The 243,793-nt window shown below is 40.3% G+C and overlaps 5 protein-coding genes and 1 non-coding gene across 12 annotated transcripts; 1 reads left to right on the plus strand and 5 right to left on the minus strand.

Annotated features, from left to right (window-relative positions):
• Positions 1–46,366: 46,366 nt before the first annotated feature.
• Positions 46,367–61,557, minus strand: CHAMP1 (chromosome alignment maintaining phosphoprotein 1). 2 transcript variants are annotated; one of them, XM_058278330.2, is made up of 4 exons: positions 61,344–61,545; positions 58,471–58,521; positions 57,573–57,695; positions 46,367–49,984 (listed from the first exon to the last, which is right to left on the minus strand). In XM_058278330.2, the coding sequence occupies exon 4, from the start codon at positions 49,927–49,929 to the stop codon at positions 47,449–47,451; it is 2,481 nt and encodes an 826-aa protein (XP_058134313.1). In that variant the 5' UTR covers positions 49,930–49,984; positions 57,573–57,695; positions 58,471–58,521; positions 61,344–61,545; the 3' UTR covers positions 46,367–47,448. The 2 variants fall into 2 exon arrangements, with proteins under 2 accessions (XP_058134313.1, XP_058134315.1); XM_058278332.1 differs by lacking the exon at positions 58,471–58,521 and having other exon boundaries at positions 61,344–61,557.
• A 5,809-nt stretch (positions 61,558–67,366) lies between these two features.
• Positions 67,367–67,469, minus strand: LOC111766914 (small nucleolar RNA U13). The gene has a single exon (XR_002798837.1). It is a non-coding gene; the product is annotated as a small nucleolar RNA U13 (small nucleolar RNA).
• Positions 67,470–71,134: 3,665 nt separating this feature from the next.
• Positions 71,135–97,510, plus strand: LOC101427915 (uncharacterized). The gene is made up of 4 exons (XM_023592092.2): positions 71,135–71,527; positions 78,913–79,021; positions 91,837–92,009; positions 97,302–97,510. Exons 1-4 carry the CDS (start codon positions 71,135–71,137, stop codon positions 97,464–97,466), a joined length of 840 nt encoding a protein of 279 aa, XP_023447860.2. The 3' UTR covers positions 97,467–97,510.
• Positions 97,511–99,772: 2,262 nt separating this feature from the next.
• Positions 99,773–120,958, minus strand: UPF3A (UPF3A regulator of nonsense mediated mRNA decay). Of its 3 annotated transcripts, XM_058278333.2 has the most exons (10): positions 120,655–120,958; positions 119,649–119,755; positions 117,793–117,899; positions 115,891–115,989; positions 115,651–115,761; positions 114,612–114,667; positions 114,363–114,521; positions 106,232–106,392; positions 104,147–104,385; positions 103,211–103,368 (listed from the first exon to the last, which is right to left on the minus strand). In XM_058278333.2, exons 1-10 carry the CDS (start codon positions 120,895–120,897, stop codon positions 103,271–103,273), a joined length of 1,380 nt encoding a protein of 459 aa, XP_058134316.1. In that variant the 5' UTR covers positions 120,898–120,958; the 3' UTR covers positions 103,211–103,270. The 3 variants fall into 3 exon arrangements, with proteins under 3 accessions (XP_058134317.1, XP_012384964.1, XP_058134316.1); XM_058278334.2 differs by lacking the exons at positions 103,211–103,368; positions 104,147–104,385 and adding an exon at positions 99,773–100,852; XM_012529510.3 differs by lacking the exons at positions 103,211–103,368; positions 104,147–104,385; positions 106,232–106,392 and adding an exon at positions 99,773–100,852.
• A 16,320-nt stretch (positions 120,959–137,278) lies between these two features.
• Positions 137,279–178,694, minus strand: CDC16 (cell division cycle 16). 3 transcript variants are annotated; one of them, XR_009181104.2, is made up of 20 exons: positions 178,486–178,645; positions 176,792–176,846; positions 176,607–176,704; positions 175,125–175,163; positions 174,649–174,789; positions 170,353–170,512; positions 169,265–169,356; positions 168,564–168,697; positions 166,500–166,579; positions 165,221–165,270; positions 164,257–164,330; positions 162,111–162,236; positions 151,634–151,786; positions 150,947–151,010; positions 148,340–148,401; positions 147,274–147,409; positions 145,617–145,707; positions 142,361–142,660; positions 140,542–142,277; positions 137,279–140,304 (listed from the first exon to the last, which is right to left on the minus strand). XR_009181104.2 is itself a non-coding variant. In XM_071208754.1 (19 exons), exons 1-18 carry the CDS (start codon positions 178,531–178,533, stop codon positions 142,401–142,403), a joined length of 1,863 nt encoding a protein of 620 aa, XP_071064855.1. In that variant the 5' UTR covers positions 178,534–178,645; the 3' UTR covers positions 137,279–142,277; positions 142,361–142,400. The 3 variants fall into 3 exon arrangements, 2 of the variants coding, with proteins under 2 accessions (XP_071064855.1, XP_058134318.1); XM_071208754.1 differs by having other exon boundaries at positions 137,279–142,277; XM_058278335.1 differs by having other exon boundaries at positions 137,279–142,660; positions 178,486–178,694.
• Positions 178,695–203,353: 24,659 nt separating this feature from the next.
• On the minus strand, positions 203,354–239,488 carry CFAP97D2 (CFAP97 domain containing 2). Of its 2 annotated transcripts, none has more exons than XM_023592108.3 (5): positions 239,337–239,488; positions 227,602–227,682; positions 220,560–220,678; positions 208,360–208,552; positions 203,354–203,585 (listed from the first exon to the last, which is right to left on the minus strand). In XM_023592108.3, exons 1-5 carry the CDS (start codon positions 239,424–239,426, stop codon positions 203,448–203,450), a joined length of 621 nt encoding a protein of 206 aa, XP_023447876.1. In that variant the 5' UTR covers positions 239,427–239,488; the 3' UTR covers positions 203,354–203,447. The 2 variants fall into 2 exon arrangements, with proteins under 2 accessions (XP_023447876.1, XP_058134320.1); XM_058278337.2 differs by lacking the exon at positions 203,354–203,585 and adding an exon at positions 205,226–207,345.
• Positions 239,489–243,793: the final 4,305 nt, after the last annotated feature.

Genomic DNA, 243,793 nt, shown 5'->3' on the forward strand with positions numbered 1-243,793 from the left:
TACAGCCAAAGCCAGCCGGCTGCTCTTATGAAGAGTTTGCTTTTTTTTTTTTTATTTAAAGATTTATTTCTTTATTTATTCCCCCCCTTCCCCTCCTCCCACCCTGCTGTTTTGCTGTCTGTGTTGTCTTCTCATTTTTTCTCCTCTAGGATTCACTGGGATTCGATCCTGGAGACCTCTGATGGGGAGAGAGGTTCCCTGTGAATTGCACCACCTCAGTTCCTGGTCTCTGCTGTGCTTCACCTTGACTCTCCCCTTGTCTCTCTTTTGATGCATCATCATCTTGCTGCATAGTCAGTTACTGGCTCACCACGCAGGCACTCACGCAGGCACTCGAATGGGCACTGGCTCACCATGTGGGCACTGGCTTGCCACGTGGGCGCACTTTCTCTTCTTCATTTTCACCAGGAGGCCCCAGGGATTGAACTCAGGTCCTCCCCTATGGTAGGCAGAAGCTCTATCACTTGAGCCATACCCGCTTCCTGAAGAGTTTGCTTTTAATGAAAGCTCATGTAGAGATTGCAAAACTCTGATTGTCCTTTCTTAATACCTCCCCCAGGAGGCAGCGCCATGGAACACAGGTAGGGGCCACCCCTGAGGGTCTTAGGAAGTGGGCTGCTGAGTAGGAGGTACTCTTCCAGCCACCCCAAGCTCCTGTGGGTTCACACAGCCTCAGCAGCACAGGGGAGAAGACAGAGCAGGAAGAAATTTAGGGGACAGAAGCCTGGCCCCTGGGAAAATCCCCCAAATCTGAGTTTACCACCCCTACCCTGAAGGATGTCACAAAATTCTTAACATAAAACAGATTGTACCTCCCGCACTTTAGTTAGCAGGAGGGGAGGCAGAAGATAAGGAAGGAAGTAATTAAAGAGGAAAAAGATGGACTGTGATACTTAAGAAGCGACTTAGATGCTTTCAAAGGAGCTGTCCTAATATTTGCAAACAGCTCTATCAGAGGATGAGAATCTGCATTATTTGCAGTCCTCTTTTTTCTAAATACTGCGATTTATACACATTCAAACTATACACAGCACTCATAGGCAAACATACTGGGCAGAGTGAGGCTCTTGCTTGCTTCTTCCCTGGCTTTTGGAGAGCTCGGGTGAGAGAGGGGGAGGACGCAGGGTCTGGGGCAGCACCGTGGGGAGGCAGAGCCCCAAGCGGGAAGGGGCTGCCCCTGCCGGGCCTGGAGCTGTCAGGCAGGGAATCTGGGGTGGGCAGTCCTAACCACAGGAACTCCCTTCTCATCAGGGAGGTAGTCCTGGCTGCTCCAGCAGACAAATAAAGGAAAATTCAGTCCCCCGAGCTCTGGAGGCACTTACTCTAGAATCACTCCTACTAATGATCTCTTGACATTCCAAGTGGGGTGCTGCTGATGGGAATGCAAATGCATTCCTGAACACACTATGGATTCCCTGGTATTGAAGGGTATCCTGAACCTTCTGAGGTTTTGAGGGTGATGAGAATGGAGACTCACAGGCCTCCTCTTAATCCTGGCCTGGCTTCTGGAGGCAGGAGCCCAGAAAGGATTGATCTGACCCAGTATGCCAAGTCAATGATATTCTAACTCTCAAGGATTTTTTTTAAAAACACCTTTTTTACAGGTGACACTACATTTTGCAATTTTTTACTTGGTTTTGCCTAGAAGAAAGACAACCATCCATAACATTTTTTAATAGACTATTTTTAGAACAATTTTAGATTTACTGAAAAATTGAGAAGACAATACAGAAGGTTCCCATGTATCCAGTTTCCCCTATTAGGAACAGCTTACATTAATATGGTCCGTTTGTTACAACTAGGGATACATTATTATTAATGAAAGTCGATACTTTGTCCAGATTTCCTTGGTTTTGATCCAGTGGCCTTTTTTCGTTCCAGGATCCCCTTCAGATACTAAGTTGCATTCAGTCGTCAAGCCTCCCAAGAGGTTCCTCTTGGCTGTGACCGTTTCTTAGATTTTCCCTGTTTTTGATGGCTTCAAGCATTGTGAGGAGGACTGGCCAGGTATTCTGTAGGATGCCTCTCCTTTGAGATCTGTCTGATATTTTTTCTCACGATCAGACTGGGACCAGGGGTTTGGGGGTAAAGTGCGATTTTCACCACATCTTATCAAGGATGCTCACTATCAACATGATCATCACTGTTGGCGTTGACCTTGTTGACCTCACTAGGCACTGTTGGTCAGGTTTCTCCTGTCCAATTACTCTTTTCCCCCTTTTCCACACTGTACTTTTTAGAAGGAAGTCAGTATATGCAGCCCCCACCCAAGGTGGGGAGTTATGGTCTCCCTCCTTGCAGATGGAGTATCTGCATAAATTATTTAGAATTCTCTGCATGGCAGTTTAGCCTCTTTATCTACATTTATTTATTCTTTCACTCACTTATTTTAAAAAGTATGGACTCGGATATTTATTTTATACTTTGTGTTATAATCCAATACTATTTTATTTATTTTGTTGTTCAAATTATTCCAACTTTGGCCTTTGAGAGCTCTTTCACTTAGCTACCTTGTGCCATCAATGCGGGCATCTATAATATGCTTATCCTTTAAATTACTAGGCAATAAAGCGAAGGCCCACCAGATGGTTCTCAATGTAGGCAAACTCAGAGAAGAAAACAGTGGCAAAGCAGGCTTCTAGTTTCCCTTTAAGAGAGGGCAGTAATTAGGCCCGCTTGCTTGCTTGCATTTTGAGTATTGGCCTGTCATTTCACAACTGAATGTACAAAATTGTAAAAGCAACTAATCAGCCCCTTTAATTTGTCTCCACAGTGTTGGACAGGTAAAGAGAAAGGGGTAAATATTTTGAAATGCATATAAGAAAACATATAAAGTTTCTTCAGAAAAAACTCTTACAACCTAAGAACTAAACAAGCTAAAGGACATGAACAGAGAAGTCCAGAAAAAGAACAAATTGGCTTTCTAAACATATGTCATGAGCACGACTTCACTTGTAGTAAAAATGAAAATACTATTTTTCACTTATCAAATTAACAAAGATCAATCAAATTGGTATATAGGATGTTAATAAGAGTGGGTGAAGAAGGCTTTCTCAAATGTTGTGAGAATGTAAATTGGTATATAACTCTTTGGAGGGCAATTCAACTTTGTATAGCAAAATTTAACTGTAAATACCCTTTATCCAGTAATTCTACTTCTAATCATTTACCCTACCTGGATTTTTTTATATGTGAGCAAAGAAATATACAAAAGACAACTCATGACCACATTGTAGCCAGAAAATATGGAAAAAAAAATACTTGAATATCCATCAATAGGATCTGGTTAAGTCAGTTATGGTCTGTTCAGGCAAACACCATGAAATGGATCATGTTTAAACAATGGGAATTTAATTGTTCACATTTTGAGGCTGGGAAAAAGTCCAAATGAAGGGCATCATCAAGGCAATGCCTACTTCCCAAAGACTGGTGTTCTGGGAGCTGGCTGTTGTGCAATCCTTGGTCCTTGGCTCCTCTGTCACATGGCAAGGCACATGGTGCCTCTCTTGGCCTCTCCATTCTCTTCTGGGATCAACTGAACTTCAGCTTCTTGCTTCCCATGACTTTCTCCTCCCTCTGTCTAGAATTTCCATTCCCCACATAAAGGATAGGATTAAGACCTATCCTGATTGAGCTGAGCCACAGATTAATTGAAGTAACCTCATCAAAATGTCCTTTTTTTTTGATGGATGCTCATATCCATGAGAATGGATTAGATTTAAAAACATGTTTTTCTGGGGTATGTCCAGCTTCAAATCACTACATGGTCCATCCTCACAGTTGAATATAGAATATAACAGAGCTGTGAAAAAGAAGGAACACGTGAAAAATACATGTTGATAAGGAATCAAAGATATGAGGTTAACTGGGGAAAACAAAAACAAAAACAAGATGCTGAGCAGTGTATAAAGTATGCTATCTACCATTTTGTTTAAGAAAAATTAGGGATGAGGTATACACATATACTTGTGTACATATAGAATACATGTGGAGGTATCTTCAAGAACATGATAAAAGCGCTTGCTTTTGAGGGAGAATTGGGGGACTGGAGAGTTAGCAGTAGAAAGAAACTTACTTTTAAGTATACTTCTTTTGGAGGTAGGGCAAGATGGTGTCTGAGTGAGTGCGCCTTATAGTCTCTTCTGCAAAGAAGCGGCTGGGCAGCGTTGGAAATTCTTCAGGACCAGTCTGTTTCAGGGTTTTGCAGGGCAGGAGGTGTCTGGACATCGATTTGGTGGGACGGTGACAGAGAAGATTCATGTAAAAGGAAGAATTGAGGCTCTCTTTCACGGAAATAGGGACTGCACGCAGGACGCTCCCCCTGGGGCGGGTGGCACAGCAGTGGCGATTCCTGGAGGCTCTTGCTGTGCTGGGGAATTCATAAGCCTTGAGCAGGTTATTCAGGGGCTTGCAGGGCAGGAGGTGTCTGGAAACCAATTTGGTGAGACATAGGCGGAGATTTTTGCAAGACGTGGAATTTTGGGTTTCTGACACAGAGATCAGTGCTTCCGGCTAGAGCCCCACCCCCTAGGGCTGGCTGCCGATCTGTGGCATCCTTAAATTGGTTGCAATATAGAGGCGCCCCCAGCAGGTTGTTTCGGGGGCTTGTAGGGCAGGAGGTGTCCTGAAGTCAACTTGGTGAGACAGCAACAGAAGAGACTCTTGTGAGAGGGGGAATTTTGGCTTTCAGACACAGAGGTCAGAATTTGCAGATGTGACACCCCCCCCCCATAGGGCTGGCATCCAACTGCGGGGATCCCTGAAGGCTGTGTTGCACTGCGGTGCTCCCAAGCTCCCTGTTAACTGGATTTGAGGTTGCCAGGTCATGTCCCCTAAACCCTGGTGGCCCACACCCCAGAGACTCACACCTCTTGAGTCTGCAATATCACAGACTTCCCATCCCTGAATCCACCACGCCCTGAGGTCCATCTGAGGTCCTTGATTGTCCTAGCCCTCAGCGTTTGCATTTTTTTTTTCTTTTTTCTTTTTGCTGTCTTTTTTCTCTTTTTTCTTTTTCTTTTTTATTGTCTTGGTTGCTAATATTGCATTATCTCCTGGTCTTTTCTCCCATTGTATCCCCCAAGGTCTTTTTTCATTTATTTAGGGGTTGTTGTTTTTTTCTCTCTCTCTTTTTTCTTTTCTTTTTCTTTCTTGTTTCCCTCCCTTTTCTTTGCCCACCCCCTCCCCTTTTTTCCTTCTCTTTTTTTTCTTTTCCCTCTTTTTCTTCTTATTTTATTTTATCTTAATTATACAATAGGTGCTGCAGGGAACACCTCACATTTGCTGGGTTTCCTCATCCTTCATTTCCTCATTTCTGTGTGAATTGATTTTGGCCACCTACATTATCCCCTTTCCCCCACATCTTGATATCCTCCATCATCTACTGTCTCTCCTATATTCCACCTCCCTTTCTTCGGTCCCCAAATTGTCTAACTTTTAATTTCTAATACCTTTGTTTTGTTTTCTGTCTTTTATCCACTCTTGATACTATTATCTTTCTTTTCTCTTTCCCTCTCTCATGAAAACACTGGCTTTTTAATTCATACTATATTCCTCCCATATTCAGCTGACTACCTCATTATAGGTACTCTACTTACTGCTATAACTCTACACACAACTTACATGAATCTAATATCCATCCTCCCAGATCTCATATTGTTGCTCTGTTAACATTTATTACCAATACTACTTTACACATTTAGCTTTTTTACACAATTGCCTTTCCCTGGCTCTAATATTTTCCTTCAAAGTGAACTCAGCCAGCAACAAGAAATTAGAATAAGAAGAACAAAGTGACAAAGAGAAGATATAACACTTACACAAGAACAACAGCTAATTAATCCCCAAGACTAGACAAAGAAGCTAAGGAACTAATTAAACCCATCAAGATAAAATGATGACCAGACAGCAACAAAAAACTACAAACCAAACCAGTAATCAGAAAAACATGGCTGAATCCAATGAACGAACTAAAAACCAGGAAAGAGAGCAGAACTTCAGACAAGTAATTAAAGATCTCAGAACATATATCAGAGACAAACTTAATGACGTAAAGGAAGAGTTTAACAATATGAAGAAAACACTTGGAGAGGAAATTGCAGACATACACAAAAAGATAACAGATATTACTCAAATGTGGCCAGTCTCGAAACCAAACTCAGCATGTAAATGCACTGCCTTCCCCCCAGTGTGAGACATGACACCCAGGGATGAGCCTCCCTGGCGCCGAGGGATCACTATCAAGTACCAGCTGATGATGTAACTAGAAAATGACCTTGAATAAAAGGTTCAACTCGGACCAGCAGAATATCTCTGTCTACATATAATAACAGGAGTTAAAACTGCTTTTTGACCTAAATTAAGGAGGAAATGGAAAAGACAAATGAGTTTATATGGCTATGAGTCTCTAAAAAAGAGTCTGGAGGTTGTCAGAAGGATTGCCCTTATGCACACCTGAGCAGAGTCTCAGAGACAGATAAAGTCGATACAACCCCAGGTATTGGTTCTTCTGAGGGCTACAGAGACCCACAGGTTTTATGGTCATGGCAGATGGAGTTCACTGCCATGTCAGTTGGCCCTTCTTTGTAGTTGGTGTTTCTGCGTGGAGCTGGACTCAGATGGGATCTCTTTTCACAAGCCTTTCCTGTTACTTTACTGGAATTGTAGTTGGTGCAGGGGTTTAAGATGTATCTAGGGGATCTGAATCTCTGGACTGACAATATGATAGCCAGGCCCAGAGCCTCAACAGACTTCAGCTCCTACACTCTGGTTTATTGGACTTACCCCACTTAGCTAACATGGAGTTGAAGAAGGTCAATCACCACACCATGGAGCCAAGAGTGCCTACAACTGAAAGCAGGAGGATTGTATCCAGTATCCATGTGGAATCTAAGCCCCCTCTTCACATAGATGTGGAATGGACACAACCAATCCAAGGTCCACAGGATGGAGGAATACAGTAAGGATTAGAGTGGACTTACTGATATTCTATTCAGGAACTATTGTGGTTAGTAATCGAGAAAATGTAGCATTGGTGTGGAAAAAGTGGCTATGGTGGCTGCTGGGTGTGGGGAATGGGAGGAAGAGATGAGATGTGGAGGCATTTTCGGGACTTGGAGTTGTCCTGGGTGGTGCTGCAGGGACAATTACCGGACATTGTAGATCCTCCCATGGCCCACTGGATGGAACGTGGGAGAGTATGGGCTATGATGTGGACCATTGACCATGAGGCACAGCGATGCCCAGAGATGTACTCACCAAATGCAATGGATGTGTCATGATGATGGGGGAAAGTGGTGGGGTGGGGGCGGTGGGGGTGAATGGGGGCCTCATATTTTTTTAATATAATATTTTTTAAATGAATTTAAAAAAATAAAATTAAAATGTTATCCAAAAATAAATAAATAAATAAATAAATTCTTTTAGCAATGCAAAAAAACGTATACTTTTTATGTATGCATTACCTTAAGGAAAAAAACATGAATAGAAGATAAATCAGTATTATGGTCACTGTGGAAAGAAGTCTCTTGAAATGTTGAATAGGAAAGCATTTGAAAGTCATAAAGAGGGTCAATGACCTTGTACCTGCAAAAACAGACTCTAATTAAGGTCCAGGGTTTTGGCAACAAATAAAAATGTTGTTTAAAGAATTAACTCATGTTGTACCTGAAAAAGAGGTGTACTTAACAAAGACAGCATTTCCCAAAGTAGAGATGTTGAAAATGTTGGCCATGGGATCCAAGGAATGGTTTGGAAGTCAAATGTCCAGGAAATTCAGCACAAGCTGGGCCCCTCCTGGAGATTTTGCCCCACACTGGCCTATTGAAAGTCTGAAAAAGTGGTGGACTTGGCCCAGTGGTTAGGGCGTCCGTCTACCACATGGGAGATCCGTGGTTCAAACCCCGGGCCTCCTTGACCTGTGTGCAACTGGCCCACGCGCAGTGCTGATGCGTGCAAGGAGTGCCCTGCCAAACAGGGGTGTCCCCACGTAGGGGGACCCCAAGTGCAAGGAGTGCACCCCATAAGGAGAGCCACCCAGCGTGAAAGGAAGTGCAGCTTGCCCAGGAATGGTGCTGCACACACGGAGAGCTGACACAGCAAGATGACGCAACAAAAAGAAACACAGATTCTCATGCCACTGACAACAACAGAAGTGGACAAAGAAGACACAGCAAATAGACACAGAGAACAGACAAACAGGGGAAGGGGGGAGGAGAGAAATAAATAAATAAATCTTAAAAAAAAAATCTAAACACTTTAATTAAAAAAAAAAAAAAAAAAAGTCTGAAAGCCCTGCATGGAAAAATTTTATCTCTGGATATCCTGATGCTGTTCACATTTATTTAGCCACAAAATCCACCCCTCCCCCCCCCCCTTTTTTTTTTGGTGAATCATCTATAATATCTCCAAAAATATCATCTGGAAAACCCTGCATTGAGAACTTATTTTCCAATTTGATAACTCGTTTTCCTTTTCCATTTAAAGCACTAAACAGATAGATGGTTAGGTAAACCAGAGACTATCCAGACTCCTTCCCTCATATAAATGAGTGTTCATTCTTGGTCATTATAACCTCACCCTAAATGAGAAGGGTTGTTCTTAGTCATGACAAAGGACAAGAAGTCAGATAACCTGAAAACATACCCATGTTGGAAATGAGCTCCAAAGGGATATTAAATTTTGTGCAGCACACAATGGATGCATTTAAATAAAAACAGCAGGTCTTCTGGTAAAAACAGGTAAGTGTAACAATCTCTTGAAAAATCTTTTCACTTTAGTTAATAGTAGCCTCTGTTCTTCAGTATACTATAGAAACTGATAACTGATGGAGGAAGTAAAGCACATACACACACACACAAGAAAAACAAAAAATGAGGAAACAAAGTGTACCCACACCCACATTTTCCAAATTTAACAAGAGGTAACTTTTTATCTGCTTTAGTTTTCTGGCTGCCGAAGTAAATACCGTGCAATGGTTTGGTTTAAACAATGGGAATTGATGGGCTCACAGTTTTGAAGCTAGGAGAAGTCCAAAATTAAGGCGTCATCAAGGCAATGCTTTCTCCCAGAAGACCATGGTATTCTAGGGCTGGCTGCCAGCAAGCCTTGGTCCTTGACTACTCTGTCACGTATCAATGCACATGGCAGCCTCTCCTGGCTTCTCCTTTCTCTTTGAGGTTTCACTGACATTCAGCTTCTCGATGCTCCCTCTGGCCTTCCCTTACTCTGTGCCCTTCCCTTAGAAGACATTGAATAGTTGGATTAAGCCCCATCCTGACTCACCTGGGCCACCCCTTAACTGGAGTAACTTCAACGTAAAGTTCCATTTGCAAAAGTTCACAGCACAGGAATGGGCCAAGTCTAAGAGCATATTTTGGGGATATATAGCTCCAAACCACCACATTATCAATGCAGGTTTTGGAGTTGGAAAGACCTAAGCTGTGGAATCTTGAACAAGTTAACTAACCACTTTGACCTTTAGTATTATCGTCAGTAAAATCAGCAATAATAAAAGTACTGAAGTTAAAAGGTTGTTGTGAGAAGATCAAATGAGAACATTCTTGAAAAGAACTTCATCCAATACCTAGCCCATAGGAAATATTAAATAAATGTTAGCTAATAATATTATTGCTGATTAAAATGAAAAGTAACATGCATGTTACCTGGCTTTCATTTTTCTAGATGTCTTCATTAATGGCAAACCTCAATAAGGAACACAAAGAAAAGCTCGAGTGAATTCAAAATTGTTTGAGAATCAAAATTGTTTGAGCCAGATTTTAAATAGCCCTCATTCGGGAAACGGATTTGGCCCAGTGGTTAGGGCGTCCGTCTACCACATGGGAGGTCCGCGGTTCAAACCCCAGGCCTCCTTGACCCGTGTGCAGCTGGCCCATGCGCAGTGCAGATGCACGCAAGGAGTGCCCTGCCACGCAGGGGTGTCCCCACGTAGGGGAGCCCCACGCGCAAGGAGTGCACCCATAAGGAGAGCCGCCCAGTACGAAAGAAAGTGCAGCCTGCCCAGGAATGGCGCCGCCCACACTCCCCGTGCCGATGAGGACAACAGAAACGGACAAAGAAACAAGACGCAGCAAATAGACAGAGAGAACAGACAACCAGGGGAGGGGGGGAATTAAATAAATAAATAAATCTTTAAAAAAGAAAAATAGTCCTCATTCAACTTTTTTTGTTTTCTAGTTCAGTCATGAAACAAAAGAAGGCCATGGTCCCCATTTTGAAAAAGCAAACCTAGGAAGGTAATTTGGGTGGGAAGCAGATAAAAAAATAGCTACCATTTATTGAATGGTTATTATATAGCAGCTAATCTAATCCCTATAACACCCAGCAATTAGAGGTACGTATTCCTACATTATTAGAGGAGAAACCAGAAGATGAAAAGTGTTAAGAAATACATTCAATATCAAAAGTAGTAAGTGGCAGAGCCAGGCTTCAAATGAGGTTAATTTGACTGTAAATTCCCATGCTCTTTTCACCCTATTGATAGTTGTTCTCTACAAATATAAATGTATTTGATTGTTTGGACAGGCACACATGCACACTTGTTGATTCTCATTTGCTTGTCAAAGTGATATGGACACTGTCACCCCACAGGTAGTCAGTACTGATTTGAGGGATTTGGTTTATTCAACAGATATTTCCCTCTTTCCTAACTTCCCAGTTCTATTCACAAACTTTTATTGAGTACCTGGAATATGCCAGGCATAGCACTAGGCTCCCCAGGGCTTACTTTGGAAAAGCTTCCAGAGGGAAGATCACTCTTTAATGAACTTATTTGGAAAAGAGAAAAACTGGGGAGCCTGATTCTAGAGAAGTGTTAAAGTAGCAGGTGGTAGAGAGGGTATGAAGGAGAAATAACAGCTCTTAAGGAAGATGAGGGTATTTCTCATTATTGCTAGTATTCTTCTTAAGAGTGTCTTTGGCTCTTCTAGGTCCCTTGCATTTCCATATAAATTTTAGAATTGGCTTATCAATTCCTATAAAAATGTCTGATGGAATTTTGATGGGATGCATTAAATTAATAGATCAATTTTGGGAGAATGGGCAGCTTAAAAATTTTGAGTCTTCAACCCATGAACATTGTATAGATTCCCACATACTTGGGTCTCCTTTAATTTCTCTCAGTAATATTTTATTTATATCCTGGATGTCATTTGTTAGCTTTATTCCTAAGTCTTGTTTGGTGCTACTGTGCATGGGATTTCCTTTTAATTTCTCCTTCCAGTTTGCTGCTAATGTGCAAGAATACAATTGTTGTTTGTATATTAACCTGTACCTGTGACCTTACTAAATCATTTATTTGTTCTGGTAGTTGTTTTATGTATTCCCTAGTATTTTCTGCATAAAGAATCAAATAATCTGCAAACAGGGACAGTTTTATTTCTTTATTTTTCAGTCTTTATGCCTTTTACTGATTTTTCTTGCCTTGATGCAATGGCTAGGACCTCTAGTACAGTGTTTGAATGGAAGTGGTAAAAAATGGACATCCTTGCCCTGTTTCTAATGTCACAGGGAAACTATTCAGTCTTTCACCACGATGTATGATATTAGCAAAAGGGTTTGTAAATGCCCTTTATCACTTTGAGGAAAGTAATTACTTCCTAGTTTACTGGGAGATTTTATCATACATGAGTATTTGATTTTTGTCAATTTCTTTCTCTAGACCTATTAAAATGATCATTTTGCTTATCTATATGTTCTGTTAATATTGTGAATTATATTGATTGAATTCCAAATGTTCAACCAGTCCTGCATTCCTGGGAGAAACCTTACTTCATCATGTTGTATATTCCATTTTTATGTTTTTGGATTTGATTTTCAATATTTTGTCAAGGATGTTGTGTCTATATTCATGAGGGATATTGGTCTTTAATTTTCTTTTTTTGTAACATTTTTGTCAGATTTTAATATTGGAGTTATGCTGGCCTCATTATATGGGAAATACTGATTAGAGAGAATATCCTTATTTGTAAGAAATACACCCTAGAGAATTCAGGAATGATTATGTGTCATTTTCAGGCACTTTCAGGTGTTTAAGTGGGTCACATTATTTATTCTATACTTGCAATGTTTTAGCTAGTTTGAGATTGTTTCAACGTAAAAAACAACAACAACAACAAAACATGTAGCCTGCTGTCTTAATCTCCTGGTGCTGCTGTAACAAAGTGCCACACCTAGATGGCTTAAAACAACAGAAGTTTGTTGTCTCACAGTTCTGGAAGCCAGAAGTGCTAAATTAAGGTGTTGGCAGGGTCCTGCTCCCTCAGAAGCCCTTAGGTGAAAATCCTTCCCCTGCCTCTTCCCAGCTTCTGGTGGTCTGCCAACAGTCCTTGGTGTTCACTGGCTTGTGGGTCGCAGTACTTCAATCTCTGCCTCATCATCACATGGCATTCTCCTCTGTGTCTGTGTGTCACTGTGTCCAAAATTCCTCTTCTTATAAGGATACCAACTGTTTCAGTTTCTTGGCTGTTAAACAAATCACATTTAATGGGTTAGCTTAACGACAAGAATTTATTGGCTCATGGTTTCAGAGCCTAGAAGACTTGCTTTCTTCTGACTAGCTGATATCTTCTGACTAGCTGGAAATAAGGGGGGGGGGGGGGTTCTTGGCTTTTACATCACATGGCAATGCACATGGGGGGTGACATCTTCTCCTTTCCCTTCCAAGTTCTACTGACTTCCAGCTTCTGGATGTTCCCCATGGCTTCTCTCTCTGTGGTCTTCTTTAAAAGGCCTCCAATATTAGCATTAATCCATTCTTGGGAAGCAGATGTGGCTCAAGTGATTGGGCTTCTGCCTACCATATGGGAGGACCCACGTTCAATCCCTGGGGCCTCCTGATAAAAACCATGCCCATGCAGCAAGCTAGAGCCTGTGCAGCGAGCTGAGTGACCCTGCAGTGAGCCAGTGCCCACGCAAGTGAGACATGTAGGAATATGATGATGCAACATCATTAGGGCATATAGGGTTGAGTCCCCACCCCCTTGGTGGGGATAAAACAGACCCTCACACGGAAGAAAATACATGAAGAAGAAGAACACAGAAAGTTTAGTTTTTTGATGCTGGAGCCCCAGGGAGAGAGCTAGACCATTCACCCAATAGTTTACAGCTGATCTTCTGGAGAGAGCAGAGCAGCTGAATGTGGAAAGAGATGATGCCTGGGAAGAGAGACAAGCCTTATGCTAGCCTACAGCTGAGATCAGAAGAAGCTGAGCCCATGGAGTCTGAAGAGGAAAGAGGAAGGCTGAAACTTTGCAAACATCACCCACCACCTTGAATCAACACGTGGTGTAGCAGTTTGATATTGTTTATGAATTCCCAAAAATAGATACTGGATTATGTTTGTAAACTGGTTTGTTCCTCTAGGCATATTAGATTATATTGGATTCAGACATTTCCCTTTTACTTGATTAAATAATGATTAAGACTTTGATTGGGCCACATCAGTAGGACGTTGAGTCCCTGCCCCCTAGGTGGCAATGGACTCATGGAGAAACACACTGCAGAGAAGGGAGGTTAGAGTTTTTGAGCTGGAACCCAGGAAGTAAACACATGGGAGAGAGCAGAGCAGCTGATCCCATAGAGAAATGAGCCCCAGGAAGACAGGAACCTAGGAAACCTGAACTCCTGCAGACATTAGCAGCCATTTTACTCCAATATGTGGCAACAGACTTTGGTGAGAGAAGTAACTTATGCTTCATGGCCTGGTAACTGTAAGCTTCTACCCCAAATAAATATCCTTTATAAAAGCCAACAGATTTCAGGTATTTTGGCATCTATACTCCTTTGGCTGACTAATACATGTGGCAACAGACTTGGGTGGGAAAGAAACTCTCATGGTACCTTGAATTGGACTCTTTAGGACCTTGCGACTGTAAGCTTCTACCCCAAGTAAAGACCTTTTATAAAAGCCTACATATTTCTGATATTTTACATCAGCACCCCTTTGGCTAATACAGAATTCTGTACCAGGAGTGGGGTTGTGCTTTTGCAATGACCAAAATGCTGGAACAGTTTTATAAATGGGTAAGGGGTATTTTTTGGAGGAATTGTGAGATGCTTGATGGAAATGGCCTAGATTTCTTTTATTTTTTTTTTTTAAGATTTTTTTATTTATTTCTCTCCCCTTTCCCACCTCCCCCAGGTTATCTGTTCTCTGTGTCCATTCGCTGTGTGTTCTTCTGTGTCCTGCTTGCATTTTTTGTCAGTGGCACTGGGAATCTGTGTCTCTTTTTGTTGCATCATCTTGCTGCGTCAGCTGTCCATGGGTGCAGCGCCACTCTTGGGCAGGCTGTGCTTTTTTTGCATGGGGTGGCTCTCCTTACAGAACATACTCCTTGCGCATGGGCTCCCCTACAGGGGGAACACCCCTGCATGTCACAGCATTCTTTGCACACATCAGCACTGAGTGTGGGCCAGCTCACCACATGGGTCAGGAGGCCCTGGGCTTGAACCCTGGATCTCTCATGTGGTAGGCAGATGCTCTATCAGTTGAGCCAAATCCACTTCCAGGCCCAGATTTCTTTGAAGAGACTGGGACACTAAAAGGACTTTTTATGAAGGCTTAGAAGTAAATGATGAAACCATTATTGGAAACTGGAGGAAAGGCAATATGTGTTTTAAAGTTGGAGAGAACTTAGCAAGATTAATGTTTTATTGAAGACAGAAATTGAAAATGGTGAGCCTGGGCACTTAGCTGAGGAAATTTCCAAAGTAAACTCAAAGAATGTGGCTTCACTTTCCTTGCACCTTATAGTAAGATGTTAGATGAGAGAGATAAGCTAAGAACTGAATTGTCAGGCATAACGGAACCAGAAACTGATTATGGAAATTCCAATCCTCTGGAAATCAAGCCCCCAGATGACAGTGCCCTATTTGAGGACTTAAACTAAACTTGGAACTTGTAAATCAGGATTGAAAATGCAGTTCTCTAGGAAAGACTTATGGAGTCTTACTGTCTGATGGCTTGAATGCCTGCTTCTTGCATGCTAAGCCAACAAGCTTTTTGAGAGTGCTATATGAATAAAATCACTGTCAGCTTGGACTAAAAGGGACATGTAGGGGAGAGATGGAAGGGGAAGTGGCTTTAAGAGGAAAACCACAGAAGCTGAGATCTGGAATTAAGACATCTCATTGGGCCAAGAGAGGAATCCCACCCATCTGTACAGAGAGGGTGAGTTTGCCCTGGCAGTTGAAGAGGATAGATATTCCCACTGTTCAGGGAGAGTTTTGCCACCCTAGGGTACAGAGAAGGTAGAGCACATTCCCCAAAGGTTAAGGAGAGTAAGGTTGACATCCCATAGGTCTGAGAGAGGTGGGCTTCTCCCCCATGGATTAGGGAAGTCCAGGTTGCCAACTCGATGCTCTGAGAAGGTTGGGTCAGTATGCCAAAGATTAGGGGGGATGTTGCCTTCACCTCACTATACTGGGGGGAAATAGTTAAGACTCAGCCCCAGAGATCAGGGAAAGTGTAGCCATCACCCCAATGTTCTTGGTGAGTGAGGTCTGGAGCTCAGTCACCACCCAGATGCGAGGGTGGAACCAAGAAAATGGCCATTGAGAAAGCCTGTGGAAAGGGTGGGCCCCCATGAGGCCCCAGGGAGAAGAAACCATCATCTTGAGAATGACTCTCAGTCTTTGAAGTTTAATGAAATATACCCTGCCTGTTTATAGAACTCTAGGGGGGACCATGACTCATGTTTCCCTCCCAATTTCTCTTTATGGTAATTCAAATGTTTATTCTTTGTCTGTCCCTTTGTATATTGGAAGCAAATAAATTGTTTCTTAAGTTTCAGAGGTCTACAGCCAGACTGGACTTTGCCCCAAGACAAACGGTTATTTCTTTAAAATGATTATGATATGATTTTGTACTTAGCATTGTTACTGATTCAAGGTGTTTTGTTGTTTTTTTTAAATATTGTAATGTCTTTTTGGAATTCAGAGAGTGGAGTGTGGCAATTTGGTATTATGAATTCCAAAAATAGATATTAGATTTTGTTTGTAAGCTGGTCTGTTCCTCTGGGCTTATTAGATTGTATTAGATTCAGAGGTTTCACTTTTACTTTATTAAATCAAGATTAGGGAAGTGGACTTGGCCCAGTGGATAGGGCGTCCATCTACCACATGGGAGGTCCATGGTTCAAACCCCCGGCCTCCTTGACCCGTGTGGAGCTGACCCATACGCAGTGCTGAAGCACACAAGGAGTGCCGTGCCACGCAGGGGTGTCCCCCCATGCACAAGGAATGCGCCCCATAAGGAGAGCCGCCCAGCGCAAAAGAAAGTGCGGCATGCCCAGGAATGGTGCCACACACATGGAGAGCTGCTGCAGCAAGATGACGCAACAAAAAGAAACACAGATTCCCGTGCCACTGACAACAACAGAAGTGGACAAAAAGAACACACAGCAAATGGACCCAGAGAACAGACAACTGGGGCAGGGTGGGAAGGGGAGAGAAATAAATAAAAAGAAATCTTAAAAAAAAAAAGTTAAACATACAGTTAACATATGACCCAGCAATTATAATCCTAGATATGTACCCCCCCAAAAAATGAAAACATGTCCATACAAATACTCGTAAAAAATAAATAAATAAATAAAGATTAGTGAAAATAAAAAAATATATATATCTAAAAAAAAGCAGATTAGGGCTTTTATTTCACCACTTCATTAGGGCATGCAAGGTTGAGTCCCCGTCCCCTTGGTAGGGATAAAACAGACTCACACAGAAGAAAATACATGGAGAAGGAGAACACAGAGAGTTTATTTATTTTTTGACACTGGAGCCCCAGGGAGAGAGCCAAGCAGTTCACCTACTAGTTTGCAGCTGGCCTTGTGGAGCGAGCAGAGTAGCTGAGCCCAGAAAGAGATGAGTCCTGGGAAGAGAGACAAGCCTTATGCCACCCTATAGCTGAGATCAAAAGAAGCTGGGAGAAGTGGACATGGCTCAACTGATAGAGTGTCCATGTACTATATTGGAGGTCCAGGGTTCAAGCCCAGAGCCTCCTGGCCTGTGTGGTGAGTTGGCCCATGCACCACACACAAAGTGTGCCGTGCCTTTGTAGGGGAGCCCCACACTCAAGGAGTGCACCCCACATTGAGCCACCCCACATGAAAAAAAGCACAGCCCACTCAGGAGTGGTGCCGCACACACAGAGAGCTGATGCAGCAAAATGATGCAACAAAAAAGAGACACAGATTCCCAGTGCCGCCAAGAATGCAAGAGGACACAGAAGAACATGCAAGGAATGGACAGAGAGAGCAGACAACGGGGGGGGAGGGGGCTGGGGGGGAGGGAAGAAGGGAGAAACAAATAATAAAATAAATCAAAAAAAAAAAAAAAAAAAGAAGCTGGGATCACTGAGCCTTAAGAAGAAAGAAAAAGGCCCTGACAAACATCACCCATGATCTTGCATCAACATATAGTGCAGCAATTTTGTATTATTTATGAATTCCAAAAATAGTTACTGGATCATGTTTGTAAACTGGTCTGTCAGAGGTATCACTTTTAATTGATTAAATTATGAGTAGGGCTTTAATTGGGCCACGTCAGTAGGGCATTGAGTCCCTGCCCCTTGATAAGCAGGGACTCACAGAGAAAAGACACGGCAAAGGACAGAGTTGGGAGTTTTAATGCTTGGAACCCCAGAAGTAAGCAAACAGAAGAGCAGAGAGAAGTCTAGATTAGACACGACCAAGGCCCCAGGAAGAGAGACAGAGCTATTCACCTGAAAGTCTGTAGCTGGCCTTGTGGAGAGAACACAACAGCTGAGCCTGGAAAGAAATGAGCCCTAGGAAGAGAGGAACCCAGGAAACCTGAACTCTTGGAAGATGTTGGCAGCCATCTGGCTCCAACACCTGGCAACAGACTTTGATGAGGGAAATAACTCATGCTTAATGGCCAAGTAACTGTAAACTTCTACCCCAAATAAATGCCCTTTATAAAAACCAACAGATTCCTAGTATTTTGTGTCAGTACCCCTTTGGCTGACTAATACACTTGTATTTATTTAATTATTTAATCACATAGCTCTAAAAGGAAAGTACTAATTATTTTCATTTAACAGATGATGAACCTGAGGCACAAAGAGGTTAAATAATTTGCCCAAGATTACTCAGCTAGTATGTGGCAAAGCCAGGATTCAAACCCCAAAGCTTGTGGTTTATAATCACTGATGGGAATTGAATCATGTTCTCCACAAAAGATATGTTCAAGCCCTAATTCCTAGTCCTGTAGGTGTGAAACCATCTGTAAATAGTGTCTTTGAATATGTCAAGGTGGGTGAGGATATGGCTATAAACTCATTTGTGAGTAGTCTCTTGAGAGATCCTATTTAAATAAGGCCAAATTGAATCAGGGTGGCCTTTAATCTGCATGGCTGGAGTCCTTATAAAGAAAGGAAATCTAGACACAGACAACTGAGCAGGAGAATTAGAAGCCAGAAGGAAAAGTCATGTGATAAGGCAGAGATACAAACCAAGGAACCCCAAGGATTGGGGCAAGTCAACACCAGAACACTACAAACTCCAGGAGAAAGCATGGCCTTCGATAGACCTTGATTTTGGACTTCAAGTCTCCAAAACTATTAGACAATAAATTCCTGTCATTTGAGCCAACCATTGTATGGTATTTATTATAGCAGCTCTGGCAAACTAAAACAAATGCTACCCTGTATCATTTCTCCCCTACAATGCAGTTGTAATATATAACCATGTAGGGTGACACAAAATACAAATGCAATAAAACAAGTGTGCCTGTTTAGAAAGGCATTAGCATAACTCAGCAGGCAGCTTTCATTTTGCTATTCTCAAAGAGTTCTTCTCCTACACCACTACTAGCACAGAAAACACCACTTTGTACGACAGTTGGTAACACATTATTTGTTATCATCACCTCTGCTGATTGCCAAAGACAAAATAAACCCACTCAAGTTCTCAAGTTGTTTCAAGAAAAGGGGAGTTTACTATAAAGATAAGCACAGCCCAGAACTAGAGCTGGAAATCTGCCTAGAACCGGCACACACTAGGGACCTGTTACACTCAAGCTTTCCTGCTTCTCTCTTTACACCTTCTCCATCTGCCTCTCTCTACTGACCAGTTTCCAGTTTCTTCACTCTCTTGAGTAGGTACATAGCCCCTTATGGCCTCTGCGGCCACTACTTTTTAGCTTCTGGTTCCCACTTTCCTAGGAACAGACAGGGGAACCTTGCTGATCTCTTGGCTCATTATTTTCCACTCAACTTCCTGAAAGAAGGAATCTGATTGGCTGTTCATCTGTATGGACCAGACCACAACCTAAGTCACTGGACAGTCTAAGTACTGGCTGCTTTCATGTGCCAATTGCTCCGGTCCATCCAGTTGTGGGCAAGCAGGGTCAAAACACAGCCACCTAACCTGCCTCTCCTACTTGGCAAGGAGGTGGAGCAGTTTTCTCCAGAGGGGAAATGAAAGAAAATTACAGACCCACACACCCTCAACCAGCACAGAGCCACAGACACGGATGGAGATCTACTGTAGAAGCCCTCTTCCCCATGGCTACCCCCACCAGGTGTGCCAGCCACACTTTATTCAATTAACAAATATTTATTAAGCATCTAGTACATGTCAGGTACTGAGGATAAAGCAGAACACAAAACCGACCAAAATCCTTGGAGCTTCCATTCTAGTGAGGGTAGAGAGATAATATCATAATAAATTCAAAAGATAGTATTTTAGAAGGTGTGCTAGGAGGAAGGTGAAGGTATTGGGTGGTCGAGAGGGAAGGCCTCAAGGAGAAGGTGACATGTAAACAGAGACCTGAGATGGGAGCAATGGGGAGAAGGAGAGAGACAAAGTTAGAGAGAGAATGGGAGGGAGCCAGTTCTCGCTGACTTGCCAGGTGATTGACTTTGCCTTTGGTGAGTCACTGTAAGGTTTTGACCTCCTCTAACAGGATTACTCTGGCTCCTGTATTGAGAATAGAATATAGTGGGAACAAGTGCAACAGCAAGATAAAAATGAAGACAGCCACGAGAGGGACTTTTTAGAGGCAGCTTCTCTCTCAACCCCAACTGGAACACTGAGACTGGTGAGTTCCTTTCTACTCCCCCACTTGCCTCCCTCAATCCCATTTTCCACAAGGGAGAAACCCTTTGGGCAGCCAGGCTCTACTTCCCTCCCAGGTGGCCCCTTCCCTAATCCAGCCTCCTTATGCTTATCACCCTTCTTACCCTGCCAAGAACAGCCGGAACACCTACCCCCGCCCCTTTTAGCAAAATGCACACTCCTTCTCCTTGCCTTAACTGGAATTCGGCTTTCCTTTGAAGAGAGTCTGTCCCTCACAATCTGACGTCGAGTCTGCTCACAGTTCTACATCATCCTTAAAGTTCAAGTCTCTAGGGTCCATCCTTGAATTGCTTTTTTCTTGCTGTTTTATCTCAGCTGTTATCTGTCTGCTGATCACTCTCAAATGTATCCTGACTATCCCATCCTCTTTCCTTTACTATCATATACTAAGTACCTTTCCTATTTTCTTCAACCATCCCAGTTGAAAGTTTCTCATATATGTACACAAAGTTTGCTCATGGACTTAATGTATTTTGGAAAATCTTGGTTAATAATTATTGACACTAATCTATTTTTTCCTGTAGTTCGAAAATTAGCCGTAAGTATAAGACATTAGGGTAAATTTGGACTGACCCTACTCATTATAGGACATGGATTTGTGAGTTTTTGTGTCCGTTTTTGTTTACTTATAAATGACGTCTTTCTCTGAAAGCACAAAAAAAGAGTGGCATGACAGTTCTAAGGAAAATTTGGTTATGTATGTCTGAGTCAATATTTTAACTGCACTAAAGCAGCTCAAAACTGATTCGTTGATTTTTATAGCCATTTGGCCACTAGCAGTTTTAGTTCAAAACATTTATTGGAAAGAATTTGCAACAAAATGAATAAATGCTTTAGGAAATTATTTTCAAACTGAGGTCTGCTACCAAGAGGTTATCTAACATAGTGATTTTAATTGATAGCTGATTTAAAGATCTTGTTGAACGCTTATTTTTCCAAAGAAACAAGAAGAAGCCTGTTTGATGTCCATTTCATTAAATTTCCCTACTGTATTCTCCAGTTGGAGCTCATTTTTATAGTAGAGAGTGAAGAAGCAAGTTAACTCCAATGCCCATTTTGGACTTGAAGGAGCACAATGGAGGTATTCACAGGAAATTAGTTGGAGGATGGAAAAAATGAATGGGTCCAGTCTGAGTCTAGTTTAGGAAGGGCCTCAATCCAGAGGAAAAAAAGCGAAGAGGAAAATTCAAGAGCAATGCTGGCCAGTCATCCAACAGTTAAGGAGAGCAGCACTAGAGCAAATCTGAACTACTAATTGGAATATTTGCATGTAAAAGGCATTCTGGGCAACTGTTTACATCCCACATTCCACAGGGAGGAAAAATAACAAAGAGTAGTGGGAGCCAGTGTGTTTTGTGACTCCACTTCCCAGAGAAGTTGATCAGCAGGTTATTTTTGGCATTTAAAAAATACACTTTTTTCAATTAAGTGTTCCTATGTCAGCTTCTTTAAAGGAGCAAGAGGTGCAATTTTCTAAGCACACAGGAATCCCAGGAAACACTATACTTTGAAAACAAATTTTGACCAAAGCTAGGTCTGATTTGGATTACTGAGGAAGGCCCCAGGGGAGAGATGTGTCCTTCCACTTACTCAAAGCTTCTATTCAGTGTCTCCCCATCACCTGGAGAATAAAGTGCAAACTCCTTTTCATGGCCTCGGGGCTCTTCCCCGGCCACTCTGGTCACTTAGTCCAAAACCTTATCCCCTCTCCAATCTCTGTCCCTTGTTTACTGAACAACTCATGATCATCTTCCTTCTTTTATTTCTCAATCTCCTTGGTCCAGGCTCAGTTCAAACACCAGGTCTAACCCCACTCACCCCTCCTTCCTACCGCTGAGCAGCGGCTGCCTGAAGCTCTGCACGGATGAGCAGTTCCTCTACTAGATTCTGAGTTCCTAAAACTCAAGAGACCAGATCCAGGAAGCCATCTAAAAAGAACACTCTGTCTGAATTCTTTGTTCACGGACGTTAAAGTGAGGTTTCTAATGGATCCAATCGGTTCCTGACAGTGTAGACAAGGCAAAAGATGTTCTGAGGGTCTTGAGAAACATTAACTTCCCACCCAAGACTGGCTGCATATGACTTGCCTCCATTAGAGAATTGAGGTATGAAATCTTTGGAGGCTTCTTAAACTTTCATATATGATTTATAGAATACATATATTAGATAGAACTAGTGCATTTGAAAAAAAAATTATTGGGTTGAGGAGATCTTTCAAGTCAAATAATGAGACCCAGAAGCTATACAGGGGACTCTGATTTTGACTGCATAAAATTTAGAAATGCCTAAACAGCAAAGAAGATCCTAAACAACATAACAGAGTAAAAAGAAATTAGAAAACAAAAAAACAAATGGTTACAAAATAGCAACTCCCTTCAAAAAATCTGCGAATTTAGGACTATGACGAATTTGATGAAGTTTAGCTGGGGGTGTTGTTGTTTTAGGCATTTTTTTTTTGTTTACTTGCTTATTTGCTCTTATTTCTGCATTTTGTTTGTTTGTTTTAAGATTTATTTTATTTATTTCTCTCCCCTTCCCCACCACCCCCAACCCCAATTGTCTGTTCTCTGTGTCTATTTGCTGCGTGTTCTTTTTTGTCCGCTTCTGTTGTTGTCAGCGGCACTGGAATCTGTGTTTCTTTTTGTGGCGTTATCTTGTTGTGTCAGCTCTCCATGTGTGCGGCACCATAACTGAGCAGGCTGCACTTTCTTTTGCGCTGGGTGGCTCTCCTTACAGGGCGCACTCCTTGTGCGTGGGGCTCCCCTATGCAGGGGACACCCCTGCGTGGCATAGCATTCCTTGCGTGCATCAGCACTGCGCATGGGCCAGCTCCACACGGGTCAAGAAGGCCCAGGGTTTGAACCGTGGACCTCCCATGTGGTAGACAGACACCCTAAGCACTGGGCCAAGTCTGCTTCCCCTGCATTGTTTTTATTTTTTATTTTTTTAAAAGATTTATTTTTATTTATTTCTATCCCCTTCCCCCCGCTGTCTGCTCTCTGTGTCCATTCACTGTGTGTTCTGTTTTCACTTGCATCCTTGATGGCACTGGGAAATTGCATGTCTTTTTTGTTGCACCATCTTGCTGCATCAGCTCTGTGTGTGTGCCGTGCCACTCCTGGGTGGGCTGCACTGTTTTTGAGTGGGGCGGCTCTCTTACAGGGCACAATCCTTGCACATAGGGCACCCCCTCCTGCGCAGCAGCTCTGCGCGTGGACCAGCTCACCACACAGGTCAGGAGGTCCTGGGTCTGGAACCCTGGACACTCCCATATGGTAGGCGGACGCTCTACCACTTGAGCCACATCTGCTTCGCCCTGCATTGTTTTTAAACCAATCAAAACTTATTGAGGTAAATATTAAGTTAGTTTTACATATTTCTAATAACTGCTCATAACACATAGCAAAGGTCTTTATTTTCCAAATGAGTCTTCCAGGTCATGTCAAACTTCAGTGATGGCTGTGGATCTTTTATATCTATCTATCTATCTATCTATCTCTCTATCTATCTATCTATCTATCTATCTAGATATATATAATTTTTTTGCATTTTCTATCATTTATATATATATTTTTTAAATATTTTTTTATTAGAGAGGTTGTGAACTTACAAAACAGTCATACACATGTATGGAATTCCCACACAACACCCCTTACCAACACACTACATTACTGTGGAATATTTGTTACAGATTATGAGATAATATCATCAGACTATTACCACTAACTATGGTCTGTAGTGTGCATTTGGTATAATTTTTCCATACCCCCCTACTATTATCACAGTATATCCTTGGCATTGATGCAAGAATATTAAATTATTGCTGTTAAGTATAGTCCATTAATTGGGTTTTTTTCCCCATTCTTCTCCACATTCTTACCACCTTGTAATAGTGATGTATATTTGTTTTAGTTCAGAGAAGGAAATTCCTGTATTTGTACTATTAACCACAATTTGCACCCACCTCTGGGTTGACCATGTTTTTCAGTCCCTAGATGATTCTCTATCTTTCTTTCAATTGACATTTACATCCCTAGGCTACCCTTTCAGTCACAATCCCATTTATAAACCAACTTCATTAGTTTGACTTACTGTAATGTGCTACCATCAACTCTATCCATTCCGACACTTTTACAGTCAGGTTAATTAAAACTTCTTCATACATTAAGCATCAGTACCCCTTCTCAGCCCTCCTCTTATATCTTAATAACCCATACTCTAGGTTTTAACTCAATGTGTTTATTCTTCATATTTAGTTCATATTAGTGAGACCATGCAAAATTTGTCCTTTTGTGTCTGGCTTATTTCACTTAATATAATGTCTTCAAGGCTCATCCATGTTTCATATGAGTTCCAATTCCATTTCTTCTTACAGAAGCATAGTATTCTGTTGTATATATAAATATACCACGTTTTCTTTACCCATTCATTGGTTGATGGACACTCGGGTTGTTTCCATCTTTTGGCAATTGTGAATAACAACTCTATGAACATTGGTGTGCAAATGTCTGTTTGCATCACAGTTTTCAGTTCTTCTGGATATATTCCTAATAGAGAAATTGCTGGATCATATGGCAGATCTGTATTTAGCTTCCTGAGGAACCGCCAAACTGTCTCCCACAGAGGCTGCACCATTTTACAATCCCACAGTGAAGGAGTGTTCCTATTTCTCCACATCCTCTCCAGTACTTACTGTTTTTATTTTTTAATAATGACCATTCTCTGTGGTGTAAGATGATATCTCATTATCATTTTGATTTGCATTTCCCTAATAGCTAGTGATATTGAACGTGTTTTCATGTGCCCTTTGGCCATTTATTTCCTCTTTGGAGAAATGTCTATTTAAGTCTTTTGCCCATTTTTAAATTGGATTGCTTGCTCTTTTATTGTTGAATTGTATGATCTCTTTATATAGAATGGAGATCAAACCTTTATCAGATATGTGGTTTCCAAATATTTTCTCCCATTGAGTGAGCTTCCTTTTCACCTTGACGAAGTCCTTTGAATCAAAACACTGTTTAAGTTTGAGGAGGTCCCATTTATCCATGTTTTTTTTCCATTGCTCACGCTTTCAGTATAAGGTTTAAGAATCCACCACCTACTACCAGGTCTTGAAGATGTTTCCCTACATTGTCTTCTAGGAGCTTTATGATTGTGGATTTTACATTTAGGTCCTTGATCCATTTTGAGTAAATTTTTATATAACGGGTAAGACAGGAGTCCTCTTTCTTTCTTTTGGCTATGGATATCTAGTTCTTCCAGCACCATTTGTTGAATGACTGTTCTACCCCTGGACTTTATATTTCAATCAAAACACACTCTTTATATGATCTAATTCTAGAAGGTCTAATGGAGTGGAAAAATGTATTCATAAGTATTATACTAAAACTTATATTTGAAAAACACTATCTTAGGAGTTATGGTTTCATCAAATTTCAATAAGAGTAAATATAACATCAATTAAATGACTACAGTTAAACCAAAAAGTGATAAATTAAGATTACTTTTAAAGAGTGAAAATGTAGGCAAGTAACTTGCTGTGGTTGTAAATGTTGAGGGGTTGGCTGCCATGAAAACTGAATCAAATCCTCATGTGGTCCTGGATCCCTGAGCCTTCACACTTAGCCCTCCTCCTTCTCTGGGACTGGATGATCCAGGGGATGTTCAGATTCTCCCCAGCTTCTGCACAGGCCTGCATGTGGAATAGCAGGTACAAAGGGGCCATGTGCAATTTAAACATGACGTCAGACAGTTTTTGCCTGCTGTGACCATTTCTTTTTCTTAGCTTATTGAGCTTTATCATAGTCAACAGAGACTTCAACCAACTCTCTTGAGCCTTTCTCTCATGGGAGAAAATCTGTCTTTGATAGGAGGAAGTGGTTCTTACCAGGTTTTTCTTTTCTTCAGCCCATCATCCCCGTAGGAGTTGCACATCTGATATGTATGGTAGATTTTTTTCCTACACTTTGGGAAGTTTCTTCTCTATTTCTAAGCAGTAAATTCTCTCTTTGAATGATTTCCTGAAATGTTGCATTACATTGTCTTGATGTAGTTCAGGAAGTAGTTGAAGTTTCAGAGGAAGCTTTTGAATCTCATCTTCATACTGTTAATTTTCAGACAGCAAAGCTGCTTGTTCTGCTTGGAGACTTTTTTTTGGCCTGTGGCTCTTCATTTATTTGATTTTATTCACCCAATTTAAAAAATAGGGAAACGGACTTTGGCCCAGTGGTTAGGGCGTCCGTCTACCATATGGGAGGTCCGCGGTTCAAACCCCAGGCCTCCTTGACCCGTGTGGAGCTGGCCCACGCGCAGCGCTGATGCGCGCAAGGAGTGCCATGCCACGCAAGGGTGTCCCCCGCGTGGGGGAGCCCCACGCGCAAGGAGTGCGCCCGTGAGGAAAGCCGCCCAGCGCGAAAAGAAAGAGCAGCCTGCCCAGGAATGGCGCCGCCCACACTTCCAGTGCCAGAAACAACAGAAGCGGACAAAGAAACAAGACGCAGAAGCGGACAAAGAAACAAGATGCAGCAAATAGACACCAAGAACAGACAACCAGGGGAGGGGGGGAAATTAAATAAATAAATAAATCTTTAAAAATAAAAAAAATTTAAAAAATTAAAAAATAAAAAATAATCCTCATTTTCCTTCTTCAAGTCTTTTTTATAAGGAAACATTTAAGTTAACAGCCGTGAGTTTCTTCAAATGGACTTCTGTTGGATAGCCTAGGTGGTCTCCATCTTCTGATTTACTGTTTTTATCTAATTCCAAGTTGCCATCATCCACTTATTCTTCTCTAGAGAGAGCAGGAAAATGTACCATCTTCACCATGGTTTCCATCAGAGATTTTTTTATCCGGCTCTCTCTATGATTTACAACCTTTTAAATTCATGTGTCCAAGTTTTCAAACATTTTTTTCCTGTTCTGTCTGTTCCCACATGCTTTCCTTCAAGTGCACAACCTCTTGGGAAAGCAGTTTTGGCTTTCCTGAAGTTGAGTGTTTTCACATAAATTATCTATTTTTTCCCTCTGAAGTTAGTCTGTATTCTTATGACATGCTTTTAAGATGTTTTTGGTATCAGCCACTTGTGTTTGCAGGGATTTTGATGCATCCTTAAGTGACCATGTCTGTCCTTGAAGGTGAGCCATTAGCCCTCCATGAAATGAAAGTTAGGGGGCTCACTATGCTGTTCTTTGTTGAGAGGTTCTATTGTAGCCTCAAGAGAAGAGATGGATCTGTTTAGATTTTTATTATGTGCTGCCAAACACACTAGGGCTCTCTAATTTTGTTCTGCTTACTGAACAAACAGAAAGTGATACTATGTGTACAGTACTTCTAGGGGAGTGAAGAAGGGAAGGAGCCCCACCACTTTGGTCCCACCTGGCCTTACAGCAAACCTAGGTGGGGTCAAAGCAGCCCTTAGGGCCTAACAGTGGGACCCACTGACTCTACTGTGCCTAAGTCCCTGGGTGCTGCTTAGTCTTCTGATTTAAGTTTCCTTCTGCAGCCTGAAGCTTGATCCTACAAAGCCTACAGAGGTCATGGGAATCTCTTTCCCCAAAGGTTCCCTCTCTCCTTTGTGTCTGGTCAGTGCAGACAGGCGCCAGAGGACTGCAGGGCCTCACCAAAGCTATTGCCTAAGAGACCTGCACTCCAATCGTGGGAAATCAAGAGAAATCAATCAGATGTGCATTGGTCTAAAAATTTCAGCAATTTTCTCTGGAACAAGTATGTACCAGTTCAAGCATTCCTGGATGGGGGGAGCTCTCCTGGAGGAGGAAGGGTGCCCCTACCATGCAGGCTCTTTCAATCACATGGGCCAACCATCTTCAGCTGGGTTGCCCAAGGATGCCCTGGGACTAGCTCCAATCCAATGAGCCATCTTCAGAAGGGGCACTCTGCAGAGGGAGTGGGCTCTTCTTCCAGCTGATTTGTCACCTTCTTTAAACATCATTTCACTCTCCTAATCTCTCTGGCAGTCTCAGGTGCACAGTCTCTGCATCCATTATCTGGGATTCCGCCTCATGCAACTGTTCCCACTACCTTTATCTGCAAGAGACATGCAAGAACCATCTGCAGAAGCCAGTCGAGGGGTCCTGGAAGGTACCAGGGTTGGGGCTGCAGTTCCCAGATGGATGTGGAGAACAGAGGCTCTGACAGGGCTTAGTAGTAAGGGAGGAAGTGGCCAAAAGACTGATGAAGTGATTATTGTTACTATGTTTATAATTCGTTTACTTATTCTAAAAGGAAATTAACATTTAAAAGTTTATAACCTATTTCTGGAAGCAAAAATTCAGCCATCTTGCAAGGGAGAAAAAAATAGAACCTGAATATTTTAGGCAGGCCTCTTTAAATTGCATGGAACAAAAAATAAATAAATTTTAAAAATGAAATAAAATAAATTGCATGGGATACACACTTGGAAGTAGCTTCAGGGAAGCGGACCTGGCCCAGTGGATGGGGTGTCCGTCTACCACATGGGAGGTCCGCGGTTCTAACCCGGGGCCTCCTTGACCCATGTGGAGCTGGCCCATGCACAGTGCTGATGCGCGCAAGAGGTGCCGTGCCACGCTGGGGTGTCCCCCATGTAGGGGAGCCCCACGCGCAAGGAGTGCGCCCTGTAAGGAGAGCGCCCCGTAAGGAGAGCCACCCAGTGCAAAAGAAAGTGCAGCCTGCCCAGGAATGGCGCCACACACACAGAGAGCTGACACAACAAGATGATGCAACAAAGAGAAACACAGATTCCAGTGCTACTGACAACAACAGAAGCGGACAAAGAAGAAGATGCAGCAAATGGACACAGAGAACAGCCAACTGGGGCGAGGGGTGGGGGGGGGGGAGGAAGAGGAGAGAAACAAATAAATCTTAAAAAAAAAAAAAAAAGGAAGTAGCTTAAGCCAAAAAGGGAGTTATGGTAGAGATACTGAGGCAGCTCACAGAATGGAAAAACTGCAGGAGCCAAGGCAGCCCCAGGAAGCTCCAGGCAGAATTAGGGGCTTGCTGCTCTCAGGGGTCCTTCTGACTGTGCCTCATTTCTGAGCAGAAACGGGCTTGGGATGTCTAAGGGAGGCCCTGCTGTCCCTGGTTTCTCAAGGGGCCATGACTGCAGGTCTTCCCTTCGCCACCAGCTCGGGCAGGACTTTGGTTGGCCCCACGAGGTTCACATGCCCACCCTGGAGCAATCACCATGTGGGTGCGAGTGCTCTGATGGTCAGGCTGGGTCGTGTGTCCGTCCTTGCTGCTTGGGGGCAGAGCCTGGGACTGGCGGCCTCTCTGGAAAAACTTGACCCTAGAGGGCGAGGAGGGCTGGCTAAAGGAGGGGGTGCTGTTACCAGCAAATAAGGCAGGAAAGAGCACTGGGCAGACACAAACAAAAGGGGAGCAGAGAGCAGAGGGGAAATTTATTCCTTTTTTATCACTCTGGCAGTATTAATCAAAAGACAGCCCAGGAAAGTTTCCAAAAACAAAGCTTCCCAGACATATCCACGGGGACAACAGTGACTTTCTACTGCCACCTCCTGGGTGACCAGCGCTGCTCACCCAAAGGCTGCCTCCAGAATCTGAGCGCCTCCCTCTCTGCTCTGCTCCTGCAGGGCACCTTCCTGGCCTGTCCTCTCCTGCTCCCCCTTCTCTGCTGATTACTCAAAGAGCCCCAGCTCTGTCACAATGGAAGGGAACCCAGAGGCACATGCTATACAGACAAGGAGCCCCGTGGCATTTGAGTCCCTTGCGTTTCACTTGGCTTCAAGCATTTCTCAGGCTCCCTCCACACTCAGGTGAGGCACCTGCCCCTGGTGGCAAACACTGCCCTTCCAGCTCAGTATTACCCTTATTTCTGTGCTTTAGTCCATGCTCAGGGCTACTCTTTCCATCTCCTTGGTTCCTAAAGGATGAAGGTTACTCCTGGGTCTGCCCTAGTGGGTCCTGTTTCAGGTGGGCTTTGTAAGCCCCAAACTGGAGGTGTCCTGGCTCCTGAACACAGAATTCCTTGAGTGGTCTTTCCTCTTTCCTGGACAGTTTGGCTGCATCCTTTATGGTCCCCCAGTCTAGAATACCCTCCTCTCCTTCCTTTATCACTTTTTAAAATTATTTTTGCTTCCATTTCTTCTTTGAGCCTTTTCACAACTCTGCTTTCCCAACAAACCAACTCAAGTCTCTAACTCCCTGCTTTGGGGAAGCACCAAAGGAGGCACTGACTGCCCAGCTTTTGCCACACTTCAAACTCGCCACACCTCAGCAGATCTTTGCATAAGCTATTCGCCTGTAGCCCTTTCATTTCTCCAGCTTCAACCAAAACAATACATTTTTCAAATTGAAAATTGCTTTTTATTATAAAAGCTACACATGTTTATAAAGGGGAAATGTACTTAGCATCACTCTTAATATCTTGGTATATAATCCATCAAAGTTTATGGGCTCACGTTACCTGAAAAATTCTGTACTCTGCACTTTCAATTGACAATATATCAAGAACATCTTTTCATGTCAATAAATATTTATCTACAATATTATTTTTAACAGCTGAATGGTATTCGATTGTATGGCTATACTACAACATTTTAAATCCTTGAATGTGTGAGGTTTCATCAAAATTGCCATTGTTACAAACATTCATATACAGACATTTTTGCACTTCTTTTGGATTGTTTCTTTGGCTTGTCTCCCATAAGCAGAAATGCTGAATTAAAGACTGCATGTTTTTAAGGCTTTTGATGAATATTACCAAAAGGCTTTCCAAAAACTTTGTCAACTTATGTTTTCACTGCCAATGAGTTAAAAGCTTTCTTCTTCTATACCTTTACCAATAATGGGTATTTAGGTTGATGTTTTAATCTATATACACTTGTACTATATCACACCAAGCAATTCATCATATTTCACCAGAGAAGGAATAAGATTTTATAGAACAACAACAAAAATACCTTGTGAGGAATTTGTTATTGTTAAGGTTACCTTGCTAATTGATTTAAACTTTTGTTCTATCTTCATCCTCCTGTATTCATTTTCATAAAGTATATTTATGAAAGGGGAATTTTGATCTTTCGATTATACCTACTGTGTCAGTCCATGTCCCTTTGAGAAGTGAACAAGAAGACAGGGTGGGTAATGCAAGAGCTTCGCGGGGGACACACTGGTAAGGGAAAATGAGGAGGAGCCAGAGGGGATGGGAAAGCTGTCAGACCACAGTGCTGATGTTCCCCTTGTGAGTGAAAGAAGGAAGGAAGAAAGAAAAGAGGGAGAGGGACGGGAGGAGAGATGAGAGAGAGAGAGAGGGCAGGAGGGAGGGAGGGAGAGAGGGAGGCAGGCAGACAGACTAACTTGTTTCATATTGAAGTGCAGGGCTAGGAAATTTTGGCAAGACCAATGGTAATTTCTCAAATCTAAGTCACCCCCACAGAGATCCCTTGTCTCAAAGGCATGGGCCTGCCTTAGCATCCCTGTCACACTGAGCCGCTGGCTAGGAGCAGCCCAGGAGAGCACAGAAGGTATGGCTTTGGCACAGACCCAGTGACGCAATAGCTGGGGCCATCAATCAATTTTGCAAGAGATCCAAGAGGCACATTTCCATGGTCACCATAGTCATGTATACATAATAAAGTTCTGAAACATGACTGTCACCTAGGCCATGTTTTCTGAAGATTGAAAGGATGGTATGAAACACTATCAACTCATGAAAAGGAGAGCTTAAGCGTTCATATTTAAGAATAAGATGAATATTTTCTCTCCCACTCCTTTGTTGACATTCTTTAATGTCATTTATGTAACAACCATGTTGATTTAGTATTATGTCTGTTCCACTCTAACTATATCCTGCAGTTCATCAAGATTGGAAAGCTAAGGCTTGAAATTCTGCTTCTAGAAAAGGTCTTTTGAATTAAAACACTTACATAGCTCCTCCCAGATCTGGGAAATCTGGTTCCATATTTTGATTAAGTATGGAAAACAGGCAGATCAACTCCCCGATAAAACTTTTTTCCAGTCATATTGAGCAAAATTATGAGCAGGCAAAATTTGTAGTCAACACTAACAGCACCCCCTTTCTAGGGCTGCCCACTTCTGCCACTTCTGTTCAGAAAAAGGCTCTGATAGCTTCCAACTTCTATAATTGGGGCATCAAAGATTTGGCATCTGTAAAGGAATTTTAAGCAGAAGCTGGCAAAAGGGGAAGACTCACTTTAGTCACACGGAAAGAAGCTCTATCATGGGAAAAGGAGGGCAATAAAAGAAGACCAGATTTGGAGTCAGTAAAACCAAGTGTGAATCTGGGTTTTGAACTTACCACCTGCATGAGTCTGGGCATGTCATACCAAACCCTGAATCTCTTTCTTCATGTTCAAAGTGGGTATAAGCCCAGTAGATCTCTGCCAAAGCTCCTCAGAGATAAATAAGAGCATGGACATGAAAACGCTGTATAATGCTAGTTGTCCCTCAATTCCACTTTTAGAGCAGCATAACCATTTAAGTTTTTACTGGTTCCTGAAATATAAAGGCATTTCTATAGAAAATTATCCCCAATATTTATGCCTCAGTCATTATCAAAGACAACTGACCATTAACTTTACTTATGTAGAAGTTACTAATCGTTTTAATACTTCTGCTCTGGAACTTTCACATCTCACCTTAGCGAAATGTCTTTTCTAATACAGTTATGCCAATAGATAATTGTTTTTAAAGACTGGTGTTTTCATGGCTTGTTATACAAAGAACTTGTTGAAGAAAATGAAAGTAGAACATAGTTTGCCATTTTTGTGCTGATGTCTGACCTAATCCTTTTTTTCATTGTATTGTGAACAGAATCAGAAATGAAGGCATTCTGATTAGATAGCACATAAAAATTCATTATTATCCCAAATCAATCTTTGCATCAATTTAAATGCTAGTTGAAGTCCAAACAAGAATAATTTAGGATTTAATAAGACCTTTGGATTACCAAATTTAGAAAAGAAAAAAAAAGAGACCATTTGTGAAACTCTTTCTCACTTCTATCTTTTTTTAATATCATATGCCTCCAGCGTTGTCATAGGCAGAGAAAAGCTTCATGATTATAAAGCTGCTGGGCTGTCTGTTTGACTGACAGTTTGGAAAATTAATTCTAACTCTAGGGCAATGTGGAATTTAAAAGATATGAGAAATCTGTCATGAAGCATTCTTTTAAAGGGAAGTATCAGATTTAATTTTAAATTTGCAGATGAAGTTATTTTTGTCATTTTCCATCTCCCTCCTAACCCAGATTTTTACTCTTGCCAGGAATAAATCAATTATATTAAATGAATCTGAAAAACATTAACGGATTCTTGAGGTACCAATGAATTTGGGGGAGGTTGGAAAAAAGGAAGGGAAACTCGGAGGATGCCAATTTCTAATTCCTGGCACTAAATTTGCAAAGGAGTAGGAGGTAGCTATCGTCTTTAATTAACTGTGGGAAGAATATGAGCTGGGAGACGGCTAAAGGAAGGAAATAACTCAAGACAGCTCCACGGAAGGGTTGTGCTGGTGAAATGGAGATAGATCTCTTGTATCACAGTTTCTTGAAATGCTTGGTTTCTTTTCTAAGGCTTTGAAGTGTGCATTCTACGGTGATGCTGGGGTAGTACTGATTATGGGGTACTCAGCACAAAGAATAAAGCAAGAAGGAGAAAGGAAAATCAGGTGATGACTCGGGCTGTCCTTAGCACCAGGTGAATGAGAGCTGTATTCATTTTTCCATATTTTGCTGAAGGTGGGAATAAGTCACTTAGAAGGTATCACCTACCAGTTTCTGTCAGAAAACCAAGGAAGAGGGGAAGCGGACTTGGCCCAATGGTTAGGGCATCCGCCTACCACATGAGAGGCCTGTGGTGCAAACCTCGGGCCTCCTTGACCTGTGTAGAGCTGGCTGATGCATGCAAGGAGTGCCCTGCCACACAGGGGTGTCTCCTGCGTAGGGGAGCCCCACCCACAAGGAGTGTGCCCCATAAGAAGAGCCGCCCAGTGCGAAAGAAAGTGCAGCCTGCCCAGGAATGGTGCCGCACACACAGAGAGCTGACACAGCAAGATGACGCAGCAAAAAGAAACACAGATTCCCGGTGCCGCTGATAAGGATAGAAGTGGTCACAGAAGAACACACAGCGAATGGACACAGAGCAGACAACTGGAGGGGGTGGGGAGGGGAGGGAGAGAAATAAATAAAAATAAAAATTAAAAAATGCAAATCTGGGGGGAGAGGGGGAACAAACAAACAAGGAAGACTTGACCCAAAAAGTTGCTGATTCTTAATAGTCAATTTTGTATCCACTGGGCTACTAAAAAGTGTAGGCTTCCCTCCAGCCATAACTGCTTGTGAATGGAGAGCACAAGAAGCACTTCCAGCTCTAGGTGTTCTAATCCATGGAGCAGCCCTGTGCAACCAACAGGAAAAGTCCTAATGCCTTCCTCACAGCAGAGAATCAGTGAGGGTGAAGAGCTTGCCCAGGGTCACCCAGCCAGTAAGGGGTGGAGGCAACTAGCACCCACTCTTCCTGCTGGCCGTTTGATTACCATCACAAAACATCATCTCTCCTACATCAACCAAACTGCTTTTTCCAAAGATCAGTTTTCTTTGTTTTGCTTGTGAGGTGCTATCTCTATTTGTTCCACCACAAAACCAAAGTTCAGATTTTTAAAATTCTACCTGGTAAAAGAGAAATCCCACATTTTGCTCTATATGTGTTTTCATTATTTGGATTTTTACACTGAAAGTGGATTAATGTATTATTGGAGTACTTTTAAAAAGACAACAAAAATAAGTGAGGCAAGGAGATGGAGTCAGGGTGGCCCGCCCCTGAGGGCTGAGTTGACAGATGAGCCGTCCGACCCTGGCTGCTGCGGCTTAGCCCTGGATTCCCGTCACTCTTTGCTGCTTTCATAGGTTGGCTTCAGACCTTGATATTTCTGAGCTTTTTCAAAAGAAATTATCTCTAACTTGGAGGTTGTGGTGGTTTGGAGCTCCATATTCCAGAAAACAACATGTTCTTAAACTGAGTCCATTCCTGTGGGTGTGACCCTTTAATGAGGTTACCTGATTTAAGATGTGGCTCCCCTCAGGCAGGAGGGATCTTAATTCTATTCCTGGAGTCCTTCATAAACAGAATGAAATTCAGACAGAGAGAGAGAAAGCCACAAAGGAAGCAGCCAGAACTGGAAGTCAACGGGACCCAGAAGAGGAAGGAGAGGCCAGGAGAGGCCAGGAGAGGCTGCTATGTGCATTGACATGTGGCAGAGGAGCCCAGGACCAAGGACCGCCAGCAGCAACTCCAGAACACCAGTCTTTGGGAATAAAGCATTCCATTGTTTAAGCCAACCCCTTGCAAGGTATTTGTATTAGCAACAAGGAAACTAAAACAGAGGTGAAGTAGTATATTTCAGGAATGTCTGGGATATATTAACATCAGAATATCCCATCTGGAATCAGGACCAGATTTTAAGTTGTCTTGCCAGTACTATATAAACAACAACAACAAAAACCCTCAGTTTTGTTTAGAGCAGCAAGGTTTATTTCACATTAGAACCTTTGGTCTAGATAAGTTCTGGGAGTTCCCATACAGGGTTTGTCTGACCATTCATAAATTCCTAGTTGGAAAACATACATTTTATAGTCTTAACTTTAATTTGAATCAGGAGCTAGAATATTTGACCTTAAAATATTACATTGCCCTTTTGAAAAGTTGATTATTATAAAATTTAATAAATTGCATTTTTTTACCTGGGGCCATAAAAAGAATATTAGTATAAGACTGCCTTCTGTGAGTTAAACTTCAACATCACAATGATTTAGAGTAGGGCACTGAAAAGAAAGTCTCCCAGGCTGACAAGATGACTTCAGTCTAAGTGAATATATTGGCTTAGCTAAGATCTGCTTCCAGTCGATGGCAAACAGGGAAGGAAGAGTAGGGCACGAATCTCCATGGTTCCCATTCAGACAGAGATGAGGGGAGATGGTGGCACCCTGCCTGAGCCCAGATATGGGGGCTAGTCTAACGTTCTTTTTGAGGCTCAGAGCCTGTCCACTCCTGGTGCAGTCATATCCCTGTTGTTAGACTCCCATTCAAATCACATAACTACCTCTCTTTGGGTAGTTGGAGCTATTCTGATCCAATGTTCCCCAAACAACCTGCTGATTTCAATTTGGCTTTCCATGTGATACGTATACAAAAAGAAAATGCACTTACCAGGGAATTCAAAGATCTGACCCCATTGATAATTGTGATTCTAATTGTAAGATTATAAATTGATTTTATACATCTGAATTGTGCATTTGATTAATATGAGACTGCACAAGAGGTTAATCCAGTGTTAGGTTGTTATCAGACAAGGTTTCTGAACTTACAGGGGTGTGGGGGATGCTATGAAACTCTGCTCACATTCTCCATCAGTAATAAGGACTATTCCCCAGCTGCTGAAGACAGCTCTCAGCTATCAGCCCTCTTAGTGGGGGACTGCTTCAGCTGAAGCAAATTGCTCACCTAAGTTCTCACTTCCTTCCAGAGGCAGCCCCAATCTAGTGATTTACCAATGCCCGGGTGTAAAATATCACCTGAAAAGTGAGGGGTTGTTGATTAAGAGGCCTCTCACTCAGGATCAGCAAACTAGATCCTGTTTTTGTAAACAATGTTTTATTGGAAAATAGCTGCAGCCATTCGTTTACATATTGTCTGTGCAGTAGTGGAGTAGACAGAAGTTAGAATAGTTTAGACCCACATGGTCTAAAATATTTACTACCTGGTTCTTTACAGAAGAATTTTGCCGACTGCTGCCCTAGAGAATTAACCACAGTGAAACCAGCCCTTGGCCCTTGTCACAGGTTGTCACAGGTTGAGTTCCTGACGAAGCTCAGAGAAGATTAGCATGTAGACTATTTACTGGGGAGAGGCTTGGATCAACATCTGGGGAAGGGGAAAGGGAAAGGGAAGGGAAGGGGAAGGGGAAGGGGATGGGAAAGGGGAAGGAAGCAGTCCTGGGCAGAGGTGGTGCTTCAGCAGTAACGCAGTCCCAGTAAAGGACTCAGCTGACCCTACAGGAAGCCCTGAAGCTGGGATGGCCCTTCAGAGATGCCTAAGTTAGGCAAGGGGACTGGGCTTTTATACCTGGTGACATTCCCCTGCATTCCTGTTGCTAAAAAGAGAGAAATGTTCTTTCTTTCATGGACTATACTGTACATGGTAACTTTTACTTGGCCCCAGTATTTCAAGTAAGGTCTGTTTATGAAATTTTATTTTTATCATGAGAAAGATGAAAATGTTTCATCAGAATTTCTCAAAGTAACAGTTAACGTAATATTTGTGATTTGCTTAATTTTAAATCTTATTTGATAGTATTAAAAAAATTGTCTTACTGATGTTAAAACCTGAAAAAAAGGGAAAGGGCGTTGGTACTGTCTGAGCCACATCTGCTGGAGCAATGCGGATGGAGGAATAGCTTAAGTATTAAAAATAAGGTTACCTGAGAGGAGGGAGGACTCAAGGAGGGACACAAGCCTTGCTCAGCATTGAAGGTCACACATTTAAAATCAAGAATGTGGGCAACTTTATAGGAAAATAGGAATGTATGAAATTCTACCATTTTGGTGGTTAGTCATTCTAAAAAACATTTATTCTAAGTAATAAAGGAATACAATACCATGCTGTGTGTATAGATTTGACCCCTTTTTAAAGCATTTATTCTTGCTGCAACAGAGTGGAATAAGAAGTATGATTCCCATTTTAAGATGCTGAACCTCAGTCAGCAAGTACCACTTGACTGGTTCTAACAGTTACTAGTTACCTGCTGTTGGAACAAGTCATTTAATTTTTCTGAGCTTCAATCTCCTCATCTGGATAATTAGATTTTTGCTACCTATGTTGAAGAGTTGATGGGATGATGAAATGATGTCATGATAAAATGTCAGTTTGTTCAATGAATGAAAGTCATGAGGCTTTTGAACAGCACAGCTTGGTCAATCCAGCATTATTTCACTCCCCTGCAGATTGGCATGCAGACATCCTTAATGTGACCATTTCCCTTCTTTTTTTTAAAAAGCATCTATCACTCCAACCTACAAAACACATTTCCAAAACCAGTTCAGTTAAGTGAAGGTGACCTTAAAACATCTTTTAGATCTCTAAGATGCTACCTATTCCTTCATCAAACACTTGGAACAGATTCAAATTCATCCATTTTTTTTTAATAGTCCACTCTATATAGGTTCATCAACTCTGAAAAATACGTTAGGTTCCAGGATGATAACTGGGGCCGATATATTCAATTATGAAGAAGTTTTCCCTGAGAAACTGGCATTTTAACATTTAAGCTAAGTCCCAAGGATGAAAAGAAGTAAATCAAGTGAATGGTGGAGTGTTGGGAGTAAGAGAATAAAAAGAATTCCAGGCAGAGGAAAGAGCGTGTGCAAAAGCTGTGATATACAAAGAGCAAGGCATAGGGAGTGATGGTGAGAATGGTACAAAACAAGGCTGGAGGAGGAAGCAGGAACCCCATCATGTAGGGTCTTGTGGGCCAGGTTAATGATTTTTTATTTTAGCCTAAGTAGAGCATGAAATGACTGAACAGTTTTAAATAGTCAATTTACAGACTAAGACATACGTTTTCAAAAAATCACTTTTTATTCTAGTGTGGAAAATGAGTTGGAGGGAGACAAAAATGGCAGTAGGAAGATTAGGAGATTTGACATACATTGGTGGCAATGGAAATGGAGGGAAGTAGATGGGTGCAAGACAAACTGGATGAATTCAAGACAAACAACATGGCTCTCTGTGGCAATGGCCTGGGGTCCTCACATCTGTAACCTAAACAGGAAGGTTTAGCCCCAGCATCTCGTTTGTCCTAATTCTTCCCAGAGGCCCCAGACTGCTACTTCCCTGAGATGGGGAGTTACCAGATTTACAGATGAAAAGAAGATGGACATGCTGCAGACACTAGATCTAGAAAGAGGATCCCTAAGTCTTAGAAGAAATTAAAAGTAAATGGTGGCTATCTATGTAATTTATAGGCTGGTGGGGAATGATGAAAATCTCTACAAAGCAGAAAAACTGTAACTTCCCTTTGGGGGAGGGGGTGCAAAAGTAAATGGTATAGATGAAAGGGATGTTGATGTTCCTAGGCGCAGGGGCTTTTATTGCTACCCACCCCTCATAAGTCACTCTCACCCACTCCAGTAACTCAATTAGCTACTGCGTAGCATAGTATATTCTACATTCTCAAAACCACACACATATATTTTGAAGAAAATTGGATTTATTTTTAACTTTTCCAAAACGTTTCATAATTAAGAGCTCAAACTATATAAAGGAGCGTATTTTTAACTGTCTGAATAATCTATAAAGTACCCAAATACAATCTTGTACTTTATTTCATGAATTAAACTCTCAGGGGCACAAAGGTTTTATCGAAGTTGAAAAATGTTCTCATTGATTCTCAGAGCAATCTTAAGATCAGTAAGTATCAGATAAGAGGAATGCTCCCTCAAACAAGACAAGTTTGTGTAAAGAAACTTTCAAGAGGAAAATTTATTCTGCTCTATATAGTGCTGTCCAAAATGACAGAATGTGAACCTGTTAGTTTACTTTGTCTAGTAGTTACATTAAACAGTTTAAAAAAAAGTGTCAAATTAAAGAAATCCAATATGTCTTTTGTACTTATAGCACACCTCAGTTCAGACCAGCCACACTTCAAATGTTCAGTGGTCATGTGTGGCAAATGGCTATTGTACTGGACAGAATATCTTCAGAATTAGATGAAATCTGTGCATTCAATTACATTAAAAATGTTTTCTTGAATGTAAATGAAAAAAATAATCCATTCCTATCAAGACATGAGTTGCACTGCTTTTCCAAGAATGGAGGATTTGCTTTAATCTACTTCCCATTTTCATCTAATTCCCCTGGTAGTCCATGGCAAGCATTTGCAAGAGATTGGCTGGTATTAGAAGCAAAAAAGCTAATAATTGACCCATGCTCAAACTAAGCTACTAATTGATCAGAATGAAAGAAGTTGAAATGTCAGATTATATTTCTACAGTATAAACAATTTTAAGAATGAGGTAGAATTTAGGGGATTTTAATGAAAAAAAAAGTCGTGCACCAACACTCAATTACTATTAAGAAGTCCAATCCAGGAGCAGGTGTAGCTCAGTGGTTGAGTGGTTGAACATGTGCTTCACATGTACAAGGTTCTGGATTCAATCCTTGGTACCTCCTTAAAAAGAGAGAGAGAGAGATTCAATCCAATAGGATTGCATTTTCCAATTCAGAAAATAAAAAGCAGTATGGCAAAAGTAGCCTTGGAAGGTGGAGAGAATATAACTGTACTAGTGTTAGAAAGTAAAGAGAAGTAACTGTGCTAGGGTTAGAGAGACTGCAGTAGAAAAAGAGATGAGCATTATAGATTGGGAAAAAAACTATGAGCATAGTATTTGAGATACAGAGCTAGGGTGGGAAAGTTGCTTGAGTAAGGAATGGTTTACAAATGGAAAGCTTTAAGTAATTGATCTTGGTAGATACTACATAAGGGGTTATTTTGTATTAAGAATGCAATATAAATGTTATAGAGTCTACTAGTTTTTGTGTGTAAAGGATGGGTTGGACATTATATATCCTGCCATAACCCACTGAATGTACTGGGGGAGAGTGTAAACTACACTGTAAACTATAATTCATGTGGTGCAGCAGTGCTCCAAAATGTATTCACCAAATGCAATGAATGTGCCACGATGATGAAATAGGTTGTTGACGTGGGAGGAGTCGGGGGGGAGAGGGTGGGGGGTATGTGGGAAGCTCTTATATTTTTTAATGTAACATTTTTTGTGATCTGTGTGTCTTAAAAAAAAAAAAGAAAAAAGGATGGGTTAGAATTGACATTGGAGGTCATAAGACCACTGAGCGGTCTACTGCACTAATCCATGCACATAGTGATGAAGGCCTAGACCAGTAAAGCAGTGGCAACAGATTACTGTCAAAGAAAACTAAGTGACCTAAGAGGCCAGAGGAATCAAAACTCCAGTTTTCAAGTCCATGTGTGACAGGCAGAGTGGACTTCCCAAGATATCCAAATTCTAATCTCTAAAACCTGCAAACAAATTAGGCTACATGGTGAAGGGAATTAAAGTTGCTAATCAGCTGCCCTTAAAATAGGCAGATTCCCCTGAATTATGTGGGTGGAACCAATCCAATCATAAGGGTTGTTAAAAGCAGAAGAGGCAGGCAGGAGAGTTAGAAAAAGTGATGTAATAACAGAAGCAGGGTCAGAGAGATACTATATAGCTGCTGACTTTGAAGAGGAAAGGGAACCATGAGCCAAGGAAAGTGATGATCTTTAGAAACTGGGAAAGACAAGGAAACATTTTCCTCCCAGAGCCTCTGGAAAGGAAGGAATCCCTGCCAACACCTTAATTTTAGTCCAGAGAACTACAGTATTGCAAAAACGGTAAATTTTTGCTGTTTTAAGGTACTACATTTGTAGTGATTTGTTACAGCAGTTATAGGAAACTAATGCAACATGTGGTCAGAATTACACATGAACAGAAATGGCTAAATTGAGAAAAAAGGATAATTTAAAGTTTTTTACATCTGGTAGTATAATTCAACCTAAAAAGGCATCCCTCGCAATTTTACAATGCTTATAGATTTGATAAGTATCTTCCATGTCTTCATCCAAGATGAAGGTATGGAATCCACACCAATATTAAAAATCAAAGCAGTATCTGCTATAGGAATATTACAATTCATGAATTTATAGTAAAAATAATGAAAATTAATTTGGTCACCCAAAAATAATAGCATCTAGTAATGTGGAGGGTGAAGACACAATAATTGATTCCATTTCATATTATATAAAATCATTGGGAGAAGCGGACTTGGCCCAATGGATAGGGCCTCCGCCTACCACATGGGAGGTCGGCGGTTCAGACCCCGGGCCTCCTTGACCTGTGTGGAGCTGGCCCATGTACGGTGCTAATGCACACAAGGAGTGCTGTGCCATGGGTGTGCCCCATGGAGAAGGGCTGCCCAGTGCGAGGGAGAGTGCAGCCTGCCCAGGAATGGCACCGCACACACGGAGACCTGACACAGCCAGATGACCCAGCAAAAGGAAACACAGAATTCCGGTTCAGCTGATAAAGATAGAAGCAGTCACAAAAGAACACACAGCAAATGGAAGCAGGCAACGGGGACAGAGATTTCATTAATAAGTAATAGTCTTAATTACAGAGGAAAAATAGAAAGAAAGTATAATGAGGTTGTATTGATTAAAGAAGGATGCTATTGCACAGGAGGGGAAGTTTATCAGGGCCAAATTAAAATAAGTTTTAAAGAAATGGTATAGCTCACTCTCTCTCACCTTATAGAGACAAATGGAGAAAAAAGTGAGAACCCACAAAAGTAGGTAAAGCCAAGAGCAGTAGTCTAAGCCTTAAGATAGGACAAAACTACATACACATGCGCCACCACTACTTACCTGGCAAAGGATTCCCCACCTTATGGCAATATCACAACAAAACCCACGTGTAACAGAAATTAGATGGCAAGACATGATCTAGTCAGTCCACCTTGAGCAGAAGTCTAGGAAGGATTCTTGCACCAAAAAGGGTGACATCACAAGAAAAACTATCTTCATTATGTATGAAGGGTGATTTGAGGTTACAGGCTTCAAGGTTTCTGGGTGCAGCAAGCCCTGCTTCATCACTTTTAATCAGTCCGTGTAGATGAAAAAACAAGACAATTGTGTACCCAAATTATTTTTGTTAGCATCACTGTCTAGAAGGAAACTCCATAACTGGAAGCTCATTCTCAAGGTGCCCAGTGTAAACCGGCAAGATTAAAGTAGCGGGTTAATCATAGTATTTTTCCTGCCCTGACTGCACTCATCAAATGACTGACCTTACCCAGTATTACCTAAATATTCAATCTTCCCAACTAGCATATTAATAGAGATGCCACGAAAAAAAGTATTCTTTGTTCAAAAGGTCTGGGAATAGCTAATTAAACCCAGTCTCAATCCTGGCTGTACATCAGAATCTCTCATGGCAATCACTAAGTGCCTCCCTCATATTCTTCAAACAATGCAGCCAGGGTTGAGAACCACTGGGATTAAACAAGCTAAACTTCTCAGAACCTTTAGTATGCTAATATGCATTAGTGAGATTTTCCACAAGAGGGTGCCTAATATACAGTGTTTCCCTAACTTACTTGACCAAAGAATTCTTTTTCCCCTCAGAGAAAACAGTTTAGAAAATGCTGTTATGAAAACTAGTATGTTAAAAATAAGTGGAGGGAAGTGGACTTGGCCCAGGGGATAGGGCATCCGCCTACCACATGGGAGGTCCGCGGTTCCAACCCCAGGCCTCCATGACCCGTGTGGAGCTGGCCCACGCGCAGCGCTGATGCGCGCAAGGAGTGCCCTGCCACGCAGGGGTGTCCCTGCGTAGGGGAGTCCCATGCGCAAGGAGTGCACCCCGTAAGGAGAGCCGCCCAGTGCAAAAAAAAGTGCAGCCTGCCCAAGAATGGCACCACACATGCAGAGAGCTGACCAAGATGACGCAACAAGAGCCACTAATCCCCATGCCACTGACAACAGAAGCAGACAAAAGGACACTCAGAAAAATGGACAGAGAGCAGACAACTGGGGTGGGGGGTGGAAGGGAAGAGAAACAAAAAAATGAATCTTTGAAAAATAAAAAAATAAAAATAAAAAAGGAAGCTAAATATAGAGCTGTCATAAGATACAATCCTGTTACTAGGAATATATCCAGAACTGAAAGAAGAGACACAAAAAGAAATTTGCACACTAATGTTCATAGTGGCATTATTCACAATGGCCAAAAGATGGAAACAACCTGAGAGTCCATTAACTGATGAATGGATGAAGAAAACGTAGTATATACATACAATGGAATACTCTCTGCTGTAAGAAATGAAATTGGGACACTGATAACATGGACGAGCCTTTAGGACATTATGTTCAATGAAATAACGCAGACACAAAAGGACAAATATTGGTCTAATATGAACTAAATACAAAGATTAAACACATTAAGTTAAAGCCTATAGGTTACTAAGAGATAGTATGAGGGCTGTGAAGTGGAACTAATGCTTTATGTATATGGGCTTAATTACTACCTTGACTGTAAAAGTGGAAATGGATAGAGTTGATGGTAACAGTTTAGTGTAACTAACACAGATGGTTTATAAATAGGATTGTGGCTGAAAGGGGTAGTCTAGGGATGTAAATGTCAATTGAGAGAAAGCTAGAGAATAATCTAGGGATTAATGTAGCAAACCTGGAAATGGATGATTAATAGTACAAACACAATAATGTTTTTCTATGAACTAGAACAAATATACATCACTATTACAAAGTGGGAAGCCTATAGTGATGTATTAGAAAATACAATTAATGTAACTTATGGGACTATAGCTAAGAGCGATATTGTAATATTCTTGCATCAATGTCAAAGAAGGTACTGTATCAATGCTGTCAATAAGAGGGTGTGCGGGGATGAGCCTCCCTGGCAACGAGGGACCACTATCAACTACCAACTGATGATGCAACTGGAAAATGACCTTATACGGAAGGTTCAATGCGGATCAGCAGAATATCCATGTCTACATAAAATACCATGACTTTAAAATGCTGTTTGACCTAAAGTAAGGGGGAAATGGAAAGGAGAAATGAGTTTATATGGCTACGAGTTTCTAAAAAAGAGTCTGGAGGCTGGCAGAAGGTTTGCCCTCATGCACAACTGAGCAGAGTCAGAGAGACAGATAAAGCAGATACAACCCCCAGATATTGGTTCCTTTGAGGGCTAAAGAGACCCATGGGAGTTATGGTCATGGCCGATGGGGTTAACTACCAGGGCAGATGGCCCCTCTTTGGAAATGGTGTTTATGTGTGATGAATCTGGACTCAGATGGGATCTCCCTTCATAAGACTTTCATGCTAATGTGCTGGAGGTGCAGTTAATGTTGGGGTTTAAGATATATTTAGGGGATTTGAATCTCTGGACTGACAATGTGATAGCCAGATCCTGAGCCTCAACAGACTCCAGCACCTACAATCTGATTTATTGGACTTACCACACTCAGCTAAGATGGAGTTGAAGAAGGACAACCACCACACCATGGAGCCTAGAGTGATTACAACTGAAAATGGGAGGATTGCATCCAGCATCCAGGTGGAATCTGACCCTCCTCTTGACATAGAGGTGCAATGGACACAACCAATCCAATGTCCACATAGAAGAGGTGGCATTGGATTGGGAAAAGTGGACATAATGGACAAAGGGTGTGGGGAAAGGCAGGAAGAGATGAGAGGTGGAGGCGTCTTCGGGACGTGGAGCTGCCCTGGATGGTGCTTCAGAGGTAATCACCGGACGTTGTAAATCCTCACAGGGCCCACTTGATGGAATAGAGGAGAGTATGGGCCATGATGTGAACCAATGTATATGAGGTGCAGAGGTGCCCAGAGATGTACTTACCGAGTCCAGTGGATGTGTCATGATGATGGGAACGAGTGTTGTTGGGGGGGGGGGAGAGGGGGGGTGGGGGGGTGGGGTTGAATGTGACCTCACATATATATTTTTAATGTAATATTATTACAAAGTCAATAAAAAATAAAAAAATTAAAAAAAAAATAAGAGGGTGTGTGGGCTTTCCTTTGGACTAAGGAAAACATTAAATTTACTGAGGTAAGGACTGCACAACTGTGATGAAAGTGAGAGCCACCAAGTCTACATTTTTGATAGACTGTACAAGACACGGGACTAAGTAACAATGAACCACGTGGTGGAAAACTGACTGGTTAACACTACAAATGAGTGTTTTCTCATTATCTCTACCAAATGTACAATACTAATACACGGTACCAATAAAGGGTGTATAGAAAAAATACACCAAATGTAAACTATGAACTAAAGTTAGTGGTAATAGTCTGTTGATGTTCTTTCATGTTTCAGAATGTTCCACAACAAAGTAAGGTTCTGCACATTACGCATGATGGTTTTGTAAGTTCAAAATTTCTCTAATCAAAATATATATATTTTGCAGAGTGGGTATAGCTCAGGGATTGAGTGCCTGATTTGCATGTATGAGGTCCTGGGTTCAGTCCCCAGTACCTCTGAGGGAAAAATAAACAAGGGGAAAAAAAGGAAAAAAAAAAAAATATATATATATATAAAACATGGAAATAGGAAATAATGGAATTTAACTATTGCAGGATGGAAGCTACTTAAAAGAAAACAAACAGAAGAGGGTGGACACGAAAGCCTTTGTTTTTAATTTGGTTCATATACATTTGACAAAATATTTTAGAATAAAATAATTCATGAACAGGTACAAGGTATTTACAGCAACAGAACTGTGAAAAACATAAAAGTGATATATTTCTCAAACAAATCGCTATTTATACAATCTTCTACTCTGAATCTGGAAGACTTTCAGTTCCTACTCATTCCCCTGGTCTTAAGCCCAGCAAGGCCCAGGAGTAGGAGGATACACAAGCTCTAGCACATTTGGCAATTAAGAATCATCTCTTGGTGTGAGCTGCCAGGGCAGTAAAGGGTCAGATCTTGGGATAGGACACAAAATGGAAGACTCCAACGGAAAATCTACTCTACAGCTAAAGACAAAAAAGACTTGACATCATACTAACTTTTCTCCTAGTTTCTCTTATTTTTCTAAGTCCTGCTCCCCAAAGAAGATGACTACAAACAATTTTAAAAATTTATTCAAATTTCCCCCTTCTAGTAGAAAGTTAACAACCCTGAGACTCCAATTTTCTATGACATAAAAGCTAATGAACATCTAGAAACTGTCCAAGATTAATAAATAAACTAATTTTACATGATCAAAATGGAAACTTCAAAATAAATTTTAGGATCTGAAAATACATTTTTAAGAATAGGGAAAAAATTTTCTTTCAAATTAAGTTTTCATTCCTAATTCCTAAACAAAACTAATAATTTCTATTCTCTGAAATTAGTTTCACAAAATGATAAAACTTCAAAGATGTTTTAAATTGAGTACAAGGTGCTCTTGATTGCTAGTCAAATGGAATGTCTACCCCATCTCATAATTATTCAAATACACCTGAAGAAATAAATCTTATCCATCCAGAATATACAGTATGAATTTAATTTACAAGATAACCACATAGAGACCATTAAAAAAAATAACCAAATGCTTATTCTCTATAACACTACTGAGACAATTAAACATGTTACAACCATACACATCAACACCTACTATCCAACTAGGCTAATTCACGGCTATACTTTCAAAGGATGGTTCTAACAAACTGTGTATAGCATATATATACACACATTATGTTTAAAAATTAAATTTGCTGCTCCTCCAGTGGTGGTTCAACAGCTTCCATTAGCTTTTTATTTGCCTCTTCATTATGCCGGCTTTGACAATGAGTTAAATGTTTCTTAAAGCCTCTTGGGAAATTTGATTCAAAATTACAACGTGGACATTTAAGTAAACTTTGCCCATGGGCTGCAACATGATTTTTAAGAAGAGTTTCCAAAAGAAAAGCTTTTCCACAAATTGTGCATTTGTAAGGGCTATGAACATTATGCTTATTAACCAAATGATGCAAAACAGCACCTTTTTTCATAGCACGGCAACAACAAATTTTGCAATAATACTTTCCTTTTCCACGCTTCATATATTTTGCTATCTCCTCTTCAGAGATAAAAGCCTCTTTTTCTTCAGTAAATTGTAGTACATTTTTGGAGTGTTCTGGACTAGTCATGTCCATTTTGTTCTCTTTACTAAAATCAATCGATTCCACATCAACTTGCTCTTGATCACTGCTCGATTCTTGGCCCTTAGTATCTACTGCATCCAAATCTGTTTTTATATACTCATTACTACTAAGCTCAGCATCTGAATTCTCCTGGTTGTCTTTCTTGAGCTTCTTCGAGCAAGCATATAAAGTGTCTTCTAAGAGTCTCTTGGGTGTAGCTAGAAGTTCCTCCTGAACCAAACCGTCACACTTCTGATCATCAACAGCATCTATCTGCAGTTCATCACCAAGCTCAACTACTTTCTGAGATTCTGAGAATATAGTAGATTTAGGAAGTTCAGGGAAAAAGGGATGCTTCCTGGGTTCTGGAAAAAGACTACGTTTTCGTGCTTCTGGAGAAGCAGGAGGGGCTGTTTTGGTGGACTCAGGAATAAGAGGTTTTCTGGGCTCAGTATCTATAGAGAGGACAGGTTTCCAGATATCTGAGGCTGCTTTAGGGGATTCAGATGGTGCAGAAGGACCTGGTTTCCGTGTCTCAGGGAAGACAGAAGGTTTCTGAGGTTCAATAAAAAAGGTTGACTTCCAGAGCTCAGGAGAACCACCACGGGAACTTTTCTGGGGCTCAGGAAAATCAGTTGATGCAGGAGAAGTTTTTCGTTGATCAGGAGAAAGCTTCCAAAGCTCTGGTGACCCTGAGGGTTTTCTGAGCTCTGGAGATCCTGCTGGACTACGGATCTCTGGGGAGAGTGGTGGGCCTGGTTTGCGAAGCTCAGGAGATAAGGGAGGTCCTGCCTTACGGAGCTCAGGAGACACTGGGGGAACTGCCTTCCAGTGTTCAGGTGACATGGTGGGAGTTGTTTTTCGTAGTTCTGGTGGCCCGGACTTCCATGATTCAGGAGATGTGGGGGGAGATTTCCAGGAACCAGGTGAAACTGAAGACTTCCAGGACGTAGGGGATGCAGATGGAGCTGGTTTCCAAGGTCCAGGTGATATAGAAGGAATTGGTTTCCAAGGTCCAGGAGACACAGATGGAGCAGGTTTAGCTGGCTTCCAAGGTCCTGATGATGCCGAAGGACTGGTTTTCCAAGGCTTAGGGGACCCGGGTGGCCCTGGTTTCCAAGAACCTGGAGACACAGCTGGGGCTGGTCTCCTAGGCTCTGGAGAGACAGCAGGAAATGGCTTCCAAGGTTCAGGAGACACAGATGGGGATGGCTTCTGGGGCTCAGGGGAGACAGTCTGGGCTGGTTTCCGAGATTCTGGAGATGCAGTTAGGGATGGCCCCCAAGGTTCAGGGGAAGCAGCTAGAACTGGTGACTCTGGAGATGAGGATAATGGTGGCCTCAATGTTTCTGAGAAATGAGAGTGTTTCTGGAGCTTGGGATTATTAAGAGTAGTCTTTACTGGCTCAGGAGATATAGGGACAAGTTTCTGGGGTTCTGGAGAAGGAATGGGGACAGGTTTCTGAGATTCAGAAACAACAGGGACTGATTTGGGAAGTTCAGGAGAAGAAACAGGGGCAGGTTTTAGAGGCTCAGGAGAACAACTAAGAGAAGGTGTCAATGGTTCAGGAGAAACGACAGGGCCAGATTTCTCAAGTTCCAGGGGCGCAAGAGTAGGAGGTTTTGGTGATTCTGGAGATGTAACTGGGCCAAGTTTCTGAGTTTCTATGGAAAGCAGAGGTGCAGGTTTCAGAAGTTCCGCTGAGTTACAGGGCATTTTCTGGTGTTCAGGAAGAGGAGGGCTTTTCACAGGATCTGTTTCTTTGTTTAAATGACTTTTTGGCTTATCATTCCATTTTTCTGGGGATCCGTGTTTGGATGTGATGTGATAGTAAACATTGGAGTACATCTTGCTGGTGAAAAAACATTTATGGCAGTGAAATAGCTTTGCACTTTTCTGGTAAAATATCATTTTACCTAATCCACCAGCATCCATTTCATCACAAAATTCTGGATGGATGGTACCCATATGGATTTGTACATTTTCATAATCTGTGCCTCTAAAACTGCAGTGGTCACACTCCAAACGTGCTGATGGCTTCCGGAGTTCCTGGAACACTTCCATTTTTCTTTCTGTTACAACACACACGATTATATTCTTTAAAAATTTTTCAATGTTGCTGCAATAAAGTAGAAATAAATTATTTTCATGGAACATGAATTTGAATAAAATGCTGTCCTAGTCCTTCCTATTAACTGTATAATTTTAAGACCAGAATGGCATCTCCATTTATTAGATAATACAGATAATGAATCTTCATAACAGGGGTTCTTAACCTTTTTTGTTCCACAGACCCCTTACTAAGTCCTCACTATATGATGCATTATTTAATAAATATATCACACCTACCCAAACAGTGCCCAGAATAATGTTTCCTTGAATTTCAATTCAAGCTCACGGACCCATTGTTAAGAACTCCTGCCCTATAAGGATTTTAGAGATGACAAAGGAGAAACAAAACTTTTAACTGAGTCCCAGGCACTCTGCTGGGAGTTTTACATACATCATTGCATTTAATTCTAACACTATATTATATTTTCATTTATTATTGAAGAAACGGAGGTTCGCAAAAGGTAAGTGACTTACCTGAAGTTAAAGGACTCTAAGAAAATGTGGCATTGGTGTGGGAAGGATGGCCATGGTGGCTGCTGGGTACGGGGAATGGGAGGAAGAGATGAGATGGGGAGGCTTTTTCGGGACTTGGAGTTGTCCTGGGTGGTGCTTCACGGACAACTATGGGACATTGTGGATCCCCCCAGGGCCCACTGGATGGAACGTGGGAGAGTGTGGGCTATGATGTGGACCACTGACTATGGGGTGCAGCGATGCCCAGAGATGTGCTTGCCAGGTGCAGTGGATGTGTCATGATGATGGGGGAGAGTGTTGCTGTAGGGAGAGTGGGGGGTGGGGGCGGTGGGGTTGAATGGGACTTCATGTTTTTTGAACGTGATATTTTTAAAAAAATTAATTCAAAAAAAAAAAAAAAAAAAAGACTCTTAAGTGATGGAGCTGAGGCTCATACCTGAGCCTGGCTCCAGAATTATCTACCACTTTACTTGGACTCTCAAAAACTTCAATCCAACTGTCAGCACACAAAGCTTAGTAAATACCGAAAATTAAATGTAGGTTATTTAAGGCCTTGCAATAGAGTAGTATGTCTTACATTTGAAACCTTTTCATAGGAAATGGACTTGGCCCAGTGGATAGGGTGTCCGTCTACCACACGGGAGGTCCGCAGTTCAAACCCTGGGCCTCCTTGACCCGTGTGGAGCTGGCCCACGTGCAGTGCTGATGCACGCAAAGAGTGCCCTGACATGCAGATGCAGGGTGTCCCCGTGTAGGGGAGCCCCACGCGCAAGGAGTGCACCCCGTAAGGAGAGCCGCCCAGCGTGAAAGAAAGTGCAGCCTGCCCAGGAATGGCGCCACACACACGGAGAGCTGACACACAAGGTGATGCAAAATAAAAAGAAACACAGATTCCCGTGCCGTGACAACAGAAGCGGGCAAAGAACACACAGTAAATGGACACAGAGAGCAGACAATGGGGGGTTTTGGGGGGGGGAGGGTGGGAGGGAGAGAAATAAATAAAAAATAAATCTTTAAAAAAAAACCTTTTCAGAAAAGTTATAAACAAAAGCTAATTATGAAAGGATTGCTTTTTTTTTTTTAACCTATTGCTAGCTTGATCTAATGTCAACATATCTGGTAATGTTTTATCCATCTTAATATAAAATATTTTAGTTATTTATTTAATAAATGATTTTATGTTGTGTTATTCTAGGCACCTAGGTTTCAGCAGGGTCTTGCAATATGAAGCTTACATTAGTTGAGAGAGAGTGTGGAAAGTAATGTGAAACCTGTCAGGAAGATCTCTCTGAGGTGATATTTGAGCAGGTTATCTTCAAGGAGTGAAGGAGCATGCCAAGCCAAGGGTAATTCAGTTGGAAGACACAGCAATATAAACACCCCAAGGGAGGAACTTATTTGACAAAAAACATGACTTTTTAAAATTTTAAAGTCAGGAAGCTCATGGATAAAAACAAACTCATTCACACAGTACCAAGATACTCGTACAGTATTACTCCCCAGAGAGTCATTGTATCACTGGCTACATAGTGGGCTATCCATTATGGCTCAGATGCATCACTTCAGAAATTTCCCAGACTACAAATCTACACACATTTTAAGCGAAGGGCATATTAAATTTTCTGCAACTTGACTTCAGTTACAAACTTATCTAGGACATTTTTATGCATAGTAAGCACGGAATTTTTTTGTATACATATTTGAATGAAAAGGAAAAATTTCTAGAAGTGGGAATTTGATACAAAGCTTATGTACCTTTAAAACTGATACAGGGAAGCAGACTTGGCCCAGTGGTTAGGGCGTCCGTCTACCACATGGGAGGTCTGCGGTTCAAACCCCGGGCCTCCTTGACCCGTGCAGAGCTGGCCCATGAGCAGTGCTGATACATGCAAGGAGTGCCGTGATGCATTAGGGGAGCCCCACACGCAAGGAGTGCACCCCGTAAGGAGAGCCGCCCAGTGCGAAAGAAAGTGCAGCCTGCACAGGAATGGTGCCGCACACACGAAGAGCTGATACAACAAGATGACGCAACAAAAAGAAACAGATTCCTGTGCCGCTGACAACAACAGAAGCGGACAAAGAAGAACACACAGCAAATAGACACAGAGAACAGACAACTGGGGCGGCAGGGGGAGAGGGGAGAGAAATAAATAAAATAAATCTTTAAAAAAAAACAAAAAACAAAAAATGGATACACTGGGAAGCGGATGTGGCTCAACAGAATGTCCACCTACCAAACAGGAGGTCCAAGAGTTCAATACCCAGGCCCTCCTGGCTCGTGTGGTGAACTGGCCCACATGCAGTGCTGCTGTGTGCAAGGAGAGCCAGCCCACACAGGGATGTCCCCGTGTAAGGGTGCCCCCTGTGCAAGGAGAGGCCACTGCGCAAGGAGAGCCGTCCTGCATGAAATCACAGCCCACCAAGGAGTGGTGCCGTACACATGGAAAGCTGATGCAGCAAGATGACACAACAAAAAGAGACACAGATCTCCAGTGCCGCCTGATGAGAATACAAGCAGACACAGAAGAACACACAGCAAATGGAAAGAGAGAGCAGGCAACGGGGAGGAAGGGGGGAATAAATAAATAAATCTTAAAAACATATATATACATTTTACCAAACTTTAAAAACCTAGAATATTAATACCAATCAACAGTGTATATATGAGGAACATTCGCCCACTCCCTCATCAACACTGAATACTATTAAAGTTCTTTTTTTTTTTTAAAGGCTCTATTTTATTTCTCCCCCCTCCTTGTTTGCTCTCTGTGTCTGTTGGTCATCTTTTTTTTTAGGAGCCACCAAGAACTGAAGCCAGGACCTCCCATGTGGGAGGGAGGTGCCCAATCACTTGAGCCATCTCTACTTCCTCCTTGTTGGGTCTCTCGTTGTGTTTTTCCTTATTGCGCCTCCTTGTTGTGTCAGCTCACCACACCAGCCCGTCATGTCAGCTCGCTGCCTTGTTCCTCTTCTTTAGGAGGCACCAAGAACCAAACCTGGAACTGCCCATGTGGTAGGTGGATGCCCAACTGCCTGAGCCACATCCGCTTCCCACTATTAAACTTCTTAATACTTGCTGCTTGTTAGGTGAAAACTGGATTCTCACTATTGTTTTCATTTGCTTGAAGGAATAAGACTGAACATTTTTTCTTCTTTTTCTATGAAGTACAGATTTTCTTTGTCCATTTTTTTATTAAAGAAATCAGCCCTTTTATTGAAAGTATTTTTCTAGTTTGTTATGTCTCTTTTAACATTATGATTTTTTAACCACAGTTGGTTCACACAAATATTAAAAACTTATGTTTTTGGGTTTTAAATTATGCTTAAAACCTTCCTACTCCAATACTGTTTTTTTTAATCACTTAGTATTTTTCCCTATGATTCTGATTTTATCATTTTTTTATATCTATCTGGTATAAAGAATGAGGCAATAGGGATCTTGCTTATTTTTTCACCCCAAATAGCTACTTCAGTTGTCTCAACAACACTGATATAATGCAATTGTTTTTTCACTGATCTTAATGTTCTATTTAGCAATTAATAACTTTCATGTTATAATTCTATTGTGGTCTCTGTTCTACTGATCTATTTCTCTTCTAGTTCCATCTAGTAGACCTCTCTTCAGTACAGTATCCAAGAACTGCTAAAAGAGATTCTGAAACAAATGTATGCAGTGAATTTCATTCATCAAATGGATTTAAAACATCTTTCCTCATTAAATCATGTTCCATTATTTACCAAAAGTACCAACCACTACTGAGAGCATCTTAGTGCTTTGTACTAAAAAAATGACAGTAAAAATGGACTTTTTCCATTTTACTGTTCTTCAAAGAATATTACAGATTAGTAACACGTATAACCACAGGATCTTCCTTTATTAATTTTTAAAATAATTTTTAAATATTAGTAACATATGTCTGATTTTGACAAATTTTGTATTTAAAGATATTACTGACAATACTGTTTTCTATCACCTGTATCAGTGGTGGTATATTGCTCACATCTTTCTTTTGGTCTAAAGTTCGAAAGGTGATAGTTGAAAAAAAAACAAATAAATGTTTTTCTTCAGAACTGGTTCTGCCTGAATAACCCTGCAATTGTACTGTCTTTTAGAAAATTGTTTTGTTGTTCTCTATAATTTGAGGGAGAGGAGGGGAGACTACAACAAAAGGAAAATTTCTGAAAAGAATCTTTTAACTTACAAACATACTGGAGAAAATATGTAGAAATAATGGGTTAACCATTCACCTTAGCATCCAATATTCAACAAAACTAGACTTTAGAGGAAAATGGAAGATGTGCTTCAATAACCCCATGTGGCTCTAAGTAGCAATAATAAACAGCTAAGCGGTGATCATATTAAAGAGGCACTGTACAGCATAGACATTAAGAGTTCAGGTTTGTTGGGTTTGAGTTCTGGTTCTACTACTTACTACATGGCTTTCATTAAAGCACTATCTATCTGTGCTTTAGTGTCCTTATTTATAAAATAGATAATAAAAAGTACTTATATTGCAGATAGATATTTTGTTATGTGTTTAAAACAATATCAGATACATTTTAAGCATTTAACATTAGTTATTATTCTATTAGAAACAACAAGGTAGACTCTAAAAAATATACTCCTTCAGCTTCTAGTAATTAAATAGTCCCAAACCACCTTGGTAAAGTTATGGCTGACCAACACGTTTGATACTCTACAGTGGCTCATCCAAAAAAGATATTCACTTATCTAAATCCTATCTGTGACCAGCAGGGATATTATTTTCATGATTTAAGTTTCTTAAGATTAGTTAAGTCAACTGTTAAGAGCCAAATGTTAGTTAAGCCAACTAAAGATAGTATAGGAAAATTTACTATCTTCTCAGGAATTTAGTATATAGCATAGAGAAAGTATTTTTGATGTCTGTAGCAGTTTGATATGGTTATGAATTCCAAAAAGAGATATTGGATTATGTTTGTAATCGGATCTACACCTGGTCCTGATTATGATTAGGGCTTTAATTGGGCCATGTAATTAGGGCATTGAGTCCTCACCCCTTGGTGGGTGGGGACTCACAGACAAAAGGCATGGCAAAGGACAAAGTTGAGGGTTCTTAATGTTGGAGTTTTGGTGTTGGAGTTGTATGCTGAAGTCTTAAGCTGGAGCCCCTGGGAAAGAGACAGAGACGATCACATGATAGTCTATAGCTGACCCTGTGGAGAGAAGCAAAGCCTAGAGGGCCTCATAGTCTACAGCTGTCCTTGTGGAGAAAACAGGAGCTGAACCCAGAGGAACCCAGGAAGCCTGAACCCTCACAGACATCAGCAGCCATCTTGCTCCAAACAGACTTTGGTAAGGGAAGTAACTTATGCTTTATGGTCTGTCATCTGTAACCTCCTACCCCAAATAAAACCCTTTATAAAAACCAACCAATTTCTGGTATTTTGCATCAGACCCCTTTGGCTGACTAATACAATGTCTCATTTCCATGCAGGGCTTACCTAGCTGCATTTCCCCCGACCCCGCCCTACCCCCCTTTGCAGAATGTCTAGTCCAATAAACAAAATGATTTTGTTCTTTTTCCTTTACCCTTATTTGGTAACTTTTATTAATACTAACTCATAAAGTATAGGTCACCAAAAAAGCCAATAAGTGTATAAAGCACAGGTTGGATTAAACCTATCATTCTATTTCCATAGAAATGGCTAAGCACACTGTTCTGTAGTCAATAAGAGTTAAAAAAATATATATTTCCAGTAAACTTATCAAAGGAAAAAAGACAATAAAACAAAACCACATCTCTGGGAAGCAGATTTGGCTCAACAGATAAGAGCGTCCGCCTACCACATGGAAGGTCCAGGGTTCAAACCCAGGGCCTCCTGACCTGTTGGTGAGCGGGTCCACGCACAGCGCTGATGCGTGCAAGGAGTGCCATGCCACACAGGGGTGTCCCCTGCATAGGGGAGCCCCACGAGCAAGGAGTACGCCCCATAAGGAGAGCCGCCCAGCGCAAAAGAAGCGCAGCCTGCCCAGGGGTGGCACCACACACATGGAGAGCTGGCATAGCAAGATGATGCAACAAAAAGAGACACAGATTCCGGGTGGCACTGACAAGAATACAAGTGGACACAGAAGAACACACAGCAAATGGACACAGAGAGCAGACAACTGGGGTGGGGGTGGGGAAGGGGAGAGAAATAAATAAAAACAAACAAATCTTAAAAAAAAACACACCCACATCTCAATAAACATACATCTTTAACACAGTAGTACGAGAGAGTACCAATCTCCTCTTTAGGCCCACCTCTCTTTCCCGACTGCTATTCAACTCCTGTGGTCCCTATCTGTACTTTAACCAGTTTTTTTATCTTTATTTCTACTTTTCATTAACTGTATGTCTCCCTTTCTTGCCTCTGGAAATTTTAGATCAACAATACATTTTACAGCTGTATACAACATGGCCTAATTCCTGCCTCTTCTGTCTCTAACAGCCTTGCCATCTCAATGTCCTTGGCTGGATCCAATGCACTTGTCCTTAATTACTGCCTATTCCTTTCCTGCCTGTCAAATCTGTGCATTCACCAACTCTTGCACCCTTTATCTGAGGGACTTAGTAAGTACATCATTTATTCTTATTCTCTTTCTTCTTTAGTAAAGCACAATGGCTTCCAAGACTTCTATACCATTCCCCATCTCTCCCAACTGCCCTCTTTTCTCTTCCTACAACCAGTTCTTCTGGCCATTCTCAAAGTTTCTACTATCTGTGCCTGCCTGCCTACTACTAAGCCTCAGTACAAGACACTAATAACCTCTTGCTTAAAAAAATACATTAAAAATAATGCTACATAATTCACTTCTCCATCCCCAAAATCTATCATAGTTATGTGTATCTAGTACACATTCAACATTACCTGTATATGGATGTGTATGCTTTCATAGTTTTCCCTCTAAAGAACTCCAACTCCTTTTCAAAGAATTTATCATAAAATATTTTCCTAAGCATTAAAAATGAGATATTAAAAGCAAACAAAAATTAAATGCAAAGTAATGATGGTGGAACATCACTTTATAAACCCAATACAAGTCTCTTACAGTGGAGAAAAACAAAGACAAATATATTATTCCCCAGTAGACTTACCAGCTATCTCACTAGAAGGCTTAAAAATGGTCTTCAAAGGACAGGCAACCTACATGGTTTTTTGACTAAACTACAGAAAACAGTCTGTAGTACATTAAGAAGGACAAAGGTGAGACGTTGAACCTGAGAAAAATAAAGAAACGGTAACCAAAATTACAACTCTGCAATAATTTTTATCCTCTATAGTAAAATTCTGCTTATTTCTCTCACCACCCTCCCGCCCCTCCAACAGTGAGAGCAATACAACTAAATAAGGCTGGACACCAAATTTAACTAACAAAACCAAAGACCACAGGGTTTTATGGAAAATGCCAATAGATTTCATCCATGACACCATCCTAACTTCCCCTTAATAATCTACTATGGATTCAAAACCCATGTATACCAAACCCTTCTCAAACCCACCCATTTAACTTCAGTTTATGTAGCCTCAGGGGATACTGACCCATATTTTTACTTCTCTGACAAGCCCTTATAAGACTTTATAGCCATGTCTACAGTCTATACAAAGAACTGATGTTCTGTCAATTATCAACAGTACACAGCAGGGTAGCAAATTAACAGGCAGTGGAGGAAGGGACAATCCAACACTACTGACAGGACCGAAGGGCAAAAAAGGAAGAGGACTCAGAGAAAGACAGAATGGTAGTCTTTGAAACCTAGGAAGTGTAGATGGATGTATTTTGTAGCCTCTTCTCTTATAGTATGAATTTCAAAGAGAAAGCATAACGGTCTGCATCAGTTTGTTGACTTGCACAGAATGGGGCAAACTGGCCCTGAACACAATGGGCAAAACTAGCTAGATAATAGCTTACAACGTGCTTCTGATGAACTCTAATACATTCATCTATCCCTTCCTCTCTTCTCTAAACCTTGCCACTGCTGTAATTCTGCTTACCGATCCTCCAGCCTCTTGTCGTCACTTCCTTCCAATCCTTTTATCGCGCTGCTACCAAAATCAACACAAAAATCTAATGTCACTTGCCGGCTCACAATTTCTGAAAGGCTCTCTGACAGTCTACAGCAGATAACTTAAACAGAGCATATGAAGCTCTTCATAATTTGAATTCTGCCTTACTATCCAGTCTTTAGCCTTGCATCTTCCTTACTGGACTATATTCTCAAAGTACTGACCACCTTGTAATTCCCTGACTGTTCAAGCTTCAGGACCTTTGCATAAGCTGTTTCCTCTCTTTTATATTCTCCATCCTGTCACTCAGCCGTCAGGCAAATTCCTATGCATACTTCATGCAGGACTTAAGTATTCCTTACTCCCTCCCCATCTTCCCTAGACCACCCTTCTGTACTCATACCTCTATTACTGCAATTACCTATGGCATTCACTATAACCTGACTCAGCACCAGGTGTTGGGCTTTTAAGAGGGCAGGGACAATCTATTTAATCAGTTTTGACAATCTATTTAATCAGTTTTGTAGTCCTTGCACACGTTCCCAGCACACAGAAAGTGCTCAAAAAACACCTGTTCAATCTATAACATTCTCTCATGAAAACTGAGGACCTGATTATTAATTCACAGAATCTTAAAACTGAAGAGAATTGAGCTACCTTCTAGTAAAGATTTTAAGGCAAGAGAAGATCTTAAGGATCATTTACTTTAGGACATTTTTTTTTCTTCCCCACCCCCTCCCCACTGATTTCCCTGTGCCCATTCGCTGTGTGATCTTCTGTACCCATTTCTTCGTCTTCTCTTCTTGTCTTTCTCCTCTAGGGTTCACTGGGATTCAATGCTGGAGACCTCTAAAGTGGAAAGAGGTTCCCTATTAATTGCACCACCCCAGTTACTGGTCTCTGCTGTGCTTCACCTTGACTCTTCCCTGTCTCTTTTTGTTGCATCATCTTGCTGCGTGACTCACTTGCACAGGCACTGGCTCACCACGCAGGCACTCATATCACCACATGGGCACTCACGCGAGCACTCTGCTCACCGTGTGGGCACTTGGCTCGCCACGCAGGCACTTGGCTCTCCATGCAGGCACTCATGCAGGCACTTGGCTCGCCATGAAGGCATGCTTTCTCTTCTTCTTTTTCACCAGAAGGCCCCAGGGATTGAACCTAGGTTCTCCCATACAGTAGGTAGAGGCCTTATCACTTGAGCTTCACATCTGCTTCCCAAGGATCATTTACTTTAAAACTTCACTTTTATGGTGAAGGAAATACAAGCCTAGATTTTAAATATCTAGCCCAAGGCTGGGCAAATAATCACTGGTGTAAGGCTAGCTAACTATCCAGGTTCTTTCTAGTAAATCATGACCAAGCTAACACAGTGGAATTCAATAATATCTTGAAAAGCCAGTAGTACAATGGCCGAAACCAACAAGATAAAATTTATCAAGCATTCAGACTCCAAATAGCAATTGCAAAGTTACAATAGACTATATAAAGAACCGTATCCCACATTTTGCATTGGGAAAATATCCTAGTAAATCACTATCTCCAGCTTTGGGCAGGAAGGACACTTTAAGAGGGTCTCTAATAAATAATGGAACACGAAATAGGGAGCCTCTACTAATAAGATGGTAGACAGTCTTAAAAACATGTCATCTGTGAGAACTAGATATTTAACTTCAAAAGGGTAAACATTACAGGCAATATCTAAGATGTCCTAGAAGGAACAAGTGGAAGCCAGAAGTTAAACAGCTTTCTGCTCAACAGAAAAAGTTTTACCAACTCCACCATCACGGACTAGAAGTTGCCTTGCCATGTAGGAGCAACCCAAAATTGGAAGCCAATGATCAATGTAAGACAGGAAAGATCCTCAGAGGACCTGTGTTCAACCTCTTCATTTTACAGTGGAGAAAACTGATGCTGAGAGAGAAGTGAATTGTCACAGATATCACAATTAGGATAGAGGAAGCAACAGAAGACCCTGATTTACTGACTCGATTTTCTACGGTAACACACTATGCTGTCTTCGCAACAGTAACTTAGATATTGCAGAAGTCAGTCCAGACTCCACTTTCAAGGCCTAGGCCAGACATCTGAGGTTCCCTCCAGTTTTGATTCTGGCAGTAGTCTTTCCAAATTTCAGAGCTCTTAACAGTGGACAGTAACTATGAAATTAACTCTGTAATTGTCTAGACTTTTAAAAGAGTTTCATCCTACTTTTCTCCTGTACAGACCCATCATCTTGTCTCTAAAAAACGTAATTTCCAATACTGGTGCTTTGCCATCCTATCTTAAAGTATTCTTCAATGCAGTTCTATGTTTCCCATTCAAATTCTTCCTTTGTCTTTACCGTATTTAAAACTAACTGGGTTCTATTTGTCTCTACAACACTAACATTTTTCTTCACTCCTAGTTGGTTTTTAAGCTGTAGTAACAAAAGAAGCCGAGGCAGACTGGAGGCAGAGAAAATTTTATCTATAACTGAAATTCAAAGACCAGTTCCCTCCACGTCTTGGCTGCCCACCCGCAGAAACGCCAGCTCCGACTAAAGAGGTGCCTGTCCTCCCGCACAAAAGCGCATTCCCGACCCAGCCGCTCCGCTTCTCCCAGGAGGGGCCTTCCCCGCGGGGGTCTCCGGGAGTGGGGAGGTGTCGGCGCGCGCGGGCCCCACGGGCGACAGGCCCCCGCGTCGCCACTACAGGCTCTTTCCGGAGGAAAAGTCCGCAGCCTCGCCGGGAGACCCCAGCGCCGCGTCAGCGTGGGCGGCCGGGTCGCCCACCGCGTCCCACCGCAGCCGGATGGAGTCCCCGCCCCCACCGCCGCCCCTCCCCCGCCTCCTCAGCCGCCCAGCTCCGGCTTCTCACCGGTCGGGCCCGCGAGCGGCGTCCAGGTGGGACTAAAGGAGGGAAGGAGGAATGGGCCGCGGGGCGGGTCGGATTCCCGAGGCCCGGGGGCTCGCGGCGGCCCGCTAGCTCCGTTGGGCCCCGACTGCCCGCGTCTGCTTTGCCGAATGGCGACTCGAGACGCAGGGAGTCGAACTCCGGGCGCGCGAGCGTGCGCGCGGCCGCGGGAGGGAGCGGGGCGGGGACTGAGCGGCCAGCGAGGAAGCGAGTTTACCGCCGCGCGGGCCCGTCGGCGTGGGCCAATCAGCTCGCGGATCGCGTGGCGCCGCTCTGCCGAGGAGAGCCGGCGTGTGGCGCGGCAGCGGCCCCGCGACCGGAAGTGTCTCGCGCGCCCGCGAGCCCCGCCCCCTGCCCGCGCGCTGGACGCCGAGCTCCGGGAGGGATCCGTGTACCCGCGCAGGGGAGGCGGGGTCGGGCCCTGCTGAGGGCCCCGGTCTCTAGCCGCGGGCTCGTGGGCGCCATTCGTCCTCCAGGCCTCTCGCCGAGTTTTGGGCGGCCAGAGCCAGCCTGGGGGCCGCCGCTGACCGCCTCCCGGGCCGCGGCCGCGGGTTCTTCCTTTCTTTGTTTTGTTTCTGGCCTTGGTTTGGTCTTGTAACATTAATAGGCCGGCTTGGGCCCTAAAGTACCTTGGCAGTGAGGTACTACTGTTGACAGGAAACTCCCGTATTTCACATTCTTTGTGCCTCTCAGTACTCGGGTGGATCCTGTCACGCAAAGAACAAAAACAAAAATCCTTACCTCAGCGTTCCCGCCCTGTCTAAGCCAAGTTTACCTTTGAATAAACAAGCACTCAATCTTTGTGTCGGTAGCTCCAGCCAAATTTAGGCTCATGGGTTTAATGTCGGAAACAATTCTAATTTCGAATATTCAAACCTTAACGGGGGATGTATTTTAGGAAATTTCGTGCACTTTGAGTTTGCAGCAAGAGTGATTCGTTCTTTGATTTGATTTCATAGCTGTAAAGATCACAGACTTCTCACATCAGTAACGGTTTTAAAACTCGCTCCTTTTGTCCACCTGCTCTCAGGAGACATTACCCAGATAAAGGGCGTCTGCCTGGGCGCGGGGAGCACGCTCGGTCCCCTACGTTCTCAGCTCTGGGCGGCCGTGTCGCTGGTTTCGCATCATCTCTGCCTAGTGTTTCATTGCCTGGCTTAGTATAGGTAGCTACTTAAACATTTATTGAATGGACAAATAAATGAATACCATTCATCTTTACCTACTTAAACCCTTTCCTACAAGGCTCACCCTCCTTAATGAATTCTCTTCTCATAACATATCAAAAAGCACTTTCCTAAGAAAGAAGAGGTTGAACATCCCATTAGCAAAGGACTCAACAGAAGAAAAGTAAATGTCAGGTGAGTGAAAAAATCTTCAACCTTGCTAATAAAAATGCAAATTTTAAAGAGTACTTGTAAACTGTTGGATGTAAAAATGAGATTACTTTTCTCTGAACATCAAGGTGTTATTTTTAAGGTAAGAACTGCGATTCCAACCTTTAATATGAAATTTTGTTGCAAGATTCAGTATGGGCGAATATGGAGTGCTGCTTAAGACTATTAAGAAAGTCTTGTAATAGTTTTATCATGGGTATTCCTGCTATATCAGTATTATCTAAATTACTTGCAGCTCTTTATTATTATGTGTTTTGTTGTTTTTGTTTTTTTGGTAATATTATTCTTAAGGCCACATCCTAGAAGGCAGTTTCATTTGTCACTGCCATCACACAGTTGAAGAACTGGTCAGAGCCCAGAGACTGGTAGCAAGATACTGTTATTACTTACTCAGCTGGTGAAGAGGAGATGTTTCTAAGGTAGTTTTCCAGTGACATATCAGTTTGTCCCCTTGGTGTTCTGTGCTTTGTTACCGGCAGAAGGCAGTCCTCTCAGGACTAGAGGTGGATGTGGAATGTGTGGCTGCGCCAAGAGCTGACTTCTTTAACAGGACAGGCAGCACCTTTCTGGGCGCCGCGGAGTGCTGGGTTTCTTGTCTTCAAGAAGCCTTTTTCAGGTCTTTTAACCTTCTGCTATGAATTCCACTTTTAGAAACAAGGTTCATTAAGGCTGGAGGCCCTAATTTGAACAGAGCTGTTTTACTTGGTTTCTTCCTTAAGTGTTAGAATGAGTCGATTATCCCAAAGGCCTCTTCCGACTAGACTGTGAACAAACCTCTAGCACACAGCAACTCTTGGATACCAAAATCTGAATACTGGTGGGGCAATAACTCTGGGTCTTTTTTATTGATGTTTCCTCTGTAAATTAAACAGAAGCAACAACAAAATAACAAAACACTGAAACACTCTGCCATTATTTTGAGTTGAAGTTATATAAACAAAGTATTGTAGTAAAAAATATGTAAATAATTCAAGATGAATAATGCAAATAAACTCCCAATTAGTGAAATCTGTCTTGTAGTAACCTCTCAGATTATTACCCTGAACTTGAAAGTAACCAAAGAAAGCAAAAAGAACTCTCCCAAAGCCCTGTACTAAATTGAGAACCTTATAGACTTTTTTTAAAAAGATTTATTTTTATTTATTTCTGTCCCCTTCCCCCCCCAATTGTCTGCTCTCTGAGTCCATTTGCTGTGTGTTCTTCTGTGTCCACTTGTATTCTTGTCAGCGGCACCTGGAATCTGTGTCTCTTTTTGTTGCTTCATCTTGTTGCATCATCTTGTTGCATCAGCTCTCCACGTGTGCAGCCCCACTTTTGTTGCATGGGTTGGCTCTCCTTAACAGGACTCACTCCTTGTGCATGGGGGCTCCCCTATGCGGGGGACACCCCTGCATGGCCCGGCACTCCTTGCATGCATCAGCACTGCACATGGGCCAGCTCGTCACATGGGTCAGGAGGCCCTGGGTTTGAACCCTGGACCTCCCATGTGGTAGGCGGACACTCTATCAGTTGAGCCAAGTCTGCTTCCCTTATAGACTTTCAAACAAAGTTTTAGTTAAGACTTTTATCTAACATATAATTAACAGCCTCGTTGGGTGTTTTCTCACTCTACACTAGATTCCGAGGACCAAGCTTGAAGCAAGGAATGGGTGGAGTCAGGCGAACTAAATTGTAGCAAGTGACAACCTGACAACTTTTTTTTTATTCCCCACTCCCCCCTTGCAGCTTGCTTGCTGTCTGCTCTCTGTGTCCATTCACTGTGTGTTCTTCTGTGTGTCTGTTATTTATTTTTATTTATTCCCCCCCGCCCCTGAGGCTTGCTTGTTGTCTGTTCTCTGTGTCCATTCACTGCACTCTCTTCTATGTTTTTACTTGTCTCCCTTTTTTGTTGCATCACCTTGCTGAGTCGGCTCCCTGCTGTGCTTGCAGGCCAGGCAGCACTCCACGGTGCTTGCAGGCTGGCGGCTCTCCGCAGCATACAGGTGAGCCTGCCTTCACAAGGAGGCCCCGGTACATGAACTCAGGGCCTCCCTTATGGTAGACAGGAGCCCAACTGATTGAGCCACGGCTGCTTCCCAACCTGACAGCTTTTTGAGAGGTGGAACCCAAAATACAAAAACTGAAATCGAATTATGCTTTGCCACAAGTCAAAGAATAACAATGCTGTGCCACTGCAAATACTCAAAACCTACATAGAATCAAATTGGATAACCCAGTTCACATTGTCAGATCAGCCAAAATAAAAATTACTTTCTGTCAGAAAAAGTCTTACTTAATTTTTCAATTCAAATTAGTGCATTAATATAAATTTCAAGGAATATCATAAAAATAATGGAGAATAAATTAAGGAATACTTCCTGTAAGATAAATAAGAAAAGCAGTCAAAATTACAACAGATCTAAGGTAACTTAGCTATTTTATAAGTAAAAAAACAAGATAAATTACTCTGCTACTTCTCTCTACTGAATTTATAATAATGCAAAATACCATGTTAAAGAAATACCATATAACTAAAATGATGTTAGCTAATAAATAAGGAGTATGGCAAAATTGTGTTCCTTTCATGTGTATGTGTGTATTGAGCTATGGCGCTGGGCTTTGAGGAATGGTAAAGAATAATTTCAAATTAAAATCATGATTCATACAAATATAAAGTGAACATATATCAAACATTTATTTAATTCATCAAGAGGAGGGAATCAAGAGGAGGATAAAGCTAGTTCAAAGAGAATTCATAGGACTGGGTCCACACAGTCACTAGATGAAGGAATGCTAGAATCAGATTGCCACCTTAGATGCAAAAGTAGTTAATGTTCTACAGGCAATTAAACTTCAACCTTTGGGGTAATTTTTCTATCAGAAAGAAAGCACTTGCACTTCTTTTGGACAAAACTCTACAAGTTATCTGTAACTTTACAGTATGTGGGTCCTAAACAGTAAGAAATAATAAGCCAAACACTCAATAATACTTAGGTGATCCTGTCAACATGACATAGAAAAGCCATGCAATCATTTTTGGCTGTATTCCCAACTTTTGAACATTTTTGCTTAACAGGATTAACTAAATAAGAATCAAGTATAAAAATGAGAACTCCATTAATATTTTTGCATGATTATCAAGTTTTTTCTAATATAAGTGTTGGGAATAAAGGTGTATTATTCTAAAAAAACAAAGTTTTTCCTTTAACTAACCATGCCTGTGTCCTTGGAATGTTTCACATGTTCTGGCTCACAGGTTTGAAGATGGCTGGTTTACAACATACAAAGTGCTATTAATGTTATTCATTAAAATAACCCTCTGAGATATTATCCCAAGTTGAAGATGAGAAAACATGTCCAAGTCCAGACAAGTACTAAATGCCAGAGTTAGGAGAACCCACCTGTGTTTGGTTCCCAAGTTCTCTATCAATTCCACCTGCTAACTCCTACCTAAGAATTAGATGAACTCTGGAGTCCCTTTGGATCTCAATGTAGTTATTTAACTGCTTTTATTAGAAATGTAAAACAAAATCTGATTCGTATCCTCCAAATTTGTTTTGAGGACAAAGGAGTTATCTCTAGCCTATTGATCATTTTTCATGGAGAAAGCCCATTTATAAGGGAAATGTAGATCATTTATTGATATGCTGTTTTTTTGTTTTGTCTTTCATTTTAGAAATTTTGTTGAAGTATATCATTCATATACGAATATACATAAACAATAAATGCATAGTAAAAGTTGCGACCTTACAAAACAAACATACACATCATCATACAGGGCTCCCATACATCACCCTATCACCAATACCTGACAGTGTTGTGAAACATTTGTTATAAACCATGAAAGAGCATAGTCAAATTATTACTATGGTAGCAGTTTGATATTGCTTATGAATTCCAAACACAGCTATTGCATTATGTTGGTGAAGTGGTCTGTCCCTCTGGGCATATTAGATTATATTGTATTCAGAGGTTTCACTTTTACTTGATTAAATTTTGATTAAGTCTTTTACTGGACCATGTCAGTAGGACGTTGAGTTCCCGCCCCTTTGGTGGGCAGGCTCTCACAGAGAAAACCACAGGGAAGAGCAGAGGTTGTAGTTTTGGTCCTGGAGCCCGGGAAGTAAACACATAGAGAAGTAGATGGGTGTGGAAGGAGAAAAGGCTCAATTAGACACAGCAGAGGCCCCAGGAAGAGAGATGAGCCATTTGCCTGATAGTCTACAGCTGGCCTTATGGAGAGAGCAGCACAACTGAGCCTGGAGAGACACAGCGCTGGGAAAAGAGGAACCCAGGAAGCCTGAGCCCTTGCAGATTTCAGCAGCCATCTTGTTCCAACATGTGGCAAAAGACTTTGGTTAGGGAAGTAACTTATGCTTTATGGCCTGGTAACTGTAAACTTCTATCCCAAAAAAATACCCTTTATAAAAACCAACAGATTTCTCGTATTTTGCATCAGCACCCCTTTGGCTGACTAATACAATTACTAACTATAGCTGATATCTTATATTTGGTATATTTTTCCCCAACTCACCTGATTATTAACACTCTGTATTAGTATTAAATATTTGACATAGTTCATGAGAGAAAGTTCTCATATTCTGTTGTTTTTTTTAGATTTATTTTTTTAATTTACATAACAAGGTTGAAGGGAAGCACACTTCACACAAACACGTGAACACCCATTCATCATGCTTATGAACCAAGAAAGGATCTCATAGTCTATTAACCACAGTCCATCTTCCACCATAGATACATTCTGTTATACAGACCTATGCCTTGTGCAGTCCATTCAAAGTGTACACTCAGTGACTCTCTTTTTCATCAGTTGTGCAGTCAATTTTAGAACGTCTTCAATACTCCAAAAGGAAAAATCCCATACCCCATCATACCCACTATAGTTTTCCCTTAGAAATGATAGATCTTCTTTGCCATTGCTGCAAAAATATTACATTATAACTGTTAACTTTCATCCAGAAGTTATATTAGTTATTTTCTCATGTATCACCATATTCTTTTTTTTGCAAGGGATTTTTTAAAATAAAATTTTATTCAAGTATGTCATTCATACATGAACATACATAAACAATAAGTGTATAGTAAAAATTGTGAACTTACAAAACAAACATGCATATCATCATACAGGGCTTTCATACATCATTCCACCAACACCTTGCATTGTTGTCACAAACATTTGTTACAAACTATGAATGAGCATTGTCAAACTATTACCACTAACTATAGCCCATAATTTTTATTTTGTGTATTTTCCCCCAATCCACCCAATTATTAACCCTGTATTAGTATTATACATTATACTTTATGAGAGAACATTCTCAAATTTGTCCTGTTAACCACTGTCCATCTTGTATCACTGGATTCCCTGTGTAATATAGCTCCATGTTTTGTATAGTCCTTTGAAAGTATATACTCAGTGGCTCATTTTCATCAGAGAGTTGTGCTGTCATCACCTCAGTCAATTTTAGAACGTTTCCATTATTCCAAATGTAAAACTCCCTTACTTCTCTATACCTCCCATGTTGTCTCTTAGAATTGATATCTTCTTTGCCATTGCTGCAAAATTACAATATTACTGTTAACTCTGTCCATAAGTTACATTAGTTGTAATTTTCCCATGTTTCACCATATTCTTAACACTTTGTAAAAGAACATTCTTATATTTATACTATTAACCACAATCTTCATCTACCACTGAAATCACTATGTTATACAAACCCTAGATCAAGGGTTCTTAACAAGGAGACTGTGAGCTTAAATTGAAATTCAGAAAAACATTATTCTTATGGGGACATGTTGGTGCAGGCGTGATATATTTATTAAATAATCGAGAGTATAGTGTGGACTTAATAAGGGGTCCGTGGTTTTCACCCGACTGGCAAAGGGGTCCATAGAACAAAAAAGGTTAAGAACCCCTGCCCTAGATTATTCTCTAGTTTCCTTTCAATTGACACTTATATCCACAGACTACCCCTTTCAGCCAAAATCTCATTTATAAATCTGCGGTGTTAGCTATAGCTATAGTCAGTATAATGTGTGCATCAACTCAATTCATTTCATTCATTTTTACAATAAAACTTATTAAAAATTCTATATACGTTGAGCATCAGCTTTCATTCTCAACCCTCATTCTAATTCCTAGTAACCTATGCTCTAGAGTTTACCTCCATGAATTTACTCAACATATTCAGTTCATATTCGTGAGACCATACAGTATTTGTCCCTTTGTACCTGGCTTATTTCACTCGTTATAATATCCTTAGGTTCATCCATGTTGTCCTATGCATCCCAATTTCATTTCTTCTTATAGCTGAATAGTATTCCATTGTGTGCATATACCACATTTGGTTTAGCCACTTATCAGCTGATGGGTACTTGGGCTGGTTCCATATTTTAGCAATTGTGAATAATGCCGCTATGAACACAGGTGTACAAATGTCAGTTCATGTCCTTGCTTTCCGTTTTTCTGAATATATTTCTAGTAATAGGATTGCTGGATCATATGGCATTTCGATATTTAGCTTCCTGAGATACTGCCAAATTTTCCAACAAGGCTGCACCATACTACATTCCCACCAACATTGAAGGAGTGTTCATATTTCTCCACATCCTCTCCAGCACTTGAAGTTTTTCATTTGTTTGTTTTTGTTTGTTGTTGTTTTGGCCATTCTATAAGGTGAAATGTTATCTTGTAGTTTTGGTCTGCATTTCTCTATTAGCTAGGGATGTTGAGCATTTTTTCGTATGCTTTTTGGCCATTTGTATTTCCTCTTTGGAGAAATGTCTATTCAAGTCTTTTGCTCATTTATTGTGTTGCTTGTCTTTTTATTCTTGAGTTGTATGATCTTTTTTTTTTTTAAAGATTTATTTATTTGTTTAATTCCCCCCTCCCCCAGTTGTCTGTTCTCTGTGTCTTTTTGCTGCGTCTTGTTTCTTTGTCCGCTTCTGTTGTCTTCAGTGGCACGGGAAGTGTGGGCGGCGCCATTCCTGGGCAGGCTGCACTTTCTTTCGCGCTGGGCGGCTCTCCCCATGGGCGCACTCCTTGCGCTTGGGGCTCCCCTACACGGGGGACACCCCTGTGTGGCAGGGCACTCCTTGTGCGCATCAGCACTGCGCATGGGCCAGCTCCATACGGGTCAAGGAGGCCCGGCGCTTGAACCGCGGACCTCCCATGTGGTAGACGGACGCCCTAACCACTGGGCCAAGTCCGCTTCCCTGTATGATCTCTTTATATAATATGGATATCAATCTCTTGTAAGATATATGGTTTCCAAATATTTTCTCCCATTGAGGGGGTTGCCTTTTTACTTTCTTGACAAAGTCTTTTGAAGAACAAAAGTGCTTAATTTTGAGGAGGCCCCATTTATCTATTTTTTTCTTTCATTGTTTGTGCTGTGGGCATAAGGTTTAAGAAACTATCGCCTACCACCAGATCTTAAAGATGTTTCCCTAAATTTTCTTCTAGAAGTTTTATGGTTGTAGCTTTTAGGTTTAGGTCCTTGATCCATTTTGAGTTAATTTTTGTATAAGGTGGAGAAAGGGGTCCTCTTTCTTTCTTTTGGATATGGATATCCAGTTCTCCCAGCACCATCTGTTGAATAGACTCTTCTGGCCCAGGTGGGTGAGTGATATGCTAACATTAATTGCTTGATGGATGCCACCTGGAACCCCTGAAGTCATTACCCAAATATGAGTAAGATTGTCCTTGGAAGGGTAGGACCCCAGGGACTGAAAATAAGAGGGAAGACAGCAAGAGGTTGCCAGGGCCAATGTAAGGAAATCAATCTGTCCCTGTAGGACTTTGCCCCAAAGAGGTGGCCAGGTCTGAATCACCCTGTTTAGGGTGAGCTGACCATCTTGAGTTTAGTCCAAGCCAATTGTAATCTCCATGACTGGAAGGTCAGGACCTGGTGTTGAGGTGGTCAGGATGCCAACATCTGCCATTTGGGGTATGTCAGTAGGGGCCAGTGATACTGAAGTAGGACTCTAGGCTACACGCAGGAAATAAGTGGGTCATTGAGAGGTTCCAGAGGGGCCCTATCTCAGCATGAAAGACCTGGATGGCAAGTCATGATCTGAGGACCAATCATGTGCTGGTGCCCCTTTATTGAAGAGAGGAGAGGGTGTCCAAGCCCACCAGGAGCTCTACTTAGGTTACTAGACTGATCCCAAAGTCTAGTAGCCTTTGCTGGTGGGAGCGGGCTCTTTCTCTTTTGCCAGGCAGAGCTGCCTGTGATGACTGATGATCCATGGTTCTGCACAGCTGACCGGGCCCTCACAGGATCTCCTGACTCCCCAAGTTCCTAGTGCCTGGCACACTGGAGACACTCAATAAGTATTCGTTGAATAGATGCATGATACATGTGGATGAAAGCACTGTCAGGAACCCTGACCTGGGCCTGGCCTGCTGGGGCAGTTGAGTTCCTTTATGCATTGCCAATTTATCATGACAGTGCAAAACCAAGCCTCTTTGCAAACAATCCTGTTCAACTTCTGTGGAAGGAGGGGCACAGGGCACTTTTCTTCAAGCAGGCTTCCCCAGGAGCTAAGGTTACCAGTAAAAGCGCCAGAGTGTTGAGCATAGAAACCATTCCAGAGAAGCAACCTGACCTGGCCCTGGCTGCTGTTTGTGATCTTGGAACTGCAGAGGGAAACCCCATGACTTCTCTCCTGCCCAATGTCCTGTATGAGATCTGTAGCCAGGCTCCTTCCCCGAGCAAGGACTTCTACCACCTGGCCATCACCAAAACTGAGGTAAGCACTGGCAAAGGGAAGGACCTGATTTCTTGGATGTTACAGCTTTAATTCTTGAAAATCAAATGCTTCCTCACATACTGTTAATAACATAGTGGTTAAGGGCTTTGGTTGTGAAGTCAGGCAAATCTATGGCTGAATCCTGCCTCCACCACTTACCAGGTGTGTGTGAATGCGAACTTGGGCAAGCTAATGCTTCATTTGCAAAATGGGGTAGAATTGTGGTAATGGATGTTTTAGTTTCCCAGATGCTAAATAAATACTGTACAATGGGTTGACTTAAACAGCAGGGATTTATTGGCTTCTGGTTTTGAGGCTAGGAGAAGTGCAAAATTGAGGCATCAGCCAGGCAGTGTTTTCTCCTAGGAGACTGGTGTTCTGGAGCTGGCACAATTCATCTCTAGTCTCAGAACAAACTCCTTAGAAAGCAGTTTAGTGACCAACTGGTTCCTGTAGGGTGCCCATGGGAAAGCCCCCTCTCCACCCCGCCGAGCAGTCTTTCCACCATCTTGGTCATGTCCTAGTTCAGCATGTCCTCTTCTTAATCCACCTCTGGGTAGAGGAGGCCTCAGTGGGGTCAGGGCTTCTGGACTTGTGAGCAATACAGCAACTTCTCTAAATGATCCTGTTGAGGCTAATTTGAGTTGGAGTATGTGTGAAATGATCACAGGATTGCTCACGGTGGCTTACTTGGGACTCTGGGGAATCTCTACTGCCTGTGTTTCATTTAAGGAGCTTCCAATCCTTTGTGAAGCAGACTGTGTTCCTTTGTTTGAAGAGAAGTACAAAGATGTGAGCTGGCATGCCCAGAGCCCTTGGCAGAACCCAGGAAGATCATAGCTTCCACTCTTCCTGTTCAGCCTTCTGGAGCTTAGAATAGAGTGATATTTACTGTAGACAGTATTGCTTTAAGGCAAGCAAACAGTATTGTGAAAAGACTCATCTATCGAAATGATAAATTAGAAATTTCTGATTTTTAAGTAGTTACATTTGTCCATAATAGTCTTTTAAACAGTAGGTTGATGGTGGGATGATATTTAAAGGTAGAAGGAGAAATAAAGGGCAGAAAGAACTAGTGATTTTGAGCAACAAAACCTGTCTCTGTCACTTTCAGGTCTAATGATCTTCAGCACTAAATGACCTGCCTGTAACACACCTACTTCCTCACCTCTACATGGGAGATAATAATACCTACTTGGGTGATAGGATTAAAATGAGAATCCAATAAGAATAAAAGACTTGGGAGACATAGGGAAACAGTTAAGGGTATGGACTTGCGAGCTATAATACCAGAAAGCTAAAATCATGACTCAAACCCAAATATAGAATGAATGTGTGTTAAAGCTTAATCATCTCATTTATGAGAGAATGCATTAATGAATTGGTTCAAAGGAAAACTTGAGAAACAGAGGTTTATATAGTTAGTCAGTAGAGGCATGCTGAAATAAGTTTGTTAACTTAGAGAAAACTGGTTAATATCCTCCAGGGCAATGAAACTGTAAACGTTGGGGTTATCTTTTCTACCAAACAAAAATCACTTGGTTCTCTACTGAACAAAAATCTCTAATTTAACTTGTTAACTTCAGTGAGTTGAGGCCCTACCAATAGAAAATAGTAAGTTAAAAAATAAAAACAAAATGACTCAAATAATTAAATAATCCTGGGTAGAACTACTAACTTCAGTATGCTACCGAAAGGCCCTTTGGCCAATCTTTTTTAAAAAATTTTTTGTTTATTATTTTTCATTATCCTATCAGTTCAAGTTTTTATTTCCTGCCTCTGATAGACCTGGAGTATACCAAACCTTTTGGGTACATGAAGGCTTTGTTAGGGGCATGCATGCTTAGGTTTGATTAAAGACTAGAGGGCTTTAAAATAATCCTGAGCTTTTCTGGGGACTATTTACTAAAATCAATCTGCTTGAACTGACTTGCAAGCCCACACAGTTTCTCCATACCCTCCTCTCCTTTACAATAGTTATTGTTTCTCATTGTGATGAATTGCCCCACATGTAAAAACCCATTGGACCCCAAACAAAGGGACAATTAAAATGATTTGTTTGGGAAAATCATCAATTAAAGATTAATCAAAGTTCCTTGAACCTGGCCAAAGTTTATCTTCCTGTCTTAAATATATTTCTGTAAGACTGGAGTGTAGCCTCAGATATTTGTTTTCCATTGCTGCTAACGGCCTGTCTAATGGTCTATCACCTGATTTTCCATTGCTACTGTAACAAATCACCACTGACATAGTGACTTAAACAACACTCCCACAGGTCAGAAGCCTGCCCTGGGGCCCACGGACTAAAATCAAAGAGCTGGCAGGGGTGCAGTCCCTGCAGGAGGCTCTAGAGCAGGGGTTCTTAACCTTTTTTGTTCCACAGACCCCTTTGCCAGTCAGGTAAAAACCACAGACCCCTTACTAAGTCCACACTATACTATGTACTGTTTAATAAATATATCACACCTGCACCAACATGTCCCCACAAGAATAATGTTTTTTTGAATTTCAGTTCAAGCTCACGGACCTCTTGTTAAGAACCCTTGCTCTAGAGGAAAACCCATTTCCTTGCCTTTTCCAGCTTTGAGAGAAGCATTCTGTGCTTTGTAGTCCCTGCCTCCATCTTCAGAGCTAACCTCTCACTCTCCAACTGGAGGTGGGAAAGGTTCTCTCTTTTTAAGAGTCACGTGATTAGATTGGGCTCACCTGGAAAATCCAGAAATCATCTCATTTCCATGCCCTTAACTTTAGTCATGTCTGCAAAGTCTCTTTTGCCCTGTAAGTTTATGTTAGAGGCTTGCAATAATTAACAAGCTGTAGCTCAGTTTCCCCTGATATACACTGGGAAAATGACAAAGCCCCTCCTACATGCTGAGGCACGGCACTTCCCCGCAGGTTAAACAAAGAAACCACTTAGAGACAGGAATAAAGGAAACTGGAAACCTTCCCTACCTGCATATCAGAGGGAGATAAAATCCACATAGATCAAAGAAACATCTCCTGTAGCTTTCCAAGAAACCGGAACTCCCTAACTCACTGTCTTCTAGTCACTATCAGGGAAAATTTTCACTCCTAGGGCTCCCTATGGGCCCCTGCACCTCACTCGGACCCTCAACCCCCTCCCACCAACTGTCATTTCCTCATTTAGGAAAGTTCTTTATAAATTCAAATCCTGCCTTTCCAGGAGTGGGCTCAAGTCTCTCTTCAGACCCCCACCATGCTGGTGGGGGGGGGGGCTGAAGTCTGTTCTTCAGACCCCCTCCGTTGGGAGAGCTTCTCAATAAATTCTTTCTTTGTCTATAGTCATATCAGTCTCTGAGTCCCAGTAAGTGCTGTATTTTTCTCCAACAGGTAACATATTCAGAGAGTCCAGGGACTAGGGTGCGGGTGGCTTTGGAGCATCAGTCCGCCTCTCACACAGGGGATGTTGCCTGTGTTGGGATATTCTGAATTCAGATCTGTCAGAGTCTGGTGATGGTGTCTTTGCCTCTTCATTCGTCACTGTTAAGGGGTGCACAGTCCTTGAGGGACAGCCTTGTAGGAAGAAAGCAAAACAGTTTCAAATGTTGAAAATCTCTTACAGCATATCGAACAATAGGAAAAAAAATTCAGCATTTGTCAATTCTTGTCCTTAGACTGTATCATTAGCTGAACAACAAAACACCACAAACAGCTGAAGTAAAGCAAGTGAAAGATGGTGATTGTTTAAAATGTAGCTGGCAGTGCAATACTATGAGTGTAATTAATACTACTGAATTGTAGATTTGAAAATGGTTAAAATGGGAAATTTTTATTTGTTATAGATGTTGCTACAATAAACTGTTTAAAAAAAGGTAGCTGGAAATTATCTAGGACTACTTCCAAAATTATTTTCTATAAAACATATGGGTAAACATTTTATGTGATTTCCTGATAAGGTGTGCAGTAATCAAGATAGTTAAACCCTATTTTTATCAAATCATATCAGCCAAATTTGCCAATTACAGTCATTCTTCATCCAATTAAATATTTTTATTATTTCTACCTACCAGTTATTAAAAACTAAAATGCTAGTTGCCACAGATTATCTTTCAGCAGTATGTATTTTCTTTTTCTTATTAAATAGATAGGAAATGTTTTCCAAGCTATAAAATAAAATTAACAGATTTATTTGTTTTAAAATAAATGAATCGGGAAGCGGACTTGGCCCAGTGGTTAGGGCATCCATCTACCACATGGGAGGTTGGCAGTTCAAACCCCAGGCCTCCTTGACCCGTGTGGAGCTGGCCCATGCACAGTGCTGATGCGCGCAAGGAGTGCCGTGCCACGCAGGGGTGTCCCCGCGTAGGGGAGCCCCACGTACAAGGAGTTCGCCCCATAAGGAGAGCCGCCCAGCGCGACAGATAGTGCAGCCTGCCCAGGAATGGCACCGCACACACGGAGAGCTGAGGCAACAAGATGATGCAACAAAAAAAACCACAGATTCCCATGCTGCTGACAACAACAGAAGTGGACAAAGAAGACGCAGCAAATAGACACAAAGAACAGAGAACCTGGGGGGAGGCGGGTTGGGGGAAGGGGAGAGAAATAAAGAAATAAATAAATCTTAAAAAAAAAAAAATCATATTTAATTATTTCCCAAAGCCCGATGTTAGAGTTTGACATACTCAGGCAAACATATTTACTGAAGAACTATAACCCCATCATACTTCATTAATAACTCATAAGTTTAGCAACATATTATATTGCATTACTTTAAGCAGTGAGAAACAGACTATTACCTTTATGTAATTTTAATCTTAGCTTTACTGCTTTTTGTAATCTCTTACAAGATATATTCCAATTTGTTTTTTTATAACTAAATCCTCATTTTGGGACATAAATTTCCCATTTATTTGAATTGAAAACAGTTATGCTTTTCTGAGAAAATAAGCCTGATTTGGATGTTGGTTTGATAACAAGGACTAATTAGCAATGGTTACATGGTAACTAATTTCCATAAATTGGAAGAATTCAATTTACAATTCAAGATTTTGGCAAAATATATAGAGAGCATGTGGTAAGATAAAAACATTCTATAAAAATATATAACTGGCTAGGATAAAAGTTAGCAGTAAGAAAAAAAAGTTATCAGTAAGATAATAATGACTCCCCAAACCTGTTTATTAAGGTATACTTTACATAGAGTAGAATTCACCCAATTTAGGGTACAGTTTTGTGATTTTTGACAAATACACTCGGTCACGTAACCTCCAGGATGTAAATTAGTTGACTCCCCCACCCCCAAAGTTTCCCTGTTTCCCTTTGTAGTTAAACTCTCCCCTGACCCCAGTCCTCTGACAACTGATCTGGTTATTGTGCCTATAGTTTTGCTTTACAAGTATGTGATATTTGTAAAATTTTGGAAATGAGTAGAGTTGATAGTAACATATTATAGCAAGTATAACCAACACTGCTGATTTATAAATGTGATTGTGGCTGAAAGGGTAGTCTGTGGGCATAAATTTCAACTGAAAGGAAGTATGAAATATCAAGTGTAAGATAGGGGCTATAGTTAGTAGTAACAGTTTAACGATGCTCTTTCATAGTTGTTAACAAAAGTTTCACAACAATGCAAGGCGTTGGTGGTGGAGTGATGTATGGGAGTCCTGTGTGATGTTATGTACGTTTGTTTTATAAGTTCACAACTTTTACTGCACACTTATTATTTATGTATGTTCATGTATGAATGACATACTTCAATAATTTTTTTTAATAAAAAAAATTTAACTGGCAAGGATGTACTGAAATTACTGCTTTGATTTTTTCCCCAAGCCTTTTTCGTGTATGTCAGATTAAATTGTTTACTTTCAAAAGTGGAAGGGTAAGCGGTATAAGTTATTTGTTAAGTTTTGGGAAAGTCTTTTATTCTAATTCCTGGAAATTGAGAGAGTGAATAACTCTAGTAATTGCACAACAAATCCCTTTAAAAGTCAGGTGGTTACCAATTTTTTGCTTTCAATAAAATTGAAAGAATAATCAGGTGATAGACCATTTGAAGAAATATTCGATTATAGATAACTGTGCATTTTGGCATATAACTTGAAAGAAATTTTAAAAATTAAATTGTATTACTCCAATAAAACTCCTTTGGTTCCTCTCACTTGCTTATGTGAGCAAGGTTTGTCAGCAATGATGGCAATAAAAATAAAAAATGGGAATAGAATTAGTTGTCTTATTAATAAAAAATATTCATCCGATTCATCCATCAAAACAGGAACCAGGTGGGAAAAACATCACACCTGATTATCTGAGATGAATGTTTTTAACATTTTATTATTGGAAATTTGAAACATCCACAAAAATAGAGAGAGCAGTATAATGGACACCCAGATACCCTTGCCAGCTTCAACAGTCACCACCATCCTGCTGTTTTCAGTTCAGGGAGAGGTACTTTTTTTTTTTTTTTTCTTAAGGAGAGGTACTTTTAGCCATTTTACTTTTTATGTTTAGTGTCAGCAAAGTTAATATTTTCTTTGATCAATTATATACTTATTTAATAATGCTTTTAAAACTTAGAACATTATGAAGGGAAATTTAAAGAGTTTAATTTATATGCATATTTTCACTGCAGGGAATTATAATAAAAACTTTTTATGTAGGGGGAATAAATTTGAAATATGAGAGTTCTTGTAGAAGATACAGAAGCAAAAAGTTTTGAGGACCACTTGTTAATGAAACAACAGTTGACTAAGAATAAAACTTGATCAGTTTGAAAGTTGGACAAGTCTTCCCCAATTCTTCAGCCACTTTTTATGCTTTTCTGATGCATGCAAACTCTAAACATTATCAGCCTGTCCTTTGGAGACTGGAGAAGGTGAAAAAGCCAGACGTATCTTACCTAAAAATCACTTGCATAGTTCATAAATGTCCCAATTCAGATGTTCTGGCACAGGTTCAGGAAGTTTTATTTACAGGTAGCTGCCCCAGAGATTCTAATGCAGATGATTGATCCACCTTGGACAAATCCCTCCCAAGCTGGAGTTGGACAGGGTCCTGCACTGGCTAGCATAAGTGGCCTCTCTTTGAACCATGTGACATCGATACTCACGGACTGTCCAAAGGAGTTGTCTTTATTTAGTGTTGATATTTTGTCCACCATGGACTTTTTTGCATTAGTTTGCATTTTAGAAAATATTGCATTAAAATATTATTTGCCTTGATTACTAAATTTGAGGGGGGGCACTTTCTTAATTTTGCTTTCTAGGGGAGTATATCACTTATGCCTCATTCACCTTACCCTTGTCCTGCCCTGTTTCCAAGTCATTGCTAAAGTCTTATTTTCAAAGCTCTTTATCTCTGTCCTCCTTTATGTGCAACTTGGTTGACATTTATACCAGATTGTGTTTGTTTGCTTCTTTGGGCAGGTTATCTGGAAGTCATGGATGATTTCTCTTCGCCTAGAACAAGAAACAGCCCTCCCAAGAGAAGTGAGGAGATCTCATGCAGATTTTCTGCTGAACAAGCAACAACAGAGCAAGTATTGGCTCAGCAAACAGAGAGGGACCGGTCGGTGGGGTTGTGGGGCATGGCTTCAGGTACCCTCTGGGACCCTGCTGCAGATGCTCACCCAGGAGGCTCCTTCCTCCCTCTGTCCCTCGTCCTAGAGGCCTGGGTAGGAGAGGTGAGGGAGCCCAAGGACAGCACTCGCTTTGCTTAGGCTCCTATAACCTGCCTGCTGTTTGCAGCAGCTGAAATACTGGAAATCCTCAGGCTTCATGCTGGTGTGTCTCCGTTGTCTGGTGGCTGCCATGGGTTCTTCCCCAGCTCCCCAGAGGGCTTAAGCTGGAGGATCATTTTCTCGTGACCACATGGTCAGCTTCTCTCTTGTTCTATCCAGGGAATGTCACAATGAGTAGAAATAATGATGGATGCATGGGTTTATCCACCCAGTAGACATTAATTAAGTGCCTACTATGTGTCAGGAATAGCTTAGGCCCTGGGATACAACAATAAATGTTGCAGCCTGCTTCTGTGGTACTGAAAGACTGAGGAGAGGGATAATAAAATAATCATCTGCCTCCTGCTCCTTCCTCCCTCCTTCCCTCCCCCCCACTCCTGCCAGTCACCTTCTGGGTGGGTTTGTTTGTTTGTTTACCAGGAGGCAATGCTTACCCTGATGCTTACCCTCTCATAGTATGATATTTTCACAGTTTGCTGGCAGAAGCAAAAAGGTTTTGGGAGGAAGAGACAAAAAGTAGTTTCCACCACCTGCCCACCTCCTTTTTCTTGCTAACACCGCCTCCTCCTCAGACTTAGGAAGACTCCATACATTTGGGTTGTAGCAAGATCTTTTCTTATCCTTTCTTTTTTTTTTTTTTAATACCTAGAAAAATAAAATAATCAGTGCTATGGGGGAGCTAGCACACAAAAGGGCTCTGCCAGCAGGTAGGGGAAGTGATTGTGGCTCAACTGATAGAGCGTCTGCCTACCATATGGAGGGTCCAGGGTTCAATACCCAGGGCTTCCTGGCCCGTGTGGTGAGCTGGCCCACATGCAGTGCTACCGCATGGAAGGAGTGCCATGCCACACAGGGGTGTCCCTGCATAGAGGTGCCCCACTCACAAGGAGTGCGTCCTGCAAGTAGAGCCATCCTGTGCAACAAAAAAAAAAAGTAGCAAACCCAGGAGTGGCACCACACACACGGAGAGCTGACGCAACAAGATGACACAACAACAACATAAGCAACAGTTTCCCAGTGCCACATGACAAGAATGCAAGCAGACACAGAAGAACACACAGCGAACAGATACAGAGACAGGGTGGGGGGGAAAGGGAGAGAAATAAATCTCAAAAAAAAGAGAGAATGACCACAAGGTCATGTCAGGACAGGGGAGACTGTGGTCAGAGCAGCACTTCTGGGATTTTGTTCAAGTGCGCAGTCTGAGGCAGGAGGTCTGTGATGAGCCCAAGTTTCTGCATTTCTAGCAAGTTCCCAACTGACGTTAATCCTGCTGCTTCAGACCACACTGTGAGGGTCCAGGAGCTGGGGCAGGAGGCCAGGGAAACCCAGGGCGAGCAGTAGCTGCAGGCTTGACTGGGACAGTAGGAAAGGAAGGTGGGAAGAGGTGGACCTTGAAAGAAGGCAGCACCCACGGGTTCTGCATCTCAATGGACAGATAATTCGCCCTGTGGCTCCCAAACATGAAATAATATATTGTCAACAGTATGTCAGACACCTGAGATTACACTAATGCTGCTGTATATCAAGTTTTGAGAAAAACAACTCAATTTAAATGGGGTCCTGCAACAAAAAGCCTTGAAAGCAGTCCTGTAGCAGTGAGTCAGTTTCCCCAGATCCTGGAGATTAAGGTACCTATAACCAACATCCCCACAGAATTGGAGCCTTTGGCAGTGTGAGATTTTGTCAATATTTCCTGGCCTCCGGGGTTTTGAAATCAAGAACTCTCTTTATACTGCCAAGTGATCCACAACTGTTAAAGAGCAATTGTCTGGCTGTTCTTGGAGACAGATGAGGTTACTGAAGGTGTTTAACAGCTGTCAACACTCCCCACCCCCAGCCCTGGCAGGGGTCAGCAGGTGGGCACAGAGAGGATCTGGCAGGGACAAGGAGAACTTGAGGGGTTAAGCACTCTCCTTGGCGACTGCTCTGACATGTGAACTGATCGACAGCTTGGGTTTTTCCTGGAAAGCAGAGTCTGAGACAAGGACCTGCATGCAGATGGTTTATTTTTAGTAACCCCAGAAAATAGGCATGGGACAGTCGGGAGAGTAAGTTAGGGAAGAAAGGAAGGACAATGAAGGGTGCTTCTGAGTTAGTCATCACGAGGGACCACTAGTCATCACTGGGGACAAATATGCCTCCACCCTGCCAGGACCTCTGGAGACGCTGAACAGGAGCAGCTCAGGGCCACCTCCTGGAGACATGAAGGACAGAGGAAGGTTTCTCTATCACTTTCTCCCATCACTTCAGTCAAGGGGTTGACTGATGGGATGTTAAGCTCTGCACTCTTGCACATTCAGGCTCCCCAGACTATTTTTTTAAAATATGTTTTTACTATCAATCACAGATTTATATGAAATTTTTTTTTACCAAGATTAGGTATACTTGGAATATGATTTAGTAAGTCAAATTTGGTTGGCTTAAAGTCATAAATACCAGCAAAACTAAATATAGCTACATGATGAAAATTCCGAAATCTGTGAGTGGTCTTAAAATAGTGCTCATAGGTTACATTATCTAAGTATTTGGCATGAATCTACAATGTCTTAAAGTTCGGTAGAAATGGTATTGAAAAACAGGAACATTTATAATTTAAATATAACAGTAGTTGCATTTATTATTTTGCAGATATTATGCAGACATTCAAATAACAATGGTTACTTTTTCCAGCATATCACATTATGTACATTCATATTACAGGTGTTATCTTTGAAATTCTGTATATTGGCCCTGTGTAATCCTGCAGCAAATTCCTCTACTGCAGAAGACCATGGTCTAGAAAATATGTTTTATTTAATTAGCAGACACCACTTTATTTTCTAGATGGCAAGCATATTTTAAATATGTATTATTAAACATATTTCTTATTTTCCTCTTACTATATCATTTGATATTTTCATTAAAAATTTTGCTTGATGTCTTTATATCTGTTATGAATTTATTTTTAGTAAAATCATTCCCCCAAACTAAAACATTTATTTTCATATCTTATTCCTGACACTCAGAGTTTTGGCTCGTCCATAAACTACTGAATATCTCAATGAAAATTGTGGAGGGTGGTATACTGTCATTTTTTTATATGTCTCTAAGTCTTTGAGAATTTTGCACTGAAAGAAAACACATTAAATATCATATATTAGTGATGACCCAAACTCAGATAACCATCATCTTTTATTCTATATCCTATAACTCTATTTAGTGCATAGCAGGCATTCAGTAAACATTGATTGATTAAAGGAAATCTCCTATTTCTAATCACCCATAGATGTTATATAAGCTTACTCTTCTCTAACAGATCTATTACTAATACCAGTTGCCATTCCAGGAGATGAAGTGACTATGATTTTCTTTTCTTCGTGGAATCCATAGGAAGCTAAAATATGACTTTCTTACACACAAAAATTGATTATCTATCTAGTAGATTGTATTTGCTTTTGGACTAACATGAAATCGATGGTACCATGTATTAAACACTAATAAATATATGCAAGTTTTAATTCTACTTGTTGTACACGCAAATTCTCTTTTAATCCTCACATCAACCCCACGAGAGAGATGTTATCATTCTCTCTCTCCTTAATAAAAAAAATTATTAGAAAGGTGTACTGCCATCACCACGATGTCCAAATATTTACAATAAACCTGAATAGAAATCTGTACACATTAACTATCAACTCTTATTTTCTACCCCCAATCTATCCCTTTGATAACCTAAATTCTAGATTCTAACTCTATGAATTTGCTTATTATAACTACTTCACATCAGTGTTTTTTGTGTGTCTGGCTTATTTCACTCAGCATAATGTCCTCAAGGTTCATCCTTGTTGTTGCATGCATCAGGACTTCACTCCTTTTTACGGCTGAATAATATTCCATTGTATGCATATACCACCATTTGGTTATCCATTCATAGGTTGATGGGCACTTGGGTTGCTTCCATCATTTTTCAATTATGAATAAAGCTGCTATGAACATCATGTAGAAATCAAATATCTGAGTTCCTGCTTTCAATTTTTCTGGGTGTATACCTAGTAAGGGGATGGCTGTATCATATGGTAATTCTATACTTAGCTTCCTGAGGAACTGGCAAACTGTCTTCCACAGCACCATTTTACATTCCCACCAGTAATGAATGAGTGTTCCTATATCTCAAAATCTTTTCCAACACATGCATTTTTTAAATAGTAGCCTATCTAGTGAATATGAAATGATATCTCATTGTGATTTTGATGTGCATTTCCCTAATACTAGTGATGTTGAGCATCTTTTCATGTGCTTTTTAGTCATTTGTATATCCTTTCTGGAGATATGTCTATTCAAGTCTTTTGCCCATCCTTTAATTGGGTTGTCTTTTTATTGTTGAATTATAGGGTTTCTTTATTCTGGATATTAAGCCCTTATTGGGTATGTGGTTTTCAAATATTTTCTCCCATTGAGTAGGTTGTCCTTTCATTTTTTTGTGAGAAAATCCTTTGATGCACAGAAGTATAATTTGGAGGAGGTCTCATTTTTCTATTTTTTCTTTCATTTCTTGAGCTTTGTGTGTAAACTCTAAGAAACCATTACCTAACACAAGATCCTGAAGATGCTTCCCTACATTTTTTTCTAGGAGTTTTATAGTCCTGTTTCTTCTTCTTTTTTTTTTTAAAGATTTATTTATTTTATTTATTTCTCTCCCCTTCCCCCCTCCCACCCCAGTTGTCTGTTCTCTGTGTTTATTTCCTGCATGTTCTTTGTCTACTTCTGTTGTTGTCAGCAGCATGGGAATCTGTGTTTCTTTCTGTTGTGTCATCTTGTTTTGTCAGCTCTCCGCGTGTGCGGTGCTATTCCTGGGCAGGCTGCACTTTCTTTTGCACTGGGCGGCTCTCCTTACGGGGCTCACTCCTTGCGCGTGGGGTTCCCTTACACGGGGGACACCCCTGTATGGCATGGCACTCCTTGCGAGCATCAGCACTGCGCATGGGCCAGCTCCACACGGGTCAAGGAGGCCCGGGGTTTGAACTGCGGACCTCCCATGTGGTAGACGGACACCCTAACTACTGGACCAAGTCCGTGTCCCAGTCCTGGTTCTTATATTTAGGTCTTTAATCAATTTTGAGTTAATTTTTGTATGTGGTATAAGATAGGGGTCCTTTTTCATTCTTTTGCATATGGATATCCAGTTCTCCCAGCACTATTTGTTGGAGAGGCTATTCTTTCCCAATTGAGCAGACTTGGCTGCCTTGTCAAAAATTATTTGCCTTTTGATGTGGGGGTCTAATTATGAACTCTATTTCCTCTGGTCCTTGTGCCAGTACCATGCTGTTTTGACCACTATAGCTTTGTAACAAGCTTTAAAGTCACGTAGTATGAGCCATTCAACTTCGTTCTTTTTCAAGATGTTTTTAGCTATTCAGGATTCCTTACCCTGCCAAATAAATTTGATGATTGATTTTTTTTCCATTCCTGCAAAGTAAGCTATTAGAATTTTGATTGGGATTGTATTGAATATGTAAATCCTTCTGGATAGAATTGATACCTTAATTATATTTAGTCTTCCAATCAATGAACACAGAATATCCTTCTATTTATTTAGGTCTTCTTTTGATTTATTTTAGCAATGTTTAGTAGCTTTCTGTATATAACTCCTTTACATTCTTGCTTAAATTCATTCCTAGATACTTGATTCTTTTAGTTGCTATTGTAAATGGAATTTTTTCTTGATTTCCTCCTCACATTGCTCATTGCCAGCATAGAGAAACACTACTGATAATTGTGTGTTCATCATGTAGCCCACCACTTTTTGAATTCATTTATTAGTTTTAGTGTTTTTTTCAGGACTCTAGTAGATTAGTTCTAGTAAATTTTTTCAGAACTTCCTGTATGTGACATCATATCATCTGCCAATAGTGAAAGTTTAACTTCTTCCTTTCTAATGTGGATGCTTTTCTTTTTCTTGCCTCACTGCTCTGGCTAAAACTTCTGGTACAATATCAAATAATAGTGGTGACAGTGGATACCCTTGTTTTGTTCCAGATCTTAGAAGGAAAGCATTCAATCTTTCACCATTGAATATGATGTTAAATGTGGGTTTTTCATATATGCCTGTTGTCATGTTGAGAAAGGTTCCTTCTATTCCTATTTTCTAAGTGTTTTTATCAAGAAAGGGTGCTGGATTTTGTCAGATGCCTTTTCTGCATCCATCAAGATGATCTTGTGGCCAGGGAATACTTTTAGCCTGGAATCATTTTCATTCCCTTTAAGTGTCCCCAACTTAATGTGGAATTGATGGTTTATCACAATCATGTGGTGGGCCCAAGAATTAGTTTCCCAATTCCAGCACTGACTTTGGCATTTGGTCCAAGGAAATCCCTTATTTGTATTTTCTTACTGCTAAACTTTATGAATGTAGCCCCCTTTTTTTTTTTTTTTTTAATATTCCTTAGTTCCTTTTAACCCAGGACTGCATTTAAAGGCATATTTATTGTAATTTATCTTGGATCCAGGTATATTGTAGTGGGAGAATCCTTCCAAGTAGTTAGTCTGCTGTCCTGCCAGATGTCAACTTCAGATCTGTGCCTCCCTATTTATTCTTTAATATACTTAGGTTGGCTTTTGCTCTTATCATTCTACTGGAATTATCCTTACAAACATCTTTCCATAGCAGTTACACTATTTTACACTCCCACCAATAATGCATGTTTCCAATTTCTCTGCATACTCTCCAATACTTATGTTCTGATTATTGATAATAGCCATCCTAGTGGCTATGAAGTAGTTTCTTATCGTGTGTATGTTTTTAAGGTTTATTTTTTATTTATTTCTCCTCCCTCCCCCTCTCCTCCCCCCCACTGTTGTCTGTTCTCTGTGTCCATTCGCTGTATGTTCTGTGTCCGCCTGCATTCTTGTCAGTGGCACCAGGAATCTGTGTCTCTTTGTTGCATCATCTTGCTGTGTCAGCTCTCTGTGCGTGTGGCGCCACTCCTGGGCAGGCTGCACTTCTTTCGCACAGGGCGGCTCCCCTTGTGGGGCACACTCCTTGCACATAGGGTTCCCCTATGTGGGGGACACCCCTCCAGGCATGGCACATCAGCACTGTGCATGGGACAGCTCACCACATGGGTCAGGAGGCTCTGGGTTTGAACTGTAGACTTCCCATGTGGTAGGCAGATGCTCTATCAGTTGAGCCAAATCCACTTCCCTCTTATTATGGTTTTAATTTGCATTTCCTTAGTGGCTAATGATGTTGAACATCGTTTCATAGGCTTATTGGCTATTTGTATTCTTCCCCATTGAGTGGACTTGTCACCCTTGTCAAAAGTCAACTGGGGGACGTGGATGTGACTCAAGTGATAGGGCCTCCACCTACCATATGGGAAGAAGAGAAAGTGTGCCTGTGCAGTGAACCAGTGCCTGTGTGGCGAGCTGTTGCCTGCATGAGGAGCCAAGTGCCTGCTCAAGTGAGAGCTGAGTGCCCGCATGGTGAGCTGAGTGCCCATGCCAATGCCAGTGTGTAGAGCCAGTACCTGTGCGGTGAGCCAGTGCCTGCGTGGCAAGCCAGCGCCTGTGTAGCAAGCCGAGTGCCTGTGCAGTGAGCCAGTGCCCACATGAGTGCCTGTGTGGAGAACTGAGTGCCCACGCAGCAAGCCGAGTGCCCACACAGTGAGCCAGTGCCTGCTCAAGTGAGTCACAGAGCAAGATGATGATGCAGCAAAAGAGAGATGAAGGGGAGAGTCAAGGTGAAGTGCACAGAGACCAGGTACTGAGGTGGCACAATTGACAGGGGAACCTCTCTCCACATCAGAGGTCTCCAGGCTCGAATTCCAGTGAAACCTAGAGGAGAAAGATGAGAAGAGAAGACAATAAAGAGAGAGATAGATACAGAAGATCACACAGCAAATGGACACAGACAGTAAAAAACAAAAACAAAAAACACAGCAGGGAGGAGGAGGGGAGGGGAGGGGGAAAATCAACTGACCATAGAGTCCTGAATTCGCAGTTCTTTTCCATTTGTCTATCCATGTACTGTGACTATTTGAATTTGGTGTGTCCCAAAAAGGAAAGGTTATGTTTTTGAACTAATCCATTCCTGTGGGTATGAGACTCTTTTGATTGGCCTATGTCAGTGAGGCATGACTCAGCTTGAGGCTCCCCCTCTTACTAGAGCTGATATAAACAGTGACACAGAGAAAGACCACACACAAAGGAAAAGGGATTTACCATATTATATCCAGTCTGCTGTGGGAGAGAGAAAACTGCAGGGAAACAGAAGCCCTGAGAGGCTCAAGGAGCTGGGGCCCAGGCATAGATGAGCCGTATGCCTGATAACTCACAACTAAACTTGGGAAGGAAGCAGAGCAGCCAAGACTGACAGAGAGGGAAAGAGACAAGCCTTATGCCTGGCTGCCCACAGCTGAGCTCTGGAAGATAGTAGATTCTGGAGGGGAAGGCAGAGATTTGCAGTGGTCTTTGCCACATGGCAGAATGCTAGGATCAACAGTAGCTGACTTTGGTGACAAAGTATTTCTGATTGTTCCTTGTTTTGGACATTTCATGGCCTTGGATCTGTAAGCTTTTACCCTAAATAAAATCCCCATTATAAAAGCCATCTCATTTCTGATACTTTGCATTGGCAGCCCTTTGGCAAACTAAAACACATACCCTTATGTCAGTACCACATTGTTTTCATAACTGTATCTTTGATATACGTTTTGAAATTGGGGAGTATGAGTCTTTGAACTTTGTTCTTTTTCAAGATTGTTTTGGTTATTTGGGGTCCTTTGCCATTCCATGTGAATTTGATGATTGGCTTTTCCATTTTTGCAAAAAAAAATCACTGGAATTTTGATAGGGATTGTGTTGAAATTGTGAATTGCTTTGGGTAGTAATATATTACCAATATAAAGTCCATGAATCCATGAATACAAAATGTCTTTTCATTTATTTAGGTTTCTTTAATTAATTTCAGCAATGGTTTATAGTTTTTAGTGTACAAGTCTTTTATTTATTTATTTATTTATTTATTTATTTATTTATTTATTTATTTCCCTCCCCTTGCCCCCCACCCCAGTTGTCTGTTCTCTGTGTCTATTTGCTGTGTCGTCTTCTTTGTCCGCTTCTGTTGTTGTCAACGGCACAGGAATCTGTGTTTCTTTTTGTTGCGTCATCTTGTTGTGTCAGCTGTCCGTGTGTGCGGCACCATTCCTGGGCAGGCTGCACTTTGTTTCATGCTGGGCGGCTCTCCTTACGGGGCATACTCCTTGCGCGTGGGGCTCCCCTACGTGGGGACACCCCTGCGTGGCAGGGCACTCCTTGCGCGCATCAGCACTGCGCATGGGCCAGCTCCACACGGGTCAAGGAGACCCAGGGTTTGAACCTTGGACCTCCCATGTGGTAGACGGATGCCCTAACCACTGGGCCAAGTCTGCTTCCCTGTACAAGTCTTTTGTATCCTTGGCTAAATGTATTCCTAAATGTTTTATTCTTTTAGATGCTTTTGTAAATGGAATTGTTTTCTTTATTTGCTTTTTGGAGTTTTCATTGCAAGTTTACAGAAAGACTACTGATTTGGGGGTTTTTACCTTGTACCCCACCACTCTGCTGAATTTGTTTATTAGCTCTAGAAGCTTTCTTGTAGATTTTTTGAGATTTTTTTCTATATCATATTACCTGTGAATAGGAATATTTTTAGTTCTTTGTATCTAATTTGGGTATCTTTTATTACTTTTTTCTTGCCTAATTGCTCTGACTAGAATTTTCAGTATAATATGGAATAGTAGTAATGAAAGCAGGTATCCTTGCCTTGTTCCAGATCTTAAGGGGAAAGCATTTAGTGTTTCACTGTTTTGAGTATATTCTCAGATATTTAGTTCAACACACTGAATCCAGAGTTTTTGTTAATTGCATCCATATCCAGAAACTCAACACAATATACTGTAATTTAGTTTAATTCATACCATCAGAATCCCTTCTACATTTAATCCCCTAATTTTTGCTGATGTTAATTTGTAAAATACTTCTCTTTTTTTTTTGGTGTTAAAGATTATTCCTCCCAGCTTTGACTTTATCATTGTCATTGGTGCTCTGTGGTCTGATAAGATCTATCTCTACTTCAGGTCTGGAAACAATGTTGTGGTGGGAGGTACACAAGAAAACTGGCCTCCTTTGGGGAGGGAATGGCAAAAGAGGAGAGGTTGCTTTGGTGGGTAAAGAAGGATCAGTTGTGAGTTTGGTGTACTCTAAGTCTTATGAAGTCTCTTAAATATCTTCATCCTGATTCATACAGTCTTATTCTTTCCAAAAAACGCCCCCACATCACATCTCTTCCTTCTACTCCCTATCCCCAGCATCCAGAATGGCCACTTCCTCCACACCAACGCCACATTTTCTTCGATTACTAATCACAATAGTTCGTGAATAGAATATCAGTAAGTCCACTCTATTCCTCCATCCTGTGGACCTTAGAATGGTTGTGTCCACGTAATTATTTCCTCAGATTTTTCAAGTTACTTTTACCTCTAGCTCTATTCCTATTACTATTTTTACTTTGGAGTTAATGGATTTAAGTTACAGAAACCAATCCTAGCTGACTTAATCAGTAAAGGAAAATTATTGGAAGGGCATCAAGCAGCTCAAAGAATCAACAGAAGGCTGGAGAATGATGCTCAGAACAAACTAAGGGAGCAGGAAGGTGCAGGAAGTGCAGGAAGGGTGCAGGAAGCACACACTGTAGCACCGTGGGTGTCACTATTATCACCACTGTTGGACACCACTTCACCACTACTGGATGCTACTATCAAGATCCTGGAAATTGCTGCTTGGAATGAATCCTAAAATTCGCACATCACATCTGCATCACTCACTCAAGATTCAAAGTCATGCGGGGACCTTCTGGTTGAGCTTTGGTCACATGTTGCCTGGGAGCTGGAGGATCCAATACTCTTCATCTTCTATGTGGGGATTTAAAAAAAGCATGGGGATTCCTCCCAAATAGATAAGTGTACTTGGGGAGAAAGCAATCAATAAAATTTTTTAAAGTTCTTATTTCCTCTTCATATATTTATTTTAGCTCTTACTCCTGAGAATTATAACTTTTCATTCACTTACATACATTTCCCTGCTAAACAGAGAGCTTGTCATCAGTAAAGTCTTATGCTTTGAATCTCAGCATGTAGTGTTAGCATGTAGTACAAGAGATAGACATTGTAAGTGTAGTTGGGTTGAATGATGAATAAGACATATGCCCCGTTAGGGGTTTCACTTTCCTTTATGTGAAAGGAAGAATGTGAGCTCTATGGTGGCAGGGAATTGGTCTGTTTTGCTCACTACTATATACTCAGTGCCTAGAAAGTACCTGTCACATAGAGGCATTCCATGAAAATTTGTTGAATGAATGAATATAAAATAACAATAACCATCTCTTCAAAGAGCAATTTGTCAGGCAAAGTGTAAAGAACTTCATAAATATGAGATGCTGCTATTTCATTTAAGCAATCTAGGATTTCTTTTTTTTTTTTTTTTAGATTTATTTATTTCTCTCCCCTCCCCCCCCCACCCCGGTTGTCTGTTCTCTGTGTCTGTTTACTGCGTCGTCTTCTTTGTCTGCTTCTGTTGTCGTCAGCTGCATGGGAATCTGTGTTTCCTTTTGCTGCGTCATCTTGTTGTGTCAGCTCTCCGTGTGGGCGGCACCATTCCTGGGCAGGCTGCTCTTTCTTTCGCGCTGGGCAGCTCTCCTTATGGGGCGCATTCCTTGCGCGTGGGGCTCCCCTACGCAGGACACCCCTGCGTGGCAGGGCACTCCTTGCGCGCATCAGCACTGCGCATGGGCCAGCTCCACACGGGTCAAGGAGGCCTGGGGTTTGAACCGCAGACCTCCCATGTGGTAGATGGACACCCTAACCACTGGGCCAAGTCCGCCGCCCTAGGATTTCTTTTTTTTTTTTAAAGATTTATTTATTTATTTAAATCCCCCCCCTCCCCCGGTTGTCTGTTCTCTGTGTCTATTTGCTGCGTCTTGTTTCTTTGTCCGCTTCTTTTGTCGTTAGCGGCACGGGAAGTGTGGGCGGCGCCATTCCTGGGCAGGCTGCACTTTCTTTCGCGCTAGGCGGCTCTCCTTACAGGGCGCATTCCTTGCACGTGGGGCTCCCCTACGCGGGGGACACCCCTGCGTCGCAGGGCACTCCTTGCGCGCATCAGCACTGCGCACGGGCCAGCTCCACACGGGTCAAGGAGGCCTGGGGTTTGAACCGCAGACCTCCCATGTGGTAGACGGACGCCCTAACCACTGGGCCAAGTCCGTTTCCCTAGGATTTCTTAATGATCATTCTTTTCAGTGGAACTATCACTTTATTTTAAAAAGGCACAGGGTATATGTGCCTTTAAAATCAATTATAGGGAAGCAGGTGTAGCTCATTGGTTGAGTGCCTGCTTCCCATGTGTGAAGTCCCAGGTTCAATCCCTCGTACCTCCTAAAAAATAAAAAATAAAAATACATACATTTATGTAATTGAAGTATCTTTTAAAAAATTTAAAAAGTGGAAAAAAAAATACATATATACTTTTTGAGGGTGGGTGGGGAGGAGTTTGCAAGTCTTGACCCAGTCTCTCTAATTCTCTCTCTGATATTTAGGACAAATGCAGAAAGTGTTTGGGAAAGAAGTGCTGGATTATTCTTTGAATCTGTGTCGTGGAAAATTCGATTTGTTAGTTCGCATGCCTGATAACATAATCATACAGATCTTCTCTTTTCTGGATTTGGATGATATTGGGCAACTGTCAAAAACTTGTAAAAAATTCCAAAAGGTAAGGCCTTAAAATATTTTTTTGCTGATTAATTACAACACAGAATTTCAAAGGGAACAAGAATGATTTATAAATTAATTTAGAAAATGAACTTCATATAATGATGCATACTGGATTTGGGCAATTAAAAAAAAGTATATCTATGATCTAAGGAACTGGTTAATTTACCTCTCAAGGGGGAATAGTAGTACCAGTAGAGAAAATGATACAATTGGTTTTTTTCAAACTTAAGAGTGAAAAAATAAAAACGATCATTTGTAAAATAAGCTCAGTGGGGGTCATAGGCAAAGATATAACAAGAGCAAATCACATATGCTACCTTTCAAGGTAAAATGGATGTCTAAAAAATGTCAAATATTAAAGCAAAAGCTAAAAATCATACTAATATAATTTCCACTCTTACTTGAACTTAAGCAAATTCCAATAAAAGAAAAGAAACTGTTGAGGAATTCCTGCATGCAGGTCTTCTCTAGTGCCCTTCAATGAAAATCTTGGCAGACTAACAAAGATCCCTGTGGAAAGAATGAAATTTTCAAATTCATCAGTTTAGATATATTATTTCAGGTATTTGTACATTTTTGGTAATACCTGAATTTTGAATCTGCTTGGAAAGAGAATAATGTTCATCTATTTTTTTGTACTTAATCATTGTTTCAAATTAGAAAGAAACCCCAGAACAGCAAATAACTAAAAATCACTGAAATCCTACCTTCCTTCAATTGCTATTATATTTTGGTATATTTACAGCTAACACTTTCCCTAAAAACTTGTGTAGTTTTAAAGATATTTTACTATGAGGTTTGTGAGGCTTCAGAACCAAAATAAAGAAAGAACACTAGACAACAGATTGAAGCCGTATGAAAAAATAAAGATATTTTATAAAATCATTATTTTATAATGACATGGATAAATGTAAAATACCAGTACTACTGTAGTTTTGGTTTGTAACTCCACTTTTTATTTCCTACAGGATCTAAAATACAAATGCATAAAAAGTAATGAGAAATTAGTGGTTTTTGACTCATAATGTATAAATATGTAATTTGTGAACATAAAGTTGGGGGGATGGGAAAATATAGGAACATATTTTTTGCAAGTTAAATTGGTCTGAAGCCAAATTAGATTATTACAGATCATTATAAATTTAGGATGCTGAGCATAATGGGTTTGGGTTTCTGTTTGGGGTGATGGGAACATTCTAGTAATGGATGGTGGTGAGGGAAGTGCAACATTGGGATGTGATCAATCCCACTGAATGGTATGTTTGGGAGTAGTTAAGATGGGAAAGTTTATGTTGTATATATGTTTCAACAATTTTTAAAAAGAGAGCACGTCAAGAGATAATGACAGTTAAATGCAGTGGTCTTAGACTAGATCTAATAATGGAGAGAAAAGGCTCAAAAGGGCATTCATTATTGGGACATATGAAGAAATGGAATATAGACTGTAAGCTTTATATCAATGTTAAATTTCTTGAACTTGATAAGTGTAGCTAAGGTGGTTACATAAGTGAATATCCTTGTTCTTAGGAAATGTACATGCAAGTATTATGTGTTCAAGGAGTATGATGTACACAACCTACTCTCAAATACTTAGAAAACAGATAGATGATAGATAGATAGATAGATAGATAGATGATAGAATAATATGGCAAATGTGAAGTTTATTATTATGGGGTTTGTATTATTTTAACAATTGTTCTAGGTTTGAAATTATTTCAAAATAAAAAGCTTAAGAAAGCAAAAAAAAAAAAAAAAAGGAAGTAAGTCCACAAAATAAAAAGTTCCACTTAGTCAGAAATTCTAGTCATAAAACTATGTTACTGGGAAGCAGATGTAGCTCAAGCAATTGGCCTTCTGTCTACCATATGGGAGGACCCAGGTTTGACCCCCAGGGCCTCCTGGTAAAGGCATGACTGTAGCAAGCCAGGCCTGCAGGGTGAGCCAGGCCGGTGTGGCGAGCAACACAGTAAGATGATGCAACAAGAAAGAGAGGCAGGGGAGAGTCAAGGTGAGACGCAATAGAACCCAGGAACTGAGGTGGAGCAAGTGATAGGGAACCTCTCTCCCACATCGGAGTTTCCTGGGATCGATCCCAGTGAAGCCTAGAGGAGAAAACAAGAAGGGAAGACAAAAAGAAACAGGCACAGAAGATCACACAGCGAATGGACACAGACAGCAAAAACAGCAGGGTGGGGGAGAGGGCGAGAAAAAAAAGTGAGTTAAAAAAAAACCAAACTGGGAAACGGACTTTGGCCCAGTGGTTAGGGCGTCCGTCTACCACATGGGAGGTCCGCGGTTCAAACCCCGGGCCTCCTGGACCCGTGTGGAGCTGGCCATGCGCAGCGCTGATGCGCGCAAGGAGTGCCGCACCACGCAAGGGTGTCCCCCGCGTGGGGGAGCCCCACGCGCAAGGAGTGCGCCCGTGAGGAAAGCCGCCCAGCGTGAAAGAAAGAGCAGCCTGCCCAGGAATGGCGCCGCCCACACTTCCCGGGCCGCTGACGACAACAGAAGCGGACAAAGAAACAAGACGCAGCAAACAGACACCAAGAACAGACAACCAGGGGAGGGGGGGAAATTAAATAAAAATAAAATAAATCTTTAAAAAAAAAAAAAAAAAAAACCAAACTATGTTATTTGTAAAGTACATACTGGCTTAAAGAAAAATTTTCTTAAAGCACCAGTAAGTTGCCGTGGTAAAGTATTGTCTCTCTTTTTTCATTTGTGCATTCATTCAGCATATTCATTGAGTTCCACTATGTACCAGTCTCTCTGCAACTTAGTTCCAGCCTTCAGGGCTTTGTTATCTAGTGGGCAGGCTAGATAGATAAACCTAAGGTCCCACAAAAAATATCCAGGAAAGCTGTTATGGGAGAGTTCGTGATTTAAACTGGGGAACAAAGGAAGGCCTCTTTGAGGAAATGGCATGTAAACCCATTAGGTTTTAGCCAGGTAAAGACTGGTGGTCTCTGCAGAGGCATACCCTGTGTTTGTTCTGAGGTGGAAAGAGAAGGGAACTTCCCTGGATCTGAATGGCTGGTGTGGCCAGGGAACAGATTGAGGGCGACAGACAGTGAGATGAGGCAGGAGACTCAGGTAGTGTCAGGTCGCTTGGGTTTTTAGACTTTGAATTTTTACCTAAGTGCAATAGAAACATTGGAACAATGCCTCTGTCCTATGGAAAATGATTGGAAAGGGCAGGACTGGATGCAGCAAAAGAGTAATAGGTGATTCCAGCAGTCCAGGAGAGCAGTGGTGGAGATCGTGGAAGTGTTTGTGTTCATCTGGGACATAAGCATCTGAAAAAAATGGATATACTATTTTCTAAGATGAGGAAGACAGACAGAGATTTTCTGTAGGGGAGAGGTAGCTAGTGGTAGCATGGAATGGATCAAGGATTCTGAATTGGACATGTCAACTTTAGATGCCTGAGAGATACCAGGTAATGGTGGATGAGTACACAGGTGAATATTTAGATCCAGAAGTCAAAAGATAAATCGGCTCTATGAACATACTTTGGGAGGTGTTGGGAGGGATAGGTATTTAAAGCCATGAGAATGTATAAAATCACCTAGGGAGGGAACGTAGAGTGAGATTCAGGAATTTCTATGTTATATGGTTTTGCCAACATCAAGGGGAGAGAGAGGTAAGATGTGTTGGATGCTACTGAGACGTCATATAGGAAGAAATGGTCACTGATATGAAGAAAGGGCAGTTTCAGTGGATGGGTGTGTAGGGTTGAGTTGGTGGAGGAGTGAATGGAGGAGGCAAGTGAGCAGAGGGAGTGCAAAAAATACTTTTATGAAGCATGGCTGAGAAGTAGAGAGAAGGGGCAATAAGTAGAGGGATACGTGGGGTTAAGGATGTTTTAAAATACAAGTTAAAAAATATTTTTTTAAAAAGTAAAAACTACTCCACCAACTCATCTCTATAGTGTAAGCTGTTAATAATTGGTGCATATCCAGATATTTTCTATGCATATGTAAATAACCTATATATGTCCAAACACTTTTTAAAGCATATGTTTAAATCATATTTTATACTTTTAACTTTAAAATATATTGTGGACATTTCAATCTTATTATTCCATATTATGGAACTATAACTTAACTATTCCCCACTGATAAACAGATTGTTTCCATTTTTCCTCTATTATAAGCATGGTTGTAATGAAGTCCAATGTACTTTTTAAAATTATTATTATTTTTAATCCCTTCCCCTTGCAGCTTATTTTTACTTACTGTCTGCTCTGTGTCCATCCGCTGTGCATTCTTCTGTGTCTGTATTTATTTTATCCTCCCCACCTTGCTGCTTTTTTGCTATCTGCTCTCTGTGTCCATTTGTTGCACGCTCTTCTGCATTTTTGGGTTTTTTTTGCTTGTTTCCCTTTGTGTTGCGTCACCTTGCTCAATCAGCTCTCTCTGGCACTTGTGGGCTGGCAGCACTCCGTGGCGCTTGTGCGGGCCTGTGGCTCTCCACACTGTGTGGGCGAGCCTGCCTTCATAAGGAGGCCCTGGGACGCAAACCCAGGGCCTCCCATATGGCAGACAGGAGCCCAATTGATTGAGCCACAGCCGCTTCCCCCAATGTACTTATTTTTATGTATTTGTGCAAGTCTATCTATAGGATGTATTATTAGAAGTTCAAATGCTGTGTTTAAAGATATTCCCATTTTATGTTTTGATAGATATGTCAATTTTGCCTGAGAGTTTTTCTTTATAACATAGGAGCTACCAAATCATGTTTGAATGATGAGAGAAATGATCTAATGGAGAGAAGGGGGAAGATCTAGGATAGAGGAGTAATTGCTGCAGGTTTCTGCCTGCCAACATTACGTTCTTTCTTAACATTTTACTCACTCTTAGTCTTCAGATTTTCTGGGAGAGGCCTGACTTCAAATATGCTCTATTATAGTTTCTATATTCCCTTAACCAGAAGTGCTAGCAGTTTGGTGTCCAAACAGCATCTCCTACATTCCAGAGTAGCACAAGAATCTCTGTCAAATCAATTGCTCCATTTTGTGGTTCAGCCAAGTCTGATCATAGTTGTTATGTAGGAAAGGACTGCTTCATGAAATACATAACAGGGAATATTCTCTGTAGACCTACTGCTATCAACATGGCACTTTAACTTTTCTACCATGATAGCAATTTAAAATTATTCCACTAAAAATGTTATCATTAAAAATACCATTCCTTCTATAGTGTAGACTGCTGGTATTGAAACTGACCAAGATATCTTTGATTTATCCCTTTGTGATACAAGATTACTTATGCACTTATTTTTCTTTTAGATGTGCAGCAGTGAAGAATTCTGGGAGAAATTTAGAACATTACAAGATAAACATGCTTTTGATGCAAAGAAAATAGGGATAACAATTTACAAGAAGCTGTTGAATTTCCACCAAAATGCAGCCCATCAGAAGCCCACACAGAGAAGACAGACTGCATTTTTCTAAACTTAATTGGAGCAAAAAAATAAGAAATAAAAATATAAATTGAATTTTCATATAACAGTTATTACCATTAGATCTTGTCTATATCTGAGAGAGGGTTGAAACGATTATCTGGTGGGTTTAAGAAGGCTATTTTGTGTTTTTTAAAAAGAACCTACTTGACTCTGGAACATTGTTCATAAAATAAACTTTCTTCCCTTTTTATTTTTTTTGCTATTAATTGGCTATTAACACATACCAAAAAGATCAAATATCTACTTAATTCTCCATTTTAATCTCTGATTTTGAAGACTTTGCCTTAATTTTAAAGATAAGAATAGAAGGCTATATCCTAAAGAATGAGATAAATGCCATCTTTCTTTTTCTTTCCTTTTTTTTTTTTTTAAACCAGAGTTAAGATAGAACACCAAAGTGATAGATATGAAATTAAAAATTCCTTTCTTACAGGATGACAGAAGAAATTAAATCTACGTCTTGGGTCCCCTAGATGAACACAATTAATTCACTTCAGAAGGAATGTGCTTACTAAATAGTGAGCTACTGGAAGGCAACAACTTGTACTTTCACCTTAGTTGGTGGTAACTAGAGGGATGAGTAGAGAATGGCCATATGTGCTCCATTCTGTAGGGAAAACAATCCTTCCCCAGATGTTGGGTATGTCCTTGTTGCTATAAAGAATAAATAAAAATTTTTATTTAATTTAATAATATTTATTAAATAAATATGTATTTAATAAATAATATTTATTTATAATAAAGCATTTATCAAGCATTTGCTAAAAGATGGAACCTATTTTCCCATGAGTTACTTCATCTTGCACAAATGTTTGTCTGCTATGAAATACATGAAATGGGAGAAGACTGCTCAATAAGTATTAAGCAAGAGAAAACTTGTTTCTAAATATTTTTCAAAGTGCCTATTTCATGTCAGATTTGAAAAATTACTGCAGTCACTTGTTTATCATTTACTAGCGAGGCTCTGAGCAACTTCTCTCCCTTGCTATACTCATATTTAGAATATAATTATTAAAACTACAAAGTAGTTTAATAAAATCAAAGACTGGAATCCAAAAATGAGAATAGACAACATCAGCGAAAAGTTTTGTAAAAGAATAACCAAAAATCTAAAAAAGTGAGGTCAACACCCAAACAACCTCTTGGTCACACTAACAACTTTAGTCCAGTCTCAAAGGAAGTAAAATTAATTCTTTCCTTAACATTTTATTATTTTTTTTACCATTTCTTAGATATATGATAAACTCAAGCGTTTTTATAATTAGTAATAAAAACTTTGCAAGCTTTTGAACTTATCAGCCACAGGTTGCTAGACATCTCTAAACCTCAGTTTCCACATTTATAAAAAAGAGATAATGTGTGTGCTGTCCAGTTTTAAAAGTGAGTAAGGCTTCATTGAGTTAATAGCTAGAATATAGAGAATATAACATGGTTAGAAAATGGAAAGCCGAGGTTTAATCTGTGCAAAATTGGTAAAAAGTTGTTTAGAAACCTTTGGAGATAAATAGAAATGGTGAAAGCACATCAAAGGATTTGTAATTATTAGTGCTAACATATGGATATGACAGTGATTTGGTTTTTGTTGTCTGAGGATCCTTTTTTTCCAATATTTCTTTTTTGTCTTTATTTTTAATGTTTCATTCAAAAAATGAGGTCCCCATATACCCCCCACCCCCCTCACCCCACTCCTCCCATAACAACAACCTCCTCCATCATCATGGGACATTCATTGTACTTGGTGAATACATCCCTGAGCACTGCTGCACTACATGGTCAATGGTCCACATCATAGCCCACACTCTCCCCCAGTCCACCCAGTGGACCATGGGGGGGGACACAATGTCCAGTAACTGTCCCTGCAGTACCTCCCAGGACAACTCCAAGTCCTGAAAATGCCCCCACATCACATCTCTTCTTCCTACTTCCTACCCTCAGCAGCTACTGTGGCCACTTTCATCTGAGGATCCTTTGATAGCCAAGTTGGCCTAGCTGGTCGCATGGATATCACTCAATCCACAGCAAGACCTTCCCTCTCCCTTCTTCAAATTCTTGGTGCTCAGAAGCCAAGAGCATAGCTATGCCGCTTCTCTGGCACAGACCAAAAGTCATAAATTGTTTTTAAAGATAAAAGGACTAATTCTTAGGTTTTTAATAAATACAAACACTTGATTATTAATGAATAACATGGAATAGATATAATCAACAAAATACTCAGAGAAGTAAAACCACTTTTTAAAAAGCAATATTTGAGTATATAAAATTTAATATAAGGAAAGTACATAACTGGACCCAAAATCCATAGCAACAAATTTTATTTAATAAAAGATTCAAAGCACAGTGCCAAAAATGCAGTAACATTAAGAAAATTTCTCTAAAAGGAGAAACACTATAGAATGCATAGTTTCAGGCATATACATTAAGTTATTTAAAAAGAAAACTGTCTCAGACTGCAAAAAGACTCTGGTGCCATACATAGGTTATCCCTATCTCAAAATGATGACATTTATACCTTATACCACAATAAGTACACCAATCAAAAGACTCTGAAACTGCTTGTCATAAAGTCAGGGGCCACACTGTTAAAATGGCAATAATTTAAAGCTGTTGGACTTTATATAATGTTAGGGTTCCTATGATAAGGACTATTCTAAAATATAAAAAAAACTTGGGAAGTGCTTTTAACAGAAGGTGCAGAAGTGGCTGAATAACAAAAGTTATAATGAAAGGAGAATTGCTCACTTCCCCGACTACGGCTCATAGAAAACTAACGAAAAGCACAATGAGACTCAGATTCCTACACATCACATGCTTTCAAATGTGTAGACAGAGTGCAAGTTATTCCTACCAACATACTTAAAGTGCTTCAGAATTTACACTGATACAGGACTTTCTTCCCTGTTTTGGTCATAATTTCCTACTTTCCAAGGAAAATAATATCCTCTGTTTGGCTAAAAGAGAAATATCTAGTTTATACTAGAAATGGGAAACTTTACAAAAATTCTGCTAAATTAAAAAAAAAGGTTACTTCTCTCTTAAGAGTGATCTCTTGATGCTTATAGGCAACCCCTTTATATTTCCAGTTTCCTTGTAAGTGGTGAATTTACCAGAATTTACCTGACATTTCAGGAATGCCCTTTCTTACTTCGAAAAACTGAATGAGAAGTTCACACGTGTCACCAACTTGGCTTGCACAGGGGTTTACTCTGCCTCTTCACTCTTCTCAGAACCTGCGCCAGGTGAATTTTCTGTCTCAGGCTTCCTCCCATCGCCATTCTCCTCTGCCGGTTTTCCACCACACTCACAGATTTGGCTTATAGAACCCACACGGGCTCGGATGCGAGCTCCGGGCTGGTATAACTGCATGGCTGGCCGATCCTGAAGAGAAAGGCAGGGTTGTTTTTCCAAGGAAAACAATCAGGAGAGATCGAATTGTGGGTTTGATGTCACAATACTTTACAGTTCTAGGACCTGATGATACAAACTGTCTAATGAAGATCAGTCGTACAGCTAAATTCAGCTCATTTCACAGCACAATCTCAAAAACCAAGGTTTCTGAGGCCAAAAAAAAAAACCATGAAAAGGAGGGCAGTGAATATTTAAAATAACTTGAAAAAAATAAAAATTTGGTATCTGGGAAAACGTTACTGCTTATACCAAGAATACACTGGAAATGGTACAATCATGGCACCCAATGACTAGGGAGAATTTTCCCTCCCACTTTGGGAGATTAAAACTCAAATTCTCAAGCATATTCCAGTCCTTCGAGCTCTACCACACAAGGTGAACATGAAGTCTGACACAAAATTGGACACAGAGCAAGAAGGCTTTTTAGCTCTATAAACAAGAACAGTTGTTAACCTTAGCAATAAACAATTTCCACATGGATTATTCCTGTCAACCATGGAACACTTTGTAACTATGAACTGTTTCCTTTGTAGAAAATATGAACCCATCATCTTATTAAATTCTCAGAGGCAGAGAAATAAAAATGTTGACTGGATAAAGTACAGTGAAATGCAATTGCTTCACGGCAGGAAGACAGTGACTGTCAGGGAAGCACAGAATAATTCTGAAGATTTGGACTAATAATAATAAGAATTTTCTCTCTTGGAGAAGCCAGTCAGCCGTATTGCAGATACTAGTATTGAAGGAGACAGGTGAGGGAGGAAGACACATTTCTCTGCACTCAAGCATTGGTTCCATGGAAGCTTAGAGCCCAACTAGGAAGCTTCCTGCCTAAATGTACATTTCTTTCCCTGTCCGGTGTAGGCATTAAGGTGGTAGCTGCATCCTCTGGATGAACACCTTTCATGGCCCAAACGTGGGCTGCAAGGACCTGTGTACAGAGGTGGGCATGTTCTACCTGTTGTCTTTCTTTGGGATTCACCCCAGGTGACCTTTATCTACTTCTGTACTTGGTGTGTGTGTTTGTGTGTGTGTGTTTGTGTGTGAGTGTTTTGGCCCCAGCGGGTCACCATGTATGACTAGGAATGCTTTTGTTTGGGGTGGGAGTGCAGGAAAGCAGGAGTTTTAACCTAATTTTCTTCTTCTTACATCTGAGCCCAGCCAATGAGAAGTCTGGGGAAGAGCCCAGCAGGTCCTTAAGGTATCTGGATCCCTCTGTAAAGCAGAGATACAGATTTCACATGTTGCAAAAAGGACTTTCAAACAGGTGTTCTTTTGCCAGAGGCTAAAGTGCACAGTTCTACTTTTCACTTGGGTAACGTGATTACAAATGAAGCACAAAATCCAATTCTAAAAGTCACTATGACCTATCTCACACTTACTATTCAGACCTCATAAGAAAAGAGCTCTTACATACAAAGCACTCTCATTAACACTGCACGTTACTCAAGACTCAAGTTCACTGAGAAGAGAAGCACTTGGGGTTCCCACACTTAAAGTTGTGCAAAACAACTACTTATACTAAAATGGCAGTGAAAAACAAGGCTTCATATGAACTAACTCCCCACCAAAAAGACACATGGCTGTACTTCATGTACCTGAGTTTAAGGTAACTACAGAAATCTCTGGATTAATATAGATGTGATTATTCAAGGATGAAGACAAGATGGCTCTTCTCTGGATTTCAGCCTTGCCTTTACTGAAGCATTGAAAAAACCAACATCATTGGTGCATGCAACAACTTTGGTGGATCTCAAGAGAATTAGGCTGAGTGAGAAAAGCCAATCTCAAAAAAGGTCACATTCTGTATGATTCTATTATACAACATTCTTGAAATGACACAAGTATAGAGATGGAGAACAGATTCATAGTTGCCAAGGGTAAGGGGGTGGGGAAAGGAGGCACAGGGTTGAGAATTGGACCCACAGTTCCCTCAGCTCTACAAAGTGGATGACAGGTACCTTTCCCACAAGGCCTGGCTGATGTGTGGGACAGGTGACGCACCTGGTGGAGTACTTGGTCCTAGAAAGGGAGATAAGTGGAAACTGATTTGCTAACTTAAATACCACTTATACAGTTTCTCTGGGAAAATGTCATCTGAATAAAAAATAAGTTCAAATTTCTGAAAGAAAAGCTATTTGTTGGTTGGGAATGGCTAACATTTTATATTAGTTATTTTACTTCTCTGAAGTGAGGGCAATACATGAAGGGGAACATATGGAGATCAGAAAAAAGGAGAACTTATGATTGAAGAGACCTGTTTGGGTCTTGTCACAGCATATTTTTCAGCCAGTAAAAAAATACTTCTATAAATCCTAGTTGTAAAAGAGATCTGTAATATTGGTTTTGACTTTAGGAATTTTGAAGCCATTCTATTACCTAATCAGTTCAATTCTTTTGGGATTGATTATCTGATTTGAGTATATTCTGTATCCCTTTTTTTGTTGTTGTTGTTCTCCTTCCTTTCCTTCTAGGTCCTATGTCTCCTAGAAAAGTAAATAAAAAGAGATAAAACTCAACCTAATTATTTTGCTATAGTGCTCAGGGGAGGTCCTCCAGCATACTCCAGTCTACTAGAGAATGGAGGAAATTCACTGGGAAGTAGATAGCCCAACCATGTGTTCCTCACTGTCTGTGAAGATACAACTGATGGATGTTTCTAAGCCATTTGATCACTCATTAATAATCAGAATGTTGTTAATGACGTATTAGAAAGACCCATGGAAATGTCATTAATATTTCCTTACTGTCTCAAGGATAAACTTGCCTTTTATTTATTCTCAAGATTACTATAATCTTGCCTTTATTTATTCTCAAGCAAATGGCCTAATGGGCTAGTTTTACACTAAATGATCTTTTTTTTCCTGGTGAAAAATAATTTTGATTCTCTGAGAAAAGATGACAGCTGGTTTCATTTTAGGATTTGACTTTCAGGGCTTGGTGTCCACTAAGTGAACAAAAAGAACTGCTCAAGTAAATACTGACCCCCTCAAACATTATGCTCCTTACAATAATGCTCTAATTAAGAGTCAGAACCTCATGCGGTCAGAGTAGGTTATCCTATACCTCAACATGCCTATACAGATTTTTCTTTCTTGGTTTAATGAAAGAATCACTGTTTTGGAAAGAGCCATTGCAAGGCTGCAGAAGTATAATTTATACTTTTAGTACAGATTAATGAATGAAAGATTATCCTGAATGAAAAAAAGAACCTTAGTTCTCATGCACTCCTTTTTGGATGCCAGTCATCACACTTCTCTTTACCCAGTTTCTCTACTGCCTCCACAGCGAAGCTGCAATTCTGGTGCCCTTTCTTCCCTCTGTCTTGGGTGAATCCTTTCCCCAATTTCAGCTCATCTTCATTCCTTCTCAAAAACTTGTCAAACTCATAGTGAACTCTATGCTTTCTACCATCATCCAAGTGATATCTTTGTGTTTCAAGTTCTTTTTCTTGAAATCTTCTCTCCATATCCCTTTGTTCTTTATCACTGTCATTTTGTGACCTGTGATTCAATACAAATTATTAGTAAGCCTTATATAAGTTGCTGGTTGATTACTTGTCTTCCTTTCTAGACTGTGAGTTCCAAAAAGGCAAGGAATATATGTCTTGCTCATTATTGTATTGCCAGAGTTTGCAAAGCGATGGGCAAAAAGCAGGCATTCAATAAAAACTGCTAAAAAGATAAATAGTAAAAACAATAATAATATTTTCTGTTATACTGAATGACAGAGATGTAATCAGAATTATGCTAAGGTACTTTACATACATGTTTTCTGAATTCTCAAGAACTCTCCAAAGTAAACATCATCCTACTCCCCTTTTTTACAGATAAAGGAAAAGAGACTCAAAGTGATCATGTAACTTTCCCAAGAGCATATTTCTAGGATGTGGTAGAGCCTATAAGCATATCCATGTGGCAGAGAGCTGGTATTGACAGCCTAGTTTCTGCTCCAAACATAGCTAAAATTAACTGAAATTTAATAGCACCAGGGTAATGATATTTCTACATTTAGCAAAATATTCAATTAGTAAATAAATGACTGCTTAGTTCATTTGGTTCTAAGTTTTTCCATTTCTAAGCACAGATAAAAGGTCTCATATGCCACCTGTGGCTCATCCATATATCAGAAGTGACAAGATTAGAGGGGAAAACACAGGATCTATAAGCAAAATATGCATTCATGCCAGAAACATAAAAATAGGCACTCTCATAACAATAATAATACAAACATCCATACCCAAAACCATAGTGCTAAAATGTCATGGATTTGATAGTCATGCATAAATTAATTTTATAAACAAACCAATGAACCAAAGCTCAAAAAAAAAAAAAAAGATTAAAAAAAATGACAGTCTAATTCTATGATCTTGCTACCTACCCTCTTGTGTAAAATTCCACTTCCAACCGACTCTTCTGAGCAGAGCTGCCCTGGGGACCAGGAAGTTCTTGGGACTCCAGAAACAGTGAGTAGGCAGGAGCCATGGGGTAAGGATGACAATACTGAGGGTGCTAGAGGGCCTGCAACCCTCGACAAAGGGCAACTCCAGCCTGCATCCATAGGCAAGGCAACCAAACCCTGAGGCCCAGAGAGCAGAGAGTGGTTCCCTCCTGACAAGCAGCTGGCTTGGTCTCTCTCTGGCCAACAGGGAAGAGACTGCACAGAAAAGCCCTGCTGGAGCTACCTCCATAGCAGCTGACAGTCATGACTAGCAAAGGGACAGAACAATGTGCCTAAGGACAGAGAAGGCAGAACAAACCGAATACCCAGGATCAATAAGTGTTGGTCAAATACAAAGCTGGGAGAGATACAAAAGAAGTATGGCACTGAAAATAACTCTATTTCTGCATCAAAAAAAAAAAGGTTTTCTAGCCCTAAAAGACTGGGTTCTCAAATTTAAAATTCTGTAGATAAACTGATGGAGGTCTGGAAGATCAAATGGGCAAGATCTCTCAAAAAAGAAGAAAATCATAAACTGATAAAAAATTACATAGGAGAAGAGCCTAGGATGACAGATCCTGAAGATCTAACATGCAATCACAGGGTTCCAAATGGAAAGACTTAAGGAGAAAAAGAAGGAGTTGAGAGGCAGTAGGTAAGGAAATAATAGACGAAAATTACTCTGATTTGAAGATAGACTTGAGATTGCCAACTGAATGGGTTTACTAAGTTCCTGGCATGAGTAATGGGAAATAAAAACAAAAGTATATAAGGAAATCCTGGTAAAATTCTTGAATTCCAAGAATAATATGAAATATAAGCACTCATATTGACAAAAGATAGGTGAATCTCACTTGCTAACAATCTTTTAATATTTAATGTGGTCATAAAAACAAAACCATGACTCACTTTTCCTTGAGCTCCTTCAGTGAGATTTCTAAGGGCTTGGATTTTATGACTGCACAGCAAGGGGATTTTTCCCATTTTTCATCTCCAATATTAATTTCCTCTCCTCTTTCTTTTGGTTTCTCTGTAGTTGTTTCCTCTCCCTTTTCTGGTTTCTTAAGAAGCTGAGAAATTATAATGTTAGTAAAAAGCACTTTAAGAGCATATTATAAAGAAGTTGTTTAATAAATAAAGTCATATACCAATATTGAGCCCAAATGTCTGAAGAGCAAAAAAATGTCAGCTAAAGGTGCAATGAATATTTTTGGTTAAATAAATAGTGCCACATTCAGTCAACAAAATACTTCATAGTTATGAAAAATGATGCAGAATAATTAATGTGATGAAAAGACGGTGACATTAATGAATAAGAGAATGTCATAAAACTGAATGTGCACAATGATCCAAGATCATTTCAGGTAATTTTAAATGCCTTGACCACACAATAAAACAGAATAAAGGGATAGAGAGATTTGGGGTGAGGGGAAGAGGGGAAATGTTCTAGCCAGAGGGTCAGGGAAGGCCTCTGTCAGTTCATGTCAACTGAAACCAGAATGCTGAGAAGGAGCCAGCCAAGAATAAGTCTGGAGGAAAAGTTCTCTGTGGAGGTAAGCAGGACAAAGGTAGTAAGGTGAAACCAGGAAAAGAAAACAGGCTAGAGCATCTGGAGAAGGAACCAGAGGTGGATGATACAAGAGAAAGTGGAAGCAGGCACCAGGTCTTTAGAGCTTTGCAGACACACTCTTGAGAACCAAGGGCTGCTAACAGTCTACTGTGAACCCTTTCAGACTTCTTCTTTGATTATCCAATGTACATATAACACAGTTAAACACACACACAACTATTTTGAAAGGGCTTCATGAATATCACACAACTTCTTAAGATAATGTACTCTGTAAATTTAGAACTTTTATGTGTAATTTTGGTAATCCAATTTCCTATTTCAACTAAGTTCATTGCTTAGTTTTAGCTTCCTCATTACGAAGGAAAATAAAAAAACATCCAAGTTGCTCTCTTTGTGTATATTTTTCCTTCTTGTTAAAAATAGCTATGATGACATCACTCTGCCTCTCTATGTTTGGGCTATTAATATAAACTGTTTTGACATTTCTCCACAGATTTTATTTTCTAGTTGTTGTTTTTTTAAAATTTCAATTCTCCACATGATTCATAAGTCAGAGGTCCCCAAATTGAGCACAGCTATTTGTAAAAGACTACTCTTGGCATCAGGTGACTAAATTTCATGTATATATATATATTGTTAAGTCTGTTTATTAGTCATAATACCAGATACTCTAGGGACAGCAGCCATGGATTACTCACAGTCATCAGGGTGGAATTTACTGCCAAGACTTCATTTTACCAGATTTAAACATGATCATTCCTTTCTCTAAATGTGTTAAAAGGTTCTGATTTCTTTTATTCTAAATTAAAGATCCTGAACTTATATCTAATTTTTTTTCTTTTTCTCTTTTTGAAGTACTGGCACTGGGGATTGAACCCGGGACCTTTTAAGTGGGAGGGTGGCTCAACCACTGAGCCACATCAGCTCTCCTGAGTTTTTCATTTGTTCGTTTGTTTTTAGGAGACACCGGAACCAAACCTGGGACCTCCCATGTGGGAAGCTGGTGCTCATCTGCTTGCACCACATCCACTCCCCCTGAACTTATATATTTTTTCTTGACTTTTTTAATTAGAGAAGATGTAGGTATACAGAAAAATCACACTGAAAATATAGGGTTCCCCTATCCTCCTCTCACACACAGTTTCTCTGTTATTAATATTTTGCATTAATGTGGTACCTTTGTTAATAACTGATAAAACAATATTACTGTAATTATGAAATTGACTTCAGTCCATACATTATATGAGGGTTTACTGTTTGTGCTGTACAGTCCTACGACTTTTTAAACTTTTATTCTAGTAACATATACATAACCAAAAACTTTCCCTTTTAACAACATTTAAATATATAATTCAGTGCTTGGTGTATACATGTTAATTACAACAACAATGTTGTACTACCATCATGACCATTCATTAACAAAGCCTACCCATCAACTCAAACAGAAACCCTGTACCAAATAAGCATCAACTCCCCATTCCCTGCCCATACCCTAGCCCATACCAATGTGTATCTAGTTTCTGACTCTGTGAATTCAGTTATTCTAATTATTTCATATCAGTGAGATCATACAATATTTGTCCTTTTGTCTCTGGATTATTTCATTCAATGTGATGCCTTCAAGATTCATCCATGTTGTTACATGTATCAGAACTTCCATTCCCTTCTAAGACTGATAATACTCCATTGTATGGATATACCATATTTGTTTATTCATTCACCTCTTGATGGGCACTTGGGTTGCTTTCATCTTTTGGCAATTGTGAATAATACTGCTATGAAAATTGGTATGCAGATATCTGTTCGAGTCCCTGCTTTCAATTTTTGGCAGTATATACCAAGAAGTAGGATTACCAGGTCATACGGTAATTCTAGTCTTATCTTTCTGAGAAACTGCCAAACTATTTTCCAAGGCAGCAGCACCATTTCACATCCCACCAGCAATAAATGAGTGTTCCTATTTCTTAACACCCTCTACAATACCAGTTATATTCTGCTATTGTTTTATTGTTTTTGTTTTGTTTTAATATTTGCCATTCTAGTGAGTCTGTAATGGTATCTCATTGTGGTTGTGATAGGCAATACCTTAATGGCTAATGACGTTGAGTATTTGTTCATGTGTTTTTTGGCCACTTGTACATCTTCTTTGGAGAAATGTCTATTTGAGTCTTTTGTCCATTTTTAATTGAGTTATATGTCTTTTGTTGTGGAGTAGTAGTATTTCTTTGTATATTATAGATAGTACACCCTTATCAGATATGGGGGTTCCAAATATTTTCTCCCATTGTGTAGGTAGTCTTTTTACTTTCACTATGAAGTCTTTGGATGCATAAAAGTTTCTAATTTTGATTAAGTCCCACTTCCTATTTTTTCTTTTTTTTTGATTGTGCTTTTGTGTGAAGTCCAAAAAGCCACTGCCTAACACAAGGACCTGAAGATGCTTCCCTACATTTTCTTCTAAGAGTTTCATAGTTTTGGTTCTTACATTTATCTCTTTGATAGATTTTGAATTAGTATTTGTTTACGGTGCCAGGTAGGGGTACACCTTCATACTTGTGCATAGATACATCCAATTTTCCCAGCACCATTTGTTCAAGAGAGTATTCTTTCCAATTGATTAGACTTGGTCCCCTTGTCAAAAATCAGTTGGCCATAGATGTGAGGATTTCTTTTTTTTTAAAGACTTATTTTTTATTTATTTCTCTCCCCTTCCCCCCCACCCAGTTGTCTGCTGTGTCCATTCACTGTGTGTTCTTCTGTGTCTGCTTGCATTCTTGTCAGCAGCACCGGGAATCTATCTCTTTTTTGTTGTGTCATCTTGTTGCATCAGCTCGCCATGTGTGCGGTGCCACTCCTGGGTGGGCTGTGCTTTTTTTGCACAGTGCGGCTCTCCTTGCAGGGCACACTCCTTGTGCGTGGGGCTCCCCTACATGGGGGACACCCCTGTGTGGCACAGCATTCCTTGCGTGTATCAGCACTGCGTGTGGGCCAGCTCACCACATTGGTCAGGAAGCCCTGGGTTTGAACCCTGGATGTTCTATGTGGTAGGTGGACGCTGTATCAGTTGAGCCAAATCTGCTTCCCAGGATTTATATATATTTCTGAACTCTCACTTAGATTCCATTGATCTACATGTCTGTCATTTTGCCAGTAACATGCTGATTTAATCACTGTATCTTTGTAGTAAATTGTAAAAGAGGGAAATATATCCTTCAACTTTGTTCTCTTTTTCAAGATATTTTTGTCTATCTGGGGCCTCTTTCCTCTCCATATAAATTTGATGACTGGCTTTTACATTTTTGTAAGAAGGCTGTTGGGTTTTTCATTAAGATTGATTTGAATCTGTAAATTCTTTGGGTAGAATTGACATCTTAACAATATTTAGTCTTCCAATCCATGAACCTATTTATTTAGGTTTTCTTTGATTTTCCAAAGCAATGTTTGTACATTTCCAAGTATAAGTTCTTTACATCCTTGGTTAGATTTATTCCCAGATATCTGATTCTTTTAGCTGCTATTATAAATGGAATTCTTTCTTGATTTCTTCTAGAGCTTGTTCATTATTAGCGCATAGAAACATTACTGATTTTTGTGTGCTGATCTTGTACCCTGTCACTTTGCTGAATTTATTGCCTCTAGTAGTTTTGTTTTAGATTTTTCAGGATTTTCTATATAGGCTTGTGTCACTGCAAATAGTGAAAGTTTTACTTCTTCCTTTCAATTTGTATACCAGTTATTTCTTTTTCTTACCTAACTGCTTTGGCTAGAACTTCCAGTACAATGTTAAATCACAGTGGTGACAGTGGGCATCTTTGTCTTATTCCTGATCTTAGAGGAAAAGCTTTCAGTCTTTTACTATTGAGTATGATATTACCTGTGGGTTTTTCATATACTTTTTTTTTTTTAAGATTTTTTATTTATTTCTCTCCCTTTCCCTGTCCCCCACTTGTCTGCTCTGTGTCCATTCGCTGTGTGTTCTTCTGTGACTGCCCCTATCCTTATCAGTGGCACCGGGAATCTGTTTCTTTTTGATGTGTCATCTTGTTGTGTCAGCTCTCTGTGTATGCAGCACCACTCTTGGGCAGGCTGCACTTTCTTTTGCGCTGGGTGGCTCTCCTTAAGGGGCGCACTCCTTGCATGTGGGGCTCCCCTACGCGGGGGACACCCCTGTGTGGCATGGCACTCCTTGCGTGCATCAGCACTGTGCATGGGCCGGCTCTCCACAGGTCAAGGAGGCCTGCAGACCTCCCATGTGGTAGACAGATGCCCTATCCATTGGGCCAAGTCCTCTTCCCTATATACACTCTATCATGTTGAGAAAAGCTCCTTTTATTCCTGTTTTTCTAAGTGTTTTAATCAAGAAGCAGTGCTAGATTTTGTCAAATGCCTTTTCTGCATCAACTGAGATGATTACATGGTTCAATTCTTCCATTAATGTCTATTTTCATATTTATTTGATTTTTTGTATTGTACCATTTCCCTTCTCATTTCCTTCTTGTATGTATTTTTCAGACATTTTCTTGGTGGTTACCATGGGACTTAATTTAAAATCCTATTCTATATCATTCACATCTGATTTGATATAATTTGACTTCAATACCATACACAACACTGTTCCTATTCTCCTCTGTCCCCCCACCTTTTTGTTGTACTTTTACAAATACCTTTATATACTGTACATCCAAAACCATAGATTTTTATCATCTTGTTTTACACACTATCATTTTAGGACCTTTAAGAAGTAAAAAGTGGAGTTACATACCAAAAAATACATTACAATAATACTGGCATTTAAAATTACTCATATGGTTGCATTTCCTGGAGATCTTTCTTTATGCCACTTCAGTCCACTGTCTAGTGTCCCTTCCTTGCAGTTCGAAGAACTTTCTCTAGCATTGCTTATAACACAGGTCTGGAGGTGACACATTCTCTCAGCTTTTGTTTGTCTGGGAATGTCTTAATCTCTCCCTCATTTTTGAAAGACAGTCTCAAAGGATATAAAATTCTTGGATGGCAATTTTTTTCTTTCAGCACTTTAAATATTTTGTACCACTCCCTTCTTGCCTCCATGGTTTCTGATGACAAATTGGCACTTAATCTTACTGTGGTTCCCTTTTACATAGCACAATGCTTTTCTCTTGCAGTTTTCAAAATTTCTTGGTATTCAACAGTTTGAATTTATCCTTTTTGGGGTTTGTTGAACTCCTTGAATGTGAATGTGAATGTCTTTCATTAAATTTGGGAAATTTTCTGTCATTATCTGTTTTTTTTCATTCTTTGTTCTTTCTGATCCTCAGTCTGAATCATTTCCATTTTCTTGCCTTCAAGTTCACTGGTTTTTTCTTCTGTCAGTTCTTGTCTGCTGTTAAAACCCTTTAGGGAAATTTTAATTTCATTTATTGAGTCTTCAGCTCCGGTATCTGTTTGTTGCTTTTTAAAATTTGTATCTCCTTATTGAGATGTGCATATTGTTCATTCCTTGTTTTCCTGATATCTTTTAGTTCTTTCTCCATGTTTTCCTCTTTGTCCTTGAGCATATGGAAGGTAATTTATTTAAGTCTTTGTCCAATATGTCCAAAGTTAGGGGTTATTTGTTGATGGTTTCTGAATTTTTATCTTATTCCACTGAATTGAACATCATTTCCCTTTTCTTTGTTTGTCCTGTAATCTTTTGTTGTGCTCTGTACATTTAATATTTTAAAGCATTAACTCTGGGATTAGGTCCCTGAGCTGTCTGTTCCTTAAGTTTGTATCTAGCTAGTGATATGATGGAGAGTCCTGTGAGTGGCAGAAGGTAACAAAAGCAAGAAACCATACAAAAAAAACACTTTTCACTGTCTTCACAAACTGGCTCTGTGTTAGAGCTTAGGCATCCTATCAAGCAGATCAGTTTGAAGCAAATATGAAGTGCAGGGTTCTCTCCAAGTTTTTTCTGAGCCTTTGACTTGACCTAAGCTGTGCTTATTCATGGCCTTGGGACATCCCCTATTTATAAGAATTTGAATGCCCCCTCTACTTTCTATGAAATAGACTTTCTCCTCCCTCCCTGATGCTCTACTGTATGTTTTAAAGCAGGTAATTCCTTGCCCTGGGTGCTTTGACTTAATTATTTCTTATATTGCCTTAGCTGTGGGCAAGCTGCTTCTGCTTACAGGGCAATTTCTGGGAGGGCAAAAGAGAGACCATTTCCTGGTTCACTCTTTCAGTCTGCCACCTGATAGAGTGATACTGACTTATAGGAACCATAGCATATGCATAGGAGTTACTCTTCTCCTCTGGAACAGGGCCAGGAACTCACAATGGGAGCACAGGCTGGCTCTATACCACACCAGGGTGAGAGTGGGGAAGGGACCAGCAAGGGGGCCACAAGCTTCTCATATCAATTTTAAAGATGTGTTTTCTTGAGTTGGCACTTGCCCAGTTACTGCAACCCTTCAACTGATTTTCAGAGTTTTTAGGAAGATGGTTCTGCAAGTGTCTAGTAAATGCTCAAATATTCTGTGGGGATAAGCACCATGGAGGGTCTTATGCTGCCATCTTGACTGACTAGAAGTCCTTGAACCTAGTTTTACTGACTTAAATTCGTTTTTATTTATTTGGCTAATTTTAGATTCTAATTCCATACTCAAAAATGTAAAAATAAAACACAGTACTCCAAATACTTTAAGTCAGAATTGGAACTATAGTTGTAATTGTATACAAGGTTAAATGGTTCTTCCTGAAAAACTTTTAAGTAAAACTGTTGTTGACATAAGTGCTTTTGAGAATGTAAATCATGAAGCACTAGTTTAGCTATTATTGTTTGTTTAGAAAGGTAAATGAAAGGTTAGCAATTTGGATTTTAATCACATTATCTGAGCAGAGTACTAAGAAGATAAGGATTGATCCCAATTTGGGCCAAGAAATTTTACAAAGAAGAAAATTCCCTCTGCATACAACTACACTCATAAATGAATGTAACAGTCATAGGAATAACTAAGAGATGCAGAAACTCATTGTTTCTACTACAAAAGAAATTCTATGAATCTTTATAAAGAAAGACTATTCTTTATAAAGAATCTTTATAAAGAAAGACTTTATAAAGAAAGACTATTATATGCTGAGCCAGTGGTCCTCAAATGTATATTTTTAGTCTGGAAACTTTTACTTTAAAGGAAAATTTAAGCACTGAAAGGAAAATTTAAATATGGAGTTACCAGAGTAAGTGCTCCTTACTTCACACCCAGCCTGGCTGGTCTTTCTCTATTCCTTATTCCTCCCAGTGTACATAAAACATGTTTGAGGAACTCCCAGGGCTTTGAGGAACACAGTTTGAAAATTACTATTTAAGAATAAAGAAAAAGGAACTATAATAATAAGAGACTAGATTACTGAAATTGTTTTGAAAACTCTAGAGAACTAAAATACCCAAAGGGTATAATTAGTGCTGTCAAACTATTTTTGCAAAGTGAAAAGTTTCCTCAAAATTACCTTGATTCTTATTTCTTTCTCAGCAATTTTCTTTTGTTTGTCTGCCTCTTTTCTCTTACATCGTTCTTCTTCTCTTCTTTTTCTTTTCTCTTCTTCTCGCAAACGTTTCTTTTCTAACTCCCTCCTCCTTCGTTCTTCTCGCTTCTCTTCTCGAATTCTCTAAAGACATGTAAAAATGTATGTATTAATTGTCTGAATGGAAATGGCAGAAACAGGGAGGATATTCATCAGATTAAAGGCTAGACCTACCTGCTTTTCTAATTTTCTATTTTTAATATATTCCAAAAGAGGTGTGGTTCTTCTAGCTAAAATTAAAAAAAAAAAAAATACGACATAGTATTAACTCCCAACATATGATTTGTATTCTTTATTTTAAATATTTGCTTTCAGTTTAACTTCTAAAATAATTAGAGGAAGAATATTATTTTTAAGTTTACATGAGAAAATATTGTATCATGGGGGAGTTCTTATTTTATCATTATATAGTCAAGTAGCCTGAGGATATAGTCAACAGTATAATTACAATAATATTGTTTCATCATTTCTAACAAATTATTATACTAAAGCAAAGTGTTAATAACAGGGAAAACTGGATGTAAGGGGGGGTATATGGGAATTCTGTATTTTCTGCATGATTTTTTGGGTAAACCTATAACTAATCTAATAAAAACAAAATCATAAAAAACTATGATAACTAAAAATGTAGTTGCTCTCTTTCAATATATGCTCAGAAATATTTTCCCAAGTTGTCATCTTCCCATCTGTGATAATTAATGTACTTGGCTTGGCTATATACCGGGTTATTTAATCCAACACTAATCTAGTTGTTAATGTGATGGTATTTTGTTGATGTGGTTAACATCTTTAATCAACAGACTTTAAGTAGATTATCCTTGACAGTGTGTGTAGTATGAGCAAATACTGAGGTTTTCTGGAGAAGGAATTTCTACAAGATTATCAATTCCTGCTGAAGTTTCTAGCCTGACAGTCTGCCCTACAGATTTCAGATTTGCCTGCCCCTAAACACAATCATAAACACACGCACATACATACAAACGTGTGTGTGTATGCACAAATGTATTGTGTGTGTGTGTACATAAATTTTATTGGTTTTGTTTCTCTGGAGAAACCCAACTGATACATTATCCTTTTGGCAAAATGAGAAAATTCTGTGTCTGCTAAGTGCAAAAAGTTCCAATTTTTTAAAAAGAAAAATCATAATAAAAAATTACATACTTTAAAAATATGTATTTCAATAAAGTAGAGAGAAGAAATGAGTGAAACAGACCAATAAATTCTCTTGTCTTTGCCTCAATCTCCCCCAAAAGAGTTTCAGGGTTAGCACTAGTTTTCTCTTCTTCCACACAGTAAGTCTCTAAAAACTTCTTATATTCTGGATCTGCAAATTAAAAAATAAAAAAGAATAGAAAAGGAAAGTACTTCTCTACAAATACTGGACAGGAAATTATATCTGACGAGTATATTTAATTTGGTAGTTTAATAATCTAGCATTTGAAAAAGGGCTTACCCTCTTCAATGCTTCCGGTTTTGATATCTTTTTTCTTGAGCTTCTTTTTGGAGATCTTTTGGAATGGAGCAAATTCTACTACTGCAGGATATTCTAGGCCTTTAACAGGAAACAAATTTCAAAACCATTCTGAAATTCATTTTGGAAAATAAGCATCTAGCTTACTTATAGGATTAAGTATAACAATGATAAATGTATTATGACTGTTTTAAACTATAATTTAATTAAACTTCCAAGCAAACTTTGCTTGTCAAAATCCATATTTAAACACAGAATAAACTGATGGTAGGAAGAATAATTATTAAACAAAAAGATTCATCATGTTGTAGAAGTGGTTACATCACTGTATATATTCAAAAACTTATCCAACTATACACTTTTAGCGGGTAAATATTATCATATGTAGTTTCTTTTGTCTGTTTGTTTTGCTTTTAGGAGATATCGGGGATCGAACCTAGGACCTCATAATGGGAAGCAGGCACTCAACCACTTGAACTACATCCACTCCCCTATATGTAGTTTATACCTTAATAAACCTATGATTCCCACCCCTCAAAAACAAGATTTACCGTGGAATGCCTTTGAAGACTCAGGTGTCTTTGCTACATTTTTAAAAATTTGATTTTTAGAAGGTTAGTTCAATTATCAATCTGCTATACGAGTTCGAAGAAATGATTTTGCTTAGAGGAGACACATAGCTAAAAGACAGGTGGATATGTAATAATCCAGGTACAAATAGCAAACTTTAGAATGAAATTTACTAGAAACTGATAATGTTATGTGAGGCAAAAACAAACACATACACAAAGACTTTCACTAAGAATCTGCGATATGCTTAATCAACCAATGGTATACTTGTAACTCAATAAATCGACTGAGTAGCCATTTTCAGTCTCGTCAGTTATGTTCAGATGACTAGGAAGCTGTGACTCTCTCTTATCTGGAAGACATTTTTGTGCTAAACTCAACTATCCAGAATAAAAACCAGGAGAAAGCAGGGCTTTTAGACCTGCAGAGATAATGTCCGATTCACTGTTTTATCTACAATGCCCATCTCATGTCTGGTACCTAGCAGACATACATTAAGTGGTTGTTGATTGAATTACTGAATAAATGAGCAATCAAAATAAATGTCAAATAGTTGAAGCAATAAACTTCCTTTTGCTCACAGGAAAAATCTTTCAACCCTCAGTCTAGTTACTTTTTTTTTAAATTTTTTATTTTTTCAGTCTAGTTACTTTTAAACAATCCTTTCTAGTGCATTACCACACAACAGAAAAGAAGATAAACACAAGTAGAGGACGTAGGGATGGATGGGTGGGTGAGGAGTATTGTTAAAGGAATAAGGACATGATAGCAGTGAATGCAATAGCTGACATGAGGAGAAAGGAAAAAAAAATCAGAAGCGGATATAAAACCAAAAATGAATAGGGAACTGGAACCAGTTAGTTAAGGGGTAAATATTGACCCTGTAGATAACACTGTTTAATAGCAGTCAATAACTGAGGTTCATCATTATAACCCCTTCCTCCTCAAGACTTAATTGAGAAATGATAAAATTATGTTGAATACTTGTTAAGGACAACAAAGAAGTGTATAACATAGTTTAGAAAATTACTATCACACATGGGTAAAATAATTTAATCTTGGGACATAAAATAGTAAAGTTCAGTCATCCAGAAAACTCACTTATATGGAAAACTTTATTCCCTGATAATTATATATATATAGGTTGTCACTATTACAGAGAATTGTTGGAATTCCCTTGGATTAAAAATAATTTTAATTTTTTAATCTCAGAACACAATCACATTAATGAACTTCTTTTAGAGTAGTAGCTGAGAACTTAAAACTTCATTAAGAGATACTGTAATAAAGAGTTTAAAAAAACAATGATCCAACCTTTACTGTCAATGAAGATATAGCCATCAAAACGATCTCTAAAAAGGAGGATGTCATCAGGATTTCTAAAATTAATGTACGCTCTTGAGTAGAGATGAGGATAAAGACTGAAATAAGAGAAAAGGTGAAATTGGTTAGCAAAAAACATAACCTTTAAAATTTTCTCTCTCTTTTTTTTGGATACAACAAACTAGTTTAAATAAACCCTTTATGGCAAAAATCATCAATTACTTATAATAATCTGGATATTTTTTAGCAAAAAAAAAAGTAAGATGTTTTTGCCTTGGGACAAACTATTTATTTATTTAATCTACTGCACAAAGCCAAAATTAAAAGACTACCCCTCAATAAGAGATTATTCCTACATCATGCATCACAAGCAGAACACAACTCTAGCCATGATTTATTTCATAGAGGAAAATATTATGCTTAAAAGGGACTCTTTTCTGACTTAGAGAACACTTTTAGGTATTTTAGAACAGTTATTGTAGCATCTGATACAGAATTCAAAAGGCTCATGGTATCTCCAGTGAGAATTAAGCCTTCCTCTCCTGTTCCACACCACCATTTCCTTCACAAGAAGGTAATTTCAATCCTATTTTATGGATGAGAACACCAAGGCACAGAGAAATCCATCATACAGTTTGTTAAGCAGTGGATCAGGGATTTCAACTTGGGTCATTATGATTCCAATGCTTGTCCTCTTTTAACTGTATCAGTTTCTTTTACCTAAATTTTAGCCATTTACAAAGCATCTTTATGTTTCTCTACAGACCTATGTTACTTATTTTTCTTTGAATGAACTGACATTTTTTCACTTTAATATACTTATTGGAAAGGAAAATTTATCTGACTACTATGATGGGTAAAAATGATAAGGAAGATGATAATGAAGATAATAAAAATATAGTGAGAAATCACTAAATTCTGGCTTAACTGTTGCCCTGTTGAAGGTCTGAACTGATGTCTGCTCTCTATTAAAATATATATTAGTGTGTTAAAGTAATGTTAGCACCATCCTATTATGAAGCTGAAAAAATAATCGAAAAAGGGGGTGTGATAAATGAGATCACAAATGGGTTTCTGGGGTTCTGGAAGAATCTTGTTTTTTTATCTGGGTATCAGTTACATGGTTGTGTCAAATTGTGAAATTTCATCAAGCTACACATTTACGATTTATTTACTTTTCTTTTTTAAATAACTTTATTTTAAATTCTAAAATAACAGAAAAAGGCAGCTCAACAAGCGATGGAAGCATTACTCCTAAAAAGTTCTGTCCAAGCACTTTTTTTTAAGATTTATTTTTATTTATTTCTCCGCGCCTCATTGTTTGCACTCGCTGTTTGCTTGTCATCTTTTTAGCAGACACCAGGACTGGAAACCTGGGGCTCCCATGTAGGAGGGAGGCGCCTAATCGCGTGAGCCACCTCCACTCCCTGTCCAGGCACTTTTATCTCATCTAATTTCAACATCTAACTCATCTGCCGGCAGTCTTTGTTATTTCAATATAACTTACTTTAAAAGCTATATGAATAAAAGAAAGAAAAAGCTATATGAAATAAGGTTTATTGGTATACAAAATACGAATCTTAAATCATGTGTTGTAAGTATCCCCGTTTTCCTTTTTAGACTTTAATGGTGCTAGCAGAGGTATATTCCAATATTCTATTTAAGAGGAAGTCAATGATCAGCCTACTTAGAAGTAATTTGCAGAAATAAAGAAAGGGCTGTACGGATTTCTGGATCCATTTGGAAAGGAATATGGAATAGAGAAAGACTTCTAAAATCTATAATAATTGCCCATCAACTGTCAGTAGGACTCAGCTTCTGAATGTTGATAAACAGTTTCTCCTCACCTAACATCAGCAGTACAGAATTCAAAATAATCGTGTGCAGGAAGTGGATGTAGCTGCTCCTCCAATTGCTCCTTGGTGAGATTGGGAGGAAGCCTCCGTATGACCACCTGAGGAACGCCAAAGTAAAGGTGACACTGGATTTTGTTTTCACTATGAGTATACAAAGCATCAGTTATGAAGCTTTATCGCCTATGTTTATGCTGAGAAGAAAATCTAAATCAGGAGTTCAGCACAAACACATGTTTGAGGAAAGGTTAAGGAATACATGCAAGGGGAACATGGCTGCCAAAAGGGTAAGTGGGCTGAATAATTTAAAAGGTATCGTGAGGCCGGAACTGTGCATACCAGTTTTTTGTTTTTTTCATGTAATCATTTTATTACTACTTCGACAAAATTGTTGGCATATGATATGCACTGCGCCAGCTGAAACAAAAACTCATCTCTCATACACTATCCATATTATAAAGTAATATTACAAGATATATACATTCGGGGAAATACAAACCAATAAACTTAGGAGTATTTGTTACTGTCAACAGGAATTCTCGCACCATTTCATGATTTGCATCATTCTGGTGGCCTGTGGTAGACACTCCACCCTTCACATCTTTATCTGGAGGATTGAGGATTAGTAATAAAGTCCGTCAGGAACCGAAAAGAGCGACGGGGCAGGAGCGATGTAGGAGGAAGGAAAATTTCTCCGGATATGCTACCTATCTCATGTTGGTAAATCAAGGCTTTAACTAACTTAGCTGAAAAATACCACAGAACTTAAGTGACTCTTTTTCCTTCCCGCATCTGAAGAGATCAAATCAAAAGGTGTAGCAAACGCGGTCTGCTAGCGTTACCTCACCAGACCCGGCCTGCGCTCCGCAGGGAGGCGGAGCTGCGTGCGCGCGCGCGGCCCTGCCGGGCGCTCTCCGGGGTCCTGAGCGCGCGCCTCCTCGCCCCGCCCCCGGCCCGCCCTCGCCCCGCCCCGCGCTCTCGGCCCCGCCCGCCGCCCGACCTTGCTCAGACTCGCCCTCCTCTCCTCGCGCGATTTGCCGGCGCCGCCCCCGCCACCCCCACAGCCGGAGGCGAAGGGCGGCGTCTCGGCCTCTCGCCGTGGCGATTCCCGGCGGAATTGGAGCTCCACGGCCTGTCCCCCGCGGGGAGCGGGCGCTGGTGGCTTCTCCCTTCCGCTCGAGGCCCGAGCAGGAGCCGCCCCGCAGCCACCGACCCCACCGGCTGCCTCTTTCTCGGAGCGCATCTCGCAACCACTCCGGAGCCACCACCGCCGCGGCTTCCCGCCCGCCCCGAGAGGCCGGCGGAATCTCGCGAGAATGCCACCCTCCTTCCGCTGCCTTCGCCCGCCCACTGCTTTCCGGGGTCCGCCGCCCGAGTTCAGAATATCTCTCGCTGGGTCCTGGGAACTGTTGGGAGGTTCGCGGAGCCTGCTGCGAGGCAGAGGGTGGGGACAGAGTGTCTTTAGACTCCCCTGGGGGCCTCACTACCTGAGGTTGATTCCATTGGTTCGGGTGGAGTGCGGGGCCTGGAACCGGCATTTTCAACTACATTGCCAAGCATGCCCTTGACAGTGGTCCTGGTCTACGGGTCTCTGATAAACACTAGCTCAGGTAGATGGTTTGGCGAGGGCCGAGATTGTATCCACACTCTCCAAGCAAGAGGCCCAGAAATTAAAAAGGGCTGCAGGCGAAGGACGTAGGAATAAAGGCATCTCTCTTTTTACGCGTCTTTCCCACTAGTTTTGCTGATCAGGTGAGAGGCAGCTCCAATAGAAACTCTATGTCAAAGAATGTTGGGCTCAGGCAGGAGCTTTTAAAAATGGCTCTGTAGTGCCATATCCCTGAGAATTAAATATGTGTTCTCAATAACATTTTAAAGCTATTTCTCTTCTAAGGAAACCTGAAGATTTCATCCAAGAACAGTAGTTACAGTTAAGAAAAATGAAGCGGTCGACAAATGCGCAACTTGTTACATGGCTTTCCTATACAGAATAGAATAAGTGCTACCAAAGTTGAAAGCAGAAATTGCTACTAAAAAGTCTTTTGAGGGGCTGAAGTCTATTCTTCAGATCCCCTCCATTGGGAGAGCTTCCCAATAAACTCCCTGCCTGCAAAAACAAAAACAAAAACAGAAAAACCTTGCATGGCACAGCAACACATGATCTATTTGGGCAATCTTTAAGTTCAAGTACCCTGTCTCAATGCTGATCTACTGTTTGAACATTAGAGTAACTAAGAGCTCAAAACCCACTGGACCCAACAAAATGGGCCTGTAATTATTTGGTTTGATTTTTGTTATCATTTTTACTCAGCTCTGAGGTGCTCAACTCTTGGAACATCAAAATGAAGGTCACATTTTTCATTTACAAACCTGCAGGTAGTAAACACTTTTGACTAACTGATATGAGTTATTTTAAAATATGCTTTTTTATTTCCATATTCTTTATTCATGTTGGCTCTATTTGTCACTTATAGCACCTTTCTTTTAAGAACTTAGAGTATAAACAACAACAAAAACAACTAGAGGTGCTGTTTCGTATGGTCTTTGTGAACTTCTACCATGGCTTACCGTGGCCAGGGTCAAAAAGTGCAGAAGGTGATGGTGCAGCCTATCAACCTCATCTTCAGATATTTGCAAAATAGATCCCGGATTCAGGTGTGGCTCTATGAGCAAGTAAATATGTGGATAGAGGGGTGTATTACTGGTTTTGATGAATACATGAACCTTGTATTAGATGATGCGGAAGAGATTCTAAAACAGTCAAGAAAACAACTCGGTTGGATCATGCTAAAAGGAGATAATACTACTCTGCTACACAGTGTTTCCAACTAGAAATGGAGTGACAAGTTGTTGAGAAGTCAATACATTTTTTTTAGGTGTCAGTTGTTGGAAGTATAGTTCTAAAACAATTGTTCAAAAATTTTTTGATTACCCTTATATTATTACCATACCACAGTATATGCTGTGGGGTGGTTTTTATTTAAAAAAAAAACTCAAAAACTAGAGAATGTGAAAGTGAGGTATTAAGAAATTAAGACTGGCACATAACTAGAAGTAAGTCCAAGGCTTCTTAATTTATTCTTTGTGGCAGTTTGACATTATTTTATTAATCCCAAAAGAGAAAGGTTATGTTTCTAAACTAATCTGCAATTCTGGGTGTGACACCCTTTGATTGCATTAAATGCAGTGAAGGGCCTTCGTTTGGAATACTGGTTAAGATTGATTTAGGGCTTTTGATTGGGCAATGTACGTCACTGGGCGTGACTTAGCTTGAGTGCCTGCCCCCTAGCTGGGTCTGCTATAAAGGGACACTCTGACAGATGCAGTTAGATACAACACTGTCATTTTTGATCCTGCCATGTTACAGAACAGAGAAGGCTCAAACACAGCTGAGGCCTCAGGGAGAGATGAGCCACTTTGCCCCATAGCTTGCAACTGAAATCTGGAAGAAAGCAGAGCTGCTGAGTCTGAGAGAGAACGCGGAGAGGGGAAGGAGAGACTAGGCAGATTATCACCCACCATCTTGCTTTAACCCAAGGCTGCTGGCTTTGGTGAGAATGCACCTCTTATGGTACCTTAAGCTGGACTTTTCATATCCTTGGAATTGTAAACTTTATCCCAAATAAATCCCCTTTATAAAAGCCAACACATTTTCTGGTACACTGCATCAGCACCCCTTTGGCAAACTAAACATTACTTTATCTTTTAGCCACTACCTATGAATACACTTGATGTGACACTTCAAATGGGCCAAAATACTCATAAGGTAGCTCCAAAATGGAGTTCTCTACAAAGGGGGCAGGAACTATTGTCAATATTTCAGAAAGTCTAAGGGCATCTTACTAGAAAAACACATGAAAAATTTGCACAGGTTAGGCCAATTATTTCTTTCCTTTCATCTCAACTAATTATAGAAAGACTAGTTATACTGATCAAAATCTCTGATTGCCTGATAAAAAGTGGGGAAATGTGGTTGGCAGACAAAATCTTTTAATATATAATGATAGTGGGCAGTAGGGGCAGAATAATAAAAATGTGTGACTGATGGTGAAAAATTGTGGAAACAATTCCTTTTAAAATTTGGAATGTTTCATTGGTCTTTAAATCAGAACATATATTTTGAATATCTTTTTTAAAAACTGCTCTCAACCTATTTTCAGGTCTTCTTTAATTTCTAATTCTTATTCAGATTAAACAATCATCTAACTTAGTATTTAAGTTTCTAGACTGGGTAAAAAGGAATTCTGAACCTTAAACTTCCAGTCTACCAAAAATTCTTATTGAAGCAATCTTTTTTTTTTTTTAAATATTTATGTATTTAAGCCCCCCATCCCATTGTTTTGTGTTCACTGTCTGATGTGTTCATTTGCTGTGTGTTCTGCGTCTGCTTGTCTTCTCTTTAAGTGGCACTGAGAACTGATCCTGGGACCTTCTGGGGTGGGAGAGGCGCTCTATCTCATGCCATCTCAGCTCCCTGGTCTGCTGCATCTCTTATTGTCTCTCCTGTGTCTTTTTGTTGCCTCATCTTGCTGTGCTAGCTCTCCATGTAGGCCAGCACTCCTGCGCTGGTCAGGTTGCTGTGTGGGTCTGCTTGCCTTCACCAGAAGGCCCCAGGAATTGAGCCCAATAGCTTGAGTCATATTCGCTTCCTATTGAAGCAATCTTGATCCAAAGGAATTCCCTTCTACTGAGTCAATAAAACAAAAAAATTATCAAATGGAAAAAGTACTGTCCCTGTTTCTCATTAGGCCTGATCATGCACAATGCCTTATGAGATTTCTTGTGTTTATATAAAGTTATGGCTTCAGCTGTGCACTCTGCTTAGAATGCTTTGTCCACCTTTCTGAAGCCCTCTCAGACCAACCTGACCCTCCCTCAGCCAAAGGGAGAGGCCCTTCATTTCAGCTCCCACAGCCTCTTTTTTTAAAATTATTTTTATTCTCTCCCCTTCCCTCCATCCCCTCCCCCCCAGTTGTCTGTTCTGTGTGTCCATTTTGCTGTGTGTTCTTTGTCCGCTTCTGTTGTTGTCAGCAGCATCTTGCTGTGTCAGTTCTCCACGTGTGCAGCGCCATTCCTGGGCAGGCTGCACTTTCTTTCGCGCTGGGCGGCTCTCCTTACAGGGTGCACTCCTTGCGCGTGGGGCTCCCCTACGCAGGAGACAGCCCTGCGTGGCAGGGCACTCCTTGCACGCATCAGCATTGCGCGTGGGCCAGCTGTACACGGGTCAAGGAGGCCCGGGGTTTGAACCACAGACCTCCCATGTGGTAGACAGACGCCCTATCCATTGGGCCAAGTCCGCTTCCCTCCCACAGCCTCTTGAGCACAACTCTATTTCCCTGTTTTCTATATTGTATGCTAAGGGTTGAGGTAACCCTCACTCCAAACTGTTATTTCACTGAGAGCAGGATCTGTGTCTTTATGCAAGTCTATTGCCAGAGTGGCCTGTATTTGGCACCTAACAAAGTCACATCTTGACTGGAACACTCCAATGAACCATAGGCTCTTTCATTGCAAGTATCATGCTATATTTCTTTATCTTTTTCACATAGCTTAGCCCATTTTTTTTCCTTCAAAATTTCTGCAGCATATTCCCCAAATTGATGCATAGATTCAGCATAATATAAGAACACCATCTTTTTTTTGGGGGGGGGGGCTGAAATTGACAAGCTAGCCCTAAAATTCATATGGAAATACAAGGAACCCAGAATAGCCAAACCAATCCTGACAAAATTAAGTAGGGAGGCTCACCCATCTTGATTTCAAAACTTACTACAAAATTACATGAATCACAACAGTGTGCTACTGGTTTAAGGCTAGATTTATAGATCAATAGATTATTCAGAATTGCGAGTCTAGAAATAAACCCTCACATTTATGGTCAACTGATTTTTTACAAGGGTGCCAATACAATTTGATCGGAGGAGGAAGAATCTTTTTAACATGCTGGAACAATTGGATCTCCCTATGCAAAAGAATAAAGGTAGAACCCTACCACGGCAGTTTGGTATTATTTATGAATTCTCAAAATAAATATTGGATTATGTCTGTAAATTGGTCTGTTCTTCTCGGTACATTAGATTGTACTGGATTCAGAGGTTTCACTCTTGATTAAATTATGATTAAGGCTTTGATTGGGCCCCATCAGTAGGACATTGAGCCCCACCTTCTTGGTGGGCAGGGACTCACAGAGAAAATGACAAGGCAGAGTAGTTGGAGTTTTGCTAATACTGGAGCCCCCAGAAGTAAACACACAGAGAAGCAGATACCTGAGGAAGGAGAGAAGGCAGAGGCCCCAAGAAGAAAGAGAGCCTGACAGTCTATAGCTGACCTTATAGAGAGAACAGAGCAGCTGAGCCCGGAGAGGAACAAGTACCAGGAAAGATAAGATTTATCCTAGCCTACAGCTGATATTGCAAGAAGTTGGGACCACGGAGCCTTAAGAGGAAGACAAAGCCTGAACCCTTGCATATATCGGCAGCCATTCTGCTCCAACATGTGGCAACAGACTTTGGTGAAGGAAGTAACTTACACTTTATGGCCTGGTAACTGTAAACTTCTACCCCAAATAAATACCCTTTATAAAAGCCAACAGATTTCTGGTATTTTGCATCAGCACCCCTTTAGCTGACTAATACACCTACCTTACCCTAACATAAAAATGAACTCAAAATGGACCAGAGACCTAAAAGTAAGATTTGAAACTACAAAACTCTTACAAGAAAATGTGGGAATCATGGGAGGCCCGCGGTTCAAGCCCCGGGCCTCCTTGGCCCGTGTGGAGCTGGCCCATGCGCAGTGCTGATGCGCGCAAGGAGTGCCGCGCCATGCAGGGTGTCCCCCGCGTAGGGGAGCCCCACACGCAAGGAGTGCACCCATAAGGAGAGCCGCCCAGCGCGAAGGAGGGAGCAGCCTGCCGAGGAATGGTGCCGCCCACACTTCCAGTGCCGCTGACGACAACAGAAGCGGACAAAGAAACAAGAAACAAGACGCAGCAAAAAGACACAGAAAACAGACAACCGGGGGAGGGGAGGGGAATTAAATAAATAAAAATAAATAAATCTTTAAAAAAAAAAAATGTGGGAATAACTCTTTACAATCTTGGACTTGGCATCATTTCTTAGATACAATACCAAGAGAACAAGCAACCAAAGAAAAAAATAGATACACTGTACACCATCAAGCAAGTAAAAAGACAACCCACAGAATGGGATAAAACATTTGAAAATCATATATCTGATAAACGACTGGCATCTAGGATATATAAAGAACTATGGCAATTCAATAATAAAAAGACAACCCAATTAAAGAATGGGAAAAGGATCTGAACAGAATTCTCCAAAGACACACAAATGGAAAAGTGAAAGGAAAACCAACAGAATGGAAGAAAATATTTGGAAACCATGTATCTGATAAAGGTTTAATATTCAGAATATATAAAGAACTCTTAGAGCTCAATAATAAAAAGACAACCCAATTAAGAAATGGGTTAAGAACTTGGACAGATATTTCAGAAAATAGACAAATGGCCAATAAGCACATGAAAAGGTGATCTACATCATTTAGTCTTTAGGGAAATAAGAATCAAAGCCACAATGAGATACCACATTATACCCATTAGGATATCTATAACTGAGAGACAGTAACAAGTATTTGCAAGAATGTGAAGCAATTGGAACCCTCAAACAGTGCTGATGGAAATGTAAAATGGTATAGTTACTGTGGGAAACCATCTGGCAGTTCCTCAAAAAGTTAAACAGACATAGAATATGACCCAGCAATTCCATGAGAACTGAAAACATTGTCCACATGAAAACTTGTACATGAATGTTCATAAGAGCCAAAAGTGGAAACAGCCCCAATGTCCATCAACTGATGAATGGATAAATAAAATGTAGCCTAGCCATACAATAGATTATCTGGCCATGCAAATCACCATATATGATTCCATTTATATAAGATGTACAAAATAGGCCAATCCATAGAGACCAAAAGTAGATTGGTGGTTGCCTAGTACTGTAGGTTCAGGTAGGGGATAATGGGAAATGCTAATGGGTATTCGTTTCCTTTCGGTGGGATGAAAATGTCCTAAAATTAATGTAGTGATGGCTGCACAACTCTGTGATTGTATTAAAAACTACTGAGGACTTCCGGCAAGATGGTGGCTGAGTGAGCTTGCCTTGCCGTCTCTCCTGGGAAGAGGCAGCTGGGCACCGCTGGAGGTTCTCCGGGACCAGGCTTTTTCAGGATTTTTTCAGGGCAGGAAGTGTCTGGACATCGATTTGGTGGGAAGGTAACGGAAAGGACTGGTCTATAAGATATAATTTGGGACTTTTCAGGAGGGGGAGGCAAGATGGCGGCTGAGTGAACTTCCCGGTTACTAGCTCCTGGGGGGAATCGGCTGGGAGGCGTTGGAGACTCTTTGGGACCGGCTGTTTCGGGATTCTTCCTGGTCCGGAGGTGTCTGGACATCGATTTGGAGGGAAGGTAACAGAGAGGATCCATCTGTGAAATATACACGGAGATCCCAGCTACGTGTGGAGGACTCCCTCCTTGGGTAGGCGGAGCTGAGGCAGCTAGCACCGCGGCGGGTGGCGGGCGGGAGAGCCGAGCCGCGCTGCGCCGCGGCGGCGGGCGGTGGGCGGGGAAGCCGAGTCCGGCCGAGCCCGGCTGAGCCGCAGCGGGCGGGGGGGCCGAGCCCAGCCACGCCGCGCCGGGCGGGCCGAGCTCAGCCAAGCCCAGCTGAGCCGCGGCGGGTGGCGGGCGGGGGACCGGAGCCCAGCTGAGCCCAGCCGAGCCTGGCGGCGGGGTTTCTGTTCTTTGCTTTTTTGTTTTGTTTTTTTTAATTTTATTTTTATTTTTTATTTTTTGTTGTTCTTGTTGTTCTTGTTGTTCTTTTTTTTTTTTTTAATCCTCTCTTTCTTGTCCCCAATATTCTTCTTATACTATTTTACCTTAACAATACAATAGGTCCTACAGGAAATACCTCACATTTGCTGGGTTTCCTCACCCTCCACTGCCTCATTTCTCTGTGAATAGATTTAGCCTATCTACACTATCCCCTTTCCCCTACAACTTGATATCCTCCACCATCTGCTATCTCTCCTATATTCCATCTCCCTTTCTTTGATCCACAAAGTGTCTAACTCTGAATTTCTAATACCTTTGTTTAGTTTTCCATCTGGTATTCGTCCCTGAAACTATTACCTTTCTTTTCTCTTTCCCTCTCTCACGAAAACAATAGCCTCTTAGTACGTACCACATTCCTCCCATATTCAGTCGTCTACCTCATTATAGGTACTTTCCTACTACTATAACTCTACACAATTTACATGATCTAACCTCCATCCTCCGAGAACTCATATTGTTGCTTTGTAAACATATATCACTAATACTACTTCACACTTTTTCCTTCCTTACACAATTGACTTTCCCCAGCACTAATACTTTCCTTTAAAGTGAGCTTAACTAGCAATAAGAAATTGGAATAAGAAGAACAAAGTGACAAAGAGAAGATATAACACTTACGCAAAAACAACAGCTAATTAATCTCCAAGACTAGACAAAGAAGCTAAGGAACTGATTAAACCCGTCAAGAAAAAATGTTGACAAGACAGCAACAAAAATCTACAAACCAAACCAGTAATCAGGAAAACATGGCTGAATCCAATCAACAAACTAAAAATCAGGAAGGGGGGCAGGACTTCGCACAAGCAATGAAAGATCTCAGAACATTTATCACCGACAAATTTGATGAAGTAATGAAAGAGGTTAACAGCGTGAAGACAACACTCGGAGGAGAAATTGCAGACATGCGCAAAAAAATAACAGATATGATGGAAATGAACACCACAATTCAAGAAATCAAAAATACACTTGCAGCAAATATCAGCAGACTAGAAGAGGCAGAGCAGAGAATTAGTGATGTGGAAGACAGTGCATTGGAAATCAAACAGATAGTAGAAGTGGTCAATAAAAAGGTAGAAAAAATCCAGATAGGACTTAGGGACCTGAATGATAATGCAAAACGCTCAAACATACGTATTATAGGCATTCCAGAAGGAGAAGAGAAGGGAAAGGGGTCAGAAGGAGTGTTGCAGGAAATAATGAATGAAAACTTCCCAAATCTACTGAAAGAGACAGATGTACATATCCAAGAAGCACAGCGCACTCCACTGGTCATAAACCCCAACAGGCCCACCCCAAGACATATACTTGTCAAATTATCCAATGCTCAAGACAAAGAAAAAATTCTAAAAGCAGCAAGAGAAAAGAAAACCATCACATACAAGGGAAACTCCATAAGATTAAGTGCTGATTTCTCATCTGAAACGATGGAGGCAAGAAGGCAGTGGTATGATATAGTCAAGGTACTAAAGGAAAAAAATCTCCAACCAAGAATACTCTATCCAGCTAAACTAGCATTCAAAAATGATGGAGAGTTCAAAATATTCACAGATAAACAGAAACTGAAAGAGTATATCAACAAGAAACCTCCCCTTCAAGAAATTCTTAAGGGAATTCTGCAGGAAGAAAGGAAAAAACAGGACAGTCAGAGATGGAGGAGAGTGTAAAAGCAACAAGAAAGACAAAAATAGAAGGGGAAAATAAAATAATACAAACAAAATATAACAAACACAAATCCAACCAAAATATGGCTACCATAAATAACTCTCTAAACGTAATAACACTGAATGTCAACGGATTAAACTCACCTATCAAAAGATTCAGACTGGGACACTGGATAAGGAAATACGACCCATCTATATGCTGCCTACAAGAGACACATCTTAGACCCAGAGACTCATGGAGGTTGAAAGTGAATGGCTGGAAAACAATCATACAAGCAAACAACAACCAAAAAAAGGCAGGAGTAGCTATATTAATATCAAACAAAATAGACTTTAAATGCGAAAAAATTGTGAGAGACAAAGAAGGATACTATATTTTAGTGAAAGGGACAATTTGTCAAGAAGATCGAACAATCATAAATATTTATGCTCCTAACAAGGGCGCCTCTAAATATGTGAGGCAAACGCTGGAAAAACTAAGTGAAAGAATAGATGCATCTACAATTATAGTGGGGGATTTTAATACACCACTATCAACTCTGGACAGAACATCTCAAAAGAGAATCACTAAAGAAACAAAACATTTGAACAGTATATTAGAAGAGCTGGATCTAATAGACATATATAGATCATTACACCCAAACACAGCAGGATATACATTTTTCTCAAGCACACATGGAACATTCTCCAAGATTGACCATATGCTAGGCCACAAAGAAAGGCTTAATGAATTCAGAAAGATCGAAATCATACAAAACAATATCTCTGACCACAGTGGAGTGAAGCTGGAAATTTGCAAGGGACAGAGACCCAGACTTCACACGACAATTTGGAAATTAAACAGCACACTCTTAGAAAAACAGTGGGTCAAAGAGGAAATCTCAAAAGAAATCAATGACTACCTTGAAACAAATGATAATGATAACACAACATACCAAAATTTATGGGATGCAGCAAAAGCGGTACTGAGAGGGAAATTTATAGCCATAAATTCATATATCAAAAAAGAAGAAAGAGCAGAAATTGAAGAATTAACTGCACATTTGAAGGAATTAGAAAAACAACAACAAAGTAACCCAACAGGAAGAAGAAGGAAGGAAATAACAAAGATAAGAGCAGAACTAAATGAAATAGAAAATAAGAAAGCACTTGAAAAAATAAACAAGACCAAGAGCTGTTTTTTTTGAGAAGATCAACAAAATTGACAAACTTTTAGCGAGACTAACAAAGAAAAAAAGAGAAAAGATGCAAATACACAAAATAAGAAATGAGAAAGGTGATATCACCACTGACCCCACAGAAATAAAGACTATCATAAGAGGATACTTTGAAAAACTATATTCCAACAAAAATGACAATTTAGAGGAAATGGACAAATTCCTAGAAATACATAAGCAGCCCATACTGACGAAAGAAGAAATTGATGATCTTAACAAACCAATCACAAGCAAAGAGATAGAATCAGTCATTAAAAATCTCCCAACTAAGAAGAGCCCAGGGCCAGACGGCTTCACAGGTGAATTCTACAAAACATTCCGGAAAGAACTAACACCAATCCTGTTGAAACTATTCCAAAAAATCGAAACAGAAGGAACACTGCCTAATTCCTTCTATGATGCCAACATTACCCTAGTACCAAAGCCAAACAAAGACACCACAAGAAAGGAAAATTACAGACCAATTTCTCTAATGAACCTAGACGCAAAAATACTTAACAAAATACTTGCTAATCGTATTCAACAACACATTAAACGAATTATACACCATGACCAAGTGGGATTTATCCCAGGTATGCAAGGATGGTTCAACATAAGAAAATCAATCAATGTAATACACCATATAAACAGATTGAGAGAAAAAAACCACATGATTATATCTATAGATGCAGAAAAGGCATTTGACAAAATACAGCACCCCTTCCTGATAAAAACACTCCAAAAGATCGGAATACAAGGAAACTTTTTGAACATGATAAAGAGTATATATGAAAAACCTAAAGCCAACATTGTTTACAATGGCGAAGTCCTGAAATCCTTCCCTCTAAAATCAGGAACAAGACAAGGATGCCCATTGTCTCCGCTCCTATTTAACATTGTCTTGGAAGTACTGGCTCGAGCACTGAGACAAGAACCAGATATAAAAGGCATTCAAATTGGAAGGGAAGAAGTCAAAATTTCATTATTTGCAGATGACATGATCCTATATATAGAAAACCCTGAGAGATCTTCAACAAAGCTCCTAGAACTCATAAATGAGTTTAGCAAAGTCGCAGGTTATAAGATCAATGCGCAAAAATCAGTAGCATTTCTATACACCAATAATGAGCAAGATCAGGAGGAAATCAAGAAACAAATACCATTCACAATAGTAAATAAAAAAATCAAATACTTAGGAATAAATTTAACTAAAGAGGTAAAAAACTTATACATCGAGAACTATACAAGATTGTTCAAGGAAATCAAAGAAGACCTAAATAAATGAAAGAATATTCCCTGTTCATGGATAGGAAGACTGAATATTATTAAGATGTCTATCCTACCAAAACTGATCTACACATTCAATGCAATCCCAATAAAAATCAACACAGCCTTCTTTAAGGAACTAGAAAAACTAACTATGAAATTTATTTGGAATAAAAAGAGGCCCCGAATAGCCAAAGACATATTGAAAAAGAAAAACGAAATAGGAGGAATCACACTTCCTGACTTCAAAACATACTACAAAGCTACAGTAGTGAAAACAGCATGGTACTGGCATAAGGAGAGACACACAGACCAATGGAATCGAATTGAAAGTTCAGATATAGAACCTCATGTATATAGCCATATAATATTCGATAAAGCCACCAAACCCTCTCAACTGGGAGAGAATGGCCTATTCAACAAATGGTGCCTGGAGAACTGGATAGCCATATGTAGAAGAATGAAAGAGGATTACCATCTCACACCTTATACAAAGATCAACTCTAGATGGATCAAAGACCTAAATATAAGAGCCAAGACCATAAAGACCTTAGAAAGCAGTGTAGGGAAACATCTACAGGACCTTGTAATAGGAAATGGCTTCATGAATATCACACCAAAAGCACGAGCAGCAAAAGAACAAATAGATAAATGGGACTACCTCAAAATTAAAGCCTTCTGCACCTCAAAGGAGTTTGTCAAGAAAGTAAAAAGGGAACCCACACAATGGGAGAAAATATTTGGCAACCATATATCTGATAAGAGACTTATAACTTACATATATAAAGAACTCATATATCTCGAAAACAAAAAGATAAACAACCCATTTAAAAAATGGGAAAAAGATTTAAACAGACACTTCTCCAAAGAAGAAATACAAATGGCTAAAAAGCACATGAAAAAATGCTCCAAATCCCTAGCTATCAGGGAAATGCAAATCAAAACTACAATGAGATACCATCTTACTCCCATAAGATTGGCAGCCATGAAAAAAACAGTAGAATACAAATGCTGGAGAGGATGTGAAGAAAGGGGAACACTCATCCATTGCTGGTGGGAATGCAGAAGGATCCAACCATTCTGGAGGACAGTTTGGCAGTTTCTCAAAAAATTATCCATAGATTTGCCATATGACCCAGCAATACCACTGCTGGGTATATACCCATCAGATCTGAAAACAAGGACACAAACCGATATATGTACACCAATGTTCATAGCAGCATTGTTCACCATCGCCAAAAGTTGGAATCAATCCAAAAGTCCATCAACAGATGAGTGGATCAATAAAATGTGGTATATACACACAATGGAATACTACTCAGCTGTAAGAACCAATACACTACAATCGCACGTGATAACATGGATAAACCTTGAGAATCTTATGTTAAGTGAAGCAACCCAGGCATTGAAGGACAAATACTATATGACCTCAATGATATGAAATAAGTTAACTGCCTCAGAGAGCTAGAGTCTGGAAAAGTGGCTTACTGGAAATCGGGGGGTGGAGGAAGGATGTGAGTTAATGTCTGTAGGGGTGGAATCTGTGATGAGCTGGGGGTAAGTATGAGCACAAAGAAGGGACATAATGGGGGCAAGGGGTTACCTTCGGGTGGGGTTTTCTGGGTTTGAGGGGGGCTGGGGATGGGAAGAGGGGTAATATGGTCCAAGAAATAGGTGGGAGGGAGGGGCAACATACAAACATGGGAGAGTGCCAGAAGTTCGTTGAGAACTAAATGTTGAGTAAAACGTATCAAAGTATAAATAGGAGGGTCACCTGGTTAGGATGCTCAGGGGGTATGGTCTGATGCGGGACGGACTCCGGAGGGAATAGCTGAAGGCTCATTTTGCCAAGGTGGGTTCTACCATTGGGTGGGGTGGACCCATATCCTGGGGAAGACTAATGCCGTCGAATAGAGAGAACTGTATCTCTCGTGAGAAAGGACGGCTCCCAGGGCATTAGATTGGCAGGCGTTGTGGGCCCTAAGGGGAGGGGAATATGGACGTGCAATGGATAGAACAAAGGTAAATAAGGGGGCAAAAGAGGAGTTATGTGAGAGTACACGAGGATGAATATAAAACAGCTAATATTACACCAAAAACATATAGGGGACGACAGACTAATAATGAAAACCATAAGACAAAACATAGGATAACTAAAAAATTTAGAAAACTGTACAACCTAAAGTATGGACCACATAGTAAGCACAAATGTTACCTTGTTTGAAAACTATAGTTTTGGAATCTGTACATCAGTTTCAGGAAATATGATATGAATAAGTTAAAAGATTATTGCTGTGGAAGGGAAAAGGTTTTAAGGTGGATCTGGGGAAATACTGTATATTGTATATATGAATTTTGGTGATCTAAGACTCTTCTGAAGCTGACATTATGTTGGGATTCACTTTACGGGAAGTTTTGGATCACAGAGTGGTTCAACAATGGCAGCGGAGGAATACTGATATGGGATGTTATTGACAGGATATATATGGTTGACAGGGAGTTATACAGGGCATATGCCCAGGGTATATGGTAATGTCTATATATACTCATAGTGGAAACAATTAAAAACAACAGCTGGGGGGGTACTGGGCTCCTGGCCGGGGGGTCACTGTTGTGGGCCCTGGGAGAGCAGCGGCAATCCTCCAGGTGCAACGGCAAGAACCAGGAAGGAAGGAGGGCCCAACAGTGGGCTCTTGATACTAATGGCTACACTTTTGAGCCTATGCACCTGCAATAAGAACAAGGCCTAGAGTAGCATTGTGCCTGGGGGTTTCCTCCTGACAGCCTTCATGTTACTCAAATGTGGCCACTCTCACAGCCAAACTCAGCGTGTAGATGTGATGCATTCCCCCCAGCGTGTGACACGACACCCGGGGATGAGCCTCCCTGGCACCGAGGGATCACTACCACATACCAGCTGAAGAAGCAACTAGAAAATGACCTTGAATTAAAGATTCAATGCGGAACAGCAGAATATACCTGTCTACATATAATAACATGACTTCGGGAGGCTGTTTGACCTAATGTAAGGGGGAAATGGAAAGGAGAAATGAGATTATAAGGCTGTGAGTCTCTAAAAAAGAGTCTGGAGGTTGTCAGAAGGAATACCCCTATGTACAACTGAACAGAGTCTAAGAGACAGATAAGGTAGATACAACCCCAGGTATTGGTTCTTTTGAGGGATAAAGAGACCCACGGGTTCTATGGTCATGGCAGAAGGGGTTCACTGCCATGACAGATGGCCCTTCTTTGGAGCTGGTGTTTCTGCGTGATGGAAATGGACTCAGAGGGGATCTCTTTTCACAAGACTTGCATGCTACTTTATTGGAATTGTAGTTGGTGCTGAGTTTAAGATATATGTAGGGGATTTGAATCTCTGGACTGATAATATGACACCCAGGCCCAGAGCCTCAACAGACTTCAGCTCCTACACTTTGACTTATTGGACTTACTCCACTCAGCTAACATGGAGTTGAAGAAGGTCAACCACCACAACATGGAGCCTAGAGTGTCTACAACTAGAAGCGGGTAGAGTGCATCCAGTACCCATGTGGAATCTAAGCCCTCACTTGACATAGGTGTGCAATGGACACAACCAATCCAATGTCCACAGAGGAAATGTGAAATGGGTGTGGGAACGGTAGCCATGGGGGCTGCTGGGTGTGCGGAACGGGAGGAAGAGATGAGATGTGGAGGCGTTTTCGGGACGTGGAGTTGTCCTGGATAGTGCTTCACGGACAATTACGGGACACTGTAGATCCCCCCAGGGCCCACTGGATGGAACGTGAGAGAGTCTGGGCTATGATGTGGACCAATGACTATGGGGTGCAGTGATGCTCAGAGATGAACTTACCAGGTGCAATGGATGTATCACGATGATGGGAGAGAGTGTTGCTGTGGGGGGAGTGGGGGGCGGGGGCGGTGGGGTTGAATGGGACCTCATATATTTTTTTAAATGTAATTAAAAAATAATAATAATAAATAAATATTTTAAAAAGAAAAAAAAAACTACTGAATTATATACTTTAAATTGGTGAATGTGTGGTATGTGAATTATATCTCAATAAAGCTATTACAAAAAAAGATTTCTCTCATTTGCTAAAAATTAAGAGTTCTCTGGCTAGAGAACTACAAATAAGTTAATAGCGCTGCAATGTTCAAATGTTTATGTTTCAGTTTTTAAATAATGGCTTTTTTCCCATTGAATAAATTCAAGTTGTTATTCAACAGGAAACAGTAATTAGAATTACATGGAAACAGACTATAACACATACAGAAGTGATCAGACTTATATAGTTTCTCCCTAAAATGAAAAATTTCAGAAAAAACTTAAATCTCATTTCTTTTCCAGAATAGTAAGGATGTATTCTTGAAAATCTAGCCAGCAAAATACCCAAATATCTTTTCCCCAAATAGCTACCACTGTCAGTTTTTAAGACCCCACTGATTCTTCACTTCCTATTACTCACAAATAAGGCTGAGAAATGATTTCACAAAAATCACCAAATTTCAGAATTCAGATTTGCTAATGAAATTATTCTTTAGCTAAAACTTAAATGAATTTTAAGATATAGTGAATAAAACACACTTATAAAACAGTTTATGCATGACTTTATTTGAAAAAATAAGCGTACCACACAAAAAAATCTAGCTTCTTACACATTACCCAGCCTTTGAAACGTTTTGTTTTACATATGCACGGGACTTTGTATCAAAACAAAGTAGAATTAAATCTCCAAATGTCCCAGAGAATGTAGTAGGTAACTTCAGTTTTGCTTAAATATGAATAGTATTCTTTTCCTTCTATACATAAATGTGGCCCCAGGGAAAGGCTTTCCTAAGAAAGGCTATGTTTTACATGGTAGCCCTAATTAATTGGACATGACAGCAACTTGGAGAAACTGGTGACCATAACAACACTTCCCCTTAAGTTTTCCTTTGCAGATGACAGCACAGCTGCTCTATAGCTGGCAGGGACACTCTTAGGAAACTATGCATCATGACAAGGTGTACTGAACTGAGTAATTACAGAAATAATACTTGGCAGTACAATTAAACATTTCCTCTTCTTTATACTCACTGAAACCATAAACATTGGTGCAAACACTTGCTAAACTGAATGCAGCTGAGTCAAATTTCCTGAAGCTTTTGCCTTTGCTGTCTTTCATGTCACTATAGTAATGGCTCACTTAGCAGGAGTTCACTTTCCAGAAACCTCAAATATAACAGATGATCAATAAGGAAACAAAATGAAAAAATAACCTTTGCGGGGGCAAAATAAATGTGAGAAAACTCTGCAATTTATTAGAATACCTTTGTTTGAATTATTTTTAAAAGATATTTAATGTTCAATGCAGTAACTGATGTTCACTGTGATGAGGCAGTGTGGGGATTAGTTCTACCACCTCAGCAAGGGCATGGTTAAATGATTTATTAAAGCTCATCTGTTCTTGCTTCAAGGCAAAAATAGCTCTGTCCTTGCTTATCTCTGCACAAGCTTATTGCTTGAAGTTTGAAAATAACTTCTTGTATCTCTGCTGCTAGATAGGATGTGAGCCCAAGGACAAGATTTCTTATTCCAAGACAAAACATCCTTGAGAAATGTAACTTTAACCACAGCCGCTGGCCGAATCCAAAAATACATGATATATAAGCAAGAGAAATAAACCAGATGGGGCCTTCCCTGCATACGAGTTTTGGTGTGTGAGTCTTTCATTCCTGTGGCAGCAGAGTAATTTCAAGTCTAAACTAAGCTGAGACAAAAGAACAGGGCTTGGATACTAGTGCTGCCACCTGCTGGCTGTGCGATAATGGGCAAGTTACACAATGGCTTTAGCTTCCTCATCTGTACAGCTGGGGTAATAAAAGACCTATTAGAGTTAGTGCCTGGAACTGTGTCTGGCATAATGGGCCCACAAGCAAGGAAATCTATTTTCATTCTGCTGAAGAAGGCAGAAATATGTGGAATACGTTTTAGAAAGGTTGAGATGAAAAGTATTGGTGTTCAAGTGTTTCCAGTGCCTGAAAATTTATATACTGTACCTTACTTGCCAATGATACTGTGGATAAATGTCTTAAAATAACAACACAGTATTTCTTCTATGAAAAAGTAGAATAATGTGTCTTCTAAATTAGGATGAGGAAAGCATTAAAGGAACGATTTTCAATGAATAAAGCATAAATCCTAGCTCCTTTTTAGGACAAAAAAAGGATGTTTTTATTTTAGTTTTGGGTCTACCTTCAAGAAAATCTGAGTTCACATATTCAAGTGAAGTAGCAGGTATATTAATTCAGCACAGCCAAAAGAGATTTAGCTTCTCTTCCTTAACGTAATACAAAACAAAAACTTTCATAAGATCTTCATAATCATTATGCCAATAAAGCCCCAAATTAAGTTTTATGGACTTCAGGAAATTTTTATAATCAAGTTATTTCTTGCATTAGTTCTTTTTAAGTTCTCTACTCAACTTTCTATTTTCCCCCAATTCCACTGCCACCAATCTAATCCAAGCCAACATATCTTATTGACATTAGCTTACTAGATCTAATTCTTTCCCCTTCAAACCTATTCTTTAGGACAGCCAGAATAATCATTTCAAACATAGATAACATAGATAATTTCACTTTTTTATGGAAATCCTCAACAATCCACTGTCTGCCACTGCTCAGTCTGCTTTAGCCACTGGATTGTTCCACTCCCTTGGGAATACCATTTGTTGGTCCTACCTACCCACCCCTTTCCCCGGAATCAAACACTCCTATTCTTTATATTTTAGCAGAGATCAAACATCACCTTTCCCAGAAAAGCTTTGACCACTCTCATCCTCCCCATAGTGTTTATAAGGACTACCTGCATAATTTCATTCTAATTAAGACATCACTGTGAATCCTAGCAATTGGCTATGAGTGGTATTTTATATCCTGACAGATTTTATATTCACATCCACTGTATACTAGTGACAGTCCATGAACATTACAAAAATGCTTTCTCTGATTATTACATTTTAATTACTTTTTATATAACTACATATATATGTAAAACAGAAGCTGCTCAGGACTATAAAAGGTAAAAAGAGAAATCTCTCACTACTGTGGTCATAGGCCAAGGCTTCAACATTCAAGAGCCTAGATTCTGATTAAGTAGCATCGTCCTTAAAAGGAAGGAAAATGCTTTATACAAATTGCTATGTTCAAAGAACTGTAAATGCAGGAAACAAAATAATTTATATGGTAATCTACAACTTGAAATAATCGTTTGAATTAAGTTTGATATATCATGCAATGTGGGAGGTTTCATTGGGTGATTTCAGATAAAACCAAGAAAATCACAGTATCAAGTGAAAATGGAAGAGAAGTTGGAAGAGGATCCATTTATACATGTCAGGTTAGAGCCAGTATTCCTTGTAGTTACCCAAGTCAGTAGATTATTTTAAAAGCTGATATATTTGGAAAAATTGTTACACACTTGAGCTGTTATGAACCACAAAGATGGAAGTTCTCTTCTTTCCTAAGATGAAGTCTTGCAGAGGAAGACTAGTAAATTACTCATCTGGGGAGGGGCATCCTACAATAATTCAGGCAAACCAAAAGGCACTGCATAACAGGCTCCGTATGCACCATCTATGGAAGAGAACATTTGTCAGGCTAATTCACATCTGGGGGAGCTGTTAAAACTCAAGATTTGTAATAAGTTTTAGCTGCTGTTTGAACAATACTGAATGCCTTAAAATTGGATCCTGAAGAAAATGCCCAGGGCATCACTCTCAATCTGAGTGTGCCAACTAAAACAACAGCTAAAGCCTCATTTTATTTGCTAAGCTGCTCAAACAATAGGAATCTATTAGCTTACAAACTTACAGTTCTGAGGTTGAGAAAACTGCCCAAATCAAGGCATCATCAAGCAATGCTTTCTTCCCAAAGATCAGGTGCCAGCAAATCCTTGGCTCTTCTGCCACAGGGCAAGGGATATGGCAATTGCCTGCTGGGCTCTCCCTTCTCTTCAGGGCTTCATTGTTTTCAGTTTCTTGCTTCCCTGGCTTTCTCTCTGTATTCATCCAGTTTTCAAGAGACTCCAGTAAGATTAAGACCCACCCTGGCACACAACTTAACTGGAGAAACCTCATGAAAACCTACTTACAATAGGTTTACACCAAAAGGAATGGATTAGCTTTAAGAACATAATTTTCTGGGGTACGTAGTTTCAAACTACCACACTATTTCTTAATGGAAGAAATGAGGCTTACTGAAGAACAATTCTTAGAGCAATATAGGGTTTGCCCCAACTCACCTTCCAGAAGCCAATAATAAGCTATCCAAAGTGATTTAAACTGATTTTCAGAAACATCCACCTACAAATCACTGAATCAAATAAAGAACAATTCTTCATTAAGAGAAACAGTTTCTTGGGTTAAACATTCTTTTCCATTCTAAAATGAGAGACGTGAGGGGAAAAAACTTGCCAATTTTTAAATGTTTAATGAGCTAAAGTACCTGATTAATAACTCTCTTACAGTTTCACTTATGAATCACAGTAAGATACTGTCTTTTGCTACTTTTAGTGAAGATGTAAAAAATGTTTAAAGATTAGAGATTTAGTAAAACGGTCTTGTTAATACAAGCTTTTTAAAAAATTTCAATTTATATTTTTCATGAAGTTAAACCACTCGCCAAATTTGTAAAACTTTCTAAGAACTTTTCATTTTTGACCCTAAGAAATGGGGAATATCATTCCAATCAAGTTTTAACACAGCTGATCTCAGATGCTTCTACAAGACAGGTAGTCTAGTTAAGATGACATAGCATTACTGACAATCAGCTGCTTATTTCACATGAATTCAGTTTCAGTCTTATTACTATGTGATGAAAGTGCCAAAGATGCTAAAATGACTGAATAAAAACAGGACATCAGAGCCCATAACATTCACCAATAGTTAAAACGCTTATGACATTAATATGTGGAAGAAAAAAAAAAGGCAAAACTCAAAACTCACTAGGATACAGCAGTTAAAGACAAGAGTGGATCATTTTTAAATCTTTTATTTTATAGAACAAAATTATAATTTAGCACCAAAATCTGTTCAATTCTTTTGGCTTTTCAAATGTCTCAAAATGGCCCTACTGGGCTTACTAATAGGCTATGCTTTTGGTAGCTTAAAGACTATTATGACCTTTGGGTGTTGGAAATTAATTTTAATTAAGTACTGTAAACAATTTTATATGACTCTCAACACTTATCATAGTAAGAGCAAAAGATCTAGTTTAAAAAGATAATAAGATTAGAGGTTGCCAGAGGCTAGAGGGAGATGGAAACGGAGAGTTGTTACGTAATAGGTACAGACTGGGATGTGAAAAATTTTATGAACAGATGGTGATGGGTGTACAACACTGTGAATGTAATTAATGCCACTGAACTGCACATTTTAAAATGGTTAAAATGGCAAGTTTTGTTATATATATAGAACCACAATAAAGGGGAAAAAAGACATTATAGATGGTTTACCTTCTTTATTCCACTATGTATAACTATTTTGTTGGATCAGAAAACATCATTTGCAAAGGTGTGCTATCCAGTCTTTTAAGGCAGGTTTCTGCTCCTAAATGTAAAGACTGAGTTTGGATTCATGTTGAAAAGTAGAAAATTCTTTAAAACATGACAAGGACATGAGAAAATACCAACCTACACTATGACAAAATGGAATTTGGACCACTTTTTGGAATCATGTACTGTGGTCTGACATAGATGTCTCTAGCATCATGTCACTTTCATTCATTTCAATTTCAAAGGTGTCATTCAATGAAGGCCTGGAATCTGGAGTTTTCCTTGAGGTTTCCAGTGGTGCAAGCCCCGGTTCTTCTGCAGTCTGTTTTTCTACTTCAAATTCCCTGAAATCCCACGGAGGTGAAATAATGTTTTTTAGTGTCTTCATTGTATGTACATCAAAGTCATAACATTTTAATTTGTCTTTAATGTCTGCTCCTAAAAAGAAATACTATAATTAGAATAAAATAAGGAATTCCATCATTTATCTGCCATGTCCAACATTTTATTACACTGCCTCTCTCATTTAAGTTAATGTTCTTTTTCCCATTAAAAAATCCCAGGGGAGCAGGTGTAACACAGTGGTTGAGCTCCTGATTCCCATGAACTAAGTCCTGGGTTCAATCCCTGGTACCTCCCAAAAAACAAACAAACAAACCCCAAAAAACATTTTACCCTCTCACCCCATCTTTTTTTTTTTTTTTTCCTTTCTTTTCCATTATCAAAGGAGAGTTTGGAAGGGTTTTAGAAGCACACATAGTTTCAGCACAAGTGTGGCTCAACAGCTGAGAAAAATAGGCAACATTTTTCTCAGCTGTTACAGACAAGGGCCCTCTGTGGTATGCTTGCTGGGTATTGTCACTAATCTCATGCATACAGAAACCACAATGAAGGAAAACATCAAAATCTTAAGAAAAATGGATAAAAGACACTTTGAATAGACGTGTTAGTTTCAACCATTTCTGACTTACACAAAATGACAATTTTCTGCTGTTCAAACTAATAGCTTTCAGTAATAGATGTTTTGGCAGCTAATACCTTGTAAGCTTCTTAAAATAAAAATACTGATGAATGACACACTTGGAAATTTCCTCTGTAAGACTGTTACCTCTGTGAGAATGGGGAACATGACTGTCTTACTCATTGCATTTCCAGATCTTACTTAGCTTTAAGCACTTACTTAGCTTTACATGAATTTTGCAGTTAAGTTTCACAACTACTTCTTGAACTAACGAAGAAACTGAGACTCAGTCTTGCCCTACAGTCACTGGGCTATTGAGTAGCAGAGCTGGGATTTCATCCCAGCGTCTTTAGGATGCCAGATCCCAAGCTTCTTTTTTCATTTTATTTTTAAATTGCACTATAAAAAGACAGTAAATTCTGCTAATCTTAAGTATATAGCTGAATGAATTCTTACATACACATACATCCACATCACTACCACTTGGCCAAAACAAAGAACACATTTCCAGTACAGGTATAAGATCCCCTTGGGTCTTTTCCTAGTTGATACTACCTTTCCCAAAGCCAGAAGTAATCTTTATGCTGACTTTTCTATCACCAGCAATTAGCTTTGCTTATTACTCATCTTTCTATAAATGGAATTACTCAGTATATATTCTTTTTTTGTCAAAATCTATGAGATTCACCCATATTATTGCATGATTCAGTAGTTAGTCTTTTTAACTTGGATGTAGTATTCTATTGTATGAATGAATATACTACAATTTATTTCTCCATTCTTCCACTGGTGGGCATTTGGGTTGTTTCAAGTAAGATGCTATTATAAATAAAGTTGCTATGAACAATCTTGCAATGACCCTTGGTTAACATCATTTCTGTTGGGTATATACCTAGAGTGGAATTGCGACATCAGAAGATCAGTATGGTGGATCATTACATTAACATTCCCAAATGAATCACACCTCCCAGGACCCATGCCCTTGTATAGTCAGTTCCCTCTAATTATGTGCTTTGTTTTGATTAATAAAATGTGGAAGTAATGTTGGCAACTTCCAAGTAAGGGCTCAAGGTTTTAGATTATCTCTTAGAGCCATAAGGCCACACCACTGTGATAAAAGACATGTGGAGAGAGACCTAGCCATCCTAGCCATTCCAGCTCTCCCAGCTGAGGTCCCGGGCATGAGAATGACCACCTCAGACCATGCAGCCCTGGTCAAGTCACCTGCTCACTGCAGCCACATGTGTGAATCCAGGAGACACTGGCAAAAGAACCACCCAATCAACACACAGAACCATGGGGAAGATGACATTGTTGCTGGCTTAAGACACTACATTTTACAGTGGTTTGCTACGCAGCAACAAATAACTGATATAGTAAGCCCATACTTATTTTCAGGAGATATGCTAAACAGTTTTCCAAAGAGGTTGAACCCATGTATAAGTCCACTGCTAATAAGATATGAGAGTTCCAGTTGTTCTGTATCATTACCAATACTAGATACTACCACTGTTTTTACTGTTTAGCCAATCTGGTGGGTGTACAGTGATATATCACTATGTTTAATTTCATTTCCTGATAGGAAATTATATGAAGCATCTTCATTTGCTTGATAATGATTTGGATATCCTTTTTTGTAAAGTACCTGTTCAAGTATTTTGCCCATTTCTGGACTGGACTAACATTTTCTTATTGGTCTGTAGGAGTTTTTTATATTCCATATGCAAATTCTTTGATGAGTCTATATATTGTAACTTCTCCAGTCTACTATATGCCTTTTTGTTCTCTTAATAGTATTTTTATTTTTTTGATGAACAGCTGTTTTAAATTTTATTGAAGACCAATTTATCTTTTTTCCCCCTATTTATGGCTTTATGTCCTGTTAAAGAAGGTCCAGATCTCATGTTTTATCCTCAATGAAAACTCTTTATATTATAATCCAATTGCAACTAAATGAGTGCCCAATTACAGCAATTTCCTCTAAACTTCTTATTGCTTCCTTGCTTATCATTAAAAAAATAATTTAATGAGTTACATATCACTGTTATGCAAATATAAGGCAAATTATTGGTATTCTGCTGAAATGTAGAGATCAACATTACGCTATACCGTGCATTATAAAACATTAAGGCCAAAGTCCCTTCTTTCAAATTTATTAGAAAAATGTCTCTAAAATCTATCTTTCCATGTGTAATAAGATAGATTTTTCTATAACATAGTCTTTTACACATTTTGTAGCACTATTTGGCACATAGGAAGTGCTCGACTTTAAAATGGATACTTGATGAGTCACTATTTTAACTATTAAAACGGTTAGAAGCATAACCTTAGAACCTTAGATAAGACCCTGAGAAGCCTAAACAGAGAGGGACTACAAAGAGAAAGAATCTAAAACACGGATGACAACACCAACAGGAATAATTATAATCTTACCAATGTAAGCTTCGGAATCGCCAATGTACATTTCAATGCAATGACCAAGCATTGTAACAGAAAATGTATCATCTCGTCTAAGACCAAGAGCCTGCCAGGAAAGATTCAGCACAGTCATTAAAAGACAAATATATTTCCTTCTCTTTTGTTTAAAAATATTTCTGCATTGATTCACTTCAAAATACTCCAGGGAATCAAAGGCAGGGGTGGAAAGGAGTTGTTAGTAGAGATATAGTTAAAACAAGGCAGGCCATGACTTGATGATTACTGAAGTTGGGTGATGGGTAGATGGGGGTTCATTATACTCTTCTATTTTTTCATCTTTGAATTCCAAATGTGAAAATTTAAAAACTGTATCTCCACATAGAACCCTCTAAGTCTTCTACATAATTAAATCACAGAGGAGAGAAATTATAGCTTCAAATATACATAATTAAAAGTTAAGAAAATTTGCTTAGTCCAAAATCCTGACTGGCTCAGTATTCTGTTTATAATAGTACTTTGATACTGGGGTTATGGACTGAACATCTTTAATCAACCCCTGAAAATCAGTTATGAATCTACCACTCATGAATTTATCTTTGAAATTTTCCATTTCTTCATATCTTTTATCGTCCTCCAAAATAATTAATTTATCGATTCTAAGACTCACATTTTTTCAGATTTTAACATTTCTGAAACTGCAATGCCTTACAACTGATGGTTTCTTATTATTGCAGTCAGTTGGGAAGCAGCCAGGAGGTGATGTCACTGTCTGTGCAGTGTGACTTTGGCTGCTATGCTTGGTAGCATGACTGGACAACTGACATTTCAGTCAATGACAACAAGCAAAGAACATTCAAAGAAGATACATGAATTCTGGTTGCTGTCTAAAAACCTTGACACTTCCTATTTTCTAGTAATATCAAGAGAGTGACAATGTTAAAATACGCAGAAGGCCTGTCTGTGGCTTGGAGAAAAACTCCAGAGTCAAGTAGAACATGTGTGATGGTACTAGGGCAGCATTTTGGGAAAACAAGGATTTTGATCACCTGGGTACAAAAATGATCTGAATATGGAGAATGGAAAAACCAATTTATTTCACTTAAGTTTTCCTTTTCATGTCTGTACTAGGGTGATACCTGCTGAAAAATCTGTGTCTTACATAATATGTCTCAATTTAAGTGGTAAGAAAGAATTATGTTAAAATTCAAATGGCAGCATTTTTTTTTCTTTGAAGCCATTCTGCTTATTAGTAATGTTGTATAATTAATGAAATGTGGCATATGGATTATGGAGACATTCTTTGCTTGCAATAAATCCACAGACTGTTTTGATCTAAGGAAATTAATTATAAGAGTTATAAATAATAAAAGACTGAGCATCCCTACAGGGCTCTCATTGTGCAATGGACATTTCTGCACACCCCAGCCAAAATTAACCAAATTCTCACTGGATCCTTATATGCTTCATTGCACATTTATGACAAGTCTCACATTTGCTCCTAATCTGGTGAAGACTGTCTAACATGAATATGCTTTTCTCTGCAAAGAAAGGAAGGTTGCATAACGAAGTTTAAAATGGTAATGAAATAAAACATTGCCTAGAAACGATATTTTTTTTAAAAAAGTGGTAAATATTAATCAGATTTAAAGTTAGAAGGAAACAAAAGACATACTGTGTGGAAATAGTCAATAGCATTTTCAAAGTTGCCCATCAGGCTATGTATATATCCTATGGCAGAATAGGTAGATGCATTTTGAGGAATCAACACCAATGCCTGACGATGATAATCCAATGCCTCATCATACTTTCTGTGAGAGAAGACAAGAGAGGGAGGCAGAAAAGGGTGTGGAGGGAAGTGAAGGAGGAAAAAGAACATAATTATTGGGTACAATAAAATTACTAAATTTTGAAATCTAAGGCGAATCCTCATTTATGTAAAAGTATAAGAAACATGTTTCTCTATTAGAATAACAGTCTAGACTGTAACTTCCCTCTGTATTTACTTTCACGTCTCTCCTCACCTCCTTCAACATATTTTCTTGGCACTGCTTAGCCAGGCGAGGGTGCTCCTGCATGGATATTTCTCATATGGCCTGCACCCTTTCACCAACAGCATCACCTCTTCTATGTGCCGGGAAAACTCCCCTCCCCCACCAGGTATGATTAAGAGCAACTGAGGAGTTTTGTTTTAAGGTCCAAAAGAGCTACTTAAAACAGTTACCCAAAGTTCTCTGGAATACTTGCCCTGTAAAATATTTTGTGATAAAAAGCTTGTGTTCAATTAAGTTTGGGAAATGCTACATCTTATAATGTGTAGCAGAGACTCAAAAAACTCATGCAATAGTTAAATTTTGTGTACTCAGAGTGTTCCAAACGTATTTAGTCAATGAATCCATTTTTCAATTGCTTTCTGCTTATCACACCACAAAACTAGAGACAAGGGGAAAACAATGAGTTAGAACATGGACGTAGTTTTAATTATATCCTGTCTAAATTTCTTTAATGTTGAACATTAAAATTTTCATCTAAAAATAATGTAATTTCTAAATGAATATTAGTTCCTAAAATTAAATATCAACAGAAATAATTTTTTAAAAATAATTTTGATGCTAGTTTGCCAGAGCAGCCAAGGACAAGAAAGTTGGAAATCATGATATAAAAATGCAGAGAAGAATACACAAAACTAGGTAAACTCTTAGTTACAAAGTGTACTTCTGAAAATGATCAACTTCACTTACTTAAGTTTTCTACAGACATGTCCCAAGTTGTTCAACAAAGGTTCCCATTTGTCGACTGTTACCTAAAACACAAAGCAGCACCAAATCCATGAGTTACACTCATCACTTTCAATCTGATTTGTTTGCACTGAATTATGTACATAATCTATGCTAGCTGGGTATCTCTCCACTGTGCTGGTACAGCACTCTGTGTAGGCTTTATACTAACCAAGAGTAACTATCTGTCAATTTATTCATCTTTCTTTCCTATCAGATGAGACCTCATGAGGACTGTATTATTTCTGGAAATAGTGCTTAACATAATCTAGTCAAATAGCCTGTCAATGCTTAAGAAGTTCAAATTTTGTATTTTCAGCCCAGACTTCCTCTGAAACACCAGATATTTATATTCATCTGTTTACTAGATATTTTTACTTAGGATGGTCACAAGCAATTGGAATTCAATGTGCCACATTCCCAACTATCATTTCTCTCCTGCCACCCCAGATCCCAAATCTCATCCTTCTGCATGTCCTACCACACTCAGTACATGGCATCAATGTATCCTTAACTTCCACTCCTTACTTCTCTTATCCCAAGAATCACCACATCTTGTCAGTTCTACCTGTTTAGCAGAACTCTGACCTATTTTAAACCTTACCTTCTCCATTAACAAAAAGTCTCAATTGGACCCTAGTCATACAGTCTGAGCATGAAACTTCTTTTTCCCAGTCTTCAGAAAAAAGTGTAAACGCTTTAACATTATTTTACCGTTTTAAAATACACCAGTGCCTAATATTTCAGTTGAAAGGAAGCTAGAGAATAATGTAGAGACTGAGTAACATAGTGCTTTTAGATGAAGATTGTGGTTAATAGTATAAGAATGTTCTTCCTTTACAAAGTGTTAAGAACGTGGTGACACATGGGAAAATTACAACTAGTTTATGATTATAGTTAACAGTAGTAATGCAGTATTTTTGCAGCAGTAGTAAAGATATTACATCAATTCTAAGGGACAACAATAGGGGGATAAAAGGGGAGAGGGGATTTTTCCTTTTGAAGTAATGAAAACATTCTAAAATTGATTGAGGTAATGACAGCACAACTCTGTGATGAATATGAAAGCCACTGAGTATATACTTTGAATGGACTGTACAAAGCACGGGGCTGTACGACACAATGAATCCTGGAGTGGAAGATGAACTGTGGTTAACAGAACAAATATGAGAACATTCTCTCATGAACTATAACAAGTACGTAATACTAATACAGGGTGTCATTAACCGAGTGGTTTCGGGGGAAAATATACCAAATATAAGATACTGGCAATAGTAGGTGGTACTATTTTGATGATGCTCTTCTATACTTTGTAACAAGTGTTTCACAACAATGCAAACTGTCGGTGTTAGGGTAATGTATGGGAGCCCTGTATGATGATATGCATGTTTGTTTTGTAAGTTCACAACTTATACTATACATTCACTGTTTATGGATGTTTATATATGAATGAAAAACTTATATTAAAAAAAGTTAGGGCGGCGGACTTGGCCCAGTGGTTGGGGCGTCCGCCTACCACATGGGAGGTCCGCGGTTCCGGCCCTGGGCCTCCTTGACCCGTGTGCAGCTGGCCCATGTGCGGTGCTGATGCGCGCAGTGAGTGCCGTGCCATGCAGGGGTGTCCCCCGTGTGAGGGAGCCCCACACGCGGGGGTGCGCCCCGTGGGGAAAGCTGCCCAGCGCGGAGGAAGGTGCAGCCTGCCTAGGAATGGCGCCACCCGTGCAGGGGGCTGGCACAGCAAGATGACGCAATTAAAAAAAAAAGAGGTACGGATTCCCGTGCCGCTGACAACAACAGAAGCAGACAAAGAAGACAGCAGATGGACACAGAGGAGAGACAACTGGGGGGAGGGGAAGGGGAGAGAAATAAATAAACAAATAAGTCTTAAAAAAATAAAATAAAAATTAAAAAAATAAATAAAAAATAAAAAAAGTTGAAAAGAAAAACTAAGCAAAATAAAAACTTAAGGAAAGAGAAAAAAATTACCAGTGCCAAATATCCTTCCTAGTTGGAAGGTTAATTTATTAGCATAAATACATGGGATACATCTTTCATAAACAGAACCTAGTTAAATATACTGAAAGGTCTAAATATATACTAAGAACAGGTAGGGAATGGCAAATGATAGGTCTGAATTTTAAAGACATTTAGCCCTATTTTTGTATAAGTGGAACCTGCTGCTATGCTGCATTTAATCTCTTCAGTCAAAGATGAGTCTATTTTAGTTCCAGAGAAGAAGAGTATATGATGATAGATGATACAACACCCATTAAGATCCACTAACCATCAAATATGCTGTTTCCAATCATCTAACATATTCCAATGACTACTACTACCACTAGAGCCCTCTTAAGGAAACACCCAACACCTGCCCTCTAAATTAGAAACGCTTTTACCATATAGTCAAAAGGTTAATTGCCAGCAAATCAAATATTAACAAGTCATTTGTTATGATAAATATTAAATGATTATCTTACAGTCAAGAGAGATTGTTCACCTGTTATTTTCCTCAGCCAAGAGAAACACATTTAAGTATGTGCACATATATATTTAGAGATATACATAAAATACCTCATTCCCAATTGCTTTAATTTTTTCCAAAGCATCGAGAAACCACTTTTCTGCTGTTTTCCAACTAAAATGGAGGGGGGCAGGGAAAGAAGATTGCAGGTTATTTGAAATTAGCAAGCATAAACATTTAAGAACTTATTGTTTTTAAATTTATATATAAATTTATGCAAAGGATTAAATATATTTCTTTTTGAGTATGTTACTGAATTATTTATTCTATGAAACATCTAAGAGTATAGTAAAGCCTCAACTGGCCAGGAGTCAGATCAGATCATTCTAATTACTTTCATTTTCTGATTAACTGGTAACAACACAAAACATTTGTGTTTCAAAATTCATGGAAATCTTTATCAAATGTATTAATCCAACTTTTAACCTACATAGAGATGAGTAAGTGTCTGTAGAGCCTCAAGACCATATTTTTGAACAGCAATGATTTGAAGCTATAACAGTAACTGTCTAGTAGTGTAATTAGCAGATTATGGGAGTCTAGATGAAAGGACAACTAAAACCTAAGTTTAAAATTTTTAAGAAATCCAAGATTAAAAAAAAAAATGTTCTGCCTCTTCTAAAATAGTATAGAATCAAAATCTAATGGAGAGTTATTCTGATCACAGAAGTCTGGTAATTGAGGTTTTACTATTTACAAAAAGGAAGCAGAATGGGTTTCTGGCTTTTAATACTTACTCTCCATTTTGAAATGCCACCACGCCAACCTCATGCATAACAAATGGATCTTCAGGTGCAATACTCAGAGCCTGGCTAAAGAATCTTTCAGCCAATTTTGAGTTATTGGTCAAACCATATTCTAATCCGATATACAGCATTGGCAAATGACACCTAAAAATTTTGGAAAATTTCAAATTCAACATGAAAAACTTTACAATTAGCATAAATCAATCAACTTCAAACTCTTTCTGCAAAATCATGTAAATCATGTAAATCATACTATTGTAACAAAAAAAGTGTTAATTTTTTCTAATACTTCATTTATTAACAATATAATGAATGCCCAATGGGTTTTTTAAATTTAAATAAGCATTTTTAAAATTTATTGAAATATATCACTCATACATAAACATACATAAACAATAAGTATATAATAGTTGTGAACTTGCAAAACAAACATATATAACATTAAACAAACATGTATAACATCTCACCCTACCACCAATAACTTGCACTGTTTTTAAACCTTTTTAATTAATAATTAAAGAGCATTGTCAAAATATTACTACTAAACAAAGTATTTTTCCCGTAACCAATCCTATTATTATCTTTATAACATTTGTATATGAACACACATAAACAATTAAGTGATTAGTAAAAGTTGTGAACTTACAAAGCAAACATGCATAACAACATGCAGGGGTCCCATACATGAACCCTCCATCAACACCTTGCATTGTCATGAGACGTTTGTTACAAATTATGAAAGAATATTGTCAAAATCTTACTACTAATCACAGTCCATATCTTACACTTGTTGTTTTTCCCCCAATCCACCCTATTATTATTTTTTAAACATACTTTTTTATGACAGAAATTGTAAACTTATAAAACAATCATGTACATGTGCCGAATTCCCAAACACCCCTCCATCAACACACCACAATGTGGTGTGTCATTTGCTACAGATAAAATAATATCATCTGATTGTTACCATGTCCATAGTGTATATTTGGCTCATTTTCCATACTACCTAAGTATCAACACAGTACATCTTTTGCAGAGATGCAAGAATATATTATTATCACATACCACAGTCCATAGGTCATTCCAGCTATATATTTTCCCCATGCTTCTCCACACTCCCAACACCCTGCAGAAATGATATACATTTGTTCTAGCTAACAAAGGACACTCTTGCATCAACCACAATTCTTATCCACCTCTTGGTTTACTGTGCTATCCACTTCCTAGATTATTCTCTAGCATTCGGTCCACTGGCATTTATATAACTAGACTACCATTTTCAGTCATATCCCCATTTATAAACTAGCTATTACTCACTGAGTGTTACCATCCACTCTATACATTTTCACATCTCCACAGTAAAGCCAATTAAAATTTCTGCATATATTAAATTTCAGTAGTCCACTCAGTACTTCTCTTATCTCCTTTAAGAATCCACCATCTACCACCAGGTCTTGAAGATATTTTCCTACAATTACTTCCAGATGTTTTATGATTCTTGCTTTTATTTTTAGTTTTTTGATCCATTTTGAGTTAATTTTTAGATAAGGTATAAGATAGGGGTCCTCTTTCCTTCTTTTAGCTTTGGATGTCCAATTCTTTCAGCACCTTTTGTTGAATGGATTGTTCTGCCCAAGCTTTGTGACTTTGACAGACTAGTCAAAAATCACTTGACCATACCTGTGAGGGTCTGTATCTGAACCATCAGTTTAGTTCCACTGGTCTATTGTGTCTGTCTTTAGGCTAGTACCATGCTGTTTTTACCATTACAGGTAGGTATTATGATTTAAAGTCTGAAGATGAGTGTTTACTTTTCCTTTTTATGATGTTTCTGCTATTCAGGACTCCTTACCCTTCCAAATAAATTTAATGACTGTGTTTTCAATTTTTTCTTTAATGCTGGTGGAATTTTTATCTGGATTGCATTCAATCTATATATCAATTTGAGTAGAAATGACATCTTGATGATATTTATTTAGTCTTCCAATCCATGAGCATGGAATGCTCTTCCAGTTATTTAGAGCTTTTTTGATTTAACACTGAGTTGCAGTTTTCTGAATACAAGTGCTTTATATCATTGGTTAAGTTTATTCCTGACTATTTGAGTTTTCTCTGTCATATTTTACTTGCACCACTCTTTTGACACTTTCAGTTACTTTTTATTGATATAATCTTCATTTCTAGACTCTCTTCCAGGACCCTCTCTCCTGTCTTTTCTTGTCAGGCTCTAGTACACCCTTTGGTATTTCCTGAAAATCTGGTCTCTTGCTTAGAAATTCTCTCAGTTTCTGTTTATTTGTGAATATTCTAATTTCACCTTCATTTTTGAAAGACAGTCTTGCTGGATATAAGATTCTTGGCTGGAAGGTTTTCTCTTGTAGTACCTTAAATATATCAGACCACTGTCTTCTTGGTTTCCATGGTTTCTGGTGAGAAATCAGCACTTAATCTTATTGGATATCCCTTATATGTTATGCATTGCTTTTCTCTTGCTGCTCTCAGAAGTCTTTGTCTTTGGCCTTTGACATTCTGATGAGTATGTCTTGGAATCGGTCTATTTGGATTTTTTTGGATGGGAGTACAACATTGTGCTTCTTGGACAGGGATATCTATGTTCTTCAATACGGTTGGGAAATTTTCTACCATTATTTCTTCAAATATTCCTTCTGCCCCTTCTCCCTTCTCTTCTCCTTATGGGTCACCCGTGACATGTATGTTTGCACATCTTTTACTGTCATTTAGTTCCCTGAGACCTTGTTCAATTATTTCCATTCTTTTCTTCATCTGTTCTGTTGTATGTTCATTTTCAGAGGTCATTTCTTCAAGCTCACCAATCCTTTCTTCTGCCTCCTCAAATCTGCTATTATATGATTTCAATGTTTTTTTAATTTCATTGATTGCACCTTTCATTACCATAAGATCTTCCAGTTTTCTATTCATGCCTTCAAATTCTTTTTGTACTCATCCAGTGTCTTCTTAATATCCTTAATCTCTTTAGCCATCTCATTGAATTTATTAAGGAGATTTGTTTGAACATCTATAATTAGTTGTCTCCTTTATGTCATCTGGAGGCTTATCTTGTTCCTTTAACTGGGGCATAGCTTCCTGTTTCTTGGTGTGGATTATAATTTTCTGTTGGTGTCTTTGTATCTGGCTTACTAGAGTATTTATACTGGGCACAGTTTTTCTCTTTAGTTTAGGGCTTCCTATTCCTTCTCCCTTGCTGGTCATGCAGTAGGAGAGACACATGTGTTTGGTGCTATAAGCTGTGGAGGCTCAAGCTGCCCTCATTGCGCCAGGGACCAATGAAGCTTCTTCCAACTTTCTCCTTTGCCAGGGGTAGGGACAGAGCCACAGCTATGTGGAATAATTCAAGCGCAGGCCCAGATTGTAGTTGCCCCGAGAGACTGACGAAGCTTCACATCCCTTTCTCCCCTGCCTGGGGTGGAAATGGAGCTGCAGGTGTGGGCAGCAGTCTATGCAGATGTGAAGATAACTGCAGTTGCCCTGGTAGACTTCTGATTTTCAGTCTATTCCAGCCAAAGTTACCTGCAGTTACCTGTATAGGCTGGTGCAGGGCTCCTCAGGCTCCTCACCACCAGAGGCGGGGCTGAAGCCTAGGCTAGGGCTGCAGGGTGATCTGTGTGAAAGAAACTGGTTCCTGCTGACACTGAGAGTATCAGTCAGCCCGGCTTCCCCTCAGGCTGGGGGCGGAGTCAGAATGGTGGCTACTGGCCTCTTTCTGATTTGGGCTGGTTCACACCCCAGCTGTTACCAGGGTTAAACCCCAGCCAGCCTAGTCTACCAATCAGCAGCCAAAATCCGCAGTCAACTGTCTCCTCTTCCCTCATTTCTGGGAAATGGAGCCTCCAACTCCAGCCACAGAATAGTCCCTGGGGTGGCTCACACAGCCAGAGTAGGACAATCACCAGCCTCTGCGGCTTGGCCAGTAATTTCCCGGAGACCCTGGCACAGGTCCCCGCAGCTTCCTCCCTGCTAGAGGTGGCACTGGGATTCTCGGTCCACCCCGCATCCCCTTGTGCAGATGCGGAGTTAAGATGGCAGTTCCCAGCCTCTTTCTGACATGGAGAGGTTCAAACTTTAGCTGTTCTCAGGATTATACTATAGCCTGCTGAATTTACTCATCAGTAGCTGAAATTGATGCCCAACCATCTCTTCCTCCCCCGTTTTGGGGAGGTGGCACTTTCGATTCCAGCCGTGGAGCAGCTCCCGAGGCGGCTTGTGCCTCCAGTGGAGGATGGGCATTGGCCTCCAGGGTGTGGAATGCTCTACTTTTGAGTCTTCTCTGCAAATGGGCAGTCTCCTCCTTCCATTCCTTCAAGGACGTTGCAGGATGCTCTTCTGGTCTCCTGGAGCCCCCAAACAGGTGCTTCAGCTAGTTCCAGGGAGTTCTGGGTGTTTGCTAACTGCTCTGTAACAGGAGTTGACTCTAGGAGTGCCTTACTCTGCCGCCATCTTGCTTCCAATGGATTTTTTTTTTTTTAAAGATTTATTTATTTATTTAATTTCCCCCCTCCCCTGGTTGTCTGTTCTTGGTGTCTATTTGCTGCATCTTGTTTCTTTGTCTGCTTTTGTTTCTTTGTCCGCTTCTGTTGTCGTCAGCGGCACGGGAAGTGTGGGCGGCGCCATTCCTGGGCAGGCTGCTCTTTCTTTTTCACGCTGGGCGGCTTTCCTCATGGGCGCACTCCTTGCGCGTGGGGACTCCCCCACGCGGGGGACACCCTTGCGTGGCACGGCACTCCTTGCGCGCATCAGCACTGCGCATGGCCAGCTCCACACGGGTTAAGGAGGCCCGGGGTTTGAACCGCGGACCTCCCATATGGTAGACGGACGCCCTAACCACTGGGCCAAAGTCCGTTTCCCTCCAATGGATTTTTAAACTAATCTGATGTCACTTCTAGAATCTACTGCCAACTTATTTACCTTCTTTATATTATTTCACAATAACAGAAACAACAAAAAAATTCCTAAAGCAGAAGAGCAGGTCTTCGAACCTGGCATTTCTCTGCCTGTTTCCCTCCTCCAGGCTAAAGTTATGCCCCTGGCCTAGACTGTTTTCCTCCTTTCTTCTTTATATATTTGGCACCATTTCATCCTTCAAGATTGTGTTCAAGCTCCCCTTCCCTTTAGGAAGCTATTTCTGACTTTCCTAACCTAAATGGCTCTTTCCTCTGTGAACTCCCATTACAATCAGTTGTTATCAGCTCCATGCTGAAGAATTCTCTAATTATGTCAAGTCTATTAATTTAATTTTCCCATCCTCTGAAGCAGTCGAGGCACAGAATAAGTACTAACCACTTTTTCATCAAATTTTCATCTGTTCATACAAACTGGATCAGTGACTGCATTAGAGCAATGTTATAAAATAATCTTTCTTTGAAAAAGGATCTAAGAGCTTTGATAAATATTGACTGGTTGACATGTGCTTTGGTTCTAATCTAGGGTCAAAAATCAAATAAAAAACAAAACAAAACAAAAAAGAAAGAAAAAAATCAAATCAAGATTCTATCATCTAAAGAAAGGTCATGAAGAACCCTTCAAAATTATTATCCCAGAGGAAGCATTTCTGGAATGGCAGAGTACAGACTTTTGAAAATCCATTCTTCCATAGAAGCAATGAAAACACTGGTAAAAATTGTTCAAATCGAATCAGTTCTTTCACAACTCTGGAAACTAACTGAAGAATTACAACAGCCCAAAGAGCAGTTTTCCAAGAAAAATGACCCAGTCTCAATATTAACAGTGAGTTTTGTAGGGTTTTAACTTGCCCTATTCTTATTTCTGTCTGCCGGTTCCATGGTACCCTTGAAAATAAGCAGCCTCACAACCACGGTAGCTGTGAAAATCAGTACCTAGCAGCTTCTGGAGGGGTGGATCTGAAGCTCTACAAAAAGTCCCATCCCCAGAAAACTACTACTCTTTCCCTTGCCTAGCAGCTCCCTGGAAAAGCCTCATGCACAGGATTTATGTTTATTTGACCACATGGCTCACATGGTAAGAAAGGCCCTAACCCCAGGGTGTTTGTTGAAAACAATCAGCAACAACTGTTTACCATCAGGAGCTACCTGAGCTGGCTACATCAGTCAAGGCAAACAAGAGGAAGGCCAAAAAACTTCAAAGGAAAAATCTGGGGAATGAGATGTCTATAGGGAACTTGGAACAGTTAAAACATAATCATAGGGATCTAGAGGGACACACACAGTGCATGTACAATGCTGTGCACATGCCCAGGAAAGATTTAAGATGCCCTCATCTCTGACTCTGGCTGATCTTGGGGCTCTGCAAAAGCAAGAAGTAAAGGCTAAAGCAGAATTGTAAAATGCCTGGCTGAGTGTTGAAGGTATGTCTCAATATGCATAAGTTGCTCCTCAGCAACGGGAGGGAAGCTTACTGGTTCAAGGTATTTAAGGAAACCAGTAAGAAACCTGAACTGACAACTAAGTTAAATGAACAGAAACTTAAGTGGCTACACATACCAAAGGATAGACATTACAGAATTAGCCCAGAAATCTTACTAAACAAACACCCAGAACAACAAACTCTGTGAAAGAGGGAGAATCTGATTTCCATAGTTGTCACATTATATCACTTAAAGTGTCTAGTTTTCAACAAAAATTTAGATACATGCAGGAAAGTATGGCCTATATACAGGGAAAAGGGCACAAACTATTCTGAAGGAAGCCCAGATGTTGGGTTTATAAGACAAAGTCTTCCAGACAAATGAAAAGTGTAATTCTCTGGGAATAGGGCTTTTTGGAGAGTTTCAAACCCATCCTATCCTATCCAGTGGGTACTAATTTAAAAAAAGAATGAGAACAATGTCTCACCATATAGAGACTATCAATAAAGATAGAAAAATTAGTAAAAAAATCAAACAAAAATTCTGAATTTAAAAAGTATAATCACAGAAATGAAAAATTCACTACAGGGACACAAGAGATTTGACCAGACAGAAGATCAATTCAGTGAAGCTGAAAACAGATCACTTTAGATAATCCAGTGTGAAGAGAAAGAAAAAAGAATGAAAAATGAACAGGACCCCAGAGACCTGTGGGGCAACATCAAGCCTGCCAGTATAGGGAAATGGACTTGGCCCAGTGGTTAAGGCATTCATCTACCACATGGGAGGTCCTCGGTTCAAACCCTGGGTCTCCTTGACCTGTATGGAGCTGGCCCATGCGCAGTGTTGATGCGTGCAAGGAGTGCAGTGCCACGCAGGGGTGTCCCCCGCATAGGGGAGCCCCATGCTCAAGTAGTGCGCCCCGTAAGGAGCCGCTCAGCAGGAAACAAAGTGCAGCCTGCCTAAGAATGGTGCCACCCACATGGAGAGCTGACACAACAAGATGACACAACAAAAAGAGACACAGATTCCCATGCCGCTGACAACAACAGAGGCGGACAAAGAAACTAGATGCAGCAAATAGACACAGAACAGACAACCGAGGTGTGGGAGGGAAATAAATAAATCTTTAAAAAAAAAAAAAAAAGCCTGCTAGTATATAAATAAAAGTAGTCCTAGAAGGAAAGAAAGGGGCAGAAAGAAAATCTGAAGAAATAATGGTCAAAAACTTCCCCCAAAGATCAAGAACTCCAAATAAACTCAAAAAGAGATTAACACCTAGATATATCATAGTCAAACCATCAAAAGACAAAGATAAAAATAATTTTGAAAGCAGCAGAGAAAAATAACTCATTGCACATAAGGGATCCTCAATAAGATTAATAGCTGACTTCCCATCAGAAACCATGGAGACCAGTGGGATGACATAATAAAAGTGCTGAAAGAAAAAGACGGTCTGCCAAGAATTCTATATCTATCAAAATAATCTTTCAAAAATGAAGGAGAAATCAAGACATTTCCAGATAAATAAAAAATGAGTCTCCATTGCCAACAGATGTGCCCTATTACTCAAGGAACCCTTCAGGCTGACATAAAAAGACACTAGATGGTAACTCAAATACCCAAGAAGAATTAAAGAACATGAATAAAAGTAACTATATAAGTAAATATTAAGGAAAATATAAATGTATTTTTGTTCATAAACCTTTTTTTCTTCTGAGTTAAGACAAATGCATAAAGCAATAATCATAAGTCTGTGTTGATGGGCACACATATATAAAGATGTAATTTGTATGACAAGAACACCACAAAGAAGTGGGAAAGAGAATAGTTATAGAAAAAAGTTTTTGTCTATTACTGAAATTAAGTTAATAACTGGATTTTATAAATAAAGATGTTAAGGTTAATCCCCAGGGAAATCACTGAGAAAAAAAAATTTAGTAAAAAAATGATGGGAGGGGAGGAGGAGAGTGGATGTGGCTCAAGTGGTTGAATGCCTGCTTCCCACATGGGAGGTCCCAGGTTTGGTTCTGGTGCCTCCTAGAAACAAGGACAAACAACAAGCAAACCAACCAACCAACTGGGGGGCAGGGCTGATGTGACTCAGGGGTTGAGCACCTTCTTTTCAAATACAAGGTCCCAGGTTCAATCCTCAGTCCTGGTACCTCAAAAAAAAAAAAAAAAGGCAGAGATTGGCAAAATGGGACAACAAAACCAAACCATAATCCAACTATATGCTGTCTACTAGAGATAAACTTGAGATTCAAAGATAGAACAAGATATATCCTGTCAAACAGTAACCAAAAGAGCTGGAATGGCTATACTAATATCAGGCAAAATAGGTTTTAAGAAATATATTGTTAATAGAGACAATGAAGGACATTTGTCATGATTAAAGGGTCAATCTGAAAGGAAGACATAACAATTATAAACACTCCTAATAAGAGTCCCTAAATAAATGAAACAAAATTGACAGAATGAAAGGGAGAGAGAGACAATTAAACAATAATAGTGGAGACTTCAATATCCCACTTCCAATAATAGATAGATAGGCAGAAGATCAACAAGGGAAAAGAAAACTTGAACATTATAAACCAAGTAGACCTAAAAGATTCTATAGAACACTCCACCCAATAATGGCAGAAAACACATTCTTCTCTAGGGCACACAAAACACTCTCAAGATAGGCTGTATGTGAAGCTATAACACAAGCCTCAATAAATATAAAAGGATTGCAATCACAAAAAGTATGTTCTCTGACCACAACAGAAATTAGAAACCAATGGGAAATTAATACAAATACATGGAAATTTAAATACCATATTCCTAACCGATGGATGAAAGAAGAAATCACAAAGGAAATTCAAAAATATTTACCCAATTTAGAATATTTGCTCAAACATAGGGCAAGTTATAGGAATGCAAAGCTATTCTGATGGAGAAAAATAATGCTTACTTGATTACATGACGTAAAAATTTATTGGAATGTTTGTAAGATTAGGAAACACAAAGGTATTACTCATGCCATTAATTATCATTGGGTTGTGATTCTTAGCTAGGAACGAATAACTATTCTATGGTCTGTGAATACTCAGAGCAACAAGCAAAAATTATCAGACCCTAGAAGAACTATATCAAATTTAATATGACTTTTAAAAGTTTATCAAGATAAACAATTTGGATGTAGAGTACGAAAGTTTGAAAAGACAGGCCAAACATAAATACATGAAATTCAAAAGAGATAAATATATGATCCTACCCTGAATCCTAAAAAGCAAGCAAACAAGCAAGAAAGCAAAAAGATAAGTAGCTTTTATTAAATGCTTTCTCCATGATACTTCAAAACCTATAATTGTGTTATCTCTATTATCTCTCAAAATAAACCTATGAATAAGTACTGCTATTATTCCCACTTTTCAAGAAGGTAAGAAATTTGCCTAAGATCACCTGACACTGAGAGGAAAAGCCAGGCACTGGATCCAGGCAATCCAATTCCAGGACCAGCCCTCTTGCACTCTTATTACCTCTCCACACGAGGTACTGAGCCATCAGTGAGTAGACTGCAGAACCAAAAGAATGCTGCAAAGTTTAATCAGTGACAAGAGTTAAAGGAATAATCTGCACCCTCTATTCCCCAAAGTAATGTACTATTGAGGCACACTGATACTAATTAATATCAGTACATATAATATTGACATGTATCTAGAATACTGGCAGATGTAACTTAATTGTAACCTGCACTGCCACTAAGCCACATCAAATACCTTTTGGAAATAGACATTATGTAACTAATAACTATTTTGCTCACAAATACTTTCATTCTTTAATAGGCATGTGACAAAGCACTTCCATATTCCCCTCTTCCCTTGGTCGACCTACCTCCTTTCATGCATTGTCGGAGATAAATTGCTAGGCAAGAACACAACGTCAGCGTACCCCTACCCCATTTCTATAGTTCTATTACAATCATAAGCTCCCAGACAAGATGCTAGTAAGATGTTTTTCATTTGTTTAATTGAGCAACCCAATGCCAGTAAAAGTAATAATAGCAATTTTATTTTGTTAGCAAAACAATCTTTGCACAGCGTTTAATTGTTTGGGACATACCCTTTCATCAACTGTGCTGCTGTGAAGTAAGCAGCCATTGCTTGGTCATGCTCACTCTCGACTGCAAATGAATGCCCATAGGCTATCCAAGCTGGTCCGTAGGTCCTCTCGAGTGTTGTAGCTTTGCTAAAACAAAAGAGGGCATTCAAGTAATATTATTTATTCTTAATTTGCTAAATTCATTTTAGGTAAACAGATGGCCTCAAAGACATTAAAATTAAATAAAGAAGTTATCAACATATTAAACACTAAAGTAATATCTGTGTTAATTCATTTGAACTAAAAGGAGGCTTACTAGTACAAGCAAAATTTTAAGAGAAAGGTCAGTAATTGAATCCATTAGCATTCTATATAGAGCTGACAAACATTTACTTAATAAAGGAAGCTCAATTTGCAACCTAGTGGTAAGCAGTGGTAATGGCAACAGCAACTTTGTGCCAAGCACCATGCTAAATGCTTTATATGAATAATTTCATTCTAATAAATTGCAAGATAAACTATTACGTATCCTTTAAAGACAAGGATACTGAAGCTCAGAGAGATTAAATGACTGGTCCAAGGCCATCACAGAGTTAGAATTCAAAACCAGGTTTGGTTTCAAACCCTATACTATCTAGTGTATCATATGCCTCCCTTTTGCTATATCATACTTAAACATTTAACATTGAAAATATAAAATCCCCTTTACTAGTAATCTCTAATTCAAAGAATTCTTCATTCAAGAACAATTTCTACTATAGCTATAGCACCCAATGCCACAAATCCCAATTTAATCTGTCTTAAAGCTACAATTTTAATACATTGGAGGCTGATGCATCAGCACATGGAATTTCTGGACTTTATGCCTTCCCTGTCCTCACTGTTTTTAATACACAAAGGTTCAGGCCCAGAGTTATGAAGACCCTCAACAGTTAATATAATTTGAAGCCTGTATATTGGCTTCTGTTCACCTTGTTCAAGTAATCGTCCGAATCTGAATCATTTTACATCACCACTGAAAGACTAGATTGTGGGAATGAGTTCAGAGACTGTAGAGGAAGACAAACTTCAGATGGTGGCAAGAGATTTACTCATCACACAAACCAGACAATATATAAACCATCAGTGCATACACTGGTGATGGTTAAGCCACAACAAGGAACAAAGAGGAAACATCACAAAGGAGGAAAAGATCCCCATTTCTTAGCATTTTAATTTCTATGTTTGTTTTTCAGTCAACTGTTCCCTGTTTCATGTAGAGTCTATCACTGAATATCATGATCTATTAAATGAATCATAGTTGAAAAGAATCTTACAATAGAAATTCATCTTCCAGGCAAAAGCATAAGTAAATTTTTCTAAAATGCTGAATACTCAACTAACCAGAGAACTCTTCCTATTTTCTTCCTAGTGAAGGATCCTTTCATGTCAGCTTACCAACTTTCTTGACAATCCTAGGATACAAGTATTACATCAACCCCATTTTAGAGAGGAAGAAAGAAAGTGTTGGAGAAATTAACTTTCTCAAAGAACTACAACTAATAATGCAGAATTTGGACAGGAACACAAGTGTGAACCCAACATTTATGTTCTTTCCCTCAGAGAGCATTTTCTCTTTTGTCCACAGAGGGAATCACAGAAGTTATTATACTTAAACATCTTTGTAAATAATTAATTCTTCATATACTAGACATATTCCTATACTTGAGGAACAGTAAAGTAGCTTGATTGGGCTGCATGGTATTCCATAAACTAAAACCACAGCAATCCTGATATGAACAAGTTTACTTTGCCAAGAATTCTGCTTTATGGTCACATTTAGTGAATTTCACAACTCTTAAGAAAAAAGTCCTAAAAGTAATAGGTTAATAGCATCTCTGTAAATGAAAAAACAGAGCCTTTCAAACTGTTTTACATTATTTTCTATTGTTCTATATTTATTCTCATTTCTAAATAAAATTTTATATATACACTCCCCGAGAATAAGGTTGACACCATCATTTCTTTTCTCTCTCCTCATGGTATCTCATGAAGAACAATGTAAAAAAAATAATGCAACCAAACTGAAATTGTTAAGAAATACATATTTTTAAATTTTTGCATTGAAGCAGATGAACAAGAAATCACTTCGTATAGCTTCACTAGGAGGAAGAAAATAAATTCATACCTGAGATATCTTCTGGCATGTTCATTTTTATGACCAACCATGAGATAGTAACATCCCACTGCAAACCAAGACACCTAAAAAGTTAAAAATTTACTGTAACTAAAGATGCTTAACCTTGAACTGGAAATCTCTAGCATATGAGGGCAGAGAGAAGATGAATTAGATGTTACTATGTCACGTATTTTAGTTCAAGTTAGAAATTTCTCTTAGAGATGGGCTGTCTACTCAGGTTCTACACAAGAGGACAGACATTCCACAGTTCTCGCTCAAGATGCCCTCAACCATGTATTATTAGCATTTGATATAAGAAAAGGCTCCGGAGACTTCATATGTCAAAAACCAGCCAGGCCCACTTCACTCCTCTGGCTCCAGATTCTGCATCTTGTTGAGTTCACTTTTATACTGGTTTCAGCACCTTAGAAGTTATTTTCACACAGGTCTAAGGTACTGATTCTTGTCTTATCTGAGATCCAGACCAGGGTTCCTAAACTTTTGTCTTTAAGGACTAATTGCATTTCCATTTCTAGTTCTCAGCTCTTATCCATATTAGTTTGAAAGGCACAGTGATTCAATCAGTGAACTAATCAGTAAGTTATTTTCTATAAGTAATGTGAGGAAGCTACCACATTATTACTGCTACTTGTGAGAGATGGGAGCATGGCTTTCACTTTCAGTATTATATATTTCTGTATGATAATTATTTTTAAAATTAAGCATATATAGTTTCTATAATCAGAATAAAATAATGGCTTTGCTTTAACTTACCATTAAAAAAATACCTTCATGAACTGTAAAGGTTAATGTGTCTTTCTAAGTACCTTAACCCAAGGAGAATCTGCTCCAACACTTTAAAATAAAACATTATTTGCATAAACTCAAATATAAGCCACCTACTAGTTAAATGTTTTCTTAAATTCAGGTAAAATAAAACACTGAAAGAAAAAAATATATTTGTGTTACTTACAGGATTACTAGGATATAAATCCACCAGTTTATGAGAAAGATAGAAAAGCTCTATATTAGGGAAAAAGGAAGAAAAAAAAATCATGTCAAATGTATTTTAAGATATTACTTTATCTCTAGTTATAACTCTTGATGAAACATTTTTTGTTATGGCAAATTCTGTTACAGCAATGATTTCATACTTTTCTTTCCCTCTAGATATAAATCCATGTACCTAATGGAACAGAGACTCCACTGGGCAGATACCATAGCTATTTCATTCAAAACCCTCCCCAACACCTTATTCAGATCCAGAACCATAAGTGGGCACTGAGTAGTTGAGTGACTGAAAGACTACACAAATGGCAAATAACACGCAATGTCAGAAAAGACACTACAGAGTACAGCAATTTATAGAATTTAAGAGGTTATTCCAAAGCTCCTCACCTATCTTAAACACCTGTTTCCTTAAACCATGGGCCTACTGTGGACTATCTCAACCTCCTTCAATGAATTTGCTTGACCAAAATTCACAAGTTGGTCAAATCAGCATGATTTATTTTCTCTGGAGAAATATGTGATTCCTAGCATTTCATGATCACATCTCTATATGTAAATACTGGAATTTAAGTTTCCATATTACTCATGACAACACCCTAAGTTTAGAATAGCTCTTTTCAAACTTTAATAGGCACACAAGTCACCTAAAGATCTTATTAAAATGCAGATATGGACTCAGATTTGGGGCAGCATGAGAATGTGCATTTCCAGCAAGCTTCCAGGGGATGCTGGTGCACAGACCATATTTTGAGTAAAAGGGGTTTGGGTTTTTTTTTTTTCCTTTTTGACAGAACTCAGTATTCAGTTTAAAAAGATGTAAGGGTAGATACACAGCACAATGAACTGTTTCTGAATATTAAAGCATGGAAAAACACAAGCAAAAATATCTGTCCACTTTCAATTTCTAAATAGTTATTGATTTCTGCCATGTTAGTTTTCTCACAGTATTCATGAAAAGCAAAAAATGGCAAAGTTGACATCCCAAATTCTACTTTAAAGTTAATATACCTTGAACCACAACTTATTTTGGGGATAGGGAAGCAGGATGCAGATATAAAGAAATAATGTATTTTGTTGGAATAACAGAATAGACAGTCATCTTGATATGCATTTCTTCCCCTAGTGTTACTTTTATTGTAAAGCTCCACTATGTTACCTGCAAACTCAATTATCAAAGATGTTAAGACAAAATTTCAGAAATTTGTCTTAAAAATTGTTTTAATTTAAAAACAAATTCTTACCATTTGCTTTATTCAGTTCCACAAGTGTCCCTATGTGGACAGGTAAACAATTTGCATGGAAAGGATCTTTTTCCATTACTCTGAAAGTTAAAGCAACACATTACTACCCCAGAAACAGTATGAAATAGCTCTCTTCATAATTAGCTATCATTTGTACAATACTGTGCGTTATACTACTTTTTTACTTTCTTAGCTTAATTATCTTCAGCTAAGGCAAGGATTAGATTACAAAGGAAAGGGGAAATTGTGGTTGATATAGAAGGAGAAAGAAATAAATTATCATGTACATTCACTTTTAGTCAATAGAATTGTATGATATGAAATATGTAGTCCAATTATTTAAAAGGTTAAAAAAAAAACCTCTGAAGTACTAAATAGATGACAAGTATTTGACAATTAAAATTTTTATGATTTCAAGGATTTTAAGCAACTCCAAGCACCCACAGAATATAGTATATATAATTCTGCTAAAGAAAAAGTTTGAACTATTGTACTGGAAAGCCAGTAGAGGAGGTGGGGGGAATGACTTAGTCAATGTGCCAGGCTGAGTGTCCAATATCTACAGGATTTTATTAGTCTCCAATTATTAGTCTCCATATATGAAAATATGCCAAAGTGGTATTCAAAAATTTGCAAATTATCAAAGATGGGGGAAAGGAACATGTATGGCCTTAAGAAGTTAATGTAATAAGCCTACAAATATAAATAAAACTATGTCTGTAAATTGCTCTTAAAGAGAACATACTGCTTGGTACTGTGCAAATAGTAAAGGCAACTTAAATTATGATCAACTAGTATGAGATTACTCAGAAAGCACGACAACACATTTGTTAGGTAAAACACACTGAACTGACTAAAAGGAAAGGACATTAGAAGCAGGTCCAGGTAGCATTAAGAAAACTTTTGTGCATGAAAGGACTTCATCATGAAATTAAAGAGACAACAGAATGGATAAAATATTATGAAATCACATATCCAATAAGGATTTAATATCCAAGACATATAAAGAAATTCTACAAGTCAGTAGCAGAAAGAGAAAACAAAGCAATTAAAAAATGGCTTAAAGACTTGAACAGACATTTCTCCAAAGATATACAAATGGATAAAAAGTACATGAACGTCAGACGCTCAACATCATTAGCCATTAAGGAAACGCAAACCAAAACCATAATTTGATACCATTTCACACTCAAAAGAATGGCTATTAAAAAAACAACAGAAAATAACAAGGATTGGAGAGGATGTGGAGAAATAGGAACACTTGCTCAATGTTGGCAGGAATATAAAATGCAACTGTTAGGAAAAGACTTTGGTAGTTTTTAGCAAGTTAAATATAAAACTACTATATGACTTGGCAAAAAGTATTTACTTAGTAGTATCTGACTCATATTTTTCCAAAAGCTTGAATTCTAGTTGTGCTATATCCATACAATGGAATATTTTTCAGTCATAAAAAGAAAATAATTTCTGATACATGTGACAACATGGAAGAACCCTGAAGATATCAAGTTGAGTGAAATAAACCAGACACAAAAGGACAAACATTGTTAGGATCTCACTGACATGAAGCAAATTCAGAATTCAGGTTGTCAGGGGCAGGGGAAGGGGTGAGGGATGAAGAGCTAATGCTTAATAGGCATTGGAGTTTCCATTTGGGGTAATGAGATATGTTTTGGTAATGAATGGTGGTGATGATAGCACAACATTGTGAGTGTAATTAATATCACTGAATTATACTTTTGAATTGTATTTAAAAGGGGAGCTTTCAGATTGCATATATGCCATAAAAAATTAACAAATATAGAACTGTTCAACACAAAGAACCCTAATGTAAACTATGTACTATAGTTAATAGTATAATTATAATAATAGTGTTTTATTGATCTTAACAAAGGTATCACAGTAATGCAGTGTTAATAAAAGGGAAACCATGAGTGAGAGGGGAGTATACGGGAATTCCGTATTTTCTGCATTTTTCTGTAAACCTACAACTTCTCTAATAAAAAATAATAAGATAAATTGAAGTCCTTATGTTCCTACACAAAAACAGATGCATATACTTACACAGAAGTAAACTTGTAGCACATTTTAAAATCACAGTTATAATAATGTCTTTCAGCTAAAGACACTACCACATCCAGATTGTCTTGCAAGCCATCTACAGATTCAGGGATGACAGTTTCACTAGGCTTATTATACTGAAACACAGAGAAATTTAAACATAAACTAAATGAGCAATAATATAAAAACATGGCCCAAGTGTTTAAGGGATTTACACAAGGACATGTGTGAGCCTCTGAGAAGTTCTCTGACCTCAAGTTTCATCAGAGCTCTTCTCAATAAGTTTCATTTTCTTCTCAATTTTTTATCAGCATTCCATGGCAGGAAATATTTTAAAACATAGAAGTTCAGGTAGCATAAGAGAAAATTCTCATTTTCATGCAACTTTATTCCATTTACCTAACAATTCAATCCTTTAGTATTGACGCGATTTTTGGAAGCTTTTTTAAAGAATCATTCCATATACTTTAAATAATCTAACTATATTCTTGTGCAAATGTACTAAGTTTGTAAAAATTAAATTTCTTAAATTTTAGATGTACTGAACATAAGTCTTCCTGTCGTATTAACAAATTCTACTTCTATGAGAGAAAGAACTTAGATTAGTAAAACGCCAAACTTGATTAATTAGTAAAAGAATAGAGGTCAAATTTAATGGTAGAAATATTTATATAAAGCAAACACTAACTTTTGCTTTTACTCACCTTTTTTAATTTGTTCTCAAATAGAAAACGTAGCAATTCCTGTTCTTCAGTACAGAGCTTGCTAAGAGGTAGTGATTCAAGAAGTTCTTTTTCTTAAAAATGTTGAGGAAAAAAAGAATGTTTTCACAGTATTTATGGAGGAAAAAAAACCTTCAGCAATTAAAATAATTCTATAGTTTTTTTATCTAAATAAACTCAAAAGAGAAAATAACATTTGTTATGGAGGGCTGAAGCAGCTTTACAAGGGCTCTGGCCCAAGAAATCTTCCAGGGGGATTTTAATCATCAGTCAGAATGAAAAATCACTAGGCCGGTTTGCCTTAGCAGTATTGGCATTCAGGGCCAGACAATTCTGTGTTGCAGGGGGATGCCCTGTGCAGCAGAGTGTTTAGCAGCATCTCTGGTCTCTATCCAGCAGATACCCAAAGCAGCCTACCACCCCTTCATCCTGGATATGTGAGACAAAATGTCTGCAGGCATTGCCAAATGTTCACGGTGGGGGCAAAACTGCCCCTGGTTGAGAACCAGTGCACTAAGCTAAGCTGTGTTTGAATCCCATCGATATAACAACCACACTTTCTATTTGTTTCTCTTGTTTATCCATCTCCAAGTCACTGCAGACATTCTAGATCAGTGGTTCTCTAGATCAGTGATTCTGGATCAGTGGTTCTCAACCCCTGCTATACTCTGGCCTCATCTAGGAAGCTTCAAGTCAGGGCCCCACCTCCAGAGATTCTGAAATGCAACTGGGGCCTAGACAGTGGTATGATGTTAAGACTCCCCAAGAATTCTAAAATGCAAGCAGGTTGAGAATCACTAAATTAGACATTGAAATCTTTATTTACATCACCTCAATCACTTCCCAAAAAGAAAGCTGAGCACATCAAAATCTCTAAGGATTGTGACAGCTAGAAGCACTGTACAATACTGTATTTTGCCATGTGCTGCATATTTGACCAGATATTAAGGAAGTTAATAGGGCTATTTAAACTTGTGTATAGCCTACCCTTGTTTCTAGAGATTTCAGGGAAAAAACCAATCCAAACAATATTAATTGTGCTAAACATAAAAACACCTTAGTGTCCAAACCTTCTTGTGCAGTCAACATATGGTGTGATGTTAAAAGATCAAATGCTTCAAAACAGTAGACATCAAGCTTCAAAGCTTCTTTGTAGCTATAAGTAGCTAGAGTTCGATTATCAAGAGCATCATAGATCTTTCCTCGCAAAAGACAAATAGAACTCTTTATCTGTTGGAAAAATATGAGTCAAATACTATTAAATCAATACCTTTAAACTTAATTTTTTATCAAAAACTATAAATTAAGGAACACTGAAAAGTTAATTTATATCTAAAGGATTTATCTTGTCAAAATATAGCAGAATTACCTCAACAAAATACTTGTTAATCGAATCCAAGAACACATTAAAAGAATTATTCATCATGATCAAGTGGATTTTATACCAAGCATGCAAGGGGGTTCAACACAAGAAAATCAATCTGCGTAACAGACCACGTTAATAAATCAAAGAAGAAAAATCACATGATCATCTCAATTGATGTAGAAAAGGCAATCTAAAAAAATCTGACATCCTTTCTTGATAAAAAACCTTCTAAAAGACAGGAATCGAAGGAACCTTTCTCAACATGATAAAGGCCATATATAAAAAACCCAAAGCTAACCTTGTACTCAATGGTGAAAGACTGAGCGCTTTCCTGTTGTGACTGAGAACAAGACAAGGATGTCCCCTGTTGTTCCATAAATAATGCTAGAGGTTCCAGCTAGAGCGATCAGGCAAGCAAAAGAAATAAAAGGCATCCAAATGGGAAAGAAGTAAAATTTTGCTATTCACAGATGGTATGATCCTATACCTGGAAAGTCCTGAAAGACTTTCAGGACTAGTAAACGATTTCAGCAGTAGCAGGATACAAGATTAATATGCAAAACCAGCAGTGTTTCTATATACTAGTAATGTGCAATCTGAGAAGTCAGGAAAAAATTCCATTTAAAATAGCGACTAAAAGAATAAAATATTTAGGAATAAACTTAATCAAGAACGTAAAGCACTTGTGCTCAGAAAACTACAATGCACTGCTATAAAAGGAATTTTAAAAAGACCTGAATAAATGAAGAACATTCCATGCTCATGGACTGGGACACTAAATATCATGAAGATATCAATTCTACCCAAATGGATATACAGATTCAATGCAATTCTGTATTGATAAAAACTCCACCAGCATTTTCTAAAGAAATGGAAAACACAATTATCAAATTTATTTGGAAGGGTAAGGGGCCCCGAATAGCCAGAAACATATTAAAAAGGAAGAGCAAAGTTGAAGGACTCTCACTTCTGGACTTTAAATTCTATTACCTAGCTACAGTGGTAAAAACAGCATGGTACTGACATAAAGACAGACACATAGACCAGCGTAACCAAATTGATGGATCAGAAACAGACCCTCACATCTATGGTCAATGATTTTTGACAAGGCTGTCAAATCCACCTACCTGGGGAAGAACAGTCTATTCAAAAAATGGTGCTGGGAGAACTGGATATCCACAGCCAAAAGAAAGAAGACCCTTCTCTCACACCTTAACAAAAATTAACTCAAAATGGATCAAAGACCTAAATATAAAAGCTAGAACCATAAAGTTCCTAGAAGAAAACATAGGGAAACATCTGCAAGACCTGGTGCTGGGTGGTGGATTCTTAAACTTTACACACAAAGTACGAGCAACAAAAGAAAACATGGATAAATGCAACCTTGTCAAACTTAAACACTTCTGTGATTCAAAGGACTTAGTCAAGAAGGTGAAAAGGCAGCCCACTCAATGGGAGAAAATATTTGGACCCCACATATCCAAAAAAGATTTAATTTCCATTCTATATAAAGTAATCATACAAGTCAACAATAAAAGAGCAAGCAATCCAATTAAAAAATGGGCAAAAGACTTAAATAGACATTTCTCCAAAGAGGAAATACAAATGGCCATAAAGCACATGAAAGCATGTCCATATCATCAGCTATTACGAAATGTAAATTAAAACAATGAGATGTCATCTCACACTGCACAGAATGGCCATTATTATTATTTTTTTTTAAAGAATAAGTGCTGGAGGGGATGTGGAGAAACAGGAACACTCCTTCACTGTTGGTGGGAATGTAAAATGGTGCAGCCTCTATGGAAGACAGTTTGGTGGTAACTCAGAAAGCTAAATATAGAACTGCCATAGGATCCAGCAATTCCTCTATTAGGAATATATCCAAAAACAACTGAAAATTCTGACATAAACAGACATTTACACACTGATGTTCACAGTGGCGTTATTCAGTTGCCAAAAGACAGAAGCAACTCAAGTGCCCATCAACCAATGAATGGATAAACAAAATGAGGTATATATATATATATACCTGATGCAATTCTATGTCAGTGTAAGAAGAAATAAAATTGGGCCATGTATGATAGCATGGATGAACCCTGAAGACATTATGCTAAGTGAAATAAGTCAGGCACAAAAGGACAAATATTGTATCGTCTAACTAATATGAATTAAACACGAAGAATAAACTCTTGGGGTTAAAACCTAGAGCACAGATTATTAGGAGAAATGAGGAGGGCTGTGAACAAGTACTGATGCTTAATCTATGCAGAAGTTTAAATTAACTTGACTGGAAAAGTGTGGAAATGGATAGAGTTGATGGTAATATATTACAGTAAGTAGAACTAATGCAACTGTTTACAAATAAGATTGTGGCTGAAAAGGATAGTCTCGGGATGTAAATGCAAATGAAAGAAGGCTAGAGAATAATTTAGGACTGAATAACATGGTGAACCCAGATGAGGATGTGAATTGTGGTTAATAGTACAAATACATGTTCTAGTTCTATGAAGTAGAGCAAATGTACATCGCAATTGCAGGGTAGCCAGAATATGGAGAAGCACTGGAAAAATACAATTAACTTATAGACTATAATTAACAGCAATACTGCAATATTCTTCCATCAATGCCAAAGGTTACTATGTTAACAGGGGGATAAAGAAAAAATACATCAAATGCACACTTCAGACCATAGTTAGTGGTAATAGTCTGATGATATTTCTCATAATCTGTAACAAATGTTCCACAACAATGTAGTGTGTTGGTGGAGGGGTGTTGTAAGGGAATTCCACACATCTGGATGATTGTTTTGTAAGTTTACAACTTCTCTAATAAAAACATAGTTACCAAAAAACTACCATAGTACAATGAATAGAAATATGAAAGTATTATAGAAAGCTTTTCAGTCTACAGTCTCTGGGCTCTCATTACTTTATTCCAACAAATCTTTATAACTTACGTATATACCACTACTATAGTGTTCATTATTTGTTTTGTCCCAAATAGGATAATAATTTAGAGATAGCAAATAGAGGCCCTATCTATCTAAACATTAAAATAATTTGATAAAGAGGTCCCAATAAAAGATCTTAGTAAATATTAGAAAAATGAAGGCAAGTGTAGCATAAGGGTTAAGACTTCTGGAAATGGACAGACCTGAGTTCAAATCCCAGCCTTTGACCCTGGACAAGTTATTTAACTGCTCTTGGCCTTTCCTCATCTGTAAAAGGCAAAAACCAATAACTTATTGGGCTTTTGTGAGGATTAAATTAAATATATGTCTATAAAGTAACAACACATAGTAAGTGATCAATAAATAGCAGCTATCTTACCATTACTGTTAATAGCAGGATATGGAAATGTGACTTATATTCTAGACTCTAAACCTCAAAAAAACACAAACCTGAGTTTAAAAATGTTCCTTAACCATCAACATGGTTAAGGGGGTGAAGAAAATTCACTGTAAAATCTAAGCTTACAAAATAATGGAGGGTATTATGAAAATATCAGACCTAGGCTAATTAATTAGCTAGGCTGAGACATAGGGAAAAAAATAACTTCATAAAATAAATAATGCATTACAAAAAAGGTCCAAAAATAATAATGACAACAATGATATATTCCTTCTAACATTTTTGTGTTTTCCTCCAACCCACCCAATTACTGACAACCTATATTAAAATCATTCATTTGTTGTCCTTCATGAGAAAATGTTCTCACATTTGTCCTGTTAACCACAGTCCATCTTCCACTACTGGATTCCCTGTGTTATACAGTCCCATGCTTTGTACAATCCTTAATGTACGTCTTAGCACATAAAATATTGGATGAGAGGACAAAAAAAAAAAAAAAGGAAATCTCACCTAAGAATGTAAAGTATTCATAACTTTTTAAGGAGAAAAGTAGAGCAACTATGTTTTCTCATAAAATAATTGAGAAGATGGGGGAATTGGTGAGCAGCAGCTCCAAAACATGGTTTTTTTAGATCAGGTTTACTTACTGAGGATTGTGACATTTCCCAGTCATTGGAAGAGTCTTTCAAGCCACTTTCATCCTTCAAGTATTTTTCAAATAATCGTTTGTTGATTGGTTCTTCCATATCAAGGATATCAAGAGCCTGTTGGTGCTCTTTTGCAGCAAACTATGTAGAAAATGTAAATACTGTCATCACCATGACTTCTATGACTAAATATATACACATATAATCTAGATTTTAAAAGGGAAATAAGTATTATACCCACTCATTACTTAAATTAAGAATGTCTAAAGCAGAATTTTTTCATGTACGTCAGCTTTTAGAAATAGAGAATCAACATTTTACAGCAAACACTACCAAAGTAAAGAACATTAACTCATGAAATACTTTATTAACCTGCCAAGCCACATAATGGAAATTCTCACAAATATCTAAGGAAGGTATAATATTCATAAAATGAAACTTTTACCAAATATAAATGAATGTGAGAGCATACTTACATGACACCTAGCTGCAAGGTAGCGGCATGCTTCATACAACTAGGAAAGAATGAATCTATTACAAAAATGGTCAAAATAATAAGCATCTTCACTTTATTTATTTATTTTATTTCTCTCCCCTTCCCCCACCCCCAGTTGTCCGCTCTCTGTGTCCTTTCGCTGTGTTTTCTTCTGTGACCGCTTCTATCCTTATCAGCGGCACCGGGAATCTGTGTTTCTTTTTTTTGTTGTTGCGTGATCTTGTTTTGCCAGCTCTCCATGTGTGCGGTGCCATTCTTGGGCAGGCTGCACTTTCTTTTGTGCTGGGCAGCTCTCCTTACGGGGCACACTCCTTGCACATGGGGTTCCCCTACAGAGGGGACACTCCTGCATGGCACCGCACTCCTTGTGCTCATCAGCACTGCACACGGGCCAGCTCCACACGGGTCAAGGAGGCCCGGGGTTTGAACCGCGGACCTCTCATGTGGTAGGCGGACGCCCTATCCATTGGGGCAAGTCTGCTTCCCAGCATTTTCACTTTAAACAGATCCTATAATCATGACATGAACTATTTTCATAAATTCTCCTTTGACTTTTGCATTGAAAAAAAGTGCAGTCTCTTTAACTCATATTCATCACGAACTGTTTTCTAGGTACTGAGGATTGGAATGGGGTAAGAACCTGCCCTCAATAAGGTTATAGGAGGGGAGTTACAAACACAGTGCAAATGTGGGAAGGCCCATAAGAAAGTACTAGCAAGTTGAAGAAAGAAACATCTGTAAGGAGAAGGGCTACATTAGGAAAAGTCAGGAAAGGCTTCATAAAGAAAGTCATGTTCAGGATGAGCCTGGAAAAACGAGGAATTAGAGGGGTGGGGTGGGGGGGTGCTCCAGGCAATGATTATAAACAACTGTTGAAAGTTCAAGGAAGTGCAAGGTTCAACATGGCTAAAGCACACCGTATATGTGAGCATGGGGGTGGTAGGTTAGAGGGGAACCCACGGAAATCATAAAGGACCTTGGTGTCTACTCATGTGTTCTGATTTTCTCCTGTAGGTAATGGGAAATCACTGAATGATTTTCCAAGTGACACAGTCAGCCCTGTGTTTTAGAAAGATCATCACTCATGATAGTTTGAAAGATGAACTCCAGACAGGGAAGATAAGAAAGGAGAAAAGCAACACTGGATAAAAGAGACAGGAAAAGAGACTATGATGACAAAACAGAGAAATTAAAGGCTTGACATGTATGAGTGATAGTGAAATGGGAAGGAATATCCACAATTTCAAAGCTATTTAGAAAACAGATTTTTAGATCTTAATGAGTAGATGTGGGAGCAGGGAGAAAAGGTACCTGAGAGTAGGACTAAGAAATTTTCTCTTTAGAGTCAATAAGAAAAAATAGAATCCTTTTCAATAATTTAGACATAAAAGAACACACACCTAAAATATTAATGGCATTTTTTAAAGCTTTGGAAACTTTCAGAGCTCATACAATTACTTACTTTGTCTAGTTTTCGTGACCGAAGTGCATGGGCTGCTCTATGATATTGTGCTGTGAGGTAAAGACATTGAGCCAACCAATAAATGTCCTGGGGCTCCTCTGGAAGAAAAATTACATAAATGGTCAAAGGTGAAAGAAGGGAGAAAATTAGAGAAATCAGGGGGGGAAATAGCATTTGTCACCTACCGTGAGAGAGTGAAGCGACTTTATCTGCCCAAAATAGAGCACTTTGATACTGTTGCTGGTTTAAAAAAAGAAAATACAAGGGGTTACTGTTCTGTTATTTCAGTAGTTTTAAACAGACACCTAATATTATTAAAATGCTATCTAATCAATCAACATCTTAATACAAGAATTTTTTTACAAGTGGTAGGGGTCTATCATACCTCAGCTAGAGTTCTAGTTCAATGGTTAAAAAAATAAAAATTATTATAAGATCTTTTAAATATACAGTTCGAGGAGGCAGTTTTTTTTTTTAACTCATACATTTCAAAAATGTATCAGCAGGTATCTACAACAGTAGCTACTTTTTTTTTCAGTAGCTACTTTAAATGATTATTTTGCAGTGAAGAGTCATTAGCACTTCTTACACTGATATTTATGTCATGATACTTTCAATGAGCTGTTAATCCCAAACTGGAGTTCATTAGGAAGAACACTATTCTCAAATACTTTATATAATACAGTTGTAATTTTAATAACACTCGAATTAAGAAAAAAAACACACAAACATTAATTAAGCTTCACTGACCACAGAAGGAAAAAAAACCCACATGTTCTGGCTACTCTAACAAAAATGAAGAAGCTAACTGTCCAGCCATTGGCAGTCTTAAATTCCAAGTTTACCATGACTTGCTTTAGTGCCCGTTCTGCTTCTCAGTCTTTTCTACCACCTTTGTGTCAGTCCCCCTGGATGCAAACCAGGAACTCTGCTCCCAGTTAGGTGGGAGAAGAAATGCTTGTGAGCCAGTTACTCATCTGCTAAAGGACAAGTGCCCCAAGGGTAGACACCAGGCCTATTTGCTCTTCGGGGCATCCCCAGGGCCAGATCAAAACAAAAGTGACCAGTAAACATTTGTTCACTTCAATTGACTAAAGGAAAACAAAAATGTACCAAAAACACGTTGGTGTATCACCTCACATCTAATTCCCCATACTTCCTACGGAGCAAGTCTTTTACTCCCTTCTTCCTGTCCATTCACCAGGAAAGCACACATTTAAATAAAAATTAAATGACATAATGGATCGAATCCTGCTGACTCTGGAGACATTTTTTTAAATCACTTTTTTTTGCTGGTCAGGTAGTGCAGGGAACGCGGATGCAGTAAATGAGAATGTTTTAAAGTATTGATGTAACAGGCTTGTTTATATCTTCATACAATCACACTCAGTCAAGGCGGAATGGCAATTAAACCTCTAGAAAAATTTCTAGTAGCAAGGAAAATTCGAAGACCACCCTGCTACCTTCCTCCCAAAATAATCCTTCGACTTCCACTGAGCACTATTTACTGAGCGCCTTGCTTGTGCCCAAGTGTTCGGCTGGCGGCAGAGTGGAACCTTGCACAGGTACGAGGCTCAGCCCTACACCTGGGTGGCTTCCATCCCAAACGCCCCTCAGGCTCCACGCTGCACGCGACCGCCCTGAGGCGGGGAGCAACAACACACAGGGGTCCCTCACTTGGGGGTACGGTGGTGAGACGGGGGTGCACCCCCCAAAAGAGAGCTCAGGGCCGGTCCAAGCAATCCCCTCCAAGAACCCTCGTGACAGCCACGCCCTCCTCCCGGGGCCCTGGTGCAGGCGGCTCTGGGCCGGCCCCGCCACCCAAGCCGGGGCCACGCGCCCCGCCGGGCCGCCCCGCCCGCGGCCGCCGGAGCCCCACCTGGTCGATGTACTGCCGGACGCGCTTCCGCAGCCGCTCCAGGTTCATGGCCGCGCGGGCCCGGGGAGCGCGCGCTGCCGCGCCGGGGCCGGGCTGCGCCGGGGCCGAGCGCCGGTCGCGGTCCCTGGACGCGTCTCCCTCTTTCCTGCCGCCCGCCGCGACCCCCTGCCGCGCCCCGCGCTCCGCCGCCCAGCCACTGCGGCTCTTCCTCTCGGCGCCGCGCTCCCGGCCAGACCCCGCCCCCGGAGCGTCCCGGAGAACGGGTTCCCCCTTGGCGCTGGAAACCCGCCTCGCGCTGTTGGTTCCGACGCGCTCTCGTTTCCCTTCTGGCTTTTGAGAGCTGCGCCAGGTTGGTCGCTTGGGTTTTGGAGGTTCCTGGTGTGGGCTGGGGGTTCTTGTGAAGTCTCTTGTTGCCATGCGACGCCTTACTTTTCCGATTCAAGTCTCTCAGGACGCGCAGCGTATTTATTTATTAATGTACCCATTCATTCATTCATTCTTTGTCAGTGGGTCTCGGGTTGCGCGCTGCTCACTGTCTGCGGGGAGGCGCCTTGAGTCCTGGAGAACACAAAGGGCAGGCCTTATTTGCCAGAGGAATCTTGTGGTCCACTGGGAAGATTCTTGCAAAGTGCAGACAGAATACCCAAAGATTAAGAGCCCAGCTTCTACCGACAAACTGTCTAAATTCAAATCCAGCTCCTGCTTCCTATGCGTATAATGTTAGACAAGCTACTTAATATCTGGAAACCTCGATTTTCTCAGCCATGAACTGGAGATAATGAGTATACATACTTCATAGGTTTCTTTGAGGATTAAGTGACTATGCACACAACACACCATTTCCTGGCACACAGTAAATGGTATATAAGCATTTACTGTTATCACTATGAATGTGATCCTAACACATAGAAGTGTCCCTTTCAGCTTGTCTTTTGGTAAAACCGAAAAAGCTCATCCCTCAACCCTAACCACTGGGCCAAGTCCGCTGCCTGAATACTTTAAATAGATGATGTATGGTATGAAATATCAGTAACTCTGTTTTTAAAAAAGTCTGAGAATTTGAATGCAAAAAGAAACTTTTTTAAAAATATATTTGGGAAATGGACTTTGGCCCAGTGGTTAGGGCGTCCGTCTACCATATGGGAGGTCCTCAGTTCAAACCCCGGGCCTCCTTGACCTGTGTGGAGCTGGCCCATGCGCAGTGCTGATGCACGCAAGGAGTGCCCTGCCACGCAGGGGTGTCCCCCGCGTAGGGGAGCCCCGCGCGCAAGGAGTGCACCCGTAAGGAGAGCGGCCCAGCGGGAAAGAAAGTGCAGCCTGCCCAGGAATGGCGCCGCCCATACTTACCTTGCCGCTGATGACAACAGAAGCGGACAAAGAAACAAGACGCAGCAAAAAGACACAGAAAACAGACAACCGGGGGAGGGGAGGGGAATTAAATAAAAATAAATCTTTAAAAATATATATATATTTTTTATTTATTTTTAAAAGCTATGTAGATTACATAAAACGTTACATAAAAATATAAGGGATTCCCATATGCCCCACTCCCCACACTCCCCACTTTTCCCCACATTAACAAGTTCTTTCAGTAGTGTGTGTAGCAGTTTGATCTTATTGATGATTTCCAAAAAGAAATATTGGATTATGTTTGTAAACTGATCTTTTCCTCTGGGCATATTAGATTATATTGGATTCTTTACTTAATCAAATAAGCCTCTTGTGCCAGTAGGACATTGAGTTCCTGCCCATTGGTGGGTGGGGACTCAGATAAAAGACATGGCAAAGGAAAGAGTTGGAAGGTTTTTGATGTTGGAGTTTGATGCTGAAGTCTTAAGCTGGAGCCCTGGGACGTAAGCACACAGAGGAAAGAGAAGCAAGCCCCAGGAATAGCAGAACCCTGAGTCCAGAGAGAAGCAAGCCCTGGGAAAAAAGGAACTCTGAGCCCAGAGAGAAGCAAGGCCTGGGAAGAGAGGAACCCAGGAAGCCTGAACCCTGGCAGACATTGGCAGCCATCTTGCTCCAACACGTGGAAATAGACTTTGGTGAGGGAAATAACCTATGCTTTATGGCCTGGTGTCTGTAAGCTCCTACCCCAAATAAATACCCTTTATAAAAACCAATCGATTTCGGGTATTTTGCATCAGCACCCCTTTAGCTGACTAATTAAGTGTGGTACATTCATTGCAATTAATGAGCACATTTTGGAGCATTGCTACTCTGCATGGATTATAGTTTACAGTGTAGTTTACATTCTTTCCCATTCAATTTTGTAGGTTATGGCAGAATATATAATGGCTTATATCTGTCATTGCAATGTCATTCAGGACAATTCCAAGTCCCCAAAATGCTCCCATATTATATCTCTTTTTCCCGCTCCCTGATTTCAGCAACTCTAGTAGCCACTGTCTCTACATCAATGATATAATTTCTTCCATTGCCAGAATCACAATAAATCTATAGTAGAATACCAGTAAGTCCACTCTAGTCCATGTTTTATTCTCCAATCCTGAGGATTCTAGGATGTTGATGCCCATTCTACCTCTAGTTGAGAAGGGACTTTGATCCCATATAGCCCATGGATGGGACTCTCTTGCTTGCAATTGTAGACTCTCTCGGTTCCTTGTTATGGTAGTTTTCCATCCTCACCTCCTTGTTAGTTGTCCTGGTGAGTCCAATGAACTGGGGAGTAGGTGTTGCAACTCCACTGAGCCTCAGGGCATAGCTGGCACATGGACAGCCCAAAGATTCAAGACTCTTGGACATCCACTTACCAACTCCAGCACCAACAATAGGTTCAAATAAAAGGGACAGAAGCATGTACAGTGAAGTCACATCTGAGTCCAACTCTGTCACACTTGGGAGCACAAACTCCAAAGTAGGGCCCACTAGCAAAGCACCAAACTCCAGAGCTGTCTGCCATGGCTGTAGGACCTGGGTGTCTCTGGAGCTCTCAGGAGCCCCACTATTTGGGATAGTATCTACTTTGACCATCTATGAGATCCTCCTGAGATGTACATAAGCATTACCTCTCTGATGACCTCCTGACTCACTTTGAAGACTCTTCGCCATATAAACTCATTTGTCTTTACCTTTTCCCCCTTTTATTCAAAGTCTTTTTGCAGTTGCATTGCTAGTTGGTGCTTGGTAGGAATCCCTTGGTGCCAGGGAGGCTCATCCCTGGGAGTCAAGTCCCATGCTGGAGGGAAGATAGTGCATTTACATGCTGAGTTTGGCTTAGAGGGAGGTCACATTTGAGCAACAAGGAGGCTCTCAGGAGGTAACGCCTAGGTACCCTACAGCACTAGGCTAAGTTGCAGTTTCAAAAGCAAAAGCCTCATAAGCATAGTCATCAGTATCAAGGGTCCATCAATGAACCATCCTTTTTCACTAGTCATTGCCCCTGTACTTGTGGGATTGTTGCCGTTCCATTAGAGAATGTGGCAGAGTTGCCCAGGATGGGAATTCAATATTCATTCTGTGTTTGTGTGAATCTCTACCCACTGTGGTAATGCTCCATGAACATTGGAACATATTTATATACCCTATATGTATGCCCAGGTGAACTTCCTCCCATGTATCCACCATCACTGACACCCCACACCAATGATCCTCCCCTACCATAGTTGTAACCCTTCTGTGATCCAGAACTTCTTCAAAAATGAAGCCAAGAATATCACCAAATTAAATTAGTAGGAAAATGAGATAGTAATGATAGGTTTAAAGATAAGAAATAAAAATACATAATATTTAGAAGAACTAAAACTAAAATAAAGTAAAAAAATTGGGGTATTAAAAAAATTAAAAATATTAAAAACTTTTGTTGCGTTTTGCCCTTCATCACTGTAATAACTGTTGTCCTGTATGTACAGTGCCATTTTCTTCCATTTCTTCCCTAGTGTCTTACTTTTTTTCATTTTGTCTTCAAAGAAGTTTTCGGTCACAATAAAGTCACATACAGAATATACGGGTCTCCCATAAGAAACTTTTCAACAAATATTTTTGATGTCATACCATGTCCCCAACATGGTGTTAGCCATTAGGGGTGCAAAGATGAAAAAGTTAAGTGCATTGCCTTAAGAGAGCTCACAATCTAGTAGAAGGAAACAGATGTGTGAATATATAAGTGCAATACCGCAAGACTCGGGAAGGTTCAGTGAAGAAACCAATGAGGTTCACAAGTCAGTGCTACCCAAGCAAAACATCAGGTGACATTTAAGCAATGGAAATGAAAGTGACATAAACTGGGCCTTTGTTCCCCATAATGAAGTAAAACAATTTAATAAAAGCAATGCATTCTCATTACAAAAAAATTAATGTAGACACACAGTAAATGAAGGCAAAAGACAAACCAGGGAAATGTTTGAAACCTACTACCAAATGCTAGTTTCCCTTAGATGTAAAAAGTTCCTCTAAGCCGATGTGAAAAGATCAATGGCTCGAGGCAAAAATGGGTAAATGACAGGAAGAGAAGTTAATAGGGAAAGAAATACAACTAGTTCTTAAGCATATATGTTGGGAGAAGAGACATGCATTGCCACCTCCAGAGGAGGGGTTCTACCATGTGGAGGATAGTAAAGAGATGTTAGCTTATTCCAAATAGGTGCTGGGGTCACCAAGAAAGATATGACTTACACAGGCAATGGATGAAACAATGTTTTATTCATATAAAGAAGAGATAAAGCAAGCTCAGTTTCACTAGTAGGTATTGGAATCCCATGGCTGGAAAACCTTGCTCTGCAGCCAACGTGGGAGATGGTCTACATGCATCCCTTTTGTTTCCCTCCCCACCATAAACAGATATAGCAACAGGGGTGAGCCTGGTGCCATAAGACATGTGCACAAAGCAGTCTCTAGTGAATGTTTACCTGTGCTCAGTACAAAACTGGAAGGAATGTGCTGGCAGGCCACTATAGCTAGGGGATGAGTTTTTTCTCCAGGCACAACCACCATCAATTTGTTGCTCTTTTTCTATTCTCCTTTCTGTGCTTTGCTTGCATGTATGTATAACTACAAATATATCTTTTTTTCCTACAAAAATTTGGGATATGCAATATATAATTATTCTGGACTCACTGTTCACCGAATGATATACCTTGGAGATCTTTTTTCCATCCATACCTACTTTGTTCTTTTAAATGATTAAAAACTGGAAACGGACTTTGGCCCAGTGGTTAGGGCGTCCCTCTACCACATGGGAGGCCCGCGGTTCAAGCCCTGGGCCTCCTTGACCCGCGTGGAGCTGGCCCATGCACAGTGCTGATGCGCGCAAGGAGTGCTGTGCCACACAGGGGTGTCCCCCGCGTAGGGGAGCCCCACGTGCAAGGAGTGCACCCATAAGGAGAGCCGCCCAGCGCGAAGGAGGGAGCAGCCTGCCGAGGAATGGCGCCGCCCACACTTCCCGTGCCGCTGACGACAACAGAAGCGGACAAAGAAACAAGAGGCAGCAAAAAGACACAGAAAACAGACAACCGGGGGAGGGGAGGGGAATTAAAATAAATAAAAATAAATTAAAAAATAATAATAATAAATGATTAAAAACTAAAGAGGTCTACCGTGCTAATTGTTTCCAATTCGTGGGTGCTTGAGGTGTTTAAAGCTGTGTGTGCTCCAGAAAAACATGTTCTTAAACTTAGTCCATTCCTGTAGGTGTGAACCCATTGGAAGCAGGAATTTTGAAGAGATTTCTTTAGTTAAGAGAGTGTGGCCCACCTCAGTCAGGATGGGTATTAATTCTATTACTGGAGAGCTTTATAAGTGGAGTGAAATTCAGACAGAAAGAAAGCAACAGGAGGCAAGAAGCTGAATCTGTAAGAAAAGAGAAGGACCAGGAGATGCTGCCATATGCCTTGCAATATGACAAGCTAAGGACCCCAGAATCACGGGCAGCCAGCCCCAGAACTCCACAGACTTCTGAGAGAAAGCATCACCTTGGTGGTACCTTGATATGAACTTTCTTTTAGCCTCAAAACTGTCAGCCAACACAGGTCAAGTTGAATCAAAATGGGCCTTAATAATCCATATGGCTGGAGTCTTTATAGGCAGAAGAAATTTGGACATGGTGAGTCAAAGCCAGAGGTCAGTGGAAACCAGAGGAGCAGACACAAGAAGACAGATGGCTGTGTGGCAGAGGCAGAGACTGAGCCATCAGCCATAAGGACGCTACAGCTTCAGGGAAAATGTGTCTTGTCAATAACTTCTGTTGGTCCACAGGATGGAGGAATAGAGTATGGATTAGAATGGACTTACTGATAATCTATTCATGAACTACTGTGATTAGTAATCAAAGAAAACGTGGCATTGGTGTGGAGACAGTGGCCATGGTGGCTGCTAGGGGTAGGGAATGGAAGGAAGAGATGAGATGTGGGGGCGTTTTTGGGACTTGGAGTTGTCCTGGGTGGTGCTGCAGGGACAGTTACAGGACATTGTATGTCCTCCCATGGCCCACTGGATGGAATGTGGGAGAGTGAGGGCTATGATGTGGACCATTGACCATGAGGTGCTGCAGTGCTCAGAGATGTATTCACCAAATGCAATGAATGTCTCATGATGATGGAGGAGATCGTTGTTATGGGGGGAGGAGTGGGGTGAGGGGGGTGGGGGCTATATGGGGACCTCATATTTTTTTAATGTAATATTAAAAAAATAAAGACAAAAAAAAATACCTTCTCTTGGACTCCTAGCTTCTAAAACTGAAATAATAAATTCCTTTTGTTTAAGCCCAAAACAACAATAACAAACCCACCCAAATGGTAAGCTAATAAATTCCCACTGTTTTTCCATGCAATGGGTTGACTTCACCAAGAGGAATTTGTTGGCTCACAGTTTTGAGGCTAGGAGATACCCAAAATCGAGGTGTCAGCAAGGTGATCTGCAGGAAGCTGCCCGTGATCCTCGGTCTTTGGCTTTTCTGTCACATGGCAATGCTCATGGCGACCTCTCCTGGCTTCTCTGGGTTTTGTTGACTTCTGGCTTCTTCCCTTGGCTGTCTCTTTATGTGTCTGAATTTCATTCTGCTTATAAAAGACTCCAGTAATAGGATTAAGATCCATCCTGATTTGGTTGGGCTGCACTTTGGCTGAAGTAACCTCATCAAAAGGTCCTACTAATTGTAAGTTCACCCCCACAGGATGGATTAAGATCATGTTTTTCTGGGGTACATAGCTCCAAGCCACCACACTTCCCAAACACATGAGCCACCTTAAGGTGTGCCTTGAGTTACAAGAGGGTAAGAAATTGTAGATGGAGCTGAAAAAATCTAGCATTTCTACTGGAAAAACAACTGAAAGTACATGAAACACCCCTTCCAGGACACCTATCTCTTCTTTCTAACCCGTTAGCCTTGGAATCCACCCCAATCTTTACTGGATGGCAGCTAAGGGAGAGGGCAGACCTCTAAGATGCAGCCAGAGGGAGAAGAAAGGTGAAGACTGAGGAAGCCCCATGAAAAAACTCAGAGCCATCCTGTGAGGGCTGCTTAAGAACTGGGGCTCTTGGAGAAGGCCACTGACTGGCTTGGGGAGCTTAGGCAAGCTTCTCAACCTCCCTGTGCTTCCTTTTCCTTGTCTGTAAAGTAGGGAGAAGTAATAAGTTCTTACTCATAGAACTGATGCATGGAAGGAGCATAACGGCTAATTGATGTTAAGTGCTTAGAATAATGCTGAGCATATTCTAAATCTTATATATATCAATATTTCTTAGATTTGATTATAATTTTTTTTAAAGATTTATTTATTTTACTTCATTTATTTACTCCTCCTGCCCCCTTACTGTTTGCACTTGCTGTCTGCTCTCAGCTCTCCACCACGGCGCGGGCTGTCAGCTCTCCACGGCGGTGTGGGCTAGCTTGCCTTCACTAGGAGGCCCTGGGAATCAAACCCAGGGCCTCTCATATGGTAGACGATAGCCCAATCACCTGAGCCACATCTGCCCCGCTGATTTTAATTCTTACATTTAGTAGCAGTAGCAGTCCTTGCTAACAAGTCAGAGGGACACAAACTTGTACCACGGAAATCCATCTTAGCTATTTCTGAGAGTCTGTCCCAGAATCAGACAGTTTGTTCTAGTTCCATTTGAATTCTCTGCACCAAAAATTCTTATTTACTGTCTGGACTGCCCAGCACTATGAAATAGCTAAAAAGCAGTGACAAGGGGGAAGCAGATTTGGCTCAATGAATAGAGTGTCCACCTACCATATGGTAGGCCCAGGGTTCAAAGCCAGGGCCTCCTAACCCATGTGGTGAAGCTGGCTCACACGCAGCGCTGATGTGTGCAAGGAGTGCCGTGCCATGCGGGGGTGTCCCCCACGTAGGGGAGTCCCATGCGCAAGGAGTGTGCCCATAAGGAGAGCCGCCCAGCAAGAAAAAAGTGCAGCCTGCCCAGGAATGGCGCTGCATACACGGAGAGCTGACGCAGCAAGATGACGCAACAAAAAGAGACACAGATTCCCAGTGCCGCTGACAAGAATATAAGCAGACACAGAAGAACACACAGTGAATGGACACAGAGAACAGACAACTGGGGAAGAGAAATAAATTTAAAAAAAAAAAAAAGCAGTGACAAGGTTGCCAAGCAAAGTTTCCAGAATCTCAGATATGCCTGGAGTTTCTCTAGTGTGGCAAGGCTGGCCAGGTGATTCATCTTTCCCTATTTAATGTTTACAGTTTTTCCTGAACATTTTTTTATGGCCAGGTCATTCGTCATACCCAATTTAATGCTTACAGTTTTTATTGAACATCTTTTATTAACCCGTTTGAGATGAGTAATTAGTAAAATCACAAATAAAGATGAAAATTTTCTTCCCATCAAACTCATTTTTAAAAAGACAAAAACAAATAGTAAATTTAGTTTGGATTATAAGCTCTTAGCAACTGAATGATGTTGACATTTCCCAGATACGTTTGAAGTTCATTCATGTTTTATTTCATACCGTGCAGCCAGACCCTCCAAAAGTTATCATATATGAAATGTTTTGCTCCAGGAGGATTTACTAAAGTAAAGGCATGTGCCCGAAAGCACAATTTATTACTTTTTCCAGTTTGTTCTTTCCTGCTGTTGATACCAGAAATCAGAATTCTCTCCACTGGACAAAAATCAAGATGTTTGGTGTGACATTTCACTATCTGAGGAATCCAAAACCTTTGAATGCTTCATTTCAGAGTTCTAAGAATCTTTACAAAATAATCAACACAGATATGACATGCTATCCTTTTCCAAATACTTTCGCCAGTGTTTCTTTCATTAAAATCACACACCTTCCTATAAAGTAGGCATTGGTGTTATCCTCATTTTGTAGGACAGGATTGGTGACTTAGAAATCTGCTGAGCACTAGGAGGGGTTGGTTCGTTTTACATCTTGGCCTCATTCAGTCACTCCACTGCCTCTACTGAAGAATTTTGTTGCTGAGAATATTTATAAGCCATATTAGTTTGCTTTAATGAGTTAATAAGTGTGGTAGAGAAAACGTAATGATGGAAGTTTAAATCTAAGGGGCACAATTCTAAGATCAGTAGTTATGATGTGCCTATAGATGTTAGAAGGTATAAGAGAAAAAAAGTACAAGAAATTGAATGGCACATATACGAACCTTAGGCCATACTATTAAAGTATTTTCCTAACTTGTTCATGGCGATGCTCTTGTTTCATTGTTATTTTCATTTCTCTCTTTAAAGTGAGGGGAAAACATATTCTGAGTGGTTATGATTCATTTGGGTTCTGAATAAGGCAGAATTTCCTGTGTTTAGGTGACTGCACAATGTGATAAAACCCATGGAGAGTGATCCTAAAATATCCTGCAGTTTAATTTTTTAATATAAAGATTTTATCTTCTCATTTAAAAAATACTTGTGATTCCTTTCCTAAATAAAAACTCTTAATAAAATAGAAATCGATGGTGACATCTTTAATTTAATTAAAGTATCAAGCATTATAGTGAGAGTGAAGTGGCCATTCCATTAAAATCAGGGAAAAGCTAGGGTATCCACTATTACCATGTAAGTGAATACAATTCTTGTATTGTTAACTAATATAAGGGAATGATTATAATGTTGATGATGATCGTGATGATGGTTGATATATTTGCCAGATATGATTTAATCTCCCTACAACGCCGTGAGGCATTTACTATTATTATTCCCATTTTTAAAGATGAAAAAGTTCTTTCAGAAATACAAATATCAGAAAAGGGTGGGCACCCAGAACAGAGAATGCTAGCACTCGCCAATATCCACGTGTCTTCCCTCCTCCTTTTACAGGCCAGGAGACTATTCTTCCAGTCCCCGTGCATTGGGGAGCCATGTGACTGAATTCTGGCCAATGAGGTATGCACAGAGGTGATGTGTGTCACTTGCAGGTCCAGCCTCCAACTTATACAATTATTTATGTCCTTCTCCTGCCAGTCAGCCACCGGAAGCAGTGGGCGACTCTGAGGCGTAGGAGATGGTGGAGCCAGCAGATGGAAGGGGCTGGCTCCCTGAACGGCTGTGTGGAGCAGAACCCATTGCTGACCTACATTGTGGCGAGATCAAGAAATAAACCCGTTGTGTTAAGCTACTGAGATTTAGGGCCATTGTAAGAATCTTGTTTATTCTCAGGGGAGTAAATCCCACTGGAAATATATAGACAGAGGAGTGATAGTTTAGAAGAAGTAATCAGTTGCTGTGTTAAGAATAGACTGAAGGGGCAATGCTGTGGGAAACAGGAAGTCCTGTTAGGAGTCTATTGCAACAATCCCAAGGAGTGATGATAGAGGCTTGGACGCAAGTGGGAACAAATGGTTAGATTTTAATGAATGGCTCAACAGGATTTGCTGATGGGGGGTGGAGGGGAGGATGTAAGAGAAACAGAGAAGTCAAAGTTGCTTCATCTTCTTTGGCCTGTGCAGCTGAAATGGTGGAGCTGCCATTAATGGAAATGGAGAAGTTTGGGGGAAAGATCAGAAGCTCCGTCTTGAACATGTTCCTTTTGAGATGACTCTTCAATGTCCACATAGAGAAGCTGAATACTGTTGATTATATAAATCTGGAGTTCGGGGTTGAGGTTGAAGTCCAAACTAAAGATAACAATTTTGAAGTTGTTAATATTTAAATGTTATTTAAATTCCTCAGATGGTATGATATCATCAGGGAAGGAAGGGAATACAAAGAGAAGAAAGAGGGACCAATCCCTGGACCCGCCCCACATTTAGAGGTTGGAAGATGAGGTAGAACAACAAAATGTATATTGGAGAGTCCTGGAGTGGAAGGAAGGTAAGGAGGGTGTAGGATCCTGGAGGCCAAGGAAGAAAGTGTTTTAACAAAGAGAGGGCAGTCAGCTCTATCAAAAAGACAATGATTGGTAAGATAAAATGAGGAGTAGAAATAACCTTTGGATTTAACCAAGGGGTGTCCTTTTGTGACCTTGACAAGACGAGTTTGGGTGGAGTGGCTGTGGTGGTGGGGTGGGGGTGGGGGTTGGTGGGGGAGTTGAAAGCCTAATTAGAGTGAGTCCAAAAATAAATGAGAGAGAAGGAGAGAAGTTTTGCTGTAAGGGGCACAAAGAAATGAGGCAGTAGTTAGAATGGAAAGTGGGATTGAGAGGAGCGAGAAATAGTAGCTTGTTTGTGTGCTCTTTCAGTTTCATTCTGCCTCTCCTGCGCTCTGCTCTGACTGCCTCTTCCTCAACTCACTCTGTGGCCTCATGAAGTGATTTGTGACCAGGTGACAGCTGAAAAAAAACATTCAAGTCAGATTTCAAGATGACGCTGCATAAACGCTGGTACCAGCTGGACCTGGTCTTGGTATGTCAGTCATCAACTTATTGCTTCTCAACTCAGAACTCGCCCTTCAGTAGAAGCTCTGTGATAAACAAGGAAATCCCTGTCCCCATTTCTCTGTTAAAGTAAGTGCCAATTTAAGCGTTCTCTGTAGAGGGCACTGGAGGAAGAGACTTCCAGCAATTCCCAGCACGGGCAAGTTAGAGGGTACGGTGTGAACAGCATGGATGTGAGAACTTCCCACAAGCCAAAACTTCAGGCCCGCTGCGACCTTGCCACCTCGGCCTGGTGATGACCTCCCACAACTCTCTGGACTCAAAGCCGAGCTCCGTGCTGCCTGCGGTGGCCCAGAGGGCCAAGCACTGAGAAGTTGTTCCCTCTGCAAGTCCCCGCCCCCACCCATGCAGCCCCAGTCTGGTCATGCTCCGAGAACCTTCTGCTCCTCCGTGCCCAGAACTCCCGTTGCAAGCCCATGCCGCAGACGGCTAATGCCTGCTCCCTGCCTGCCCTGCAGGGCTGTCTACTGCTGGCCCTGCAACTCCAGAACATCTCCCGGCTAGCTCAACCAGTGAACCGCTCTGCTGACCTGAGGCTAAATCACGCCTTCTCCAGGGAGACCTGACCCCTTCCAGGTTTGTCCTGTCATGGTGCTCTCCTCCAGCCCTAGGATTCCATAGAGTTCCCTTACATCAGGGGTTCATAACCTTTTTGTTCCACAGACCCCTTTGCCAGTCAGGGGAAAACCATGGACCCCTTACTAGTTCCACACTACCCTGTGGGTCATTTAATAAATATATCACACCCGCACCAACACATCCCCACAAGAATAATGTTTTTCGAGTTTCAATTCAAGCTCATGGAGCCCGTGTTAAGAACACCTGCCTTACATCTTATAGTTATTCCTTTATTACAGTTAACAATGCTCTAAAAATTTCTGTTTTGTCTGAGGTGTAGCTAGTTGACCTAGACAACTCAATCTGGTTTTCTGCAGCATTACAGTGCACTCAAAGATAGCTCTGAGGACAGCAGAGAAGGGAAATCTTCCCAGGGGACAAAGGTTTAAACAGAACATCCTTTTTCCAACCAGGTCTGGAAGGAGAAATCACCCAAGCTAACGACTTACGCAGAAAGAGCAGGACCTAGGGAGGAACGAGATTGAATGGCTGGCTGGGGAAAGTGTTCTGTGGCTGGGCCTTCAGTAGGGCTCCAGAGCTGAGACTCTTCGTGTCCCAACTGAATCTCACCAAAAGTTTCACAGTGCGGAAAGGCTTTGGATAATCATACAGACAAGATCCATTCCATGACAGTCAGCTAGCCTCCTCCCCAGCCACCAAGTTTATGGGTTTATGGACAGGTGGCCGTGGTGGCAGAGAGGCTACTTGTAGACTCAGTAATGTGGACCTCCTTCCCCACCTCTTAAGTGGTCCATTCTTTAATAGCCCATTGTGTAATCCTGACCTTTTACTGTTCCTACATACCAAGGGGGCCAGCCAGCAGGTTGATGACACTGGACTCCTATCACAGGAAGGAGCAATGAATTTTTTCTTCCTGGAATAGCAGTTTAGCTTGGGTTGGATTTGTTTTCCCTGACTTTCATGTTTTCATTTTGTTTTTTTTAGATTTATTTATTTCTCCCCACCCTGCGTTGTTGTTTGTGCTTGCTGTCTGTTCTCTGTCTCTGTTAATTGTGTGCTCTCTGTGTCTGCTTGTCTTCATTTTAGGAAGCACCAGGAACTGAACCTGGGACCTCCCATGTGGGAGATAGGGGCCCAATTGCTTTAGCCACCTCCACTCTCTGCTTGTTGTGTCTCTCGTTGTGTTTCCTTGTTGAGTCATCTTGTTGTGTCAGCTCCCTGTGCCCGCCTGTCTTCTTTAGGAGGCACTGGGAACCGAACCTGGGACCTCCCATGTGGTAGGCAGGCTCCCAACTACTTGAACCACATCCACTTCCTGACTTTCTCGTTTTTCAAACATGACCATTCTAGACTTTATAAGTGCCTAGTTCATCCTTAAGGTAGCCTGCATGACACAAGGTCTACCCAAGAACACAAAGTAAAACAGGAGCCAGTGTCCATGGGGCTTATTAGACTTACCATGCACGAGGGATAATTGCATTAATTTAGGTCACAGCTTTTTAAAAAGATATAGCCAGGGCATGTATATTGTGTTCATACTAGGCAGCCCCAAGTATGGTCTTTTGTAGGCATTTGCCATTTGGGCTCTCCGTTCTCTGACCATCCTTTCAAGGTAAAGGAATTGAGGTCAATGGGCAGGGCGCAGTCCCTACTCCCACCAGAGGGGCCAAAGTGGGGGCGCTATTCCACCCGTTTACTCCCATCAGCCCATGACCTGCCCACCAGCCGGGTGCAGCTGCGCAGGTCTCCCAAGATTGAGAGGGTGGCAGGCCCCGGGCAGCTAGGGACCGCAGAGGCTGCGCAGAGCGAGAGTTGGGTGAGAGGGCAGCCAGTGGGCAGCAGCGCAGAGCACAGATTTTATTAGACAAGATCGAGTTCTCATCAGAGGGTTTCTAAATCCCCGACCCATGATTTTCCTGGTGTGTTCACGAGTCTGAAACCAGCCAAATACCGGGGAACAGCTGCTCTGGATATTTTTGTGCAATACTAATTTTTGTGAAATTGCATATGTAAAAAAAAATCTGTTTTGCTTGCTGTGGGTGTTGTTTTAAATGACTCCTTCTTTAAACTGGTCTATGAAATACAGCCAGGAAAACAAGACATGGATTTTCAGTCTGACCAGAATATTTAACACCCCACGGATGTTTCTCAAGAATTTAAATTACTCTGAAATGAAGAAAGAACAATAACCTTGCTCAGTGGAACGAGCAATGTTGTGATGTTGGCACCACCGGAGAAGAATCAAACCATTGGTACACTCCTGTTGGCTAAAATCAGAAAATATTGAGGCTTTAAAAGAACAAAAATAATTATTAAGAAGACGACGCTGATTTGCAAACATCGCTGCTGTCATTCGGCACGGTGTCCTCTAACAGCCTGGGATTAACCTGTATCCAAACAGCAGATCCCCGCTGACTTTCCCCTTGCCAGTGCGCCACTGTGCTGGCCGTCGCCGGCCGCAGGCCTGCTGCCGGGGCCTGCGCTCAAACCTTCCTAGAAACCAGGCCATTCGATCCCTTGGGGTTTTGATGGGACTGTCAGGGTCTCCAGCAGAGCCTTTCAAGTCCTGTGGCAGTGGAAGCTCAGCTGAGCCAGGGTCGGAGCCAGCGGACGTGAACAAAGTCCTGGCACGAGCCCCACGGGGCTCTGATGAGGAGGGGGCACTGGAGGGGAAGACAAAATCATCTTGGCTAATATCTTGCCTTTGAAAACTGAGTTCCATCTGGTCTCAGGATTTTGCGCCTTCTTTGATGGTAGACGAAATTTGGTTAGCTTAAGAGCAGCCACCGTTTTTCTCTAATGCCTGCATTTTGCGCCTTCCTCTTTAGCTGGGCTAATCACAGTACTTGACGTGTGATGACACTCAGACACTGGGAAAGGCTCATTTCCTAATCAGGTAATGAAAAAATGGTATTTTGGGAGTTAAAATGGTAATTCTTCACTTTTACTTAACACTTTCTAATGTGTTTCATGTTTAAACGAAACCACCATGGGCTGCCAAGTCCTGCTGCACAGGTTATGTACTGCAAAAAATCCAGGAGACATTCACCTGGACTCCTGCTTGGTTAGGGCTCATTATCCGTTGTATTAGTCAGCCAAATGGATGCTGATGCAAAACAGCAGAAATTGGTTGGTTTTTATAAAGTGTATTTATCTGCAGTAGGAGCTTACAGATACCAGGCCATAAAGCATAAGTTACTTCCCTCACCAAAATCTTTTTGGAGCAAGATGGCTGCCAATGTCTGCGAGGGTTCAGGCTTCCTGGGTTCCTACATTCCTACATTGCTTTTCTCTGGGTTCAAGGTTCTTTTCTTCCTGGGGCTGGCTTTTCTTTCCTCTGTGAGCTTACTTCCCAGGGCTCCAGCTTAAGGCTTCAGCATCAAACTCCAACATCAAAACTCCAACATCAGAAACCCTCAACTCTGTTCTTTGCCATGCCTTTTATCTGTGAGTCCCCACCCCTTGGTGCCCTAATCATAACTCAGTCATGCCCAGGTACAGATCAGATTACAAGCACAATCCAATATTTCATTTGGAATTCATCATTAATATTAAACTGCTACATCCCTCTTCTGTAGATGCAGACACCGAGGGTCAGAGAGGTAAACGACTGCCTTCTAACAGCTAGTTACTAGCGAGCTGGCATTAGAACACGCGCCTCCGGACCCCTAGCCCGGCGTGCTTTCCTGTGTCCAGGGTCTTCCGCGACAGCGTTTTCACCAGCCCGCTGCTCCCTCCATTGTGTCACAGGTTTTGGATACTCAGGGGCTCTGGGTACTGAAACCAGTGATGTGTGTAATGGGGATAGGTGGTAGTTGCAGTGGTGCTGCCGGCGAAGGGAATCTCAGCCACAGGCCTTCTTTTTAAGATGTGGTTTCTGGTAAAAGGATTTAAAAGTTGTTTCCATAAGCTCAAAGGTAAAGTTATTTTTAATTGTCTTAAATGGGCCTCAGTTCATCACAATTAACCTCCCTACCTACCCTGAAGTATCAATACAGTCTGTGGACATAGACATGTTTGTTAATTGTGGGTTACGTACATGGAAATCAAGGCTTTCTGGTGGTTTATGAAGCTCTGGGATACTCAGTGCTATGGAAATGAGTCCCAGCAAGGTCAAACTGCCTTGCAAGGTCACATAGCCTGTTAGTACCAAAGTCACAACTAAAACTCTGGGTTTGACCAACAATGATACCTTTGTTTGACCCATTAGTGACTCTAATTGTGGAGTTTTAAGGCAATCGTAGGCTCTTGGGGAAATATTTTGGAGCAAATGGTCATTTCACAATCTTTGGATTATTGTAGCTTGCTTCCCTCTGTAATTATGTTCTCTAGGACTTTGGCAAATAACTCCTCCTTAGTTTTGCTGGGCAGCTCACAGTTGAGTGTGTATGGTAAATTATTTGGGGTTATTTCCTTTATGGAATCCTATTGGATTGTTTGTTGATTTATTCAGTTGGTCAAAGCTAAGTAATGTGATTAGGGCATCTCATATCTTGGTGTCAGTGGGAGGAGCAGACAGAGTGAACATTTAAGTCATGTCTAGGCAGCTTTGCGTGAATATTTGAATTTGCCCAATTTTCTGGGTTGGAGCAGTACTGCAGGAAACTGAGCTTGAGGCTTGGTGAAATGAGCACCTTGGTATATAAATCTTTTTATTTTTATTTATTTATTTATTTTAGGTACCGGGAGCAGGGGATTGAACCTGGAACCTCATATGTGGGAAGCTGGTGCCTCCCGTATGGGAGGCAGTTGCTCAAACCCTTGAGCCACACCTGCTCCTGACATATAAATGTTTTTTTCCCATTTATTTATTTATTTATTTATTTATTTATTTATTTATTTATTTATTTTCTTCCCCTTCCCCTCCCCCGCCCTGCTGTTTTTGCTGTCTGTGTCCATTCGATACATGATCTTCTATATCTGTCTCTCTTTTTGTCTTCTCTTCTCATCTTTCTCCTCTAGGATTCACTGGGATTCGATCCTGGGGACCTCTGATGTGGAGAGAGGTTCCCTGTCAATTGCACCACCCCAGTTCCTGGTCTCTGCTGTACTTCACCTTGACTCTCTCTTCGTCTTTCTTTTGTTGCGTCATCATCTTGCTGCGTGACTCACTTGTGTGGGCACTGGCTCACCACGCCAGCACTTGGTTCGCTGCACAGGCACTCATGTGGGCACTCGGCTCGCCATGTGAGCACTTGGCTCGCCATGCAGACACTTGCGTGGGCGCTCGGCTCACCGCGCGGGCACTTGGCTCACTGCGCGGGCACTTGGCTCGCCATGTAGACACTCGCGTGGGCACTTGGCTCGCCATGCAGACACTCGCGTGGGCGCTCGGCTCACCACGCGGGCACTCGGCTCACCACGCGGGCACTTGGCTCACCGCGCGGGCACTTGGCTCACTGCGCGGGCACTTGGCTGGCCATGTAGACACTCGCGTGGGCACTCAGCTCGCCAGGCAAGCACTTGGCTCGCCATGCAGACACTCGCGTGGGCGCTCGGCTCACCGCGCGGGCACTTGGCTCGCCATGCAGACACTCGCGTGGGCGCTCGGCTCACCACGTGGGCATTTGGCTCACCACGTGGGCACCCACATGGGCACTCGGCTTGCCGCACGGGGACTTGGCTTACCATGTGGGCTCTTGGCTCACCGTGCATGCACTCGGCTTGCCACGCGGGCACTGGCTCGCCATGCAGGCACGCTTTCTCTTCGTCTTTTCCACCAGGAGGCCCTGGGGATTGAATCCAGGTCCTCCCATATGGTTGGCGGAGCCCTTATCCCTTGAGCCACATCCGCTTCCCTGACACATAAATCTTAATTCAATGAGCTGGGAGGACACATTGTAAGTTAAGGATACTAGAGAATGTTAGGCTGGGGTGGTTCTGGGAGGGCAGCTTCTCCCTTCTCCTGGGGTGTCCAGGTGAAATGCCGTCTGGGTAGAGGTGATGATCTTTTGTTGTGCAGGTGAGGTTCTGAAAGGCCAAAGGAGCCTCTTAGAGCGCAGCCACGACTCTCTGAAACTGCAGTGTGAATCTAACTGCACAAAACACCTTTAGCAAGGCGCACCGTCTGGACTTAACACCTAGTTCGGGATACATTTTCTTCCCAGCCACCAGGGCATCAGGCCCTATTATCCACAGGATCTATAATGTGTAATAACACGCAGTCGTTGTGCACGTTCACTCGCACTGCAGCTCTCTAAGGTTCGCCAGTGTGTGGACAAGGGGAGCTGGTTACCCCCCCAAGTCGTGAGGCCTGGGGCAATTGGACTTGACAGGCCTGACAGGGCCTTTACATCAGGGTAAACAGCCAATGTATTTTCTAGCTGGTTACATGATTATCTGTCTAAATATATTAGATTAACTGAGCAATGATCCAGTTTCGTGTTAAGCAGACACAAACCTCATTATCAGCTAAGGAAGTAGTCGTCTGTCTCAATTTTGATGTCAAATTCAGAAAAGTACTTATTTTTTAAGAAGTTTTAGATTACATGAATGATACATTAAAAATATAGAGCAATTTCCATGTATCCTACCCTCTCCCTTTCCCACACTTTTCCCCATTAACAACATCTTTCATTCCTTTGGCAAATTCAGTACAATTGATGCACACATATTGAAGCATTGCTGTTAATCATGGTCAACGGTTTACATTATAGTTTAGTACTTTTTAATATAAGCTATTCTTCTTATTAATTCATTCAACACGCACCATTTTTAAAGTAAGTCTTACATGCCAGCCACCATTCCAGAGGTTGAGGTTAAAAAGAGGGACTGCAAACCTACAAGCTGGCAGGGAAGAGAGACAATGGAAGGCGCGTCTGAAATAGAGCATGCCGAGAGCTCAATACAGGAATTCTAGAGGCTGTGGGAGCACATGGTGGCATGCCTGCCTGCTCTGGAGGCCGGCCTGGCATTTGACACAAGGGACAGCTAAAGTGAAAACTGAAAGGAGGTTTAGTTCAGTGAATAGGATTGGAATGGGGATGGTGAGAGAAAGCCCAGCTCATTCAGGGAGTGAAAAGAAACTGTCTGGCTACAACACAGCGTGAGAGGGCTGGTAAGACAAAAGATGGGTTTCCTGCAGTAGTGCAGCAGGGTGTGAAAAAACAGCTGGCTCTTATAATTTGTAATGTTGAGAGCTGTGGCCCAGTGTTGAAAGCTGAAAGTGTTTTATTAATACACAGGTTAGTTACGCTAAGATAACATGGAGCTAAGGGCGATTTTTAAATGACAGCCATGTATCACTGAAAATTCATTTAAGCTTATATACACACACATACATGCACACATATATATACTTACACACACCTCTACATCCATCTCTCTATAACTCTTTTTTTTTTTCTTTTCTTTTTCTCTATATATCGTAGTGGTTAAACAAAGTCAGGCAAAATTCACATACATTGGAGTAACTTGGAGTGTGACAATTTGGAAAATATCTAATTTGTTAGCAGAATCTTGCTAGAGAACTATTTTTTGTTGTGGTGGTGCTTAGGCAAATCCTCTAGCTGTTTAGGTAGGATGGAAGATCTACAAGGGCCCTGTAGCAGTTTGATATGGTTATGAATTCCAAAAATAGATATTGGATTATGTTTGTAAACTGGTCTGTACCTGGGTGTGATTAAGTTATGATTAGGGCTTTGATTGGGCCACATTATTAGGGCATTAAGTCCCCACCCCTTGGTGGGTGGGGACTCACAGATAAAAGGAATGGCAAAGGACAGAGCTGAAGGTTTTTGATGTTGGAGTTTTGATGTTGGAGTTTGATGCTGAAGCCTTAAGCCGGAACCCTGGGAAGTAAGCTCACAGAGGAAAGAGAAGCAAGCCCGAGGAAGGGAGGAACTCAGGAAGCCTGAACCCTCTCAGACGCTGGCAGCCATCTTGCTCCAACAAGTGAAAACTGACTTTGGTGAGGGAAGTAACTTATGCTTTATGGCCTAGTATCTGTAAGCTCCTACCCCAAATAAATACCCTTTATAAAAACCAACCAATTTCTGGTATTTTGCAGCAGCACCCCTTTGGCTGACTAATGCAGGCCCTATTTGGGAAAATAAAAGGATGACTGCTGAACTCCTAACAAGGGCCCAACTTTGGTTTTACTGAGTGTGAAGTGCAAAGTAAGGGCCACAGCTGAATTGGTCAGGGAAGTAGAAAGGATTTCTAAGCTATACGGGAAAAGGAAGAGAGAAAGGGGAAGAGGCAGCTGGAACCCAGAATGGAAAGCTGGGGAAAAAGAGAGACATTGAAAATGGATTGTAAAGAACATTCACTGAGTGGGATTCAGCGTAAGCCCAAATTTACATCTTCCTCAAAATTATCAGTGCAATCTACATTCCTTACTAGTGCGTTGTGGAGTCAGAATGCTTCTCCAGAGCCCATGCTACTGCCATGGGGTGAGGGTGGGGGTAGGAGTGGGGTTCCGGTTTATCATGAGAAGAGAAACTTGAGATACCTTGAGAAGGGATTCAATGAAACCCAAAGGCCTCCATGGAGAAGGAGGAGAAACATTCTTTCCACATAGTTACTGTGGTCTGGGACTGTAAGGAGCTTTTTGTGACCACTTGAATCCTGCCACTTACATAAATAGAAAATGGATATTGTGCCAATGGTATGAATTACCATGAAAAATGGAAAAATACTGGAAGGAAAGGACACAATTTATCTCAAGTGATATTGCTTGGAAGTGGTGATTAATGCAGTCATATTACTTTGCTTGTAATATATAATCTTTTTAGGTAAGGATTTTACTCTGCTGCTTCTTAAACAGAATTCTGTTAATATTCTTGGGAAATCTACTATTTTCTCAAATTGCATTTCATAGTCTGGAGAATCTTATTATAAAATAACAATATTTTATTATTTAACTGTGCTGAAGAATTCCTGATTCCACTGAATGTAATGTTTTGGTAGTTGGCTATATTCTCCTTATTTGATCAGTTCTTAGAATTTTGGATTACTTATTATATAGCCATTGAAAATGATAGATTATTTTGATACAATTTACATTTTGATTAAGATATTGGGAGAACACATAAGTAAAATAGTGCTAATTAGGGGAGCTGGAGCAGTGGGTTCCTTAAAATTTCTCATCAAACTTGTAGCAGAGAAAGTCTTAATTTAAAAAGCCTGATTCATTTGCAAATTGCCCGTGGGTTTTGTTCCTTGTTCTTTAAGTGCCCTCTTTTCATTATGTAGGAACCAGAGACTGCAGTTCTAGAAGTCACCACTAGGTGCCACAATTTCTCCACATGTACATTGTGTGTGTGCGTGTGTGTTTCTCTAAGGTCTTTTTTTTAGATGACTATGGCTAGCCTTGGGACATTTTATTTTTTGTGGAAGTCCCTGGCAAGGCTGGCATTTGATCAGGCTAGGGACATCTGAAAATTGTCCTGAGCTCCAGATCAAAGAATTTGAGATCCAATAAGAGCTTTAAAAATGGATTTCCTAAGGGTTCCAGATTAGGAACTGGTAGGATTCTTTCCATTTTAACCACTGTTTTGAGAGTCAGTACTCTTTGTGATTTTTCCCTACTTCACTTATGAGTTACCTTAAAACTAATTTGCTGTTTATTAAGTATAGTGTTTTGGGACATTATAGTTATGTTTAAGAGATAAGACAATTAAACAAATAGCTATACAACAGAAGGCATATTTGATAAATACCATCAGAGTGGTACAAAGAACTAAGGCTCTCAAGTGGGCAAAAATAGGTGCCATCAAGTGGCTGTAACCTAATCTGATGCACTGTGTAAAATGGGACAAATGCATCTGTGGACCTGAAAACATACCCAGGACCTTACTTTCTCAAGGTATCTTCAAAATCAACTGTTCTTGCTTCCTAGTGTTTTATGCCTCTAACTCATAGTTTCCAGTTTTAAGTGTACTCTTAGCGTTCTTCCACTCAACCCAATCTGTTGAACCCAGCTTTAGCTCACAGGAGTGCACTAGACAAGTCTAACCTTGAGGTTAGACCACCATTCCTCGAAGGAGGAAGTCACGGTGCTTGAGAACTGGAAGGAAGGGTCTGGATACTCATCCTGTCTACCATGCCTACATTTCAGGGGCGTTCCACTGCATTTAGGACTCTGTGCCTACTTGGCAACCAGAGGGGCTTCTGTGGTCTCTAAGGCCAAAAGAAAGGAACCATCCAGTTGGTGACAAAACAAGGTCCAGGTGTGGGGAAAGGGCAGCTTCATGTTCTACTTTCTGGCACCTTTGATTTAGCCGCAAACAAGAGGATGAGTAATGGGAAACTTGACAAAATTGGTCCAAAGTGTATTTTGGAATTTCTTGGTCCCAAGTATTTTTGGAATTTCATTGTCTTTGAGAAAAAGGAATATGGCCACTTTCGCTTGGGCTGTACCGCAGCAAGGCACAAGGCAAGGGAGGCCCCCCCCCCAGGTCCCCAGGTGCAGAGGCAGCTCTTGCTCAGCCCTGGGGCCACCCCCCCATGCCAGAGCCCACGGCAGGAGCACTGCACTTTCCTCTCCACCCCCTCCTCCTTCATGGTTTCCTTCCTTCCTCTTTTCCTCTCTTCCCTTCTCCCCTCCTCTCTGCCTGCCTTTCTCCCTCCTTTCTTTCCTTCCTCCATATATTTAACAAATATCTCCCCAGTGTCTTGCCCCTTGTGCCAGGGACACAGGTAGCTTGTGCTCATCCACTGTATTGATGGTGATTTTAAGGCATTTTGAAGTTCTCTGTATTTCAGCTAATTTGGTGCATGAAATAATACTCTGGACCTGAGAACACGTCCGGGACTTTACTTTCCAGGTTACTTCAAAATCAGATGACTTGGCTGGCTGGTTTTTATCCCAGGGGGTCCTCCTGGAATAAGACATTTGCTAACTGCAGACCCTCAGCAGAGTTCAGAGGGGAGAAGAGCAGAAGCCCCTCTATACTGGGGAGATTTTACCATATGGTTTTCCAAGACATCTGCTTCTTGACCACTTGGAGCAATTTGACAGTCTTTATAAACTGTCAACTTTCTGGAAAGTGGCAGGTAGAAAAAGACAATAAGGTCCTCATGACCAAGTGCAACTTTTCCAGTTGTGTGGTACTTTAAATCTAATTGTATTAGGTCCTATCGGGTGAAGGCTGGCAGAGAGCAGGGCAATTAAAGCACAGTTCTTGGTAGTAATATGGTCACTGGGGTAGGAAAGCAAGGCAGGAGGGAAAACAACGAGTTACTGCTAATATCAACCCCAAATTGTCATCATTAAAAAGGAAGCACAAAAATGAGGGGTTGTAAAATAAAGTAAGAAATCAATATCAGGAGGTAATTTTCCTATAAAATTGTACAGTAACTGAGATTCTTAAGAAAAGTATTGTGCTGATTTTGGGGCTTCACAACAGAAAAAGGACTTAGATAAGTTGAAGTATCCGATGTATCGAATGCTAGATATGTGCCAGACTGAGAGCTAATTTAATCCAACCTCATCTCTAGGTAAATTCTATTGTTACCTTGCTTAACAGATGAGGTTAAAGCCACACAAGCTAATTGGTGAAATGATATCTCAATATCAACTGAAATAAATTGTCTTCTCCTTCCAGTATTTTCCTGTTTTTCATGGTAATTCATACCACGGACACTAATTAGCCGCACAAGCTAATCCAGGGGTGCTTGACTTCAAAGTCTGTGATTTTAAACACCACTGATGGACGGGCCCCTGGGGTATGGTAAAAACCCTGGGATAATTCCATCTAGGGAAGAGGAACTGAAGGTGAGACTTACTATTGAGCTTCAAGTATTATTTAAAGGGTTTTTGTATAAAGGAGTGGAATTAGCTTTTTTTTTCTTGGTAAGGAGTTGAATATAGCAAAGATGTAATGCATGACCAAGAGGGCCACCCTATCAACTCCAGGAGGGCAGGGACCATGTGTGTGTACCTGGTACACAAAGGGAATTCTGTTGAATCTGTGAATGAAGGTGCACTCAAGACTTTAAAACCATTTAAACCATAACAATACTACAGATGCTCACTGTTGTGGAATACTTTAAATGCAATCTTAACTGGGGGTGACAGAGAAAATAGACATCCAAGGATTCTTTCAACTGCATACTTTCACTTCTCTGATCAAGATCCACTGGGTCCTTTTTGTATCTTAGGATCTGTATTCTGGAATTCGATTGTAGTTTCATTATGCTGAAGAATTTTAATTTGATTTATTTAAATAGTCAAAGTAACAATCATGGGAGTTTAAAGGTAAATCTCACACATCTACCTAAGAATTATAAACAAATCCACAACATCACAATATATGGTAAGAGAATAAGTATTCATAGAGAAAAAAATCTAATTCAAAGTCCTTTAACTCTCAACATTACTCTGCATAACTTGTTTTCAATTATCAGGGTAGAACACAAAAAACAATAGTTTTGATGCATCTGGTCAAATGCATTGCTTAAACACACACAATTTTTAGAGTGCAGCCTCATCCACATTTAACAGCTGTCCTCAGGGTGATAACAGAGCAGGGGGCTGGGGTTGCTCTGTTCCTCAGGCCCCGGATGTCAAAGTAAACATTCCTGAGGATCAGAGGTCCCTCCAGCCCCAGAGGAGCCAGTAATAGCCCTGTCAGATTTCCCCATCACCACGTCCATCAGCCTTGTCATCTTCTTTCCCCAATTTGTGTTCTGAGTCTTCATCCTTTTCCCAAGTCGTTTTTTTGGGTCCAGTCTTTGATATGCCCTTGCTAAATTTCAGTTTCAGTTCCTGCTGGATCAAAAATGCATATCTGAAACAAACATGTTCCTTAGGCAAGGATGGTAAAATATCAGTGTACTAGAATACATAGGAAAGGGAGTATTTCTGAACATTGACAATATTGCTTTATTTGGAATTAACTATATAATGTTTCAATTTTACAGCAGCTTTATTGAAATATACTTCTAAATCATAAAATTTATCGTTTAATGTATATATTCCAGTGGTTTTGGTGTGTTCAGAGTTGTACAGCCATTACCACAATCTAAATTTAGAACACTTTCTTCATTACTCCAAAAAGAAACCCTGCACCCCTTAGCCATCATTTCCCAAGCCTCCGTCTCCCCAGTTCCTGGCAACCAGTAATCTAGTTTCTGTCTCTATGTTTTTGCCTATTCTAGACATTTCATATAAATGGAATCATACAATATGTGACCTTTTGTGTTTGGCATCTTTCACTTAGCATGATGTTTTTTAAGGTTTACACATGTTGTTTGCAGCACGTATCAGTACTGCATTCCTTTCTATGGTTGAATAATATACCATTGTATAATTTATAGACATTTGGGTTGCTTCACTTTTGGCTATCAAGAATAAATCCACTATGGACATTTATATAGCAGTTTGGGGATGGATATATGCTTTGGATATGTATCTGGGAGTAAAATTGCTGTGTTATATGATAAAAACTTTTTGCTTAACTTTTTGAGGAACTGCCATTTTCCATTCCCACTAGCAGGGTTTAAGGGTTCCAATGGCTCCATATTCTCACCAAAGCTTGTGATTATAGTAATCATATATATATATTAATATAATTACAGAGGTGGTAATATATATTATATATATTATTATATTAATATAATATTTAATATATATTAATATATATATTAATTATATATATTATTATATTAATATAATATTTAATATATATTAATATATATTATCACCTCTGTAATTATAGCCATTCTAATGGTAGTAAGTGATAGCTCATGTGATTTGCATTTCGTAATGACTAATGATGTTGAGCAGCTTTGCATGTGCTTATTGGCCATTAACATATCTTCTTTAGAGATGTGTCTATTGGGATAATAAGAGACCCTCTTATTATTTCAATTATTTTTGAAAATGTTTCTAAAATGTATCAGCGTACTTTCAATCAGAAAACTAAACCTTATTAACTTGTTGGTGCTGGATGGTGCAGGGTCTTCAGGACATTATCCCAACATCAGAGTTTTTATTCTCTATGACAGACACATAAGGGGAAGAAGGAAAGAAAGAAGTTAATATTTTATTTGCCAAGCAAGCACCAGGCACTTTTATGGTTGTTTTAATAAATGTTACTCATTTAATTCTGACATTAATTTTTGGAGGTGGTTAATAGCCTGTCTTTACTAATGAGAAAACAGAGGTTCATGGTGGCTAAGGGATAATTTATCCAGGACGATCAAATGAGCACACCCCGGAGCTTGGGGTCACATAGACACATGGTCCCCGGCATTTCCTCCCCACCATTCTGCCCCTTAAATTGGTTTTAAACACTGCAGCCATTAACGGCGGGCTATTTATTTAACAATTTAATTGTTACTCTGTGAGATCATTTATGTTTGTTTTATTTTTTTCTTTCCTTCTCAGTTAAGTGTATTTCATAGTTTGTTTGTGTTTCTCTTTTTTATGTTAGGTATGTGTATTTTGGGGGTTGGAGTATTGAATTGGAGTAAGGCATACTTCCAATTAATTGAGGGCTCCAGTAATGGTTTTATTGGATGATCATATACATATTTTATCCCACAGTGAAATTGTTAAAAAATAAATTAATCTAGCAATTTCTCACTTTGGAACTAGGGACAAATGAGGAGTGTTTTGAAAATGGTAAAGAGGATGGAAAAGTGAAATCCTTCCTTCAATATGTTTGGGGTGGTTTATAAACTAATATTTAAACTAGAAAAAAAAATTTGATGCCTCTGGGAGAGCTGGCAGTGGAGCCACTCAAATTAAGAAATAGCATTCCTTTATGATAGCCTTCATGGAAAGAGGTGAAGGAATAGTTGTGCTTTCCATATTAAACTCAGGGATATAGATAGGACCCAGAGACAGAGGACAGGGTTTTTGCAACCATATCAAGGGAGAGGCAAGTTTTCTAGAACATTTGAGGTAAATTGTGGTATATCCTGCCTGTAAAGACCAGCAAAGAACCAGAACGCAGCTCAGTGGAACAGCAGGCGAGAGCAAAGTCTAATCTGCAGACTGGGGAGCTGGTCAAGCGGTGGGCTACCCAACACACACTTGGGACTGTTTTTCCAGCTTTCTGTTCCTATACATCTGAGATTTTTCCTTCCCTAAACCTGCAGTTGCTTTTGTTTTTCTTTCTCAAAGGAAGAACCCTATCCTAAAAAGTGTCTAGCTCAACTCCCACCCTTGGCTTTGACCCTGGCTAAGTACCTTATGATTCAGAGGTAGGCAGAAAGGCTCAGAGAGCACATGGCTAGTCCTGCTATTTCAGGCCCAACAGATGGGAAGGCAATTGATGGCCACCATACTCTAAAATTCTGAGCCTCCCAGTCCTACGTAAGTGCCTGTCTTTGTGCCAGTCACCCTCAACCTCCTTCACACATGACGGGAGGAAGTCAAACCCAAACAAAACAACATGAAGGCAGCTCATGATAAAGCTATCTCTTGAATTTGAGACACCCAGATTCTAATTCTGACTTGAGGCCAAGAAACAATGAATTGGTTGTTTGCTCCCTTAGGCTTTCCATTTTTGTCTTTATCGTGAAGAAGCCAAGTACAGAGCAGCTGAATAACCTCCCGCAGAGCTGGACAGGCAAGGGTGGGCTGCCTGGGAAGACGCCGCCGCTCCTGCGCTCACCAGCTCTTGTACTTCTCTCCCAAGGCGCCACGTCACTCAGCACTTTATCACGGGGGTAGACACATACTTGAAATTTGTTTAGACAAAGCTGGTGACGCTTCAAATAGAGTGCCCCTCTCTGGGCTGCCTCGCTGCCGGAAACCCTTTCTCTAGCTGCCTCCATTTTCCTTGTCTTTGTTTTACTTTATCTCAGTATCTGACCTTCCCTCTTGGGCTTTATCTGTTTCCTGTTATGTAAAGGATAGACTTGAAGCAGAGGCTCCAAGTATTTTTCTTGACAGTTCCTAAAGAAAACAACAACAACATAAAAGGGAGAAAAAAGAAGGGACCCAAGAACAAAACCAGAAATGAAAGCAAACACAATTCTCATGTCAGTAAAAATAAATGGATAAAACTGAGGGGGAAAATAAACCTTGGACTAGGTTAAAAAGCAAAGTTAACAGTATTCTGCTTATAAGAGACAGAGCAAAATAAAACAATACAAATATTAAAAATAAAATGATGACCAAAAATAGATTAGATGAATATAAACTGAAGGAGTATAGCAAATGTAGCAATATGAATAAAAACCCAAGACCCCAGTAGAAAATGGCATGGGACACAGATATTTCATGTAGGGAATTACAAACGGCCAAAAAAGATAGGAAACAAAGCTCAACCTCCCTAGTAATCAAAGAAATTCAAAATCAAATAAAACACCACTTTTTTTGTGCCAGTCAAGTTGCCAAGTGGTAATTCCCCCCAAAGGTTAACCCTGAATGCTGGTGAGGAAGTATGGAATTTGAGGTACTGCTTGGGGAGTGTAAGTTGCTATAAACCTTCTAGAGGGAACTGGATGTGGCTCAAGCGATTGGGTGCCTCTCTCCCACGTCGGAAGTTCCCAGGATCAGTTCCTGGTATCTCCTAAACAGAAGACGAGAAGAGAAGACAAGCAGATATAGAAGAATGTGCAGCAAATGGACACAGAGAGCAGACAGCTAGTGCAAGCAGCAAGGGGTGGGGAATAAATAAATAAAATAAATCTTTAAAAAAAGACTTCTGGAAAGCAGTTTGTATGAAGTAAGCAGAACATTAAAGTTTTTTTGTGTTGTTTTTTTTTTTGCAGAGCAGATTTTTTGTTTTAAATGCATAATCAACATTTTAATCTTATTAACCATTGAAATAATTGAATTCTGCAATGCAAACCAAAAATAAAACATGAAAGAGAAGCTCCAAGTCTACAAAACAAGATGTGCAATTCCAGAAGCACATGGGAGGTGGCTGGCAATTCTGAGGTCTTTAACATCACCCCCTCCCCTTCTTATTGCTGAGATCAGTCAAAGAATTGTGCATTTAACACTTGATCTCTCTGGAAGCATATGGGTAAGTGTCATGGCCATTATTCCTGGATATAGAGACTGGAGGGTGCTTGAACAGCTAAGAAAACATTGTGCTCTCTCTGCATCTGGGTCATTCTAAATGGTGTGGTGACATAAAGTCCTTTAATTTTCTGTGGTCATAATCTCAATAGGGCAGTGAAATGGGATGAAAGACAGATGCCAATAGAGTTAAATAGACCGAAACCAATTCTAGAAATGAAGTTTACTGTTGAGGGCTTTGAGGCCTGGTAGGAAGCATAGAGGTGGAAGTTAAGACCTAGAAATTGAAATATGGAAATGTTTTCTGAACATGGTCTCTTAATCTGCTGAAATGCTTGAGAGGCACGAGGAGAGAGTGGACTTGGGGCTGCTGAATTCCATATCAGGATCAAGTAGGAGAATTACTAGGTTAGGACTGTTTGGTGTCCACTTGCTGACTATAGAACAAATGCTTTAGTATAGCAAAGAATGTGCAAATTCATATGTTTGATGAATCTGATGAACAAAATGGAAATTTCCAATAATTATAGATCGAAACAGAAAAGAAATCCACAGTTACCTTTCCACTTGGTGTGTGATACCATCTTTGAGGGTATTTTGCAATGGTGTCCCTGTACTTTTCAATTCTGTCCCAGTCTTCATACCATCTTCGAGCTTGATACCAGGGCTTTGAGTGTGTGATCCTTTCCAGAAGGATTCTGTTTTCTTTTTGCACTCCGCGAAGTTCCTGTTCTCTTTTTGCCCTGTTTAGACTAAAACAAAACAGCATACACATTTCTCAAAGTACTGAAATAGTTAAAGAAAGTGGGATAGAAGTTGCTTTGCGTTAAAGAGATTGAACCTGTGTGGGCAAGGAAAGCTGACCGGCCTCCCAGGTGGGAAGGGCTTGGTTCACCCATTTAGCAAACATTTAGTAAACCATCCTCCAGGTGCTGGGATTGGGAGGCCAGGGGCTTCAGAGCTGAGTGAAAGCCCGTCCCTGCCCTCAGCGCCCCTGGTCACCCAGTTGAGAAAGATGATACATTAGGGGGGGAATAAATGCAACCCCCGTCCTCAGGGCCACAAAGGCGGGAAGCGCTCTGTCCTTCCTGAGAGACGAGGTGACAATCAGGAGAAACGGTGCTGGAGGAGTAGATGTTCACCAGGCAAGCAAGGGGCAGCAGGGCATCCCAGGTAGCACCGGGTGTGAAGCAGCACGGCACATTTGGAGAAATGCAAGGATGCTGGTGTGGCTGAATTACAGGAGGCCGACAGAGGCTGAATTTAGGAGGATCTTGGGTGCAGCTTAAGGAATTTTGGCCTCGAAGGCCCTGGAAAGGCACTGAATGGTTTTAAACAAAGTGTTTAAAGTTCAGGCTTGCATTTTAGAACGATCACTCTGGAGACGGGATCGAGAATACATTGGAAAGAAAGAGACTGGAGGGGGAAAAGATTAGGGTCTTGTCATCTGCTGTGGTCCAGGTGACAGGTGAAGACGATCTGAGTCAGCTATAAGCTGCTGGGTGGAGAAGAGAGCTGTTAGAAGTAAAGATTCAATAACGGGTGGCACCTGGTCAGCTGTGGGAGTGGAGAGAAGCAAGGAGAGAAGAATGAATTACAGGTTTAGCCAACCAGAGGCTTGATGAGGGTGGAACCAAGAAAATGGCCGTTGGGCAAGTCTGTGGAAAGGGTGGGGTCCCATGAGGCCCCAAGAAGAAGCCATCATCTTTTCTTTTTTTTTAAGATTTATTTTATTTCTTTATATCTCCCTGCTTCCCTAATTTGCGCTTGCTGTGTGCTCCTCTTCTTTTTAGGAGACACTGAGAGCCAAACCTGGGACCTCCCATGTGGCTTGAGCCACCTCTGCTCCCTGCTTGTTACATCTCTCATTGCGTTTTCCTTGTTGTGTCTCTTTGTTGCATCATCTTGTTGCATCAGCTCACCATGCCAGCCCATTGTGTTAGTTTGCTGTCTTGCTTGTGGCACTGGGAACTGAACCTGGGACCTCCCATGTGGTAGGCAGGCACCCAACTGCTTGTGTCACATCCACTTACCAGAAACCATCATCTTAAGAATGATTCCAAGATTTTGAAATCTAATAGAGTATGTCCTGCAGGTTTTCAGAACCGTTGGGGACCCATGACTTATGTTTCCCTCCCAAATTCTCCTTATGTTAATGCAAATATTTATCCTATGTCTGTCCCTTTATATATTGCAAGGGTTCTTAACGAGGGGTCCGTGAGCTTGAGTTGAAATGCAAAAAAATATTCTTGTGGGGACATGTTGGTGTGGATGTGATATATTTATTAAATAATCCACAGTATAGTGTGGACTTAGTTCATGGTTTCCACCTCACTGGCACAGGAATCCAGGGAACAAAAAAGGTTAAGAACCCTGGCATATTGGAAGCAGATAAATTCTGGGTTTCACAGATCTACAGTCAGAGGGGCTTTGCCCCAAGACAGCCTGTATTTCTATAAATTATGATGTGATTTTGTACTTAGCATTGTTAACCAAAAGGATTTAAAGTTTTTGGGAATATTTAATATCTTTTTTGGGATTCAGAGGGTGGAGTGTGGCAGTTTGAGATTATTTATGAACTCCAAAAAAGGTAAGGATTGTGTTTGTAAACTGGTCTGTTCCTCTGGGTGTGATACCCTTTGATTGTGTTAGATCCAGCTGAGATACTTTGATAAAATTATGGTAAGACTGGGGCTTTGATTTGACCACATCAGTAGGGTATAACTCAGGTTAGGTCCCTGCCCCCCTGGTGGGCTGATATAAATGGGGCACTCACAGAAAAAGACACAGGAAGAGTGAGAGCTCTATAGGTGCCAGAGGAGAGAACTTTGTCATGTGACAAGAGGAGAAAGCTCAAACAGCTAGAGCCCCTGGGAGCGATGAGCCATTTGCCTGAGGGTTTGCAGCTGAAGAAGCCTGGAAAGAAATGAGCCCTATGCCGGACTGATATAGGAAGCCCTGAGAGACGAGCCCTGTGCCAGCCTACAGCTGAGATCGGAAGAAGCTGGGCCCATGGAGCCCTTAAGAAGAAGCAGGAAGGAGAGACTAGGCAGAGATCGCCTGCCATCTTGCTTCAACACATGACCGCAGACTTTGGGTGAGAAAGTACCTCTTACGGCACCTTGAGTTGGACTTTTTAGGGCCTTGTAACTGTAAGCTTTTACCCTAAATAAATACCCTTTATAAAAGCTGACAGATTTCTGGAACTTTGCATCAGCACCCCTTTAGCTGACTGATGCATATGTGTACAAAGATATAACTATGAATGTAGACACATATACAAAAACTATTATCTCTGAGCAGTAGAATTACAGGCATTTAAATTTCTTCTTTGTATTTTCTAATATGAATATGTATTACTTTCATAATCAGGAGATTGTGAGAATTATTTTTAAAAATTTAAAAGGAAATATTTAATGGAGTTTGCCACTAGGAAGTCATCAATGACCTCATTTATTTGTTCAGTCATTCATCAAATATTTACAGAGCACCTACTATGTGCCAGACACTCTACTGGGTATTGGGTCTAAAATGGTGAACAAAATAGACAAGTTCCTATGGTCAGTAGACTTGTGGTTCAGTGGGAAGACAGATAGTAAACAGGTAAACCCACAAATAAATAATTACAAATGACATGTTATAAAGGAAATGATCAGAATAGTGCCAGAGTGAGGAAGAAAGGGAACATGAGTTAGATGTCCTTCCTTATGACATGACATTTAAACTGAGATCTGGGGAGTGGATGTAGATCAGTGGTTGAGCACCTGCTTCCCATATACAAGGTCCTGGGTTCAATCCCCAGTACCTCCTGAAAAAATAAATAAAATAAACTGAGATCCGAAGGCTGAATAAATGACAAGGGTGTCTTCAAGAATATTCTAGATTCCTAGAATTTTAAGAATCTAGAATTCTAATTGACAGTTTTGCTCATGTGGTCCAAGGCAGAACCATTCACTTTATCTGGTTTTCTTTTACGAGGCCACCTACTCTATGCATTCTGTAAGGTGGATGTCATCCACTAAGTTTCTTTCTTTTTCTACTTTTAAAGAGCAATTATTAGTTATACATATGAATGACCTGTGGCTCCTTGAGATTTAACAGAATCGAGTTCAAATGTGGTTGAGTACAAACAAGAGGGAGTGGAGGGACTGGTGAGGGTCTGAATCTGTGCTTGTATTTATGGGTGTGTTCCTCACCATGACCTGTGATGGACAGAAAACATTACTGGATTATCCATTATTTGTGGAAAATCTTTACTCTTTTCTCCTCTGTTTGCATAAGTTGCTGACAGCTGGCTTCATTTGTCTTCTCTCCTCCCTGAACTTTCATTTAGCTAGAGTCTACGTCTAAGGGTTTTTAAAAGTACCTTCTCAATCAATGAACTGCTTGAATCCTATTTTAAATTGCTTGAAGATGAGGAAGTCTTTGGGGCTGTAGACCTGTTTGGTGTTGAATAAGCAAGCACAACAGTCAGCGGATGGGGTTCTTGCCCAGGCTACTGCCCAGAAAACTAGGCACAGGAAGTAGCAGGAGCTAGGAGAAAAGAGTTCCATTACCCCCTGGCTGGAACCAAATCATGGGACCATGGGCTGAAAGATCTTCTATGGACCTTAAAAATTGTCCATGAATAGAATCCAGGGGTTCGTGAACTTGTATAGGAAAGTGATTATATCATTATTCCTAACAATCTTTAAACAAAATTCAGCACTCCCTTCAATTATAAGTAGAGACAACAAACCCACAACATCCCATGCCTTTATCACTAATAGAAGTCTCAGATATTCCCATCTCATATATTTTGAATTATTGCTTATGCTCATCACTCCTTTGATATTACAGTGGCTATTAGACAATGCTAAATCTTGCTATTTAATATGTTCTTGAAGAAGTACATGAATGATTCTGTCAGAATTTGAAAAATATTTTGATAATGTATTTCAATATAATTGGTTTCCTTTGAAATCATGTGGATTTTATTTTATTCATTTAAACACATGGTTTTCAGAAAGGGTCCAAAGACATCATTCTGCCAAAGCAGTTGTTGGCCTGAAAAAAAGCTTAAGAAGCCTTGATGGAAAATATCTATATTTGAAATACAAAGAAGCTAATAGTAATAATAATGGTTAACAGTTACTGAGTTCTGAGCACTGACTGATAATTTACATGTGTTTACTCATTTCATTCTAATAACAATCCTATACGAAAATCACTAGAGTTCTCATGTTAAGATGAGGAGATCAAGGCACAGAGAAGATGATGGCTTGCCGAAGGTCACACAGTGAGAAACAGAGAAACCCAGATCTAAGGCCCAGGAGAGGCTGAGTAAGGTGTCCCGGGGCTTACAAAGAGCCCTAACTCACAGGCCTCTAGTCGGTTTCCACTCCACACTGAAATCCCTGAAAGCTTCAAGGAAGCGATTTTTTTTTTTTTTTATTACAAATGTTCCCATATCCTGGATTCAGCTTTCCTTGGCTTCTGGCCAGCTTTGCCTCTGAGGGGGAAGAGCCTGGGTCACTTTTTGTGCCTGAGTTATAGTAACAAAATGGAATTTAAAATGATCACATAGTTTTTAGAAGGGAAAGTGACAGCAGTGATAAAGCCCTTTGGGCTAAATGAGAACAGAGGGCTTTATTAGCACTGAACGAATCGCCTATTTCCTGCCCCTTTAAGGTATAAGGGCAACAACTAAGGTTCTAAAATTCAGGTCCCACGTGTACGTTGCAGTCAGCGTGATAAAAACGGAATCAACAAGAAACCAGCTCCACTGTCCCCAGGAGCAGCCAGGCAGGCAGCAGTCCCGTAATTCGAGGGAACAAGCGTGGGGAACAGAGCCCAGCACCTCATTAAGAGCTTCCTTTGTGCCAAGTGCTTTACACCCATCATTGTCTTTAATCCTTGCACCTCCATGAGGTAGCTACCACTGTCCTTACTTTACAGATGGGTAAACTGCGGCTCAGAAAGTTTAGGTTGTACCTTGCCTCAAGCAGTGGAAACCACTGCCAGGTTGTGGCTGACACTTGGCAGTCTGCCACAATAGTCCATACCCTTTTAATTTTCCTTTTCTCCCACTGGGTTGAGGTAGGTTTCTTTTATTTGGCATTTATGACCTAGCCTTTGGACACCAAAATTCCTCCCCGATCCTATACACTCATGACTTTGAGCCTGAGTTGCTTCCTACCCATGTGACTCACGAGACAGGCCGGAATCTGACAGGTTCTTGTTCAGCCCGTTTGCAGCAGGTTTGGTGAAAGGCCTGTGAGCCTCAAAAGGCCCCAGATACAATGATGCATGAGACTGTTTCTGTGCCCTATATTTGAAATCCTCTACTTGGCATTGAGTTTTCAGGCTTGGGCAAGTGTACCAGCCTCCTATTTATGAATATATAAATTTTGGTACATTAATATTCATTGCAGCTTTATTTTATTTTATTTTTTTTTAAGATACATTTTATTTATTTCTCCCCCCAACCCCCCACCCCCCATCATCTGCTCTCTCTGTCCATTCGCTCTGTGTTCTTCTGTGTCCACTTGAATTCTTGTCATGTGGCACTGGGAAACTGTCGCTTTTTTTTTTTTTTAAGATTTATTTATTTAATTTCCCCCCTCCCCTGGTTGTCTGTTCTTGGTGTCTATTTGCTGCGTGTTGTTTCTTTGTCCGCTTCTGTTGTCGTCAGCGGCATGGGAAGTGTGGGTGGCGCCATTCCTGGGCAGGCTGCTCTTTCTTTTCAAGCTGGGCGGCTCTCCTCACGGGCGCACTCCTTGTGCGTGGGGCTCCCCCACGCGGGGGACACCCTTGCGTGGCAGGGCACTCCTTGCGCGCATCAGCGCTGCGCATGGCCAGCTCCACACGGGTCAAGGAAGCCTGGGGTTTGAACTGCGGACCTCCCATATGGTAGATGGACGCCCTAACCACTGGGCCAAGTCCGTTTCCCTGTGTCACTTTTTTTCTTATTGTTGCGTCAGCTCTCCATGTGTGCAGTGCCACTCCTGGGCAGGCTGAGCTTTTTTGTGTGTGGGGCAGCTCCTTGCAGGATGCACCTCTTGCACCTGATGCACCCCTATGTGGGGGACACCCCTGTGTGGCATGGCACTCCTTGTGCACGGCAGCACTGCGTGGGCCAGCTCACCACATGGGTCAGGAGGACCTGGGTATCGAACCCTGGACTCTCCAAATGGTAGGCAGACACTCTATCAGTTGAGCCACAGTCGCTTCTCAATTGCTGCTTTATTGTAATGGCCCAAAACTGGAAAGAATCCAAATGTTAATCAACTAGTGAATAGAAAACCAAATTGTGCACATCCATACAATGGAATTCTACTTAGCAATGAAAAGGAATGCTCTTTTGATACATGCAATTCATTGTACCAAGTGCAAGAAGGCAGAAACAAATATGAACACTGCCTGGAACCTCTCCTTGAAGTCTCCAGAAAGTGCAAACTAACCTAGAGTGACAGGAAGCAGATGAGTGGCTGCCTGGAGAGAGGGAGAGGATGGGGATCCAGAGAGTGGTGGGGCGAGGGATTGTAGATGGGCATGAAAACACTTTTGGTGGTGATGATTATGTTTATCCTCTCGATTGTGGCAATATTTTCACATTTGATTGGTGAAGCTTATCCAATTATATACTTTAAATATGCACAGTTTACTGTATGCCAAATTATATCCCAATAAAGCTGTAGAAACTAAAATCAGGTGTGAAAGTTAGTCATAAAGATTCTTTCACAGTGTTGATTTTTGCTATTGATTATCTAGATGTAGATAGATAGGTCTATATTATTTGAACCAACTAGTTTCCAGTGTTCTGGCAACAGACAGGTTTTCCCTGAAAATGAGATACTCTTCTCTTCAGCACAGTGGGCTAACTGGGTAAGCATCTGTATCAGTCAGGGTTCTCTAGGGAAACAGAACCAACAGGAGATATTTAATACCTGTAAATAGTAAGATATTTTATAAAATTGTCTCACGTGACCGTGGGGATTCACAAGTCCAAATTCTGTAGTGCAGCCTGCATACCAGGGACTCAGATAAAGGCCCCCAATGAATTTCCCAGGAGATGCTGACTGTCTGAAGTAAATGTGGGGATTCTCTCTATGAATGCTGAAATCACTTCTTGTTTTAAGGCTGACGGCAATCTCCTCAGCTGATTGTAGATGTAACCAGCCATGTATGCAATAGACTCATGGATGATTAAAGTCCACAAAATGTCCTCGTATTACAATTAGCCCAGTGCTTGCTTGACCAAACAACTGGGCACCATTACATGGCCAAATTGTCACATTAGCCTAACCATCACAGTGTCTTTATTAGAATGGAGTAAACTGAGAAATGAAAGAGCAAGCTATCAGTGTCCAATTTAACTAACTCCTAATAAAAATTGTTGAATTGCATTCCTGCAGTGCTTCTATAAAACTAACCACATGGAGACATGCCATTTCTACCATCACTTTGGTGTGGGCCATTCGCTGAAGGATGCTGGGTGCCCCCTACTTCAAAACTCCATCCAGTGTGGTCAATATTCCCCTTGAAGCTAAATTCATTATGATTCTGGACATGTATAGCTACCACACTTTGTTCACAGTGTACTATTGAGCAAGATAAATGCATGGTAGAGGGAACACATGTGCATTTAAATCTATCATTGCTTTAAAACTCCAATTGGGATGACAATAAGATGGTCTACAAAATGGGAAGCTGGGAAGCGGACTTGGCCCAGTGGTTAGAGTGTCCGTCTACCACATGGAAGGTCCGCGGTTCAAACCCCGGGCCTCCTTGACCCGTGTGGAGCTGGCCCACGTGCAGTGCTGATAGGCGTAAGGAGTGCCCTGCCACGCAGGGGTATCCCCCACATAGGGGAGCCCCACATGCAAGGAGTGCACCCCATAAGGAGAGCCACCCAGCACGAAAGAAAGTGCAGCCTGCCCAGGAATGGCGCCACCCACATGGAGAGCTGACACAACAAGATGATGCAACAAAAAGAAACAAAGATTCCCGTTCCGCTGACAACAGAAGGGGACAAAGAAGAACATGCAGCAAACAGACACAGAGAACAGACAACTGGAGTGGGGGGAAGGGGAGAGAAATTAAAAAAAAAAAAAAAGGGAAGCTGCATCCAGAAGTACAGGCAGGCAGGGAGAGGAGGCGTTTGGACACACTGCATTATGAGCGAGACAGTCCAGAAACCGCCAAGACAATGGGCAGGAGGGGGAGACACGTGGGCTGAATTCTTCAGGTTCTTGTTATATTGCACAAGGAGGGTGATAGAGCCAAGGCAGAGAGCAAATCTGTTTTATTATCCCTGAGGATGCCCTGGGAGATATCCATGGCTACAATCTGAACTTGCCCAACTTTGGGGTGTCCACCAAATGTATCTTCATGTAGAGGCTGAAAACTTTCCTTCATGAGACTCCTCAAAACCAAATGGTATTTGGTAACTTTGCATATTACCTGGAAACATTCCTGATCACTCTTTAAAAAGATCAGAAAGTCATTTCCATCCCTTCTACCTTAACCTCTGATTTTTAATCTTGGACTCCCAAGTGACATTTCCAAAGTCCTTATAACACTTAGGGAGCATGTGTCTGCAGTGTACATTAATTTCTAGTTCAGACATGACCACTGACTTTTTTACCATAACTTCTAAGCCTCAGGATGTGTTTCCACTATTGTATCCAATATGCCCTTAATTACATCCAGACCCTCCTGTGACTATCTCCTGTTCATATTCTCACCCATCCATGCCTCCATGTGATTATGAGCTGCCCAGACATAGCCTATGGGTTCTTTTATTAAAATAATACATATATATATTTTTAAAAGATACCGAGATTACATAAATGTTAGCCTATGTGTTCTTAACTGTCCATTTGAATCCTTGAACACAATTTGTGAATAATGAGTCCTAAATAACATCAGTTTTCTTTTCTATAAAACTTTGAAAACCTCTGAGGTATAAAAATCTTAGAATCTGCATCTTCAGTTGATCCATTCATCCAGTAAACATTTACTGATGACCCATGATGTTCCCAGGCTCAAGGTGTGAGCAAGATAGATGCAGACTTCTCCTCATGCAGCCAGCGGACAAGGCTGGATTCAGTTTTATCAGAATGAAAATTGCCACTTACATGTTCCTTCCTAATTCCTGAGGATTGAATCAACTTTCTCATTGACAGATGCCTTGATTTCAATGACATTTCTTGGGTTACTCTGTTTAAAAAGTTTTGACTTCACATATCTGATAAAAAAACGGTTTTACTTCCAAGAAAAGCAGATACTAACACCCAGGAAACCGCACGGTATCATGGAAGGGTCAGGTTCTAGCTGGAAAGCCTAGGTTTGAAATGGGACAGAAGCCACTTAACGTCTTTGAGCTTCAGTTTGCTTGTCTTCGAAATGGGAATTATAATACTTACCTTTTGAAAGCTAAGGTATTGTAAGATATTGTAAGGTTTGCTTTTGGTTTGGTTTGGTGTGTTTGCCAAATAGAAAAACTTATTTTTTATCAGTATGGAACTAGCTGGGACTGTCCTCTGTCGCCCTCTTACATCCCTTCCACATCCTGGTGTTTGGCCCCTTCCCTTCCCCAAGCCTGACCCCAGGCCTTCCTTTGGCCTCTTTTTTTTTTTTTTTTTTAAAGGATTGATTTATTTATTTAACTCCCCCCTCCCGCGGTTGTCTGGTCTGTTCTCTGTGTTCATTTGCTGCATCTTCTTTCTTTGTCCGCTTCTGTTGTCGTCAGCAGCAAGGGAAGTGTGGGCGGCGCCATTCCTCGGCAGACTGCACCTTCTTTCGCGCTGGGCGGCTCTCCTTACTGGTGCACTCCTTGCGCGTGGGGCTCCCCTACGCCGGGGACACCCCTGCGTGGCAGGGCACTCCTTGCGCGCATCAGCACTGCGCATGGGCCAGCTCCACACGGGTCAAGGAGGCCCGGGCCCGAACCGCGGACCTTCCATGTGGTAGACGGGCGCCCTAACCACTGGGCCAAGTCCGTTTCCCCCTTTGGGCTCTTGACTGGGACACCTCCTCTGGGTCAGTCATCTCTTTCTGTTTCTCTAAAATGATACTTCCTGCTTCCTTTTCTCTTTCCTACCCCTCCTCATGTTCTCTGGGTGAGAATTCAGGTAGGTTTTCAAGGTGGAAATCACATCTGGGTATGAAGAGTTTGAAAGAGGAATTCCAGGAGGCAGGAAGGAGAATCTCCTAGCCTAGTACTTTCCCCCTTCCCCCAGCCCCAGCCCTAGGCTGAGTTGAGTGGGAATTAGCTGTTATCCTAAACCACTTGATTAACAGCTTTAAGGCAAGCTGCATGGAACAGTAATTTTATGCTGAGGTTAAGTCGTCTGTTGTTATAGCAGAATGTGATTCCAGATCTAGCATGCACTGTCTGGGACAATTGGAGGTTTTGAGTCCTAGCTTCAAGTTGTAATATCATGGGGGCTGGAGAGGGGTGCAGTCAGGAAGCAGGGGACCTCAATCCTGACACTCTAGACTTGACCCTCCTCCCAACCCCCAAATCTTCAGAACGACGACGCAGCCAGCCACCTTCGCTAGACTGAAGACAGATCAATGTGGATTGGCCATTTTGATGAAAGTCAAGACAACAGATCCACTCCTTTGGCTATGAGTAACTTCTCACATGACTCTTCCTACTGAGCCTATGGTATCCTTTCTGTATTATAGGTGTAGGGGTGCCTGAGGATCAATTATATTTGAATTAATTATGAAAACCACTTTGAGCTTCTTGGAGACAGATATAGGCTAAAGTTTTTTAAAGGATCAAGTACATCTGAAAAAAATTTTTATGGCGATTATCCATCATAATCACCATAAAAATTTTGCGTTTAAAGGGGAAATAGACAATGCTCAAACTAGTGAGCATTTTCTCATAAAATCATAAGATTTTCTCCTCTGTCAAGGAGAGAGAGGACTTATTTGCCTTGAAGAATAAGAGCTTTTAGGAGCAGAAATTGTCTCCAAGAAATAAAAGGGGAATTTGAAAGAATATCAAGACCTGGCTGTTTCCCATATTCACAGAGGGCAGAAGTGAAAGAAACAGATTTCTCTTTCAGATGGGTTATTAAGGAGTAGCATCTCAGCTGGGTGTGGTTGTTTCTAGAAGTCTGTAAAAATAGGAGCATTCACTATCTCACTTGGACACTGGAGTATCTGATCATTGATACTCTCTCCAGACAGAAATTGGACGAAAACAGTCTGCTTGCAGAAAAAAAACCAAAAACCTTTAGCTACATTTGGAAATTGAGAAGCCAGCTACACACAGGCCTTGGATCACGACAGCTTGGGTTCAAATCTGCAAGCTGCCACTTCCTAGCTGTCATCTTGGCCAAGTTATGGTGCCTCTGTGTGTCTCAGTTTCCCCATCTGTAAAATGAGAATCACAATAGTACCTCCCTAATTGGGTTATTGTGAGAATTAAATGAGAAAAATGATTGAAAAGCTTAGAATAGCACCTGGCACAGAGTAAACATGCAATATATATTAGTTAACTATTTTATGTCTGATTTTTATTGGAGGTAGGAGTAATGGGCTCAGAAGTCTCATGTAAAACTTTGATTCATGGATTACAGAGGAAAAGGACAACTTCTTTGATATAAGGCTCTCTTGGGATGCTCCTTTCCTCAATTCAAGTTTTTAGACAGCTATTCTCCAGAGCTGATAATGACCTCATCTGGAGCCCAATAGTCTGGGGGGTTTATTTTGGTTACGTGATGATGGTGGTGGGATGGCAGCTTGCTTGATTGTTACCTCTTGTGCTTGTAGTCATTTCTGTTGTCAATCTGTCCCTTGGTCCTCATGATGTGGGACATCTTCTCCAAAAGCAGGCGGTTGTCCCTGTCGATGATGGAGAGCCGCTCCTCCTCGAGCTGTGGACAGACACATGGAGCCTTTTAGGAGCATGAGCCTCCTTCCTGTACTATTACTATGCAACATATTTAAGAAGTTTCCATCAATCTTACTAGTCTTTGACTGAGCACACTGTGGGTTTTTACATTGCCTCATTTAAATATTAGCGAGTGATGCTGTAGCAATCTTCATAATGACTGTGGTATGTGCAGGCTCTGATCTCTTTGTCTGTGAACTGGAATACATTAGGATGAAGTCAAAATTTATTCACTCAGTATGGAAATAACAATGGGAGGGATAAGATTTCTTGTAAAATTATGTCACCCTTCAAAACTCTGACACATGACAGTGACACTGCAGAGGAAATCATATTTTAAAAGAGAGATTTTTTTCCAGCTTGGAAGAAGAGAATATTGGGCCCAGAGGAAAAGAATGTACAATCTAGTTTTAGGTTTTTAAATTGATTGAGTCACTGATTTGCTCAAAACAGTTTACTTAGATTTTACTCTGTCCATGCAAGACCTCATTACTTAGCAAGTGCATAAAACCACACAACTTGACTGTTTAGAATAAAGATGACCACTTAAGATGCTCCAGGATGCTTTTCCCTAACAGAATCCTTGAAAATCTAGCAAAACTAGCAAAGCCATCTTCCTCAAAACTCAGGGAAACAGTGAAAAGGTTGCAGTAACTGGGTGGTTAACAATTCAAAAAAACATAGCTTTAAAAACAAGAGTAGAAACTCACAGAACCCTTGTGACTGCTCCTCTGTCCTCTCCCCAGCAAGGTGTTGAGTCAGCCTGGGTTCCCACTGAGGAATCCTGGCCCTGTTTAGAAGGGAGCAGAGGAATCCCTATGTGCATACTGTGGTGCCAAATTTCAGTGCTAATCTATCAGATGGCAGCCTGAAACTGAAACAGAAAACTTCTCTGGCTCACCCTCCCAAAAATAGAGTGGGTATGTGAATTCCTGTAAATGGGGTAATTCCTAAGGCTAAGAGCAAGCACCAGCCAAGACAAGACACAGGCTTAGAAAACATACAAAGAGGACCTGCTTCACATTAGCCTCAGATTGATATTCTTGTAGGAGGGTTGAACGCTGAAGGAGAACACCAGCCAATGCAGAGCCAATATGTGTAGTCTGTGAAAACTGTTTTCTGATATTTGTTTGTTTTTGTAGGCTGACATTCAAGGAAATTTCTGCATATCATTAGCTGGATAAAAACTAAAAAAATAGACAGCTCAGGGGCTAAATACCAGAGTTAACACTTTAAGATATTAAAATGTACAGTGTGCAAATAAAGATTACTGCATAGGTAAAGAAATAGAAAATGATGGCACATTCAAAGGAACAAGATAAAAACCCAGAAGCCATCAACAAAGAAGATTAGACTTTGGCTATCCTGGACAAAGGCTTTTAAAAAGTCATTCTCAATATGCTCAAGGAGATAAAGGAAAAGTCAGAGAAAGATTAAGACCTATCAGGAAAATAATGAATAAACAATATGAGAAGCTCAACAGATACAAGTTTTAAAAGAAACCAAACACAAATATTCTAGTTGAAGACCACAGTAATTGAAATGAAAAATTTCCTGGAGGTTTCAATAGCAGATGGGAACGGCAAAAGAAAGAATGAGCAAACTTGAAGATAATGCAATTGAAATGATTCAGGTTAAGGAGAAAGAAAAGGATAAAAAGGAAAGAGATCCTAAGAGACCTATGGGACACCATTAAGCATACCACTGTATGCATTATGGGACATAATGGAACTCCCAGAAGGAGAAGAAAAAGAGAGAAAGGAACAGAAGGAATTTTTAAAGAAAAATGGCAGAAAACTTCCTAAATTTAATGGAAGACATGAATATGCACATTCAAGAAGTCCAACAAATCTCTAACAGGAAAACTCAAATAGAGTTCATGCCCAGCTACATAGTAGTCAAACTGTCAAATGCCAAAGATAAAAAGACTTCTAAAAGTTGCAAGAAAAAAGCAACATTTTATGTACAAGAGGGTCTCAATAAGATTAAGTGCCAAATTCTCATCAGAAACCACGGAGGCCAGAATGTAGTAGGATGAAATATTTAAAGCGCTGAAAGAAAACAATTCCCAACCAAGAATTTTATATATCAAGACTTTCTGTCAAAAATGAGAGACAGACTAACACATTTCCAGATAAACAAAAACTGAGGGAACTCATCACTACTGGATCTGCCCTACAAGCAATGGAAAAGGAAGTTCTGAAGTGAAAGGACACTTGACAGTGGATCAAAGTGGCATAAAGAGATAAAGACCTCCAGAAAAGGTAGTCATATTTGTAATTATAAATGCCAACACTATTGTAATGTATTTTTTTGGTATGTAACTCAACATTTTATTTCTTACTGATTTTTTTAAATGGAAATGCATAAAAAGAATGAATCCATGGTATTGGACATACACTATATAAAGATACGTTTTCACAAGTACAACAAAAGGTGTGGAGTCAGAGGGATATAGGAGCAGCGTTTATGTATCTATTGAAGTTAAGTGAGTATCAGACATGACCGTTATAGATTTAGGATGTTAAATTTAAGCTCCATGAGAATCACAAAGAAAATATGCAAAAAAAATATGTACAGAAGGATATGAGAAAGGACTCAAAATAGTATACTACAGAAAAATCAAATAACAATGAAAGTTGGCAGTAACAGAAGAATTAAGGAACAGAAAGGTTTAAGACTCACAAAGACAAAATAGCAAAATGGCTGAAGAAAGTCCTGCATTATCAGTAGTTACCTTAAATGTTAATGGATTACACTGCTCAGTCAAAGGCAGAGATTGGAAAATTGGATAAAAAAAAACATGATCCAAGTATCTGATGTTAAAAAGATACTAGTAGGTTGAAAGTAAAGGATGGCAAAATTATATGCAAATTGCTTTACTAGTATCAGATAAAATAGATCTTAAGTCAAAAACTTTTAAGAGGGACAAAGAAGGTCACTGTATGTGATGTGAATGGGTCAATTCAACAAGAATATAATAACAATTATAAATAAAAATGTACCTAAAAGTAGAGGCCCAAAATATATGAAGCAAATATTGACAGATTTGAAGGGAGAAATAGATGGATCTACTTTAATAATATAAGGCTTCACTACAACACTTTTAACAATGGATAGATTATCTAGAAAGAAGATCATAAGGAAGTAGAAGACTTGAATAATATTCTAAACCAGCTAGACCTACCAGACATATTTTGAAAACTTCACTCAACAGTAGCAGAATACAGTCTCCTCTAGTACACATGGGTCATTCTCTAGGATAGACCATATGTTAGGTCACAAAACAAGTCTTAAATTCAAAATTATTGAAATAATACAGTGTATCTCTCCAATAACAATAGAAGTAAGCGAGGAAGCAATAAAAGAGGGAAATATGTGGAAATGAAACAACACAGTCTTAAAACAACCTGATTACTAGAGCTAATAAATGGATTTAGCAAAGTGGCAGGGTACATCAACACACAAAAATCAGTAGTGTTTCAATACACTAGTAATGAACAATTAGAAAAGGAAAGCAAGGAAAACATTCCATTTGCAATAGCAACAAAAAGCATCAAATATGTAGGAATGAATTTAACCAATTATGTAAAGCTCTCATATATGGAAATCCATAAAACATTGCTAAAAGAAATCAAAGAAGACAAGTAAATGGAAAGGCATTTCATTTTCATGGATTGGAAGACTAAATATTATTAAGATGCCAAATCTACCTAACATGACTTATGGATTCAACACAGTCCCAATCAAAATTCCAACAATTGCAAAAAATGGTAATGCTAATGATCAAATTTATATGGAAAACTAGGGGGCCCTGAATAGCCAAAATCATCTTGAAAAAGGAAAAATTGGGGGAGCAGATGTGGCTCAAGCAAATGGGCTCCTGTCTACCATATAGGAAGTCCAGGGTTCAATACCCAGGGCCTTCTGGTGAAGGCAAGCTGGCCCATGAGGTGAGCTGGCCCATGCAGAGTGCTAGCCTGTGTGGAGTGCTTCCCCATGCAGAAGTGCTGCCCCGCGCAGGAGTGCTGGCCTACATGGAAAGCTGGCGCAGCAAGATGACCCAACAAAAAGAGACACAGAGGAGAAATAATACCAGACGCAGCAGAACAGGGAGCTGAGGTGGTGCAAGAGAATGATGGCCTCTCTCCCACTCTGGAAGGTCCCAGGTTCAGTTCCTGGAGCCGACTGATGAGAATACAAGCAGACATAGAAGAACACACAGCAAATGGACACAGAGAGCAGACAATGAAGAGAGGGGGAAGAAATAAGTAAGTAAATAAATAAATAAACCTTAAAAAAAAATAAAAAATTGGAGGACTCACACTTTCTGGTTTAAAAATGCAGTAGAAAACTATAATAATCAAAATAGCATGGTACAGATATCTAGACCAATGCAATTGAATTGAGAGGTCAGAAATAAACTCTCACACCTATGGCCAATTGATTTTTGACTAGGGTGCCAAGTATACTTAATGGGGAAAGTATACACTGTTAAAAAATGATGATAGGAAAACTGAATATTCATGTGAAAAAAAAAAATGAAGATGGGCCATCTTCCTCACACTGTATACAAAAACTAATTTAAAATAGATCAAAAGCCTAAATATAAGAACCAAGCCTTGGGAAGCAGATTTGGCTCAATGGATAGAGCATCCACCTACCACATGGGAGGTCCAGGGTTCAAATCCAGGGCCTCCTGACCCATTTGATGAGCTGGCCCACACGCAGTGCTGATGCGGGCAAGGAGTACTGTGCCATGCAGGGGTGTTCCCCGCATAGGGGAGCCCCACATGCAAGGAGTGCACCCTGTAAGGAGAGCCGCCCAGCGTGAAAAGAGTGCAGCCTGCCCAGAAATGGTGCTGCACACACAGAGAGCTGACACAGCAAGATGACACAACCAAAAGAGACACAGATTCCTGGTGCCACTGACAAGAATACAAGTGGACACAGAAGAACATATAGCGAATGGACACAAAGAGCAGACAACTTGGGGCGGGGGGAGTAGGGAAGGGGAAAGAAATAAAAAATCTTTATAGGTTTGGTTCTTTTTTTCTTTTTTAGACTCCTAGAAGAAAATAAAGCATCCCCAGGACTTTGTTGGGGCAATGGTTTCTTAGACCTTACACCAAAAACATGAATGACAAAAAAAATAATAAATAGGAATTTATCAAAATTAAAAACTTTGGCGCTTCAAAGGGCTTCATCATGAAAGTAAGAAGACAGCATATAGAATGAGATAAAATATTTGAAAACCACATATCTGATAAGGTTTTAATATCTAGATTATATGAAGAAAACATACAAATCAACCAAAAAAAAAAAAAAAAGACAAGCAACCCAGTTTAAATATGGATGAAAGACTTGAACAGACATTTCTTCAAAGAAGATATACAAATGGCCAAAAAGTACACGAAAAGATATGAACATCTTTAACATTAGGGAAATGTAAATCAAATCCGGACTGGGATATAATTTCATACCCACTGGAAGGGCTACTATTAAAAAAAAAAAAGGAAAATAAGTATTGGAGAGGATGTGGAGAAATGGGAACACTTGTTCATTGTTGGTGGGAAAGTAAAATGGTACTTTCCCATACCGTTGGAACTGTACTGTGGAAACAGTTTGGCAGTTCCTTAGAAAGTTAAGTGTAGGATTATTATATGACCTCACAACCCTTCCTCTGAGTACATACCCAAGAGATTTGAAAGCCAGGGCCTTGAAGAAATACTTGCACACTGATGTTCATCATACTTTTATTCGTAATTGCAAAGATGGAATCAAACCAAATGTCCATCAAGAGATTTATGGATTTTAAAAATGGAGTAAATATATACACATATATAATGGAATAGTATTCAACCATAAAAAGGAATGAATTTCTGATACATGAGGCAACATGGATGAGCCTTGTAGACATGATGTTTAGTGAAATAAGCCAAACACAATAGGACAAATATTGTATGATCTCACTGATATAAAATGGTTGGAATGGGTAAATTCATAGCCAGAAACTACAAGACAGATTGTCAGGGCTGGGGTGGTGATAGGAAATGCAGAGTTAATGCTTAACTGGTGTGGACTTTCTGTTTGAGATGATGGAAAAGTCTTGGTAATGGATGGTGGTGATGGTAGCACAACATTGTGACTGCTATTACATATATTTGAATGTGATTAAAAGGACAAATTTTAGAAAATATATATATAGCACTAGAATACATTTTTTAAAGAAACATAAACATAGTGAATCCTAATGTAAGCTATGGATGTAGCTAATAGTATGATTATAATAACATTGTTTCATCATTTGTAACAAAGATACTACCCACTAATATGAAGTGTTAATATAATAGGGAAAACTGGATGAGTTGGGAGAGTATATGGGAAGTCTGTATTTTCTGCATGATTTTTCTGTAAATCTATAACATCTCTAATTTTAAAAAGGTACCAAAAAAATCTCCCTAAATCACATGGTTTGTTGCTTTTGGGGGCATCACTATCAGCATATCCATGTGATTCTTTTCATACCGGATGGCCTAAACCTCAAGAAATAAATATTCTAAAGTGGCCAAGAAATGGTCGAGTCTGAAGGAATGATGTTATTTACTCTATAATTGCACTGTATAAATTGCCACTGTGCATTTCTTCCTCCCTACCTTCCTACCTTCTCTTTTTTCCCCTCAGAGACAGGATGGGTTTAACATGAAAACCCGAGGAAGATTTCTGGTGCAGTTTCCGATCAGCTCTATTGGGGTAATAGGAGGTTAATTGGCTGCCTAGATTGCATTTGTCTCTGGCGAATGATTTATCCCATCCTGGGCCTGCTTCTTCCATTTTCCTGGGTTTTTACACTGACATTTTCTAGCTACCTACTAAGTTAACGGAGCGATGAAACCGAAAGGGTACCTTCAGCTTCTTGAGTTTCAGGTGAAGGTGGCTGAAGGTTGGCGGGGCCTGGGTGTCCACCACGGGCTTGGCGTTCTGCACCTAGGGCAAGAGTGAACAGTTGACCCAAGGTGCAGTTTTGATAAACAATTAAAATGAGCTTAGATTGTGCAGTTTCTGGGTTCTTAGGTTTGTGGTCATTATTCATGGTGTCAAAGATTCCCATTCAGCCTACAGCAGCCTTTTCTGCAAAAGGCTCATGATTTGATTCAGAACCAGAGTGTTCTGGAAAGAACCAGACATTCATCAGAAATGAGCATATACTGTCATTTTAAAGTGGAGAATTAAGGTGTACAGAGCAAGACTTCATTAAATACTGACTGCCAGGTGGCAGTTCTGTTCTGCACTCCGTTGCCAAAGATGCCTTTCGTAGCGTGAACAACCTCCCTGAATCCACCTCACTTTGAATTCGGAGCCCCCAGCAATACTTTCAGGATGAGTGCCTTAGACATTGATTAACTGCAAGGTATTCTCTACAGAGTTTCCTATTAGAGAAATTACCAAAAAAAAGGAAGAAATTTATATTTCAACATATGATAGATTACATACACAAGGGCTACCTGTATTACTAGCTATAATAAAAATGAATCTCCCTTTATGTTAGATATTTACTTATCAAACATTAACTACCAGGACTTTTTATCTAATTCTCTGAACCTCTACCAGCTGAGGAATAAATCCAAAGTAGGTCAGAATGATAACGTAATAAGCATTATGCATCCTGAGAACCTAAAATCCATGCTAGCAGTGTGGTGATGGCATAGAGTAAGTGTGAAGAGGCGAGGGAGATGGGCCTGGAGAGGGTGAAAGGGGCTAGATGGTGAAGGGCTCGCACTAAATGTACTCCTGACAAATTGAAGCAGAGAAGTGGAGTGATCAAGTGCACATTTTAGAGACCACTTCCGTCACCGATGAGGTGGAAGAAGACAAGCCTGGGGAGCGGCAGGCCAGATAAAGGCTAGGGCACTAACCCAGGGGAGGAAAGAGGAGGGACTGAGTTACGACCCTGGCAATGGGATGCAGAGCAGAGGCTGTGCAAATGATAGGGGACAGAATCAACGGCAGGCACGGCCAGTTGAGGTGTGTGTCTGTTGGCAATGAGGGTGAAGGGAGGAGGAAGGGGTGAAGAACAGTTCCCAGGCTTCCAGTTTTGATACCTGGTGACACTAAGATAGAAATAAAGATGGTGAACAGGTCTTGGGGATGGTCAGTGAGTTCTGTGTTGGACATGTTTAATCTGAGGTGACTATATGTAGATGTCGAGAAGGGAAGTAAGTTATTAATGGTTCAGGCTGCAGATAAAGATTTGAGACTCAAAAAATAAAAATAAAAAAAAATTAAAAAAAAGATTTGAGACTCATTACTGCTACTAAAAAATAGAACACTAGCTTGCCTTTTTATAGCTCTTACCATTGACCAAGGTCTTTCGAACATTCTGTTTTATTTCATGTTACTTCTTGTCTATTATAAACATTAAGTAAAAGAGGGAAGGGAACTCTTCCTTACAGTGAAATGCCAGGTAGTAAATGTGGAAAGAGCAGTGAAACTGAAAAATCACCATTTTACAACCATCATAGTAAAGTTTGGTTTGGGCAAGACTCATTGGTGGATGTTAAATCTTCGAAGAGAAAGTGCAATGGTCTTAAAGTGTCTCCCAACAGCATTCTTATTAGTTGCAAGGCAAAAAAAATTCAAACAGTGGAGAAAGCGGACAAAACCTTGATTGGACAATCAAAATTAACACTATCTATAAGATAGAGATATGCATGGCATGGCATGTGTCCTAAAAAGGATATGACAAAGTTTTTATTGTATTTCAGTCAGGAATACCAAATCTGCATTTAAAATGAGGAGGCAACAGATAAACTCAAATTGAGAAACATTCCATAAAATAACTGACCCATATTCTTCAAACTGTTCTATGAGCAAGAATGAAACTTAGTGTTTGGGCCTTTATACCTTCTGGGGTCTATTTGTTATAGCACCTTGAATAATTTTAAATAATGATGAGAATCAAGGTCTTTAACATACTGAGGGAAAGTTATTTCTAATCTAGAATTTTATACCAAACTTGCTACCAAGAGTAATGACAGAATAAAAACATTTTTAAGAGAAAGAAAAACAAACAAAAACCTCTTCTGCACCTATTCTTGGGAAGCTGTTGCAGGATTGTTCCATCATATTAAGAACACGAATCAAGACACAGCAAAATGTGAGTCCAGGAAAATGATATTCGACACAAGAGACCACTGAAAGGAACTATCTGGACATCAGCTCTCCAAGTCTAGAGCTTGGAGCAGGAGGATGGAGGGCTGCAGAAAGGAGTTCTCCAGGGGAGAAATAAAACTGAAAGATTATTTGATGTGTTTGGCTATTTGAGAATTTGTTGCTAAGCATTTGACATCTGATGGAGCATTTGGGGAAAAAATAGCAAAAACTGTATAGAAAACTAAAGTAGACATGAAAATAAGGCAATTATTAACTCTTGTAAGAAATGGTAAGATAAAGGAAATATTATCATAATCCACAACTTAACTCAATAATAAATGATATTTGGATAGTTATAATGTCAACATTGGCTATTGATTTAATAAAAATTGAGAAGATATGGCAATATAAGCACATTATTTTGAAATATAGAGGTAAACTCCAGGAGAAAGTGTTAAAGAGTTGGACACTGTGGCCTCTAGGATGGAAATTTGGAGTAGAAAGTAAGTAGGGGAGGCCTGCTTCTTCTCACTACAGTATTTTGGTATTATTTGATTTTTTTTTTTAAGTGTGCTTATATTACTTTGACAAAAATGTAAATTAATTGAAAAATTATCTAATGGAAAGAATCCAGTTGAGAGAGAAATGAATTTAAAAAAGAAAGATAATCACTAATATAAGCTTCTCAAGAAAGCAAGCAGAGATGGAATCCAGCGCATGGAGAGTAAATTAGCAGCAAGGTCTGGCAGCCTGTGGGTGTCTTGTGAGCCTGTTTGGGGTCAGCTTTCTGGATGATTAGTTCTGGAAATAGTTTCTCTACAGTGTGACTTTCTCCAGGCACCCTCCTCTGCTCAGGTGCAGGCAGGGAGGAATGTAAGTAGTTTGTTTTTGTTTTGTTTTGTTTTTCCTATCAGTATTGCCAAAGGAGTATGAATAAAACAGAGCGGCAGAGGATTTCTGAACATTGATGTGGCAGTTTGACATTCTCCAATGAATCCCCAAAAGAGAAAGATGATGTTTGTGAACTAACCCATTCCTGTGGGTGTGAGGCCCTTTCAATTGGACTCCTTCACTGAGGCATGACTCAGAGTCTCCACCCTCTTGCTGGATCTGATATAAATGGAGAAACACGGGAAAAGGGAGTTGCCATATTACATTGGTCCTGCCATGTGTGAGAGAAGACTGCAGGAAAACAGAAGCTCTGAGAGGCTCCAGGAGCCAAGGCCTGGGGAGAGATGAGCCATATGCCTGCCAGCTCACAGCGGCTCTCAGGAAGAAGGTGGGACAGCTGGGACTGATAGAGGAGACCTGAAGAGAGACAAGCCCTATGCCTGGCTGCCCAGAGCTGAGCTCTGGGAGACGACAGATTCTGGAGGAGAAGGCAGACACCTCAGCCAAGACCGGTGGCCATCCTGCTTCACCACGTGGCCAGACAACAGGATCAACAGGTGAAGCCAGAGAAAGGTCATGGGGTGGGGAGCAAATGAACCAGCAAGCTGTAAAGAAGGAAGGACTGCAGTCAGCGTGGAAAGTCTGAATTGATGATTTTGGAGAAAGGACAATTCTGGATTATGACAAAGGTGGCAGTGTTTGGTGAGATGGAATAGAGGAGGTCACTGGAGGTGGAGGTCAAGGGACTGAGAGACTAGGAATACGGGAGGGTCTGCGGTATTAACAACCCTTCACTCCTTTCCTGTGCAACTCCTGCTTCTCCTTGAAAGTCTCTTCCTTGCTTGGCCCCTCAAGTCTTAGATTATCCACTAGTAGGCTCCCAAAAGACCCCATATTCCTCCTATAAGAACTCTGATCACCCTGGTTTGAGTTGCCCATTTACTGAACTCTGCCACTCACTAGAGTACAAGCCCTTTGAGGGCAGGGACCGCGGTTGTATCCACACCACTCAGCATAGCACACGTGTGCACATAGTAGACAGACAGTGGTTAAAGAAATCGAATGCAGTGTGTGGGGGTGGGGTGGAGGGCAAGTCCCGGCCATTGATCAGAGGTACAGAAAAAAACACTGGGAGAAGCCAGCAAGGGTAAATAAGATTTCTGATGCTATCTTATAAGGTAGGACAAATAGCAACTTGTCCTGATTCATTTAGGCATTTCTCTTGTTGAATAAGGAAGCTGAATCAGATGACTTCTGGAGGGCTCTTCCAGCTCTGTAATTTCACGATCCCAAAGCTTGACTATGACTCATATTTCAAGAGACTGGAGAGACAGTCTGGTGTGTGGCTGCAGGGTTTAAATGGGATATGATCTTTTTTTGTTTGTTTCAGAAGGCTTAGGGAGGCATGGCTAAGAATTATACCACTGGGCAAAATGCAGGACAAAGAGAATTAGCCTTTAAATAACAACGCCAACCCCAAACCTTCCAATCTATTAAGGTCCTGCGTGGCAGCTGCATCCTAATGTGGCTTCTAAGAAACTCCAGCAGGAATTGCAGTCCTTGTTGCAAACAGGAAATGAACGGGCCTTTCTGAACCAGCATGAAGGCTTGGGGGAGCTAAAACTGAACAGCGCTAATGGGCGCAAAAGCTAAATGTCACCAGCCATCAAGCTGTGTCTCCAGCCTTAGGTGGCTCCCCAAGATGCTGGTGGCATTTATTGGGCTCTTCTGGTGACACACAGATGGGTGTCACTGTTTTCCTTTAGAAACCTGCTTTGAATTTCTGCTATGACACTGATTAATGAAAAGCAATCAGTGAGTTAGCTGAGTTCTCTGACTTCATTGATCTCCCTCGCTTCTGAATTCCCTATTATTTTCTATACCACAAAGTTTCCTTATGATATATTGCGAATGTATGGAGAAGTACTGAGATTTATACAACAAATATTGATGTGCCCTACTGCCAAGAATTAACAAATGCTAAGATTCTGACATATTTATTTCAGATTTTAAAAAATGAAAATATTATCGCTGCCTTTGAAGTCCCTACATGTTGTGTCCCTGCTTAGACCCATTCCCCTCTCTCCATCCCCCACCCTGAAGCTGGCCCAGATCCCTTCCATTCCTGTTTCTACATTTTTTTTTTTTTTACCACTATGAATGCCCCTCTAATCAATATATTATTTTTTGGTTTTAAATTGATGAAAATTATATCTTACTTTAATTATCTTTTTGTTTTCTTCTCTCAAAATTCTATATTTAAAATTTTTTTCTTGTAGACATTTTCAAACATAAATAAAAGTAATTCTCACTCAGCTGCATCTAAACCAGTTCACAGCCAATCTTATTTATCTCTACCCACCCCCATCCCCCAGTCTGAGATTATAGTAAAGCAAATCTAAGGCATCATGTCTTTTTCACCCTTAAATATTTTCATGTATATCTCTAAAAGATAGGGATTCCTATAGAAAAACAAAACAAAATTGCAATGCCATCATCACACTGAAACAACAATAGTTTCTTAATGTCATTAAGTACTCAAGCAATGTTCACATTTCTCATTATTTTATACTTTTTTTTTTTACAGTTTGCATATTTGAATTGTGATCCAAGTAAAAAGGTCCATACATTGTGATTAGTTGGTGTATTTTTAAAATCTCTTTAATTTATAGTTTCCACCTCCATGTTTTTTCTTCTTGCAATTTGTTGTAAGAAAATCAGATCATTTGTCCTGTAGAATCTCTCACAGTCTGGAATTTGCTAATTCCATGTCTGGTATTTCCTGTATACTGACAGAAATGAAAGATTGATCTGATTCAAGTTCCATTTTTTTTTCTTGGCAAGACTGTACCACAGTCGGTGCTATGATGTTTTATCAGGAGATAAAAATTTTTGTTGTCTCTTTTTGTAATGTTAGCAGCAGTGTATGAGCCTAGATCCATTATTTTATTACAGATTGAAAAATGGAGCTATCCTAATTATAACATTCCTTTTGCATTTATTATCTGGAATACTTCTACAGGATTTATCCTCAGCCGGATGAATACTTGATTTCCTTTATTTACCAAGTTTCAAAATACGTTGATTCTTTAGCATCTTCTAATGGTGGCCAAAGAGGTGTTTTTATTTAATATCATTAGGAATTAAGAGAGTCACACAAAACTGGCATGTTTCAATCCATTGGCATTAATTTCCTTATTGATGTTCACCTGTTTACCTTGTCCCATCTTTGGCAAGTAAAAGCCTCTTCCAGTTGGCTCCCGAGTCCTTTTCACACTATTCTAGTAGCTAGTCACCTTACTTGCTCATGTGAGAAGATGATTCAGAGTTATCTTGTATATTTCCCATCCCAGCTTGGAATCAGTCAGTTCTCTAACTGAATCCTGGTGCAGAGTATCTTGACTATTCTTGTATGGGCTACCAAATAAACTTTATGACCAACTTGTTTATCATCCACATGCAAAAAATGAATCTAAACAGAGAACCTATACTGTTCCCAAAAATTTACTCAAAATGAACCGTAGACCTAAATGTAAATTACAAAAATGTACAACTTCTAGGAAATTACATATGAGAAAATCTAGGTGAACTTGTATTTGGCAATGACTTTTTAGATACAACACCAAATGCATGGTTCATGAACGAAAAAACTAAGTTGTACTTCACTAAAATTTAAAGCTTTTTCTCTGTTATATACACTATAAGATAATGAAAAATCACTATTAAAAGAATAAGAGAATGAAAGCCAGAGACTGGGAGAAAATGTTTACAAAACACATATCCAATAAAGGACTTAACTCAAAATATACAAAGAACTTTTAAAACTTAACAGTAAGAAAACAAACAATCTAATAAGAAAAGAGGCAAAGATGGTGAACCGAATCATTACCAAAGAATATATACAGATAACAAATAAGCATATGAAAAGATGTGCAACATCAAATGTCATTAGGGAAGTGCCAATTAAAACAACAATAAGATACCACTGCATACTTATTAAAAAGGCTAAAACCCAAAACCCTGACAACACCAAATGCTGGTAAGGATGTGGAGCAATAGGAATGCTCATTCATTGCTGGTGAGAATGCAAAATGGTACAGCTACTTTGGAAGGCAGTCTAGCAGTTCTGTACAAAGCTAAACATAGTCTTACCATACAATCCAGCAATTGTTTGCCCTGACTTATCCCTGGCTTCATCATGTATCATACTCTTTCCTTTGCCTGGTTGTACAGCTTTCCCAGGTTCCCATGAGACCTAGCTATTTGGCTGATATTCATGTTTCCTTATAACAAATGTCTCATTACTTGGGGGTAACAAGAGTGAGTCTCTTTCTTTGCTCTCAGAAGAGCTTTAACTAAATAAGGAACAGTTTTAGTAAAAGGGAGCAAGCATATGATGTATCATAAAAAAGAAACACAAAACTCCTGCGACTAGAAGTGACAGTGTGGTGGGCAATATCAGATACATGTAGGGGAGTGATGGGGGTGTGGTAGGTTGAATTATGGACCCCCATGAAGACATCATCTTAATCTATGCTCCTGTGTCGATGAGCTCATTGGTAAACAGGACCCTTGGAAGATATACTATCAATTAAGATGTAGACTCCTCTGTGAACAGGATCTTCTAAGATCCTATTTGGCAGTGGCTCAACGGAATGGACTTTACCTTGTATTTCTATGGAAGAAATATGGACTCAGTGAGTCAGAGAAAGGCCATCAGGGGAAGACCAAGGACATCGCCCTGTGACTTAGTTTATATTGCTTGGCTGAGGAGCCTTGGCTGAGGAGCCTGGCTGACACCTTGATTGGGGACTTGTGGCCTCTAAAAGCATTAGCCAATAAATTCTTGCTGTTTAAACCAATTCACTGTTTGGTATTTGTCAAAGCAGCCTGGCAAACGATGCCAGGGGAAAGACTGGAAGAGTGATTTAAATTATAAGGTAAAACATCCTCTGAAATGCCAGGATGAGGATGAGGGGCTGAATTCTTAATTTGGGGAGAGCCATTAGAGCTTTTGGACACAGTATGCTCCATGGGTCTTTACTTTTCCTCTCTATTGCATCAAAATCCCTTCTACTTCCAGAGCTTCTTAGCCAAGAAATAGAAACCCTTTTATACTAAAGAGCTGATTTCCCCCTACTCTTAATATGGAAGAAGAATTTGCTCATTAATCCAGGTTTTAATTGCCAATTGGTGAAATTTTTGAGGGTACCTGTTTCTCATAGCTATCTCCAGAGCACTGCTCCTCCAACAGGCTGGGTAGGTGTGACCCCAATACTCTCTACTCTTCCTCACCCCTTCCTTGTATAGGCCAGTCCATAATTCTCGCTCATTCAATGAGGCCAATGATATCTGAATCCCATCTTGTCTTTACCCCTCTTCTTTGTGGAAGATTGCCACAACCTTGGGCACAGCTTTCCAGCTCCCTGCACTCTCAGTTCTCTGCCCTCTTGATGTCCAGTGACCCTCTCCACTCCTCTTCAGGCACCCCTGCCAAGTATACCTGGGCATCTCTGAAACTGTCCATTCAGGTGTTTCCATTCTTCACACACAATCCCCCACCCTTTTAGCTTTCTTAGTCAACTATACCCAGGACTGATTCCTTGACCTAATTTTAATTACAGTCTGTAAAATTCTCTTCTCCGTCCTTCTTCTTCTTTTTTTTTTTTTTTTAAGGATTTATTGTTTATTTATTTCTCCACACTCCCCCCCCCCTCCATTGTTTTGCACCCACTGTTCATCTTCCTTTCAGGAGGAACTGGGAACCAAACCCGGGGCCTCCCAGTGTGAGAGGGAGACACCTAATCACTTGAGCCACCTCTGCTCCCTCCATCCTTCTTGATTGTCTCCTCTACTGTCACTTCATTCCCTCTCGTTTAGACTCCATGTTCCATCACTTACCATTTTCTTGCTGATGTGCTCAATTCCCTGGCCTCACTGTCCTTCTGTTATAGGCAATAAGCCAACATTGGATCATTCTATCAACTCCATTCTTAGGCCCAAGTGACTGAGCATTGCTGGAGAAAATTGTGGAACTGCATAATTAGTGCTATTTTGAATTTATGTTCACCATCCATGTGGGGCAACATGTCTACTGTCAATACCACTACATTTTCCTATTCAGTCAGCTCTCCATTTCCCAAGGACTATTTCAGACCTTCTTTATCTTACAGTTTCCTGTATACCCAGCAGAGTTATTTATGTAAATTATTTATTGGCCATCCACCTCATGCCAGGGGCTACTGTCATTCCCTGGAACATAAACATGAGCATCTGTGGAATTTATAGTCCTGTAGACTCTTCAAAGAAATAATGGTAATTGATTTAAAATTTATTACCTCCATCTACCCTCTTTTCAGTCTTTCCCTTTAATTCATTTATTCAACAACTATTTAAGTGTTTACTATATATTTTAGGTGCTAAAAATACCATGGTAAAAGAGACAGCCATGCCTATAGAGATTGTATTCTAGTGGGGAAAACAAACAAGATACAAATGCTATTTTCCATGTATAAAATTGCATATCATGTGATATAACGATCTGGCCGAGTGATGAGGGGTGCTTCTTAGAGACAGAGAGGACTTCTCTGAGGAGCGATCCAAAGGAAGTGAGGGAGCCCCGTGAGGATGGAGGGGAAGAATGCTCAATGCAGAAGGAGCAGCAAGTGCAAATGCCAAGGCGAGGGAGCAGCAAGAGGGTAAGCATGACTGGAGCAAAGCAAGAGCCCTTGCAGTAAGTTTACCACCACGCTAGATCACACCGCATTACCTTTAACCCAGGAAGGCAGATCCCCTGGGCAGATTAGAAATCTTTCCCTAGATCTTGTCCTTTCAATGCCCTTTGAAATGATGGCTGATCCCACCTCCTTCTTAAGAGTATGTTTTGACTTTGATCAACAAACACATAAAGGGACATGTTAAACTGAACATTGTTTAGCAAGGGTGAGTCCATTGAAGTTGTCAAAAACCATTGTTTAAGCTGAAGACTTATGGTAGGCTATTGTGGAACTATACGGGGATATTATCAAATGACTTCTGTATCTGTATTAAATAAATGGAAATAATATTGCATATCTCCTATTGAAAATAAAAGTTGGCTTTTAGTCCCTGTTGGTGTATACTGTTTTGTTTTTTTTTTTAGATTTATTTTTTATTTATTTCTCTCCCCTTCCCCTTCCCCCCCACCCTGTTGTCAGTTCTCTGTGTCCACTTGCTTTGTGTTCTTCTGTGTCCGCTTGCATTCTTGTCAGCAGCACTGGGAATCTGCGTTTCTTTTTGTTGCGTCATCTTGCTATGTCAGCTCTCCATGTGTGCGGTGCCACTCCTGGGCAGGCTGTGCTTTTTTCACACAGGGCGGCTCTCCTTACAGGGCGCACTCCTTGCGTGTGGGGCTCCCCTATGTGGGCGACACACCTATGTGGCATGGCACTCCTTGCGCGCATCACCACTGTGCATGGGCCAGCTCACCACATGGGTCAGGAGGTCCTGGGTTTGAACCCTGGATCTCCTATATGGTAGGCGGATGCTCTATCAGTTGAGCCAAATCCACTTCCCATGTATACTGCTTTGATTGGATATTTTTGTCTTAATAAAATTTGGAGTCCATTTAGGAAATAAATACATGTCATAATAAATGATAAGGTGGTCCTAGACCATTTCATGGGAAAAAACATAATCTATTTAATAGCATTTTTGTTGTATGGGTGACATATATTACAAACGTTGTTAGGAAATGCCATTCCGATCATTTCATCTTCAAAAAGAAAATTACCTTTTAGTTTCCAAGGCAAGTCCTGGCATTATTTCATGGGTATTGCTCTGCTAGTTCTGCTCTACCTGGGCAGAGAAATAAACTGTAGCTAGAATGTAAAAGCCTTGACTTTGCTCTCAGTACAATGAACATTGTACTGTAGCATAACTGAAAAGGAGTAGAACAATGGAAAGCTCGGGGATGAAAGCAGAGAGGCTATTTTTCAAAGAGACCAGTGTGACGCCAGGATGGTTGTCATGCACGCTGGTGGAGAGAATGGACATGCACTTTATTTAGATGGCAGGCACACAAGAGGCTGGGTGGCCCAGCAGTTTATTTGGCTCAGCTTGGTGCCTGTTCCTCCTGCCGCCAAGGTGCTGGAACTCAGAACCCCAAAGCAGATCTGACCTGCTCTCTGGACCAGCAGGAGTCCTGACGCAGAGGCTAATGACCCCAGCTCTACAGGAGTCTATAAACAGCAGAGCAACATTTCCGACCAGGGAGACCAATTACATGCCCGCGAGGTCTCCAGAGACGGAGGCTGTGCTGGAATTCTCAGACTTGGCAGCTGCACCTGCCAGAGAGAAGCAGCAGGCGTGAACTGCAGGGAAGATGGCTGGGGAGATATCAGGCCTGATCGCAGAGCCGCCGGCCCTGCGACTGATGAGATGGCCAGCTGAAGGTGGCTGTCTCCTTCACGGGCCTCCTGGTGCTTGTTGTCAGGATGAGAACGCCTATTAACCTTCTTTCTTTCAACCCCCAGATGTGGAATGGGAGGGCGGGCTCTGCCTCTGTGATAAGTGCCTGTCTACTGCAGTTCCTGGGCCTGGACCCAAGCCTTCCCTACCTTTTTCCTGTGGTCTTGATAGGCTTTATCCCATCTGTGCTGCAGGTACTTACTGCCGCAGGGAAGAGGCAGCTGGGAGGCCTGCTGCATCTCCAACAAGATAACCTTCCCTGCACCCTCCTCCAGCTCAGCCTTCTTTATCCAGAGCCCTGGAGACGGCTGTGTTTGCAGCAGATCACATGGCAGTTGTCATAGCATCCAAACTAAAGGGGAAAAAAGACGGAGAGAATAGCTTGCAGTGACTTTTCAAACAATAAGTCAAAGGATAACAAAGAAGAATTGGAAATTCTCCCCACTCCAATGGGCGCGTTCTCAGGGGATCGTGACCAGCTTAGGAATGCCCTTTTGATGGCCCTCCATCCCACCAGTTAGAGAGGGAAGGAACAGCACCAAGAAGGTGAACCTTCTCCACCAGCTAACTTTTGTCTTTCCCTTTCTTCCCTCTTTCCTTGCTTCCTTCCCTCCCCATCCCCATCTTTTCTTTCTCTCCTTTCCTTTGGTCGTTCTCCTTTCTAATGTTCCTCTTCTCCTCCTCCTTCCCACCCATCTCCCTCCCTCCCTCCCTTCCTTCCCTCTTCTATTTCTTTCTCCCTTAATCCCTGTCTTTCATTGTGCCATCTTTATCCCCTTTCTCTCTTACCTTTGAGTAATTCACAGTAATTTAAACAATTCCAAAAATCTTTTATTTGCAGCATAGGTGGCAGATGTTCCTACAACTTTTTTTTACGACTGACTTGAGGATCAGTAATAGAAAGTTTTAGCCACTTTTAAGCCATTTCTCTCTCTATCGTTTTTATCTAGTTGACATGGGTTTTTCCTGAGACGAAGTGAAAGTGATGTTAGGCTATCTGTTGATCATTTCATTTTTGTTGAAATGACATGCATAATTTTAGAGATGACAGAGCAATTGGTTAATGATAAAGTAGCAATATTATTTTCATTTCAAAATCCTAGTCTTCATTATATTGCAGTATTAATTACAGAAAGCTTTACAGTGCAGAATTAATGAGTGGGAGTCACTGTTTCACTAGAACTGAGTGAAGAATTGAAATGTGGCACTTTATTAGGAATTGTGTTCCGCATATTAGCATGGTTCAGTGGCTGTCAGTCTGAAAGAGGCTTAGCTAAGCTTATATTGAATCAGATGTGGGAAAGATGAGATGTGAATCAAAATCAAAATCAAAATGTCATTTCAAGTCATTGTGTTTTAGGCAGCTGAGGAACACTGTACTAACTGGGTTTAATGGTCTTCAAAAGTTTGGCAGAAGATGTTGCAGGCTGTTGGAATTATTGATGGGATGACAATTAAAAACTTGTCTGAGCTTTCGCAAAGAAATAATTTGTTTTAACCCTGAATTGTTCACAGGTATTAACTTTACAAAACTACATATATTTGGCAGAATATAGATGTAACCATTACTACCAAAAATGCAACTTGCACCTGAAGATCTAAGATTTCTTCACCCATAACATTTATATTGTCCAGTGCTTCGGTATTTGTTCATCAATTGTAACAAATATACCATACTCATGTAAGATGTTGTCATAGGGGGAAATGTGGGAGGAAAAGGGGTGGGTATATGGGAATCCCTTATGTTTTCTATGTGATTTTTCTGTAACCTAAAGCTTCTTTGAAAATAATGTAAAAAAAAAAAAGACACTGGAGGAACATAAAAAAGATTATGTCATATTCTGAGGAATCCTATTAAAATAATTCATTTCCTTTACACTGATTGTTGTTTGTCAAAAACAGCTAGGACAAACCCATATTCAGCAGATGCTCGATAAATATCTGCTATTAATGATGATGGAAATAATGATATTAATGTTATTGAATGGTTCCCCACCTGGGACTCTGGGCATTTTCTTTTTCAGGATGTGTGTCTGGTTCTAAATGATTTTGATCATTTCCATTTCTTGAAGGCTGTCTCTATGCCCCACATGCTGATAAATTTCTGACAACTGTGCTTAGTGTTACTGCCAGTCAACTGAGAGGATAGAGGTTTTTGTTCTGTACAGTTTCATCACACTCACAAAGATGAAGTCTGAACTGAGGAAAAATCAAGACTGGGAAGAATAAATGGTGATTAAACTATTTGTTAATAATACGAGTATCCTGTTGATACACATGGTCAAATAAAATGGGCCTAAATAAGATATCCTAGCAGTTTAGCTAGGACTCATCTATACTTACTTTTCTTTTCTTTAGGAGGCAGTGGGACCAAACCCAGGACCTCTCTCCCGTGTGGGAGGTGGGTGCTCAACTGCTTGAGCTACATCTGCTCCTTGCCCATTTGTTTTCCGCCCCCTTGCAGCTTTTTGCGTGCTGTCTGCTCTCTGTGTCCATTCACTGTGTGTTCTTCTGTCTGTATTTATTTTTATTTTTGTTAAATTTATTTCCCCTCCCCCCCCTTGTGGCCTGCTTGCTGTCTGCTCTCTGTGTCCATTTGCTGCATTTTTTTGCTTGTCTCCCTTTTTGTTGCATCACCTTGCTGATTCTGCTCTCCCCAGGCTTGCAGGCCGGGCAACACTCCACGGCACTTTGTGGGCTGGGTGGCACTCTCTGGCACCCAGGCTGGCGACTCTCCGTAGCATGCGTACGAGCCTGCCTTCACAAGGAGGCCCTAGGACATGAACCCAGGGCCTCCCATATGGTAGATGGGAGCCCAACTGATTGAGCCACAGCCGCTTCCCACCCATTTGTTTTGGCTCATTGTCTGCTAATTGTTTGTTTATCTTCTTCAGGAAGCACCAAGAACCAAACCTGGGACCTCCCATGTTGGAGGTAGAAATTCAACTGCTTGAGCCACATCTGCTCCCTGTACTTAGTTTTAACCTTCCAATTAATACATACCATTTGCTGTGGCTTGATGGTAGGACCTTGTGGAAGAGTCTCTGAAAGCATCAGTTGGTGGGTACCTATGGCTCCTGTGGGGAAGGTGAACTGCAAGTCTGCTTGCCTGACTATGGGTGGCACATGTGCCCTCAAACCTTAGCATCAACTTACCTAACCCCCGGCAGCATGACCAGTGTTCTGCTCCTGACCCTATCATTTCCCTGGTAGGGCTGGGTGTAAGTAACAGAAGCCAATTGGAACACGCCTGCATTCAGAAGGAGACGGTGTCAGCAGATATGCCCATGTGAGTCCTGGACTCTAAGGCAGGGACAGTCGGGCCTGGTCTTTGTGTCTCTCTGTGCTGCTTGGATTTTTTTGTTTGTTTGTTTGTTTGTTTATTTTTAAGGATGTACCAGGGATTGAACCCAGGACCTCATTCATGGGAATCATCAGGTGTTCAATCCCTGAGCTGCACCCACTCTCCTGTCTGGATTCTTTTCCCTCTGCAGACAGAGGCTCCTGCACCTCCAAGAGCAAAACAGCTCGTGGCTGTGGCAGCTCCTGAATGTTGGCTAAGTTTCACAGCCAGCTACAAAGTAGGAGAGACAGTTTCTCTGCCCAACCTACAAATTCCCACAAAGGCACTGATTGGCCCATTTGGGTTCTGTTTAGGGGAGTCAGGGATGCTGTCTCCATGCCCAAAAGCGTTTGCTGGCCGTGTGGTTTGGGGCAGGACAGTTCCAGAGCAGGGGCCTGGCTAGTAACTGGAAGCCGTGCTCCCAGTGACTGACGCTGGAGCTCTTGGGAGGGTCCTTTGACCTTCCTGCGCTTCAGTTTCCTTGTTTTGGATAGAACTAGAGAGGATGATTTTTAAAGCCTCTCCAGCGCCAAGAGTATCTATTTCTAATCTGTTTTAAAACCCAGGGCCCTTGGCGATGAGAATAACTAACAGTAGAAAATCCAATGGTGTGTACGTGTATCACTACAATAAAAACTTAAAAGGAAATCCAGGGATGCATTTATTAGGAGACCAGAAAAGATTTTTAATCAAAACACACTCCCAGAAGACTGAAGCATGTGTCTGCCAGAACTGATTCTAGAACCTTTTTTAAAAAACCAGTGGTCAATTGACATTACATTTCGGATATTAAAATTATTATGAAAGTTCAGTAAAAACTCATCAAACTTTAAAAGCAAGCTACTTTTTTTTTTTGTCAGTAGTAAGAGATTTTATAAGTCTCTCATGTGACCATGGGGATGCAAGCTACTTTTAATCAACCTCCATTTTAAAAACTAAAACATTTCATATAAATCCAATTTAATCACTCCCCACCTCGGCACCCCCCCCCACGGCAACAAAATCAGAGAATTAAATAGCTAAAAAGACTTTAGGTACTCTCTAGTTTATTATAAACCCATATTTCCTTGACATACAGTTTATTAATTATTTTTAAAATAAACTTTTTATTTTGGAGTAATTTTAGATCAGCAGAGATAGTACAGGGAGTTCTCCCATAGCCCTCACCCAGTTTCCCATATTGTTAACATCTTACATTACCATGGTACATTTGTCAAAACTAAGAAACCAACATTGATCCTTACCATTAATTAAACTCCATAC

The sequence above is a fragment of the Dasypus novemcinctus genome, chromosome 17 (genome assembly GCF_030445035.2).
Source record: "Dasypus novemcinctus isolate mDasNov1 chromosome 17, mDasNov1.1.hap2, whole genome shotgun sequence".
Lineage (NCBI taxonomy): Eukaryota > Metazoa > Chordata > Mammalia > Cingulata > Dasypodidae > Dasypus > Dasypus novemcinctus.

What these genes read in the sequence shown, in the direction of transcription:
- CHAMP1 (XM_058278332.1), bottom strand. Translation starts at nt 49,929, where the DNA reads ATGGAAGTGTTCCAGGAACTCCGGAAGCCATCAGCACGTTTGGAGTGT.
- LOC101427915 (XM_023592092.2), top strand. Translation starts at nt 71,135, where the DNA reads ATGTGGATGAAAGCACTGTCAGGAACCCTGACCTGGGCCTGGCCTGCT. An exon ending in GCTGAACAAGCAACAACAGA is followed by an intron (nt 79,022 to 91,836) that starts GCAAGTATTGGC and finishes TCTGATATTTAG; the next exon opens with GACAAATGCAGAAAGTGTTT. An exon ending in CTTGTAAAAAATTCCAAAAG is followed by an intron (nt 92,010 to 97,301) that starts GTAAGGCCTTAA and finishes TTTTTCTTTTAG; the next exon opens with ATGTGCAGCAGTGAAGAATT.
- UPF3A (XM_058278333.2), bottom strand. Translation starts at nt 120,897, where the DNA reads ATGCGCTCCGAGAAAGAGGCAGCCGGTGGGGTCGGTGGCTGCGGGGCG. An exon ending in AACCGGAAGCATTGAAGAGG is followed by an intron (nt 115,762 to 115,890) that starts GTAAGCCCTTTT and finishes TTTAATTTGCAG; the next exon opens with ATCCAGAATATAAGAAGTTT. An exon ending in GGAGGCAGTAGAGAAACTGG is followed by an intron (nt 103,369 to 104,146) that starts GTAAAGAGAAGT and finishes TTACTTTTCTAG; the next exon opens with GAGACATAGGACCTAGAAGG.
- CDC16 (XM_058278335.1), bottom strand. Translation starts at nt 178,533, where the DNA reads ATGAACCTGGAGCGGCTGCGGAAGCGCGTCCGGCAGTACATCGACCAG. An exon ending in TATGTTGACTGCACAAGAAG is followed by an intron (nt 169,357 to 170,352) that starts GTTTGGACACTA and finishes AACATTTTTAAG; the next exon opens with AAAAAGAACTTCTTGAATCA. An exon ending in CATGCCAGAAGATATCTCAG is followed by an intron (nt 162,237 to 164,256) that starts GTATGAATTTAT and finishes CTTTTGTTTTAG; the next exon opens with CAAAGCTACAACACTCGAGA.
- CFAP97D2 (XM_023592108.3), bottom strand. Translation starts at nt 239,426, where the DNA reads ATGCAGCAGGCCTCCCAGCTGCCTCTTCCCTGCGGCAGTAAGTACCTG. An exon ending in ATCAAGACCACAGGAAAAAG is followed by an intron (nt 227,683 to 239,336) that starts GTAGGGAAGGCT and finishes CTCTTGCCCTAG; the next exon opens with GTGCAGAACGCCAAGCCCGT. An exon ending in AATGACTACAAGCACAAGAG is followed by an intron (nt 208,553 to 220,559) that starts GTAACAATCAAG and finishes GTTTTGTTTTAG; the next exon opens with TCTAAACAGGGCAAAAAGAG.